General features: G+C 33.1%; 2 protein-coding genes and 1 pseudogene across 6 annotated transcripts; 1 reads left to right on the forward strand and 2 right to left on the reverse strand.

Annotated features, from left to right (window-relative positions):
- Nucleotides 1-445: 445 nt before the first annotated feature.
- Nucleotides 446-175558, reverse strand: LOC143255233 (uncharacterized; annotated as a pseudogene). The gene is made up of 39 exons (XR_013030474.1): nt 174727-175558; nt 129875-130031; nt 97565-97592; nt 96957-97062; nt 68953-69045; nt 68236-68299; nt 66946-67044; nt 64589-64732; nt 55641-55855; nt 54832-54984; nt 53421-53591; nt 49032-49196; nt 48573-48687; nt 48233-48414; nt 47810-47931; nt 47289-47358; nt 45958-46134; nt 45085-45192; nt 44620-44751; nt 43584-43804; nt 41195-41309; nt 36905-37060; nt 33024-33172; nt 30068-30212; nt 28767-28979; nt 28205-28411; nt 23774-23878; nt 23047-23199; nt 22537-22704; nt 21460-21753; nt 20652-20864; nt 17008-17169; nt 16127-16344; nt 15512-15635; nt 14666-14749; nt 11391-11515; nt 11116-11224; nt 9904-10076; nt 446-2829 (listed from the first exon to the last, which is right to left on the reverse strand). The product of XR_013030474.1 is annotated as an uncharacterized LOC143255233 (transcript).
- A 20320-nt stretch (nt 175559-195878) lies between these two features.
- Nucleotides 195879-241076, reverse strand: LOC143255235 (cAMP-dependent protein kinase regulatory subunit-like). 3 transcript variants are annotated; one of them, XM_076510575.1, is made up of 12 exons: nt 240969-241076; nt 240462-240713; nt 238266-238433; nt 234060-234151; nt 225275-225383; nt 222527-222625; nt 220178-220237; nt 216580-216640; nt 212170-212291; nt 208649-208730; nt 198476-198664; nt 195879-197426 (listed from the first exon to the last, which is right to left on the reverse strand). In XM_076510575.1, exons 2-11 carry the CDS (start codon nt 240633-240635, stop codon nt 198492-198494), a joined length of 1140 nt encoding a protein of 379 aa, XP_076366690.1. In that variant the 5' UTR covers nt 240636-240713; nt 240969-241076; the 3' UTR covers nt 195879-197426; nt 198476-198491. The 3 variants fall into 3 exon arrangements, with proteins under 3 accessions (XP_076366690.1, XP_076366691.1, XP_076366689.1); XM_076510576.1 differs by lacking the exon at nt 240969-241076 and having other exon boundaries at nt 195879-197400; nt 240462-240877; XM_076510574.1 differs by lacking the exon at nt 240969-241076 and having other exon boundaries at nt 240462-240877.
- Nucleotides 241077-250756: 9680 nt separating this feature from the next.
- Nucleotides 250757-267646, forward strand: LOC143255237 (MAPK regulated corepressor interacting protein 2-like). Of its 2 annotated transcripts, XR_013030475.1 has the most exons (7): nt 250771-250895; nt 251026-251113; nt 255565-255677; nt 258465-258524; nt 260936-260986; nt 264574-264725; nt 267202-267646. XR_013030475.1 is itself a non-coding variant. In XM_076510579.1 (6 exons), the coding sequence occupies exons 1-6, from the start codon at nt 250838-250840 to the stop codon at nt 267270-267272; spliced, it is 441 nt and encodes a 146-aa protein (XP_076366694.1). In that variant the 5' UTR covers nt 250757-250837; the 3' UTR covers nt 267273-267646. The 2 variants fall into 2 exon arrangements, 1 of the variants encoding a protein (XP_076366694.1); XM_076510579.1 differs by lacking the exon at nt 264574-264725 and having other exon boundaries at nt 250757-250895.
- Nucleotides 267647-273282: the final 5636 nt, after the last annotated feature.

Raw genomic sequence — 273282 nt, forward strand, 5'->3', positions numbered from 1 at the left:
TAGCCGTTCCTAATTTAGCAGTGTAAGACTAGAGGGAAGGCAGCTAGTCATCACCACCCACTGCCAACTCTTGGGCTATTCTTTTACTAACGAATAGTGGGATTGACCATTACATTATAATGCTCCCATGGCTGAAAGGATGAGCATGTTTGGTGAGGCAGGTATTTCAACCCGCAACCCTCAGATTACTAGTCAAATGCCTTAACCCACCTGGCCATGCCGGGCCTTATTATGAGTACGTATCTACAGAAACTGATACTAGCGTCTTATAACTGAATATACTTGCTATTTTCATTTTGCTCAATCTTATGTATATTAATTACTCTTAAGTTTGTTACTTGTTTACTTGGTTTTTATTGAAGTATTTCTGTTTTATGAAATACATTCAAATTATGAAAATCTTAAAAATAAAATTATAAAATGACAGTTACAAGTCACAAGACAATTTTTTAATATATAAAAATTTTTAATTAATTAGTAACACCAAATGATGGTTGTCAAGTATCATACATAAAAACAGGTTATAAAAACATATAGCAAACTTCATTATATTTAACCAACCAGTATAAAGCATAGGTTATACATACAAATGTAAGCATTTATTTAGAAATAAAAAAACAAAACAACTGTCTTGTATGTCCCTCTACTGTCTTCCATACATAAAAAAACAAGTTTTAATACTGGCTAGATACTGCTACAAAGTTTACATAGTGCTCAAATGAAGCAAGATTCAAATAGCTTTTTTTTTCATTATGACTGTGTAAAAAATTTGTAATTCCTGACTTTCCTCTGAATGTATTTATTATGGAATCTTTTAAGCAAAGAAACCAAACTATGATTAAAGTCCTACATTTAAGTATTGAATTTATAACAAGCATAAAGTAGATACTGACTTGTTTATTGTCTGAATTGTTTTACTTCTTAAAATTTGCAATTTAGAGTTTTGTCTTTAAGAACCATAATCAGCATAAGAAAACACAGTTTAAACTTGTTAAGATTAATATGGTAAAAAGCTAAACCTACTATGCCACTCATATATTGAAAATTTAAAAATAAATGTGTTTACCTATTATTTATTTAATAAAATCTTTAAAAGAACATACTATTTTATTTTATTAGATATAAATAATTAGTTTATTAAACCAAAATATATGTGCCAGAAGATGAAATATCTAAGATTTAAATTTTGTAATGTGAATATGGTTTAGAAAAATATAAATAATTTCTGGTAATTGTTTATAATTGTGTGTGTGTGTGTATATAAAAACACCATATTAATTGGTGTCAGAGTAATAAAATATTAAATATCATTAACTTATGATCTTTCCTTTTTTGTTTTATAGTAAATTATATTTAATCTACTTTCAGTCCAGAAAATCAACAAACTGTATATTTTAAAGTATAATGGATCAGTTTTCCAAAGAACTATGCCACAAAATACCACATATACTAACTGCATAAGCATTTCTGATAAATGCTGATCTATAAAGTTGACAAAGAATGTTTTAAAATAAAACACAAATCTCATTGTACTAAAAATATATATGTGTGTGTGTGTGTCACCACCTATAAAAATAGTTTTGATTCCACATTCACCTAAATGTTATTATTATATTTAAATCAGATAATTTTGCACCATTAACTTGCTCATGATCTCTGTACATATTAACTTCATATATTTTATCCTTAAAATGCAAGTAATTTATGTACAGTCAGTCCTCTAAAGAAAAACTTCTAACAATAATAAAATAACTGTGATAATATATCTTCCAAACTTTACCTGTGATAAATACTTTTTAAGAATCGTAAAAGCAAAAGGAAAAAGAAAATTAAATTTTATAAAATAATTCATCTGCTGACAGACATTTATTATAAATTCTAAGAATGCTTATCCTACAATAATGTAAATATTACCCAATTAATCATTTGGCCAACTAGTTTTACATAAATGACTGAAAACCTTTCACAGCCATGAATTTTATTTCACAAATGTAAATAAGGTTACAAATAAACCTTTATTTGGACAAATTTAAAACTTTTATAGAAACAGTTTTTTTGAAAACTGAGTACTCTCTTCAATTTCTCATTCCATTCACCAATTCTTTTTTATCACATCAAAACAAAAAGTAATACATTAATGTTGTTTCTTGTGTGCTGAATTCTAGTAGGCTATAAAATTAAGATATAATTCACAACTTAAAAATTTCTCACAATTAACACCTACACAGGTAACGTAATAAAATATATAAAGTTCATACAAATTTAAATCTAGTAACATAAATGCCACATTAAGTAAGCACTTGATTCGATAACAAATGGAATTACACTTCAAGAGAAGATGGAAATACTATGGGTGAAACAAAAATACCCTGTAAATATTTCACAATGTTTAATGGAGGAAAGCTTTAAGACTTTTATTCTGTGCTCAGGTGGTTATAAATAACAATTTTTGTACCCCAATCAACAACTGATTAAACTAGATATTATGAATTTGCAAATATGTGATCACTTGTTATAACTGTAGGAATGTTTTCTTAAAGTTGCTTGGCAACTATGATTACTTTTAATTCTTTTCTCTTGTGAACACAATCCTCAGATCATATGCTTCACCTTGGTTTCTAACAACTGGTTGAGAAATGGTTTCGTAGCCAAGACGGGTAAAAGGCTAACTATGCTTGGCTGTCATTTGTAGGTGATTCATCCTGTAGAAATATGTTACTTTCATCTCCACCACCACTTCCAGTTGAAGTCAGAGAGCCCCGTTTAGTTGCTAAGTAACGAGAAGTTGGTAGGGATGATGAACTTCCAGAAGAGGTTCCTGTTCCTCGTCTGAAGGAAGATAATTTTCACTAGTTTAATAATGCTGAAGATGTTTAGCACTTCACCAAATTCATAAAGAAAAACAATTACTTCAAGAGAAGCCAAAAACTGGAATGTTCTGAAGGGATAAGAAGCTACAAGATATTATCCATGAAAGTACAGCTTTCCTTAATAGAAAATAGGATTAGGGGAAAAAAAGTATTTTATCCCTGTGATGGAAGTTAATATTTTCTAACATTGAAAATGTATTTCCAATATATACTTACTACCTGTCACCCAAAGCTATCTCAGCCTTGTTTTGCTCTCTAAGCATTGTTAAACTTTTGAACAATACATCAGTCTTTTACATTCTTTTATCTTTTGCATCAATGCAGCACAATTTGCAGATCATGTGATTGTCCTCCACCACCTATACTGGCACAATCTTCACTTTTGAGAATTGGCATACGTAAACCAGAAACACTAGTAAATCAGTGGGGAAGAAGGGTGGAAGGTGAGTGAGCAAACATAAGTACCTATTCAAAATACATTTTTAGTGTTAGAAGGTACTAACTTACAAAACAGTACTATCTTCTCTCACCCAAAGCTAGAATTCTACATTTCAGAGGTGAAATGGCTGGTGAAGGTGCAAAACAATCAGATATCCAGAGAACAGCTGCCATGAAAAAACAGATGTGCAACAAGTAAAACTGGAGGCATACCTGTGGGGTATACCACTATTTCTGGAACAGGTATGCTCTTCACCCAGTAAAAAAGAAAGAGAATAAGTGACTAGCCAAGATAGCCAAGTGTGGTCAAACTGGGCAAAACATCTGGGGGAGCACCTTGTACAGTATTTTTTGTTCCTTATTTTTACTCATAACATATATAGCATGTCTAAAAATGAATACACCAAAAATAAAGTAGATTAGAAATAGGCTTGCAAGTTTTAGTTTTAATAGCTAATGGACTTCTACACCTTTTGTGAGTATTGAGTGGGAAAAGTGTGATCCAACTGGACAGAAAAAAATCCAGTGAAAGCACCTTGTGTTAATAAAGTATATCATGATCAACAAATGCAGTCAAACTGGGCAAAAAACATCTAGGTAAAGCACTTTGGACTGAGAATATTATGGCAGTTTACAATGAAGCATAACAATAATAGCCCTCCTCTGACCAAACGGGTATATATAACTATAAAGTTTACTCTACAAACACTACTCATTACAAAACCTCCACAATTCACCACCCCAGTGACTGGGAACCACAAAAGCAAAGATCTTTTTAATCCACTAGAAGAAAAAAAAAAAGGAGAAGTCTGGAGGAACAGAACATGGGAGACAGTGCAATGGATGTTTGCATTTCCCCATCCTGAAAAACAGAAGGAGCCAGGTTGTAAGAATCACAGATCAGTAGGGACGGACAAAAATCCCTATCTGCTTTACTCATGAAGTCCATGAGTGATGGTTCTCAGTGTATATATATATATATATATATATTGATAAAAAATGTGTTATATAAATATATTATAAACCACCAGATAAGCAACCAGTTGCCTTACAGAAACACTTCCTCTCTACATTTAGCATTAGAAATTATGCAGATTTAGTGGTAAGTTAAACTTATCTTACCTGAACAGCCAATACCTACTACTAGCTGTGATCCTGATAAACAGTTTAAATCAAATGTATAGAAAAAGAGGGAGAAAAAAGGTACAATATAAAATGTTAACTTATCCAAGTCAAAGGTGAATAGACACATACATAATTACCTAGATGAGGAAGATACAGAAAAGTTGTGAAAATAATACACAACAAAAGCATTGGAAGTTGCCCACGTACTGGCTTGAATAAATGCCTTCAAAGGATGGCAGATCCAAGCAGCTAAAAACATAGTTAAATGGCTCACACTGTGTGAATAAACATTAAACACCTGATAACCTTTCATGAACAAGTCAGTATAACCTACTCACATGAATGGCTGAGCACAGCTAATAAGAGTAATAGGAGAAAGATCACAGGAAACAGAGGGATTCCACATAACAAAGAGACAAGAATGGTAACCATGAAAGAAATCAGTACTAAATATATAACAATGAAGAGAATGAACTAGATAAAGAAGACAATCCAAATCTGAACAGGAATAAAAATTGGAAATGGAAGGAAAGAAACTTGTGGAGAAGGAAAAACAAAGAAAACTTTACAAGCAGCAAATGTCTTGGAATAGAAGAAACAATTAGGATAAAAGAAAATGTAAGAAGAATGGTAAAGAGTGCAGGAAACATTAATAGCATAAATTCTGAAATTACAACAACTACAAGCAAGAAGAAGGAAATATGTCTTAAGAGAAAGATAGTGCAAAGAATACATAGCAATTGTTTCAATGAGCCAGAGCATAAAGAACTGCATTGAGATTCCAATCTGGAAGCACAAAAGAATGGGGTAAGCAAACAAGATGAAAAAAATGAGAAAGAAGGAAAACAACAGATTTTATAAAAGGGGGGAAATGGAAAGTGTTAGACAATACTGGATATGGACAAACCTTAAAAATAACAAGGTAAAGAGCTAGGAAGGTAAGGAATTAAAGGATGGAAGCACAGCAAATGAAACACTGTCTGAAAGAAGACCAACATCTTGTCTGATGCACAGACAAAAAGGAAGAACAAATGTCATGGGTAAGCAAAGATGCTACACGAGGGGTGTAACCCCAAGAAAAAGCAATGGACTGTACAAAAGTCATGTGCCAGGATGAAGTTTGGTGATGTTGGGATGAAACACTTCTGATCAAGGTAGTTGGAAGAGTGACCTGGATTGACGTAATGGCAGAGATTGTTGCTCAAGTAAGAGTCACAGCATATGACACTACAGCCGAACAGAACAATACAGAGCAATGAGGAACACCTGACAAGGAATGGTCTGGACATATCTGATTAGGGGATAAGTTTCCCCCTCCACAACTGAATGGTGCAGGATAGGAAAAAAAAAGAAAGTTTGGCATCCCAGTAAGTGGTAAATACATCTATAAGTAGTGTTTCTAAGCAAGAAGACCTCCCCTGAAAAAAATTGAAGATAAAGGGACCACTCTGTAGTAAAATACTTGGTTGGAATGGGAAAGGCAGTCTGCAACTAGATTCATAATACCAGGAAAGTGAAACAACAAGATCACTATGTCATAATCATGGGCACAGTACACAGAGTCGAGTGTTTGAAAACACATGGACCTGGACTTGGTTCTCCCTTGTTTGGTGATATAGCTGATGACAGTGGAATTGTTGGAATGAATCATAACCACCTGCCCCTGCAAGAACAGGAGGAAATGACTGACAGGCTGACAAATGGCAAACAGATCCAGAAGGCTAATATGGAAAGTACATTCCCTGATGAGCCACTTATCCAAAATCTCATGAAAGTTGAGAGAAGCCCACAACCCACCAATGAAGCATTGATGAACTGATGAGAATCAGGACAAGGTGGAGGAATCTGAACCCCCACTGTGGTAAGAGCATTGTTAAGCCACCAAACAATGATGGACCAAGATATCATGAGAGATATTCAAATGGTAAAGAATAATGCACTGAAAGGAACATATGAGTGCTTGATTGACCAAAGGGAATGAGAGTTTCTGGGAAGGCCCACATTCCCAAAAGAGATTAAACCTCTAGAGCAGGAAAAGAAAGAGAGAATAATGCTTGAGAGACTGCTCACTTAATATTCCACAGCCAAAGTGGAGAAAACTGGACTCATTTGAGATGGGAATCAAAGATAACACCCAAATGAATGGTTAGAAAAGACTTCTAGACTTTCATGAGAAACTCCACCCAACAGACTCTAATATAAGAAAGTGGGTGTGATTGAGAGACTGGGCTAAAAATAGGTGAGCAGTCATCAGTTCTCCTTGTAATTATAAGGACAAAGACCCAACAAGTAAAGAGGACATAAAAAAGAACAGAAAACTTGACACAACACACAAGAAGCTGAAGCAAGACTAAACAGAAGTGCTAAGAACTGAAACACCACCCTCCCATGGACAAATTAAAAACACAGTGGTACCTCGGTTCTCGAACTTAATCTGTTCCAGAAGACTGTTCGAAAACCAAATCAATTTTTCCCATATGAAATACTGTAAATTAAATTAATCTGTTACATACCTCCAAAAATTATGCATTATGAAGCATTTTAAGTAACAATATTGCTTATTTATACCTATATAATAATACTTACATGCATAAAGTCAACCACAAAAACTATAAACACAATAAAAAAACAATAAATGAAAATTTAACTGCATTTTACCTGTGCTGAGGAGAGATGGTGGTGTAAGTGAAAGGTGGTGAGGAATGTGGAGAGGAGGAAGGTTATTATTGTTTGGGAGGGAAGTCACAACTCTCCTTCTGGGGTTCTTTCTCTTTTCTGTCTTTTTGCACTGCTACAACCTGCTTGAGACTCATTGGACCTATTTCTCACTAAAAACTTGTCTAATGAGGTTTGTTTCTGCCTGCATTTTAAAATGTTTCTGAAGTAAGACATGGCATTGTCACTGAAAACGTTTATGCTGTGGTTTGCTACAGCTTTGTCAGGGTGAAATGTTTTCCACAAAACTTTGTAACTCTTCTCATTTTCCACACATTTCCTTGATTAGTGAACTAGGAACATCCTCCTCCTCATCTGAAGACACTTCCTCAGTTGCCTTCTGTTGCTGCTCCTTCTGAAGGTCTTTAAGTTCTTCCATGGTGAGCTCAGTGTTGTGGTCTTCCACCAACTCCTCCACATCATCACCACTCACATTCAAGCCCATACACCTGCCTAGTGAGACAATACCCTTGACAACAGGCTCAGCCTCAAAGCCTTCAAAGTCTCTATATACTACTGAGTCTAGCCACAATTTCTTCCAGGCTGAGTTCATGGTCCTCAAAGACACTTCCCTCAAGGCTTTGGCTATGATCCTCAAGCAATGGAGGATATTAAAGTGATTTTTCCAGAACTCTCTGAGGTTTAACTCAATATCAGAGTTTATGTTCGACAACCGAGCCATTTTTTTCTCAAATAATATGTTCGAAAACCGAATTGTTCGAGAACCATGGTACCACTGTACTGACATGACTCTGGAGCAATGCGAATATGAAAATAAGCATCTGTCACATGAAATTTGGTCATCTAAAGACCTGAGGACAAAACCCACCAAAGGGAGAGATAGAACTCCATGGTGAATCAGGCTGTTTCAAGAAAGGTATTCAACCAAAATATATTGATCATGGATCTCCAATCTTCTGACTTTCTTGGGACAACAAACAGACAGAAGAAAAATTTTGGAAGAATTGGCACCACATGTTTGATAACTCTTTTGTGAAGAAGCTTGTAAACTGTCTCTGCTAGATGACTGAATGAGACACAATCTCTAGGAGAAGGAAAGGAAATGAGGGTAGAAATATAGGGGGAAAGGGACTGAAACCAAAGGCAAAGTCCATCTGAAGAATCCATAAATCCTACTGATCTGTCATAAAGAATTCCCGGAGGATTGAAAACCACTGTAACCTACCCGTGAAAAGATATCCTGTCACCAATAATGCTAGCCCCTGTAAGACCTGGGAGAAGACAAAGATGCACAGGGAACCCTCACAGGTAAAGATTTGGCAGCAATAGCAGGGTGAGACAAATGTGGGCTAGGAGGAACATTATCTCACCAAACTAACCCAAAACCCCAGAGACTAATTCACAAAGAAACGGGGCTTAACAAAGCTCTATCAAAGATGAAATGGGGAGATGCATCTCCACAAATAATGTGTCACTCCCCAGCAAATCTCAACAATATAAGATCCAAGTGGTGAGAGATAACACTGAAGCCAACAAATAAGCCATGTCAGACCACACGAGAGCCCTGAGTTCTATTGAGAATTGATTTGAAACTGGCAGAAGACTTGAGATAACAACTGTAAAGAGGAAAAAAATAACATGTAAAAGAGTGGTCAAAGTAAAGCAAATCCTAGAAAACTGGGATCTAATAAAATGAATCAAAGAATTAGGATTTGAGCCCCATAAAGAAAGGAGAGGTTCCAGATGTTGTGAATCCAAATATGGATATATGAGGTGTGTTAGTAAGCAAAAAAATATTGGTCAAACAACCAAGGGTGACAGGGCATACTAATAACCTACTGCAGTTGGTCAGCAAAATATTGAGTATGAACAGGAATGTTAAGTGATGGAGGAAAAAAAAACAAACTATATTCAGGATGAGGACTGTCATCAAACAAAGAAGTATGGATTAAAAATTTAAAATTTGACATAACCTGATAAATAAATTGTAGGAAAGTCAGGGTTAGCAAATTCTTCTAACTCCCAGCATTATGTTACTTACCAAAAAAACAGTCAAATTTGTCCTTACCCTAATGAAAAACTTCCTCAGAAGCATTTTCATGGGGCAAAAGGAGAATTAACTGAAAAATCAGTCAAAGTGTCCAGCTCCTTGGGGATTAAGGCTTGAGCTTTCTCTGCCTACATTATCAACCTGCCATGCTACAGACTAGTGGCATTACCATTGTCCAGACTGGCAGGAACTTCCTCATCTGCCACATTAAAATTTGTATTTATAAGTCCATTTAAACTTAAAAAAACCAAAAACAAATGAAATGACAAAAATTAACCATTAATTTAAAACTTTAAACTGAAACAAGCAAGGAAGCACACATGAGTGAGCAGGATTCACATGAAGAAAAAACTAAGTATATATCTAAACAATTTAGTGCCAATCAAAAAAGTTGGGATTATGCTGCAATGGTAGAGGGTGCTACCTGCACTAGTATAGGTGGCACAGTATGATTGGTGGTGAGTAGTCACATGATCAGCACATGTTGTGTAATGATGCAAAAAATAAAGAGGTATGTTATTCAGAATCTCAGTAATCCTTAGAGAGCAAATCAAGGTTGAGATAGCTTTGTGAGAGAGAGGAGATACTGTCATTTTGAAAACAACATAGAAAGAATTATTTAAAATAAAAATATCAATAAATAAGAACACATTATTCATTATTAAATATCAAAAAATAAACTTTCAAGTTATCAAGAAACATCACATTAGGTAGATAAACAGTATCATCAAACCCTATTTTTACCTTAATTTATTTTTAAGGTTGGATAATTCTCGAGACATAGCCTCATTAGACTCTGTCATATCCTCTAGTTCTCTTTGGGCTTTACGTCGCTGGGCCTTTTCTCGTGAACATTCTTCTTCAGCTTCGTCCAGTTGACGTTTCAGTGCTTTGACACGAGTGTTCACTTTGTCCACCTGTGAGTAACATTTACACCTAAACGTTAGTATGGAGTGAGAATATGATGATTCTACAAGTAATTTATGTAGAACCTGTAATAATGCTGTATTTGAGAAAAACAAATGAATACAACTATTAACAAAAACTTATGAATTACAAGTTCATGTGAGAAAACTGGAAAATGTGTAGATTACTGCAATGTATCATCAACATACTTATAAACTTTTACACATTATCTTATGTTTGTTTTTATGTATATATATGTTTACTCTTTCTCTTCATACCTAGACTAAACATCAGACAGTAATATATTTTTGCAAATGCAAAATTTTACTTACTTTCTTCAATTATTAATTTTGTTTAAGAAACTCCGAATAAATAGCTATATTGATAGCTACATTCCAAACTCTTCTTGACAAATGACACACTTTCATTAGATGTGTTAAAATAAGAAATATTTTTGTCTGTTTTGAATTTCGTGCAAAGCTACATGAGGGATATCTGCACTAGCCATCCCTAATTTAGCAGTGTAAGACTAGAGGAAAGGCAGCTGGTCATCACCACCCACTGCCAACTCTTGGGCTACTCTTTTACCAATGAATAGTGAGATTGATCATCACATTATAATGACCCCATGGCTGAAAAGGAGAGCATGTTTGGTGTGACAGGGATTCAAACTCATGACCCTAATTATGAGTTGAGTGCCTTAACCACCTGGCCATGCTGGGCCAAATATTTTAGTAAAGACTGTAATGTAATTAATAACTGAGCTATAAAAATCTCTAAGTCAGTAACACTGTAATCATCTGTAAACATGTTTGATTTAGAGCAAGTCTTACATAAAGACAGGTAGTCTGAAATATGCACCAAGTGAGAAAATGTGACTAGGATCAGCTGATAATTTTCTGATTATTATGACACATATATACACACACACACACACACACACATATATATATATATATATTAACCACTTGTTTCAAAAGATCATAAAGTATCATCCAAGATTCAAATCTGTTATGTCGATTACCAGGTATAACCCAAAATGCTGCTTACTTGTTCTTTGTACTGGTCGGCATGACGTTGTTCATCCTCCAGCTGCATCACCACCTCTTTCATTTTTTTTTCTATCTTACGAGAGACTTTTGCTGCTGCTTGCCGTTCTCTGTTGAAGAATTTATCATCACAAAACTTTATGACTAAAATGCAACATCCATTTCACATAGATGTTTCTGACTACATTTTCTGCTAAAATTATTAAGTATGGTATTTTAAAAGCACTATTTTCCACTGTTTATGCACTATACAGATGGTAAAGAAAGTTATCTTACTTTGTTTCCAGTTCTAATTGTTCCTCTAGCTGGACAATTTTTGTCTCAAGAGCAGCAATGGCAGACTTAGTTTTGGCACGTTGAGAAGTTTCTAGTTCCTGCAGCTTGGTTCGCATCTCTTTATTCTATAAGAAATTGAAGTTATGAAACTTGAGAAACTATCATGATTGTTTATATGGCACCAAAATACAAAGTGTAATAAGGGAAATACAAACCCATTCCTGTACATACAAATCGTAGGATAGGGGATAAAAACAAAAGTATTTCTTTACTCATTTATCATATGATCAATTTTTTATTAAATTCATGATTTCTCACTACTTTTCTCTACTACCATCTCCACAGAAATCTTTCTGTAGAAGCCCAACAACCTATTTATTGTTTGTTATTAAAAGCTCTCTAGTACTATCTAATAAAGATTTCAATGTTATAAATTATTTCCAAAAATGTTTATGTAAAGTAAAACCACAAGAACTGTAGTCCACTGCACATAATTAAAAAGATAACTATAATTTTTGGTCTCATAAAAACTGTTACTACTCTAAAAATGAAACAAATCTTTAAGAATTTCCTTCAGTAACTGCTATAAAACTTTTGTTCATGCAAAAAAGAAACCAAAATATGAAAAAAAAAAACACTTGTGGTAAGACACTTTATGAATTTAAGAATTCAAAAAAATAAAACATATTATAGACTACAGCATCACAATTTGATAAATATTTATATTTAGACTTTTTCATTGAATGTATGTCTTAGCTTTACATTAAATCAAAGTACAATATCTTGTTACAGTTCCATGAGAAATACTCAATAACATGAGGGTTAAGAAATTCTAGTTGGAACATGTAAAATGTTCACATTACTTTACAGAGAGTCTTTTCCAGATAACTAAAATGCAAGTAAATTATTTTGCATTTTGCATTTCTAAAAACAAATTTCTGAAACAACAAATATGGATAAACAAGCATGTAAAAGCAATTTATTGACCAGGTTTAAAATATCTCCAAAACTTGATAAATGGCTAAAAAATTTGGTCCATTATTTCTAAAGAGAAATAATTATGTATAACCATAGGACACAATGTTTCATAAAAAGGACTATTCTATGTTTACCATAGAAAAACAATATTACAGTAACAGGCTCAAACCAATCAAGACCAACTCCTTCATCCAAAAAGTGAAAAACTACAATTATGAAAATGATCCCACTGATTCATAAAATCATTGCAATGTGGCTGGATATATACTTTTGTACCTTTAACAATGTTGTAAAACAGGATTTGAACGTCTCAAATGCACAAAAGCTGCCATCCTCATCTTGAAATCAACAGTTGTTTCTAAGAAGGTGAAGAAAGTGAAACCACAGCAATCCTGTTTGAACACATACTTGTCAAGTTCTGAATGAATTATCAATAGATTTTTGTGCTCATAATTGGCTTAAACATGTGCATGGAAGTCATTGGTATAAAGTCGGTTTTATGGAAAGCTGCACAAGATTGGTAAGACAATACTGACATGACTTTGAAATCACATCACATCACTGCTGAGATATAGTTAACAAGAAGGGGGTGAAGCAGATGGAATGTGATTTTCATGAAGATAGTCTTCACTAATATTGTGCCAAAATATTTATTTATTTTAGTTTATCCATACAGTTTAAAGAAATAAGAATAAATTGGAAAAATAGAAATAACATTTAAAACTCTGGTCACAATTGAGATGATAAAATTACTAGAAAGTGACATTTTCTACTTCTACAACACAAAAACACATATATTGATGAAGTAAAATGCCTATGGGACCCATTCTCAGTTTCTTCCTGAGGGAGAAAAGTCTACATTTCAAAAGTGCTAAGGATGAATAACTTTATTATTTTTTCACTACAAGATAGAGAGAGAGAAATAAGATTCAAGAAACATGAAATCCTTATGTTAAAACCAAAATGTTTAATTTTATATCATATCTTATAATAAAAATATAAAAATATCATATATAGTTTAGAGAAAATCAATACTAATAAAGCTAAGTAAACAAAATCAAAAGGTAGAGCTGCATTAAAATCAGAAAATCTAAATCTTTGACTAATTATATTAGTTTGTTATAACCTAAAAACAAGCTGAAACAAAAATAAAGTAACAAATAATAAACAAAAAATGCTGCACTAATTGAAAAGATCTCGGGGTACAAATTGTAATGTGGTATATAAAATGTACACTAGGTTTTGGAAGTGACTGTGGAAGTGAGATCCACATTGAGGTGAGAATACACTGTCTACCAGAAAAATAAGTTACTATTTTTTTTATTTTTCAATTAATGTTTTCTTCTTCTTTACTTTAGAGAGAAGTCACCTTCCCACAACTATCTGCAGGCAGTGAAGGGTAATACAAGTTTGAAATATTGTGGGCTTGAGCACCCACATCTTGCTCTCCTAATTTCTACATCTATTGCTACTCCTTTATTTAATTTTTTTATGTGAGACTGGTGAATGGAGGTTAAGACTGATAGATGGTGTATCCCCACTGCAATGTGTGCCCTACTTCTTCAGTCACCTCCAAAACCTAGGGTACATTTTATATCCTACATAAAAGCTTGTACCCTAGGATCTTTTCAATTAGTGCAGAATTTTTTGTTTATTATTTTTTAATTCATTTTAGTTTCAGCTAGTTTTTAGGTTATAATAAACTAAGATATCATATATATTTGAGATACACTGCTGTAGTTTACCAAAATTTCAGGAATGTTAAATAAAATGTTATTACAAATGTACTTCTCAAAAACCTCTATATTTAATACAACTACAAAGGAACATTTAATTACTAATGTTGTTATTTTCTTTGTGCAAAGCTACGTAATGGGCCATCTACATTTTAGCACTGTAAGTCCGAAAATTTACAGCTAACCCAACAGGGAATAACTAAAAGGAAGAAGACTAAAGATAAAATTAATGCACTCATGATTTATTAAATACTTTTACTGAAAACGTGATTGTCTTTTAAGTTTGTCTTTTCTCATTAACCAAATATAGTAGTAGTCACTTGGTAAATAATTTTAGTGAAAACTTGACTGTGTTTTAAGTTTATCCTGTCTCATTAACAAAAGAAAGTAGTAGTTATTTGGTAAAATTAAATATGTACAATTAGTTTTTCAAGAAAAGAAAATGTCTTTAATTGTGTAAATTTTCTAAGAAAAACGTTTTAGCATTTTATTATCTCTTTCACATACTTAGAAAGTGAATAACAAAAATATTTTTAATTTGGAGTCAATAACTTTACTTACCTGTCTTTCAAGCAGCATTCTATTGTTTTCTAACTTTTGAGATGTGGAACGCTCACTTGCCAGGTCCGTAGTCAACACCTCAATCTACAAGAAAGAATCCATAATAATTTTTACTTTCAAATAGCTACAAAGGATTTGTCAAAAATACTGTACGTTTTCTTTATTTTAGCTAACCTAATGCTAAGTGTTTATCATAAACAAGATAATAAGTCAGTCTGTCATAACTCATATGTGAATAGAGCCATATTCACAGAAACTATATAAACAGAACTTACCTTTGATTTGAGTGTTAGAGTCTTAAAACATCTACATTTGATCTTTAAAATTTTACAAAAAATATATTTAACCTCTTCTTACAGTCTTAGGTGGGTTCAAAGAAAATATTAACAATCTATATTTCATTTTAATAGTTTTGTATCTGTTTGTTACAGTTTCAGAAAACTTACAAGAAAACAAATTAGAGTGTATTTGGTTCCTACCATCTTAGATAAGAAACAAGAAAAATTATGTATCTGGTTCTTAGAGCTAATACCCAACAAATATAAACAAAATTACATTATATTTAAAATTCTGAAATCTCAACAATTATCTACATAAAATTAAAAGGAATGTTTTCTCTGATGTTTTCTAATCAAAGTGCACAAACATAAATTAACTAATGAACAATCTGAGATGAGGTCTTGTGTCAGTTAAGTAAAGAAGCACGTGCCAAAACAGTAACTGATCAAAATCTTTGAGTTCAGCTACCTTAAAAGCAATTTCAGAACTTACAGTTATAGAGAAATATATCAGTATTTGTTGGTTCTTGCATGGACCTAAAGAGCAGTTGTAATTAAGATAAAATACCTGGCTTTGGGCTTTACGGGCTTTCTCCATCATAATTTCAGAGTTACTTTGTTCTTCCTCCAATTCCTCCTCCATTTGTTGTATTTTTGCTTCTAGACGTCTCTTCTCTTCTTGCAAAAGTGAGCTATAACAGAAGTTTACAAACAAGGTGGTAACTTCACAAAATATTCCTTTCTTTCAATTGACTTTCAAAATTTCTAATTTTGGAGTGACTTGAAAAAATTTCTATAAATCTTTGTTTTTCATTTAACAAATATATTAGCTCAGATGTAACTCTCAATCTTAATATTTGTTATACTGCTAAACGAATTGATTAAAATGTATTTCACAAATTATTTAACTGAAAACCAAAAACTGCATATGCATACATACAGTGCCAATATTCAAATATTTAAAAAAAAACTAATTAGATAAAATTCATGTGAAATGTATTAAGGTAGAAAATACTGTTGAAATTTCAAACGACAAAAATCACTGTTTCACATAAAAATATGACTTTTAGAAGTCTCTGAGTAAGTTGGTTTTTATATCTTTAGGGCTTCTTGAAAACAGCCATATGACTAAATGGAACAAAGTTGTTTTAACTATGTGTGGTTAAAAATAGTTTTTTTTCACCTTTTGGAAGCATTATTGTTCACTTCTTCCTGTAATTCATCTCTCTCTGCCTCAGCTGTGCGACGAGCTCTCTCAGAATTTGCTAGGTCTTCCTGTAGCTGGATTGCCTCAGCCTCCATGTTTTTCATCTTCTTTTCCATCTCTTTAGTCTGGGTAAGCATCTCATCATGAGACTGGCGAGCCTCTTCAGTATCTCGTTGATAATCCTTTAACTGGGCCTGGAAGAATTAATAACTGTTCTCTGAGAAGCTCTAAACAAGTCATTCTTTGTTCTACTTACATAATATGTAAACACATTTATTTGGCATGCTCAGTGCTGCTAAAAATCGTTAAAATATGTTTTAAGTTTCAAAGATAATTGTACAAAACTTGTAAACAGCACAATTATTATTTTGAAAAAAGAAATCAAAAGGATATAAAATTAGTTTTCATAATAGTGTATCAGATTTACAGTGCATAAAATTGTGCATTAAAAACAATGTCACACAAACCAAATTTTGTTTTAAATATAGATAAATGCTGTATGGCAGGATGTAAAAGCAAACAGATAATGTTTTTGAAAGTGAGATTGATAATACACATATATACTTTTATTTATAAGAGAGGAGGTACACTTTTTTTAACATATACTAGTTGTTTTCTTTATGTAAACTGCAAAAAAGAATCACTTTTAATATGTGTGCTAATGGTGTAAGCTCATGACACTGTTTTATATACACAAGACACATTCTAAAGATAACTGGTTTTATCAATAGAAAGTATGGTTTAGTTATTCTATTTAATAAATGTTTGTTCCAGCATATATTGAAAAGCTACCATTTGCAGTGTAATTACCCTAATATTAGAACTGGTTAGTTAAATCACTTTAATGAAAACCATACCTGGAGTTTCTTCAACTGTCTGATGGCATCTTCCTTCAGGCGATTGGCCATTTCCAGTTGTTGTTCCATGTCTTTAAAATCTCCTTCCATTTTCTTTCTCGCATTAATAGCTGCTCCTCTCTGCTTTCTTTCATCTTCAAGTTCTGCCTCAATGTCTCGCAACTATAAAAATATATATACATATATATGTATATTTATTTAGCAATAGCAGTTAATTTCATGCCAAACAGGCAACAGAAAGAAAAGCAAACAAAAATAATATACGCGAATGCATATTTGTGTTTATATGTATAATTAATCGCTCAACATTTAACTTTTCAAATTAGTAGTGGAAGAATCTCTTTTTGTCAAAAGAATTTTAACGAAGTATAATTTAATAAATCATAAGAATGTAAATCTGACTTCCTTGTTTGTTTCTTAAGAAGGGTGTCATTGAGAACATTAAATGATACTGCTAAGTTTACAGCCAGAAACAAAATAAATATATCACAAACAAAAACCACATATAATGAAAGCAATAATTACTCCACACTTTGATTAGTGTTGCAGAATTTGGTAAAGTCTTTACTATTTGAACATCTTCTACATCAATAGAGGTCAGTAAATATGGAACATTTTGTTGACTTTGTCAGCACTTCCAGGATAGATTTGGGGCAAAAGAAATCATTTTAAAAGAAACTGGAATTTGCATAATGTTGGGGGTAAATGAAAAAAACAAAATAATTGTAAAACACAAAAGTGAAATAGAAAGAAGTTTTATTTATCTAGTGGAATTTTGTGTGACTTCACTTTGTCAAGCTTAATTTCATATTAAGCCTGAGGAAGAGTGGTTACTCATAATGTTGCTACTGCTACATTCTTTGTTTGTTCAATTGAATGCTTTCAAGATAAAAGTGAAAATTTCTTGAAAATAAATGAAATAAAGTGTGTGTAAGGTAAACCACTCTGTAGTAAAACTAGAATAAAAGAAAGACATCTGAAGCTGAACACTGACAAATGAGAAATAATTGTTCAGTAGTGCCAAATAAGAGTTACATGATGGTGGTGCTCTCCTATTAGTGGAAAGAAGATACATGTTGATTTGAACAAGAGACCTGTTAGAATGTCTGATTCCAATAGGAGTGGGAAAGACACAGAAGAACTGTGGAATGCATTATAAAAAAAGTTCACATTTTCAGGGGCATTACAAAATGGGAAAAACTAATCTTGTGACAGGAGAGAAGTACCATATCAAAATTATCTCTGCAGGTGTGGGGATATGTTAGCATAATGGATAGAAGAGTGGCTGGATGGAAGAAAGCAGAGAGTTGTTACATGTGTAATTCAGTCAAACTGGAATATCGTCACAAGTGGGGTACATCAGGGCTCAGACTCCGGACCTTTATTCTTTTATATTTATATTAATGATACAGATGAAGAAACAGTCAATAAATTACTAAAATTTGCAGATAATATAAAGGTCTTGGGTGTTGCTAGCTGTGAAGAGAATGCTGCTGATTTACAATAGGATTTAGATCATTTAGTGATTTGAGCAAATAATGGTAGATGGTTTTTAATTATTATAAATGCAATATAATGCAAGTGGGTTATCATAATTTGAATTATAAATATAATTTTGATGGGAATAATCTTAACAGTGTTATGAAAAATAGCGATGTTGGTGAAATAGTTGACCAGTTTCTAAAGTCAACTAGACAGTGTGCTATTGCCAGTTGTAAGGCAAATAGGATTTTAGGTTGTATCTACAAAAATATTAAATAGAAGTCTAAATAGGTTATAATTTCAATGTACAGGTCACTGGTTAGGTTACATTTGGAGTATTGTATTCAGTCTTGGGCTCCTTACCTTAGGAAAGACACTGAATTATTGTAAAAGGTTCAGAAAAGGTTACTGAAATGTTGCCTGGGATGGAGGGGTTGACATATGGGGACAGAATGAAATATTTTAAATTGTTCTCTCTTAGAAAACAAAAATGGGGGAATCTGATTGAACTGTTTAAAATTTGAAAGTGAATTGACAGTACTGATATATCATCTTTTTTCATATTTAACATTGAAAATACTAAGACTATAATACACTAATATAAATTTTTGCAGAATAGGAGTCACCTTCATCTAAGATAATTTCATTTCTCTAAGGGTGGTTGACCTTTGAAATGAGTTACCTTCAGATATTGTGGAGACAGTAAATTTAAGTGAGTTTAAGGAAATGCTTGGCAATATATGAATTATAAGGGCAAGCTTTAAGGTCTTTATTAAATTGGATGGAAGAGCTGAGATGATTCAATAGATCCCATGCTGTACCAGAATGTTACATTAATGATTTAAAGCTGACATACAAAGATTCAATGTCATTCAGAATCACCTACAAATTTACTTAACTGGTTATTATTAAATTACCTTTATGGAAACAATCTGTATAGCTAATAACAAATATAATGTGACAAATCTATCTGATTTTCACAAATTCTAATAATAATTATACATTCACAAAAAAACTACATTAGTGTTAACTAAAACTAAGAAAGTTACAAATTTTTATCAGCTCTAAATACACACAAACATATCCACTTTGTTTGCACTAGTTAAACACAAACCTGTCTGATTTTTGCAACAAATAAAGAAAAGTTAGTGTATTTTAAAGATGGTTGATATGGATACTGCAACTATAATTAAAATACCCATACCAACTGTCTTTACAATACATTTTTATTTCAAGTGGGTTTCTCATCATCATAAATTAGTTCAGAAATGCTAGTGCTAGATACAAGACTTACTAATTTGTTGCTAGAGAGACAGATGAATACTGTTTGTACTAGTACAATGGCAGAATTAATAATATTGTATTACTCATACAGATATAACCATTTTACTTTTGTTTTTATACAGATACAGCTACTTTATTTGTGCTACTTATATAACATACCTTCTTGTTTTGACTATTATTAGAGATATACCTGGTTTATATGTGTGAGTTATATATATACATTTGATTTGTGCTTGATATATGTAGATATACCTGTTTGATTTAAGCAATGTTATATAGATATACACATCTGATTTATGTTATTTAGGCAAACAAATCTATAATACAAGTGAAGCTAAAATAGTAATAATAATATTTTCTTGCTACATGCTAAACACAGATAGTTTTAACACTCCTATGAAAAGTGGGGCCTAATAGGCCCCAGAGCAACTTGAAAGGTTATTAATATTAGGCTAATAAATTTGTATTTAAATGAAATTGCCATTTCATTTGATTTCATTTCATTAAATATCATTTAAATTTCATTTAAATACAAAATTATTAGCCTAATTTTAATAACCTTTCAAGTTGCTCTGGGGCCTATTAGGCCCCACTTTTCGTAGGAGTGTTAAGTAAATGATGAAAAAAATGTTCTTTTTTATTCACGTTAATAAGAATATTAACATGTTTGTTTAGTGCTAGATACAACCCTTGTGATAAGCGTTGACAATCCTTTTAAAAACATGATAATTTGGTGTATATATTAAAACAAGTTTGGTCAATTTTTACTATAATACAAAATCTTGTTGTTCTCACACTTACTAATACATACAAATGTGTTTGATTAGTTTTAAAACTAATATATTGGTAAACCTGTTTATATATTAATAAATACAAACCTGTTTTATAAGTGCTTTTCTCTTCTCTTCAGCTTGCTCCTCCTTGGCTTGAAGATCACGTTCAAACTGAGATTTCATAGCTTGCATGTTTACCTCAAGCCTCAATTTTGCATCTTCTGTGAGTTGAAGCTCATCCTCAAGTTCTTCAATCTGTGTTTTCTGTTCATCCAGTTGACTCTCCAACACACGCTTTGCCTTCTCCAGTTCGTGAACCTATAAATAATAATATTCGTCAACAGATGATACAAATCGTTCATCCCAAGTTTTCTATATTGTCAAATTTAGACTATAACAATATTAAACAAAAATTCAAAAATCCAGAAAATTTACAACTCATAAATTTATTCAATATTGCTGTAATATATAGCCTTCAAAGAAAATCAACCGGGGGACTCTACACAAAATATCACACTAACATGAACCACAACTTATGTCTTAATAATGTGAATACTTAATGTAAATGAACAAGCTACTAAAAGATGAATATTCATCCTTTTTAATAAGATATTTTATCAATAAAAAATTTATTTGCAGACACTGACTTGAATGCTTGGAACAATTAGTATTATTAACTTTCCATACGGATCTTATACCCATAAAAACACTTGTACTGACAAAAGTTAATTTGTCTTAAAATCATGAGTTACACTTTTTTTCTTATATAAGTACTTTTAACTTTTAGAAACTAATTTAACAGAAATTAAGTCACATAGCAATTTTTTCTCCATATGCTCCAGCCAATGTAAATGCATCATGTTAACATTCAGTAACAAAATAACAATTTAAATAATAAAAAAAATAAACTTACATTTTTGTCAGCAGTACCTTGAGTGTTCATTAAGTCATCTAGTTCTGACTGCAGCTGTTTACGAAGACGTTCTTGTTCCTCTAGCAAATCTTGCTTCTCTTCTAGATCACGTGTTAAAGATAAGATCTTTGTCTCCTTCTCTCTTACTTCTCTTTCAGCATTGTCTCTCTCCTGAGAAATCCTCTCAGAAACTCCTTTCTCTTCAGCTAACATCTGGTCAAACTTTCTTTGCTTTTTCTCCAACTCTGATATTTTAGTTCTCTGGCTATCTAACTCCACATTTAAGTCCTCAACCTATGTAAAAAAATAAAAAATTAAATTATTTTTTATTTAATTTTATACTACATTTAAAAACCTACAACATCAAAATACTCTAACTACTGACAAACCTCTATTTCATATAAATTTTTACATTACATTTTCATCTCCACGTCATTATTCTCTATACATTTATATGTTTAGTCTAATTCAAATTTCACTTCATGTTTTACTATTCTGGTTCTCTATTTTCACACTAATTTTTATTTACAAAAAATTATTAATATTATTTATTTATCTCATTATTTGCTGTTGTTCTATCTGTACTTTATTATTCTTTATATAAATAAATAGATAATTAATTTATCCATAACTAATCAAATCTCACACATTTTGGTGACAAACATAATTCGTATTTCAGCAAAACTCTTCTTTAAGGTTACTAGTTCTTTACTTTCATATCTTCTATGTGCAGAAACAATGAACTTAGTTCATTATTTATATACAGCTTCAGTCTACCAGTTCTTCAAAGTCTAGAGTATTACCCTTCTTTGAAGACAATTAACTCCCTTTATTTCTATATTCTCTACATGCATAGAAAGATTTGCAAAAATATCCATTTTGTTACAAAATTAATGCACAAACCATATCACAATAAGCTGATATTTAGTGAAGAATATATTGTAATGCAATAGAAATTCTAATTCAAAACATAAAAACTAATAATATAAAAAAAATTCATGATTTACAGAAGAATGTTAAAATACACACCAATTTAGATGCATAGTATAATACAGGCTACAATTAGCTTTATGTTACCTCAGACTGAAGTTTCTTTTTAGACTTTTCCAGTTTATCATTCATAGACTGTAGTTCCTCTATCTGCCTCTGGAGAGCCTCTAAGTCTTTGCCCATTTTCTTTTTTTGTTCTTCTAATGTAGTGGAAAGTTCATCTGCTTGATCAGCCTTCTTTTTCAAATCTTGCATCTGATAATTACACAATAAAAGTTGCAAAAAGGAAACGTTCATGAACAGATTCAGTTATCCTTAGAATTTTTTTTATTATTAAAGGTTTTACTCAGTTCCATGCAAAAGCAAAAAAACTGAAACTTCCTGTCAATCTTAATTACTGTAATTTTATAAATTATCTCTATTAATATGATCTTCCAATTTAATATTTGCTATATAATATTTATATTATCATGTTATTGTTTTCTGTGATAATTCATGCCAAATTTTAAAACTATTAGGGTAGTTTTTTTTCTTAACTATAATATTGATGATTAAATCCAAATATTGGACAAAATAAAAGAAAACCAAGTGATCAACCTGTTGATTTAATGTCGAAATCTGCTTTTCCAAATTCTTCTTTGTCTCTTCTTCTTCTTCCAGTTGTTCTTGAAGATTATCTCTATCACTCTCTAGCTGTCTAAGCTTAGAACTAAAAGCTAATTTCTGTCTTGTCTCTTCTTGTAACAAATCCTACAAAACAACATGTTGAAAGATTATGTAGGAATCAACATATTTTATATTATTCTTTTTTATTACATAACAATGCATTGAACTCACAAAGTTTGAATGAGTTTTAGTTATAAAAAATAAAGTATTGATATTACACTTTAATTGCAATTCATTGTTAAGTATTACCTTATAGGTTAATGTTATTAAAATGTATGCTATTATAGTACGTTTTCAAAAAACAAATACTGGTGAATTATTTATAATTAAATAATTATATTTAATTATAACAATTAAATATAGTTGCACTCAACTCATTTACCACTTCTCTATTATGGAGAAGGAGACAAAGATCTTATCTTTAACACGTGAATTATGCCTTTTTGCATAAAGCTTCGCAAGGGCTGTCTGTGCGAGCCATTCATAATTTTGAAGAAATAGACTAGAGGGAAGACAGATGGTAAAAACTGTACTGGCAACAAATACAATGCCATGTCAGGATGAAAACCTATATTTCACAGCCAATTTAAATTATTTATTAGTCATATTTAGAGAATTAAAAGTACAAAAGAGTAAAAACTTAATAATTTATGCTTACCTGAGCTTCACTGAGTTGTATCTCAAGATTACTTGTACTTTTTGCTGCTTGTGTAGCTCTAGTGTCCATTTCTTCCAGCTGAGAGGTCACTGTTTCTACTTCAGCCTAAAGTACAGAAAAACTGTTAATCTGTACCCCATGTTTTTTAATCCCAACTAATGCTAATCATATTTTGTTCAAAGTGGACCTAAATTTACCTGTTCTGCTTTTACTTGTAGTAAATGCAAGGTTATCATAATTTAAATTATAATTTTGAAGGGAATAGCTTTAATATTATTAAGGAAGAAAAGAAACTTGGTGTTGTGGATCATCATAGCAATGTGCTGTTGCTAATAGTAGGACAAATAGAATTTTGGATTGTATATACAGAAATATTGAGTGTAAAACAAAAACGTTGTCATCTTATTGTATGGATCACTAGTTACATCAAATCTGGAGTATTGTATTCAGTACTGGGCTTCTTTTATTTAAGTGGGCCATTGAATTGTTATAAAGGTTTCAAAGGAGGGTGACTAAGGTAGAAATTGTCACGTAAAGATAGGTTAAGCTCTCTGTGATTTTTTCTCATGAAGAGCTAAAGGGGATGTGATTAAGGTGACAAAAGTACAAAATAATTTTAGTAGATCAGATAGAAATGGGGATTCAAAAACTTCTAATATTTGGAGTACCTAAAAATACTGGATAAAGATGCCTTATATAAAGCCACCATAGACAAAGCAAGACCATTCTCAAACACATGACATGGCAGATAATTCTGGATGAAGAGGGTTTAAATTCCTTTTAATACACCACTGATGATAAATATTCCATGGCTGGCCTACAAAAGACTTAATTAAATAGAGAAAACATTACAAGTTAAACCCATATGCTGAACAAAGGACTGCATAACTTCCACGCATGAAGAATGTGTTTCCAAATGCAGAGGTGGGGAAAGTTTGATCAACAGAGACTGCCAATATGGAAAAGGTAAAGGTAGACATTCCTACAAATACTGAACAAGTGAAAACCTCATTTGTGCTGGCCAATATGATGCAACCAAGAGTAGCCAAAAGGGAGTATAACAAACCACTGTCAGAACCCAGGGCATTAGCCAAATTTCATCTACTGCCAATTGAAGATGAGGTATCTGAGATCAAAACAACTGCAACTGAGAATTCCAATAAGTTGCAAAGGCATCAATTGTTAAAAATTTGAACTGAAAGCAAATCCACTAAAAAACTTGTGATGTAGCATCCATTCTGTCCAAACCAAACCAGCTGGGTTGAGACAAGTGACATGCTAAATGACTGGTGTGGTGAGAATGAGTCCCAGTAGAGATGAACTAAAGTACAAAAACAAAGGTCTCAGGAATGTGTGCCTCCTTGATGAGAAATTTAAGATTCCATCATGGAATTATTAGAATATATCATAATAATTTTTTTCCCACCAAGAGAGACAGACCTTGAGCTGATACACAGTGTACAAAGGAGTTTGAAAATGTTGATATGGAGTGTATATTTGTCTATTGTCAAAGTACCATGGACTCCTAACCCTGAAGATAAGATGAGCTTTCCTTCCCTCAAGAGATGCATTTGTCAAAAGATAGATCTCGAAGCAAGGTGGTGGAATGGGTTCCCCAAATGTTGTTCCAATTTAACCACCTTTTGCAATCAGCAGTGTTATTCCTGTGTAATAAGACAGGTTGATCTAGAAGATCAGAGTGCATGATCCATTAGTTGCACAGTGCCCACTGAAGGAACTTCATCTGTACTTATCCCAGAAGAGTGAAAGGCTTGAAGGATACCCACATTCCCAAAAGGGAAACAACATCTTGCATGGTAGGAAAAGGACACATAAGTAAAAACCTGATGGCTCTTTCCATGGCTTCAAGTCTAAAAAGGGTTGATTAAGTGTGGCTTTAGTAAGTATTGAAAAACACATCCAGATGAACAAGATATTGCATCAGTGTCAAAACAGATTTCTTTTGTCTGATAAGGAAGTCTACTTTTGCGACTTCTGAAAGGAGAATCTAAGAGTGTTGTTCTGCTAATTGATGGAATGGAACCAGTTGTCCAAATAATGATGTATTCCTTAGGTCTCTACCTAAGGAATGCAAATAATAAGAAAAGGCTTGAAAAACTCTGCAGAAAACATAAGATGATGATGCAAGATCAAAAGGAAGAGCCTGAACTGCAGCACCTGGTCCTTGTGCATAAACCCAAGAAACCTCTGAGAAGACTCTGCTATCGATGTATGGATACAAGCATCTCATCAATAACATCATACTGGGTCATCCAGATCCCTGGTGCAAAATGCCCTCATGGGTTGAGAAAAGATTCCATGGTAAAGCAAGGATGATCTAAAAATTGGTTGAGTTTAGATAGATTAATGGTAGAACATCAGTCTCCTGATATCTTGGTTACAACAAATAAATATGAAAAAAGTCCTGGAAGAACAGGATCAACCCTCTTCCTTGCCCTTCCGAATAACAACTCTCTTAATGTCCAGGAACGAAGCTCCATTTGCCATGGAGCTATGGAAGATGAAAAGATAACAGGTTGAGCAAAAAATGCTGGAGATGGTGTAAATTGAATAACCAACCCTGAAGCTAAAACACAGAGTACCCATGGATCCCTAGTGAAAGAACTCCAGATGTCCAATAAGTAATGTAATAGCGATTCCACTGCTCCTCTGTCCATGGGATAGTCACTGCTACCATTGTTGTTAGTCTGCCTGAGCCAAACATCCTTGAGAATGTGGATGGACCCTGTTATGGGAACTAAAGAAGAGGGTAGGGAAACACCATGGGCTGATATTCCTAAATTAGCATCAAAAAGGCAAAAAGCCAATTATAATAAAGAAGAATATAAAGAAGCTGTATGAATTTAGGATTCTAACACATCCAGAACTTCAGCAACTAACAAGGAATGGAGAAAAGGAGCTTCTCGTAACACCTTTACCCAATAAATCCAACAACAAACCAACCAGGAAACCAAAGACAGATATGAAGAAGATTATCTGACTTCATTTCCCAACTTGTCCTCAAATTGCTGAGGGTAAAATTAACAGACTTCAGACAAAAGTTGGATTGAAGATAAATGCCCCATAACAGTTGTGATAGTAAGACAAATAAAAAAAACTGTGATCTTTTTAACACTTCACAGGTTCTAAAAGGTCCAAAATGGGTCCATCCACATAGAATCTGAACAAACCTCCTCCGGCCAGTAATAAGCCAAAGCATGCTGATCCAATAAATGTGTAGTATAAGGCATAACTATCCCACTGCATAACTGAATGGCAAATATTTTACCATAAACAGCAACATCAGAAGAAGATGGAAAAACCAAGTAGTCACTTTCCATTCTTTCTATTAATAAGGAAGGAGTCAAATGAAATAGGAGAGGCCCCTAAAACCTCAAACTTAAGTAACTAACTGAAAAAAGGGGGCAGAACATGGCTGCTGAAAATAATTCTCTGTTGATGCCAACCTAAAAGAGGAAGGAGCTGAGATGAGTGACTCTTAAATTCTCACCAGTCATTTGGAAAAGCCACCTTAAAAACTCTCAGAGACACCCTTGGTCTGTATATATATATGCCTCCATCTTGCAACAGATCATATCACTAACAGCTTCAACTAAGAGAGACCCCTCCCTCAACTGTTCACCTCTTTTGTAGAAACATTAACTCAGGAATTCATATCAGTCACTAAATTTCTTTTTTTTTGCAAGTAACGTATAAATATAAACAAAAAGATAATCATGGAAGTGTCTACCACATTCAAAGTCATAATGTAAACAGTGAATAAGCACAACATTTCAGCTGATAGAAACCAATGCTAAATGGTTTGTCGAGAAAAAAGTGTTTACATCATATGAATGAAGTGCTTATATACAGTACATAGATAGAGGGTGCATTGAAGGTGATGGAGAAATTTCCAAATTAAAATTTGCCTAGAGTATTCAAGTTGAGTATAAAAGACTGCAGCAAGCATTTTCAGTGCTTAGACAGGCAATGAGTGGAGACCATGGAGACTGAGAAATAGCTGTACTATCAGCAGGGGTAAGTATGTTTTGGAAAAGCTACACATAAAGATTTACCCTAAAATTGGTTTAAAAAGAAATTCAGTTTTAATATTTTCCTTATATTAAATCTATAGAAGAACATTATACAAAGTATAAACGTTAAAAATTATTTGTAGCATAATTAATTTATTTACACATTTTATGTTTTATAGAGCAACAGAGTATGTCTGTCATATGCTTTTTAAATCAACTGTGAAACCTTATTTATGCAAATTTTAACAAAGTTTCCACCTCCTAATTTAGCAAACATAAAAAAGTTAAAGATTAATAACCATTAATCACATAAGAAAAAATTTAACTACGTAAAAAACTTGTGTCACCATATGCTGACAAAAGTTTTAAATACCAGCAGTAGTGATGTGGTACTAACTTGTAATTTTAGTGCACGTTCTATGGCTTCAGCCTTCTCTCTCTCCAGATCTGCTAGCTTCATTCCCATCTCTTGTACCTGGCCTTCAAACTGTTTCTTCTTACGTTCAATTTCTTGTCGAGCTGCTGTAACAGTTCTTAGTTCAGCGGCTATGTCATTATTCTCTGTTTGTAAGTTGGTGACCATTTTATCTAATGAAGACTTTGCCTGTAAATTATAACAGGAACTTTAGTGAGAAAATGCTATCAAGATTAAAAAAACTTATGAAACAGAGTTTCCTTTGTTCACCCTGACAGAAAAATTCTCAATAAAAATCTTGGGATCAGAAAATTAATTTTTAGATCTATAGTTAATAAAAACTATGCAAGTAGTTCATTTAAAAGTTCCAAATCCTTGAAGACAAAGTGAAATTAATGAATAAAAGTACTAAATAAAATATAATTTATGTGAAAAGAACTGAATAAACACAAACAAAATATTTATTTACAGTTTATAAAAACAAAGTTTCAAAACTTTACATATGCTAAAAAGTATAAAAAGTTACCATTAAATCAATAACTACCTTTCTAAGTACTTCCAACTGGTCATTCAGTTCCTCTATGGCATGATTGTGCTTCTGTCTAACATCACTTAGTTGGATTTCATGAGCAGCAGATTCATCTTCAAGTGTTTTTTTTAATGTGGCTAACTCTTGTTCACGTTTTGTTCTGAGATCTTGCTGAGCAGCAGTTGTGTCTAGTGAGTCTAGCAGTTCATTTTTCAAAGCTTCCAGTTCCTAAAGAAACATATTTGTCTGAAAAATCTTAATTTAAACGTTTATTAAATATTGTAATTCTTTATTTCTTCTGTTGTTCATATGCCTTATGAAACTCAGATTATCACAATAAAAATCAGCAACATTTTCATAAAACCAACAGTAATGATGAAACTAATAAAAACTGATGACTTATTTTGTTGAAAATAAGTAATATCTATTAGAGCTTCAGTAATTCATAAGTGAATATAACAAGCATATGTAAATTATTTTAAGTATTTATACTTGGTCTGTTAAAATGCTTGCAATACTTAGAAGTTGTACTTTAAAATATTATCTTTTGAAGCAATACAAATTACTAATTTTTTAATGGTTTTAAAATACTTGCAATACTTAAAACTTCTATTTTAAGATTATCTTTTGATATAATACAAATCACTAATATTTAATGGTTTTAAAATACTTGCAATACTTCCAGCTTCTATTTTAAAATTATCTTTTGAAATATTACAAATCACTGATTTTTAATGGTTTTAAAATACTTGCAACACTTACAATGTCTATATTAAAATTATCTTTTGAAATAATACAAATCAATAATTTTTAATGGTTTTAAAATGCCTGCAATACTTACAAATTTTTTCAACAAGGGAACATAAACAAACGTCTTTTACAGTATATATTCCACATTTATTGTCTCTAAATTAAAATTACTTAAGAATGGCATTGTTTGAAAGTTGTCTTTTTCCCTCCCTTTATTAGTCATGATAAATGCTGTTTCATATTTTTTTACTTGGTTTATAAATACTGTTTCATATGTTTTTACAAAAAACACAACACAAAACTATATAACCAGGCAATTATTTTCTTTAAACAATATTACCACTTTACAAAATAAATAACTAACTGTCCCCCACTGGTACAGCAATAAGTCTATGGATTTACAACATTAAAATCAGGGGTTTGTTTCCCCTTGGTGGGCTCAGTAGATAGCCCTGTGTGGCTTTGCTGTAAGAAAAACATATACACACAAATAACTAACTAAATAGAAAAATAATATGGGTCTTCAAGGTTAGTAACTACAGTAAGGATTTTGTTATAAATCCTACTTCATTCAAGTCTCTTTTCTGTTTTTCTGCTTTTATCCTGGAAATTTTTTCAGACTCCAAATCTTCTTGGACTTCAACCAACTGACTTTCAATCTCTCGTAGTGCCTTCTGAGCCTGAGCTTTTCCAGCTGCTTCCTCATCACATCTTTAAAATAAAGTTTTATTCCCTTCATAACATGTTTCAAAACAGCCAGCTTTTGTGAAAAATATTAGGTTATTAAAGCACCTGCTCTACCAAACAATAAGGTAAGGTCATCAAATAAAGCAAGACATGAGGCTGAGTATTGTTTAGTAACTTAAAACTGTGAAATATGTATCCTTAGATATTTAATAATATAGCTTGAAGTGTGAGTTTAGCTAAAGTAGATTTAATATGGTATGTTGAGAAAAATAACAGCTTATTGTTTTATAATCTTCAAATGGTTTGGTTTCCTGACTTTACACAACTATTGTATAGTTTATTCTATAAAAAAAACACACAAAAAATTATGGAATGAAATTGCTTGAAATCTGAAATTAACTTTGTAGAGATATCAAAGCTTCTACAAAATAAAAAAAACCTTATATACGTGTGTGCGTGTGTACATATATATTTGTGAATTCATGGTGTTTGATATTCCAAAATTTTTCATTGTGATATTTTTTCTTAACAATTGAAATTTGTTATGCCATTGTTTTAGATTTCAATTACCAATTTTAATGTTTTACTATACTCTTGTGAATATTTCCAACAAAGTGTTTATTTTATAAAATTGTAAATTTTACATTTGTTTTGGTCCAAAAAATACCACACACAATTTTCATGTTTATAATCATGTGCTCACTGTTTAAAAATAAAAATAATTTTGACTGTTTCAAAATTATAAGTAAGCTTCCTATTGTAAAAGCTACTAATCAGAAGCTTTCACTTAATATTTATAATAATTTTAAACTTCAATTTATTACAATTTTCTGTGATTTTAAATTTCATAATTTAAGCAAGATACAAAATGATAAAGACAATTTTTTACAGAACTTTTACTGTGACATGAGTTGTTCAAAAACATATTTCATTCTAGCAGCACATTGCCACACTAAGCTTTTATCAACTTGTTCTAATCTCTCTATCAGCCTATTGAAGTTGATATCATACTGGCTTACAAAAGTAAAGAGCTTTCACTATGTGTTTTGATCACTAACCTGTGGTTTCTTGAAAGTTAGATATAAGCAGTCAAATTATGCCACAGCAACCAAAGTTGAGAAACAGTAATAAAATCAACAAATTTACACTTGTATTGAAGTCACAAGGCTTAAATTGTTACAAATTTGTTAAAACTATTTCATAATTCTGACTAGAAAAATCCAGGAAATGCACAAACACTAATGTTTCCAGTTAGAGAAACACCATATGAAATCAACCACAAATCGAAATTTGAAATTTAAAATATAGTAAAACATTACATAAACAAATATTTTTATTGAGTGAATGACAAATTTTAGTCATTAATTTTTAATTGTATGGAAGTATGGTCACAAGTATATATTCTACAATTGTTTGAGTGTAAGGGTGCAATTTGTCCTCCAGGGTAGGATGCACCCACCTGGACACCTTACAGTTAAATCATTGTTTAAGTTCTTCTTCCATTATATTATATTCCAATGTATTGACCACTGAAGTAAGCAGTGAAATATTATTCACCGAAATGTTTGTGGTTTCCATACCAGGTTAAAAAAGATTGATTTAAAATATAATGACACATCTGAAAATATTAATAGAGTAAAACAAATAATTGTGGCAGATATTTAAATTTTCAGGGTAGGATTTTTTCACTTTCCAAAACTGTTCAGGGATAATGTTATCCCCCTTTGTCCTACACGCATAGATGTTATGAAAATTTTAGAAAATTAGTAATTACAGTTTAAGCAACTGTTGATGTTTGTTAACTGAGGGATTTTACAAATGTCTGGTGGAAGCAGAGGCAGAGAGAAGACTAAGGTAAGTAGCTTCGGTGGTGATGACAGCTTTGTTATTGTGGAATTAATGAGAAGAAACAAGTCAATAATATTTGAACAAAGTATGTCCCTTTGGATGTCTTTTTAACATGATCACCTTGTGGTTGGGACCAAAAGATCCAAGAGTGCCAAGAAATTTGATGTGGGAAAACAGAAGGACCCTGAGAAAACCTACTTTCACAGGAAAAGCAACAAATAGTCTACCTGTCCTGTTGTGCCCAGACCTGAAAAGGATATGGCATAAATGGATTAGTAATGTCTGTCAAGTGTGTTTAGGTTTCTTTTGTGGCTCAGTATTCATTGTACAGGGATACTGTTCTATATGATGTATTTGTAATTATGTGAAGAGCAATAGTTAGAGGGTTTTCTTTTTTCTACTTTATTATAATATTTAAGTGCAGGAATGTTGGTCTTTCGTTTATTATTTGAATATTACATATTTTGTGTAGGTAATATGTTGGAGTAAATTTTAGAAGTCTTGAAGCTAATTTGAGAGCTTTGTTCTGTTGTAACTCTAACTTGTTTTTAATTCTACTTGAGATGTTGAAGGTGACTTGACACCCATATTCTATAAGAGGACTTACGTAAGCTGAATATATTTTTTATCAGTGTTTCTGGTTTGCTAAACAATGATATTTCATGTATCTTTATATACATCCCAAGTATCAATAAAACAAAGTTTCAAAGCTTAATAAAATAATGTAATATGACTTCACATATACTAACAATACATCTTAACTTCAAAGTGTTTTAAAATTTTGTTAGAACTAAATAGTTACAGTTACTTTGTTTATTCAAACCAACAATACTTGTACTTTCATCATTCTCTTATTTAAAAATATATAGATAATTATTAGGAGAAAAAAGTAATATTATAATATTTTAGAATAAAAAGCAACTTTTTAATTATATAAAAAAGCAACTTCTAACTTGCAAAAACAGTGGAACAGATGCGCTTAACTACCTCACAAGGGTGTGGTTCAATTCCTCTTCACGTTTAGCTAATTGATTCTGTAACTCCTCAACTTCTAGTTTTTTCTCATTGAGTTGTTCTTTCACATCATTGAGTTCAGTCTCTAGTTTACGTTTTACTCTTTCTAACTCTTGTCTCAACTATTCATTGTTCATAAAGAAAACAAAAAAGGTTTTCATGTAACTCCTTTACACTTTGGAGAAGTTAATTTACTATTTTCAACTGCTTTTAATAGTTCAAAGGTCATGATGAATCAGTTAATTAATATATATTGGCCAATGATACTTTTTCTTCACTTATCCTGTGAATAGGTTTTTCTCGTAATGAGTCCAAAGCATATTCAAATCAACAGTATGTTTAAGACATATTGAACAAATAAAACAATACTTAAACACATTCATTCAATGATCTATTCTAGGCATATTCTATTAATGACATCAATAATTAGTCTGTGGTACACCACGTAAATACATTTAATTAAAACAATTAACTATACACACACACTTGGCTAATGATACAAGATCTGGACATTCTAAGTTTAATCCTTTGCATATGCTTGATCAATTTCACCGGCATTGTATCCATCATGTAACTGTGAAACTATATGAACAAAGTCTCTGAACTTATTTAGTGTATCTTCATAAGATTTGGCAAGCTTTAAGTAAACATTACAAGTAAGTTCAAAAATAAATTCATATGTTTCAATAAAGTATCAGTGGTAAAAATTTGTCTGTGTATTCACAAAGTCTTCACTAACTCAGTTAGAGTTAAATATTATTTTCATGCTAAAAATAAAAATACTTTATTTCATCTTACAATTTTCATATTTCATTTCTATACTATCTAAAACCTCCTAAATGAACATCACAAGTTTTTCAGTAAAACTTTATATTTGATATGTCACTTCTAACACTAACTCTAGAAAAAACAATTAATGTGCCCTGAATGAAAAGTTGAAGAACATGAAATAAAATAAATAAAACTTTCCCTTCTTTTTCTAGAATGACTGCAGTTTGTAACATACAATAGCAATTACTTATCCCAGCCTAAGCTTTTAATGTTTTCATATCTGCTTCCTTTTAATTTTATGGTTATCCTCTCTGTGTGAAAACCAATAAATCACAGAGGGATGTTCATGGAAGGTCTTAAAGTGAACAAATGATCAGGTCACATTCATATACATGCTACAAGCTTTAGTTGCAGATCTAAGTTTTCTAATTTTTATATTTAGTTACTTTTGTTAAAGAGATATAATAATAAATACTAAATATACATAAAAACAAAGGAACTTAACTTTAACAAGTTAAAGCTTTTTGTACTTGATGCTGTGGTGCAGTAACTATATTTTCTTTAACTAAGTCAGTAGTTTAAAAAGAAATTCAGGTAGCTTTCAAATATACATCTTAGAAAAAAACAGAGTCTAGAATAGAATGGCTCAAAATAGCTACAATTTGAATGACCTCCAAATTAATGCTATAAACAGGTTAAAAAATTCCATTAGGTACTTGGGATCAAACAACATTGACCACAGATAGTTGGTCATCAAATAAGGATACACAGTTTAGATAATGGCCCTGAAAGCAATGATAAGATGGAACAAGATTTTCTTGTGGGCTTAACAAATTGTTTGACATCTCAGTAAATCATAAAGGTAAGAAGTTCAAATTTTATAATTCTGCTTTTCATTACCTATAGTTTGTGTTTCTAATTGATTGTACACTGAAAGTTATACTAGAAAAAATAAAATATCTTTAAGAGAGAATTAGAGGGTGGAAATAAGTCATGAGCCACAGAAAGGTTAAGAAACTGACACTTAAAATACTTTAAACTGGGGCTACTTTGAAAAGATGGGTAACTTTGAATAAAATTCTAAAAAAATTTAATATGTAACCAGTCTTATTTGGTAAATATTTTTTGCATTTTAAATTATTTACAGCAACATTTGGAACTGTCACTGTTTTTTAAGTTTTTGATGACATTCAAAGTCATTGCCTCCATGTGGTAAAGATATATGTACTTGCAAACCTTCTGCAGTGTCCTGGTAAGTATGACAACCATAATGGTTTAATTGTATTTAGCATGTTATTAGGGTGCATCTGCATCAATCATAATAAATAAATATTTAAAACCCATATTCAAAGATTTTTCTTTCTAAAAAAAAGGAAAACCCACTGTGGATTATACAGTGTTCTAAGGTCAACTTTGAATTGAACTAGGAGCTTTGTGAAAAGACATTAAGAGCATCTGACAACTCAGTTGCATCAAAACATCAAAAGCAAGAGTATCAGTAGCTGATGTAAGATAGTTCTACAAAAACATGGAGCAAATGAATCAAACAAAGAATGGAACAAAGATCTCACCAGACAATATACACAGTTATAATGAGAATAAACTTTTGGACAATCTTATGGACAAGGAAATGTTTAAGAGAGGAGTGAAAACCCCAGAGAGAATAACAGACAAGTCAAGAGCAGCAATATTCATCATTTTCGATGGTTCTGCTACCAGAGATATGCTCCCAAGTTATGTGGTCTATAAAACAGAACACATATGGAGCACTTGGATAGGAGGTGGCCTCCTACGTACCAGATACAACAGAAGCAAAAGTGTATAGTTTGATGCAGTCTGTTATACAGACTAGTTTGATACTTTGTCCTTCATATTAAATATTAACCAGGTCAAAAGATATTATTTAGAGACAATTTCAGGAGCCATTTCAGTGAAACGGTGCTTATACAGGTAAGAGCAGAACACTTGCTTTGTGTGATTTCCTAGCAACACAACACACTTAATGCAACCATTAGATGTTGCTTTCTTTGATCAAATAAAGAAATCATGGAGGTAAGTGTTTGACAATCAGAAAGCAAGTACTCAGTACATGTCACAGACACTACCAAAAGAATGCTTTCCCCAGATCATAAAGAGCTGTACAATTCTATCTATCCACAAGAAGAGCAATGAAAACCTTAACACATACTTTAGAATATATGGACTTCATCCACTTGATCCTGGTAAAGTTCTGAACAAACTCCAAGATGGGAGACAGGATTTGGCCACAGCAACCCAAGATGATGACATTTGTCTATCACTAGTTTCTAATGCAGTTTTACCATTTAAACCATGTAATTGTGTTTTGTGTGTTTTTTTGAAAAGTCATTTGGTGTCCAAAGTAACACCTGTTATGGTGTTTATTTGAACAAAAGTATCATAATTGTTCAAAATAACCCCAAGCTGTAGTAATTTTGAACACCCAGAAAAGTAAAAAATATAACTACTTGTACATTAATAGGATTTTTCATTAAATGATTATACTGAAAGACCTAAATGATATCCATGTTAAAAGGAAGTTTCTAATCCTTCCATCTCCAAGTTGCAAATTTTATACTACAGAAAAGACAAAAACTGTTTTAAAAAGCCCCACTTGATGGTAATATAAAAATCTTAATTACAAAATAAGTTTTCAGACCAAGTTTATTGGTACAAATTAATCATAAAGTTGTTAAATTAAATTTTGAATGTAACTGTAAAAAGTCATGACATGTTCACTTTAATTATGCTCAAACATACATGGCAAAGGAGACATTTTTTTTAGATATGCTCATGTAATAAGACAAACACACAATGTTGCCATAATGATACTAAAACTTAATAAACTTCTGAATCTTCTAAGCCTACAGTAATAATGTAAATAAAAACATCAGAAATATACTTAAAAAACAAAGAAAATCTGTGTTTCTATAAATCAGTTATCCTCAATTATCTGTTGTATTCCTTTATACACATTCAGGAAAAAAAAGGTCTTGGACAGACATACAGACAAACATTTTCTAAAATGGCAGTATTTACTTTTTTTGAGCCTAGCATGATCATACCTGTTGCTCTTTCCGGAGTCGTTCCTCCAAGTCTGCAATGATAGCTTCGTACTTAGACTTGAGTTTACTCAAGTGTTTAGATTTCTCTTCTTCCTCAGCAAGGGTCTGAGAAAGTTCAGACTGTCGATCTTCGAAAGCCTTTTTTTCTTTAGACAGCTGAAATAAAACAGTAACAAAGTAATTAACAATGATGAATATACAATCCAGCCTCAATTATGACTAAAAAATAATTAGCACCATAAACTTTCCTTTTATTGCAAAAAAAATGAAGTTTTCATAAAAACACATGTACAAGACTATCTTGAATGAAGAAAACCTGATAACTAGACTTAGTGTTTGCAGAATCTGCAAAGGACAGAAAATATTCTCATCCATTTTTTCTACAGGAAACAAGAATTAGATATCAGCCTTACGTTCCTTTAAGGCTGATACAGCAAGAATTTAACTCAACTCTGTGGATATCATTGGTATGGTTAATATTATGCAATGTTTTTTATGGCTTAATTCCTTAAATACATTTTTAGATTCAAAATTGTTTTCATTATTAACCTACTTTATTTAGTATAGCCAATTATCTACACATAATTTAGATATAAATCTATATAAATATAATAGTACTGTCCAAATAAATACTTCATAGGGTGTGGGTAGATCCTCACCAAAATTGGTATGAAAGTTCATTAGGTCCATAGATACAAATTTTCAGTTTTGCATTTTGCAATTAAATGTGTTTTTGGGTGTTTTACCATTACTTCACTCCCTGTAAACAGATCTTCATCAAATTTAGAATAGAGGTTCATCTGATCCATGGAAATATATATACAAATTTTCACTTTCACATCTTACAGTTTTTATGAGAATCTTTGCATTTTGTACCACTACTTTGACACCTGAAGACAGACCATCACCAAATTTGGTATGACCATTCATACATGCACAATCTTCACCTTTGCATTTGTTGTATTACGGTTTTTACAAGCTTTTTTACCACCACTTCATGCCCTGTTGATGGATATTCACAAATGTGACATGAAGGTTTGTTGGGTCATTGCTGAGATACCTACAGGTTTGTGGCTTCACATTTTATGTGTTGCAATTTCTATTGGCGATTTTTACAATAGCATATAAGAGAAACAACTTTTCATGTCCTAAAATAACCTTTCATTAATCATTAACTTACATAAATTCAACCCAGGGGATGGGTACTACAGTTAGTATATTATAAAACTGTTCTTGAAAAGATCTATTTAATGACCATACATTTACATATCACAAAACAGGTTACTTATATATCTACTTCAAAACATGTCTAACCTCAACATAGAAAATTATTTTGAAATGTTATTTAACAAATTATTGGAACTAAAGTGTCAGCAGATTTTTAAATTCCATTTAATTGTAACAGACAAGCTCAATAGGAATATAGGTCTACAGCTTAGGACCTGAAGCTCAACTGGAATACAGATCTGTAGCTTAGAACCAAGAAAAATGTGAGTCTACAGCTTAAAACAAATAGAAGTATTGGTTTAAAGCTTAAAACCAATAACAGTATGAGTCTACAGCTTGCAGCTTATAGGAATATGGGTTTACAGCTTAAAACAAATATAAAAATGGGTTTACCTTTACAACTTCAAAATAGAAATGTGGGTTCACAGTTTAGAATAAAGAGGAATATGAGTCTCTAGCTTAAAATCAATAGGAAAATTGGTTTAATTCTTAAAACCAACAGGAATAGGAGTCTAAACCTTAGAATCAATAGGAATGTAGGTTTACAGCTTAGAAACAATAGAAATAGAGGTTCACAGCTTAGAACCACTAGTAATGTAGATTTACAGCTTAGAACCAACAAGAATGTAGGTTTACAGCTTACAATCAGTGCAATGAGGTTTTTTATTTCATGCCAAATCTTGACATATTATTTATATTAGTTCACTATCTTCACTTTCCACACTCTTAAATAAAGTGTTTGTGTGTAAATAAACTTCTATCAATTGATAATGCTCAGAGGTTACACAGCTTTCAGTCCCATAAACTGTAAGACACAGATCTAAAAACTGTAATGTATGCAAAATTAGTTATAAAAACCCCATAAAATATACAGTTTTTGTTGTTATGACTCTGTCAATGTTGTGATTCCTTCTGACAGAAATTTACATATATATGCTGGTTCTAAAATAGTTGGTAGAATTTAAATTTTATTTGAACATATAGTCTTTTCCTTAAAAGAAAAAACAGAAGTAATATAAACTAACTCACTGATGAATTTTAACCACTTATAAAACTACCTAAAAATGAAAACTTCTATTTCAAAAAAACAACTCAATATTCTGAACATGAATTAATAATTAGATTTATATCCCATTTATTCAGCATGTTTCACTTTACAATATTTTTAATAAAAGAAATATTTAAGATTTACTTTAAGAAAAACAAAGCAAATAACACAAACTGATGACTAACATCACACTACAGCAGTTATGTAAAAGTACCCGAGTAAAGTGTCCTGGTATCACTCCTAATTCATGCTGTCTCAAACATACAGAGTTAGTCTGTAGTTAGTCCTAAGTTTAAAGCTAGTGCCTTGTCATTTACAACAAAAGCTGATACTATGTATTTGCTGTGTTACATGTTTAAAACACTGTTTAAGATCTTTACATATATTTTGAGAAATTGAAACTTATTTGTTATTATACGAAGACTATAAGTATATTGAAGTTTACAAGACTTTATAAAAATGGTGTTCCATCATTTATCATACTCAATTTAATACCAATGAATATGCACTTAGAGCTTAACACTGTAATGTTCATTGTAATAAACTTGTGTAAAGGATAGTGAGATAACTCTTAGAGATGTGCCAACATTAAATTTTGAAAAATAGTAATACCTATCAGGACAAAGAATAACAGTGAAAAATCTAAATGAAAATGGCATCACCACTAATTATGCTTTATATAATACTTACTAATTACAATACACTACTAATTTAGAGCCCTGTACATAGTACTTTGGAATGATACAATATTACTAAACTTTTCTAAATACTCATGATTAAACTTCTGCTTGCTATAAACTTCTTTTTTATTTGTTGAAGCCATTGAGGATGAAGCAAAACCACATTTTCCACCACTTTCCTCAGTTCACCCTGTACATATATTACTTACACATTTTTTTTAGTAAACTACTTCAAGCCTTTTTAAAATTGCAATTCAAAGCAATGAGCAGTGAATTATTTTCAGAAAATTATCAATAGAAAAAATTGTTGAAAAAATACCAGAATTTTGCATAAAATCATAAAATAACACAATTCATGCAGCCATAAAATAAAACAAAAATCAGAACAATTACTTTTAAACAATAAGAGTTGGCAGTTCTACTCTTAGACAACACAACTTGACAAACTGTCTGCAGAATGTTTACTATTTGTGGACATTAACTTCTAAGCCTATGTTTAAGAATACCCAAGAAACATTTCTATCAAAGTTGCATTGGAGAACACAGGAATGCTGTGGCTTCAGTTTATTAGTCCATCTTTTTCACAAAAATACTTACTGATTTTGAGGTGTGGCTGGAAGTTTCAACATCTTTTTTGTTTATATTCATAAATTCTTAACAATACTAGCATACAGCTTCAACACAGTAGTTTTGGAATGAACTGAATTTTGGTTTCAGAGACCAGTGAAGGATCCTTTCTTGATTTTTTGTGCACTTTTGCTCTACCTCATTTAATAATGTCACTTTATGAATATTTTCCTTTTTTAATATCAGTACAGCTATAAGATTACCATTAACAAATTATACTGGTAAATGCTTGGTATTTCACTGTAAGCTAAATATATGGATGCCAAAAATTCTGTCCACTACATTAAAGTTAACATCTATACCCATACAACATTGTATTTAGAACATATAAATAATTTATTAGCATGTTCATAATCAGAATGCATATCCAAGAGTTCATGGTTTGTGGTCCTGGTTGCTGCATATACATGCTCTGTAATTTGGTGTTGTTAGTACACTAAAAGACTGATGGTCAATCTCAGTACACACTCATATACGAGCTATCTAAAAGTTGATGAATGAAACTTTTGATCAGCTGCCTTTCTTCTAGTCTATCAGTTTAAAAGAAAGGATAGCTATTGTAGCTTTACAAGAAAATTTTAAAATAAACAAACAATTCATCAACACAGAAATGTAAGAAGCAAGAAAACTTTAAAAAGTTGATAATTTGATACATTGCTGAACAAGCAGTTTGAAAAACTATACACTTTCAAAGTGTTTAAGTCTCACCTTCTGGTTGGTGTCTTCCATCAAAGCCAAGTCTTCTTCCAACTTTTTGACCTTGGCATCCTGGCTCACTTTCTCCAACTGAAGTTTTTGACGAGATGCCTCTTCTTCCTCTAACCTGTGAAGTTATATAACTTTTTAATTATCATAGCTCATTTAAACATTGATATACCAACAGAAAGGACTGTTTCCAACTGGAACTTAAGAAGAAAAGAAAAAATGTCATTGTTCTCAAAATCACAATTATCATAAAAAATTAAGATACAAATTGAAGCTGCATGTGTAAGAATTATAGATTTTTGAAGTTATATTAACTTAAAACTAAGTCTGTTCTGCTCTAATAAAATTCAGGCAGTTTTTTTAGTGAACACAAATAAAAGTAAATTTCTGATATCGATTCAAAATAATTTCAGGACTTTATTATTTATCATTAAAGATGAGAAGTTGCAAGAAAGGGACCAGATGAATCCTATGAGAGAAGGCAAAGAGATGATGATCTTGGATGAAAGAAAAATGTAAAATATTGGAGCAAGAATGACCATGGATACCAGTCAGTGGATGAGTAGAAATCAATACTAAGCTGACCTAAAAGATGTTACCAACAGGATGCAATAAGAAGTGTCATAAATTAATATCAAGACATGTGGGAGAAGGTAAAATAGAGGGTACACATACAAAAAGAGATAAGACTAGTCCTTCCTGAAGGCATCAACAGCTAGAACTCTTTAGTGAAGTACTGATGGCCAGAAGAGAAGAGTTCAGTAATGAGAGGATGGAGAAGACAAGGATCATTGGCATTCCCTACTGAGAACAGATCCAACAAAAGACCTAAGGATTGTGTGATTTTTCTATAAGAAAGAATCATACCTGGTTGAAATGGTCAATCTCTCATTTAGTCTAAATTCCCTGGTTGTCAGATCCACCTAATGTGAATGGGCCTAAAACACATGCAAAAAGTCCAACATCAAAAAATAAAGGTTGTTCAAATAAATACTGCCTTGACTATTGAAAGGAAAGCAATTGTGGAATTGTAAGAGTGGATTAAAACTAAGTAATCTACAAGAACAGGAGGAAATACAAACAAAGTCTACACTTCCAAGTATTTGAAATCATCCAAAAAGACAGAAATCCAGACAGGGAGAGCAGTAGTGGGATATTGATTAAAGTATCTGTACCATCCAACCACCAAAACGGATCCTTGTGAAGAACAGGTAGCAGCATCACATGAGAAGACAAATGATTATGAGGGATGTTCCACTGGTCACTCAAAGTGCAATAAAGATATCTCTCATAAGCCCAGTTTAGAGGGAAAAGATAATCTATAGATGTAAGAGTCCCCAAAAGAGATAGCAATGATAAAAAAAATCCTAAAATATCAGAGGACAAGGTATTTGAGAGTGGGAAAGAAGCTGATCCAGAAACTTGTCAACAAGGACATATATCTATAAAGAAGGTAAAATGAAACAACTCTCAGTGTGACAGTCATGTCATATGGAAAATGAGAGAATAAAAAGGTAAAGTAGAAAGAAAAAATGAGTAATCAAATCTACAAAGATATTTGAAGATGTAACACTTTCCTCAACAGTTAAAGAGAAGCCTTGTGCAAAACCCAGAGGGTTAAGATAGCCAATCAAAGTCACCATCTTCATGTTCAGAATCATGGAGAAGAATGCACTTCTGACACTGAAACAAGGAAATAAGGCAAGGAAAGCAACAAGAAACACACAACACAATGAATTACAACAGTAATGCTTTCAATATTCAATTAGCATCCAATATCCACAGACACAGTAGGGCAGTGTCAGAAATATTAACCAATGTCAGGATAAAGTACTAGTCACTATCCCTTGAGAATTCACAATTGAATAATTCTGCAGATGAAGATTGTTTTTATTTATTCATTTAATGAAAATGTAGCTTTAGATAGAAGCTAAAACAAATTAAAAGAAAACCAGAGAAAATTAGCATCATGAAATAGAAGCACAAATCTCACAAAAATTAAGTTTAAACTGAAAGAAAAAAGTTTGTCAAAGACGGTGGTGAGGATAAGAATGTTAAATTCAAGTGCAAGTGCTTCTGAAGACCTACTGCATCAACAAAGATGTGTTGTCCTCCTGTCGGTGAAAGTCTGTTGTCATATGATGATTACACAATGCACTAGCAAAGTTCAGGTCAAAACACATCTTGGACAAGAGATAGTTCAAGACTAGTGACATGCATAACATCTCAAAGGCAGATGCATGAGGAATAGCTACTGTGTGAAAAGGGATAAAATAATTTATAATCAATATTTCTGCCAATGTACTGAGCAGCTCAAAATTCTTTATAAAAAATATAAATAAATAGTAAGCATTAACCTATAACAAATAAAAAAGCAAGAAACTCTCCCTACTGTTCCTCTAGATCTTGAATGTTTAGTTGGAATTTCTTCTTTTCAGCAGTGAGAACCTGGTTTCGTTCTTCTTCCTCTTCTATTCTTGCTTCCAGGTCATGAAGAATCTCCTCAAGCTCTTGTTTCCTTGAGGCAAGCCTCAATCTACTTTCTTCAGCTTCAGCACATAGCTCTGTCTCAGCTTGCAGTTGTTCTGCCAACATATTCTTCTCACTCTCAAGCTATGTATATCATAAAATATTTTCACTCTAATTAATACAGAGTATATCTCATAAAAACATCAAAATTCAAAGGAAAACCTGAGCTCTGCTACGAAATATTACAAAAATTAATACAGTAGGGTTGGTTCTAGGAAAAACTAAGCTCTCAAGAACACATCTAGAAAATTTAGTATGTCATAAATATCTCATGTATAAAGTCAGCTGGGAAAAACAACTCAAGAAATCACATGCAAGTCAACCAGTGACTCCAATTTCAATCCTGAACAGTGAAGAGAGCTCTGTCAATACACATGAAATATGTTTGCAAATAACTCTTAAACTGAAGACTTAAGAGAAATAAAAATACACAAAGATAGGTGAATATCACCTCAATGTTTCCCATATATCTAATGAACAGATTATGCTGATATATATATCAAATATTTTTACTTTCATTAAAATATTTATGCATGCAAAACTATTTTGATTTTAATGGTACATACTAAAACAAGTTTAATGATAACCAAATGCCAACAAATTTAATATTTTTGAATTTTAAAAGCCATATGTCATAACGTTTTGCAACCACCATCTTGTTTTCAAATTAATCCCTAGCAATAAAGTAATTTAAAACTGGCTATCACAAAACAGAAAGAAACTAACATCTGAAAAAAAATTATTTGCATATTTTTATAAATGTTCATGATGTGAAAAGTAAAATGTTTTTTCATTTTCTTAATAGAATAATCATTTTATTACAATGATTGTTCTGAGTTAAGACAAAAATATTTTACACTTTTCAAACTTTAATGTTTTTATTCTGTAAAGTTTCTTACTTGTTGAAATTTTTTTTCGAGCTCCACTGTTTCTGCTTCTGCTTTTTCCATTTTCTCTTTAACTAGTCTGAGCTCATCTTCTTTGGCACTAAGCTTTTCTTCTTGTTTAGTGACTTGGAGAAGTGGTTTCACCTGTTTTCCACAAACACTGCTACATTAATAGTTTGATTCAAAGTCTTAAAAGCCAGAAAATATCTTCATTTAACCCACATTTAAAGATGTAAAAATAGACTGAAGATAAAAATGCTGTAATATTTTTAATTATCTGAACTAAAATAGTAATTCCATTAAAATGTACATGTACATATTAATATCTAAGTACTTTTTCATTATGGTGTGTGTGTGTGTGTGTGTGTGTGTGTGTAGTCTTCAGCAATAACAGTTTTGTATATAACTCACTCAATGACAAACATTAGTAATACTCTCTCTCAAGAGCAGTTTCTTTAAAATTATTCAAAAACTAACTTTCGTGTAAAGTCTCCACCAAGCCCAGTCCCGCAGCTTCAGGTAGGCAGCACAGTTTCTTTGGATAATACGAATAGCATTCAACTGTTGTAGTCGTTTTGGTAATTTCTAGAAAAATCAAAGTATTACCATATTAGTGCTGAAAGAAACAGAACTTTAAAGCCCAGTATATGGTATACTAATTACATTACAACCACATCTTTTATTGAAACAGAGTATTCTTCAACAATATTTATGTACCACATTACAAGATATTTTTATTCCAATAATACCTAGGCAGGAGTCTGTTCAATAAGTAGATATTTATCCTAGCTATTTGTTTATATAACTTACCTCATAAAATATTACATAATAATTATGACTTATGAGCACTATTGGTTGATTACTTCATATACATACAGATCCATGGAAAATCAATAACAGCAACAACACCAATAAAGTATATAACAACTAATTAACAACTGTCGTAATTATTTTTACATTTTAATCTTATATTACTCTTAACAGTAATACAAATAGGTAATAAATATCATATTTTATACTATGTAAATACAGTATGCCACTAAAAACAAACCCAGCAAGATATTGTAACAATGCTAAACAGAAACACCAGACCAAATGTCTTAGAATCAAAATGGTTAAATCATATCCTTCCTAATTCTACAATACAGACACCTTGTTTTTAAGTTTTATAACTAATATAAAACGAAAATTTTACATCAGAAAATGTGAAACTATCTGAAAATAACATAATGATTGCCTACCTTTAGAAAAGAAGACTAGAAAACAACATTTCAACTGAAGTCAACATGCTTCATAAGTTATGTTAAAGCTCAAAGACCATAGTAAAAAAGTTTGGAACTAATCAATCACAATGCTTGAAATTTACCTTCGAGCAATAAGTCCACGGCAGAAGGCTTGAAACTGGATGATCAAATCAGAGATTTTCATGTCTCGTTCCTCCTCTAGATGTGCCAAAACTCCAGCCCTGAAAAATATTTTGCTCTGGCCAACTCTGTACAGGTTAGGATCAAGATCCAGGGCTTGAATCTAAAAAAAGAGAGAGAAATAAGGCCTCAAGTTTTATGTATATGGGTAGGATTAATTACATCAGATATCTATGATTTGTTGGCAGTACATTTTAATGATAAACAAACAGAAAATAACCCACTTATTTTAAAACACTCTATTAAAACAAGTCAATTTCACTAATGGTTACCACAGTCATATCCATAGCTTTAAATAAATGTCTTCCTTCCTAAAAAGTCCACAAAAGCTGGTTCATTTACTTTAGAATACAACTGACAAGACCAATTCTTCTTCCCTACACTATTGTTACAATACAATCTGCAACAAGTTCACTTTATAAAAAAATGCCACTATACTTTCTTTATGGTTAAATGCATAAACACACAGCCTAGACCTTTCTAACTACATCTCTCATTAACTTAATTACATTTTGTATGCATATTTATAAATAGCCTCACTGAAGCATAGAACTTTCCACACAACATGAGATATAATGATGTAATGATACTTGAGAAATACGATGCAGTAATAAAATCAGTGCCAATTCACAGCAATTGAGCTACACAATGTATGATTCTCAGAGTTACAGAAACAAAGTTGATGTAATCTATCACTTCTAAAAATGACTACATTTAGCACTCCTACTATATTTAAATTAAAACAGTCATATGTATCTAACATAAGGAAAGTTACCTTTCATGGAAAAAAAATATGTACAACAATGCTTTGTATTCTGCACATAAATTAAAAAAAATAGTTTCTTCTGTGTATGAGATAGTGTCTATTAATATATTTTGAGAATAAATCTCATCTGAGTTAACAAACAAATAAGATAGTAATGCTTACATAAAAAAAGGGAGTGAATTAATTTCATTCTATTTTATGTTTTCTCTCTATTATTATCACAATGCATATATACTTTATGTATTTCTTCTGTTATCTAGAAAGGTATTTTTTATTATAATAGAAAATTTAAAGATCAAACATGACATCCTTCTACATCATCAGCTAACAAGTGTGATCACGCAAGTAGCAATGTCAAGAGTATCTTAGGTCATCATTTCTTTTGCAAGATTCAAGAAGTGAAAAATCTTTAAAATCTGTACCTTAAGTATTAACTTTTTCTAATGATTCAAAAAGCAAATGGAGAAGCTTTCAGGCATTGCTTTACTCACCATTTTTTCACAAGCCAGCTTGCCATCCATGAAGCCTTTTGGAATAGCATTGGGAGTAAGAAGTTCATACCTTAATTGTAATTAAATATAAAACAAGTTGCCATTTAATGGGTCTATATATATATATTTACATAAAGTTTCTATAATCAATATACAGCATTAGGGCTAAAAACTAACTGTGATTGACGTCTAAGTCTTATTGGAGCTTTCTTTTAGGAAGGTTATTTTGTTTGTTTTTATCAAGTAAACAAGAAGATAGAAATAAAGAACAACTTTTTCCATTATCAGTTTTTACTAGAAAATAAATAATAAAATCTATAATAATGGCTAATTTCCCTTTATGAATATGTATAACAAATCAAATATGGAAAGGTACTGAAAAGTTTTTCAAATGTACTTCTAACTGCAAAATTGGAAAAATAAAAATTAAAATGCACTTAAAGTCAATAGAACACTGTTAGACTTCAAATAATTCAAAATGGAAAATCATCAAAAGTTAAGCACAAAGAAAAAATTTTCACCTCTGTCTAAACTCTTGGAAAGGAATCCTGTTAGGGAAACCTTGACGACAGATTCTAATCCCTTCTAGTACTCCATTACAACGTAACTGATCCAGCACGAGAACTGCGTCAATTTTACCTGCCTGGAACAATATTTGTTTGGTCAATGACATACTATGATATTTCAACATAGCTTTGGAAACTTTTAGGGAAACTATATAAAAAATATAATAGTTTTAATCTCAAAATCTTCAACTTAGTATATTATCTGTAAACAAAAATATTAAATATAAACAACATAGATATAAAAGCAGTATATACACAACATGAAAACATGTATTATTCTTGTCAACAAATTTTAGTGTTCAATTTCTCACAGTATATTATAGTAATAACAATTGCTGTTTACTTGTCTAAAGCCAAAAACAATAAAATGAAATTCACCCTCTTTTCAAGATTGGGTATAATGCATCTGACAAAATTAGGGTTGGTGTTTCTTAGTGTGACCATTAACTTAGCCAGTTGATCCTTATAAAGTTGGCTAACTGTCCTGAACATTCCTTTTCTAGTACGGGAACCAAAAACTGTGTCAGTCATAGTGGCTGCTCCCATTCCCACAATCTCAGCTACAGCCAAGCAAGAAGAGATGTAGTTTAAACATCATATATTCATATAAACTTTCAAACTTTCTGTAAAAAAAAAATTCATAAGGAAAGCATGCAAATGATTATAACTTACAATCTGAGGGACAACAAGGACATTAACTGTTTTAGAAATAATATACCATCTTTCCAAATCTGTACAATAAATGGATCTTGTGAACACTGTAGCAATGACACCACATTCTCATTCAAAGGATCCATATTCTTCATCAGCCACTGGGTAGCAGAGTAGTCTACCTGTTTGTAATATAGACTATTGTTAAATATGTGTAACTGATAAAGTTAGTTTTAGGACTAACATAAAAACACTACTAAGCACTTCTAGCCAAATTAATCATTTCTACAATTCTCTGAATGTAACATAAAAACATTTCTACAAATATATAGTTAAAAATCACATTTGGAACTTTCTTGGTGCAAAGATTTTCACACAAAAAGCAATTGGCTATATACAGATTACAGAATGAACTTGTTTGATGCATAGTCACAAGAAAACCTGTAACTTGATGTTAATAGCAATGTGGAAGAATGTTAGCCTATGAATTAATACTTAAGAAATTATCAACATGAAACAGCTTTACCTTGCCAGCATAATGCATGATACTGAACTCAGTTGTTCCACGAAAACTTGATTTTACAAATTTGAGATGCATGTTGTGAGAATTGAGTAATTTCTCTACATAAGTCTTGTCTGTGGCTTTAGGAAACCAACATTCCTCATCAAGCAGGGCAAAAATTCCCATAGGCTACAATAAAATAATATATCAAACTTAAAAAAATGCAATGAATAAAGCAATATTTGCTTGATTATAAAAACATCTTAAAGATGATGTACAGAGGAAACATCTCGTTGAAGATGTACATGTAAAGAATATTGCATAAATGTACATTAAAAACATTCTGGACAATATGTGGGTTTAAAATGTTTATATACTTGCTGGTGAAAACAAGTACAATAGTGATATATTAACTGCTAATTAAAGCTAACTTGTTATGAATTTTAAAAACCTACAGCACTTCAGATAAAATTACACAATATAATAAATAGAAAACTATCTAATACAAAAAAATCCTTAATTAGAGCTTGGGGCTTACAATGGCAGGACAGTGAAATATCTTATTCGAGCATGCAAAATAAGTATCATATAACTGTATGCAATGCTACCATGTGTTTCCATACTTAAGATTTTTTCAGTTTGTTTTGGGCATAGAGTCATTCAAGTAAATACCTTCTCATTATTCTAAATGTACATGGAACAAGATTTACTTGGACTGGTCATCAGTCATGTTTACTTGGCAGGAAATATATGTGTTACAGACTTAACTCATGATGTCATGAAATAGAAAACAAATTGCATAAAGGACTGAGGTTTCCTTCCCTTCTCTGTTTGAGAGAATGATTCAGGTCTACACAGGCAAGGTGCATATCATAAGCAACTTGAATTTGTGTGTACTACTGTATTTTGAATGTAAAGCCAGGTTCCACTCTGTTAGACGAAGGTGTTAAAAGTTTGGGCAACTAGACATTCTGTTATAATTTTGAGGTTGTTAAACTATTAATTAAATTTCAGCATTCTTGCCTTAGTTTAACTAATTTTAACATTTAAAACTTTTATTTTAATTTTTTTATTTGTTTAGTTACAGGGAGGGTGAAGGGGACTCACACTGAAGTGGAGAAAGGGAGAACCAACAGAGGTTCATTTCACCTTCTACCTCTTTTACCAGTTAACACATCACAAGCACTTGTTTTATAGTGTGTTTTCTTTGAGTGTGCACTTTTTCTTGCAGACAAACGCAGTTAGAATTCAATGGAAAAAAAACCTACACCCTCTGACATAATGTTTCTTGGACCTCCTGTTTGGCATACCCTACCTATATAGTTTGAGGGAATTATATGTAATGGAAACAGTAGATTTCGACATACAACACCAACACCATGTCAACAACTACATAAATACAAACCAAGCTTCATTCTCACCAGGATTTCCCGGAGAGACACTAGAAGCATACTCAAATTCAATCAATAGAAAAATAACCATATCCGAACTAAAGATTAATATCAAAAACTTGAAGAACACTTCCCCCGGACATGACCAAATACCAAATATTATTCTCAAAAAAAGTTCCACTCTCCTACTACAACACCTCACAAACATCATGAACATTTCACTAGCGACCGGGTATTACCCTGACACGTGGAAAAAAGCCATCATAACAATGATCCCCAAGAAACAAACTAGCAGAACAAATCCAGATAATTTCTGCCCCATCAGTCTGTTAAGCTGCCTTGGCAAACTGATGGAGAGAATTATCTCCAACCGCCTCCTCCATTTTTGCGAATCAAACAACATCCTTCCAGAATCTCAAAATGCCTCCAGAAAAATAGACAAACAACAGATCACCTCACACGACTCACGAATCAATCTACAAAGCTTACAACAACAATCAAGTAACCATCGGGGTATTCCTAGATGTCAAAAAAGCATTCGACAGCGTTTGGCACAACGCCATCATATACAAAATAAATCCTATGATAGTCAAATGGATTTCAATTTTTTTAACCAATAGAACAGCACAAGTAAAAGTCAATAAAACCATATCCAAATTATTTAATATAATGGCAGGAGTGCCCCAAGGATCAGTCCTCTCTCCACTTCTATACATAATTTTCGTCAGTGACATACCTTTTCCAAATCTAACATACACACACAATTCACAATACGCAGACGACATCGCAATCTGGAGCACCTCCAGAAACCCAGTAATGGCCATGTCTCGCATAAGAATCACTAAACAACGTCTCAACATGGAGCAACAAGTGGAGGGTCGTGTTAAATCCGACAAAAACACAAGCAATCACCTTCTATAGAAAACTAAAGAAGCAAAGAAAAAATCTAGAAAAAATAAAACTATCACTTGGAAACACAACCATTAACATGAGCAAAAACATCACATTCCTTGGCGTCACTTTCGAAACAAAACTAACATGGAAAAAACACATAAACAATATACACTCATCAATCAGAAAAAGGATTTCATATCTAAAGACTATAACAGGTAAACAATCGAAATGTGCACGAACACCATTATACAAATATACAAGGCTTACATCCGTCCACTAATAGAGTAATGGATGTCAAGTAACATACAATATGTCAAACAACACACTCCAAAAAATCCAAGTGCAACAAAACAGAATATTAAAATCCGCATTCAGTTTACCATCTTTTACGCCAACAAATTATCTACACCAAATTAGTAATTTACCAACTATAAGAGATAGACTAACAGAACTTTCTCTCAAATATTATCTAAAAGCAGAAAATAAAAACAAACTAACAGCATCGCTACACAAATTATCAAGTGCACCAACAAAATACACATCACCTTACAGCATATTTCAAGAATCACAATCCACTCAACAAAGAATCTAAATAAATAAAATCTATGTCATTAACATGAATTCCTTTTTTTCAGGTACAGGGCACACAACAGGCAAAACTTTCGGCGCCTGTCGTGTGAAAGTGGGTTTTCTCGGGGCACTCCCATTTCCCCCCACATCAAAATCTTCAGGCATTGGATTTCTAGATCCTAGCCTAGGCAACCTTTTTGCCAGACCCAGAATCGGGCCATTTGATTTGATCTGAATTTGAATGAATTACATTCATGTTCACATCTGCCCAACTTTTTCCTTTCGGGACAGGTCCCGACCTTTCCTTCCACTGCTGCCTTTGCCTCCACCCAAAAGAACATTTAGTGAGACATTCTCCACCCAAAAAGTCAAGAATAATAACAATAATTAATTTATTAAAATAATAATAAAAAGAAAACCACCACTTAATCTTAATAACAATCCACGAGAGGGGACGAAGAGGAACTACAAAGTTCCTGAACACCCCAGTTGGGGAGAGAACTCTTCTGATTTCTCTCTCTCTAAACTGAACCCCTGCCATGTTAGTTTAGTTTAATTTTTAGTTGTAATGGAAATTTTTACAATTTTTTTATTCAAATCTAAAACTAAACACAATTCTAGTGTGGTTTTATTGTTCACAAAAAAGCACCTAGTTATACCTAGTTTAAACTCTGTAAATGACCTGGTTGATCATACTATGGTCCAGACTGCCTGATATAAGTAGATCTATTCCCATTAATATTCTAAAGAAAATGAGGAAACTTCTTTGTTAGTAAAGTTAATATCTTAAAAAAATTGGTAGTGAATAAGAGAAAGCTAGCCAAGCAAATTAATATAATCTCCAGAACCAATAAATACAGAGCTAATGTGAACAAAGCATTCACATTCACGTAAAACATCACTTGATAAAGACAAGTACTGTATACATTATACAGTACACAACACAACATTACATGACTGTTTCTGGACTGTGATACAGAAGTACATAAATAATAAGATAATATTTCCAAACATTAACCAAAATAAACTAGCTAACACTCCTGAAAATATAGTGTATATGAAAGTAATAATTTTATTTATATAAGCATCTGTAATGAGCTACCTGTGCTGTGCTTGCCAAGGGTATCTAAATTTGTTTTTTAGCACTATAAGTCTACAGACTTATTGCTGAGCCACTTAGAGGTGTATAAATGTCAATGAAAATTTTTATCACTGAATTTTCAAAATATTAGAAATTATAATTAAAGAAGAAGTAAAGTTAATTACACACTAAATTTGCCTTTTAAATATTTTGAGAATTTTAACAGAATTTCTTTTAATGAAATAATTTTAAGTTTCTGAAAGAAAGTATTTTTTAGTACAAAAAATAAATAGCCTATACTTATTTGAATTTTATAGTTACATTAAAATAACCTTCAAAATATTATAATATTCAATAATGTAAATAACATTTCCAATGATCCAAAATATTTAGAACAAAGCACTTAAACTAATACATTAACAAGATAACATTATCAAGGAGAAAAACATTTTTTCTTCAATCAGCTGTTTAGCACACCTTTTCAATAAGATCTATTGTAGGTTGCAGATCTAGTCCAAAGTCAATAAACTTCCATTCAATTCCTTCTCGTTGATATTCTTCCTGTTCTAAGATGAACATGGTGTGGTTGAAGAGTTGCTGTAGCTTCTCATTGGTGTAGTTTATACATAGTTGTTCAAAGGAATTAATCTATGAGAGAAGCAAGAAATAGATCATGTGCATGCAGTAGTACAACTGAAACCTTGCTCTTTGATAACTTAGAGCAAAACAAAATCATGAAGTGCCATGAGCGTGTCCATCTTAGCCAGTAGCAGAATATATTATACAGTAGTATCTTACACACTCCACACACTAGTGTTTCATATAATATTTTTAATTTTAAAAAATCATATCATACATTACAGAATCATTGATTGAATTTTTGTATTCAACCTAGTGATATAATAACATATCCTGGAATATCCATGAATTATTGTTTCACATAACAAACCAAAATAATGTGCTTAAGTACCTTTATCTTTTCTATGATATAACTCTAACACCAACATAAAATGATGTCCTCAGGTATTATGATCTTTGGTCTTTGATACTAAAACATAACCATGTATTCGTGTTCTAAAATATCCATATACAACTTTTGGACAGAGCAACACAGTAGCACTAATGTAAAGCAATAGGTATAAAAAAATACTAGTATATCCACATCTTATCCATCTAACATATCAAAATCTATGAGTACTGCAACATTTTAAAATTTTAAATTCCTATGGCCTGAGACTGTAAAAGACAATTATATAGTAACCACTTCCTATTCTTCAACACAGTAGAGTCTAGAATGAGTGTCCTGTAATAAATCACAGATTGAGCTTTGATGTTCCCAAACAGAAGAGTTTGAATTTGTCATAAAGTAGTCACTGTTACAACCATAAAGTAGAGTTTAAATGTATTACTATTGTTGTCATTGTCAAAGCGATAAGGAATTCCTATGGTACTTATTACTCTGTTATAAAAAATATTAATGAACTATAATCATCAATGTCTAGTAGTAGTAGTAATAGAATGAAAATCATCTAGTTGTAATAAATAGATATGATTTCCTTGTACACAACGTGTTCAAAATGACATAAATCTGATTATCAATTGTCAGTTAATCTTAAACCTAGAAAAGTAATGTTAATTACTTCTACAAGTCTGTTTAATCTTTGTCATCATAAAAACAACACTATGAACAAATAAAGTTCCTAAAAATATTGAATATCATCATAAAAACAACACTATAAACAAAAGCCTTAAAAGTTGTTTCACTTTGTAAATTTATGTGCAATATCAAAACCCCACAACCATATACAGTAGCTCTAAATTTGGTACACTTAAAATCAAGTTAGACAAGAATATTTAATGTTTTCTTGAGTATTCACTGGTTCCTCACCTCAAAAATTTCAAATCCAGCAATGTCTAAGATTCCAATAAAGGATGCACCTTGTCTCTTGGTCCTGTCAAGTGATCGGTTTATTCTGTTGACCAACCATCGGAACATACGTTCATAACAAGCTTTTGCTATAGCTTCCACAGCAAATTCAACCTATAAAAAGAAAAAAATGATATCTGGCATTTAAGAACTATTGGTCAAAATATCAAAACCACTAAACACTTATACTGTAAAAAAGCAAGTGTCCTCTAACAATGAAAAAAATATTTATTCTGGTTCACACAATTATATGAAAATGCAAGAAATATATCAAACCTTTCTACAGATTTAGAAAATGTTTTAGTAAAATTTTGGAATTGAAAATTATGTTTTTATCAAATAATTAATCAATGCAATAAATTATAAAAACCTGCAACTTAACTATTTCATCATCTAAATCAATGTTTCTACACACTTGCAATTAAATGAACTCATAAACTAAACCAGCTCATAGTTATTTAAATCACTTAATTATTAGAAGCCTATAAACATAATAAATTAAATTATTCAATAAAATTCCAAACTATAAGATAAAAACTTAAAATACTATAGTATGCACAACTCTTCTGGAACCACAACTACAAAAGCAGTATTAAATTAACACTTACCATGTGAATGTAACCAAACGTTTTTCTATGATGCTTACTTGCTTATTAATTTTATTTTAGTCTAAAATGGGCTCAAACCTTTAAAATTGTCTATTATCTACTAATTAACCTGGCATATACTATCCTTCAGCTTATAAACTGTTAAGTCATTTTTTCCATTACCTGCTCTTTTGTCTGTGCCTTAGTTACGTAGTCTCGTCCAACCTTCAATCGAGGCTTCAGGAAAGCTTTGGTCATCTCTGTGACATTGAGACCAAGCAAGTGGCTGACTTTCTGTGCAACAGTATTATCAGGTAATGTTGCCTGGTCTGAGTTTCTCTCCTGTTTGAACTTCATATTCCCAAACAATATAACAGCAGAAATCACATGGAAAATGGCTATATAGAAAAGCCAAAGGTTACTTAATATTCACCAAAAATATATCCAGATTACACAACATTTACATTAGGTTTAGCATATAAAACAAAAGAACTTGAGAAAAGGAATTATGTTACTTTGATGATAAACTGAAATTACTACTCTCTTACCAAGGTATATTTTACCATTTAAATGAAATAATTTGTATATTAGTTTTATTTATCTGTTTTTATGCACAACATGTACACACACACACACACTTTTTGGTGTATTTTTATGTGAGACCTTATTGAAAGTCCAGATGCACCATAGACCTGAGGCAAAGTTCAACATTCACTTCCAATATGATGGGAGAAGAGACATGAATAATGTTGATACCCAGTTTTATTTTGTAAACAGGATATTCTACACTAAACTGTCAGGAAATAATCACAATAGCATTCATATTTAGAAATATAATGTAACTTGAAGAATGGCTTTTGGCATGACTGAAATTTTCAACAATTACTTTTTATGATGAGTGGAATAAATAGCTCAGAGATTTGGTTTTGAGTGAAACCAAGAGTGCAAAGAATTAATCTTTTTAAAGTTCATGAAATAATTTAGATTGATAAATATACTTCAACTTTTCCATCACTGTGGACATATGCTTTTGTTTGTATCTCTATATTTTGAACACACATAAACCAAAGCTTAGATGATCAAAAATAAACATGTTATTTAATTATTTAATTAGTATTTAAACTGTATTTAAATTAGATTTAATTTAAATTAAAAGTATTTAATTATACTGTGCTCATAAACTCACTTTCATGCCATTGAAAAAAAAAATTAATTTGGATTTTAAGATGTGTATCCAAATCATCTTCAGACTATCAATCATTAACTGATCTTTAGCATGTATGTTACAAAACTAATTTTTGTAGAAATTATGAAATTTTCACAATTTGATTATAGTTAATCTTAAATAAATACTTACATCAGGAATTCTCAGTCTTTCCTTTATGAGTTCCTCTTATAATGTCACCAATCATGTAATTTGAAATCCTGAATGTACTTGATACAATACAGATCATGCATCAACATATCCATAATTCTCCTTTCTCCCCACCTTCCACATGACTTATTGTACATATATATTAAAAGATTGTAAGTTATGCTTTCCCACCATAACATAGATTCTGTATTTGCAGTCATGATGATAAATTACATATAATCTGGTTGTAGGAAGGTGAGTGTAAATGTATTTCAAACATCAGAAGTTTATTCTAATTCTAAAAATTCAAAAGTCAGATCAAATGGGTTTACCTCTGGAATACTGAAAGCCAAAGTACCCTTACTGAAAAGGAGGAAACTTGAAAGAGTCACACAACTAAAGCTTTACCACAAATACGTATTTAGGTCTGAAAGTTATAGCATAAACCACTATGACTGAAAGAGTAGCCCAGACAGATCTTTATTACCTTTATAAAAAATTCAGACGAAACCAGTTTATTTACTCTGCGAGTTTTATGTACTTTACCTAATATGCATAGGTCTGGTAATTCTATAAGACCTATTGCCACCAATTTTAATATTTATATTTGCCATTAAGATGGTTTTTGCACTTTTTCAACTCTGCTTGAAGAAAAAATGAATTTACTATTAAGTATAGGTTTGTATTTTCTTAAAGTGCTTGATATTTGATAAATATTTTATGTGTGTGGGTGTTAGTTTTGATGTTCAATCACTTCAAACTATAATTCTTCTTGATGAAGTAATTTAAGATGAATGTATTTCAGAGCTTGATCAATCTGAATATGAAATAAAGTCCATTTTTATCAAACTTCACTAATTTACCATCAAACAGTTTTCAATTTGTTTTGAATGTTAAAACATTTAATCAAATTAAAAGAGTAATTATGGGTTATGAATAACTACTAACTTAGCAAATTCATTTTTATGATATTGTCAACAAAACTGCTTGAAATTCAAAATAGTGTCTCAGTGCCTGTGTTATTACGAGTTATCAACTGTTACTGAAGAGTAACTGGAACCATTAAAAAGCATCTGATTAGTTATCATTTATCATCTGTACAACATTAAATGGAATTATCCAAACTTTGTTAATACATCATATATTCTTCAATATTAAGAAATGTTCAAGGAGTCATATATTGCCTTCTGCAATTCCTCAATTCACTATTTCAATAATAAGATATGGAGTTACTCAAAACTGTGGATTAGTTAGATAGGAAGAGATATGATGCTATTCAAACCTGTGCAGTAGATGGATAACAAGAGGAAGGTGATGTTACTCAAAACTATAGATTAGTTGGATAGCAAAAGATGTGATGTTACTTAAAACTGTGGATTAGTTGGATGACAAGAGAGAGGTGACGTTACTCAAAACCACATATCTTTGTTACTTTGTGCAAGTAGAATAATGCCAGTCTTATCTTTTTTTTAATGAAATTTTTAGCATTTATCTTTTCTGTAATAATCCAAGATTTATGGCATAGTTTACCTTTTAAAGATTAATTTGGAATACAGAATAAAACGTTTAAACTATAAATTAGAAAACATCAATAATGGCTTCAATAAATTATTTGCTACTCAGAGCAGTCAATAATTTATAATGTTACTGCTCATATTTTTGACAATTTATGTGACACTGTTTGCTGTTTTTTCACAATTGATGTAGAATTACTGCTTGATTTTTTTCACCATTTATGTGGCATTACTGCTTGTTATTATAATACTTGTGTGGCATCACAACCTGTTTTTTCATGATTCATGTGATATTACTACTTGGTTTTCCAGTGATTTATCTGATATTACTGCTTGGTTGTTGGTTGATTTGTTTTTGATATTTTATGTAATATTTCTGTTTTCAACAGTGTTTTCAACAATTAATTTGTGTTTGCAGGAATATATAAACGAGATAAGAATCATTTACACAAATGCCATATAAGCATTGCATATAATCTAATAAGATTTAGATGGCATATTGATAAAACTCAGTTGGTATGCACAATGAGACCAGTTATACATATTTCCAGTCTTGCCGAGTAATTTGAATGACATTAAATTTCAGTTGTATATCTATCTTTTTGTATATCCTTTCCTTTTATCTTCTAGAGAATAATTATATTATTATCTCATTACTGATAAGTTTGAGCTTTCTTCTCTTTTTCCTTTCAGATTTGCAGATTAATCATCTGCATTCCATTAGTGACAAAATAAAATGGTGACCCAATCTTTAGGGTTACTGATAGACTATAAGTGTAATGGTCAAGTCTCACTACTCGCCCAGTCAATAGTAGCCCGCAACAAGAGTTTGTGGTGGTATTGTTGACCTAGAAGTTTTGAATTGAGAGTGGCCAGTGTAGATGGCTTTACAAGAATATCAGAAACAAATAAAAAAAGACACTGAAGGATGTGACTTTTGCTGTTTATACTCATCAATGTATTTTTTACTTCCACCTCTCAGAATGATATTAAAAAACTACATTTTGTTAAGTTCAATTCCTCAATTTTCAATCTTCTTCTTGATACAAGATAAATAACACTATTTCAAAAAATAAATCAGTAAACATATTACACAACCTCAGGTAAATTTTCTACAAAGAGTTAACAAGAAAAAAAACTTGGAATCTATTACTCATAAGATCCGTGATTATAAAGATTAATCAATGTACTAGACTACTGATTTTATCGTAATTTTCTGTGTAGTTGCTAAGAAGTAGCATAATTTCAAATTAGCCATGACCCATTAAATATTTGTGACACTTTTCATGTTGTTGTTTGAATTTTTTTTTTCCATCATTTCCATGCACTCCCGTTAAACTACACCTTCAAACAGGTTTTGTGTGTCAGATCAATAAATCCTGGTCTATCTGAAAAAACTCCATGTGATCAGACAAACAATCTCACGTACACAACTTTATTTATCCAGAATAATGTAAAGTAAGCAATGAAGTATGGTAATGGTGTTTATGGCCTGGCATGGCCAAGCTCGTAAGACGTGCGACTCATAATCCGAGGGTCGCGGGTTCGCGCCCGCGTCGTACCAAACATGCTCGCCCTCCCAGCCGTGGGGGCATTATAATGTGATGGTCAATCCCACTATTCATTGGTAAAAGAGTAGCCCAAGAGTTGGCAGTGGGTGGTGATGACTAGCTGCCTTCCCTCTAGTCTTACACTGCTAAATTAGGGATGGCTTGGTGCAGTGGGCTAACAACCTACTCACTTAAATACTTGTTGAAGAATCCACAAGCGATTGCGGCCCTATGTTCCTAGATGGAATCTAATGGTGATAACTAACTAATGGTGTTTATAATAGCATACAGAGTGCGAAACAGGTTGTATGAAACACTTTACAATTAGAAAAACTAAAGCTAAAATGAAAATCAAGTGTCACAGATGAGAACAACATTGTGCCATATCATATTTACTACATTAAAAAGTTTGGCTTAACAAACAAACAAGCAAGGTGGTTTGGAATGGTAAAGCCAATATGCAATCAGACTTCTCAGACAAAGGTCTTTCTGATGATAAGAAGTTTAAGTTTTTTAAATAATCGTAGCATTTGAGAGAAAAATTCTGAACAGACAAGTATACATGCATTATTTATAGAGATTCAATTAAGAAGAGCTTAAGTACAATCCAGAAAGAACATAGAAGGCAGACATCTAGTTTCATGAATAAAAACAAGTGACCCATTTCACAGGAGACTGTACTGGGTCAAAAACAAATGTTCTTCTCAGCAGGTTACTTCATTGCCCCATGCACACTTTAATTTAGAAAAAAAAAGGTTGTTAAATGGTATATATATACACACACAGTGGTACCTCGATTCTCAAACTTAATCCATTCCAGAAGGCTGTTCAAAAACCGAATCAATTTTTCCCATAAGAAATACTGTAAATTAAATTAATCCGTTACAGATTTCCAAAAATTACACATTATGAAGCATTTTAAGTAAAAATATTGTTTATTTATACCTGTATAATAATACTTACATGCATAAAGTCAACCACAAAAACTATAAACACAATAGAAAAACAATAAATGAAAATTTAACTGCACTTTACCTGTGCTGAGGAGAGCAGATGGTGTAAATGAAAGGTGGTGAGGAACATGGAGAGTAGGAGGGTTATTATTGTTTGTTTCCATAAAAACGTCAGGTAACTTTCCTTCTGGGGTTCTTTCTCTTTTCTGTCTCTTTGCACCGCTACAACCTGCTTGAGACTCACTGGACCTATTTCTCACTAAAAACTTGTCAAATGAGGTTTGTTTCTGCCTGGCACCCTCCCCATGTCTCACCACACTATGTATGCCACTTCTCTTCTTAAATTTTTCAAACCACCCCCTACTACCCTTAAAGGCATCACTTGTATCAGCCCTCGTTCCAGGGGTGTTTTTCAGGAGGTCAGCATGAAATTGCTCTTTGCTTTCTCACAAATGATGATCTCAGAAATGCTATCACCAGCTAACTGTTTTACATTTATCCAAATCAACAATAGTTTTTCTACCTCTTCCATTGTTTGTGATCTTTGTTTCATAAGCACTGTCACTTCTTTTGCAACTTCAGCTCCTTAGCTGACCTCTTTATTTTTCAGTGTAGTGCAGACTGTAGACTTCGTTATACCAAACTGTGTAGCAAGGTCAGACATGTGAACACCTCTCTCATACTTCACTATGAAATCTTTTTTCACCTCTATTGTGATTCTAACAACTTTTCTTTTTGGTTTGCTGCTTTCATTATCCTTCTTTGACCCCATGGTAGCTTATTTAATCAGAATATTTAGATAAACAACAACAAAAAAAGAAAAATTAGAACGTTCACAGCAGATTTTAGTGGGGGTGTGGACTGAGTGACAGGTGTGGGTAAAATGTTTTGGGCAAGCTTGGCGTGGGCTGAAAATGGTCGGAGGGTCGTTCAGGTCATCAGTCAGGTTATTTCGAGGGTTCGGGCCACGACAGCTTGGTTCAGGAATCGAGTTTATTTTCAACAACTGAGACATCTTTTTCTCAAACAATATGTTCAAAAATCGAATTGTTCGAGAAGGGAGTCGTTTGAGAACCGAGGTACCACTGTATTAATATACATGCTTATGGAGCAACCACATTCTAATGTGTGGTTACAGGTGGTGTTACGATAGCATGTAGTTGGGACCAGAGCTCAGTACACTGCCATTTACCTGTAGTGAAAAATTTTCAAAAAAGTAAACCAGTAATACCTAATAACTAAGCATACTTTTAGGACTAAGGTTCTTTAAGTACACATCAGAAACGACTGGTGATGCCACAAAATCAGTCTAGTCAATAAAAACCCTAGAGAAAAATATAAATACCCAGGTAGACCCAAGACTATGCATTACAAGGATAGTGCAATGCGAATACAGAAGTGGTACAAACTGAGCAGTAAGGTGTTCCCCATCCTGGTTAAAACTACAAGACTTCATACTGATAATAGTCATTGCATTTCTGCTACAAAATTATGTGCTTGTATAAAATGGTGGAAAAGGTACTTGATGAGAGGCATCATTATTTACAATATTGCTTTAACTATCCACTTACAGAGGACATCACCCTCTCATGGAGCACTTGCTTAGAGGGTGGTAATGCATTTAGAAAAAACACTGTGGTATATATAACTTATTAGACACCTCATTGTAGGAAATCATACAAATACAAACTTTTACATGATGAGAAGAGAACATTTTGGTTCAAGTGATCCCATATTCCCAAACATCTCTGTAACTATTAAGTGATGCTGAAAGGGTAATGATAGATTGGTTACCACATCCATTAAGAAGGTAACAAAGAATTAAATAACAACTGCTAGGGAGTCCTTCTGAATTGAGAAATAACAACTGGAGACAAATGGAATACCAAACCTGAATAAATGGCAATATGATGTAAATAAAATTTTTAAAATGTATTCAGGTTCATCCATATATCAGCTGGCAGAATGTCTTTTAAAGATCCCAAAGGCCATTTAGCATTAACAGCATGATCAACTTGTAGTGAAAATTTGTCAATGAGATCTTTTCTACAGTCTAGAGGTAAACTGTATGAGTAAGGTCTCCAAAGTAGTAAGAGAAGCCTCTATATTTCAAGAAGCATTAGCATCAGAACTGGAATTGACTTCAGAATTCACAGCAAATTTGAATCACAAGAAGGAAAAGTCTTCAGTATTTCAGTGGTTAGTCTACATGATTTAACCAATAATATGGACCTTTACTTTACCACATAAACCACCTTAAAAGTATGAACAAAAACAAGCTAGCACTAATTTTAGTCTTAAGGTTATTTTGATATGAATAATTAAATACCTCTATTTGATAATTATATTAAAACTAGTTTTGCAGTATGCAAACACTACATACCTTATAGTGTATATTTACTATCTAAAAGATTAAAACATCCATTAATGTCATCCTGACTTTGTTAGTTACAGAAGCTGATCCTGTCAAGGAAATTATTTACTGTTTTTTATGGGGCAGTTGTATATACAGGACTGTTCTGCACCTTTCACACAGAGCACAGATACTTCATCCTTCTTCTGGTTTTCTGATTAATCAGCTACTGAAAGAAGCTGCTTTGTGAACACAGTTTGAAACTTTCAGGGTACATTCTTTCAAAAGAAACTGATTTGTGAATACAGTTTGGAACTTTCAGGGTACATTCTTTGAAAAAAAGCCAATTTGTGAATACAGTTTAAAACTTTCAGGGTAAATTCTTTAAAAGAAGCCGATTTGTGAATACAATTTGAAACTTTTAGGGTACATTCTTTCAAAAAAAGCTGATTTGTGAATACAGTTTGAAACTTTCAGGGTACATTCTTTCAAGAGAAGCTAATTTGTAAATAGAGTTTGAAACTTTCATGGTACATTCTTTCAAATGAAGCTGATTTGTGAATACAGTTTGAAAATTTCAGGGTACATTCTTTCCGATCTCAGAGACAGCAAGATTTACTTTTGATTTGCAACTTGCATATACAAGAAATCTCATTTGGTTTCTGTAGCGATAATGATCTTTACTGCTGCTGACTGTGCATTTATTTCTTGCTAAAAACACTTTGATTCTTCCATTTATTTTATTTCATATTTATCCATCACAGTGCAATAGTTCTGTCACTACAACATTAATTTTTTTTATTTTAAATCCCCTGTTTTTAGTAAAGTGTTTTATTTTTATTCTGACCTCAGCACTATATAGTGTCCTTCAACCTTTGCAAAATATCATTTAACTCATGTTTCTGCATACTAGCTCTCAAATTCACAGGTTTTGCAGAGATCAGGTAGCTGTGAGTTAAATTTAATCTTGAGATCACTGCAACTCATTATATAGAATACACTCTCCAAAATAACCATAAATTAACTATAACAGCCATGGAACTTAGTTCACGATTACACTTACACAACACAAATAATAGTCTTATTGACATCTTCTTGAAGAAAAGCACATGATAAAAAAAAAGCTTTTAAATGAGTAATTGGTATTGAATGGAGTGTAAAAAAATTGTAAATGAAACCTTGTATTAATATTTTTCCTGACACAAACATAACAATCACTCAAGCATAAGCCATGTTATAAAAGTTTAACACTGAAACATTTGTGATATGTGAAAATGTGTATGTTTTAACCCATTCACTTCAGCAAGGATGTATATTTCTCAGTATATGTCCCAGCTTCAGTGAAAGGATTAAATCTATTATTCAGTATATACTCACAATTTCAACACATCTAAACATGTATCTTACCACTTAGATCTTCCTGAGACAAGCCCATGATTTCCATAGCTTTAACTGTACTTTTGAATTCTTGGCTTTCAACAATTCCTGGAACTTGGATATTCCCATTGGAAAGGAATTTGTAATTTTTCATATCTTCCAGAAGATATTTTTCTGTTTATTAAAGTAGTGAAACAAATTATTTAATTTGCATTAAACTTCACACCAAAAATGTATTGAGATTACAGCAGTAAATTAAATTGTCTAATTGCACTCAAAACTTCCAATGGTTCTTTTGTTTGTACCAATATAACATATTATCTAACAGCACTAATGCCTTCTTTGTCACAATGGTAGAATAGGCTATCTAGCAGCCCTGAATTTCAAACATGTTTTGTTCTGTTTGCAACAGTAGAACAGATTTCTTATTTCATACAATATTTTCAAAAACTATGACTACAATAAAATTCTAACAGTTTACTGCACAAGTACATAAACACAGGAGTTCCAACACATTAAACATTAGTTCTTCTTCTAAATTCATTACAAAACTATATGTGTAAAATGAAAGTGCAGCTACAATAAAAACCAGGTAATAGTTATAGTATAAAAGAAAGAAAATTATAACTTAATGAATATCTAAATCATTCTTATAATATCTTTGTATAAGTATAAATTATCATTAAACGATCATAAAATCATGTTTGTTTGTTTTTCAAAAGGAAGAATATTAAACCCACATAAGAACAGTGATAAAAATGACAATATGAAATTATTTTAAAAATTACTTTTCATATGTATCTTATACATCAGAATCAAAACACACGTAGATTAAAATCATTAATGTTAATCTATAGCAAAATGGTGTTTTAAACTTCCCAGTTTTCTGGTCAACATTAGTATAATTATTTTCTAAAAATATTATTTTTCTAAACATCAAAAATATAAAACATGTTAAGCAGATACTTAATAATAAAACACATTCTGTAACTAGCTCAGAAATGTGATCTTTAGTTTTGAGTTGTAACATCTCTCACCAGTTCAACATCAATATCAAGAAATATTACTCAACAAGATTTTGTATGATTTTTTTCAAAGAAAAGACAAAATTGTTATTAAGAAAAGATCAAACAAACTCCTAATGTTATATAAAGCTTCACTGAGTAAAATTCCTTTTCCTTTACATAACTAGGGTTATTAGAGTTTGAGTTCTGATTTTAACAAACTCTTTCATATATTAATTAAAAACAGAAAAATAATTTGTAATTTAAAAAACAAACACTTTTAAAGCTTAAATTTTATGATCACTCTGAAATGTATTCCTAGGGTTAAAATCAGGAACACTACCACAAAATACATAAAAAATAGAAAAAATGACAGTACAGAATACTTCAGCAACAATAGTAGCCCAGTATACATCAACAACACTAGCAAAGAATGCATTAACAACAGTAGCACAGAATACATCAAAACCATGTAACATGTGAAACAACAGAAGAAAAAAATACATCAACAACACTAGCAAAGAATGCATTAACAACAGTAGCACAGAATACATCAAAACCATGTAATATGTGAAACAACAGAAGAAAAAAATACATCAACAACATTAGCACAAAACGAAAACACTTTCAAAAGAATATTGTCTAGTAGTGGCTTATTTGCAATCTAAACAACAATAAAACTAAATGAAACATACAATTCCATTACCTTTTCATCTGGAACATTAAAGAGTGTATAGCTGACTTCATTTACATTATGCACATAAAAATATTTAAAAATGGAATAAATTACGTAACACTGGATGAAAACATTAATTTCATAAAATATATTTCAGCACTAAAACCAGCAGTTATGGCAAAGAGTAAGGATACCTATTATTTTATAAGACACTGCTAATGGCTCATATACTTTTATTTGTAAAGTAATTAAAGTGAAACAAAAATTATGAAAAAAAGAATTACAATTTGTTTAGATGTTTGCTTACCATGTGTTCATTGTTCATTAAGAATGATTATTTACTTATGGCAGATTAAGATAAAATTGCTGCTGTATCACAGAATATATTATTTTTATATGGCAATATTAAATAAATATTATTAACATACTTTTTTTTTACTTTCTTTAAGTCTACCTATGTTATGACCAATAATTGTAAGTGTGAATCCAAGTGAATATAGTTTACAGTTTAATTATTATATGTAACTTATAAACAATGTCAAAAGGTCAGAATGAACATTAAATAATATTACACTTTTTATAAAGATTATTATTTATGAGCCACTTCCAACTAGCTTCCAAATACCTCAATTTCTTTTAAATACAGTTTACAGGCATGTTAAGTAAGACAAGAACTTTTTATACATTTTCCTTCACAAAATGCTTACTCTTCTGTTCTGGAGAAGCACCATTAAGCAGTTGATAAAATATGTGAAACGTGCGTTCATCTTTTGCTTGACGAATGGCTCGAGACTTTTCCAAAAGATCTGGAGAACTGCATTAAGGTTAAAAGACTATGAACATGACAATCAATACAGATTTTATTGTAAAGTCTCAACCTCTAAACAATCTACAAAATACTTAATTCAACATACATTTAAACAACTCAAGCAGTATTTCTGAATAATACTGATAATTTTTCAGATAATTATATGATGAAAACTTTAAAATGTGAACAGAATTTAAAGGTGTAATATCAACTTAGAAGAAATTCACCACTTATCCATTGACTTTTCTGTTACGGTACTGGGATTACCAAGTCAGTAAATGCTGTCTTCCTAGTACTAATTAGGGAGTTAACCTTCTAACTCAAAAACTGTACAAACAGGGTTACCACAGAAAATCTGGTGCCCAACTCAAGGCAGCTTGTGTTGTAAAAAAGACCATTAATAGTAGATGTTAGTGGGTTAACCCTTTAGCATGGTTCTTAGAAGACCTGTATGGTGTGGTTGTTCCATGACACAATGTTAAATGTCCAAGGATGGGTCTTGTTTATGAGAGGAAAAGAATATGGTAGTTTTATCAGGTACCTCACTAGAAGTACTCAGCTGACTCACCATTTATCTAACATGAAAGTGGTTTCATCACCTCACCAGTAATGCATATAATATGTACAGTATTAAAAGTAATTCCAGAAACACACAGAAGCCACATATGACTTAACAAACAATGAGTAACTGCAATTAAAGGGTCAATTGATAATTAGTTAAACATATCATTACACAAAAGCAAGTAAGTTGTACAGTGCTCCAGAATTTTGCACTTGCATTAAGCAGACAGTATGCATTGTTTTTACACTACCATACTTTTATCAATGTCTGACTGTAAAAACACTTTTTAAAATTACTTGTATTACTTATAACAATTCAGCCAATTCATAAATCTACAGAGTTATTTGCCAAAACCCACAAAAATGCCCTATTTCACCATTATAAAAATACTTCAAAATAATCCAGAATCTGGGTCTGGATCTGTATCAAATTTAGGGAGAACTCTTTTATACTATATTTCCATCTTATGTAAAGTTTTACATACATCAGTCTGTTAGTTTTCTTCAAAATATGCACATAGAAACACAGACATATACATACAGACTTGCTTGCAATAACCTTTGTGAGGGTAAACATTGAATTATAAACATTTTTCACAATAACATATAATACTTCACTAAAGGATACAGGTTTCAATGTTGGCACCCGCGATAAATCCAGACGCATCAAAATTAATACGAATAAACTTTCCCTAATATTTTTAAAAGGAAAACAAAGAACACTGTTAGCTTGAAACAGAAAACAGTATTTCAAATTTTAGATTATAATTAAACTAAAACTTAAAAAAATACAAAATTAATCAAATAAATAGTTCCATCTCACTCAAAAGAAACTGAAACGGTATTACTAATTCCTTTGTGTAAAATCTTAAACATGAATCTCCCAAAAGCTAACAGTATATTTTAAAGATCACATACACACATGAATCTAGGAAACATAAATAGTAGTAGTTAACTATTATTATTCTTATGCCTATCAAAAAGGTTTCCAACTAATGATAACACACTTCAAAATCAGAAGATTATATGATTATCTTTTATTCATGAGTAAATAATGATTAAGATGGCAAAACTGGAGTCTTGTTTGAATTATATAATTCTTATATTAGGCACATTGAGTTATAATGCCAATGAATTTCATGAAATAAGAGTTTATTTCCACACTGAAACACACACAGATAATGAAAAACATTATTTCTTTTGTTTTATTAACTCCTAGCATACAGCTATGAATATCACATTCTAATACTGTATGTATATGTATATATAATGTACAAACACTGATTAATCTACTAAAAGCCTAAATGCACACAAATCTTAACAAAAGTTAGAATATTTTCCTTACAAATCTTGAGGAGTTGTCATTTTTAACTGTCTTGGCATTTCCAAAAGCTTCCAAAATAGGGTTGGCCTGTAGAAGTTGTTGTTCTAATTCCCCCTATAATGCATAAAAGTGTCTTGACATATAATAACTGTACATACACATTTCAGAATTCAGTAAGAACAAAAATTACAAACCAAAAGAAAATCTACTCTAGAATGTAAAAATATAAAAACAAACCTGAAAAATCAAAGAACACTATAACTTAATAACAGGTTACTCACTCCATTAAACAAGATTTACTGCCAATGAGGCAGGCTTATAAAAATATGTAATAACTTATCATAAACCTAGGGGGCACTCAAAGACTTCAGTAACTAGGTCTAGTCAAGTTTATGACTTGAAATGATTCTGAAATGGCCAAAAGAAAAATCTAAAATAATTAGAGACTTCAAAAAGTATAAAAGAATTTTCATGTCTTTATGTCAATAAACTCCACATAAATAAAATATCAACAGAAAATGAAAAAAAACAAACAATGGGTAATACACATACACTAGATATCATAGGAAATGTTATTTTAGCTACAGTACATTTTGAATTTCTTAAACAATGAAAATGAATGACTCATGTCCTAATTCCTTACAATATAGGGTTAAGATATCATAAGCAATACTTACTGTTCTCCCAGGTTAGGCTACTTGATAAAGAAGTTAATTCCAAAAGTCATTTGAAAACTAGATTAGAGCTAGTTGGGCATTCATTGTCTCATGAACAAATAACATTCTACATAAAACTAATAGAACATTTTAAGCTTCCAACAAGTAACACCAGGATGGGGCTAAAAACAAAGCAAGCTTTCCTCTAGATGGCTAAAACAAATATACAATGCTACATACGAAACTAATATTCATGACTGACTCACAAAAAGCAGTACATAAATTTTAAAAAGGTTGGACCCCAGATTAATTACAGAAAGCATAAACAAAACAGGAATTGTATGGTAAGTCCAACATCAGGATGTGTATATGAGTAAAACTGAGCAAGGAGGCCAACATGCTCACAACAGAAGCACCTTTAACAAATCCAGGACAATTTTAGTGTGGGATAGCAACTTTCATTGACATTAAGAGTAAATGAGACTGCTGGAAACAAAGTACCATATGATGCAGCTAGGAAACTTGAAATATGGGGAATCAATTGGAAAATATACTGTCAGAAAGCCATTGGTAAAAGCATTTTCTGTTACTTCTTGTTGGTTCATACTTGGGATTCCCAGCTAGTACTTAATTAAACTTAAAGATGGTGAAGCCAGTTATATACATTGTTTGTCAGCTTTTACACAAATGTTTTAAAGTTTACATACACAGTGTCATCAAAACTACATCAACATAATGTAATTTTATCATCAAATACTTCTTTAATATTGAAATGAAATCAAAGTTAAAATCTTGCATGAATACAAACCTGAAAACCAACAATAATCCAAGCACAGTGTAATGATTAATTTGTGTATTGAGTGCAGTTTCAAATTTTCGTCAACTTCAGAGCTTATCACAACACTATGTTATAATATCCAAAGCTTTAACTGGAATGCTACTTTCATCAGTCACCCAGAATGTGTGAGACGTTAATATCAGTAAGTTATAATATTACAGATAGAAAAAATTATGTCTGTAATGAATACTTAAATGTGAAGTTGTTCATTTGTAGATATAATCTAACCAATAGGCTTACTCCATTCTGCTGTTGTTGGTGCTGCCGAATGCCAAAACTTATATGCCTCATTATTATTTCTATATAACTTTTACTCCATAAGGTGGAATGGCAAAGTTTTCCCAGAAAATATATTATCTTTTTGTAACAGTTATATTGCACTAGTTTGAACTTCAGATTTTGTTTGTTTGTTTCTATTTCTACTAGTATTTTAGGTCTATGTAGGATTAAGTAGAGGGTAAGAAAAAAAGGGGTGACCAATGCCAGTTCTTTTCCCCCTGTAGCACAGCCACTGCCAATAAAACAGCTGAACACGTTATTGTTAACGATTTCGTCAGTTGATTCAAAACACCTATATTTTAATACACACTTGGAAACCGTGTGTTTTAAGTTCATGTACATGAAAACTACTGAGGTTTATGCACGTTCTGTCCGTTTGTGACATGATGAATTATTTACATTCATGAATAAGTGAATTGTAAAAACTGATTATATACACAGGACACTTCATACACGATATGAAAACTAGAGATTCAAAATCGAAACGTTTATAGCCGCACTGTTTCTTCATACCTCTTGTATATGTATGTGTGTGTTTTTTTATAACAAAGCCACATCATGCTATCTGCTGAGCCCACCGAAAGGAATGGAACCCCTGACTTTAGCGTTGTAAATCTGTAGAACCACCGTACTAACGGAGAGTCATACATCTTGAGAAGTACAATCCTTCCTCACAGAAGTTTTGGTAACTGACACAAATATGAATGTTAGTGTTTCACCTTTCAGTAGGTAAACATATTTATCACTTAAACTATTACTGTCTTGGGGAATTACTCCACTTAAGTGTCAAATTTTAATTTTGTTCTTACATAATAGTTCTTATTATATTAAATAAAAACTTTTGATAAACGTTCTCACGTTATTTCTATTCTGGTATCGCTCTTTAACTTAGAATGTAAAACACTAACACACAGTTGTACTCAGCGCAGATAGCCTTCGTATAGCTTTGCACGAAATAAAAAGTTAATAACTGATACCTCGATATCACGTGGGCTGAAAATTCATTTTTTCAAAACAAATCTGAAACTACAATTCAATTCTACTTAACTGCGCATGTTTTACCTTCAATTTTTATTTTCTCATTTCTCTACCATCTTTTGTTGCTTGAGAAACAGTAAAATTTCCTAATAAATTTTTCAGACGTGTTATAAATAATAAGTTGTAATGCAAACAGGATGTATTCAGTTATTCACTGGCACAAGTTAAATTGCTTTTACAAAGATTCGTGAATAACAAATCGCGCACTATTCTTGGAAACCCTCACCATATTATTAGTTACTGTCAATGAACCATTCTGTACTTGCTACCTCCAAATTACTGGTATTATACAATACCATATATATTTTGTTTTATAAATTTTTTTCCTTAACTGTCACTGGTGATATTCAGCCTGTTTCTTGGAAATACCGCCTTGTCAACGACCTTTGCCCAAGCTGAATTATCCATCACGACGTGTTCTATAGGCAATGCTTAGTGACGCATATATTTTGCTTTATAAGGAATTAAAACACAATGTTTGATAAATAGTTATTTCATATAATTAACTGAATAACTATAAGTTGAGATAAGAAATTTTTAAAAGATCCATCGAAAATGTGTAGATTTACTCTATCATTGATTGTCAGGGTTAATCTAAATAATGAAACTATTCGTTTTTGTTCTCGTCACAAATATGTCAATTACGTTGCATACCTAAGGTATAACATATTCTTTCCATGACTACTAAATTGAGGATTGTATTAAAACCTGTATGATGAAAATAATTTCTTTATGGAAACGATCCATCTCTAAATAGTAACATGTTAATAGCTCCTGGTTTACACTAGCTGTATAGTCATTTTCAATGACCTAGATTTAAGAAGACAAGACGAAGTCGTGTCCAAAGTCTTTCTGCTCTTAGCTATTGTTTCCCTAATTTATTATGGTACGTGGTATACTCTATTTTAATTAACGGTAAACAAACGATCGATGTTGACAAAATGTTCACACATACAACACGTATACTGACGTGATAAATGCGCAATTTTTCTGGTACTAACGATAATTTATTTTTTCGCCATTCGAGTCCTAAAAGCATCATTGAATGACGTGAAATTCTGGCCCGGCATGGTCAGGTGATTAGGGCGCTCGACTCGTAATCTGAGGGTCACGAGTTTGAATCCCCATCACACCAAACATTCGTCATTCCAGGCGTGGGAATATAATTAAAATGTTAAAATATAACGGTCAATCCTACTATTTGTTGGTAATAGAGTAGCTCCAGAGTTTACGGTGGATGGTGATGACTAGCTGCCCTTCCCTCTAGATTTACACTGTTAAATTAGGGACGGCTAGCCGAGATAATCCTCGTGTAGCTTAGCGCGAAATTTAAAAAAATAAACAAAAGTGAAATTCTCTAATTTCTCCATGTTTTTCTCTCTGAAATAAAATTCCTTAATATTTCCCAAGAACGTAATAAAAAAAAATCAATGGATTTTTCCGGTTTTCCGGACCAACTTTACTAGCACATACAACTTTTCTTATGAACAGTGATTAACCCTCAATAAGTCGCTAGCTGAATGTTGTGCTATGGAGATTATGATAACAAATCAGGATATGAACTTCAACACATATATTAGGTTGAGGAATAATTCGTGAGCGTTTTTAAATAATTTCATTCAAGCATTACATGCAAGACTATACAATACTTCAATGCATGAACACATTACACCCAAAACATTTATTATGATACTTTATTTCATGTAATACCTAGGTATATAGTATGCATTGTTGTAAACGAAATTGCAAGAAATTAAATGCGAAAAGCAGATGGTGTCGAAAATGCTCGATTTTGTCCACTTGACATTCCATTTAATGAGCTGAAAATGAAAGCAAAAATTAAAGACAAATGAAAATCAAACACACCATCTATTAAAGCAAAATATTATCTACCAAATGACATGAAATATTTTGCGAAAGCGTTTCATTTATGAATATATTTTTTTAACTTGAAAAAACGCTCACGAATTATTCCTCAACCCAAAAGTACGGTTGTGTTATCTGTAATAATTTATATTTAAGGGCAAATACAATACCCTAACTTCGAGGAGTCAACAACAATAATTATTACAAAGTTAAATACTGAAGTTTGGTTCGGTTTGTTTTGAATTTCGCGCAAAACTACACGAGTCCTATCTGCGCTAGCCGTCCCTAATTTAACAGTGTGAGACGAGAAGAAGACAAAAAAAAATAAGTAGTCCAAGAGTGGGCTGTGAGTAGTGATGATTAGCTGCCTTCCCTCTAGTCTTTCGCTGCTAAATTAGGGACGGCTAGCGCAGATAGGACTCGTGTAGTTTAGCGCGAAATTCAAAATAAACAAACCCAATTAACTATGATGATTGTAACTGCTATTAAAAACACAAAAAACAAAGCTCCTGGAGAAGATGGTATTCAAGCTATCCTCCTAAAACAAGGCACTCAGAGATTATATGAACACCTAACAGCGTTATTTAATCTCTCACTATCAGCTGGATATATCCCCGTTTCTTGGAAGGAAGCAATAATATTAATGTTCCAGAAAGAAGGAAAGTCAGCGAATAAACCAAACAACTACCGCCCGATTAGCTTAACCAGTTGTATTGGCAAAGTATTAGAGAGGATAATTAGTAATCGTCTGTCAGTTTACTTAGAAGAAAATTCAAAATTACCAGAAATTCAAAACGGTTCGAAAACCGCCAAACTACAGACCACCTGATTCGACTTACAGAATCAATTACCGACAGCTTCAACAAAAGAATGCACTGTAGCTTGCTTTCTCGACATTGAGAAAGCATTTGACACAGTGTGGCATAACGGCTTAAGACATAGATTGCTTGAAATGGCATTACCCCAGGAAACTATTCGCTGGCTGTCCAACTTCCTGGATAACAGAATGTGTAAAGTAAATGTAAATGGGGCCCACTCAGGGTCCTTTTCACCCGAAGCAGGAGTCCCGCAGGGAGGGGTTGTTAGCCCTATATTATTTATCATGTACGTGAGTAATATGCCTCTGTCGGACCTAAATTTAGGTTATGCATCACAGTTCGCTGACGATGTAGCAGTCTGGAAAAGTGCCCCCACTCCGTCAATAGCAGCAACGAACCTACAACCAGTCCTAAATAACATCGAAGAATACTGCCAGAAATACAGAATCAAAATTAATATTCCAAAAACCCAAGTCATAGTATTCAGCAGACTGAATAAGCTGAAAAAAAGATCCACCAAAACTCTATATGAATGGATCACTTTTACTGACTGCTACTTCTGCTAAATTTCTAGGTCTAACCTATGACTCAAAATTAACGTGGCTACCACATATTAAAAATGTACTGATACGAATCTGGAAAAGAGCAAACTATGCAAGAAGTCTTTCAGGTAAAATCCAAGGAACATCACCAGACAACATACTTAAAATCTACAAAACGTACATTAGACCAACAATAGAATATGCATCACCTGCCTGGATTAACATAGCACCCACACATGTACAGAAACTTCAACGTATACAAAATTCTGTACTAACTTCAGCATACAAAGTACCACGTAGCACCTCAACCACATTCATGCACAAGTATGCAAACATAGATACAATAGCTGAAAGACTCTTGCATAATTCTCTAAAATATTTCAATAAGAATTGGCACAAAATGACTTAATGTGTGATCTCGACAGATATCACGTACATGATGTAAATGGTACTAAATACCTCTCCCCTTTTAACATATATTTAAGAAATGTAACACAAGCTGGCCACTATGCACTAGACACTTAGTCCTTGTTTCTTTTATTTTTATAATTATTATTTTCTTTTTTTTAATCATTATTATTATTTTTATTTTCTTCTCTTTTGAATTATTATTCAAGTATTGAATAATAATAATTATTATTACTTTCTTTCTGTGTGAGTGTTTGTGTTACTACAAGTAGTAGTAGCATTCTCTCAATCGAGAAAAAGGAGAAAAAATACAAAAAAAAATATATATATATATGAAAATACAAAAAAAAAAAAATTAAATGGAAAAAAAAAACAAAAAAACTCCTTGTTCGTCCATGCATGGACTGAGCCCTGAAATGGACCTGAGTATGATGTTATACTTTTACTCTGGCCCAAAGCTTTAAAAAAAAAAAAAAACCAAAAAAAAACCCCTAAAGACAGACGCTATAATCGTTCGGGAGGGAGGAAGAGGTCAAATGTACCTGACCCTCCTGGGTATTTAACAACATCAATACCCAAATACCCACACAGTCAAACTATGATGATTCTATCTATACTCCAAAATGGTTAACAACACAAATCGTAATTAGACTGATGAACCATGATTATCCGATTAATAATAGTTAAATAGGTTAGTAAACCATGACTATCCTAAATGTAATGTTTGTTAATGTTGGTCATACAGCCTGATTAACCAGAATAGTTGAAATATCAAACACTGATTTTGATTAAATGTCAAACTTCATGAATATCTTATTTTCCCTAAAACAAAATCACTAAAAATGGCAACCATTAATAATAATGTTCTAAAACTAGGAACAATAAGTTATGGGCGATGCATATCATATTGTTTGTTGAGGATATGCAGCAATTCATCAAGCCTTTAAATTTGAAAATTCTAAGTTCCTAACTCTACCCTCAACAATGTAAGGATTAATTCAAGTTAAATATTGATATATTTATTTATTTTTAGATCCCCTTATCTTTATTAACAACTGTTAAATATTCAGTAATATGGAAATAACATGAAATAATTTTCATGACCCACAAATCCAGTTAACAAAATAGTACACATGCAACGTTTCTGCTGCATACAATTCCGTATTCATGAATAATATAAGTCTTGGTAATTTGGGTATCGTCTGCTACAAAAAAGCACTGATTAACAAAGGGCCACATAGTGATTATTTTTCATTACATTCAGTAAACTTAAGAATATAAAACATATGTTTACCTAACATTAAATGTTCTGTTTTGTAGCAGTTATTCAAACGTGTTTATTTAAACCTAATCGGCTACAGAAGTTCAACGTAATCTTTCCACTAGTAAGAACAGGTACAAGTTTTGACGGAAAAACTACTATTTTTGTTTCAACGAGGAGAAAAAATATACAGCTTCGCCAGGAGAGCAAACCATATTTTCAAAACTCATTGAGAATGTGATTAATCAAAACAGAGTTTGATTTTTTTCTTTTTTTACCATATATCTTTAAGTTAACAGAACAAATGGACAAACCAGTTAGTACAATAATGACGACCCGGCACAGCCAGATGATTAGAGGCGCTCGACTCGTAATTCGAAGGTTGCGGGTTCGAGTCCTTGTCACACCAAATGTGCTCGCCCTTCCAACCGTGGGGCATTATAATGTGACAATCAAACGTTGGTAAAAGAGTAGCCCAAGAGTTGGCGGTGGGTGGTGATGACTAGCTGTCTTCTCTCTAGTTTTACACTGCTAAATTAGGGACGGCTAGTGCAGATAACCCTCGTGTAGCTTTGTGCGAAACTCAAAATAAACCAAACAATTATGAAAAAAATATTAAAATAATTAACTTTTAAGTGAAAAACTCGATAAAGACAAGTGAAAATGAGTTATATTGATTTACAAATTAACTTCTGTTCTGATGAGCAAAGCTACTCATTTCATAACACAAAATCATGCAGCTGTCAATTAAACCTTCCTGAGCTCGAAATAGGAATTTACTTGCATGTCCAAACAATTTTATGATTAATTCAACCTCGTTTAGTACAATGTTAAAATTAATTCCTCACCATTTATTTATAAATATTCAAAGCTGAAAATTCCTGTTTCACTAAACAGTAGTACTTCCCATTCGTTTCCGTTAGCATTTAATGCAGAATTTTATAAACCAATTATCAACTAATTCCGGTTTAGATGCATCTAGAACGTTGTTATTATATAAGAGACTGTTAAAACGTTTCAGTTTGCACTACAAAAATTGCGCTGCATGTTAAATAAACATTCCATTCAATATATTTTATAGTTTGTCATATACAAAATTGTTTTATAGCCTAAAGCTTTCTGCGTTTGTAACCTCACGATAGTAACGATAAGCGCTTTATAAACTGATACGTGCAGGTTTTTCAGTGTTTCAATGAGACCGAAAAACGAGATGTCTGAAATAACTTATTCATTTGAGTATAAACTATAGCATAAAATAAAGTTTTCATTAACCACTTCAATTCCCCAGTAATTAATTGTTCCAGAATGTAAGTTACTCCAATAAGTTTCAATGAAATAAATAACAGATTAGGAATTTAAGAAGCTGCAAATACCGATCATAAAAAAGTAAGAAAACAAGGCTGGAGATACTATAGACATTATTTATTAAAAACTACAAATCATTATTTTACCTCCATGCTGTTGGGTGTTTTTTTATGCTCTATTATGGCCAAAGATTACTTAATATGATAGCTAACTTTATATATTGTATTGATAATAAACATAGCTAGTAACTAGCTGATATACGGTTCATGATGATTCACTGTAGCTATTAACAATTTGATCGCATTAGTTCGAGATATAGAATGTTAAACTGCAATTGAAGATTCTCATGGAGGTTTATTTGGCAATATAGTGAGTATTTATGGTTACTGTGTAAATACATTATATATCTTATAATGTCAAACAATGGACAAATACATGCCTAGACTAAAACACAACTCCCACTGTATGCATAATATATAACGGTTGGCTTCCTAAAGACATCCATTGTATAGTGTACAAAGCATTTTAACATTGGTACAGTCATAGACTGTTCATCTATTATTGGTTGGTAATTCCTGTTTCACCCTGTACTTACGGTTTTTAAAACAGCAAACATTTGTAGGAAAGTTAATTTCAAGGAGTAATAATAACATAAACCTGTGTGTGTGTCTGTTAATTCATTATATAACTACTCCTAGGTCACTGGCTTAATCTCAACAAAACTTTGTGGAATGATCGTTTGTAATAAGCGGCATCTTAATGGAGAATTTACCTCCACTATTACTGTTTTGAGCATTTATTATCTTTGACGTAAGTTAGTGTTAACTACATTCATAGATGGTGTCACGTCCTTATACTGAAAAACAACTTTATTACATTTTTTTATAACACAACATACACAAAGTAGGGCGGGGGCACACAAACGCCATACATATCTAGAAGAGTGCACTAGCACTTTCTATGAAGGAAAAAATGCGATGAAATAAAAATGACCGCCACTATTGCAAAAACACAAACTCAGCAGACGTTTCTACTCCAACAGCCAACATAAAGTTGATAGGAAGAGCCATTATTTGAGTTATATCAAGTACCTACTTTGACCCGTGGCCTTTTAATTTTAATCCGTATGACACCTTTGCAGTCAAAAAATGTCTACATTAATTAATCACGTAAAGTACTGTAAAAGGACATTAAGTACTGGGCGTTAAAAGCGGATAACAGAAAGCACCCCCTACTGCCACTACTTTTCAGCTACCTCTTCCTACAAAGTCAGCCTAGCAATCGCTTCATGTATACCACGATTTAAGTATATGAATATTGAGTTCCTAAAACTGATAAAAGAACATTTCGGTGAAGTAATAATGTTCGTTTTTGTTTTTGAATTTCGCGCAAAGAGCTATACGAGGGTTATCTGCGCTAGCCGTACCTAATTCAGCAGTGTAAGACTAGAGGGAAGGCAGCTAGTCATCACCACCCACCGCCAACTCTTGAGCTATTCTTTTACCAACGAATAGTGAGATTGACCGTCACATTATAACGGCTGGGAGGGCGAGCATGTTTGGTGCGACCGGGATTCGAACCCGCGACCCTCGGATTACGAGTTAAGTGTGTTAAGACTTGGCCATGCCGGGCCTGAAGTAATAATGAATATTGTAATAGTCACTATTATGTTTGAAATAAAATGTGTGAAAGTTAAAGCTTTTATGTTACTTATAATAGCACCCACCCATACATTTTTTTTTTTTTAAGTTCATAACCCTGACAAAGGACGGGTACCCCAGATTGTATAAATACAGGATAATTAAATAGACTTTTCAGTACCCCTACGAATTTCGCAGGACAGTATTAAGTATTCTATACTATAGTATATTTGGGTACAATGTTCCAAGCCATTTTTGTTATAGGCTAATAAGAAAATAATAACCGGATTTTATTTTACTTGTAAGCCTAAGACGCTTATATTTGTACGTTTTTACATGTGTATTGCCTTAGCAGATAATAGTAAAGGTTTTAAAATGTTGTTTAAGCTGAATCTTTACTGTTTAAGGTGTTTTTGCCCGAACGTTCTGTTAGGGTTCTGCGTAATTCCTTATTATCTTCTTGAAACTACTTTAAATATCGAGCTGCATATTACAGTAATTTCACTGTTAGAAATTTAGTTCGACATTTAAGAATACTCCAGAAAAAATGGACTATCTACTCGAAGAACAACAGTTTCATCATTTCACAGTGTTTGCACGTTGCTCCCTACCCACCGTTTTATTTTCATGCAGTATAAATGATTAACACAACAGAGTGTGCATGTGTTTTCTTATAGCAAATCCATATCGGGTTATCAGCGGAGTCCACCAAGGGGAATCTAACCCCTGATTTGTGTTATAAATCTGTATACATAAAAACTAAACAGTTCCCATAAGCTAAAAGTACTCATAGTTGTATAACCTTGATTAAATGTTTTGTGCTTTAGTTATAGAATATTTGATAATCTAATATTCACTTTAAACGAAGTTGTTATTTTGAGCATAAATATTATCCTATTTAGAAACAGGTAGAATCCGGATCACATTTACTTACAAAATGGCATAAGTTCGGAAATTTTACAGGGAACTACAATCTGGTGCAGTTTGTTTGAAGTTAAGCGCAAAGCTACACAATGTGATATTCGTACTCTGCCCATCACGGGTATCAAAACTCGAGTTTTAGCGGTGTAAATCCTGAGGTATACCGCTGTGCCATTGGGGGCTTGGTGTAGTTACAAATTTAAAGAACCCATCAAGGAAAGCAAATATGTCAACCACACTAAATCTCTCATATCCAGTGCCGATGAGGCTTTTCGTATAATACTGGGACTTACCTGGTCGGCTAGATAACAGTAGACACAGTAGTGGTCTAGACACTATTCATAAACATCAAGTGTCAAGTTTGTCTTGTTAATGAAATTACTGGTTTTATCTCGTTTTCTTCTTCTTCATTTTTTTCACTTATTAAACCTGGTGATATGTATGTAACTACAAATAACAATGAAAAAACGATTAAACGGTGTAAAACCTAGATGCTTTCAACTGTAATAATAATCATATTATCCAAATTTTATTTATCATCAGTATTCATAAAGATAACTTTGACGCTTCAAACAAGTGGTCTTCAAACATATTTATAACATCTCATGTATATTATATATATTATCTAATCACGTTTACCCCATTGGTACAGCGGTAAGTCTACAGATTTGCAACGCTAAAATCAGGGGTTCAATTCTCCGCGGTGGATTCAACAGATAGCCCGATGTGGCTTTGCTATAAGAAAACAAACCTATTCACACTAGGCTTTATTAAAAACGTTTTAGAAAGCTGAGATGATGGCCTGACCCTCGTAAATTATATTTTAAATGCGTTGTTTCTGTTTTAAAACAGTTTATTGCGAATTATTAAAATCACTTACGGGTTAAACAGAAGACGACAATAAAATATAGTTACTTTAGATCCAATACCTAGTTTCGCTTCCTATCAATATTCATGTACATCATGCGTTAAAACAAGGCATATCTGAGTTAATTAGCAAAATGTAACTCACTCAAGACTACAGACGTAAAACAAAAATCAATATATGCTCTAAAAATGAGCTGAATCTGTTTGTAAAATGCCTGGGAGAAAAACATAACCACAAGATATTCAAATGTACTCAGTTGCTAACCTGGTAAAACTTACTAGTTTCGAATCAATGCCACTTTACATAAACTTATGAATAAATATCATGTGATAAACAGTAATAAAAATAGTTGATTCTATAAGCTCATGTGTGAAAAAACAAACAAACAATAATATGTTAACCAAACTTTATCTACCACATCCACTGCCGACAAGACCTTTCGCTCAGTATGTCATGGAAATGAAGACAACAGACAGACATTTTGGATTATTAATCGAACCTTTTGTTAGTCTGTGCCAATATGCGATATATAAACATGTCAATATGCAATAAATTCTTTCATGCATGCTATCTTTATATGAAGGAAGTAACTAGACTTTTTGCCCACTTGTACGGGTCTAGACATAGTTTATAACGCCAACTGCACGGACAGCAGTTGTTACCGTGTTTCTCTGATAATAAGACCTACCCATAAAATAAGACATAGTGTGATTTTGGGGGATAGTTTTAATATAAGCCCTACACTTAAAATAAGCCCTAGTTAAGAGTGGCAGGAAGAGGAAAGAAATAAAAAATAATAATTTATTAATTAGTTTAATAGTTAGTTAATTAGTTTGTTTATGTATTAATCAGTTAGTTTAATAGTTTATTTTAAATGGTTAGTTTAATAGTTTTACTTTGTAACTTCATTTTTTTAATATATCAAAATAAGACATCCCCCGAAAATAAGCCCTAGTGTCATATTTTGGAGTGAAAATTAATATAAGCCCTGTCTTATTTTCGGAGAAACACGGTAGGTGTGATTATTATTGATTTTTTGTATAAGTTATTTAAAATTCAGTGATGGAAGACTAACTTATATTCTTCTCTACTGAAACAGATTAATTAATTACAATCTCAGTATGGTCACCACATACTGTAAAATAACAACACTCAACAAATGTGTATGATAATGAAAGTTTGGTGAGGTCAAAGAATTAAGTATTATCACTAGACCAACACACAAGAGTTTCCAATCGTTAATTTTCGTCTAACGCTCACTACACGTTACTGACATTGTATAAGTTCGTTGACGCACTTTGACCTCCGAGTTAGAATAGCGGTGAATACAAATCTGCATGTAAAATAACTATCAGACTGTAAACTTTTCCATTTTCTAGACTTATTGTCGAACTTTGTATATTTTGTGACATATATTTTCGTGATGTACTGCCATGTCATGTCGGTTTTCTGCTTTTAGTATATAGGATTTTTATAAATTTAGTTTGTTTCTAAATACGTGGTCAAGAAAACTGTTCAAGTTGTCTTTGTTTCTTTACTTTCTACTATGGATAATGACTATTCTACCTAAGGGAATATTGCAGTAACGTCGCACATCCATATTGAAAAGGTTTGATGTCTGTAATATCCTTTACTGGTCGAGTGAATAATGTCTATATATTACAATGTTATGAGGATAACCAGTCACAAAATGACAAAAGAAAGCATATGAGCTTTCTTCCAATATCAAAGCATATGTTCTATCTCACTTCTACTTCTGTGATACTATTGTTATTTGTTATTCAGTATAAAGTCACACAAAGGGCTATTTGTGCTTTGCGCACCATAGGTATCAAAACTAGATTTATAGCGTTGTAAGTCCGTGGACATACTGCTGTGTCACTGGTGGGGGGGGGGGGGTGACACTAGTATTTAGTTCAACAAGATACAGGCTCTAGAGAAGGAATTACCAACTGATACGCTGCAGGAAGAGCACACACTGTGTTTTATTTCTGCATGGAAATAAATGAAGACTGTGTTTATTTTCCAATACACTTCTACAGCCTTTTTATTTCCTTTCACAAGATTAAATCTCAGTCAACTTTTCACAACCAGAATACTCCTCAGGTTTCCGTTTTGTTAATGGCCATACTGCCTTAATTCACTCTATAGAGTTGATAAGTTTAAAGGAACATTTTTAACGAAAATAATGGCTTGTTTGGATGTAGAAGTACTTATGACCAAGAGGAAGTAACGTGAAACCCCCCTGTATACTTTACACACACTGTTTGCTGCTTGACCATTTATTAAACAATTAAGACAGGAGCTGATCTGTACAATCATGGTCATAAAGAAAGTGGAATTTATTGCACTTCAAGCTATCAAATGACATTCAGGTACGATGTACATAATATGTTGTAGAATTATTATTTCACCATTTATAGCTAGGACAGTCAGATGAGTGAAAAGTCAATGACTGAAATGGCTTTACGACCCTCACATTATAAAGCCACAGAAATAATTTTCTGATGTAAGACATTACCCAAGATTTTTTTTTTTTAAATCACTCACAAACACCAGTTGAATCAGCCCCACGGCTGAAAGGGCAAGCATGTTTGGTGCGACCGGGATTGGAACCCGCGTTCCTCAGATTACGAGTCAAACGCCTTAACCCACCTGGCCATGCCAGGCATTTCTGGTACATTGTAGGCCATCTTGGCTATTAAATATCCACATCATTTAACAGTGGGATAAGCAGCAACCATAATATTTTTGCCGTTTTAACTCATGTTCCAAATCTCAAATTATAGACCAGTTAACTTATAAATTTGCCCGATCACGAAATATTTAGACAAATACTACATATAGGTGTTTATAAACAGAATATAAACCCGAACTAGTTACCGTATTTTTCGGTGTATAAGACGCACCCCTATTTTCAAGGCTATCTTCACGAAAAAAAAAAAAAAACATTTTTCACGGTTATCATTTATTTTTTTGTTCAACATCACCATAATCTTTTATTATTCTTTAGAATACTCCAAAAATAGCAGAAGCACAAAATTTTTTACTTTCGGTGTATAGGACGCAGAGGAGTTTTTTAATGGAAAAAAGTGCGTCTTATACGCCAAAAAATACGGTATTTAATGAAATAATGAGGTAATACATGTATAAATCAGTTTCCACTAGTGCTAGTTACCAACATGTCATTTGCAAAGTAGGTATTTCAAAAGGCAAATGCGGAATGTTATGTATGATCACGCGAGAACCTAAGCCTGTCCTTCTAACTTTTGTTTGTTATTAAATCCTAAAAAATTATGTATGCTGAATAACGCATTAGATCAGTAAAACACTGACTTATTGTGTGTATTTTCCCATCCCACGATTACCTCCTATTCTGTATAACATGAGACTGAAAATAATTTCGGAACCTCTGACATTTTATACGTTGGTAATGTTTTAATTTCTATTAAGAAACTTTTAATAATTGAAAACAATTTGGATAATTATTTTCTATGATTTTCGTTGACTCACGTACATCTCTGTCTACTTTAGGCTGTACCTAGATTATTTTACACATAATCTTAAATGAAATAAGTGCGTCTATTTTATGTTCTTCGATTTGGTTTGAATTTCGCGCAAAGCTGCATGAGAGCTATCTGCGCTAGCCATCCCTAATTTAGCAACTTTTGGGCTACTCTCTTACCAATGAATAGTGGGATTGACCGTCACTTATAACGTCCTCACCGCTGAAAGGGTGAGCATATTTGGTGTGACGGGGATTCGAACCCGGGACCCTCAAATTAAGAGTCTAGTGCCTTAACCACCTAGTCATGCCAGGCCCTATGTTCGTCGGAACAAGTGAATGAATAACGTGTAACATTACGTTTGTTTATTTGGTTTGAGGTTTTGCGCAAAGCTACACGAAGGTTATCTACGCCATTAGTCCCTAATTTAGCAGTATAAGACTAACCTGGCCATGCTGGGTCCCCAATATTAAAGCGTATTATAAAAGCTTTGAAATATATCTCTATGATGGCCCTTATCGATAATCTATCATTGCATCTTATTCGGATGCCTGAGCTTTAAATGTTGTTTTAGGTCGGTCAGTTATGAAAAGACTGGCATATCATTTCGGTTCAGCGTAAACACCATAGTAGATCAAGAAATACTGGGTAGAGAACACTTGTCACCCCACAACTCAACCAATTTTTCATCGGATTTCAACAAAAGTGAGCGGATGACCAATATAACAATATAGATGGCGGAAGTCTATAATAAATTTCACGCATAGCTGCTAGAGAGCTATCTGCGCCAGCCGTTCCTAACTTTGAAATGATAGATTACAGCGAGGTATATAGTTAACAACACCCACCGCCGACTCGTGGCTATCTAATAAGATAGTAAGATTTGACTGTCACTCTTATAACGCACTTATTGCCTGAATGTGTGAAGCACTCTGTTTTTTGGCGGGAACGAGACGCAGAGCTGAGATATACAGTCAAATTTATTTGTTCCCACAGAACAAATTTTCTACATCATGTTCAACTCAAAACTGCAGTTTTTACATTCAGAAACACAAGTACATACACACGTATGTATGTTTGGATAGACATTCCCTCCATGTAAATCTAACAGAGCTTTTATGTAATACCTGTAATATTTCATGCAACAAAATACGTATTAGGAAGAAACTTATTAGGCTCTTATTGAACCCACACGTATGTAAAACTTTCAGCCTAATGACCCTCCTAATGAAGAGTTTAAGTTACCGTTTGATCTAACTCAAAATCAGAAACGTTGGTTTGAAGGTTTTAGAACAGTGGTGCACAAACTTTTTGAGTCAGGGGCCACAGACACACTTCTCGTAACCGTTGGGGGCCACAAAAAAGTGAAGATTAAAATCGTCCCACAGTTGTTTCACACAAGATGGATATCACATTTAAAAACACACAAATAACAAACAGTTTTGTAGGAATCAAGCAAACTGTTTTCTCGGTAAATAACACACAGTTCATCAGATGCCTGGAGATCAGTAAGTTTGAGCTGATATTCTGCTGACAAGTCATCCACTGACACACTGAACAGATCAGCAAAAAGTTTCATCAACAATCTGCACTGGTCAAAGTCATGAAACCATGAGTTGAAGGGTTGAATCAAGATATCTAGCTTCCCAACATAAACTTGTGCATCAGTGTCCTGATTCTTCTGTAGCTGTGACTGAAAAGTGGGAAAGTGCACAAAGTTGCCTGATGCTGCTTGCTGCCGGAACAACTGCAACTTTGTCCTGAAAGCTGAGACGTGATTTGCAAACTGACAGACAAGCTGATTTTTGCCTTGCAACTTCAAATTCAGATCATTCAAGTGTTGTGACATGTCGACCAGAAAGGTCAAATCAGCTTGCCATGCTGGATCAGTCATGGAAATCATTTCTGTGTCTTTGTTCTTGCTTCTGAGGAATTCTATCACCTCATCAATCAACTCCCAGAATCTTCTGAGCATCTTCCCTCGACTCAGCCAGTGTACTTCACAGTGAATCACAAGGTCACCATAGTCTGAATCAATTTCTTCAAGAAGACTTCGAAACTGACGGTGATTGGGCCCTCGTGATTTGATGAAATTAATGGTGTTCGTCACTAATGCCATCAGTGCCTGAAAACCAAGTTCTTTACTGCACAGGTTTTGTTGGTGAATAATACAGTTCAACTTCACCAACTGTCTGTTCTGCTTTCCTCGATGCTTCATCAACAGTGCTACCAGCCCGGTACTTTCTCTGGTCATGGATGGTGCTCCATCAGTTGTCACACTTACCAGTTTCGTGAAATCCACTGAAACACTACTACACAGTCGTACTGTCTCCTCAGATAGAGCAGACCCAGTTGTCTGACCCTTCATGGAACCCATTGCTGATTAGTTCCTCTGTGATATCAAACGATGAGGACACACCACGAACAAAAAACTAGTAGCTGTGCTGTTGAACTGATGTCAGTCAACTGCCAAAGAGAAGCAGACAAAGTTGGCTGCTTTATTTGTAAGCTGTCTTGTTACGTCTGCTGAGAGGTGTGAAATTCTTTGTTGAACTGTCATACGATTCAAAGCCACCGTCTGTAGCTTGCGAACTGCTTCCGGACACAACTTTTCCGATGCAGTAATCATACATTGCTTGACAAAATCACCATCAGTGAATGGTCAGCCAGATTTCGCTATCATCAACGAAATATCGTAACTGACCTCACATGCTGCACCTAAATCTGCTGACTGCTTTGAGAAAACGTTCTGCTGGTGATTCAGTGACTGCTGCAGAGAATCAGTTCGAGCTGTTCGTTCATCACCGACAACGTTGTGGAAATCTTTATGCTTCGACTCATAATGACGCTTTATATTGGATACCTTCGCAATTGCTATTGTCGAATGACACAGTAGACAAATTCTGTCGTTGAACAAAACAGTATTGCGCAGTCCAATCATTATGAAACTGCCGGTGTTCGTCGTCAACTTTTCTTTTACGATTAGCTACCAGTTTTGCTACGAAATAATATCAAAATAGGGCTCGTAAGTAAATCTCGAAGAACAATTGGAACGCGTGAGATTTCGTAATTACGGAAATATTACGTCATTGCGCCAATGATTAAATGCCTATGCATTAACGAGATTTGATTATTAAATTTTCTATATTGCTCGACACAAATATGGAACTCCATTATCTAATCTGATGCGTATTCTTCTATAGCGCTTAATCTTCGCGCAGGCGCGAACTCTAAGCGCGCGCAAACTCTCTATGCTTGACTTTCTCGTTGGATATCGCGGGCCGGACTTTGTGCACCACTGCTTTAGAACAACAAAACGAATATAATTTATGCTATTTTGTGTAAGTTGGTCTACTTGAAATAATTATAAGGTTAAATACCAAAATACTGATTGAACTATTTTTTAAACCAATCCAATTCTACACCTCTATATATAACAGTGATATTATTATATGTACTATTTTATTTCAATTAATATATATATATTGTATTCCATACGATACTCTGAAAAGTCTTTATAAAGTGGCTAGGGCCGGCATGGCCAAGCGCGTAAGGCGTGCGACTCGTAATTCGAGGGTCGCGGGTTCGCGCCCGCGTCGGGCTAAACATGCTCGCCCTCCCAGCCGTGGGGGCGTATAATGTGACGGTCAATCCCACTATTCGTTGGTAAAGAGTAGCCCAAGAGTTGGCGGTGGGTGGTGATGACTAGCTGCCTTCCCTCTAGTCTTACACTGCAAAATTAGGGACGGCTAGCACAGATAGCCCTCGAGTAGCTTTGTGCGAAATTCCAAAACAAACAAACAAACAAAGTGACTGCAATGTAGGCCTAATAGTGTAGGCCTAACACATCCCGATTGTAAGATATTTTAAAAATAAGGAAACAATCGTTATCATAATGTTTTAAAACAAGAATGTTAAATAGAGATTTTAAACTATTTATCATGGTAATTATAAATTTGTTTAATTTTATAGCTCTTTTAAACTAATTTTTATAAAATCACAGTTTTAACTTGGCGTGAATAATGAGAGTATTATAAATCTAAACTGTAGGTTCTTATATAATTTGGGATACAAGGGTGTATAAGACGTTAAGACTTTGTAAGAGTTCAGTAATGTAGTGGTGTAGTGGAATGCCTGCAGAGTTATAACACTAAAAATGAGTTTTCTACACCTATGGTGTGCACAACATAAATGACTCTCTATGAAACAGCAGTAAGCCTATGAAATTACAATGATACAATCTAGGGTTCGATTCCCTGCGGTGATTATAGCAGATAGTCCCACGTGGCTTTGCTCTAAAATAACTAAACCAGTAAGCTCAATACAGTAAAACCTGTCAGAGGCGGAATCGCACGGGACTGAGTAAATTTTCTGGTTTAAGCAGGTTTTCCGCCTTATACAGTGAACATACATTTCCTTTATTATATATAATTTTTGAGCCGAACGTTATACTTGCTTCACTCAAGGAAAGTAAGACGTTTGTGAATAAAGTTATTATATTGTTTACGTTATATTTATTAAAATAAGAACAAAAATAGACATTCAAAATATACACAAGTACAAAAAAACCTTAAATTTATTTGAAGAAAGTGTCCAATTTCAACTGTTTCGTTTTTTTTCAAGGGCTTTCTTATGTGGTTAAAAGAGATCGCTAATTCTCCGGCCTTTTCATGAAGTTCATTTTCTCCCTTTATTTTTGCATACAATTTAATAGCGTTAATATAACTTAACACTTGCGATGAAGTAGGAATTTCTATTTTCTCACTATCTTTTCCATTTTGTTCATCTTCTGAATCTTTCACACTGTTACCATCTTGCGATTCGATTATAGATTTTAAATCAATTCCATCAGTTTTTGTTAAAACATTCTTCTCAACGTTCACAAAACTTTCCGCGTTCGCAGAATCATCTGCATCAATCTTCTCAATCAGAGTTTGGATTTCACTAGAATCGTCATAACAAACAACTTCTCCACAATCTCCGCCATTATCAAAAATATATCCACAGTTTCGAAAGCACTTTATTACGCATTCATTTTTTACGCATTTCATTGAATGACTTAAAAATGCAACTGCATCTAACACGTCAATTTTTATGGTCATTTCAGATGTTCTCTTACAGTCGTCCATGTTTGCAATAATATGCTGAAGCATCAATTTTCTGTATTTCAATTTTATACACTGTATAATTCCATTACCTAGTGACTGTAGAACTAATGTTGTACATGCAGATAGAGAGACTAAACGAACATTTGAAAGTTGAACTTTTGGGTGACAAGTTGCATTATCGAGGAAAAGTAGAATATTCCTATTTTCTTGTTCCATTCTTTTGTTTAATTTGTTCAAAAATTCCTCGAATATAGCACTTGTCATCCCCGATTTATTATTCACTTTCCATTCCACAAGAAGTTGCTTCTTCCTTAATTTCTTGAAATAAGGCGAATTTTCCCTTTTACCTATTACCCATGATTCCTCTAGTTTTCCATCAGCAAATGCGACCAAAAGTACAGTCAGTCGTTCTTTTAAATAGTGACATCCGGAATAATGTTGGCAGAAAAAAGAACACAATATATTTAATCAATACTTACTGTAACAAAATGTCCGAGAATTTATTAATATTTAATCAAAAACATTTTTTCCGCCTTACTCAGGTTCTAATTCTACTTGTTGATAGATGAGGTAGGTGGAAAGACAGTTTTCTGTCCGCGTTACGCAGGTTCTGCCATATAGAGGGCCTTTTATAAGATAATTTTGCAAAATTTTGATATTTCCGGCTTAGACAGGTTTTACTGTACTCGAAATACGTTAGTGTTCTGAAAATGCACGTGTATATATGTATGTATACCAATGGACGGGATGGAGTTATTAGAATATAGTATATGGCTATTTTGTTTATACTTGGTCTGTTGGAACAATAATGACAAAATTAAACTTGCAACGCCCACTTTCTCTATTATTTCTTCACGTTTGAAGAGCAGCTTGAGGATAGTATGGCATAAAATAGTCTTCAGAGTGTAAGACACGATGAAAAAAAATTATTACTGTACAGATATTTTTGTTTTTATGGCCTTTCTCTGATTGTTGCAGACGTTGCTACTGAACGGGAAAAAATGGATTTGAAATGAAATTCGAAACTGAGCATTGTTTATTTTACACCAAAGCTGCACAGTAGTCTATTTACACTACGTCTACTAGTGGGACTCGAATCCTAGATTTTATTGTTGTAAATCCATTAACTTATGGGCTGACTCTCTTGGAAACTGTAATTGAGCAACTTGGAAAATTATGATGAAAACGTATGATAGTTTATCATATAATGGTTTTGCGTGTTTGGAAATAAGCACAATACTACACAATGGACCATCTGTGCTCTGCCCACCACGGGTATCTAAATTCGGTTTCTAGTGGTGTGAGTCCAAAAACGAACTGCTACGCCACTCTGGAACTATTATATTGTGAGACCTAATGTTTCACCAAATTAAATACCTATGATGAATAATTACTAAATTTCCATTGTAACAGTTATGTCTCCCATAGTTCTGTGGTAAGTGAAACGAATCTTACGTCAAGGCTGCAGATAAACACTGATTTACCTAAAACTCAGTAACGATGTTATCTAAACTGAAACCAAACAGAAATGTCTGGAAGTATTAAAATCGATTATTAAGTAACATGAAACAAAAATATAATATTTTTACCACAGGAACTTATTGCCACAACAATTTGTTTTTTGTTTGAAGCTAAGCACAAAGCTACACAATGGGCTCTCTGTGCTCTGCCCGCCACAGGTATCAAAACCTGGATTCTAGAGTTGTAATTCCAAAGACATACAAGTTCCCCACTGGGGGCACCACAACAATCAGTTCATTGTGACATAACTAAATTAAAATGGTATCTTAAACATCTATTTTCTGAATGGTGACTGGAATATAATGTGACAGTTATGGACTTGGCAGCCACAAAAGGGGCACTTGCCATCAGAAAATGAAAAACATATTTCTTTCTGTATTCAGTGTACATATATATACATAACCTTGATTTAGACTTTGCATACCCTCTCCTGATAAATTTCTGTGGATGCTCATGAGCTATATGTGAAATATGTGGCTGATATTTTATTCTCCAAGGTGGATAGATACTAGAATAAACATATAAAAGTTCTTATATTACAAGTTTAACCAAGTGTTAGACACACATATAGAACCCAAATATTACAAAGGAAGGAGCTGGTGAATGAAGTAGCTTTCAAAACCCTTCTCCAGACTTATAAATACTTGAGCAGATATTTATAAATTTAAAACATTTATTAAATTCAAAAGTTTCAAATCTATATACATGCACAATGCCAGAGGATGAGATTTAGTCCTCATTCATATGAATTTCAGGCTTAGAACCCTATTTCAAGTGGTGCTTTCTAACAGTTTATGTAAAATGAAAGAAGCAGCAGAGTATCCTACAAACAATGAATAGTAGTGATAGCTACATAGTGATGAACAACAATATACTCACTAGTTATTCTAAAGATATGTAATAAAACATGAAAGGATTTAAATAGTGGACTGGATAACTGAATACCTGTTTGTATCAGTGACTAAATATATGTAAATGAACATGAAAAGATTTAAATAGTGTAATGGAAAACCAAGTACCTGTTTGTACCAGTGACTAAAGATATGTAAATGAACATGAAAAGATTTAGATAGTGTAATGGAAAACCAAGTGCCTGTTTGTACCAGTGACTAAAGATATGTAATAGAACATGAAAGGATTTAAATAGTGGACTGGAAAACCATGTACCTGTTTGTACCAGTGACTAAAGACATGTTAAAAAACAAGAAATTTCTTAAATACTGGAATGAAAAAAAAACAAATTTCCATTTATTCAATAACACTAAATAACTAATAAGGTGATGTATCTCAGAATGACTGGTATGGGTATTAACACTTTTATTGATAAACAGAGAATAACGTTCCAACCTTCCAAGATCATCTTCAGGTTAACAAAGGGAGAGCTTGCAACTGACTTATGAAGGTCAAAATGACATTCTCTTCCAGCCATTCTGAGATACATTTTTATTTCAAGTGGGTGTCTCATCATCAAGTAATAAGGCAAAGTTTTAAAGTACCATTTTTTCCAAGGTAGTAATCGTGTTTTGGTGAATATGATACCTCCGCTATATCTAAGTTATATAAACCATAATTATTGTAATTACAGTGTTTGTAGATTTGAGGAATTAAAGTTAAAATGATTCATTGAGACAAAAATCATGTGTGAGTTTATTGTTAAATTAGCTTCAAAGTTTCTAATAAATTATTTTAATTTGACACTGAAGTAAAGTCTGACACAGTAATATTATGGTTTCACATTTAAAACAGTGTGTTCATGTGCAAAAAAGAAAAGAAAAGTGTGAAGCAAGACTAAATGCAAAAGTTTTACTGCTATTACCTGTAGAAAAACATCATGTGGTAACTGTGCCTACGAAAAGTGTTTATTATGAAAAGATATAACTAAAAGATTTAGACAGCTTCATTATATGAAGCTGTCCAAGAAACAAATTACCTCCAACTTGTCATATTGAAAAATTCATCTTACAAGAAAAGTGTTAAAGGTATTCAGAAGAGTCAAATTGCAATCAACTTATCGATAAAAATATAAAGAAAAGAAAGGTAATCTTTTCAACAAAGCAAATTGCTGACTTATGTGCCATCAAACCATTTAAATAGACTATCATACAAGACAAAATGACAGTATATTCCAAAGACTGTTTTCTAATCAGTTAATATATAATACGAAATTAATCAAAATGTAACGAAATTCTGTCAAAAAATTTACAGACAACTAAACAATAAAACCAATGGTGAAACTATGAGAACAGTGAGAAAGGCTGTCCAATCATAGAAGCATGGATAGATATAACTTTTGTGTGTAGTGAAAGTAAAAAAAGAAAATAAATATTTGTCTTATGTCACATGACTTAACTAATGGATTTATTATTCTAAGAACCTGTGAGTGAAAGCAAAACAGATTATGTAGGAACTTCTCAACTATATTTGTCTAATACATGTACCAGAAGAGGTGCCACGGTTCAAGAAAAAACTGAACGGCCTTTTTTTTTAATTCTTATTTTGTCCTGAAGGAGGCAGACCGTCATGTGTTTGTCTTTGTAAGTGGTTGAGATCACAACAGTTGAAAGGGTGTGGGAAGGGCTCTTCTACTGGAAAATATCTGATTGTTTTATATTTTTTCCTGCTATCTGGTGCTTTTAATCTTCAAGGGTGAAATGGGGATACTCTATAAGGCAATTTGTATAGTTCACTTTACACCTAGTGGTTGAAAAACTGTAAATACATTCACATTTATAAAATAAGTGTTATTATGCAGTTGAGAAATCAAATTATGAAAACATGTAAATAATAAAAATTTGATAATTAATTGCTCTCTTTATCACCATACATTTAAAAAGAACACTAAAGTGCTCCCACAATCTCTATCAGAATCATTAAAGATAATTCTGAGGGTTAAGAAATGCCTGTGTTGGTTCCAGTGTTAAATCGGCCGGAAAAACAAGTCTCGCTGCGCGTGAGAGCGAGAAGTGAGGATTCAAGCAGGAGGCTGGATATTTGTGGTACAGTGTTTATACAAACATCTGCTGTTGTTAAGTGCTTACTTATCGAGTAGGCAAGTTTTGTTGATAAAATAAACGCACCAAGAGTAATGCGGTAGTGTATGTTAATAAAGACTGTCAAAATTAGGACAAGATACACGATCACCAAGGTTGAAACACCATTCGCCCCACGTTTATGTGACGCAACAAAACAATCGAAAAGTGTTTGTGGAGAAAACTGGCGAATGTTGTTATTATTATGAACACACATACAGGTGACAAAAATAAACTAATCTAAATGATACATGCTGCACGTAAGGAAAATAAATTATACTTTATAAACTTCTGACGTTTATTAATAACACGGATTTCCAGACCTCGTGTAGCTGCTTTTTATTGCGTGGCATAAAAGCTTATGACAGTCGATTTCATAAGCACTCAGAGTTATCTAGACTGAGAAGTGTTTTAAAGTTGTTCAAGGGGAACATGATTGTTGTATACTCTGTTTGACGACACGCGTAGTGAGGCACGTGGTAATTCACTCAATCCCACGTGACCGCAATGGTTAAAATACGTGTACGGGCGTCAAAATGAAAGTTAGGAAGCAATCGCTCTAAGCTGGAGGAAGAGGTCAATGTGAACCTGACCCTCTGGGTCTTCATACCCAAATCCCGACAAGAGAGTAAGAAAGGAAACTGATTTATTATTCATGAATTACCATAACTGAGAAAGCAAAATCTGGATGAAAACACGCTTCTGGCAATGTCGGTGAATGCAAAAGCTGAAACAACGATTAGATTAGTCTTTATTAGGGATTTTCTTGGTTACAGCTAGGGCTGGATTAACGTCGATTGGGAACCGAGAATTATAAACTTTGTTGGACGCCCCCTGTGCATATTCAATTTCTTCCGTTACTGACTTGTGTATCATAAAGGCATCTGCAGTTAAGTTGATTTTATAAGTTTTTAAACCTATTGGGTTACAGGTTTTCGGCGTTTAAACCATCTGTTTTTATAAAGACGAAATGTGTCTTTGCATTCTAACTCCTTCGAGCCTATTTGACCAATCTCAACCAAAACTTGTATGTAAACACTATGCACTTTGGAGAATGTCCTAAGAGAGTCAAAATTGAACTTAACCCTATTTTTATTTTGTAAATCCTTTTGGTTAATTACTCCCAGATCTCAAACAATCTTGTCGGGTTGGTTTTTAGACAATATTGAATATTATAAAGTAATTCAAGGTCAAAGTATGAAAATTGCTGGGTTGTGTCTCAAACAACTGCGCTTTTATCATAGTCAGTGAGACGTATGGTGTTCAAGGGTGTAATACACCTCAGAATCTTTACTTGTTGATAGACAGAAAGTAAATTACAAACATTGTTTATGAGGAAGCTTTGTTATGATTTTAAAAGCTTAAGAAAAATTTATGTTGAAGTTATTACTTTTAAATATGATTGCTGTTAAACTTACATTATTTTAACGAGGTTTAAACAATTCTCCGTCAATTGATGGGCATTTCAGCTTGTAACTTCACAACAAAACATAGTGACTAAATTTTACACTGGTTTTATGAATATAATAATTAAATATATTTCTAATTCAACAACTGGTGATAGGTTTCAAGAATGTTCTTGGTGCATGTATTTATGTTTTAATCTTACTCAGTCTCCTTTAAAAATGTTCCACAGTCACTTTTCCGGGGTCTGAGAGGACCCGATCAAAAAAAAACCAAACAATAATTTTAAAATATTTAAATAATAATAAACTATTATTTTGGAAACAAAAAACACTAACACTCAATGTATTTTCCTTTATTCATCAGTAAATAAGCACTGAATATTACAATTTGTTTCTTTTCCACCACCTAAACTAAGTGTAACACACACTAGCTGAACATTGAAATTCCTGAGAACAACAAACGTGTGTGCTTCCGTCTGTTGGTGCCTATGTTTACGAAATATTTGGCGTCCATGAAGACCCCGGACGACGAACTTAGGGTTAATATTCATAAAGTTTCGAAACGGAACGTCATTTATCTTATGATTTTAAACTTCGATGAAGATCTATTGATCATTTAGCATTTGAACATCTATTGATCATTTAGCATTTGAACATCTATTGATGATTCACTATTTCTTTGTGTTATAAGTCTCTTCCTTTTTTTGTTTTCTATTTAATATTACAAAAGCAGCCTACGTCTGACCTTCCAGCGTGGTTAGTTATCTCCGTTAGGATTTGATCATCTTTTTCTCAATTTCATTTGTGTTTCTTTAATGCTAAACAACTTCGTTATCAATTCGTTTAATATAAATTAGAATAATATAGTATAGTTATTTAAGCAAAGAAATACTGTTTACAGATTTCTTAAAAAAAAAAAGTGTGCCTTAGTTTCAGTAATACGTTTCTGGTTAGTGTATACAACTTGTTTATTTACATAAGACACGACAGAAATATATCAATAAAAATTTGTTACCGTATGCAGTGAAGCAGAGGCTGCTCGTGGCTTGGATGACGCTACCGAAGCAAGATACTGTATAACTTTCTTCGTGTTCTCTGTTTTTCCTGCACCGGACTCGCCACTGTTATAAATAAATATAAATAATTCCATAGTCATAATGCACAAAGTAACAATTAATACTAATTGAGACCCTTTAATGAGAAAGAAGTTATTAGGGAAAAATCATACGTTTTCAAAATTTTCAGAAATATTAATGAGTTAAAACTTATATCAATAAAGAAAAATAATCCTTCAGTTAACAAAACCCACCGGGTAAGTAATGGTGTCCTACTCTTAATTAAGAACTAATAACTTATATAATGAAAACAAAACAATGGTAAAGAACGTGAGAAAATGTCTCCAAAACAGAAAAAGCCTAATCTTACAAGACTGATTCAACGTAACTTCTTTTATGGGGGTTCTATGTGTAACATTGTCTCCTACAGACAACTACTTCAACCCTAACTCCTTTCTCTACAAATGTACACTACGAAAATACGCTGCAAGTTTTAAACCATCCAACAAGACAGCAGAAATGAATAAATCTTGATAGGAGTAAAAAAAATGATAAAAAATCAACTCACGTGCACAGGATGGACTGATCTTCTCGATCTGAAAGGAAGTAAAAGTTACTTTCAGTAAACGTAAGTGTAAAATATGTTGATTTTAGTAAATACTAGAAAAAATGTTCACTTTACAAAATTACAGTGAAAGCAAGCAAAATCATTCAAACTTACTAATGCAACTAAAGTCTGTAAACGATGAAGTTCAATTCATAGTGCCACAAACTTGCTAATCTGTTGTTTTCATTTTTAATCATAGCATGTCCTATGTTGAATATATATATATGTACGCAGTACTGTTCAAAGTGTTAGAGAATATTTTGTCATTCTTTCCGTTTTATGAAGCTAATTCTTCCATGTCATTACAGTGTGTAAATCGTAGATTTCAACCCTATAGTAATCCTTCACTGATTCCTGGTGACAAATGAATGATCCAGGCTGCGAATATTTATCATTCTTTAGAATTCCGATACACTTGTGTCAAGGACATGTCATAAGGGTTTTCCGCTTAAACTAACATACTGATCAAACTTAGGGTCTGAAATATCTGTCGCTGTACCTCATACAAAGTCTTAACTATATAGAAATAAACTATAAAGGAACAAGCATATGGTATTGGTATATAATAGAAGAAATCAATTTATTAGCACTCCACAAACCTTGATAAAAATACTTTTTAGCACTATATATTAAATTTGTTTGTTTTGTTTTATGTCATGCCATGGTAAAAAAAAAACACAGAATTGTTACTAGAGCGGAGAGAGTTGGTACAAAAGCTTTACCGTGTGATGCTGGTTGGACTCTCCGACGAATTAACGCAGACATGAAATGCTCTCCAAACACTGTCAAACGCAATAGATCATGAAACCAAGACAGGAACATTTGAAAATAAGAAGAAATAGAACACCTACACTCATTGATACTGATGTTAAGTATCTTTCTTTACTCAGTTTTCGGGACAGAAAGAAGACTTTCACTGATGTCAAACATGTGATAAACAACCATGTACTAAATGACAGAAGATTTTACAGATATACAGTATCAAGAAGTCTCAACGAGAAATGAATTGTCGTGGGACATTTAAAAAACCTTTACTTTGATCTCTAAGTATTGTTAAGAGACTGAAATTTGCTAAAAAGTACAAATCTGGACTTTTGATGATTGAAAATGGGTGTTATGGACGGACGAGTCCAAGTTTGAAATATCTGGTTCAAAGTGCAGCTTGTATATCCGACGAAAGAAAGATGAAACATACTTCAATACATAGCACCTACCACGAAGCATTGTGGAAGACACTGTGTTGGTTTGAGGGTGTGTTTTTTCTGTTGGAGAGATAGGATATTTGTTTTAATTATACACTAGTGTATCTTCGAATATTGTTGAACGTTCGAGAATTTCGCCTATCGGGTACATAAAAGCTATCGCAACACACGCGGAGACAGTGATAGAATATTGTTTGGTCGCCAAAGTCAGTACACTATAAGCCTCGGAAGCTATAACTGTGACAAATGCTTACTAATCGGAAAACTACAGACATTTGACCAGAAACGTTAAAAGGTTTCGAACATTACGAAACATTGAACTTCAAATAATTAACTTCAGATATCAGTGTTACTACGAAGCCATCGCGTAACTTCGGAAAAAAAAAAAAAAACTCACTGTGAAGAATAGAGCTAGCTAGTATTCCCGTAAAGTGAGGTATATCAAGATAAAATAACTTGCACCTCGTAGACTTGGACCGTTAAGAAAATATTCAGTTTTATACCAGATAGAAGACTGAATATTGTTTACAAGTTTGTAAGATGTTTGTAAATAAATAATTATTTGTAATAACTTTTTTGCAATGATCGTTGTTATAAGTTGTTTTGTCGTTTGTAAATTAAAATATATTTTTGTTAAGAAAGAAAACTGTGTGTACCAATCTTGTTGGTAATATAATGAATTTGATACGTATTGACATTCAATTAACTTCTAAATTAAAATTACCTGCTATTTCAAATTGTAAGATGTAACGTACGTAATATAAATAATAGAAGACTAGTTCGAGATAAATTATAATACGAAATAGTATTTATCTCTTATTTGAGAACATTGTAAGCAATCACAAACCACGATATGGTTCATAATAAGGATCGCGAGGACTGCACAAAACCTATTTTGACTCCACCAAATGCAATTATAGGTGACAGCATGGAGGTAAAATGCGAGTTTGTAGTTTGAATAAATAATGTCTACAGCATCTCCAGCCTTGCTTTTACTTTTTTTTTACAATTCGTAATTGCAAACTTTTAATTTTTCAATTTGTTATTTATTTTCTAATACATAGACACTCATTGGAAATGTAATTTTTTAATATTCAAATTAAAATTCACGCGCATATAGCTAGATAGATCGGAAAAAAAGGCATATTATTATTCGCACTTTCGTTTTCTAAGAAACATAATACGACAACGTATTATTGAATAAAATATACCAAAAACTAATTTTATATCAGTACTGTTCCTAAATCAACGTTGGTTTTATTCTTATTTTTAAGAAAGGTAACATTATAAAACCACTTGATGTAGTACGTAATGCACTTGTAATTGTCTATAGCATTTCTTAATACTTGCGTTAGCCTAAATATCTACTATAGAATATTTCATCTACAGTGGAAAGTATAGGTCCAGACCACAATAAGTGGTTCAATTGCCTTTTGTTGGCGTTCGGAAGGCCCTAAAATAACCTCTCTTTCACTAGTTAGTGTACTACTAAAATTAGTTTCACTCTTAAACTTGCAGCTGCGTTTAACACAATTATTAGTAAATTTGGGGGTTTATAGGTTATATATCTCCATGAAAAATATCACTACCAACCCCTTAACATAATAATACAGCAGTACCATTTCTTGTGTTTCAATTGCACTAATTTGCGTGTCATCCCAATATAGAAGATATTCAACTGAGTAAATGTTGAAATCTGATTCAGTCTGCCAGCATACATATAGGCACCCGTAAGTTTAACCTTGAATTTGGAGGCTTGAAACCTCACTCAGAACATAATCTAGAAATTTTAACAGAAATGGTACAGTGAGGATTTATTTGTTTGTTTTTTATAATTTCGCACAAAGCTACTCGAGGGTTATCTGCGCTAGCCGTCCCTAATTTAGCAGTGTAAGACTAAAGGGAAGGCAGCTAGTCATCACCACCCACCGCCAACTCTTGAGCTACTCTTTTACCAACAAATAGTGGGATTGACTGTAACATGATAACATTCTTACGGCTGAAAGGGTGAGCATGTTTGGTATCATGGGGATTTAAACCTGCGACCCTAAGATTACGAGTCGAGTCATGCCGGGCCATGCAATGGGGAATGTAATATCACTTGTCTGTTACATATATGAAGTTAAAAATCTTAAACTTGTACACATCAGGATGAACGTTTTTTTTTCTAATTAGCAACTAAGACATTTGGTGATTTTGTTCTTTTGTAACGGTTTCTATTCTTGAGCGGATCACTGTTCTTAATATAAATCGTTACATCAAAGCTGTGTCGATTCAGTATCACGACATATTGAAACACATTAATCCTGAGAAAAGGATCTCACATTGAGCATAAGTAAACGAAATCACAAGTTTGCCCATTTCATTGTTTACAGTAAAGTGCTCTTACATCTTAATCTTCCAAGTTCCTCAACATCTGTTGTTTGTTCGTTTGTTTTAAAGCAAAGCCACATTGTATACTTGTGGGGAATAGAACCCCGAATTATGGCACTGTAAGTCCCTAATAAAGATAAAATTATAACAATCATTTGCCCCCAGTGGCAAAGCGGTATGTCTGCGGACTTACAACGCTAGAAAGGGGGTTTCGATACCCGTGGTGAGTAGAGCACAGATGGCCATTGTTTAGTTTTGTGCTTAACTCCGAACAACAATAGAAATGTTACCCTGACACACAACGTGTTTCGTCCTTCTATCAACTATAAGTACGTGAGCACTAACACTGTTTAGGCTTGTTTGTTTGTTTGTTTTGAAGTTCGCGCAAAGCTACACGAGGACTATCTGCGCTAGCCGTCCCTAATTTAGCAGTGTAAGACTAGAAGGAAGGCAACTAGTTATCACCACCCATCGCCAACTCTTGGGCTATTCTTTGATCAACGAATAGCGGGATTAATCGAACATTATAACGTTCCCCCCCTTCCCCGGTTGAAAGGGCAAGCATGTTTGGTACGACGGGGATTCCAATCCGCTACCCTCAGATTACGATCTGAGCGTCTTTACCACATGACTATGCCGGGCCTCTTGTTTAGTGCTCCATGAAATGTGCAATAGTTTATCTTTTGTTTCAAGTTAAAATACCTGGATTTTGAAATATAAAGGAAACCATATACAACAAACAAAATAATATGTAAATTAAGCTAACCAGCTCATTATAAGGTAAAAAAAAATTCTTTCTAGCATTTTTAAAACGTTTATTAACGATAGAAAATATATTCCAAAACTTAATTTTGTATTATATATGCAAAAACGGCTCATTTGGGTTGAGAAAATATTTTACATAGAAGAGCGAACAACTGAGTGTCGGAATGTAGAGGGCGGTGTTAGATGTTTGAATGCATATAATAATACTCAGTTACACAACCCCTTCCAAACATGTGGTCAGCTTCGATCAGTTACCTCTTTCTTTTTTTTGTGAACATGACGATGACCGAAGAAGGTCGAAACGTTGTTTGCTCTTCTACGTAAAATATTTTCTCAAACTAAACGAGCCGTTTTTGCATATATATTTCTCTACAAGTGGGTTTTCTCGACATCACTGATTAATTTTGTATTACAATGCCCATTGTACAGAGTAAAATAATAATTACAATTTATTAATAAACACACTGATTTTAATATTACTCGTGTATCTTACACAGGTAATAAAAATGAGCAAAATTTTAAAAAAAACTAGTTTCATACATACCTGTTTATACAGACTATATTTTTTGAGGCCCTGTATGAAGAAGCATATTTTAATCTAACTTAAAACATATTTAAAATAATGGTCAAACATAAGAGAAATGGCTTAATTCACGAATGGAGAGAAGAAAAAAAAAGCATAATGGGAGACGTAAAAAATCTAATAATTTTTATACAAAACTCTAATGTCTCACTTCTGGGGCACAATTGTACTGAAACATACATTGATTGATCTTAGCCTTCTGATACCGTTGACCGTAACACACATGCGAATTAATATACTGATAGAATCTGCGTCACCTTTCTGTGTCCCTAGTCCTCCAATTATGACCTTCTCAGCATTAGTTTTACAAACAATTCCTATCAATCCAGAAAATACCAGACTTACAACGTGACAGCTTCAGTTACGCCATATCTATCTGACATGAAAATAACATTTCTTTCACCAGAGGGCTGTTTTTAATTTGTTAGTTTGTTGTTAAACGTAAAATTACACAATGGACTATGTATATTGAGCCAACTGCAATGAGTAAACATCGAATTTTAACGCAATAAACTCTCAAGGTTAATTTTGAACCATTCAAGGCCATTGTTTTTAATGAGCTTGAAACAATGATACGAACAATTTAGGTTAGACATAATTCAGACATACAGAACCCGGCATGGCCAGGTGGGTTAAGACGTTCGACTCGTAATTTGAGGGTCGCGGGTTCGAATCCCAGTCGCATCAAACATGCTCGCCCTTTCAAACGTAGGGTCGTTATAATGTTACGATCAATCCCACTATTAGTTTGTTAAAAAAGTAGCCCAAGAGTTGGCAGTGGGTGGTGATAACTGGTGAATTCCTTCCATCTAATCTTACACTGCTGAATTAAGGACGGCTAGCGCAGATAGCCCTCGAGTAGATTTGCGCGATATTCAAAACAAACTACTCTTTGTCGTAACCATGAGAGGGACTTTTGAGTGGGACGATGAGGTGCACGAGCGGTCAGAGATAAGTTTTCTTCGTTCTAATATCTGTCAACTTGAAATAGACAACCTACATAATCGAGCGAAAGACCCGAGCCGAAAAACCCAAGTTCTTGTATTGGGTTTTGTTTAAGTATACATCTTCCGTATTGCTGGTATTTTATATTATTATTATACAAGTTTTCGATATACTCATGAACAGTGAGCAACTTTAGTAAAATCAACACCTTCATATTATTAGAAACATTCCAAACGTTGTTTGTTTGTTTATTTTCTTATAGCAAAGCCACATTGGGCTATCTGCTGAGTCCACCGAGGGTAATCGAACCCCTGATTTTAGTGTTGTAAATCCGTAGACTCACCGCTGTACCAGCGGGGAACTCCAATCATGATCTGTAAGAAGTGTATAAGATGGCAGCTTACTGTGCATACACGTGGTGTCTATATAAATGTCTATATAAAATATACAAATATGTACAAATATTTTAAGTAATTCTAACACTGAAAAAAAATCAGGAATATGCTACATGTAAGCTGCTACAGAAGACATGTGATCATTTAATGCCTCACGACATAATCAGATGACAGAACCAATGTACACATACATCATGACCTTACATACTAGTGAGAAGTTGACGACTTTGAGTGCGTTTCCCAAATTTAGTCAAGAAAATTCAGGTCTACCTGCTAATGTGTCATGTTTAGGTTGAAAATATTTCAAGTTGTGCTCTGCATTGGGCGTGTTTTCTTTAGTATCTAACGTATGCCCAAAAACAGTACTTATTTGTGAAAGTAAGGGCAACTTGCTGGACATGCCACAAATTGGCACGGGTGGATTTGGTTTCTTTATTATTAATTTTGAAACTGTAACTCTTAACTGAATAATTAAATTTAATATTGCAATTGTATCACAATCGTTCACAGTTCATAATATTACAATTATGTTACAGTAACAGAAAATTCAATGAGGTTAATACTGCAGTGATATTACTGACACACGAAGTTCAATGAGGTTAATGTTGCAGTCGTATTACAATCAAACTTAACGAATTGCGCACAGAAAGAACACAGAGATCAATTGTGTTGTTTTTGTTTTCTTCCGTCATGTAATAACAATGTGATTAAGATATTTGGCTATTTATATAATGTTATTTAGATTTTCATAATGACAAAATACCACAGTGGTATAAACTGGATAAGTAATTTTAAGGGAAGAAAATTTATTAGAAGCACCCGAGATGTGAAGAGCAAAGTTAGCATGTAGGTGTATTATTTCCATTCAAAGGTCACGTAGGCAAACTGCACAACGATTACGGTTATCATTTTGGAAACATTTTCATTTCTTGAAACTTCAAACTGCACTGGCAAGCATATATATATACATATATATATATTACACAGTCCATAAAAGTCAACGAAGTGAAATATGTCATCCACTGTCCCTAGCTTATCATGGCTGGGCATGGCCTCGTGGTTATGGCGATCGAGCCGTGATCTGAAGGTCGGGGATTCGAATCCCCGTCACACCAAACATGCTCGCCCTTTCAGCCGTGGAGGCGTTATTAAGGACGATCAATCCCACTATTAGTTGATAAAAGAGTAGCCCAAGAATTGGTGGTGGGTGGTGATGACTAGCTGCCTTCCCTCTAGTCTTACATAGCTAAATTAGGGACGGATAGCGCGTATAGACCTTGTGTAGCTTTGCAAGGAATTCAAAACAAACAAATCCTTGTTTATATATTTACAAAGATATAAAGACGTGGCAAGTGGGTAATTTTCAAGGCCTTGTGTTTGTTTTTGTTACTTAATTTATGCTTATTAAGTTGTTAAGTTTTATAACACTTCAAGATAGCACAAAGTGCCATTTAACTTGATTAGAAATTTATTGGTTAAAAAACTTTAAGCATGCATTTTCAAAGAAAGTCTGTTTCTAAACCAAAGCTGCATAGTATGTTACCTGCACTATGTCCACCACAGAGAATCAAACTCTGCATTTTAGCACTACGAGTCCGTAAGTATACCGACAATCCTCGCTTTCTGAAGAGAAAATCATATAATCGAGTGGAACAATCTAACGTCCTTTTTTTACCCAACTGAAAAATATAAATAACATATATAACAAAACTAGATGTATTTCTACAGGGTCCCTAAATGTGTTCATTTGAAGAGGAAATAACATCGGGATTAACAGTAAAAAAATAGTTTTATTTATTGTTTTGGCAGTTTGTATTTCATTGCTGTGTTGTAACTCACAAGTTGTATAATTCGTCTCGTGATTCATGGCACGAGCACGTTTTACTGACGTCACGACAGTATGAATGCAATGTCAAGCATCCCTTATATGACGTCATTTTACTGTATACTAACTAACTGACAGACAACGCACCACAATATTGTGTTGCGAGTGGTTAAAACAAGTGAACCCTTCACGCTGCCTATGGCCACCCCCTTTCGGAGAAATTAGTAAAACAGAATCATTATGCTCAAAACAGTTTATTAATCCATTGACTACTGACTCGTTTTATGTAATACGATCCGTCTCCTGCAGTTGAATGCGAATGTGCTGTATATATTGTACAACTCGCAAAAATTCCGCGCGCATTTAAAGTAGCCGAATCAAAATGTTGAATAATACTAACAGACACATCGGTAACTGAAACTGGCCAAGGGAATTCAGAACCGGGCGTGGCTTAATGGCTAGAGTGCAGAAAATAAAAAACACCTGCGTATTGGAGTGTTCATGCCTCCCGTCCTGTTGTCGCAAAATAATAATAATAAAAAGTTGTGCTCTACACTTTTGAGTTTGGTTTGTTTTGAATTTGGCGCAAAGCTACACGAGAGCTATTTGCACTAGCCGTCCCTAATTTAGCAGTGTAAGACTAGAGGAAAGGCAGCTAGTCATAACCACCCACCACCAGCTCTTGGGTTACTATTTTACCAACTAATAGTGGGATTGATTGTAACTTTATAAAGTCCCCACGGCTGAAAGGGTGAGAATGTTTGGTGTGACGGGGAATCGAACCCGCGACCATAGGATTAGAAGTCGAGTGCCTTAACCATCTGGCCATGCCGGGCTACACTCTTGGGCTATGGGTGTATTATAAGACGAATGGTCAAATCCCACTATTCAATTACGATAGCCCAATATTTAACGAGGAGCACTTCTGACTAGCTGCCTTCTTTTTACTAGCTGAAAATAAGGGGTAGTTATCTTAGATAGCCCTTGTATAGCGTTATGTGAATATCCAAATAAACTATGAGGTGCAGTAAACCTTCTTACTATTTACAGGTTTCACTTTTCTGTAAAGTACAAAATTAAGACTCTAAATTATCTAGGTTGCCACCCAAACTCATAAAGCTTTGTTTAAGAAAGTGCTGTATTCAAAAATAAGGTATACGACAATTGTTACAAAGTCAGTTGAACTATTGTTTACGATTAGTATATCAAAGTCCTCATCCTAAAGGCTCCATCTGAAACCTATCATTGGTCCTTCATCTCTCGAGCGTTATATTGTGACAATCAATCCTACTAGTCATTGGTAAAGAATAGCCCAAGAGTTGGCCATGTATGATATTGACTAGTTACGTTCCTACTAATCTATCACATAAAATCTCCCGATGAGACAGCGGTAAGTTTACGGAATTACAACGTCACAATCTAGGGTTCGATTCTCCACGGTGGACACAACAGATAGCCCAGTGTGGCTTAGCCCTAAAAACGAACTATCACTTTAAAATTAAGGGCGGCTCTTGTAGATATTTCTCGAGTAGGTATGCGGTAAGCTAAACAAACAACAAGGTACATAAATAAGTGATAGACTTTGTACATATCGGATACAAAAAAAAGTTTTGTTAGCAAGCTTTTCATGAATACGTGGTACAATTACTGAAATATTAACCATATGGTAATGAGTTATCTCTAGACTGGCTACGATTATCGTCGATTAACCGCTAAATTGTGGGTAGAATTACAATTCAGCGAATAGAGAAAAACCGTACGTCTAGTCAAAGGAATTCATTGGATAATTAAGTTACTGAATGCGATGTTCGAGGAAACCCAATAAGAAATTACGCATGTTTTAGTAGGAGGGCTCGGCATGGCCAGGTTGTTAAGGCACTCGACTCGTAATCCGAAGGTCGCGGGTTCGAATCCCTGTCACACCAAACATGTTCGCCCTTTCAGCTGTGGAGGCGTTATAAAGTTACCATCAATCCCACTATTCGTTGGTAAAAGAGTAGCCCAAGTGTTGGAGGTGGGCGGTGACGACAAGCTGACTTTCCTCTAGTCTTACGCTTTTAAATTAGGGATGACTAGCGCAAATAGCCCTCGTGTATCTTTGCGTGAAATTCAATAAACTAAATCAAACGTGTTTAGTGCGTATTAGAAACCCACTTTGTCCTAAATTACTGTCTATGGACGTCTGTGTGTAAATAAATCGTTTATCTCGTAAAATATCAAACTTTCACACAAATCCATACTGATTATTCTGCAGTGAGTGGAGTTCCTATTACATTTCATGGGTTTCCTGTTCTATTAATTTCTTTAATAGTTAAAAACTTAGTAGCAACCTTAGTGTTGCTTACTCACGTTATAAAGTACATTGTCTTAAAAGCTTTCAACAGATGTCCCGTGTCACTCAATCAAGATAAAATACACATACAACTTACATCGATCAAAGTTTAACAAACACTGAACACAAACATGTTTGTGTCCTTCACCATCATACATTAAGCAGATGGTCAAGTACTTATCTAAATTTACTTATATGTTACTTGGCGAACACGGAACCCATTGTGCAACTTTGCGCTGAAACAACAAACAAAAAACATATAAAGTTGCGCATGCTGTCTTTAATGTTTTAGCACTGTCGCTCATTTTCTCAATACGTTATAGCATTTCATTAGAAACGCGTTTAATTGACCATGTGTTTGTGTTTCAGCAGGATGATGATTTAAGTATATGACTAACACAGTAAGTACCTAAAAGGAGAGAAAACAAAGAAACAGGCAGAACACAAAAACTTCTACCTTCAAATACCCAGAGATCATCAGTGACCAAATGTTTGACCTATACGAGTAATAAAGAGTTCAAGAGACAACTTGTGGAAATGTGTGACAAGCTAAAAGATGGTTAAAGGAACAATCCATGAACTTTCATCAATAATTCTGTGACCGAATGTTGACTAAGTGTCCTTCTCTGAAGAAAGCAAAGTACTTAGATAGCAGATAGTAATGCATTTAATTACACAAATTTGATACTCTCATTATAGTTCAGCCTATTCTAAGTCTGTCCAGATACTAATATTTTTTTTCAAAGGCGCGAGCCGGATAGCAATTTTTAAATGTACCTGTGAGCCACACCGTACGAAGAAAAATCAAATGAAAGTGAGTGTGATTTCCTTCGAAATATTTATTGTTATTGCAATAAAATTGGTGCAAAACATGATAGCAATACAATAAATAGTGAATGAATGTATTATTCACATAATATAATATTCACGAGGCCTGGCATGGCCAAGTGTGTTAAGGCGTTCGATACATAATCTGAGGGTACGGGTTTGAATCCCAATCACACCAAACATGCTTGCCTTTCAGCCGTGGGGCGTTATAATGTGACGGTTAATCCCACTATTCGTTGGTAAAAGAGTAGCCCAAGAGTTGGCGGTGGGTTGTGATGACTAGCTGCCTTCCCTTTAGTCATACACTGCTAAATTAGGGACGGCTAGCGCAGATAGCCCTCGTGTAGCTTTGCGCGAAATTTAAAATAACAAATATTCACGAAAAATAAAATGTTTTAGATCATTTATCGTAAAAGTAAAGTGGATCAGATCTATTCATAGTTAATAATCCATAGTTTAATATTACAAAAGTTTTAAGTTCATAAATTTATATGGATTTTTTTTCAATCCTGAATTTCCCATAGCGTGAGAAATGTGGCATTTTTTTTTCTCTGCGCATCCACTCTATAATTTATTTATCACGTCTCCAATAAGTACGAAATTTAACATATTTTGCTTACTATAACATCGTCATTGTTCAGTCAAAGCATAATTTTTTTAGCTTTCAATCCTGTTTGTTTACAAAACCATGAAATAAAAATCAGACCCCTTCGCCACACCGACCTGTCACATTCTCTCTTTCACGATTTGTTAATAGTTCTCATTTGTTAACATTTAATACGATATTAATTATAACCAATAAAAAAATCAAAGTTTTCATCTATCAAATAACGTATTATTGTTTTCTGGATAGAGAATTGTTAATTTATCTATTAGTACAAGCTTCATTTCCACTGTAACGTCTCTTGTCACATAATTTGAAAGTCTAAGGCAGTGATTATCAATATATACACAATAACAGTCAGTAAAACAAAAACAATAATTCAGATGAAAATGAAGTCACTATATTTTCTTCGTTAAAAGCAATTTAATTCCAGAATATTATCAGTTTGTAGGCACTCGTAGTTTTGGTTTTTTTTTTCTTCTAAAAAACATTAATTTGTGGGCGGTTCGTGAGCCGGATTCAATTATATTTCATGAACTCATCAAGAGCCGGACGCGGGCTGTACGTTTAGAACGAAACCTGAAACAAGAAGAAGACTTCTTTTCTTCTGTGAAGTATTAGTAATCTACATAGGAAATGCTGGTAATATTTCTTTGCTTCACCTCAAATGTTTCTGGTTTTACACACGAGAGATAGGTTTGGACTAAACTTCCCTATACATGATTAAATGCATGAATGCGTAAAACCTCTCATTTTTTGATCAGAACAATTTGCAATAATGTAAAATCGTGAAGAGTTGGCAAAAATTCAACATTTATTCACTGCGCAAACTAAAAAGCACCTTATCAAGACCAACATAACATTTTACGCTAGTGCAAGTTACTAGTAACTGTCATACAAAATTGGGTCTGGCAAGGCCAGGTGGTTAGACGCTGGACTCGTAATTTGAGGGTTGTAGATTCGAATCCCCCTCATACGAAACATGCTCGCTCTTTTAGTCGTGGAGGCGTTATAACGTTACAGGCAATCCCATTATTCGTTAGTAAAAGATAAGCCCAAGAGTAAACGGAGGATGGTGTTGACCGAGCTGCCTCCCTTCGAGTCTTACACTATTAAATTAGCAACGGCAAGCGCAAATAACCCTCATGTAGCTTTGCGCAAAAGTAAAAAATAAACAGACTTATAAAATTCTATATATACGTTGTGACTAAATTAAAATGTCTTAATAACACAAAATGCTAGCACTTCATATGGTACTGATTGATAACGATATCTGTACATCAGTTTATAGATCAATTTTTAATCGCGTTTAAAGAGAATTACGGAGAGATATTTACTCATGGCGATTATTTAAAGGTCAATTGTCCGCACGTCTCCAAGAATAATTCTTAGCGTGGTAAAAACTAAACGTGTATTTTGCAGATCTAAAGAGATATTCGGATACAGACAAGTGGTGGTTTTAAACTAGCAGTCTAAATGGAGACGCAGCTTTTAACGCAAAGAGAAAGAAAAAATCACAAATAAGACCGCCAGATAATTTAAATAGCGGCCCATTTTCACTCCTATAAATATGAATACAAATTTACCTGATTAATTAGTGACAATCATCTGACAGGTTTTTGCTGGGGACAGTTTACAATCTCATAAAGTGACAAGTCGTGATAGACAATGGTTATTACTTTGGTTTGTTTTGAATTTCGTGCAAAGCTACACGAAGGCTATCTGAGCTAGCCGTCCATAATTTAGCAGTGTAAGACTAGAGGGAAGGCAGCTAGTCATCGCCACCAACCGCCAACTCTTGAACTACTCTTTTATCAACGAATAGTGGGAATGAACGTCACATTATAATGCCCACACGACTGAAGGGGCGAGCATGTTTGGTGTGAGGGGGGTTCGAACCTGCGACCCTTAGATTATGAGTCAAGTGCCTTTAACCACCTGGCCATGCCGGGCCAATATTACTTTAGAACCGGACGTTCTTCATTCGTATAATTTACACCAAGCACGTGCCTATACCAAATCGCACATGTATGTTTAAACAAAAAATAAGGTGCATAATAGCTTGGGCTTCACGAATAACCGCGGATCCGTTGCCAAATATCCCTTAAAGTAATCATTTCTATCGTAGTAAATTATGTCAACATTTCGGCGATCGTTTCTAACACTTTTTTTTTTAAGAAAAAAAAAAGTGCACATAAACTTGTACATGGAAAGTTCATATAACATATTTGGTATCTCTGTAGAATGTACATGCGTTTAGAAAATGTAATACTTAACAATCGAATTTCACCTTCTTTCTTTATTTTCTATAACAAATTTAGTGTTGTACATTTATTTTAATGCCAACGTTTGTTTCAGTACAGTTGTTTTTTTTATGCATGTGACGTACATTGTTGGATGCGTATTGCGCAAGTTCCTCTTGTTCTGTAAATTCGTAGATTCTTAAGCGTAAGAATCAATAATATTTGTTTTATGAAAGCACTAGTGTTTTCGAACCTTGTTAAACATTCTAGAAATTTGTTGTAAACTATAAATCTACGCGCCAGGAAAGAGGAAAAATATTATTGAACAGCTACATACAGTGTGCTGTCAGCCTCAGAAGATAATTGTGATTAATGCTTATTAATCAGAAATATACAGAATTGGACCAGGAACGTTTTTAGATTTTAAACATTAGAAACCGTTCAACTTCAGTGAATTACTTCGAACTTTAGTATTTCTTGGAGAACATTAGATATCTTCGCCAGTAAAAATCAACTTGCAAGGGTGTGAGGCCAATGAAGCTTGCTAGTTCAATTGAGGTGTGCCAATATCAACTCAGAACTGATTTGCTGGTCGTAGATCTCGATCGTTGTCAAAATATTCAGTTCTAAACCGAATATGAGACTCAGTATAGTTTGTAACTTTGCAAAACTCTTGTAATACAAACCAGTATTTGTAATAATGGAAATGTGCTCATATTCTGGTTAAGCGCGGGCTTTCTTAACTTAATGGCAAAAAAATTCTAATGTAGATTATTCCCGGAAATGGAAAATAATGCAGAATAAACTGAAGTTAAACACAACGTAACATTTGTTTAAGCAGTGATTGTATCACTACTGATGTTGCAGATTTATGTGTTACGGTTTTATTCGATTACAGCACCTTCTAGTGGTTGATCCAATATATATTTATATTCATTGTTGCATTTCGGATACGAGAGCTCATATACCACCAGCGAGATAATCAACAGATGTTTTTGTCTTTAAAACAAAAGAGTCACTTTTAAAGACACTTTAACTACACGTATGCATGTAAATGTTTGATAATTTTCATTTTAATAACGTATAAAACAGTGCCTAAGTAGACTAAAACTAAAGTAACAGATATCTTTGGCACATCTAACGTAGGTAGATGAAATATTTAGTTCTTCAATTTTTGTGTAGATTATTCTATTTAGGAACGACAATAGAAAACCATTTATTCTAAGCATTTGTTTGACATTCACAACCTTTGCTTCCAAAAGGCTTTGATTTCCTCATAATTTAAACGCTCTATGTGGCAAGATTTTTAAATATTTAAGAAACACGTCGTTAAAACCATGTTATACAGAATTTAAAACTGCCAGACAGCAAAAGTATTTCTTTCAAGAATAAGTCAGTTTACGATTTTTATTTTTAGGCATAAAAGAATACAGAGGGCCAACCACAACACTTGGCACGCTCAAGTTTCAAATACATCCATGTTCTTCACCAAATTGTCTCAAATATTTTAACATTATGAATCTGTATTATACTCCAGTTTAGAGCTTTTGGGATGTTAAGTAAACGGATTCTCGAAACAGGAGAAGGGTCTAGTGTGTCTTCTTTTCACATATACCCCAATTCATTAAATTATGCGACTTTTGCAAGTATGAATCAAACGAGTCTAAAATGTCCCAGATTTTGACCAGATCAAGTAAGCTTGCTCAATAGAGGCAATACAGAGATAAAACTTCCACTGTTTTTCATTATTTTTTCTATTTTTTCTCACTACTGTTTTACAAGGTGTTATATATGTGTAAGCTAAAACATACTTTTTACAAGCTGCTACACGTTAATGCAATCGTTTGATAGAAACATATTACAAGATATTGTTAACGTCATCATTTTGCTACACTTCAATATTACCAAGTCTTCATCCAGGTTGTTTTTAATTAGCTCTCAACCCTCTGTCATGAACGTTTTTACTAAATCACCGCTGCATAATAAAAATTGTTTCAGACAAAAGTTCCCCGTTTGCTACGCAATTTCATTAATGGAAAAGTTGCTGTTGCTTTTATTAGTATAACTGCTTACATATCAATGGGGAGGGGGGACTTTAACGTAAAAATCAAGACAAATGGGGATTTTTCAGAAAGTTCCTCGAGATTTATATATTTAGTACGCTTGCATTTGTCTGTCCAGAACTTTTCTCGCAAATATCTCTATCAAACGCTACAAATCTCATATCGTTAGAAAGGCTTTTGTCCGAATAGTCGCGATTGCATATTGCCTTATCAATTTAAAATCACCTAACAAATTTTGCTTATTCAAACCAGGATGGCACATAATCATCATCATCAAGTGACGACTGCTTCGATTTCAACTTTAATTCTTTTATTTGCAACGTATTTCACACAAATAAAACGTAGCCCGCAAGTAACTTTTATCCTAAAAAATTAACATTACACTGAATACAATTTATATCGGCTTTGTCGACCTATTTACTTCTAAAATACGCAAGCGCAGTTTGTTCAAAAAACCATATGCTTATCATTTTGTGAACATGCGTTCAGACGTTTATGCATATTCAGCTAAGTTTGCCTTCATTACAACTCTACATTTACTTAGCTTTGCAATAATTTAGGTTCTATTGCTCATTTACAAAACTACTATAAACACCTTTTAGCCAATTTTTTTCTTTACTACGAGCTATACACCATTATAAATACTGTTACTTTATTATTTATTTTACTTGCAATTTTATTAAATAAACTTACGTCTAAGTGAGTTTGTTTGTTTCACCCCGTATTTTTTCAAATAGACAAGGTTTTATCGATATAACATATAATGCCTGCAGTAAAGCGTAGATTAAGTGGTATATGTGAAAATGTTACAATCAGAAAAATTCATGCGAAAAGCATTAACTCTACTTCAAATGTTTCGCAGATCGTGTACAGTATTGATATTAATATCTTAGAGACAAATAACTGTCGTATAATACCCACTTCAGCACACGATTATGATTTTAATGATTTGTTTTCAATGATGTTATAACGATATCAAGCAAGGCTTGTTATTGAAAGAACAAAAGAAAAATTAAAGTGTGAACGAGCTACCCAAACAGCTAATATTCAGTGATTATAAATTACTACTTCTTATATGTATGGGGTTTTCCTTTATATAGAAATGTCGCGCCCACCCGAAAAGCTTCTTATTTGAGAGTTCCCAGACCATTCGAATGTTGAAGTTGTTATCATAATTTTATAGGCACTTCGTGTTACCCGATTTGGTAAGCTAACCCCATTGAGTGAAGCGTAATGACGCATGTTAGAAGTATGCGGTAATAAGCAGTCGATAGTTGTTTAAGCCTACACATGTACCTCATGACTGATTATTTTTCGTACTTATATGGTTTGAAATAAACTGCTGGTTGTCACTAGGTCACTGTAAGCCTACCCAATTTGTGATCCTCGTGTTAGAACACTATAAAAAGTCTATAAAGACAAGAATTGTATCCGAACTACTAAAATGGTTAGAGAAAGTACATTTGATGAAAACGTATAATAATAATTAAGCAATACGTTACAATGAAGTCGTGACCTATGACTATGTAAAGAGCAAGCTATACTGAAATTTACAAACCAACTTTAATAAATTAATTTGCTAACCAGTACGTTGTTATATTAACGAAACTTCAATAAGTGGGGATGTGATATATAAATGGTGCGGCTCTGTTGTTGTTTTTTAAAGGTCAGCGTAATAATGCTTCGGCAGAAGAAACATCATAAAAACTATAAATATATACGAAATTCTAACTGAAAATAACATCATGCACAGAAAACTTAATATCTTACTTATTTTTCCTAATATACATGACACAGGAAAGTTGTTACTGCTCCACATTCCCAGAACCATGGTAATACATAAACAACTGCCACTTCCTGTAGTTTACAAAATTCAGCTGCAACTTTCTGTACTTCACAAGAAGCGGTTATCATTTCCTTTACTTTACAAGAAGTGTCTGCAACTTTCTGTACTTTACAAGAAGCATCTGCAACTCTCTGTACTTTACAAGAAGCATCTGCAACTTTCTGTACTTTACAAGTGTCTGCAACTTTCTGTACTTTACAAGAAGCATCTGCAACTTTCTGTACTTTACAAGTGTCTGCAACTTTCTGTACTTTACAAGAAGCATCTGCAACTCTCTGTACTTTACAAGAAGCATCTGCAACTTTCTGTACTTTACAAGAAGCATCTGCAACTTTCTGTACTTTACAAGAAGCATCTGCAACTTTCTGTACTTTACAAGAAGCATCTGCAACTTCCTGTACTTTACAAGAAGCATCTGCAACTTCCTGTACTTTACAAGAAGCATCTGCAACTTCCTGTACTTTACAAGAAGCATCTGCAACTTCCTGTACTTTACAAGAAGCATCTGCAACTTTTGTACTTTACAAGAAGCATCTGCAACTTTCTGTACTTTAAGAAGTATCTGCATACTAGTTATTTAATCTTCCAACTTTAATGTGGTCAACCACATTTATGAACTTCTTTCAATTATAATATTTTTGGAAGTGATAAAGCGATCAGAGCGAAGAATATCTCACCGCCGTGCAATCCGAGGTTTTAAAAAACTGGGTCACTAGTCAACATTGAAATTATGTCTTGATTCTTGTCATTATAATTCAATACAAATATAGAAACCACATCTAACAGTGACTTCGATGACGAATAACTTCCTCATATGTAGTGTTCAGAGAAAATGTATGTCTCCAGCTTACATGGGTCAATCCTATTCAGCGCAGAAGTTAATGTTTGAGAATCCTAACTAGCCATAACACAGATAAAGTTGATATTTGAGAACCATAACTAATTACAACACAGAAGTTGGTATTTAAGAACCCTAACAACACAGCAGTTATTGTTAACTACAAAAGCATATACATCAAAAACATTCAGCCAACTGTGGATAAAACAGTCAGATACGAAAACGAAGTCTGAAAAGCAGAAAAGTCATATGGTGGGGAAGATGTCTGCATTTCTTTCATTCGACGATGAGATATAACAGAAGAGACACGGGTGTTTAATTGTTATCTACACTAAACACACGACTAACATGCCATAGTGGGATTCCCTTATTCAACTACATGATTTTAAGATAGGCTAAAAGTACAACATATTTTCAGGCAATTAGACTAAAAAGAACACTGAGGAAAAAGTATTGGTAAATGACGGTTAAGTGCCAAGTGTTCTATTCAACTCTATATATGTACATACGAAAAAAAGTAGGACAAAATACAGGTAGTATGTTCCTACTGACTATTCATACTGACTAGTTCAGTAGTTCCCAACCTTTTTTATGCCCTGCACCCCTAAAAAAATTTAATATGTTCTCGCACCCCTCACAGTAATTATTTATTTAAGAATAAAGGTGAAGGTGGCCAAAACAAATGTTATTTCGCACCTCCTGGAACACTATCTCGCATCCTTGGTTGGGAACCACTGGTCTAGTTGATTTACATGACAAATGTTTTCATTACATACACATATGTTGTTATCTTTAATGCGATTAAAACATAATTCGATTATTCTTATATACGAGTTATGAAGAAAATAATATGACTCATCAAGAACAAGTTACTTCTAAACACTAAACGAATTTCATAAACGAAAAGTAAGAAGTTTGATACGTTCTTTGTAACAATGTTAGTTCTGCATACGGCACATCATTACAATGATCACCGTATAAATTAAAGTATTTATCGAGTTTTATATGTTTTGAATCTTTCGTAAAATTTAATATATTTTTTCTTGTATGTTCTGTGTGTGTGTGTGTTCAATAATAACTATATTTAACAGCTATACCGCATTGCGCAGATGGTGAACACAGCGAAAAACATTAGAACATACGTTACAGCTAGAATATTATTGTAGATCTGTGTTGCAATCTGGCCTCGGATTACGAGTTCGAATCCCTGTCACACCAAACATGATAGCTCTTTCAGCCGTGGGGACGTTACAACATGACAGTCAATCCCACTTTTGTTTGGTAAAAGAGTAGCCCAAGAGTTGGCGGTGGGTGGTGGTGACTAGCTGCCCTACCTCTAGTTTTAAGCTGCTAAATTAGGTACGGCTAGCGGAGATAATCCTTGTGTAGCTTTGCGTGAAATTAAAAACAAACAAATGTTACAACCTACGTCATTAGTTTCCGTCATGACGGAGAATGGTCGAATGTTGTTTTTCTATGTTGTTTTCTTAGTGCAACGCTAAACGACAGACTCGTTCTGCGCTCTGTACATTGCGAGGGAATCAAGTCCCGGATTTTAAAGCTACAAGTTCGTAAAACCACTGAGCCATTGGAGGGCTGCGATCGAAAGATTTAAGGTTCACGTTTATCCTTTATTCGGTCCACAGACGAGCAAATCTATTGCGGCGGCAGGTGATGGTGAACGATTGGTTAAAAATTGGATATATCTAAAACCCTGGAATTTGCTGCATATTTAGTACATGTGGACACATGCCGTTGTTGAGGCTGAAACCATAACTGTTAATAATTACACGACTCCATTTCACCATCACAAAAATGGCTAACAGCATTACACTATTGTAGTTATTAACCCTTAACTACTAGTGGTTACTTATGCGTCTTCCCCTGCTGGTACAGCGGTCTGTTGACGGATTTACAACGCTAAAATCAGGGGCTCGATTCCCCTCGGTGGACTCAGCAGATAACCCGATGTGGCTTTGCTATAAGAAAACACACAAACACACATACTTTAGCGTCAATTTAATTTTTTGCTTCTACCTTCGCTTCTATAATAATGTCAATCAATTTCGTGTGCTCCAAAGTTCCTGGCTTCAGTTTAACTGCGATCACTGGTTTGTTAAATGAACACACAAGTGTTAATCACTTGATGACCAGTGTTAATTGCTGGCTTTTCGGATATTCTCACCAAGTTACACAGAACTCAACCATCTTCCCAAACTCTTCCTAATTTTGAACTAATAGATGAGAAAGAATACAAACAGCTTACACGTTCACCTCCAGCTTGTGGCATACTCTATTTATTTTTTTAATTTCGCGCAAAGCTAAACGTGGGCTATCTGCGCAGACATTTAATTTAGCAGTGTAAGACTAGAGGGAAGGCAGCTAGTCATCACCACTCATCGCCAACTCTTGAACTGCACTTTTATCAACGAATTGGGATTGACCGTCACTTTATAATGTCCAGACGGCTGAAAGGACGAGTATGCTTGATAGGACTATGATTCGAACCCGCGACCCTCAGATTACGAGTCTTGCATCCTAACCACCCGGCCATGACAGGCCCTATACTGATTTGTTATGCAGTTAAATTACTTTTTCGGAATTAAAACAAATCAATGCAAAACACCACATATAATTATCATACTATTCGAGAAGCCAATGCTGTTTTACACTAAATAATCTCTTTTGTGTTTGAATAAAAAACACTTTCATAGCACATAACACACATCACGGTTGCCAAAATAATAACTAGAAAATGCAATCAATCCATTCATCACATGAATCAATCTGATTTTTCTTAGGTTGTTCAAATGAAACGTCTTTATACTGTCCCAGTTATTTGCCTATAATATACGTGTCTTTATTTGTATACTTTTTTACTTAAAAACTTACTTCATTTTATTCGGTCGTTTGCCTATAATACATTTATATATATACTACTCTACACTCCTACGTATTTTCTTATTTTTCAAATAACTCATCTATTTCCTCTCTTTCTAGATTAATCCGATTTCCTCTCCGAGAATGTTTCTGAAGAAGCAAATTTAACATATCTCTTCTATAAAAGAAACGTTTCAGTTACTAGTTCTTCCATGTGCCTCTCGGCTCGTTTATTATAGCTGATGCCTTTTCTAAGAAATGTCTTTATTGAACAGTACCTTTGTGGACTGGTTTGGTTTGTTTTGAATTTCGCGCAAAGCTACACGAGGGCTATCTGTGCTAGCCGTTCCTAATTTAGCAGTGTAAGACTAGAGGGAAGTCAGCTAGTAATCACCACCCACCGCTAACTCTTGGGCTACTCTTTTACCAACGAATAGTGAGATTGACCGTAACATTATATAACGCCACCACGGCTGAAAAGGCGAACATGTCTGATGTGACGGGGATTCGAATCTTCGAACTTCAGATTACGAGTCAAGTGCCCTAACCATCTGGCCATGCCTGGCTACTTCACAGGTAAATGGTATATCTGATAATCTACTGAACATACTAACAGAAAAAAGATGAAAACTAGTTGTTTTTTATTGAACTTACAATTTGTGAAGTTATGACTGCTATATTTGTAAACAGTTCATGAACAGAATTAAAACTTCTGTTATTGTTTATATACATAATATTTAACTGCAGCGTTAATCAACCATGAATGTGCCGTTTTTAATAACTGATTACAATAATTACTTACTAGGTTTGCACTGAAAATGTTTTTGTCTTATCACAATCGCATTTATTCTGAATTATGTACCACAAACACAGGAGTAGTTTCATATAAATAATTTATAATCACGTATAAATCCAGATATATATAATTTATTTATCGAGTACATTTTTGTACAGAAATATGGTAAAATAAACTTTTGTTTTGTTAATATATAAGTAGTGGCTATTCAAAAGCAAAATATAAACCTGACTTTTATTTTTAAGTCGCTTATAAAAAACGTTATGTGATTAGAGGATACAAAAAATAATTCTACCATCAACGATTCAAGTATAGATATCCAATGTACTTATAAACTATTTGTATAATATGCACACATATATATATCTGTTATAACATCAAAACTCTTTCAAAACTTTCACACACATAAATTTTCAGGATGATAATTCTTCGAAATTAACGCTATGTTATTCAGAATGTAACGTAATAAACAATGGGAGTATTATACTCTCCGTGCCCCACTGGGACAGCGGTAAATTGTCGGATTTACAACGCTAAAATCATGGGTTCGATTCCTCGATGGACACAGCAGGTAGCTCGATGTGGCTTTGCTATATGAAAAATACACACATTAGAACTCCTCACCAGTGTTGTCACATTCGCAGTTTTTCTGCAGAACTGGTCTACTTGGATAAGAGGGAAACGTGAAATATTAAAGAGTTGGTACTTTTTCAAGGCTACTTATAACAGCAGACGTGAATTTGAGGCTATATTTGATGTTTCTCATAAAAGCGTACAACATACAAAAGTTTTTAAAGTGCAAAAAAATTACCTATTAGCCAAACAGAATTGTGTAAGTACTTTGTGTCTTTACTGATAAAAACAGAAAATATAATATACAGTTAGGACATGTGTCAATAAACATTTTTCGATATGGGCTCATTTCAGGTTTGTCTTATGAAGGACATGAATACCAGTTAGTAGCTAAATTATGTGAATCACGTCACTAACCTCAAACACTGGTGTTATATCACCTTTAATCCATTTTAAAACGACAAAGAAACTGCAAAACTTATTTGTGCAGCGTAGTTTTAAAGATGCAGTAGTAATAATAAATTAAATATACATGCTAGATTTGGTACACAAGGGCTATCTGTGTTAGCTGTCCCTAACTTGACAGTTATGAACTAAAGACACTCAACATCCCACATACTACCAACTCTTGGGGCACTAACACATAGTGGTGTTGACCACCACCGTATAAAGGACAAATACGTTCAATGTGATGGCGATTCGAACCCACGACCATCAGAATGCCCTAATCACTAGATGTATACATTTTGGCCTTCAATTGTTGTAAGTATATTTAAAATCACATAGTCTACTGTACTAGCAGAGAGATGTCCATTTCAGTGGTGCTTTGTTGCATTACACTTACCTCTGAAATCCTTGTTGCAATCGTATCAAAACAGTTGGTAAAGTGTATGCACAGCCAGAAAAAAAAAAAATTGTTCACTTTACATTCCATTTACCTTTATTATTCTTTCTCTGCTACTAGAAAATGGGAGCTTAAGCAAGGAAAACATCATCTGTGTTTAGCATTGAGCAGATTGAGGGGTGTGGTGGGGGTACCTGGTGTACTAAAGTAGTGCAGCTTGTATTGGAGGAAGGGTATTTGATTAAAGACCTGTGTCCGATCGTGTTTGATATGCTCTTGACCATTAGCTTGGTCATACAAGAGTATACTAGACTCAGATTTTGTAAACAGGTGCAAGATGTTCCTGTGACTTCATCAAAATACTTCTACATATCTCGTGCCGTTGTTTCACCCAGCACTCCTTCCACCTCGCGAGTTGCTGAGAATCTTAAGATCGTCCTTGTGGCATAGGCAACCCACAGCTCAGTGATCTTGGTGTTCTGGACTAATGCCACAAATACTGCTACTAGTGTCAGATGTGCATATTAACACCGTACTTCACATCATCCTGCACACGTGGCAGGATTCAGATATCAGCCTCCTTTTGCAAGACCAGTGGCTCCTCTGGACTGAGAAAACCTTTATAATGTATGTGAATGGCTTGATTATCAATTTCAAGAACTGATCCTTTGGCACTCGGGAGGAAGAAATATCATCTTCGTTTTGTCTTCTTCAAGTCAGAAAAGTAATTTGGGATTCTATTTTTCATTTTGGTGGAAGGAATACTTCCAATTACATCAGTTCCAGTTGTTCCAGACAGATATGGTACTGAATTGTCAGGTTATTCAGTTTGAAAAGTAGTGCAATTTGACATTCCATACAGGTCTCTTAAATACAGGACAATGATTCATCAAATGCTGTGCTTGCTTAGAGTTCTACTACTACTACTGACATCCTGTTTTCCAAATGTCTTTGTTTCTCTCACTTTATTGTAAAGAGACACAAAGAACTAATAACGATAATTGTCCTCTTGTTTGGTTAGTTCTTCTCTCAGTTTAGCTAGCAGACACTTGGCGTAATTTTAAAAGCACATTCCCGGAAACGGGTACTAAGTTAAAGTGTTAGGATCACATGTAAAGCCTCCTAAGCTGTATGCCTGTCATAGAAGAAACATCTTTCACTCCAAGGGGCAGTACGTTCTGTACTTTGATGAATGTGCGTTTTGAAGACACCAGTATTTTCTACATGAGGTGTTTTCCTTTTCTTTGTTCACTGGAGTCATGTTTGGTTGAAATTCAGTCTACAAAAGTTATACAACTTACCAATGTGTTGTTGAAAAGTTGCCTGAATGTCCTCAACATCTAGTGATCATTCCACATCTAATGAGTTTAGCAAGAAGTCGATCTTGTGAAAGACCACGATACTTTCAGCAATGGTCTTGTAGCATGCTTCATCTGTCCCACATGTTGAGTCAGGAGTCCTTGTCCTCCTGACACAGAACACAATGTACTACACGTTGTATATGTAAGGTACTAGGTTTTTGAAACCCTACTACCTGATATACTTTGGACATCTTTATTTATTCAAAACCTCTAGTGTATCATATAAAAGTAGATACAAAGAGAAACAAAAGGTAGTTAGAAGACAATAGTGTTAACATTATATATATACAGGTTGTCGTTATATATGAGGCTAGTAGCCTGATGTCTATACAAGATTCACACATGGTGGACTTGCTACACCCTAAGCGACAGGCAGTAAGATTGATTGTTTACTAAAACAAAAATATAAGAAAATGAAACTATAACATTCAACAAAGACAATATAAATATGTAATAACAGAAGCTCAAAGTGATAATTTGTGACCATTTTGTAAAATAGTTGTCATAGGACAAATTTCCAATGAACTTACAGCTGAAAACCTTTATTAAGTGTGAGCAAGATGCCATAAAAGCACACTTATTTCATATTTTTCACCTATCTGCTGGCCTACATGACCGCATCTTTAGGATAAAACTATAGTAACAAAGTAATGATGTTTTTCTTTACTTATTGATGTCTATTTGTTTGTTAAATTTTCGCGCAAAGTTACTCGAAGGCTATTTACGCTCGCTGTCCTTAATTTTGAATTGATAGACTAGAGGAAAGGCGGCTAGTTAACAAAACCCATTTGCAACTCGTGGGCTACTTTTTGTCAACGAATAATAATACTGATCGTCATATTACGTTCCTCAATGGCTAAAAATTCGAGCATGTTCGGCGACAGGTATTAATCTCGCGATCTGAAGAATGCCAGTCAAGCACCCCGATAACCAGGCTAAACGATGCCACTTTTTTTAGCAGATTTCTTTATCTCTTTTTTTTCTTATTATTTGCGATATACCAGAATTAGTGTCTTAGTAAATGAATCAAACAATAATCAAGTTCAAACTTAGTTTAATATCAGAAACATTGTCTAGTTTTGATGTATCTTTGTTTTATAACCACTATCCGAATTTGGTAACACAACTTCTTACCCCTTTAACAGAACTTAAACATTTTCTGAGAAAAAGGTTATTTAGCCCTCACACTATATACATATTACAATTGCCTCACAAGATCTTGGTACAGCAAAGAGTAATACATACGTAAGTATAAACACACACAACAAAAATCTAGTGCTGCAACATAGTCATGGTGTTAAAATCAAACTACAGTAATTAACTATCATACAACATTTGGTAGGTAGTAATAAAGCGCTTTAATAAAACGTGTCTTCGTACAGAATACCATGAGTAGTCGTTTCATTTTCCATCTGTTCAAGGTATGCGACGGTTGAACAAAAGGTATGACTTATCGTGGCGAACCCGTACCTCACAGACCTAGTTTTCAGACGGAGATTCGTCTTGATTATGTTTGTACTGTTGCCGGGATAACAAGGATGCATTTTGTTAGTGAATTTTCACCTGTTACAAAACGCTGCACTTTGTCAACACTGGTTGGGCAAGACTTGTTGCATGTCTCGTTATGGAAGTTAATTCATATACTTTCGTTTTCCATTAGCATTAATTGCAAAAAATAATACATGGGAAATTATAAATCTCCGATTTGAACATATATTTAGGGTCTAAATATATATATTAGCACATTGCATGTGAAGTGGATGTTACACACATTTTCCAAAAGCTAGCAATATCTGGTGACATCACATATCTTCAAAACATAAAACAATATTAAATGTAAAACTAACTATAAAAATATGATTCTCTTTTTAACTTTATCAACAATACTTTCACGCTACTTTTTGTTTGATAATGCTCAACAAAATACATTGTCGCTTAGCAACAATGCTAGCACCTAAGTGATTTTAGATCAACTATAGTGCTTATGCTGAACGCAGAATATTCGTGTTGATCTGTTAGAAAGGTTTTATTACTTGTAATTTTCGATAACCTCGGTAATATAACAGCAAAATAGTTTAATTCAGAAGATTTATGACACCGATTTGTAACCAAAAGTAAAATAAATTTTACCAAGTTGTGTTTCAACTTTGTATTAAATTAGACTACAAAAGGGTCTATTATTAAGGTTACAGAGTCAGTGTTCACAACGTTTTAAATGGTGGATAGACGGTTAATAACTAAACATTTTTGGTGTTTTAACACATATACTACCCAGTTAGCTTTAATTTTTTTGTTTACAATTAAGCACAAAGCTACACAATGAGCTATCTGTACTCCAGCCACCACGGGTATCGAAACCCGATTTCTAGTGGTGAGTCGTTACACCACTGCATCTTCTTCTTCCAGGTGGCACAGTGGCATGTGTGTGTGGACTCACTGTGCTTAATTCTAAACAATCTACTTCCTGACCTAGAATACAGTGAAAAGATTTTGTGTTACAACAAAGCTGCATTTAAGCTATCTGCTGTGTCCACCAAGGGCGATCGAACCTTTGATATTCATCATTGTAAATCCGAAGAATTACCTCTGTTCCACCAGAGAGACACAATGAAAAGGCTCTATGCTACTATTTAAGTCTCTTTCAGACACGTACGGACATTTGTTCGTGACGACATTTCATTTTTTTTTGCGTATATGTTACAAAAATTGTGGTGGTTAATTAACTACTTCGAGACTGATGAAACAAGTAAAAAGTGTGTGCGTTTTGAAGGTACAGACAGATTTGTTTCAGTTAAGTTCAATAATTTTCGTTAATCATTCAACAATGGTTTCCTGTCATTCCTTACACGCCTTGTTCTAATTTATTTCGTACGACCGCGACATTACATAGGTTGTGTGTGTGTCACGTGACTTGCTGTTTTTGCACGTTCAAAATTGATTTAAACTGACGCCCCCTATATTAGGCATGTCTCGAATATAAAAATACAAAAAAAGACGTTACAAACTGCGATAAATAATAAAATATTTTATCAACGTACTCGAACATACATAATTTTATTATTAAAAAGTTTTTATTAACAAACAGCTAAAACAAAATTTTGACTGTTTCAGTTTTGAAAAAAAAAAAACATCCGCTTTCTGAATGTTTTATATGTAAAACACAAAAGTGGAATTTCCTTATGTTTAAACAAATACAAGAATTGCACAAATGTGTGTATATATACTATATTGTGAGATTTAATCTCCAAATTCAGTATTGATTTATCCAATATAACGTTCATAAAACATTTTAAAATGATTTTTTTTTATTTTCAACCGTCATGATATACTATTTTCTTTAAATCTAATGGAATGATCGTATAAAAAATGCACAGTTTTTCGCCTATATTTAATTGTTAAAAATGTGATACAAGCTTGAAAATGTGGAAAAAATACATAGTTATTTACAAGAGATGCAGTTATACACTAATACGCTCATAACAATTTCAAAGGATCAATTTGACCACACGTGGTCTCCATGATCCCTTAAAAGAACAATTTCCAACACACCAGAATGTATATGTATGCATACACACGTTAATTTTTATAACGAGACTTGATAGAAGAAATAAAAAAGGAAGTCGCCACAAAGAGCATATTGTTTACATAGTGTAGTTCAGCTCAAAGCACATCAACTTAACACCCAGTGTATAAAAAGAATGTACTAGCCCCAACGATTAACGTCAGACTCCTTGTGACCCTTCTCATCTGAGCCTGTTACCATTCGAGAGCAAAAAATTAAATAACTGCAACATTCCTGCCTTGTCAACAAGTGATACGTATTAAGTGTATATCCTTATATGTTAATAATTTAGTATTTCGAAGAGTCGCTGCCTAAATAAATATCCCTAACAACTTGGATGAGTCGGTAAGGTTCATTCGACTACAGGACAGAGATTTGAATTACACGATTACTAAACAATTCTCGTGTAACAGATGGGCGCCACAAGAAACATGCTCTACACTGATGTCTGTACTGTTTTATATAGTTTTTACCTAAAGACATCACGGAATCAACTACCAAATACGGTTTTCTCTTACTTTTATACACTTTTTATTAAACTGATAAAGTTGACGCTGCCATATTCTGACGACACGAGAAAAGAATTAATAATTCTATATCTCTCATCATTTCAAATTCAAAACTTTCGCAATCCAATGAACATGTAAAGTTAATAGATCTAAGTAACTGGACACTTTGGTTTTGAATAACGTAATTATATTCCTAATGTTTTATATACAAACAAACATCAGTTACACAAATTGTACTGACACCACGAGTTAATGGTGAATGGATTTCTACTGGTATATTCAACTGACATTCATTCTTACCATCGTGTCCAAACTGGAATTTGAAGTAAAGGCCTTCCAAGTCACTCGCCAAGTTTGCCGTATGCTTAACGCTACGTCTTCCTTTACCATATATATATATATATATATATATATATATATTTTATTTCAAGTGTCAACTGACGTATCCATCGAACAGAGAATCAAATAGCATCTGAGATGGATCGTGCCAAGTTACAGAAGAGCAGAAATCTAAAATGAACTGAGGTGCGCAGTAGCAGATAAAGGAACAAGTTAAAAATTGCTACTATATATAGCTCATACCAAACAATAATGAGAAGAAAAAAAAAAGACAATATACAACACACACACACACACACACACATAATCTTCTTGCGCCCTTTTCAAAATCTTAAATACACATCAACAAAACAGTACGAAGAAAATTTTATAAACTGAGTAAGAAATGAATTACAAATATTATTTGTTCTTCAAATAAGAGTAGCTTTGTGAAACAGTTAATAATCAACAAATCATAACATCTAAGAATATATCCAAGGGATGAATCAATCAACAAATCCGACTCGGGCCATTGGATATATCATTAGATGTTACGAGGTCTGTTCAAAAAATACGCGGACTGACGTTATAAAACAAAATGTACTTTATTTAGAAGTTACAGGTCTGGGACCCCTTCAAAGTACTCTCCTCCCCAACGCACACACTTATCCCAACGGTGTTTCCACTTGTTGAAACAGTCCTGGTACGCTTCATTTGTAATGTCCTCCAGCTCCTTCGTCGCATTTGCCTTAATCTCGGGAATCGTCTCAAATCTTCTTCCTTTCAAGGGTTTTTTTGAGTTTGAGGAACAAGAACAAATCGCAAGGAGCAAGGTCAGGTGAGTAGGGGGGTGGGGAAGAACAGTGATCGAGTGTTTGGCCAAAAACTCACGAGTTCTGAGGGCTGAATTTCGCAGCAACGCGGTGCATCTTTAATTTTTCGGTCAAAATCTCGTAACAAGATCCAACTGATATCCCACACTCTTCAGCAAGCTCCCTGACAGTCAGACGTCGATTTGCCCGCACCAGGGTGTTGATTTTGTCGACGTGTGGGTCGTCAGTTGACGTGGAAGGACGTCCAGGACGCTCATCATCTTCAATGGACTGTCGACCATCTATAAAACGTTCATGCTACTTGAAACATGCCGTACGCTTCATAGCAACATCACCGTAAGCCGTGTTAAGCATAGCAAAAGTTTCAGTCGCAGATTTTCCAAGTTTAACACAAAATTTCACAGCAAGTCGTTGCTCCTTCAGGTCATTCATTCTGAAATCCGCCAAACGAAAAAAATCGCACTTCACTTAAAACCGCGTAGCTAATACACAAATGAAAATATCTGCAATCGGGAAATGGCGTCGTAATCAGCTGATCTGTGCAAACCTAGCGACACCAAGCGGATTCCCCTGGAACCAACTGGTGCCGCACAATTCAAACAGTCCGCGTATTTTTTGAACAGCCCTCTATACTGTAAGAGCAAACAAAACAATCAAACAAACATATTAGTCAATCGAAGAATCTGACTCAGGACCTTGGACATATCATTAGATGTTACGCCGTAAGAGCAAACAAAACAGTCAAACAAACATATTAGTCAATCAAAGAATCCAAATCAGGTCCTTGAATATATCATTAGATGTTATACTGTAAGAGTAAAGTTTGTTTGTTTGTTTTTAATTTCGCACAAAGCTACGCGAGGGCTATCTACGCTAGCCGTCCCTAATTTAGCAGTGTAAGACTAGAGGGAAGGCAGCTAGTCATCACCACCCACCGCCAACTCTTGGGCTACTCTTTTACCAACGAATAGTGGAATTGACCGTCACATTATAACGCCCCCACGGCTGAAAGGGCGAGCATGTTTGGCGCGACCGGGATGCGAACCCGCGAACCTCAGATTACGAGTCCCACCCCTTAACACGCTTGGCCATGCCGGGCCCTGTAAGAGTAAACAAAACAATTAAATAAACATATTAGTCAATCAACAAACCCTAGGACACATTCTCAGACACTACGCTCTAAGTGCATTTATACACTTCCAAAGCTATTTACCAAACATATGAGAAAACGACACACATACACATACAAATAAAACAGTTGAAACAGAAATAATGCGCGCAAATGTTGAGCTATGTTAATTGAACATATGATTCCAAACAAAAATTTCATGATTAATTACTAAATTTTTTTTCCTACTGAGAAAAATATTAAAATCTTGTTTAAGGTTAATAAATAGCTTAATTACATAATTACAGCAGAGTTGACCAGGTTTACTGTCACATAGACAGCCATAGCAGCTAATAAATAATCTTTTCTCACACCTCATGATCTCATAAGGAATAACGTATATATATACACGTATTTATTTTTGTCAGTTAAACACAAAGCTACACGATGGACTGTCTGTGCTGTGCCCACCACGAGTATTAAAACTCGGTTTCTAGCGTCGTGAGTTCGTAGACATACTGCTGTGCCACTGAGAGTGGGGGCAGCAAGTGTGGAGATTTTGTTTTAGTGCTTTTACATTCAAACCTTATTCGTGTACACGTAAGTCATGAAAGAAATGGAACTAATCCACACAAACAAACTTACCTTGGAGCATACTTCTGTAAGCGACATCTGTAACAGTGAAGATGTGTGGAGGCACTTCATGTCTCTTTTTCCCTTTGTACAGATCAATCACCTTCTCTGTGTAGATCGGAAGCTTCCTGTATGGATTAACCACCACACAGAACAGCCCAGAATACGTCTAGAAAAAAGAAAACATACTGTTTAAGATTACACGTTTCTTTGTCAGCTATCAAGATAATGAAATAACCATGAGAAGCGAAAAATTCTTTATCTCCAAACCGCTAAAACAGTTAAAACTTCTAGTATAAGATTAATATCTGCTATTCACCGTATAATATATAATAGTCAAAACGGACTCTATGATAACTTGATTTACTTGAAAGGGTTCTGTAAAACCTAAACAAAAATATTCCGTATTGTCCTATTGAAACTCACACACATATGCATATATCCATAGCGTGGCGACATCATTAGAGTTGGTGAGCGAGAAGGGACGGGGTCCAATACAGAATTTTCGAAATGAAAATTTAAAAAAATTACGTGATGAAAGATGCCTAAAGAAAACCTAAACGAAAGTTGCAACTAGCGAGTTTTTACATAAAACTTACAAAAAACACATTGAAAATGAAATTCACAATTTCGTCCATCTATAAACTGTGAGGTATGCAAACCAAAACAGTTTGCTTTGTTTTGAATTTCGCCCAAAGCTACACGACGGTTGTCTGCACTAACCTTCCATAATTTAACAATGTAAAACTAGAGGAAGGTAGCTAGTCATCACCACCAACCACCACATCTTGGGCTAGTATTCTACTAACGAACAGTGAAATTGACCGTCATATTAGAATGCACCCAGGACTGAAAAAGCGAGCATGTTTGATATGACAGGGATTCGAATCAGCCACCCTCAGATTGCGAGTCAGCGCCCCCAACTACCTGGCCATACCTAGCCTGTTGCAAATCGAAACAGATATCCAAGTCTCGCGCCACTAAATGTTTTGCTGGGTTACGTTTATAGTATCATTTAAAAAGACCAAACTCAGTTAAATATACGAAAAATAATCTTAAAACCTATGTTTCACGAAACCTATCACGGTAGTCATTGAGATGTCTCTTCTTAGCTTGATCCTATGTATTTAAAATATTAGACCATAATCAAAAAGTAAACTGGCTTTTCTTTACAAAACGACGGATGTTGTAGGTCAGACACCAAGTAGTTAACCACAGACATATATATTGTGGATACAACGTATTGGTCAATGTCCTTCTTCAGTAATCACTAACTGAACAATAAATCTTTTCTTCACAGTTGATCGAAATTTTTCTCACTAGTTTTATCTTGTTGAAAACTCTTCCACCTTCAACTGAAATTAGTGAAGCCTAACAGATATATATTTTAATTAATGTACATCTTGTCGGTAAATGTACAGAGGATGAATGTGTATTGGATCAGGAAATGTTAAACACATTATGCAGCAGAATTAATAGCTGTAAAGTTGCTTTTTGCCGGATGGTTTCGCATTCGATTCGACAAACCAAATTTCCCACGATGGGATAAACCTTACGTGCTTGTTCACTACTAATTATTAATTTTCGGTATAACCGGTGGTGGACTAAATAAAAATTTTAAATGAAAAATAAAAAAGGAGTGCAGAATTTGGTTTTGCATTTGGTATTAAAAATTCCTTCTTATTACTCGGTAAAAATCTAGCACTTGCATTTCGATTCAAGATGGATTTTCAAAGTCCTTAACTGCAAATAATAAAAAAGCCCTTCAATGAAATCTGGCCAACAAATTAAAAATAATGCACTGATGAGCAAAAATACACTGCAAAATTTCAGGATACTGAACGGCTTTGTATTTGGTGAAACAAATGTTGCACCATCTGAAGAAATTTCCGTGTTTAAAAGTACAATCGGCAATAATGCAACGTGACTTTCCATTTTTTTTAGACCAAGAGACAGTTTTCCGTTCGGTAAACCAACAAAAAAAAACATGTTCAATTCACTGAAATTTTAAACTTGTTTCTTTAAGAACTGAATAATCGAATTTTAACAAATAAATCCGATTAGAGAAACGCTACACCTCTCCCTTCATCGTAAGCCAACGCCACTAATGTTTGTGTCCGAAGTTTGCATTTTTCGTGAAGGATTATTAGCAATATTCAATACATTATTCAATCACTTTTTATTACAGAATTGATATTGAAAATATATAACACTTTATTTCAATTCTTGTCTTACGGGTCGCTGGGCAACACGTATATTTCTCATTAAAAACACTAACATAGATGTAAAGTAGGTAGAGCCTTGAATCTTAATTACCTCATGCAATACTTCGCAAATAACACGTGTGTTAGTGACAAAAATGCCAAACGCAATGCGAATGAAGCCAACAATCAGGTTTGTTTGTTTGTTTTTTGGAATTTCGCACAAAGCTACTCGAGGGCTATCTGTGCTAGCCGTCCCTAATTTAGCAGTGTAAGACTAGGGGAAGGCAGCTAGTCATCACCACCCACCGCCAACTCTTGGGCTACTCTTTTACCAACGAAAAGTGGGATTGACCGTCACGTTATAACGCCCCCACGGCTGGGAGGGCGAGCATGTTTGGCGCGACTCGGGCGCGAACCCGCGACCCTCAGATTACGAAGCGCACGCCTTAACGCGCTAGGCCATGCCAGGCCCAACAATCAGGTATTAAACTAACTATACCCATATTTTTGTTTTTGTAATCGTTTTCTCTGATTACAAAATTTAAGGATTTTGGTGTACTTACATTTTACACTTAATATTAAACCTGCATATTGAACTTGGTTGATTTTAACTTCATTTGTTCCCAATATATGTACGTGAAGGCTTCAGCTCAAAATTATATTCTGGAAAAGAAACAATACTATTTCCACAATCAATGTAGTAGGTAACGTACTTGACATCTTTGGAATCTTCCACACAAAGACGAGAGACTAAAATGTTTCCACTCACCGACGTTTTGGTCTCTATGCTTTCTTTGTTTGTTTGAAATTAAGCATAAAGTTACACAATGGGCCATCTGTACTCTACCAACCATGGGTATCGAAATTCGGATATTAGCGAATATTAATATTAAAAATAGTAAATTTAATATTTAACTTAATATTAAAGCTGCATATTGAGCTTGGTTGATTTTAACTTCATTCGTTCCCAATATATGTACGTGAAGACTTCAGCTCAAAATTCTATTTTGGAAAAGAAACAATACTATTTCCACAATCAATGTAGTAGGTAACGTACTTGACATCTTTGGAATCTTCCACACAAAGACGAGAGACTAAAATGTTTCCACTCACCGACGTTTTGGTCTCTATGCTTTGTTTGTTTGTTTGAAATTAAGCATAAAGTTACACAATGGGCCATCTGTACTCTACCAACCATGGGTATCGAAATTCGGATATTAGCGTATTAATAAAAATAGTAAATTTAATATTAAACTTAATATTAAACCTCTATTGAGCTTGGTTGATTTTAACTTCATTCGTTCCCAATACATGTACGTGAAGGCTTCAGCTCAAAATTCTATTTTGGAAAAGAAACAATACTATTTCCACAATCAATGTAGTAGGTAACTACATCTTTGGAATCTTCCACACAAAGACGAGAGACTAAAATGTTTCCACTCACCGACGTTTTGGTCTCTATGCTTTCTTTGTTTGTTTGAAATTAAGCATAAAGTTACACAATGGGCCATCTGTACTCTACCAACCATGGGTATCGAAATTCGGATATTAGCGAATATTAATATTAAAAATAGTAAATTTAATATTTAACTTAATATTAAAGCTGCATATTGAGCTTGTTGATTTTAACTTCATTCGTTCCCAATATATGTACGTGAAGACTTCAGCTCAAAATTCTATTTTGGAAAAGAAACAATACTATTTCCACAATCAATGTAGTAGGTAACGCACTTGACATCTTTGGAATCTTCCACACAAAGACGAGAGACTAAAATGTTTCATTTTGGTCTCTATGCAGTTTGTTTGAAATTAAGCATGTCAGGGCCATCTGTACTCTACAACCATGGGTATCAAAATTCGATTAGCGAATATTAATATTAAAAATAGTTTGGTTGATTTTAACAAGTATCAGTTATAACGTAACATCTTTGGAATCTTCCACACAAAGACGAGAGACAAAATGTTTATCACGTTTGTTTGTTTGAAATTAAGTATAAAGTCACAATGGGCCATATCAGTTATACAAGACATAAAACTCACAAAATAAAAGTAGATCAAGTATCAGTTATACAAAATAGACATATCAGGTGTCAGTAGTCAAGTATCAGTTATACAAAACATATCACGTAGTCAAGTATCAGTTATACAAAACATATCACGTAGTCAAGTATCAGTTATACAAAACATATCACGTAGTCAAGTATCAGTTATACAAGACATATCACGTAGTCAAGTATCAGTTATACAAAACATATCACGTAGTCAAGTATCAGTTATACAAAACATATCACGTAGTCAAGTATCAGTTATACAAAACATATCACGTAGTCAAGTATCAGTTATACAAGACATATCACGTAGTCAAGTATCAGTTATACAAGACATATCACGTAGTCAAGTATCAGTTATACAAAACATATCACGTAGTCAAGTATCAGTTATACAAAACATATCACGTAGTCAAGTATCAGTTATACAAGACATATCACGTAGTCAAGTATCAGTTATACAAGACATATCACGTAGTCAAGTATCAGTTATACAAGACATATCACGTAGTTTCTCGTCTTAAGAAGATTCCTGAACTATTTTTTTTCTCAGACCTTTCGCATATATTATAGCAAAACAAGACTGATGCTCTTTTCCCCATGACTTCGAACTTATATCTACGTCCATCAACAGACTAAAACTTCAGGTCATTTGTTAATAAAATTATTCATACACAGTTGACGTGTAAAGAGTCACAAATCCATGCAGAGAAACATATACATGCAAACTGTATATAAACTGTGAAACGCTGGTAAGATAATACACACCGACACTGATTCCCCAATACACAGGTTTGCTGGCAATTTACGATAACAATTTACAAGTCCAGTCTCCTTCTCCTTCATAATTCCCGTGACTACACAGTTAAATCCCCTGACCCTCTTGTTAAAATTCAGAAGAAGTTAAGTGATTCGTAAGTAGAGAATAAACGTAAAATTGTAACCTTTTGGAAGAATGACATTAAAGTGACATTATTTCTTGATTATAAAAACATAAAAAGTAAGAATTTTGAACGCATCAATAAAAGGATCTCTACAGTGTTAAACACATTAGTAAAGCAAAAGTAAGCGTAAACCCAGCTGGTGAAAACAGACTAACCAACAAGCTACCACCGGAAGCAGTGAAGAAGTTTAAACATGATGCCACAAAAGCAGTCCAAATGAAAGAGTACTTTATAACTAATGTAAGAGCCTTCCTTGGAACTGTAAACATAATAATTATTTACATAAACTGAGGTTTATGAAAGCGTCACGAGGGCCGCGTTCAAAAGGTTCACCCAAAACATATATCGTGAAGGTAGAATAACTATTGAAAGCTTTAGAGACGATATCTGGCACATGAAGAGTGAAATCATGTCATCACATTAGATGAAGTATATGTCCACTTAAGTATCTGTAAAAGTCCAGGAAATGTATTATAGTCCTGCTGTTGACACAACATCTTAAAGATGGTTATGAACCTGTCGCAATTTTTTTTCAAGGGATTTATGGTGCAGATCACAGTTATAATGGTAAGATAAGAGAATTGAGAAAGTACCAAAGTTAAATCTGTAAACTATTGGTTAATGTTCTGACACAACTGTGCCATCTTTATATGGATGTCAGTAAGATATGGTTTTATCAAAACAAGGTGACCAGTCACACATCTAAGTCCTCACGGCAGTTGCTCCAAACGATGAAAGTATACACATGAATTCAAAGTAAACCATTCAAATACATTTCTTATGGACTTCTATGCGTTTAGGTTTCTCAAACACGCCCTTAGATATCGAATTTGGACCATATTTCTGCAGTTATTTCAGTATATAATTTCACGTTGCACTATAATAATTTGTAGTCAAAATCGTGCACAAAATGGACCAGGAACTGGAAATATTTAGAATTTTGGAATTCTTAACAATAAAATTCCTCCCATTGATAAAAATAAAGTTATGAATAAACTTACAAAGGACGAATGAGAACAGCTACTGACACTAACAATCTACCCAGTAGGTAATGGAAAACAAACATGGAGTACTCAGAGCAATCAGTTAAATTTCAAAATACTTTAAAATGCCTAATGAATACGACAGACCATTTTAAAATACGAAATATAGAAGCACGTCAATGCTTTGATATCATTTACTATTTTATGCCAGGTTTGTTTGTTTTTTAGTAATTTTGTGCAAAGCTACATGAGGGCTATCTGCGCTAACCGTCCCTAATTTAGTAGTGTAAAACTAGAGAAAAGGCAACTAGTCATCACCACCCACCATCAACTCGTGGGCTACTCTTTTACCAACGAAGAGAGGGGAAGGGGGCATGGCCAAGCGTGTTAAGGCGTGCGACTCGTAATCTGAGGGTCGCGGGTTCGCATCCCCGTCGCGTCAAACATGCTCGCCCTTTCAGCCGTGGGGGGCGTTATAATGTTACGGTCAATCCCACTATTCGTTGGTAAAAGAGTAGCCCAAGAGTTGGCGGTGGGTGGTGATGACTAGCTGCCTTCCCTCTAGGCTTACACTGCTAAATTAGGGACGGCTAGCTCAGATAGCCCTTGAGTAGCTTTGTGCGAAATTCCAAAAACAAAACAAACAAACGAATAGTTGGACTGGTTGTAACTTATAACGCCCTCACGGATGGAAGGGCGAGCATGTTTGGTGTGACGAGAATTCAAACCTGTAACCCTCAGATTACAAGCCAAGCGCCTTAAGCATCTGGCAGTTTTGTCATATTTTGTACATAATATCAGGAATATTTGTGATGTGCCATGAAAGCGAATGTTCTACACTCGAAAAAAATTAGACCAAAGAATGAAGCTCATGAACCTTTAAATAATGGGAAACACAATAACCGGTTGTAATATTTCATATAACCTGCAGTACACAACCAACTTCACGACTTTGAGGAAGAGGAGGTGATATTTTCTTCTTCATTAAAGGTCTTTGAGGTGCTTAAATGGAAAGACGGGGTAGATTTATTACCTAATTAATTGAAATTCCAAAATAAGGGGCACTGTTTTCAAAGTAGACAGTACATCTTGGTTCAAATAACTCTGTCTTTACATACCAGATCCACAGTGGTCTCAAGAAGACGATTTTGAAAGTTTAGAAAAAATATATTTGGCAAAAATTAAAACATCTGACGTGCACTCATTTTTTAAGATCTTATTTACATAATAAAATTAAAAATATATATAATAACATTATTAAAAGTTATTAACTTATCTTAGTGGAAATACTATTGTATTGTAAGCGATAAATAAAACTTATTTCTGTCTCTCTACCTTGCGAACTTGTAAAGCCAATAGCAACACAATTTGTTGGCAATGCGTATTATTGAATACAAAATAAACGAACAAAATATATTGTAAATCCCTTAATTCTATTACATCCGTTGTACTACATGCCATCACACCCGAATAACGCGAAAACACATTAAAAGATGCCACAAAGGCTCCATTATTTAAATCCCTCGTGCACCTGTTACTTTAGCGACACCTACTCCAGCTTTAACTACTTAATATTGAGACCATTTCTAGTCAAGTCGCCACACAGTTATCTTGTTAGCAGGATTTATCATCTAAACTGACGGATGTTGTAGGCTGTAATAAACAGATCTATTCGTTTTACAATTCATTAAGAACTATTTCGAAGCATGTAATTATTGTTTATTTGTTTGTTTGTTTCTATGAAAAACATTGTGCAACTTAAGGACTAGCCAGAATTCTAAGAGTTGTTGCATATCACCGACGGAAAACAAAAACAGAACTGTATTTCAATGATTATATACCACATGTAACAAATGACCTTCACCAAATTACACAGTTCCGATGGTGAAAGAAATAGGTTCTTGAACGGGGTGTTTCCTATATAATATAGAAGAACTGACCTGTTATTTCAATGATGATTCTTCTTCGAACAAAAAGAAGAACGTAAGTTACTTTATGGTGAATAAATAGAATTAAAAATACGCTTAGGTTTGTATTAATAGTTGATATTCAAATGTACAACTCATGTGTCCTGTTTATAGTTTATCAGAAGATACTGAGACAGTAACATCAAATAAAATTATTCAAACTTCTCACGTTTAGGAACACTTTAATGTATGCAAATGTGACAAATAATGATATGGCTAAGTGCATACTGTTACGTATTATAATTTATCTCGGACGAGTCTCCAATTTATTATGTTTCGTATGTTAACATGTTACGATTTCAAAGATTATGTATCAAATTCATGATATTTGCCAACAAGATTGATACATACAATTTTCTTTCTTAACACAAACATATCTTAATATATAAACAACAATAAGTTACAATAACGGTTGTTACAAATAATTACAAAAAATAATTTATATACAAAAGTTTTACAAACTTACAAACAATACTGACTCTGGAACTGAATATTTTATAGAGGTTCACGAGGAGCAAATTAATTCTATGTTGATACACAGGTACAATTAACTTCATGAGAAAGCTGGCTAGCTGCTTCACTGAGCATCCGTAATATTTTCACTGACAAAAATATCTAATGTCCCCGTATAAATACTAACGTTCGAAGTTAATTCTCTGAAATTAAACGGTTTGTAATATTCGAAATCTATAAACGTTCCTGGTCAAGTACCTGTAGTATTCCGATTAATAAGCGTTTGTAAGATACATCACATCAAAACTAACTTTAGCTCTATCTGATAGGTCAATTAAATCTGTCCAAATATCGAACACGCCATCGGTACAACATAAATGTTATACTTTCAAATTCCTTAGATGCTGGATCGAAGCAACAGAAACACATTAAAATATTTTGTTATTTTATGTCACAAAGACTTGCAAAAATTATACATAAGGATTTATTTTAATATTTATTTGTGAATGTTAAATTATGGAGTAATTCATTATACATGTTGTCAAGTCTAAGCGTCCTTATAGTTTAACTAGTTGTATATATGTAATAAAGCCCACCAACACCTTCTGGTTTCGCAATACGCTTAAAGACTTATGACGCAAAATTAGGGATCAATAGCTAAACAAATGTGTTATAAATAAGCATGTATTTTTAGTATCTTATATAACACCAAACATGAATGTAAATTATTCAGTACTTGATATTAATTACAGTTAAGTCACTTGAAGCCCTCTATTAAAAACAATGGCTATAATTTAATATCGGCTTCTTTTCTTCTATTACAACAATTCATAAGTCTAAAACTAATTATCAAGTAAGCAATTCCACGTAGGGTTTTGGAGAACAGCAATTAAAACAATGAAAAAGACTGGACTAATAGTAGCTACTAAGATGACAAAATATACAGTTATTAACTTGAAATGCTTGCTTTCAATTTAGAAAATTTCAACAGAATGTATATAACAATATGGTAGAATCTTAAAACAAAATCAGAACTGATAGGTGATTCAGATGTTTGAAATACAGACATTAATAATTGATTAAAAATTATAGTTTATAGTTTAGAGCAAAGTTATCTGATGAGTCCACCGAGGGGATAAGTTCATAAACTTACCGTTATCCCACTGAGAACGATTAAAGTGATTTTATTTATTAAGCATACGAAACAAGTTTTAAACTAAGAATCACTTTATTTATGTACTATCATAGTTAACAATTGAAAAATTTTAACGTCCAGCTATTTAGCTGCTAGAGTTACGTTAATTCGATATTTTGCAACTGCACTATAAAATTTCCATGTTCTCACCAGGCTGAGCTTAGCCCAATAGTTAACGAGCCAGTTTATGGAACTGTGGGTCCATACTCTTACGTTCAGTTAAAACATATAATAACAACTGCTCTCAGAATTTTGAGAATGGGGATGCATTATAAGAGTGATGATCAAATCTCACTATTTAATCAAATTCAAATTGCCCAAAAATTGGCGATGGGTGCTGTTAAACAGAGCTCTATTCCCTGTAGTCTCTCATTTCAAAAATTAGAGTCAAATAGTCTAGATAATCCTTGAGTAGCTTTCGTGAATGCTCGAAAAGAAACAAAAAATGTTTGCTATCAAAGCAAAAACATAAATCCGATATTAAATGGTATAACATTAACCAATACTTTGAAAATAGATAACGTAGTGGACAATGGGATGAAATGTTTGCCACTAAGTGACAAATACACATAGTAAAACTCGTCTAAATAAAATCCCTAGAACGTGAACTGAAACAGAAATAAATAAACAGCTTTAAGAATTTGGAATATTCTTCTTCTGAAGATAAGAAAATTAAGATAAGCAACTAACTCGAACCACAATAAGTAACCATAGATTAAAAGTATTTTAATACTATTTTTTTAACAAATGCTATTCGGTTATGATTAAGTTTGTATTGAATTTCGCGCAAAGTTACATGAGGGCTATCTGCGCTAGCCGTCTCTAATTTAGAAGTGTAAGACTAATAGGAAGGCAGCTACTCATCACCACCCGCCTCCATCTCTTGGGTTACTCTTTTACCAATGAATAAATGGATTGACCGTAATATTATAACGCCCCCACGGCTGAAAGGGCGAGCATGTTTGGTGTGACAGGGATTCGAACCCGCGAACCTCGGATTACGAGTCAAGTGCCTTAACCACATAGCCATGATTAAGTAAAAATTTTTACAGATTTCTGTACTAAGAATCTGCTAGAAAAAGTAAAGATTTATACGTTCAAATAAATTAAAATGCTATAATAATATAATTTTAACCAGAAGGTAGTGCAAAGCCATTACATACAATAACTGAATATGTATACTACTCATTTAAGAATAAAGTGGTTTACTAACACATCGATATGATACACACTATATCAGTGATACACTGAGAAGTTAGCAACATTGTAGATAAACTCTGTCACCTGGGATTATATAGTTCGTCGGACGGTATTATCAGTTGGCTAGACTAATGGATACTGAATTCTTCAAAACTCCTGTTTCTACCATTCGAACTATTTTTGCTGACTTTCTTACCTATTATATAGCATCAGTGACTTGTATACATTAGTTTTAAATTTTACAGAAAATACTGAAACACAAGTATATCGAATTAATTACCAAACAAATCACATTTTGCATTTTCAAAGTGTCACTACCAGACACACGTACTAAGAAGACAGAAACATTTAAACAAAGATGAACTAAGACAGTGTTGTAAGATTACCAGATTTCTAATGTGGAAACTTTTTATTCTATAAAGAGAGACAATATAATACGTCTAAAACACTTTACTTTACAATAACACACTATTTATCATTTGCTGAGCAGTCTGATGTAACGCATTTTGAAAATACAAATAAACAAAATGTGTTAAAAGTTTAGTTTAAAATAATAATAAACGCAACAAAAAAGGAGGCTAACTTGTCTTGAACGAACTAAAAAAATGTCGCTTATTAGTTTGTTTGTTGTTTTTTTTCTCGCAGGTAAACAGTTTTCAAATCACAATTACTGTGGCTACCCAATGGCAGGTTAAGAAAAACGTAATTTATCTTTATCAGGAGATTCTCCAACTAAAACTTGAATATTTTAAATATTATATTCATTTTGAGTTACAGAGAAACGAGGGCAAAATTAAAACTTTTACTTTATCTGAATAAGACAACAACAAAAAAGATACAATGTAGGGCGACCGGTAACCCTGACAACTGACATTGCACTGGAAACAACTCTGTAAACCTTTCTTTACTCTAGACACGACAATATTTTCAGTTATAATTTCATTTACTGCAATAAACACTGCTTATATTTTGATATTTTTATTTAAAAAATAAATTAGAACGAAAATTAGGTGGGGGTACTCAGCCAGGGTGGCTGTGGTAATGGAACCTCAAGCGAAAACATTTAGGAACAAACACCTGATGTATAAGGTATGAATAGTCCTGTTGCTTTGTTCTTCTTATGTCAAAGTACGTTAAAATATTACAGGTTTGTAATACCACTTGAGTCAATGACTTGATATTTATAATCACCAATCAAGTTAAATGTACTTACAAATAGCAAAGCTGGCAGAATGTATTCTGACACGCGGCTTATACGTGAGGTAGATAAATAAATGTAGCAGCTAACGTTATTGTTGTTGATTTCAAAAAGAGCTAAAAATCCAGGAATATAGCCCAACTGTGTTTTTAGCAACGTTACGATTCAGTACATAGGAAGCGCTATATGTAAGTGCGTGTTAATGTCGTGACTATTCCAGAGCTTGTGTTCATTGTGTCCTCTGGTTATACCATGGTGACAGTGCGACTATCTATTATCTCTATATGACTCTAATAATAACATATAGTTTTACTGTCATTTTTTTTTACTATATCTTTGGTAATAAACACATCGTGGAAATGTGTTTAAAGTAGAAGGAACGTAACCTAAATTTTCTGTATATACGTTTAATTAGTATTTAAGGAATAAGGTGTTCATAAACGTAACATTTTAGCATAGTTATTAATCACAATAAAATTAATGTGAGACTACGACTTACAACTAATGAAATTACTTTGTTGGAAGGAAATAATGTTTTAAACTCGTTTTAGCAAGTTTTAATCAAAACATCAATTCTCAATGTTTCAAAACAGAGTTAATGAAAATCAGGAAGCAAAATATGTAAAAAAAATAATAAAAATGAAAAAACACAACTTAATGGAACCCGTATAACAAATATCCTAAACTTTAAAACTGAAAATAATATAATTTCGACACCATATATCAACGACTGCATTTTAAAACTATCTTCCATGTGAATAACTAATGTGGAGTTTGGCATTTTCTCTTTTCATTAATTACTAAAGGTGCACCTTACTACAAACTGAGTGTAAACTAATCTATATTGTAAAATATATATATATATTGCTGAAAATAAGGTAATTTCAACATCATAAATCTCTGCATTTTAAGATGCTCTTCCATGTGAATAAACCACGTGTTCTTTGCTATTTTCTTCTAATAAAACCTTGTTTTATTTTTATAGCTAAAGGTTTATTTTGACTTTAAACTAACCTATACTGTAAAAAATACTGTTAATGTTGTAACAAAACTAAATTTACACCGTCTGCGGAAAGTTGGTTATTTCTATATTTCATCAATTTACAAGAATTTGTTTTTTTTAGTTTCGCGTAAAACTATACGAGAGCTATCTGCGCTAACCGTCCGTAATTTAGCACTCTCTTACCAACGAATAATGGAATTGACCGTCACATTATAACGCTCCCACGGCTAAAATGGCGAGCATGTTTGGTGCGAGAGGGATTCGAATACGCGACCCTCAAACTACGAGTCGAACGGCTTAACCCACCTGGCCCACTTACAAGAGTTATGTTACCACATATAAGACGATAGATGGTTTTTAATCTAATCTCGATCTGAAATCACATACATCATTAAACATATTTAACTCCAGTACCCCAAAAATCGTCAACTAGAGCACTTTTGTTTTTTAATTGCGACAGCAAAGCACTTTTACAGAGACTGTTTTGAAAGGATAACGTAGTGCACTGTATTTGAAATACTCCAATAATCCACCTAGGACATTTTTTTACATGTTATCGTTTTACATATGGGATTGTCTTTATTATTACCCTATACTTTTAACTTAATATTAAATTTTGTCTTCTGTGTACAAAATACCATACTGTCGTGTGAATAAGACAAGATATCTCCTTCTGCAACCGTGTACCACTTACAAAACAGTCTATGCACAACAACAAACTATAATTAAATGGCATACAAATTATTTAAGGTACGTAAAACAACTTCCAGCAAAAATATACTACGATCAGGATATTATTTAGGTTTTTTTTCTTCACAATATATTCTTCTAAATATGCTGATGTTCGTGGACAGTTATTTTTTCCCCAAACATTGATTTCTGATTGTTTAGAATTAAACGCAAAGCTACACAATGGGCTGTCTGTTCTTTGCCCGCCTCTGTACCACTGAGGGCCCTTGAAACACTACCAGAAATGCTGAAACATGATATCTGCTCACCCATCTCGCCAACTTATATCAACATACAATTATTATCACTACCTATCAATCCAACCTTACGCTTGTTTCCACCAATAAAAAACCAAAAAGACATTCACTGTTAAAATATCTGTACATTTGAATCAATGTACCAGATGCTGTTGTCCCCCAGTGGCACAGCGGTATAGTATGTCTATGGATTTATACTGCCAAAAACCGGATTTCGATACCCGTGGTGGCCACAGTACAGATGGCTCTTTGTGTAGCTTTGTGCTTAATACCAGACAACAACCAAGATGCTGTACATTATAAAAACTTCAATGAAAAATAAAAAGAGGTAATTTTCACTAATCCATGATCTTAATCTAAGTTTGATCAGTTTTCGCTTACGTCGCCATCTTACAATTTGTTTTGTTTTATGACACTGTACATTCAGTTAGCTGCATTAATTACTGGGTTATATTTGTGTACATATCTAAACTGGTAGCTTGCTTTGGTCAAAAGCTATTAATAGTTGCTGGGATGAGGAATGTGGAAACTAAAGCAGAAATCTAAGTGAAAATACTGATCTAATTTTGTCATAAAAACTGAAAATTTTTAACAAAAGAAATTGTGTCGTTAGCGAAAAAAATAAAGTAATTTAAAGCTGTATGTCTCATATTGACGAACAGCATTTCTCTCTAATGGACACCACCTTCCTTTTGGTTAAATTATTTTTATTTTCCTTATTTATTTTACCTTATGTTTATTGAGGTTCATAACACTTTTAAGTTAATTATATAAAACTCAATTGCAAATAAAAGTTAATTATTCCTATCGTGTATTGTCTTCGTTTTTTCAGTACTTAAAATAAACCTCTGAATTCAAAAATATAAAAAAGTAAACGTTTACAATAAGGGCATTTATATTTTAATGAATACAGCGTTTCGAGCCATAGTATCGTGTGATCACCAAGCAAATTACATTCAGTAAAACTGTTTGAATTTCGCAGAAATTTACAGACTCGTGATGGCAAAGACAAGGATTGTAGATGGCGTTAAATTAGCTTCTCAGAAAAATGAGATCGATGAATAGCAAAAATAAAGGTGAGGGATAGTTCTGTTTATATATGTGATGTTGTCTTTAGTAATTCTACCTTCAAGATAAAAACAACTTCAACTTTATCACATTAGAGTTCCTTACGTCGAACGTATCAGATAAAACATACTTGGGTTATAGAAAGACTGTTGAAGAAATACAACACAGATATAAATATCTTAATCATACAAAAGCCAGGAACTACAATTATGAATCTTATTAATAACAACTGCCTCATTAAGAATAAAAGAACGCAGTCGTTTACAAAATCATAGCCAAGTGGTTAGGGCGATCGATGAGGGTCAAGGCTTCGAACTCCCGTCACACTACACATATTCGCCCTTTCTGTCATGGGAGCATTATAATGTGACTGTCAATCTCACTATTCATTGGCAAAGCTGTATCCCAAGAGTTGGCGGTGGGTAGCGACGACTAGCTGTCTTCCCTCTAGTCTTACACAGCTAAATTAGGGATGACTAGCGCAGATAACCCTCGTATAACTCTGCGTGAAATTCAAACATTTATAAAAATTAAAACGTATCAATTGTAAAAGATTTACTAATGTATATCTATTTTAGTATTGATTTTTATTTAAGTTAAATAAATATTTAGAAACATGTGTAGATTACATTGATAAATATGTTTTGCGTACATATATAACATAAGAAATCGGAAACTCGTCCGAGATAAATTACGACACGTAACACCATCGTAGAAACTTTTCTATCAGAGAAACCAGGAGGGATATTAATATTGGACGTAAGAAAGATCTCAAAGGAAATACATATATCACCGAAAACAATGTCGAAGTCATCAGAAAAGATCCAGGCACCAAGAGAAAAACAACAAAGCTGAAGCACTGTTGATATTATACACACAACCACGTGTCTGAAAGGCCACAAGCCAACGACCTGTGTTAACGAAGCAAAGTTTTGTGAGCAAGTGTAGTCACTGTGGGCTAAGTGTGAGAGGAAATTGCGTTGCGTAACTATTTTCTCTGTGTGAATAAAGAGCTTGCATTTTGCAGTTTTTTCACCCGGAAAAACAAACCCTATATAACAAGCGAGAATGAATATTAAAATTATCTAACAAAAATTCGTGATGTTCTTGTTCTTCTCGTTTACACTTGTACACTGTAACCAAGATGTGCTTCTAAACTAACACTGTAACAAAGATGTGCTTCTAAACTAACACTGTAACAAAGATGTGCTTCTAAACTAACACTGTAACAAAGATGTGCTTCTAAACTAACACTTGTACACTGTAACAAAGATGTGCTTCTAAACTTACACTTGTACACTGTAACAAAGATGCGCTTATACACTAACACTTGTACACTGTAACAAAGATGCGCTTATAAACTAACACTTGTACACTGTAACAAAGATGCGCTTATAAACTAACACTTGTACACTGTAACAAAGATGCGCTTATAAACTAACACTTGTACACTGTAACAAAGATGCGCTTATAAACTAACACTTGTACACTGTAACAAAGATGCGCTTATACACTAACACTTGTACACTGTAACAAAGATGCGCTTATAACTAACACTTGTACACTGTAACAAAGATGCGCTTATAAACCAACACTTGTACACTGTAACAAAGATGCGCTTATAAACTAACACTTGTACACTGTAACAAAGATGCGCTTATAAACTAACACTTGTACACTGTAACAAAGATGCGCTTATAAACTAAACCACCATGAAACGGTTATGTGAAGTAAAACTATATGCTGGAATCATACTTATTAAAACTAAAACTGTAGTCAAAATACATTTTTTTGTATTGTATGACCTTTAACCCTTTAAAAATCGGAACATAAAAATAAATCAAAAACATAAAAATAGTATGTGCATATATGCGAATTAGATCAAAGTAGATGCTCTTCAAGTGTGAAGACGATTGGCCCAGGCATAAGAGTGGTGTACAATTGTAACTGGTTGAAACAAAATAAAAATTGGGAAATTTCTCCTTAAAAACGTTAAATTCGAAATATTTGAGTTTGCTCTAAAACTTGATGGTATTTCTTTGTCCTACCACAGACAATGCTATTTTGTGTTGGTCATGCAGAATTTATATGTAATTTATTGGGAAACATTTCCGAAGAAACTTTGTTCCTTTGTTCGTTTATTATCGTGCTAAGCTCCGCGAAGGCTATTTGCTCTAAACGTTTCTAATTTTGTATTCAAAAACACCAAACCCTATAAACAAAGCGCTTTTGAAAGGTAGACCTTTCTTCATCAGGCAAAAGCGTAAAACTGACAGACTAGAGGAACGACAGATAATCAAAACCTAACCACAGCAAACACTTAGCCCACTTCTGTCAGACAAAATAGCGGGATTTGTCTGTCACTTGTATAATGCATCCTGCTAACCCGGAGTACGCATCATGTATATTTTTTTCGCTAACAGACCGCGAACCATGGAATCTGCTGGTTTATTTCGTTAAACCACCGGTGGTAAATAAAAAGTTTAAAACATGATCGATTATATTTGTTTGTTTGTTTAGAATTAAGCATAAAGCTACACAATAGCTAACTGCTCTGCCCACCACGGGTATAGAAACCCTGTTTTTGCGGCATGAGTCCGCAGACATACTGCTTTGCTACTGGATGGAGGGGGGAGATATAATCGATTCAATACACTTTTACCACGAAAAACGGAAAAATCCGAAATAAAATTTATGCAATTAAACTATCAACACTCTAACCTTAGTATATTCTATTGTAAATCTGCTGGGGAACCGGCATGGCCTAGCGCGTAAGGCGTGCGACTCGTAATCCGAGGGTCGCGGGTTCGCGCCCGAGTCGCGCTAAACATGCTCGCCCTCCCAGCCGTGGGGGTGTATAATGTGACGGTCAATCCCACTATTCGTTGGTAAAAGAGTAGCCCAAGAGTTGGCGGTGGGTGGTGATGACTAGCTGCCTTCCCTCTAGTCTTACACTGCTAAATTAGGGACGGCTAGCACAGATAGCCCTTGAGTAGCTTTGTGCGAAATTCCCAAAAAACAAACAAAAAACAAAAAAAACAAGCTGGGGAACCCGCCCTCTGGATGAAATTTATGTAATTTCGTGGTTAATGAAATGTCATCTGAAGACATGAAAAGTCTGAAGACATGAAAAATTGTAAAAAATGCAAAAACTCCCATAAAAATTGCAAAATTCAAAACTACAAATTTGTATTTACCTCCGCATGAACTTAATGAACCTCCATACTAATTTTGGTGAAGATCCATCCATACCCTCCGAAGTAATTATATGAACATATAACAGACAGCACTATTATATTTACATATATTCAGGATATATAAATAATAAACATAATAAGTAAGCCTTACTGAAAATGATAGAATTTTCGGTGCGTGATGCGATTAAGGGTTAAACTTCACATTACCTTATATACAAACATTAACGCTTTCCCCACTCCAATGGCACAGTGGAATGTCTGTGGACTTACACTGCTAGAAACAGCGTTTCGATACCCGCAGTTGGCAGAGCACAGACAGTTTTTTTATGTAGCTTTGTGCTTAATAACAAACAACAGCCGTATGTAAGCATTAAATCTAATTGATTTTATTACATTTTAAAGACAACTTTTTCATATATGTTAGAACTTTTAAGGGCATAACTAAGAACTCTTAAACATTTAGTACTTTCTAGTTTACAAGTTGTACGTTAAACAGAGTGTCTTGTAAAAATGAATGTTGTTGTTTGATTAACAAAAACTTCAAAACAACATTTTTGTGCAATGCAAAATATTCAAAAATATCTCATTTAGCATAATCTTAAAGAATGTTATATTCCTGGTTTTCATATGTTATTTCTATAAAATGTAGCAGACACAAAGAGTTCACGATGAATGGTACTCTATCACCTTGTCCGTGGTCATCATTGTGGCTTGTGACCACTCAGGTTAAATACCTGAAGTAAAGAGAGTGTGATAAATAAAAACTGTAAATTACGTCTGAAATAGAGTCTTGTAAAGATTATATTACAAAATTTTGTAGAACGAAGTTCTCCTATTACATGTATAAAATTATAGACAAAATGCAATTTTATAACGTTTCGAAAAAAAATCAACAGAAAACCGGGTGTCTTTAGTATTGAACTATATCAACTAAAAACGGGAAGATGCAATTCCAGCAGGGAAACACAGATTACTGGATGACCCTCCACCAAATTCACAAGGGGTGTGTTTTCTTATAGCAAAGCCACATCGGGCTATCTGCTGAGCCCACAGAGGGGAATCGAACCCCTGATTCTAGCGTTGTAAATCCGTAGACATGCCGCTGTACTAGCGGGGGGCCAAATTCACAAGGGAAACAGTGAAGAAAAATAAACTGTTGTCACTGGAAGTAACCAAAAATCTAACATTATTTTACAGCTATAATAGAAATTTCCCTTACAGACAACTTCCAAGAACTTCTGTGTCTTCAAGTAAGTCAAAGGAGCCTTCAGAAATCGTCATCTAAGTTTGGTTGGTGGGCTTTAAACAACATATAAGATTATGAAGACATTACTGACCTCAGTGTATTACACAAAAGTATCCTACAGTGGAAACCGTACTCATGAGCAACAGTTCATAACCAAGTCCATCATGTAAAACAATAACGGTGGTGCTCACCCTTTCAGCCGTGGGGGCGTTATATGTTACGGTCAATCCCACTATTCGTCGGTAAAAGAGTAGCCCAAGAGTTGGCAGTAGGTGTGGGTGACTAGCTGCCTTCCCTCTAGTCTTACAATGCTAAATTAGGGACGGCTAGCGCAGATAGCCCTCATGTAGCTTTGCACGAAATTCCAAAAACAAAACAAACCCTTTCTTCAGCATAGTATTTAAGTTATACAATCAAATGTTATAACATTATGTTGTAGAATAACATTATGTTTACTAATAGTATTAAGTACGGTAAAATTTAGATATACCTAAACTAAAATAAAAAACGTACACAAGGAATAGTGTTAATTTATCTCTCTACCGAATATACGCCTTACTAAGTAAAGTTTAACTACCATTAGGCCTAGGAAAAGTGGACTTGCATTGTTACAGATTTTGGTGTCTGCTATCGGAATTTTTTGTATTACTTTAAAATTGAAAGTTCTTATACATCAACTTAATACTTGGCATTCGTTTGCTTCTTTTTCTGATACTTAACTAGAAATAAAATGAATCATGTTTTAGGCTTATGATCTTGTATTTAAAGAAGCAATGTTACAATAAAGATATTAATTTTTCCCGACAATGTGCGCCAATTTTCATCGAGACAAAAGCTGAAAATTAATAGACCGCGTAAATGATTCGTAATTTTGAATCACAATAATTTAGATTTTTCGTTCTAAATGCACCATGTTTTCACATACGAGCATCGAAATATATCAAAACAATCTACTGATAAATGTTTCTCTTTAGAATATAGAGTAAAACACAATTACTGAGGTCCGAAACACAGTGTACTCTAATACTGAAATTGGTTCTTACACTTGCGTTTGAAGAATTTGCCAATTATATCACAGGCTTTAAAATGTCTCACGTCACTGCAAGCATTAGTTATAAGTCATGGCATACCAATGACAAAACAAATACTAGAAGAATTCCATTCGTGAAGGAAATGTGTTATTTCGAAATGAAGTGTTTAAGAAAAATTTCCACTACATTTACGCTACAAAAAAGCGTAAAAAATTATAATTTAATTACTGGAACATCTCATATACTGTAGTTTAATTAGTAATCGTTACACTACACTTTAACTAGTAATTGTGTATTGCACTATAAATGGTATTAGTGAATAACATCTAATTAAAGCAGGTCAAACAGAAAATTAAATTAGTATGCAATATAACCCAGTTAATACATTGCCTGTTTCTTTAGCCATACATAACATGACAAAAATAAAATGTTATGTTCATCAGTTGAGTACACTCATCAATAAACCCCCGACAGGAAAGCAGTAAGTCTACGAACTTAGAACGTTAAAATTCTAGGTGCGATCTCCCGCGGTATCAACAGCGAATAGCACAATGTGGTTTTGCTCTAAGAGAAACTCACTCACTTTTTTGGGTATTTTCAACCGTAATACAAATAATACCTCATGATGCTGCGCCACCTTGAGATATTTCAATTAATTCTAAATCCACGTACTAAGAAAAACAATGAAAAATGATCCTCATATGTGCGAAAGCAATAATTTATGAATTACATGTACACAGATAGCTATATATACGAACAAACGTATATGTATGAAGCATCTTAACTAATGCTGTTAACCAAACTAACTTTAAAGGAAGAATAATATAATAACCAAAGATGAGAAAACAATGTTACATCTGCGATTAGCACATTCAAGAAGCTATTGTAGAAAGTTTTGTTTCATTTATTTAACTATACTGATTGTCTGGCTGATTTATAATTTGCTTTCAATATACAGATTACTCTGATCGTAAATTACTATAAATTACGTAATATTAAACATTCCAGGACATTACTTGATTCTTTATTCCAACTAGAAATTTCTGGAACGAGTGTTCTACACTTTCCATAGAAATGAAGGATAGAGAAAAAAAAAGGGTGGATATACATGCAAGAAACACGGAGTTATTAAAAAATGACAACATAGAAAGTTATTTAAAATGAACCACGGATAATGAACCCGGTCTCTAGAGATACAAGTAGGCAGAAATACTGCTGTTCCAATAAGGAGCTTATCATGCAAAGAAACAAAAAAAAGAACGTGTATATGTTAATATGCTAATTTAGTAATATAAGACTAGAGGGAAGGTAGTTAATTATCACCACCCACCACCAACTCTTGGGTTACAAACGAATAGTGGGTTTGACCGTCACATTATAACGCTGTCACTCCTGAAAGAGCGAGAATGTTTGGCGTGACGGGGATTCAAACTCACAATCCTCAGATAGCGACTCGAGCGCCCTAACCATTTGGCCATACTAGGCCACGTGTATATAGAAACTAGATCAAAGCTCTGTAAAGAAACAAGGAAATTCCAAACACGTAACATATGTCTGTAGGCGCATACATAAATAAAAGAAACGTGAGCTTATGCATAAGTAATTTCATACGCACGCACGAAATTATATAACAAAATATTTCACTTACTCCCTTCGAGTGAACGGTGTCAAGTCTATAAACAAGTTAGTTTTTGTCTTATCTTTGTGTTTTAACATTCGGTGAGTAACAAATAGCCAATATTTAAGTGGCCAGTGTTTTGGCCATAATCGTTGAAAATGTCGAGTCACTGGTTCTAATGTTATCAAGGTGTTCACGTGCTTGTTTTGACAATATTCGACCTGTTTCTGTTCTGTATGAACAATATGAATAAGTAATACGATGAACTAAGCGCTTGGATGACAGATGAATAATTAATTAGGCCCAAGTACCTAAGGACCCGTGTTAATGTAATGGTATCTATTGCATTTTGAACGAACACAGCAATGCGTACTACACTGAAAATGAGTTATTTTCACTGGTGTCTTCAACCAGACAAGCCACTATGCTAAGTTTAGATTATCTTTAAATTTACCTCCCAATGTTTTGTTTTGAAGTATTCCAAAAATTGCTTTTCATTGTGTTAGAAACCTAGATGTTTTGGTGGATGTCAGTTTTGAAGGGACTCAATTTTTGAATTTTTTTAATTTTGTCTTCTATTGTAATACTTTATTACAGGTGACCTTTGCAGCATCCCTGTGAGTTGAACTGGTTATATCTGGAGATTAGTTATTCAATTTTAAATATTTGAATTAACCTTTTGTCTAAAATCGGACTTGCGTAAAGATAAACGACGGAGGCGCAGAAACTACGAGTTGAAAAAGACATTTTCAGTGGATGTGAAGCGGCTGTAGTTGTTATCCAGGAAAGAATGCGAGGCTTACAACATATCAATGTTAAAAAGGTTTTATATGTAGTTAAGGTTACAGTGATGTCGAAGAAGGTTACCGAATGGTTTAAAACGTTGCTTGCCTCTTGAGGGATGGATGAAAGTTCCTAACAAAATTAATAAAATTATGGCGTTGGATTATGTTTGGAAATTAAAATACCGTTTATGTAGTTCATGTATCATCGGTATAAAACAAGCATAAGTTTGAAACGCGTTGTGCTCTATATAGAAACAGGCTAGCAAATGACTATCCAGTTTTCATAATCACTTTGTTTGTGAACGAATCAGTGAAAACGACGGCATTTAATGTCAACGTACAGACAGTCTGTTGACAGCACTTGTCGCTGTTGGCTGCAGAAAAGAGCTTCAAGACCCTCTTTACGTAATACAAGATGGCGTAATGTCTGCTGTGAATAGTAATAGATTAGAAGTGTGGGAAAATTTAATTAAACCTTTGAAGAGCTTGGATGCTTTGATACACTTTTGAAGACTACGTACTGAAAGTGTGATGGTTCGTTTAACACGCTTTAGCTTAACTCTATAGGATATTTACATTTAGAAACTACACGCCACCATGGGTCTTCAGGTTTTTGTATCGTAGGCAGGATGTAAAACAAGGGTGTTCTTGACTCTTTTACAATAAAGCTATTCTGCACCTATAAAATTATTTACGGTCTCATGTACAGCAGTTTGATATTCTTCGAGGTGACTGGTTTAGAGTTCAATGTAGTATCTATCTTTATAGGTCAGTTATTCTGTCTCCACTTTATACAAGTTTTTACGTAATACCACTTGTGTCCGCAGTTTGTTTTTACACGGTAAGGTCGTGTTTTAACGTGTTTATAAATTTATTTAGTTAATTTCCCGTAAACATTTTTCGGTAACAAAGCCAAATCGGGATATCTGCTGTGTCTACCGAGGGGAATCAAACCTCAGACTTACATTAGAAGGAAGAGAATCATTATTATCATCAGCGGATGGAGTTTGCTTTGTATACAAGTTGTTGCTGAAGTAGAGTCGTAAACGTGATCGACCAAAAATTATGCAACATATTTCACGCCGGTTATTACGTCTTTAGATCCGTTGTGCGTTTTATATTTCACATAACAGTTGCAACATAACAAGTTTCAAGTTTTGTAATACATCCACCAGGCCAGCAAGAATCAAATTAACACTTTTTTTATTCACATCTAAATACCGTTATCCATTACCATCTTGTTTTTATTTCTTAATAATTTATTGTGGCATATTTTAAATGATATTGTATTATCTGTAGTGGTATAAAAGCAGTTGCATATTGTTTGAAGTATTTAAAGTTTGCCTACAGGTGTCACATTTGATGCAGAGAGAACGAAATAAACATTAAAAACGTAAGCTCGACTGAGAATTTCATAGAAAATATTTTACATTAAATAAAAGTTGTTCTTTACTTAAGAAAAGTAAACTTATTTGTCAACCTATGTATAAAAAACAAAACATATGAGTCATTGTTCTCTTACTGTAATGTGGTTCTAGCATACATATATATATATCCTCGAGGTGGATTCCTAGACTACAGTGAGTAACTTCCCAGGGAAGGTTCTCCATCTTCGATTCATCTCCTCTGGGATCCAAACATCCACCCACGTGTTTACCTTGCGTGGCATCAGCTTAAAGGGAGGAGAGGATCGTAAGGGGTGTCACAGACAGGTCAGTTTATGTCAGTGGCACCTTAACACATCATTTTGGCACTAATTTCCTCTAGGCAGATGGTCCTGGATACCCCTTCCCTTAGGTCAATCGGACGTTCTCAACGGATGTTGTAGACAGTAACTTGTAATCTCCCAGTAAGCTGCCCACCATTCCCAAACTAATCCTCTTTTAAGAGTAGAAGACGCTGTGCATATTCCGATGTTCTTTCGTAACTGCTGATTTTAGGGGAGCTTGGGAGGACTGCGTGGGTGTTATTTAAACATTTGGTATCATGTTTCCATTGTTCACTCAACAGACAAGCAAAACCATAAAATCAGAATCAAAATTTATATTTGGGAAGCTCTTTCCTCGAGTTGCGATTTGAAAAGCGTACTACAATTTTTATTGCATTCTCCTTCTTTGTTTACTTAATTTCATTACGTCTTAAGTACTTAACACATTAAAAACTCGTAAACAATTGGTGAAACACAAGAAACAGTTAATGACTATAGCCATCCAATATGTAAAAGCCTGGATGTCACTTCAAAAGTAGTGATGGTAAAGGCAAATAGCACTCATGTAGCTTTGCGTGAAAGTCAACAAAACAAACAATTCAATATATACATCAAAACGTCAATCAGATAGCCTAATAAAAAGTGTTAAACCGAACACACAAACATTAAATGCTCCCTTACAAACATTTAACAAATGAGGACCGTAACAACTAGATGTAACTGAGTGTTGTTCAACAAATAGTGTGTTGCTAAACTGTACAATATAGGAAGGAGCCTTGTCACAATTTGTCAGACAAGTTACGTCACCATCATGAAAAATATCCCATATTCTATGTCTAATTTCCATTCCTCGACTCCATTTTAAATAAAAAAACATATCACTAATTATTTAAGACTAATTACAACCGTAGTGAATTTAAAATGCATATATTAACAAGTGGAAGTACACAATTCGATGACTTTCGAATTAAACAGCAAGGGTAAAAAGTGTGTACTATACAAAAATCACTACCATTAAAATAAGTTTTAAAAATGCATATTTCATTAGTTTGCTATATCTCTATTTTCACTACAGTACAAACAACTTTGAGGTTTATAATACTTTGCACATCTGTTCTGCCATTATGAAAAATTAAAAATAGGGGGCGACCTTTGCTGCATATTAATCAAATAACAGGAATTTTAAAACGTGTACGTTTTAAATACACAGCACAAATATAAAATATATTTTATTAAGTATCAAAATAACTACGCAACGTATGACAAGAGTATTTCACTATTTCAACGCTCTAACTCCTCTGCTCTTGATCCGGGGCGGTCCTCTTGGTGTCTGATGCAAGTTCCTGTGAAAGAGTGCAGATGCGTGCTGGGTAGTCTGAAAGAGTTCTACTAGAGAACACGGGGAACTACAAACAGCCAGTGTGTTCTCTGACTCTCTTAAAGTCTACTTATAAAATACACTTAATTTCGGGTGCAAATTAATTAACATATTTCTAGTTTTTGAAGTGTCGGTACTCGGCTCAAATTTCAGGTGCTAGGCAGCTAGAGGGATGTTGCGACAGCAATACATTTACATACAAATAATCATTAAGAGTATTCCCATATAATCTCAGCACGTGTTAAGAAGCCCATTTCTGCAACTATAACAACTTTAAATTAATGTAACAAAACTTACAGTAGATTAATGTTCTGGAACATCATAAGCAACGAGTGAGTAAATATAATACAATAAACTTAGCAGTAAATATATGTAACGCAAGAAACAGTAATAGAATGAAACTCAAGGAAGGAGTGAATAATATACTTCAAGCTGTATAAATAAACGCTATAAACTGTAATATAAAACCCAAACTGCCATGATACAAATCAGATGTATTCAGCATTCGCATGGCAGTTTGTATAACCCTAGTGGTCAAAAGAGGTAAAGTACAGTATCCGTGTACTCAAGGTGTTTTTGTAGCCCGCAGTACTGACGTAGTTGTGACATACTAAATAACTAGGTTATCTTAGCATCCGCTATAAATGTGGACCAAATGGAAATAAGATCGTTTACATGGTGGTAATGAATATATTGTCTCTGGTTCTTATATAAATACAGGTTAACGACAAAAAAGGAATAACGCTAAAGTTTATATAAGTATTCCCAAAGTTACTATAAAATAATAAAGTTTGCATCTTATTATTTAACGTATAAGCGCTTCATAGTTGTTATGAGCTAAAGTGAGGTTCCTCACCCGAACGACAAATGTTGGATTTATTAAAGACGATTAAACCTTTTAATTATATTTTGTCCACGACTCTACATCTAGCGCCACCTACAAGAACAGAGAAAGTAACGTGTCAATAATATTGATAATAATACAATCCGACATATTAAAGGAATGTAAAATGATACAAATCTAAACATTTCTAATAAGTCTTGACTTTGCCTGTCAAGCAATCGTTTTAAAATGAATTCTTTATTCCGAGACAACACATTCGCTGTGTTAAAACAACGTATCACGTATCACGAAAAGCTCTGGTGTACCAAATGCCACAGATGATCCTCGTAACGTCACATGCAATAATCCAATTCTTCTAATGCGGTAAAGAGTAAAGCATGATTTATACAAATAGTAGCCCTATAGTATTAAGTTAACAAGCAAAGAAATATAAAAGTGTTGTTACCGCCGACATCCGGACTTCATCTCGAGTTTTTAACTGTTTTCAAATTATAAATAACTCGTGCAAGTTTGTTTTTTTCTAATTACGTGGGCATGTCGTGAATAAAGCGGTTCACAACGAAGGTCAAAGCACATTTTTAGAACATTTGTGAAATACGGAAATGATAGTTTTCATCTATCAAGTAACGTAATTATAAAAATCAATTCTTACAGCGCATTAGATTACCTACCAAGGAGAAAACTATTTTCTTTTTAGTTAATTTAGCAGTGGGGCCCGACCCGGAATGGCCAGGTGGTTAGGGCGCTCGACTCTTAATCTGTGGGTTGCGGGCTCAAATCCCCGCCACACCAAACATGCTCGCCCTTTCCGTTGTAGGTTAATCCCACTATTCGTTGGTAAAAGAGTAGCCCAAGAGTTGGCGGTGGGTGGTGATGACTTAGTCTTACACTACTATATTAGAGATGGCTAGCGCAGATAGCCCTCATGTAGCTTTGCGCAAAATTGAAAACAATTTAAATTTAACACAGTGGTTCTTTCTCAAACTTTTTAGATCGTGACCGCTTCGCCCCTTTTACTTCGGATGCGTGAGCGATGAAGATGTTGCTGTTAATATAGTCACATTATTCATTTCTGCAAATAATGTTTTGTTACTACTTGTTTCTCTAAGCTTCTCAGACACCCCAAGATAAATTATGCCCTTAGTTGAGGAACTGCTAAACCTAATCGATAACAGTCGAACTAGAACATTTTCTGTGAACGCCTCGACTCTCCATTTACAAATATGTTTATTACCACTCACCACCTGTGTGATATATTCTGCCGTTACAACAAACGGAAACCAACCATACAACGGAGGCACCAAAAGTCATTAGCGGAATTCTGACTGGCATTTTTGTTTAAATTGCTTAGTCTGGTTATATATTTATTTAGGACCCTGTGATCAAATAAGCTAACGACCCACAAGAAATTAACTGTATAAATAGTTTTAGAAAATGCTATTTTTAATAAATTCAATGTGACGTAGACCTCCAACAATGATACCAGGGCTAAGTTACAATTACTCAACTTTTTTTTTTCGGAGTCAGAGAAGAACGATGAGAGAGAAATCAAAATGTTTTCTCATTATTATAACAGGTGACTAGAGGCCCCTTTTGTAATGAGCTTAAACTAGACCCGTTAAGTCCAAGCTTTTACTAGGAAAAAATTATATAATCAGTGATGACTCTTTCCCTAATAATCTTAACTTCCTTAATTGTATTAATTATCAAGCCCCTGCACACATACATAATTATCTGAACCTTATGAATACAGAGATTAGAGTATATATATGAAAATCTCTTAGACTTAAAAGAAGAATGATAGTGAATGCTCGTTTAAAAGTTGCATCTTTATAAACAGTTCTTAGAAATTAATGTCGAAGTAATAAATAACTGTCAGGTTTATAATGTACAACGGATATCAGCAGCAACCAAAGAGCTTAAGGATCTTATCTATAATATAACTCTACAGCTATCCATTAATCAACACGTATTACTTTATGTTTTTGTTTAATAATGCAAATTCCTTAAAAGATAAGATATATAAACAGTGACATTAACTTACATTTCTCCACCGTTAACTTATTGTTACTTTAACAATGGCGATACGAAGTTTTATTGTGTTTTTCTATACTATTACAGCTGCTTTGAATATTGAAAAACAGCAACGTTCTTTCAGCTGCATCCACCCGCTATGCAAGTGTTATCATGACATGACCTTGGTTGGATCTCACGTATTATAAATCGCTCTCTTACAGACGGGACACAAAAGCTCTTGAAAACTGGTGATAACTGTCGAATGGAACCCGGACTTGTGTGGAATGTGGAAAGGAATATCCTTCATACACGTGTTCAGGGTTTAAACTTTTAGGTTGGCGAAACGAGATTTACGCGAATACAACAATACTTTAACACATTATCGATACTTGATCATAAGACTACCCACACGTGATATTACAATACGTATTTTAACACCATTTTTTGTGTTGTTGTTGTTCACTGTTGTTTACGGAATTTCGAACAAAGCTACACAAAGGTTATCTACGCTAGTCACTTTTCTAATTTTGAAGTAACAGACTAGAAAAAAAGTTAACACCGCCCATCGTCAGTCTGTGGGTTACTCTAACGCTGAAACGTTGTTTGTCACTCTTATAACAACCGACAGTTTTAAATTATAGGACGCTTTTTTTTGCACAACTTTGTATGTACAATAGTAACACTAATGAATGGGCCCAACAGTCCATCCCGTATATATGTACAAAATACATTATGAACAGTCCATCTAGTATATATGTATAAAATAGAGGATATTTTCTAAACGTAAACATTTTTACTTCTATGTTATCTTTTAAAAAGAAAGTATATATAAATCTTAAAAACCCTTGAAGCAGAGACTGTTGAACTATACAATATGTGACAGTGACAGCCCATGAATTGAAGGGGGAAAATAAATTGCAAACATCTGCTGTATGGCAGAAAATGTTGTTTTTTCCTGAACTCAAATACAAAAATAAACTTTTCAGCCCAAATTCCCCACCCCCAAAAAAAGCGATAAAAACTGTATAATGTTTGTACATGAATTAAATAATTACTTCACTTATTTCGTTGTCCAAATGCAAGTTAGACACACACATCAAGGTCAACTCTGATCTTTACAAAGTTTATGTTATCATAAATTTTCTTCACAGTATACTAGTAAGTGGAAAATCGTAACTCAATTCTCTCCATTCCATATACGTTCAAGAAAGCAACTTGTTCTCTATAAAAGTACAGCAACAGATGATTTTGTTGTACTCACGTGTACCATATATTAAATTTTATTTGTTTGAATTTGTTTTGTTTTTCCTGAGGGGGGGGTCAGAGATTTTCTAATATTGACTCTAGCTATTTCAAGTGACATGACGCTTTGTTTTACAAGACCTCACTTCTAACTATGTAATAATACCTAGACAAAAAAAAAAAAAAAAAAAAGCCAACGATTCTGTATCTACAGGTACTGACTGAACAAACACGAACCTCAACTCCTTCTGTGAGGAACGTGTTACTAAGGTCTTCTGACAAGCTCACTCATTGTAGGCAACATAAACCCGTCTGCCCTCCAGTAACAAATTAAGAAAAAAAAAAGGCCTCGTGCGTAGCCTCAGTGCTTTCAGAAACGTTTTTAATAATAGGATGCATTCTTCACCATGACAAGATTTATATACACATTCATTGACGCATTATTTTCTCAGCTAGTGAATGATCAGCTTAACACGTGGTCTACCTTGCGTTTAATAAACTATAGGTTGTCGAATACCAAAAAGCGCTATAAACAAAAAAAAATAAAAAAGATGAAGTTTTCACATTCTGTGTTCGATCAAAATACGTATAACGTGAAATCGACAGGGACAAAAAACGTAAAGTTTTAGATTCATGCAATCAGCCATTACGTTTTTTTAACATACTAAGTAGTGGGGTATTTCCCCCAGTAGGGCATCTTTCCTACCCTACCACTGAAAGAAGAATTTGCCTTTTTGCAAAGGGGTTGAAACGGATGTTTATGTATAATCAAAAGAACAACTGATTTAGAATTCGGAACGGAACTATGTGACACAATGCTGTTAGATTTGAATGTAACATATGTAGAGTAAACTTTTATCTAATGACTGGTTGGATGTTTGAGGTTTATTGACGAGAAGGGGCTGGGCTATCTGCACCACACAACCGACAGAAAAGTACAATCATTAAAATATGTAAAAAATAAGCATGCTACAACAAAATATAGTCCAATTATCAGATTAAAATCTTAGAGTTAAAATGGCCAATGGTCCTCAAAAATGTAAAAATACAACTGAGATGGACAGTGTCATCATCGCCAAAGGCACTGTTCAACGTCAAGGTTGAACCCATGGTATAAGTATGTTTAAAATGATAGTACCAGAGCAGACAAACTTAGCAAGCTTGTTTAGTGCAAAAACAGATATGGCCTGATATCCAGAAAAACTGGATAGAATTAGATGTTAATGAGAAATGGGGCAGTCAGTTTTGAATATCGGCAAAAACAAGGTGAGAACTAACTTGTAGCAATTCCAGGGGCAGTAGAGAACTAAGCGAGTCAGTATAAATAGTACGGTCGTGTACTGCATAGCTTCTATTCATCTAGGGCAAGAAAAACGGCATGCAATTCGGCAGTGAACACAGAAACTGTAAAGAGGATCCTGTCAGCGACAACTGAACCATAACAAACCACGGTAGTATCCACATAGTCACCTGATTTTGAACCATCTGTATAAGTAGGAATGGAAGAATGGTTTGAAATATGTTCAGCAAATAGCAGACAGTATTTCCAATCATGAATGTCTGCTTTTATCAGATGGCTTAAAGATAGATCACATTTGGGAACAGTAATAAGCCATGGAGAGGGGGGCTGACCAGTGTATGCAGCATTGTTATCCAAGGACAGACTCAATTCATCCAACTGCGCCTAGATATGAAAGTCAAAAGGAGCAATGGCAGACAGTCTGTTCTGAAAAAGCATGGCCCACCGAGGTAGGAAAACAAACCCCCAGGTACGGAACAAAGTTTCGAAGCATACAATAAAGGCAGTCGCAAACGGTGGAGGTGCAAATAAGGTTCATGAGACTATGTATAAGCTCTGAACCGCGGAAGTGCGGAAAGCCCCGGTAATGATGAACGGGGTCCAGCAACATTAAGGTTGGAGTCCTGGCAGAGCCATAGACCAGTGATCCATAATAGAGTTTCGATCGAATAAGAGCACGATATATCTTTAGCACAGAACATCGATCTGCTCCCAAGTGGTGGAAGAGAAGACACAGAGGATGTTCAGTGCTCTTGTACATTTGACCCGTAGCTGCTTCATGTGTGGTATAAAGGTCAGCTTATAGTCAAAAATAAGTCCCAAGAACTTTGTCTCAGGAACCACAGGCAGCACAACTTCACTGATATGGAGTTCAAGATCAGGGTGAATACCCTGTTGACAGCAAAAGTTCATGCAAACGGTTTTAGAGAGAGAGAAGTTACAGCCGTCTGTAGCTGTTGCTGAATATACTTCACGTTCGACGACTGTCATGAGATGTGAAAGTCGTTGGCAAAGAGCCTGTTTTCAACAGTGAGAGATAGTTGTTCAGTGACGGCATTAATCTTTATACTGAAAAGTGCGACACTTAAAACACAGCCTTGAGAGACTCCAAGGTCCTGTAGAAAAGAACTGGAAGGTGTCAAACCCACACCAACTTGGAATTGCCTGTCCATTAAAAAAGTGTTAATAAAAATGGGCAAATGGCCACGTAACCCACATAAATGGAGGTCTCGAAATAAACCATACCTCCATGTTGTATCATAACCCTTCTCAATGTCAAAGAATATTGATAAAAGATATTGTCATTTGAAAAATGCTTCTTTGATTGACGTTTCAAGTCGAATCAGGTGGTTCATGGTGGAGTACTGTCATCGGAACCCACACTGGGTGGGCTAGAGGAGGTTTTTTTTATTCGAGGAACCAAACAAGACGAGCATTAACCATCCTCTCTAAGGTTTTACAGAGACAGCTTGTCAAAGCAATTCGACGGTAGTTTGAAGGAACCTTGGGATCCTTCCCAGTCTTAGAGAAAGGGAGGACAATAGCCTGGTGCCAGGCATCAGGAAAACATTATCCTGCCAGATCTGATTAAAAAACAATCAGAAGAATAGCAAGAGAAGTGGGAGATAGATGGTGCAGCATTTCATAGTGTGCATCATCAGGTCATGAAGGGCCAGTTAGAGTTCCACCAGTGTAAAGGGCTGATTGTAGTCATAGACACAATCAGCTCGAAAGGAAAAACGTGATTGCTCTGCCCGATCGATGGCTAAGAAAGTGAGGAAGAAGCATAAGTGCTATATACCTGGCAAAAGCTTTTACCAAGAATATCGGTGACGCTCCAGGTGTCAGCTACTAGGGAAGATCGAGAGGGGACAGAATCATATTGCCCACTGATCTTTCGAATCTTGTCCCATATGATTTTGGAACTGGTAGAAGAAGATATGCTGGTTGTGAACTTAATCCAAGATTCCTCCTAGTTTTGACGTATTACCCACTGAGCATTTGCACGGGCCTGCTGGAAAGCAATGAAGTGTGAGAGTGTGGAATACCTACGAAAAGTATCCCGGGCCCGTTTTCGAGCCTTCCGTGTTTTGTGGCAGGCAGGATTCCAATACAGACGAGGATATCGTGGAAAACGTGTCGACGTTTTAGGAATACATTGAGCAGCTGCTGTAAAATAAGCTGAGATCTCACAATATGCCATATTGTGGGGAATAAAGTAGAAGTGCTAGATGCTCGAGAAAATCTTCACCAAAGGTGTTGGCGATGATATGGGCATTACTAACTTCCTGGCCATGAGAGAGCAAGACCGAAAGGGGACGTAATTATACTGTCCACTAACCTTTCGAATCTTGTCCCATATGACTTTGGAACTGGTGGTAGGAGAGATGCAACAGGTGTATTTAATCCAAGATTCCTTCTGGCTTTGACGTCTGACATGGACCTGCTGAAATGCAATGCAATTTTAAAATGTGGGACACCTACGAAAGGTATCCCAAGCCCATTTTTGAGCTTTTCTTGCCATGCGACAGGCAGGATTCCACCAAGGACGAGAATATTGTAGGAAATGTGTTGAGGTTCTAGGAATACACTGAGCAGCTCCATGGAAAATACAGGCAGGCTCTGCTCCCATGCGGTTATCTATCGATGGCTTAGAGATGAGGACAAGATCAAACTCTGAGAGAGCAGTGAAAGAGGACCAGTTGGCCTGGTCCAACTTCCATCGAGGCACGTGGGTCGGATGGCATTGACTACAGTCAGTCTCTCTCAAAATTAGAGGAAAATTATCACTGCCCTGTGGGTTACTTTCAACCTTTCAAGAAAATTAACAGAAAATTGAAGGGAAGGAGATAGAGAGATCAAAAGCAATAAAAGACTGAATAGGTGCATGAAAATAAGTATAAGAACCAGTATTAGAAGAGAGAGGTTGTTATCCAACAGCACATGCCCCATGGAACGACCCCTCTCATCAATATCAGCACCACCCTAAACGGGACTTTGTCCATTAAAATCCCAAAGGAATAAAATGGTAGGTGGTGACTGCTCAATGAGGGCATCAAGGTCTGACTGATTATATGTCTCTTCAGAAGCCAGGTAGAGAGAACAAATAGTGATGGTATGACCCAAGGAAGCATGAATGGCTACAGCCTTCAATGATATATCCAGTGATAAAGACTGGGTGGGCATGCTGGTCAACCAACAGTGCCATCCCACCATGAACTCATCCATCACACAACCTGTCACTTCTGTACAAAGAAAACTGCCGAAATGTGACTGTATTGGCAGATTTCAGAAACATTTCCTGTAAGAGGAGACACACAGGCTGGTAAGAATCAATGAAATCCTTGATGTCATCTATAAGTGAACGAGAATCCTGACCCAACAGTTCCACTGGATCAGAGTGATCACTTTTATTTATGTGGAGGAGAACGTGGCAGGGAGCCCTTCTGTTTTCGACCACGTTTTTGTCTTTATTAGACAAAGGTCTATCGACCTCCATGGATCCTGCCCCGAGTAGAGTCGGCAGGTCTCTGTCTGTGGACAAAGATTCCAGCGACTGAAAGCATGAACAAATGGCTGTTTTACTTCTTGAGGCCGCAGAAGAGGATGAGCCAAAGGAAACACCTGAACCCAAAGCCAAAGGAAGTAGAACCAGACAGTCACTGGAAGGATTGTCAGGGACAGAGATCAAAGTAGACGTAGATTCGTCAACTCTTCTAATAATGGAGGGCAAAAGGTTCTTCGGATGTTTTGCAAATGACTCTGCTGGAGGCACGGAGAGATATGTCTGTACTCCCACTGTGACAGTGGAATAGAGTGTGGCAACATGTCTGAAATGGAAATGGAGTTTGAGACAATAATTTCCCGAGCTTCTGGGTGGGAGATATTATTTACAGTATTCAAGCATTGCATCTCTTTCTCCTCCACCCATTTAGGGCAAGAAATAGAGAGGGAGGGGTGTGGACCACTACAATTAATACAACGTGGTTCTAGTTTGCACTCGTAAGCATTGTGATCTTTGCCTCAACAAAGAGCACATGTTAAAGAACCACGATATGATGTTTTTGAGTGACCAAACCGTTGACTCTCAAAACATCCAAGAGGACTGGGAATGTATGGCCGTAAGTTACAGTTCAGATAACTTGCTTTGACTGTGGCAAGAGGACGTGGTGGTATAAACGTTATTTCAAAACATTGGTCGTGTTCATAATTTCGTCTTTACAAGTGAAGCTTCGGCACACCGCAGTAACACCTTGGCTTGAAAAACTAGCAAGGATCTCCTACTCACGAATGTTCTTTAAATCTATTTCAACTATAACTCCTCTGAAAGAATTCAAAGTTGAATGGGGAGTCCCCTCGATGGGTATATCCCCAATGATCTTCGATTTCAAGAAGAGTTTGGCATGTTGTGGTAAAGATATTTCCACTAAAATGTATCCAGAATGCACTTTACTGATTTAAGGCAGCCAGCTACCCTAAGAATTTTCTGGATAAGGAATGGATAATTAGAAATCAAGGTGCAGAATCTGACTGTGATGTTGACTGTACAACAGAGTCGTCCATGTGTGATCGTTTTCCGATTATCTGTTTGTTTTTCATTTTTGTTTATATTTTCATAAATAAGAACATTCATAATAAAGAAGCTACATTTCAGTGACCACTGACCCCACCCATCATTGAGTCCTACGAGAAGAACGCACTACAATGTCAAACAAGGACACTGTAGCAACGCCAAAGTTTCGTGAGCACTATACCCGAACACTAGTATCAGACAAATGTCCAAAACACCCGTTGAGAACGTCCAACACTGATATTTGATCCTAGCCCAAATGGACCAGCCGATTTACCCTAGAAGGGCCACCCCTAAGGCCGCCTGTTTACAGGAATTCAAGGCCAAAGTAGTGTGTTGGAGTTGGACCCCTCAACCACCAGGTTCCTCTCTTCCCCTTTACGGGTCGACACGCATGGCAAACACGTAGGTGGATATTTAGATCCCAGAGTAAGTAAACTGAAACTACAGAACCTTCTCTGGTAGGTCCCCTAACCACATTCAGGAATCCACTTCGAGGGGTGTTTTAACAAGTTTTAACCATAATTCATTTGCAGACTGTAAGAAAGATGCTTATTTTTATAACTAGTGTGTCCTCATATATTGATATTTTGCTTGCGAATGACATTATTGTGTTGATAAATTTAAGCGATGGACTTCAGGGAAAATTTGGTATCCTTTTTGAAAGTTTGTCCCACCACTGAAAGTTCTTTAAAATGCAATTAGCTAATGCATGAATGAAATCTCGTCAATACTTTTTTCTTCCGATTTTAAAAACGTCAATGATTTTCTGACATGTTGTTTTATGTAAATTTACTTCTGAACCGCTAGATGTCCAGTTATCATGCCCGATTTAAATCCCGTGTAAATTACTATTGTAAAATCAGCACACAATAACAACTTTAACTGCGGTGTCCTTACGCTATGTACATGTACAAATGAATAATGTAACATTATTGCTACTTAGAGGTCCAGTACGCAATCATAGCCTTGTAGTCCACCTTCTTCGCAACGTTTCTACATCAGTAAGAACTTACTAGTCCGGCATAACCAGGAGGTTAAGGTGCTCTGTTCGTAATCGGAGGGTCGCGGGTTCGAATCCCAGTCATACCAAACATGCTCGCCCTTTCAGCTGTGGGGGCGTTATAATGTGACGATCAATCCAGCTATTCGTTCATAAAAAATAAAAGTAGCCCAAGAGTTAGCTGTGGGTGGTGATGACTAGCTGCCTTCCCTCTAGTTTTATACTGCTAAATTAGGGACGGCTAGTGCAGAAAGACCTCGTGTAGCTTTGCGTGAAATTCGAAAACAAACAAAGAAATAACTAAAGTTATCAGTAGTGGACAACACTTATACTTCCCAGCTTATCCTAATCAGCTCCTTCAGTTTTATCTACCAAGTAACTTGTTATACTTGGAAACTAAGAAACACCAAAGAAAATGTAGAACCACATAACAAACAACGATACGAATATATAAATTATATGTGAAAAACAGACGCTATAATACAGCATTAATTTCCTTCGCAAACTGGTAACCAACTGCACATATTTGTTCAGCATCTGACAATATCTAGTTAAATTACCGTTAAGATTTTTGGATAACACATTTACTGTATATATAATTACACATTATATTTCAGTAATAGTGCTGTTTTCAGGTAGCGGTAAAAGTGAAGAAAGAACTGGAAGAGAAGTTACTAGACGCATCTAAGTCAATGTTATTCCAGGACAGAAAAACACAGTAACTTACTATCAAATAATCGAGTCAAATGAAACTAAACAATCATCTCATATAAATAATATTCTGTAGTTATCGTGTTGAATTTACTACAGAATAGTTTTATTAAATATCTTTACCAAGAAAATATCAAACCATAGAGAAGCTTATTAGTACGATTTGTCTGTTGATAGACTTCAGACTAAGTATGTTAAAAATCATACAGTTTCATACTAGTATTGCTCAATCTAGTGTCATATGTTGCCCTGCTTCCAAGAAACTCGTACGTCAAAGCAAGGTTCTTATAACACTCTCTAAAGACCATATACATTCGAAGTATGTTCGAATATGTGACAATATTTTCAAGTTAGTCATATATACATCCAACACCATAAAATATATTTGACAATATATTGTATGTTATCAATCAGGCACCGTGACTAAGCACTATCTGTGATACGCAATGAATTCTTATTCAGGACATTCATTTCACCAACCAGGACATCTCTGTCAATCATAACCATGACATGTTTAGTCTAACAAAGTTACTGTATATATTATGCACGTTAAGCAGTTGAAGCTTTGTCCTGTCTATCAACGTTACTTGCGTGAAGTGCTTCAAAGTGAATCAAAGTCCGGGTTATTTTGCTGAATCAGTCAAAATGAGGAGTGTACTCCATTACAAAACATGTAGCACACAGATAAAAAAAAAACTGTTAAGCAACATTTCGGTCAAATGTCATTCTTCGGGTATCTATGGCTATCACATTTCACACATAAATCTCAGGAATGGCATTTTCTAACAAAAATGCACAATAAAGTCTATTTGTTATTGTTTCCCGTAATCGATTTCTACATTGAATACCGCTGTTTGTGTGTACAGGTTTTTTTGCTGTTGAGCTAGTTCAAACTGGGGAAAAACCTCAAATTTAAAAAGCACTTTCTAAAAGTTCAAACAGTGGAAACGCTGCTTAATTTGTAACCAACAGATTTGTAGTTTTATGTGTGTAATTCATACCGTTTTTACAATATGGACGACTTCAGCTGCCTGCACAATTCATTGTAATGTAATAAAGCATATTCAAAACAAACGTGCTGAACTCATCACAAAAAGTGTGATAACTCAAAAAGTCCAACAACAGAAATCCATAAGAAGACATTCTCTGGGAAACATGCAAGTCTCTCAAAAAGACTTGACAGGTGAGCTTCCTGAAAGAAATCACACGTGAGTTTAGCAAAGTTACCTTTACCATACTAAATGTCAAAACTTGCACGTGCTCATGTCAACTAGTCTATACATTACATTTCTTCACTCGTGATAAAAAGCTTTAAACATATACACGTAATTATAACAAATGTTTTGGCTTCGCTTAATTTAACTGGTTTACGTTAACAGTACAGAGGGAAATCAAAAAGTCACAACGGTAGTGACTATCTGTTTGTAAAAATGGCTCTTATAACAGAAAATGTTCCTCTGCGTCAAGTTCAAATTCTAATATAGTTATGTAGAGCTAAATGTTAAGTCCTCTTCTACAATACGGTGCTTGTGACATTGAACCCACCAGGTCAAATGGCAAGGTTAAAGATTCAGGCATTATTTAAGTAATTCTCTCCACGCCAAGTGACGCACATGGCCTAACAGTTCAGGCACAGTCATTCGTAATTTAGAGTTGCAGACTACAGGAAAGAAAATCAGTCGATAGCACCAGCCGTCTGATATGCAGATACTCTTAACCTAATTGCGAGTTCGGCAATCAGTCTTATAACCCAGTCAAAGCTGAAAGTGCAAAGGGTGTTTGATAACACCATGTCTCGATTCCCAACCCGAGAATATTTTTTAAAAAGTGCTAGAAAATATTTCCTACTCACTAGTGCTATCACTATGCAGAGACAGGGCAGCTATATATATTATTTAATATACGTTTAGGTTTTTCTATTTCCCACTCACTATTTCGTAAGACGAGGATTTCAACCCATGCGAATCAGATTACGAATCGAGCGCCTTAACCACCTGGCCACGCTCGGCACGTAATACATTAAACAATGCATTTACACGAGCAGCATAAAAAACAACAACAACTTGCATCAGTGTAAAGTAAGCTAAAAATTATACCAATTTAAAAACAAAAGTTTATACTACAAAACTGCTCATACTTATTTTAAATTATTAAAAGTACTAACAATCAATTCTTACAGAGCAATATGAAAAATCAATAATTCGCCGTAAAGCCAATACGTGTTTCTTTTCACTAAACTATGTTAACACAATGTTAAAACGGTATTCTCCGACAGTATATCGGTCATGCCATCAGCACACCGGAAATAGTAATTTCAAATGGGAAGCAAAATCATTCTGGTCGTGATGCAACAAAACCGTATAGCTTTAAGACAGTGTAAAAAATATTCAGAACACGTACAAATATTTTACACGTGCGTGGAGAGGTCTCTCACCTGTGATTCCTGTGTCAATTAAAAGTGTAGCAATGAACCAGTGTTAGGCTTACCCAATCCTTTCACCAAATAATTCTTGTTCAGTTCTGGTTTGGATGCAGCTGTTTTAAGAAAATTTATGTCATTTTATATTTCCTAAATACAGACTTTTAAACAAGGAAGAGTTGTTTGTTGTTCTTTGTAACTAATACAGCTTAACAGCACAGAACTACAGTAATATTTTAATACACTACTTCAGTTGAAAATGCACGATACAGCATACGCAGAGGGTTGAATACGTTATATTTGAACAATTCTGTAAACATAAATCCCGAAGTCACGTAACAACCATTGTTGATATGAAGTCGCAGTGAAATGGAATATATCAGAGCTACAACTTGGCATAGTTTGGAATTTCTCAGGTAGTGTGTTGACACCGAAACTTATTGCTTTTGGAAAGAGGATGTAGCAACCCTTTTGTATGCAAATCATAAAGATGTGTCAATTTACAAGACAGAAGTATACCTGGCACTTAATAGCACTGAAAAATAAAGGTATATGAATTAATATGATATACCAGGACTGTTCAGAAAGAGACCTACAACATGTACTACCCTATCCATGGTAAGCAGCATGGCATATTGTAACAGTACTGAACACATTATATAAAGATTATATAAAGCAATAAGGACTGACATGCTTTGAAAATTGCAGCCTTGAGACAGAAATTTTGCAAAGAAAACTACACTACAGGACTATTGTCAAGATCGAAGGTTGGTCACCAGATAGCATGATAATCATGAGATGAATAAACTGTAGTGATCTGATCAGCTTCCAATGTAGTTTTAATGTAACATACTCTGCATTTGCATAAACCACAAATAAACTGAGCCTTCTGTAAAATATTAAGGAGTTATAATTTTTGAATAACTTTAAAATTAATAATACTAACCCATAACTGAAACAGATGTAATTTATTGTTTTTAGTATTCTAATACAAGACAATTCAGAACTCTTATAATCAAGTAGAAAAGCCAAAATACCTGTTTTTTTCTCTCTCTGAAAACCAACAGCCTTTCACAAAATCCATTAGCAGATGCATTTGCAAATTACATTTTTTTATACAAGAAATTTTTAATGAATTATTTATTCAATGTAAATAAGATCTGTTAGCTTCAATAAACAAGATTGGCTGTGGTATCATATATGTACTACTACTAAAGGACTGTTTATAATTTTTAAAAAAACCTAATAGAAGCATTTTATTGTACAATGAGCACCACAAAATGAATAATCTACAAACTATTTATAAATCTTTGTTCAACTTAACACTATTTTACTTGTAATAACTGGTGCAAAACAAGATTGCTTCAGACCTGACTGATGTTAGGCCCATACACATATGAAGTTTTGCCATTAAAGTCACGTGCAATAGTTCATAACTGTGTTTAATAAGAAAGTTGAACTGAAGAAAATAAGTATTAATCATATCACCATCTACTTGTTTTAAGATTTAATCTTCATATATGAAAAACATTACATGATAAAAAGAATTAAAATTAAATCAAATTTAAACTTATTAAAACTTGGGTTTTGTCATATATACATAATTAATAATATTCCCATTCACTGTAATTATTTTTCTTATTTAATTACCTGTAGATCATACATAAATCAAACAGAATAGCAAGAAAAGTACTTTCTCTAAAAGTCTATGAAGTTCAAGGTTTAATTTTAATAATGAACAAAGATTTAATTCTAAAAAACATTCCCATAGAAAGTTATCGACTTTCATACTTTGTCTCATGCTATTCATAGTTTTACATTCCATTACAAACACAACTGAATAAATAAATCCTGTCACTTAGAAGCCAAGTAAAGGAAAGATTAAAAGTCCACATTCAGAGCTTATCACACAGATTCAACTCATTCCTGATACTTCGTGTACTGGCAGAGTATAAAAAAATAAGACCTGACATTTGACAGGCTGTTTCATGCAGCATGAAAGAGTTGGACGACTTAAACTGAAATAAAAGACAAAATGCAATTCATCAAAATAGTTGCAGCCTTAGTATTATTAGTGCAGAAGTTATTTATTTTTGTATAAACTTCAGTTCAGTTAAGAACCAAAGTTGGAACTAATTGACAGAACATAGGAAAGTGGTAAGAATATTTATTTGAAATTAACATAAGAATCTTGTTACCTTAAAAAACATCTTACGAATAAAGCAAGCTAAAACTGAATACTTAATGGAATTACAAAAACTTGCCTTCTTATTCACACAAAAAATAATCAGATGGCTATGTGTTTATTTATATAAATTCACAAAATTATGTGCTTATTAATTTTAATGCATTATTAATTTTACTATCATTTACTTTTCTGTATTCATAATGTTATCATTTCAAGCGAGTCTTTAAGATACGTCTTTCTAGTATAGTATTTATCCATACATATTTCTTAACACATATCTTGTTACTAAAGTTTATGAAATATGGATTTATTTTCAACCTCAAACTGCCACCAAATATTCTAAAATTTTTTGTTAAAATGTGAAGGCAATTATGTAACTTTAAAATTATTTTAAAAATTTCAACACTCAAGCTGACTTGAAAAAAAAGAAAAGTATACTGATACTTTATAATATTTTACAGCAACCAGTATCTATATTAGAACAACTGAGTTTTTAAAACATAGTTCCGTTTGTCTTTCTAAACTTCATGATATCATCTTCTAGCCAACAGGTTAACTTCTACCAATTAATTCCTATATAAAGTTGTCTACAGATGTTAATAAGTTTAATATATTCTATAAACTACACCTAAAAATAAAAAAAATTGTATTCTAGAGACTATTATCACACTTTATGGTACATCCCAAAGCAAGATTGTTAGCCAATAAAGATTCCAATACTGTAATTTCTTGTTGAACATTTAAAGTTTTGGGAAAAATTCAGACTTGTGCACATGATTTTTGGTTTGTCCCCCCCTCCAGTTAAATGTTAATAATATAATATAGATTAAAGTAATACAAGTTGCCTGCTGTCAAAAGGTTATACATAATATACAAGTTACCTATATATACACAAAACCTTTAATTCTTTTACAGAAATGTAGATAAAAATTCATTAAAGCAGCAAACCCTTACCACTTAGTGGCCATTTCTTACATAATTTTAAAAGCTAATTATTATTCCAGATATACTGTGGTACAGTAATACTAACATTTATGTGATATAAGTAAACACATACATACACTACATATACAACAAACATTTACAGTGTTTTACACTAAAATAGCTCAATTTTCACAGAAAATATTCATTTGTTGAAAGATGAAATGAAATCCAGATAGTTGAAATAAAACAAATAAATGTTTGTTTCAATTGTAAAGCTAATCAATTGGTTCTAAGCTACTGAAATTATGGTAGAAATATAAGATGTATTGGAAATAACCCGAATTTATCTTTATTCTAAAGTAGTGTTTGTCCAAGTGCTAATATGGAAAAACTTAATATAATTTTTGCATAGCTTGGAGACCTTATATTTTATTAAATTAAACTACGGTTTCTATGGTAACTAGATCAGAACTGCATACTGAGCATTCCACTATCTCATTATGCATGGGTGTAATACTATTCTTACTCTTAGGTTTAATAATCCTACATATACAGTATCCACAATTCTTTATTTTCTCTTTTCATTGCTATCATTCTCTCTACTTTTTCACACCACCAATGTTCCTCTCATTCAAGAAATAACTGCTTTACATATTACAATAATCCAACATAAAAACGTTTTATTTTCCATATTCCGATCCCGTCACTAAGCTGTCATGGTCTTTTGAAACATAATAAACGTTTTTAACATAACCTGGTCTCCTCTGCATCTTATTATTATCATAAAATACAGAAATATTACTATCTAAAAAAAGTATCCATATCAACAAATATACAGTCTCAAAACAGAATCCTTTTCATATTTTCTTATTATAGCTCTATTAATTCTTTGCTTTCTACTATTATTCCTTAAGCCAATTTTATCTTTAGTTTTGACTTTTCCACAACTTCGTGCAGCTTCTGCGTCAACAGCTAATGAACCCACAAATTCAACGATCTTCCGCTGCGATTTTTTTAACTTTTACAGGTATGGAGATAGAAATGTTTTTGTACGCAAGATGAGTAGCAGTTGGAGACATAAAAACACAAACTTTCTGTCATACAAAACTTGTATCAAATAACAAACTGGAATTCAAGCAGCTGAAAAAGTTTTGGGTCGCTTTGTGGTTTGAGCCTAGATATTCTGATAAGAAAAATCAATTTATTTCAGTTAATTTACAAATAATTTTGATCACATAATCAAAATTAAGAACTTAAAATTAACAGTTAACTTACTGTAAATCGATAAATGTTATAAATTACGTTAATATTATATTTTAAACGTTACGGTTTAAAAGCCAAAGACATACGTTTAAGACTGTTATGAAAAAAATAAGTTAACTTGTATGATAATGATATAATAATAAATCTACATTCCACAGAAGTGGTTACTTACATAAATTAAACCTGAGTAATAACGATCTTTCAAGTTGTAAAGAACAGATGCTTCGTTCAAGCATGTTAACTCTGCCATGTCTTCCACTTTATTAAATTTTGGGGGATTCATTTTCTGTGCATCATCTTTATTAACAATGCATCTTTTTCCTGTCTCGACAATCTCCACTTCCATCTCATCACCTCGATCCACTTTGATGCTTGCTGCAACGAAACCTTGTTGTTCGTGAGGTACCCATATCAACTTTTTTGATGTCCATTCTGCCTGAATACTTGGATCATTTATTCCAACATTTCTGTCCACAACAAGGTATTTCAGTTCAGGATCTTTACTAAAGTCCATCGTGACTGTTTCCGCCATGTCGCTAATATTGCCTGTAGATTACTATATTGCAGACAGAATGAAGTTACAGTTACCGGTACCTATAATTTGTTTTTGTCTAAATAACACTTAACTCGCGAAATTTTCTAATCAACGAATATTTAAATTTTCGGACAAAAAATATACATGTAACCGACTTAAAGTTTCAAATTTTGAATATCTAACTGTTACAACGGTGTAAAACAATTCACATTAATACTACTAGTAATGGAGAAAGATAATATTATATATTTACGGTCTCCAATAAGTAAGCTACTGGTGATAGTAACACAACTTCAACTACTTGTTAGCAGCATAACACATCATATGATCCCACATAATACCAGTACACCTCTCAACTCTTACGGTTAGGACTAGTACGATCGGCCGCCGCCCGGATGAATTCCTTTTCTGCGCATGTCAAAAAGTTAGCAACACCACACACTACGTGTACGAAGCCTGTAGCTCAACTTATAAACCTCTGACATTCTGAACTCACCACGGACAACAGCGTACTTTAGTTGATTCCACAACAAATTGAGTCACTGGTATATATTTAATTTCCTGACGCTAAAGTAACGTCCACAAAATTGTTAAAATGACATTTTCCCTATCTTCTCACCATTACTAAAATTATATTAATGTTATAAAATATATTGAATATAATTTTGCAATGTTATAAACAAAAACAAACAACGTATTTTTTATTTTGGTTTTTACAGCATATGATTCAAACAGGCGATTGAATGTTCGCTGTATTAAAAACACATTCATTAATATAAATCGTCACCAACAATATACACATTCTACGCTCCAGTGGCTCCGCCGAAAAACTGAATGTTTATAAATGTTAAACATCGTGTTTTGATGCCAGTGGTGGATAGGGTACAGATAGTCCATTAGGTAGCTTTGCGCTTGATATCAACAGCATAATAAACAAACAGATGTCTCTATTAAAGAAAAAAGGACGAAAACGATATAATACGAAAAGATATATAACTGGGGTGTTTATTCCAATCGGCCTGATAATATTTGCGCTTACGCTAACAGTAGTGTTTAACGTGATTTGAGAAAGTTGGCTCTATGCTTATATTTGTGAAGGGCTGCATATTTCCAGAGAATAAATACACTAATCTGAGGTGAAACATACTAATGCTACAATTGCAAATACACCGAAGTCAAACGTATTTTTGTGTAAACCCGACGGATGGGGGTGGCGCGGTGAGGTGTTTTGCAGCAGTATAGCTTTATTGTTGGTAGTTATATATTACATAGCCTTTTTTTTTTTTTTTTTACTTAACCATATGCATATCGGCTCCTACCGCTACACTTTGACCACTGTCTAACTAATGAATAAAACTATAGCTGGTTTACAAGTAATATCACAGTAAGTTACGTGAGAACAATAAGTGAAATATAAAATGATATGGAAAATCACTTAGTTTTTAGCCACATCGTCAAACGTGTAACTCATAGTTACACCAATTAGAAGAGAGAAAATGCTCCCATGACAACTCTTGTGACGAATTTTGCACATCATGAAAATGATTGTAGACAGTAACCTGCTGAACTGTATTACTAGTGTTATGTATTATAATTTATTTCGGATGAGTCTCCGAATTATCATGTTACATACGTTACGTTACCTCTTAAGATTTTAAATAACCGGAAATTTGAATTTCAAAGTTAATAAAATGTCGATATGTATTAACTTTGTCATATTTGCCAACAAAATTGATACACACAATTTTCTTTGTTAACACAAAAAATGTATTTTAATAAACAAACAACAATACAATTTATCATAACAATTATTACAAATATTGGTTTATATACAATAGTTTCACAAACTATACTTATACTAAGTCTTCTATCGGGTCTGAAAGTGAATATTTTATCGATGGTCCATGTCCAATATGAGTAATTTAATTCTGAGACATGGCCAAGTGGTTAAGGTGCTTGACTAGTAATCCGAGGTCGCGGCTTCGAATTCCCATCACACCAAATATGCTGGCCCTTTCAGCCGTGAGGGCGTTATAATGTGACGGTCAATCCCACTATTCGTCGGTAAGAGAGTAGCCCAAGAGTTGGCGGTGGGTGTGGATGACTAGCTGCCTTCCCTCTAGTCTTACACTGCAAAATTAGGGACGGCTAGCGCAGATAGCCCTCGTGTAGCTTTGCGCGAAATTCAAAGCAAACCAAACCCTACTTATTTTATAGTTCCTTCTCATTGGTCAAATAAAGACTTGATGATTGCATCATCAGCATTTGTCTTTTTATTATAAACTTTCATTGTAAACGTTCCCAAAAGTTGTATAAACTTTCTAAGTAACCACTCTGTCTCTGCTATATGCTTAACGTAAACAGTTTATAACTCCCATCTCACATAACAGAAGAGATGTAGTATCTACTGATCTTACAAAGACTACAGCTTAACAAAAGAAAAATCTGCAGTCTCTTAGGTTTTTTGGGTGAAATTATTTACGTTTTGTGGCCAGTTTCTCAAAGACAGCTACATCGTTGTCTGCAGTGACTAGAGCTGAACCATATTTTAAACAGACTGAGCGAATGTTTAATTGACTTAAGAGTGCTTTAGTCGAAACTCTGGTGTTGATATATCAAAGATTAGATAGTCCATTCGTACAAGATACTGATGCCACTGATAACAGAATTAGAAAGGTATAGCTCCAGCTATGAGATGGATTAGAAAATGTAATTTACACGTGGTGGTCATATATTGACAGCTCTTGAACACAGATATTATATGCCAAAACAAAACTGCTTGTAAATGAAGTATTTTCAAAGTTTTATTACCACAACCACTCCCTCGGCTAAATAGACTAAAACAGCTCATGAGTCTTGAAAATATTGATGAGATTATTTCACATGACATAATACTGTTGTAGAATCATGTCTGTATCATACACCATCAAACAAGCCAACAATACAGAAATATTGAAGTCTTATCCATTCACTGAATATCAAAATTCTGGGCACCACCTAACTGGAAAAAATCTTTGTAGTAATAGTGACGACTTGTCATGCAAGATGTGAAAATTTCCCTGGTAAATAGTCCTCATAATACTGCTTCAGAATCTTTGAAGGACAAGATTTAACATGGTTTGTACTATTTTGTTTAAGTATCAAATTTCACGCAAAGCTACTTGAGAACTAGCTAATTTAAATACAATGGACTCGAAAAAAGTCAGCTAGTCAACACCACCCACTACCAACCTTTCTGTCATTTTTAACCAATGATTTGTGAGATTGATCATCACATTATAACGCCTACGATATAGACAGGGTAAACACGTTTAGTAACAGGTTTAGATCTCGAGACCCTTAGGTTGTGCGTCTAGCGTCCTAACCATCACAACACGCAAAACCCTGGATAATATTAACCATGTAACAAGGTTAAGTGCAACTGCCACGGAAAGAGAAATGTAAAACACACAGATTCCTTACATGTGGCATGTGCATTACAAATTAAAACCGCTGAACCATTGTTCTTAATCTAGTGGTCTGTAATTTAAATAATAGAAGAACTGGAAGCTGATAGAGTGTTCCTTTTACTTTGTTTTCTCTATCTATTAATACATCCACATAAACGTGATGATCATTGTGGGTGTTGTTCGTTGTAGAAAATGGCTGAAACAGATTAAACTCTAGCAAAGTGTTCAAGGTTCTTCACCACAGAAAACATCCCTGGATATAACTGGTCTTCTTCCAGGAACTTAACAAGGTAATAAATATATACTCTTCATTATAGACTATTTCATCAAGCTAATCAAACTTATTTATCGATTTATGTCATAGTACAGTCCATTTCTGATCTTTTGACTGATAATTCAATAGCATGGCTCACGATACCTGAAGAAATTCGCAAAGATCAAAGAGCTAATTTTAGCAACCAGTTATTTGCTGAATTGTGAAAAGAATCTGATGTGGTGAGCAAACATGCTCTGAATTATCAACATTGTATGGTTGCACAGTTCGTTAATTGAACTGTAATGACCAGGATAAAATGTCCACTTTCAACAAACTTTTAGCAAAGAACTACATATTCCCGTGGCTCAGGTATGGTTGGACGTGCCGCAGTGTTTATGTGAACATAAGGACTTGTTAAAGTCAACATTAGTTGACGCTCATGAATTTGCCTGTCAACAACTAGATATATTTGTCATATGACAGAAGAGATGTTACAATCAATCAGTGAAGGAATGTTAGTTCGAATGTGACTATTATATATGATATTGGTACATGTCAGTAGTATGGTTTATATTGAAGTGGTCCTTATGTTATTCTCAGACTACTCAGTCTAACAGATTATGAATTGCAGCTTTGAATTGATCACTTAAATATATTCAACACACTAATAAGCTAAAGCTCAATATTACTGATTAGATCAGAAATAAAAGATGGAGATTTGTAAGTCAGATGATAGTGAGAAAACTGTTTAGTGTGGCCTTACCGATTGAAGAAAAAGATTGTGAAGGTACTTATTATTCGCCTATATAGTTGGACAAGGATAGAATATCATTTTAACATGCCATACATATACAGAAAACAAGACAGTTAATAAATGTAATGCTTAGAATATTAACAGGTAACATAGTTAAGAATGGCTGTTGCTAAGAGCTCTGATGGAATATTTATGATGAATATTTATAAGAAACTACATGACTTAATTTGTATATGTAAACATAAGTATACGTAGTGTGTACGTACAAGCCTATATCGTCATTGCCACAGATATTGTGTACGAGTCATCGACAAGTCTGTCCAATGGGATAAGTGTATATTACATTATCTGTGATGTTAATATACATACAGAAGTTTACAAAATAAAGGAAACACCTGATTATTTCTGCACTCTATTTACCAGTTTTAAATTTGTCCTCCAGGACCAAACAGTATAAAATTTAACAGCACATGAAACTGATGAAGCAAGGTATTGTGCAGCAAGCAATGATCATTTTACCATTAGTCATTCAAAACTACTGATCGTTGAAGTGATGTTACTAGTGGAAACCTGCCTAGAAGATGAGTTTTAAGATCTGACCACAGAGGTATGAAAACATCTGCGTTTGATAACTATAGTGGTCAAGTCAGATGCCCAAACTCTTTCCTGTGTTCTTTTGACATTGTGAATTGGTACATTGTCTCCTTAAAGGAGACCAGAATAAAATTCCTTTCATTACGCTTAAATGATGATACAAGATATTCAAGATTGTAAGGGTTTGGAGTGATTCCACCACACGTAAATAAACTCACCCATTTGCCCGAAAAGTACCTAAAAGATTATTAATCTGATCATATTTGTTCATTGATTTTCGGTCAATTTTTTATGTTCTTCACACCACTTGACTCTGTCTTTCGCATTCTGTATGGTATTATTATACATTGCTGAATCAAAGAATTATCATGATAGCTCTTACTGAGAGCGTAGTTCCCTTCAAGCTGTCTCGATAGAGATTGCTTGTTGCATCCTAATGACCCCCAGTGGTACAACGACATGTCTGCGGAGTTACAACGCTAAAAACCGGGTTTGAGACCCATGATGGACAGAGCACAGATAGCCCTTTGAGTAGCTTTGTTCTTAATTAAAAAACAACAACAGCATCTTAACGTCAAGTTTGTGTTTTAGTATGCTAATATTACGTTCTGCGCACACTTCTGACGCTAAGTGGCCTTGACACTCATGTTTGTCTGTCTTTATCTGTCAGTTTATCTTTTCAACCTCTGTTATGATTGTCTGACGTGGTTGTATTATTTAGTTTCATTACATTTGATATTGTGCCTTGCGATAAATTACTATTGTAGGTGTTCGTGTCACAAAGGGTTCAGAAAGACGTTAATATTTAATCGTTTCTATTTGAAAGCACGACAGACCGTTTTAGCTTGATAGTTACATCACCTTTAAAACACACCATTCGTATATAGACAACTTCAATGATGTAGAAAAGGTTAGTGTAAAGTTACATTGCGATACGTCTACATTCTTCTCTCTTGGAGAACAAAAAGTTAGATACTTCCATTATTTAGCCCATCTTCTTAAATCATACGGGGCCCGGCATGGTCAAGCGTGTTAAGGCGTTCGACTCGTAATCCGAGGGTCGCGGGTTCGAATCTCGGTCGCACCAAACATGCTCGCCCTCCCAGCCGTGGGGGCGTTATAATGTGACGGTCAATCCAACTATTCGTTGGTAAAAGAGTAACCCAAGAATTGGCGATGGGTGGTGATGACTAATTGCCTTCCCTCCAGTCTTACACTGCTAAATTAGGGACGACTAGCGCAGATAGCCCCCAAGTAAAGCCTGTGTATTTTTGTAACATTTTGGATATATAGATATTTAATCTCAATTTTAACAATACTGAGAGATTATAAGAATATAACTAAACAATTAAAACTGAAGAAAAGACTTTTCAAGATCTTCTGTAAATGTAATTCTACAAAAATGCATATTCTTACTGAGGAAAAAGTTAGGACACCCCCACATTTATTCTCACTTAAAATGACTCAACTCACACACAGTTGTATCACACCAGTTGCACATGACTAGAAGAGCGTTACTCAGGATTTTGAATGAGGCTTGCCCTATTTAAACCTCACACAGTTTGGTGTGCTCCTGACTGTTAAAGTGAGAGTGAGCATCACGGTGAGAGCAAAAGAGCTGTCTGTGGCCTTCAGAAAGAAGATTGTAGCAGCTTATGAGTCTGTAAGGGATTTAAAAAGATCCCAAAAGATTTTGAAATCAGCCATTCCACTGTCCGGAAAATAGTCAACAAGTATAGGGCTTTCAAAACAAATGCCAACATGCCCAGGTCTGGTCGTCCAAGCAAGTTCACTCCGAGAGCAAACCGCAAGATGCTAAAAGAGGTCTCCAAACACCCTAATAGGTCATCACGGGACATACAGCAGGTTCTGGCTACTGTTGATGTGAAAGTGCATGCCTCTACAATCAGAAAGAGACTGCACAACTTGCATAGGAGGTGTTCAAGGAGGAAACCTTTGCTCTCTAAGAGAAACATCAAGGCCAGACTGAAGTTTGCCAGAGTCAAAGACCAGGACTTCTGGAATAATGTTCTTTGGACAGATGAGTTCAAAATTGAATTATTTGGACACCAGAACAGAGGACATGTTTGGCATAAACCAAATACAGCACGAAAAGAACCTCATACCAACTGTGAAGCATGGAGGTGGAAGTGTCATGGTTTGGGGCTTCTTTGCTGCAGCAGGACCTGGACAGCTCACAATCATAGAATCCACCATGAATTCTACTGTGTATCAGAGGGTGCTTGAGGATTATGTGAGATCATCTGTATGAAAATTAAAGCTGAAGCGAAACTGGACCCTGCAACACAACAATGACCCAAAACATACCAGTAAATCCACCAAGAACTGGCTGAAAACTAAGAAATGGAGAGTCCTGGAATGGCCGAGTCAAAGCCCAGATCTTAATCCCATTGAGATGCTGTGGGGTGACTTGTAACGGGTTGTAATGCAAGAAACCCTTCAAACATCTTACAGCTGAATGAATTCTGCATTGAGGAGTGGGGCAAACTTTCTTCAGACCGATGTCAGAGACTGGTAGAAGCGTCTCACTGCAGTTATTTCAGCCAAAGGGGGTAACACTAGCTATTCGGGGGTAGGGTGTCCTAACTTTTTCCTCAGTTAGAATGTGCATTTTTGTAGAATTACATTTACAGAAAATCTTGAAAAGTCTTTTCTTCTGTTTTAATTGTTTAGTTATGTTCCTATAATCTCTCTGTATTTTTGAAATTGAAATTAAATATCTGTATATCCAAAAATGTTACAAAAATACACAGGCTTTTATAGGGTGTCCTAACTTTTTCACATGACTGTACATTTAGCAGTGGAGTAGACTTGTATATGTAACTAGATAATTGCACACAACGTAAGATTGATCATATTTCTCTTGTGTTTATTTTCGAGAGACCTCTAGTTCGAGGATGGAATCCAAACAGAAGCATCTTTAAATTCTATACCATCCTTAACTGTCGTCAATCAGAATTAATTAATTAATGGAGAAATAATTTAGTTGTCATTACAATAAACGTAGTTACACGTTAGCTAATTTATTATTGTGCTATTCGATAGACTATTTGTTCATCTGTTCAGATATTAAACCGAAAAAATCGCGACTACTATAACAACGGTTATATGAAATAATCCATTTTTAAGTACAGAATCGCACAAGTAAAAAATATGTTTGTATTTACAGCCTAAAATTCTTTTATGAGGTGCTCTCGAAAATAATCTACATTAGAGACCACCAGGGAGGATTCAACATGTATTATATTTAAAATTTTAAAGTAACTTCAGCTTTTAATTACTAACTGAAAACTTTGGATACTAAACTTTTATCCATTTCAATAACATAAGATTTACTTATCAAAAGCGCTGAAGTTATCGGGCTTCGTTAATTGTAACTTATTTAATTTTATGGTTTGTTTTAAGTTTCGTGCAAAACAACACTAGAGCTATTTGCGCTAGTCGTCCCTAATTTATCACCATAAGACTAGAGAGAAGGCAACTAGTCATCACCACTCTTCGCCAGCTCTTGGGCTACTCTTTTACCAACGAATAGTGGGGCTCACCATCACATTATAACGTCCCCATGAATAAAAGGACGATGACGGGGATTCGAACCATGACCCTCAGATTACGAGTTGAGCACCTTAAGCACCTGGCCATGCCGGGCCTTACTTTTATGATCCAGTGGACCTTCTAAACATAAATCATCAATTTGATACAAGGGTATCGTAGATTACACACAAATATATTGTATTTTAAATAATTTCGTAATGATTTTACGAAACTGTCATAATAATGTCTAGATATAATACTATAAATCAATTAATGTTATTCAAAAGAGTTAAATTTTTATGTTGGTTTAGTGATGAGACTTTGAAAATTCTGTTTAAAAGTTGACTTTTTAACCTGAACATCACCTCATACAAAAGTAAATCAAATACACAAATCGGATTTTGAAATACTGACTAGGTGAAAGACAGCCAACGAACAGCAGCCGCCACCATAATGTTTTTCTTTTTTTTTTTCGGCTTTATAAACAGAATAAAAAGGGTTAGCTGCCTCTTTTATAAATGTACCCACAACGAAAAGCATGGACCGTGTTTAACTGCATCACGGTTCAAAGCCATATCTTTCAATCTGTAGTTCGAAAATACTAGCCAATAGCCACTCACTAGCCGCAGATTTTTTCTCTCTTTTTTAAACAGAAACTTGTTTTTTAATAATTTTTGGATATATTTCTAAAATACCAAGAAAGGACAACAAGTTAGATAATTTTAAAAAAGTTTTAAGACACTTTGAAATAATACAAATAATTACTGGTCTCGGATCTCTGGTTTTGAAAATCAGATATCAGAGATAGGGAAACAATGGAAATTGAATGTTTATGAAAGTCACACCAATATAAATCAAATAAAGCTTAAACGTGTTTTGAGACAGAATAAATATTGTTTATGTAAATAGATATTTCTAATTATCCGAAAAATATTTATACATCCACATACTTATTAGTCACATAATAAGAGCCTCACCTATAATCGGGTTGAACCACCTCATGAACCAACAAATTTTAAACTTTGTAGGTAAGAATACAGTAACAGTATATTTACTAAGGTACACTCATTACCCACTCGACTCGTAATCTGAGGGTCAAGGGTTCGAACCCCCGTCACACCAAACATGCTCACCCTTTCAGCCGTAGAAGCGTTATAATGTGACGGTAAATGTCATTATTCGTTGGTAAAAGAGTAGCCCAAGAATTAGCGGTGGGTGATGATGACTAGCTGCCCTTCCTCTAGTCTTAAACTGCTAAATTAGGGACGGCTAGCGCAGATAGTCCTCGTATAGCTTTGAGCAAATTTCAAACACAAACAAACAAACACTTATTACTATATTAATTTTTTTAGTTTAGGGCGATGTAAGCAGTTTGTGTTGTTCGGTATTTATTTCTCCCGGATAACAAACAGCCTGGGCTCAGCGTGCTAGACAACACAGTATGGTGAAAGGTGTCTCATTGGATTGTAGCCAATTACTTTACATAGGATTATGGTGAGGAATGCGACATTTGCGTTAATTCCAAGAACACTCGGTAGGATTAAGATCCGATGAATGTGCTAGCCAAGTAAGAAGACTGGATCCATATTTTTCAAATATGAGTATGGGGTTGTCATGATTTTTAAGTAACTGACGGACTAAACTCTCACCACCATCGTTCTCCGCACTTTCAGAACAACAAAAACTGAACGAAAGGTTTTGCATTACTTAGAGTCTTCGATCTGCCATCAGTAAAGTAAAGAAGGTAAAGCGATTCATCAGACCTTATTACATACACCATCCACAGTTTACACTCTCGGAACCATTGAAGCCACATTTTTATCTTTGTGTCTCAAATAAATCGGTTTATTGGTATGTGCCTGTTATTATGTTCTTGGCTTAGCTTTATAAATAATCATATCTTAATCATCATAGAATGATACCACATTCCTTTCGCAGCCTGGCGTCATCATAGAATGATACGACATTCCATACGTAGTGTGAAATATCTTTTATATCACAGTTCTCTACAACGTTAATTTCATCAACCAGTTATCAGAAGTTGGCGTCTGTTGTAGAAAAATGATGCTCTTTGATATTAACTGAAAACAGGCTTTCATTAAAGGAAAGGACTCGCTTACTAAATGGGCATCCACGATCATGCCACTTTGTATTCTCAAGATAGCTGGTATGGGTATTAAAACTTTTATTAACACACCAAATTTATTCAAAAACAGGTACAAAACTAAAGTCCATGCCATGTAAAAACTACACTGACAAACACAACGCCAATATTATTTATAAAATACAATGCCGCAACCTGTATATTGGAGAAACAAGTAGATAAATGGAAACCAGATTAAAACACAAAAATCACACCTTTACACGTTTCTGAACACTGCAAATCAAATAAACACAACGTAACCATAGAAAACACCCAGATACTAAGCTGTGAAACAAATATAAGCAAACACAAAATCAAAGAAGCCCTATTTATACAACAATTAAAACCAAAACTGAATCAGTATAAAGAAACATCTTTATACCTGTACTAATTAATAACACAGCATATAACTCCAACGCCCCCTACAGTCTTGTACCCCTATACACTCTTGTTCCTCAGACATGTGCCCGCAATGGTCAGTTGCAAACTCTATTAATCTGAAGATCTCCCAAGAAGGTTGAAACATTGTTCTGTATTTTATTTTAATTAAAATTTTAACACACGTCTTGAAAATACATTTTCATTTCAAATGAGTATCTCGTCATCACGGATCATGCTACTTTGAAAACTACAGAAATTCTTGCTCTTACCTTTGTTTCGTAAAGTAATTATTATATAACTATACTGAACAACCACCTTATTGGTAATCTTCCACATACACATTTTAGAACATTTAATTTATTTGCATTTGCATGAGACCTATTAGGTGGCTGCTTGGCCATGGTGTAATATTTTTGTTTGACATTAATTTCCTAATTTTTGCAAATGCGAGTAGTTTGAGATATCGCCCTGACAGAAGTTACGAGAATCATGTGTACAATTTTTAATACGTGTTTTTTAATCATTCATGCTTTATTAACATGTGGAATGACTAGTTTTAACATACTGTTTTAACAAGAAGCGCTATTTGGACAGACAGTACAGCATGAAAATCAACTTGCTAGTTATTCCATTTTAAGATTGTATTGACTCTCTTGAGGAGTTTATTTTTTGGAAACGAGGTAAATCATGCAAAGATACACTTCACGTAGACATTTTTCCAGGTAGCCTCCACAAGATTTCATCATATGTATGTCCTCCAGTGAGACAGCAGTAAGTTTATACGCTTGCAAAGTTAAAATTGAAGGTTAGATTATTTCCGGTGATACAGCAGGTAGCCCTTTGCAGCTTTTGCTCTAAAACAAATAAATAGTTTGTTAGGCACGTCTTAGAAGCTTCTAGACTTTAAACTGTTCTGTGCAATAAAATCCAACACTATCCTTGCTGTGAACTTGTTATTTTATAACAAAGTGCTCACAATCTATTATTTCAAAAATCTCTTTTATGACATACTTTTGTGTTCATATTGAGGAAATTGAAAAATCTATGCCTTTTTTTTGGAATTCAAACATTTAGACTTAAAAGCATTGCAGTAAAAACCAATTTGTTCATTTATTTTAAAATATTTGTGCCAAGCTACACAATAACTAACCGTGCATATAGTCCCTAATTTTGAAATAATATACTAAGGGGAAAATCAGCTAGTCAACAGCACACACCTAAATTTTTGGAAACTCTCATCTGCCCTAACAGTCGGATTTCACCGTCACACCTATAACATATCCGCGTCACAAATATCACAAAGAATGTTTTTGTAACAATTGGATACAATCCACAAACACCCAAATTCACAATATGAGCATGATAACCTACGAGTCGCAGGTGCACCAATTAAAAACTGGATTTCATGTTTTGTCAAACATGTGTCAAAGTCTGAAAGCATAATATTCTGGGACACACATATACCTATATACAGACTTAATACCAGCCAAATTCAAAGTATATTTACTCGTCACATTTTTCAGAATAATACAAAGAAAACTTGAACTACATAGTATGTGGATGGATATGTAGGGATTCTGTGCTTTAGATACTATCTTGGATATGACGGTGTTGTCTTTGCCAAGAAGTAATGTCTTGTATTTTTCTTTTCGCTGGTTTGAATTTCATCCACTGATAATGTCAAAGACAGGCACAAATGCCTTTATACAGCGAAGCATTCTGGACAATTGTTGAAATTCTACGAAAAGGAATAATTATGCTTTCTTTCAGTAATATAATTTTCTATACCTTCTTCCTACTATACAACAGTAAATGGGTTTTTCTTTCGCTATATAAATACAGGGTGTTCGGAAGGTCACTGTGCAGTTTTGTATGTTAATAAATATATAAGTGCACAGTGACTTTCCGAACACCCTGTATATTTTGCAAAGATTACCTTACTTATTTCCCTAAACTTTGAATGTTACTTCAACAAATCGTGCCACAATAATTTGGTTTCATTGCAACATATTTGTCTGTAGATTTACAACGCTAAAAATCGGGATTTGATACCTGTGATGAGCAGATCACAAACATCCTACTCTGTACTTTGTGATTAGCTTCAAACACAATAAGTACAATGCCATATATGTATTCCTATTGAATTATATGTATATTCTTAAAGCCACAACAATGCCTCTCGCTTTTAACGTTACTCAGAGGGTTTTTAAGTCATCTATTCGTCATTTTCAGTCCCGGCAGTGTGTAACAAGACACTCTACTTGTTTGTTATCTGTTTAAAGATAAGCACAAAGCCACAAGATGGGATATCTGTGCTCTGCCTACCACGGGTATCGAAACCGAGTTTCTAGCGTTGTAAGTCAGCAGACATACCACTGTGCCACTTGGAGGCGGACATTCTGCAACCAACAAAAAATAGTTGATCGATAAAACGACAAGACAATTCTGCTTCAGCTCAAATAATAGGCGATAACTCATAAACAAAGTAAAATGAAGTGACGTAGCATTACTCATAGTGCGCCATTTTATTCATGTATTGAAATATGAATTTACATTCGGTTTTTATTCTCTTAGTTCGCTTCAGTATTATTACATTAAACTGAATACGATGTGATATGGCGAATTAGACATTAAACTCAACACTAAGTTTTACAGTACATAAAACAACGAACTATATTGCTTCATTTTGCTTTTTGTACAACATAGTGCCCGAGTTTATTCCGATTTTTTCTCGCTTAAGCATTTTTCGATGGATTTCACGTGTTGTGTGTGTTACATAGGACTATAACACTTACATTATTATCATTATTATTGAAAGACAAATTTAGAGCGACGTAACTCGTACAGAGAAGTAATATAGAAATCCATACATTGCTAATGCTATCAACAAGAAATACAACTGGAAAATGTGTTACCTTTAAGGATAACAATGTGCGAGAAACAACCGAGAGAGAGACAGCAGGTAACAAAAAAATACACATCCACAAAACGCGCTATTTACAAGCAATTTGCATACGCAAAACATTAAACAACAACAACAGAAAACTCAAAAATTACTTGGCAATCTACAAACTATTGCCAGTAAAAATACCCTCCGATGACGAGGCAGTGTGTCCGGACAATACCAGAAGCAGGTTTCAATACCCGTGGCGAGCAGAGCACCTTTGTGTAGCCTTATGCTTAACTATAATCAAACTATATTAAACAAACTGGTGAAAATACATTTAATTAATGTCATTGCTAACCAAAAAAACTCTGGCAGTAAGTTCTCCAACGTAGCAGTGACACTTTAACATCAGTATTTCCTGCAATGTTAGTCTCCCTTTTATTTCAATGTGGAAAGCACTTTCTCAACCAGTAAAATCCTCATATATATCTGGTTGCAGTCCAACCACTGATATCAAGACCCCTTCGTCGCAGTTTGACTTGTTGGTATCACCTTTGCTGCTGGTGTTTTCTTGACGATAGCCCGCGTTAACTTCCCTAGAGCTTAGATGTCCTCACCGACATCTCAGCTAGAAAATGTGTTGTCTTCAAAATGTACGCATCCAAGTGTTGCTTGAACGGTTACTTGAAACGTTATTTCCAATTTTTTTTAAAAATTTAAGGACTTAAGTTTGACATATTGTGTTATTTTAACAGTTTGATCGGTCAGCAGGTTGGTCGCAAGGTGGTCAGAGTTTGCCGACACCTCTGACTCCGTCAAACCTTTCACCACTGGCACAGAAATGGATGGCAATTTTGGGACTTCAGGGGCAGGCTGATGACACTCTCAGTCAGATTCCTCATATTTGATGTGTCATCCAGCAAAACATCTTAGTATATGGGCTCTACCATGATGCAGATGACTATATGATCCTATATGCATGTTGATTTACGATACAATCCTATTGTGACCAGTATTAATATTCTAGGTTTGAAAATCAGTTCTGAGTTATTTTCTTCTTCTTCAACTGCGATTTTAACACACTACCTACACAAATGAAAGGATAAAGAGGTTTGATATATTTTATTTTTAAAATGTGAAGAAAAAATACAGAGATGTTCAATATTGACGAAATTTGTTTATTGCAAATATTACGAGTAAACAATACCAACCAGTTCAAAAAGATTCATTTACAAATAAAAAAAAGCAAAAGTTAAGAAAATACCAGGAGTTGGCTACACAAATAACAAAGAAGAATTAACTTATTAAGATGAATAAACTTAGCTTATGGGTCCTCCTCTGTTTATGATTATTTATGACTTCTTTTATTTCCAAAACTACTGATGAAATTTTGGATGATTTGATGGGACAACACAATCCTCTTCCGGATAAAGGCAGATCTGAGCTTCCAGGTTGTTTGTCAGCAAGTGTTCTGTCTAGTAAGCCCCACGTATGCTAAATTGTATTTAGGTCCAGTGACTTAGCCGGTTAGTCCAGCATTGTTTTGCCTTCATCCTAAAAATATTGTTGTGTGATCCTGGCAGTGTGAATACAGGCGTTATTATGCTGACATACGAACTTATCTCCAAAAGTACCAGCAAAAAAAAATCATACAATTAGTAGCAAGATCTCATCCATGTAACGTCTTATTGTCAGGGTTTTTCTATCCTTCAGCTAGAGGTCCGTATGCTCTCGCATATAAATGCCGCCCAAGACTATGACTGAACCACCTAAAATGCATCATGGTGGACAATACTATAGGCCAGATATCACTCTACTTCATGTCTCCATATCTTCACACGTCGATCACTTGAAAATACAGAGAACCATCTCTCATCTGTGAACACTACAGGTACATTGCTGAAAGGACCAGGCGACATGTACCTATGCAAATGTCAGCCAGGCTGTTCAGTTATTTGTAGTTAGTACAGGAACTCTTAACTGATACCATGGATCTGATTCCAATATCATGAAACCTATTTTTGACCATTGATCATGAAACATGAACTCGTAATGCTGCTTTACGATTTTAATGGCTAAATTCTACAGTTATCAGTCATCTACTGCACCTGTAGCCATTTTAGGACCCTAGCATACCTTGTATATTCTCCTGTGGCTTAGGGGCTGTACCATAATCTACATACCACAGATTATAACAACCCGTGACCTATGCCAACCTCGGTTTAGATGCATCCCTCCTAAAGTAGTGTGATGGCTCTGCAAATTTTAGTTTCGGTTTATTAGTTTCTAACAGCTTGTATACTCTTTGTAAAAATCAATACCACCACCCATCGCCAACTTTCGGGCTACTCGTTTACCAATAAATAGTGGGATTGACTGCACATTATAACCCCTTCACGACTAAAAGGTCCAGCACGTTTGGTGCAACGGGAATTCGAGTTGAGTGCCCTAACTACCTACGCATGCCAGGCCTATTAAGACTAAATAAATTATAAAAAAGTAGCCCTAAAATACTTAGCATGTTCAGAATGAACAATAAATTACAAATACGAGAACCAGTGAAGCATTTAGATAGATTAAAATAAAGTAAAGTTTTTGTCAAACAATGAAATATTCGGATCAGTATTAGTTTACTCGATAATCAGTTAGCTTAGAAACTGTACAGGTAAATTTATTCGTACTTTAGTCCTAGTATCATTAATGACTAATTTTCTATTGAAAGTAAAAGCGTTCTTTGTTAACTCTGGTCTAGAAGTACAACTGTAAATAATTTAGAGAGAAAATAAACAAATTTTGTTATTTTTGGTGGGCATGGCCTGTTTTTTACTAAGTAAAAAAACACTATTTAAAAAGCACTTACAGCTCCAGTGTCAGAAATGGGATTATTTTGGGAAAATAGAATATAATTTGGCTCAATTTCAACATGACATCCTGATCCAGAATCAAGGTCAAAGCTTTGGTAGAGATAATGAGCTAATTAAAATAAGGGGTTAAGTTGAAAGAGACAAACGAAGAGAAATGAAACACGAAAATAAAAGATAAAGATGCAAAAAATTGAATGCAAGAGATGCAAGGTACAGAAAAAATGAGACGTACTATTTAAAGATGATTTAAAATCATAAATAAGTTTAACTGAAGATGAGATCAATGAAGTTATTGAAGACGTACAGTGAAATTAAAACAAGAAGATTGTAGTTGTTCCAGCTGCTACATCAGCCATGTCACTACCAAATCCAGTTCCAGAATTTATCTGGCCAACTTCAACTTAGCTTATTGAGAACTGATTTGATTTGTTTGGAATTTCGCGCAAAGCTACAAGAGGGCTATCTGTCCCTAATTTAGCAGTGTAAGACTAGAGTGAAGGCAGCTAGCCATCACCACCCACAGCCAAGTAGGTGATCGAGAAACCTGTAGACTATGATGGAAAGATACCAACGCTAGGCTCAGTTTGAAACCATTTTCAAAGTGAACAAGCTGTTCATCTATTCAACACGTTATTCATTTAAAAAAACAACCATATGTGACAGAAGGTCTTCCTGAACTACTCCATCCATTATACTGCCAAATCAACTTCCAGAATTAGCCTCGAAAGGTTGATATCGCCAATGAAAAGGTACAATGGAAGGCGTATATATAGTTGGTAGTTGCTTTATACAATAGATTTGGAGTCATGCATCAACAGGAAATACTAAGAGTAAAGATATGGAAAGGGTATGAAGAAACGAAGTGACTTTAGCCAAACTTATGGAAGATTTTAAGAGGCTTGCACAATTATTTAACCCAAAGTGCTTCTTGTAAAATGGTGCATTCATTTGCATAACAAATGACGACTTGTAAATTAGGCAAAAGCAAGAGCAGTTATATAATTTTAAAGAAGCTCTGCAATTTATGATGGAAATGAAATCAATTAAAGTCAAAGATCAAAAAATAAAGACACCACCTGAAAGTTTCGAGATCATCAGTTTAAGCATTATGGAAACAAACTCCCTACTGACAATACTCTAGAAAGACTAGAAGGATTAACTGACCAGTCAGATACACAGAATGGAGGAAATAAACCAAAAGACAATAATGTTTCAAGTGTAAATTGTCAGGATCTGCTTGGAAAAAGAACTTTTCCCAAATAATATCAAAAGAGGGAAATGTTATAGATGTAGGAAACCTGGCTATTACAACCGAGACTATGAGAAAATAATATCCTGAAGATGCATCTCAGAGTCCAAATAGGTAAAAAAACAAAAAAACGCTAAAAGACAAAGAAACATTAGAACTATCTGTACTTATGGACAAAGTTCAGCTAGAAATACTCCATATACTCAAATGAGACAAGCATATGCTGTTCCTAGCGAGGAAGCAGAAACTATTTTAAGGAAACTCTTCAATAATTTCTTTTCAAGATGTGGAGTGCCTATGGAACCTAACTCAGATCAAGAATAAAACTTGTAAACAGCTTTATTTGTGCATATGTGTTAGATACTTATAATAAAAAAAAAGATGAGCATTGATTTAGTTTGAATTTCCCACAAAGCTACACGAGGGCTATCTCTAATTTAGTAGTGTAAGACAAGAGAGAAGTCAGCTAATCATCACACCCACTGCCAACTTTTGGGCTACCCTTTTACCAATAAATAGTGGGATTGACCGTCACATTATAACGCCTCCACGGCTGAAAGGGCGAGCATATTTATTGTGATGGGAATTCGAACCCTCGACCCTCGGATTACGAGTTGAGTGCCTTAACCACCTGGCCATGTCAGGCTTGAGTAAGTCGAACTTTTACAAGTTTTCCAAGAATTTACAAACGTCTTTTAAATGATAGTAAAGTTACTTTAAATAAAAAATAAAACAAATAATTGGGGTTAAATAGTTGAATGACTCCAAGTACAAACCAAAAACTCTAATTGGCTCTAGATTGCAGATGCAGAGTGTTTGACATATTCTATTTTGTATTTACTCATAAGATCTTACAATACCAACAGCTCAGTGATAAGTATGTGGATTTATAATGCTAAAAACCTAGTTTTGAGACAAATAATATGCAGAGCACAAACAAACCATTGTATAGATTTGTGCTTTTCAACAAACTAACAAGAACTCATTCATGGATAAAGATGGACATTATTGTTCCTCTTAACAGTTAATTCTTATAAAAGATAAATCTGATTTTTATCCTTCTCACATTTCAAAATTTAGTCCTAACTAAAATACGTGAAGCACCCTGAATTCTCCCCATTAATCATCAATATTTTTGCTAACATTTATCTCTAGATAAGCTAGATATTGTATGGCCCTCTATTCTTTGAAAACTACCACTGAAATAATAATCAAAATTTAAAACAAAAGGAGATTAAAGTGACAACTGCAGAAAAGATTATTTATTGAATGCTTATTGTAGAAATCAAACTTTTGAATGGTTAAAGATATTCCATGCAAATAATTACTACAACACTCTATGTTTCCACAGGAGTTTTTAATAATACAAATAGTCGAGAAATAAACACCAAAACTCTCAAAAAGACATATCGAGTACCTTAGGACACTTTCTTTACAAGACAGAAGTCATTCAATTTCAAATCTTGCCAAAACAATTGTTGTGAATATTACAACAGTAACATACAAGTGAGCACTCACTGGACTTGTAGTTGCTTGAATGCTACTTTTAAGGAGAGGTAAACAATGAAATATTTTACAAACAGTGAAGTGAACAAAGCTGAAGCCAAGTGCTTTTTACAGATTAACTTGTTTTAAATGAAATACAAAAATTAAAGATGGATAATACGGTTTGCGGTTTCAGTTTAATATTGCGTCATTGCATACTAACATCCCTTGCAAAGAAACAATACAGTTAAATGCAGATTCAATTTTTATTATGCATTTCATAATCTGTATATCTCAAGTTAATGAATTTTGCAGCTTTGAATTTCAGTTTTTATTCAATGGTGCACTTTATAATAAGACTGGTGGTGTAGTTGTGCTGTTGAATATGTGCAGTTTTAAATGCACTGCTTTATAACTGTAATGATAACTTGAGATGTGAAGTTTACTATAAGATAACATCTAACAATCTTTATTTTAATCTTATAAGTTATATAAGAACTATGTTTAAAGGAAACTTGGTGAAAATATCTTAGTTAATTGTGGAAATAATTCAAGTATCTACAAATTTGTACACAATTTCAATAAAGGATTTCAATGAAATGGCTTTTCACACTTATTTGATTCATATAATATGTATTCACGTAACACAAACAAAACTTTTCAAGAATTTATCATGGTATGAAATTCCTACATGGAAACTTTGTATAACTTTGTCTATATCTATAAACATCTCACCTGTTAAAACAAAACAAAAAACGTGCACCACACGACGAAGTGTACCTGCACATAAATTCGAGTTTTTTTGTGTTTTTTTTTCAAACCAGGTTAACATTTGCAGTATTGTTTAAATATAATATTTCTTCAATAGAAATACTGAATGTAGTTGAAAAATTTACCTGTCTTTGTTGCAAGCAATGTTACAATGGTTTTGGTACTAAAGATCTGCTGGGGCAAGTTGAAGACCATGCATGTTTTGAGGGCTGGATAATTCATGTGTAATAGAGCACATCCTTGGATGGTCCATTCAAATTATTTTATAATCTTAATATAATAAAAGCTTTCTCACTCATAAGCTGAGTCAGATATAGTCAGCTTATAAGTTGGTGTTTGTTTTAAAACTTTAAAAAGTTTCTAGTGTATCATAAACATTTTAAGGTTTAAATATCATGAGATTAAGCAACTTATTTATTTTATTAAAGTTTACTCTTACATAAGAACTAAAGCACACAACAAGTTAGCTCAAACAACAAATGTGTCACACATCAAAGAAAAAACTAAACTCACAAAATCACACATATAACTTACAACCGTCAAATACAGAGATGTTAAACATCACCACAACAACAAGATATTATCTTCAACAACTTAAGAACTGAAATGTCATACTTTTAACATCAATGTTAAGTTTTCAGTCATGTAGTTAGTCAGAAATTACACTTTCCATGTTCATTTTCTTATTTTCTGTGCTATAACATCCTCAGTTTTTTTATTACAACAATGTTAACATAAATTAGAACTTGTAAAATTGCATTATAATCAGCATATTTTGAGTTGAATGGTATGAAAAACAAATCACTGAATTCTTTTTCTAAAGACAATTTACTTTAATAACATAAATCAAGTATTCTGTTATGCATAGAAGAACAGTATACAAATTTATCTTCTCTAAAGTTGCTGAGAAATTAACAATAACATTATGTTCAACATATTCAAAAATATATAAATTTATCAAAGTTGCATAACTTCAAAAAACAACAACACAGAAACTAAACTATATTTAAATACAGTATACAACAAAAAATTAAAACAAAATACTGTTACAAAAAAAAATTCTTAAAACCAAATTACCAAACTTGCACAAAAAGAAATCATAACTTACTTTTTATTCTTTGTAACTTAAATTATTAGCTGTTTTTTAACTTTTATGAAATATGGTATGTGTGTTTAACCAAAAATTTGTATCTCAAAAAGTGTACTTTTATTAGAACACTTTTGCATTTAATGCCAAAAACAAGAATAACAATATATAAAAAAAAAACAATAGTTCAATTAGTAAAGGTGGAAGATCAAACAGTGTATGTTACACACACTTCTTGATCCTAAATATTGGTCTACTAATCTCTTATTTATATTAGTATGCAGTTGATAACATATCCTGAGTAAACCTTGGTTTTATAAAACTTTCATAAAGAAATAATAAATACCATAAATTATTATTTGACAGAAAGAATCAGAATACTTCTCTCCTCTCTTAAAATACAATAATAACATTGCATAACTTTATAATTCAATACTTTTAATTTTCAGAACAAAGTTTTAAATTCACCAATGGTAATAAGAAAAAAAAATCTAAAAACCTCGATGTGCTGCTTGGCTAATTATAATTATATATACATATAAAAACAACATCAAACTCTGTATAACAACATGCACAACAATAACTACAAACCCCATACCTTTTTAATAAAAGCACTAATTCTACCAACTGTGACCAAAAACAAAAAAGGAGGAGGTCACCTGAACAGAAGTGTACAGGTTAAAACATTAGTTTTGAAACAATTACCAATTATGAGGATACCAAACACATTTTCTACACAAAACTGATAGTGGTTTATAATGCTGCTTCTAACTAGCGAGCTTGGCATTTCCATTATACCCTTCTTACCTTAAGAAGTCCATCTTCAAAAGTTTTAACTGAAATAAATTTCAACAAAGACCTACTGTAATGGGAGAAAAAAACTTTTTATTAATATAATGGTTTTTATGAATAAATTCTGGGTATCAAATTAGAATAATCAGTTTTAATAACTTGTTTCAAATATTTAGGTCTACAATAAGATAGGCTTATGTTAGGTTTGCATAAAAAAGTGCAATTACCTTTGTTATAAAAATCTTAGCTCAAAGTAATTTATAAGTTACATATCATTTCAAAAATAACAAACATTTCATTACACTTTCAAAATAACCTACCAGTCCTAGACTGTTCATTTAATTCCATATTCAAGTTTATAATGACCAAGGTCTCGTTGATTTGTAGAGAAAAGTAATTGTTTTCAAATTTCGCACAAAGCTACTCGAGGGCTATCTGTGCTAGCCATCCCTAATTTAACAGTGTAAGACTAGAGGGAGGGCAGCTAGTCATCACCACCCACTGCCAACTCTTGGGCTACTCTTTTACCAACGAATAGTGGGATTGACCGTCACATTATAACGCCCCCACGGCTGAAAGGGCAAGCATGTTTGGCGTGAGAGGGATGCAAACCCGTGACCCTCAGATTACGAGTTGAACACCTTAACATGCTGGGCCATAAGGGAAAAGTAATTTTAAGATAATTGAATAAGTTCAAATGGCTTAAAGGGTTATTTAAATGTAACTACGAGCTGATACAATGTATGTGGAAGTGTTGACATTCTAAAATGTGTCGGATAGTAGTGATACTTCAATAACTTTTGAGCTATTGATAATAATTACCGAAACTGATAACAGGTATTTTTCATTATGAATCACAGAATTTAGCATCAAAAACATATATATGGAATGAAATGGACATTGAAATATTATGAAAATCTTAATATGCTGATTGAAATGTGAATTAAAAATACAAACTTATAATTTCAGGCAACTTAATGAAAATGTATTTCTTAATACATATAGGACCATAAGAAAGAAAAAGTATTTATAAAGATTTTCATCTGTATTAAATACACACATCAAAATGCTTGTATATATAATAATTTGACATAAATTACGTTTAACGTGTAAACTTACATAATTAAAACAGACTTTACACAGAGAGAGAAATCAAACTGTTATAGTGTGTCATGTTCCTCTTCAGGATGTCTGCACACGGTCCAAGTACTCGTTCAAAACGAGCTCGATCAAGTTTTATACACTTAAGAGGGCCTTTAGCTTTTACAGTAGCTGCTCTTGGACGGTCTAAAAGCAGTGCAATCTCCCCTATGGTAGATTTATAAAGAAGCATTCAAAATGATAAGCTTTTATGAAGTTTTTACTGATAGCTTCAAAGTTAAATGTCAAAAAAAAAAAAAAAGAGAGAGAGAGAGAGAGATTGTCTATTGTATAAATGCTTAAGTAAAAATACATACATACTGCCTGTCTAAACAAAATTGGAAATTCCATCACTTATTTAGTTTTGGATTTTTTACTTGTGCAAATAGTAAATGAAATGTGCCTCTTTTGGCTACTGTACTAGTATAAACAGTGTATGTAGGTTTTTTTTTGTATTTCAGTTTTCATTAAGATTAGAAAAGTTCATAAGGATTCATCCAGTTTCAAAATGGGCAGTATTCTTGGAGGTCTGGCTAAGTGAAGTCAGAGATGCAAAAACATTAGAACTGACAAGGAAATTAAAATTGTTCATTTCACAAGGTTTCATGGTATGGCAAAAAAGGCTTAACAAAAATCTGTAAACACAAGAAGTTACTGATATCTGTATCATTAAAATAATATGTGTCAGTCAGTTTATGCATATTTGTGTTCTAGCTTGTATAGAAACCCAACTATAAAGTCGTACTTTTACACTTATCTGAGCACAAAAGTGGACAAAGTTCAACATGCATTGTTATGAGTGAAAAATATGGCATTTATAACATTAACTGCAAAAACAATTACTTCAGAAACACAAGCAACCACCCAAGGAAACCCATTAAATTAATATTCTTTACCTTTCCTTGACTTATAAATAACATTTCAATACCAATTCCAATAGGTACCTAAAGATTAACAGTTAGGCCTAAGTTTAAACATGCTTCATACATTTAGCACAAGTTTACCAACTAAATAACTAACAGTAATCAGCCTTAGTAATCATTTCCATAACTTCATTCACAGAGATGCCAACTATTTCAAATGACTGAGTGTAATGATTGTAGACAGAGCCCTTTATTATTTGCAGCTTCTTGGCCTGACCAATGTCTCTGAGCTGTTTATTATTATAACTATTATTATTTATTAATGCTATAGATTGCTCATTTATGACTGTGTTTTGTGTATTTAATAAATAAATTGAAAAAAATTCTTTTGAAATTATGTCTTTTATTTAGTTTAGAGTAACAAACATACTGATAAAACAACATTGAACATGCAAAAACAGTAAGCAGAAAAAGCCTTTGTGTAAGGACTAGTTTATATCATGTTTATGACACTTATTGTAATCGTTTTGCAGCTGTTGCAGCCTTTGCTTTCATGAAAATGTCTCTGGATGATTGGGAGTTAAACAACATTGTCCATTTGACTGCATAGACACCTTGTGTGTTATAATACTGCTCAAAACTGAGGTGCTGAAGTTTGGTCTGAACTTGCTTTTGTTTTTAGTCACTAAACTAAATATCCTTTCACTGTCAGCATTTGAATGGAAGATTGTAAGAATTCCAAGCATAACCCTACACAGAATGTCATACTTCTGGTTGCCATTTCCATCCTTAACTGTAGACAGCTGAACCCAAAACTTGTCAACATTCAACTGAAGGACATGTTTCTGAGAAAGTATCAATTTGATAGTTCAAATATTGCCCTTCCAACTTGTCAATAGTGTCGTGCTCATGTGTATTGACAAGGACAGAATACCTGTCTGTGAAGAAGCGTAGAGAAGAGAAATCTTTACCAACTTTCAGTTTTGGATCAGCAACCTCTGCATAAATCAGAAGTTCATCATTTAGAGGGAAATGTTTCATCATGTAATTTGTAGCTGCAATATAGTATTTCTTGACACTGGTGTAGAAGCTGATCAGGTCCAGGTCCTTTTCATATTTAACAATGTATCCCTTGGCAGCATTTCCAACAAAAACTGCCTCATCAGATTTGTGTAAGGATTCATTGTTGTAGTCAAGTTCAGTGATGTTACCTTCAAGATATTCTGGCTTGATGTATTTGACAAGTATATTTTTAACTTGTGTAATCAGAGTTCTATGCATAATGTGTATGCAAGGTTCTTCTCTTTGCAATATCAAATTGGCTTGCTCAAATAGAGGAATTGCAGACTAAAGAAAAAGACAAAATAACAAGTTCATTTTGTTGTCCAAGAAAACTGTTAACTTATCTATCTTGCTCTGCACACAACTTTTCTTGGTTACTTCCTTGCTAGCTTTTGTTTTCTTCTTTTTTTTCATTGATTGTCTCTTCTTTAGTTCAAGGTCTGACTGCCTAAACATATATTGAGTTGTATCAAATGTTTCTTTGTCTGCTTTTGGAGACTGTTGTCTTATGTCCCTGTGTGGCTGAGAGGATATCCCAACTGTTAAAGTCTTGCTGCTTGACTGAGCTGCATGTTTAGATCCATTTGAATCTAGTTTTTTCCTTTTCACAGTGAAAATACTTCTTCAATGGCTTCCACATGTCCATTATTTTGTTGAGGCACACCCAAGTGATAGCCATCTTGTGTTAACAAGTTGTAGAATTTTTCTTGTTTCTTTGTCATACAATCCTTGCAACTCTTTGAAATGTTGTTTTCTGCAAGCACTTTTGTCCAGAAAATAGTAGATATCTATCAATATATCAGAAACTGGGCAGGGCAGTTCTCTGGAAGCTTTCTGGGCAGCAATATTCATGAGGTGACAGGCACACCCCATGAAGTAAATGCTAGGCTGTCATCTTGAGATGTGTTCCATCACACCTTTACCTATATCAGACATAACTGAGGCATTGTCCTCTTAGTCAGTTCATGGTCCAAAAGCTTGAAAATATTCTCTCCCGTTGAAGCTTCTTTCCATTCCACCATTGTCAAAAGAGAACAAACAATTTTTCCAAGCAAAGGGTCAAGATATCGTACAACCACTGGATACAGTTTTGAGTCATCCATGTCTGTGGATCCATCTGTGGCTAAACTGTAAACACTGTTAGTAAGTATGCTTGAAATCATTTTGCCATCTTCACAACCCAACATTTGTACAATGGCTGTAGTTTTGGTTCTAGCACAGCCATATTTTTTTGCTATATCAGAGTCTGGGAACATTTTTCTGAATAGATGTTCTGCATGGTCAGCTACAGCTAGGGGTTAATTATGAACCATGATGAATTGCGTGAACATTACTTCTGCATTTATGGTTTCATATTCTGAATTCTTACCCATAAATGTCATTATCTGCATCATTTTTGTCTTCACCTCAGCCTTTTGTTGATGAGATGCCAATTTCGTATGTCTGAAACAATCGTTTATCCCGCCATGTGCCACAGAAAAATCGATGTGACAAACTGTACAAAACACATGACTGTCACCAACTTTTGATGTAATGACTGGATATTTTGCACTATACTCTTTCCTAAGTTTTTGATTCACAGTTTTAGTCCTTTTAGATTTGCTAGAAACAAGACAATCTGAAGAATGGGGCCTCTTTTTTTCCATCTTGTGAATGATCGCATTGGTGTTTCTATGCCGCTTAGAAAACGAGAAATACCCATCTACGCGAGCTCTGATTAGCTGACAAGCACTGATGACGTAACTATGGATTCCCCCACGTACCCAGTATGGAGAAGCACTGCACTCAAACTATTGGCAGATGTTGGAGATACAAATATTTTTTATTATTTCAAGCACAAATATGATTATTGCAAGTAGCCATTTGGACTATGTCTTTTATTTATTATCAGAATTTATTTGTATCTCACTAGAAATTTTTTTTTCACCCCTTTCAAACCCTGGGGGAACAATTTATCACTTTATTGTATAGGCCTATATAATAATTTGACAGTTGCAACAAGTTGTAATATTTGTCTGCATGAGCATATAATCGTAATGTATATACCAAAATTGTAATGGTTGGCATCTTTGCATTCATTTTCAATGTTTTACAGTTAATACGTAACACAAAAGAAAATAATTACAGGTTTTGGATGATATATAAATGTGATTTAGACACGCATACCCACCAGAAATTCACAAAAGCTATTATTTTCTTACACTGAAAATATATTTCCTATGGGTTCTTTCTTCACCTTACATACATAACTATTCTTGTTTAGTGCTACCTTTCATTTGCAAAGTAGTTTTTGCATGCCAAAAGCCTTTCACTCCTACATACCACTCAGTTTAGATGACTTAACTGATTCTTGCATGTAAATTATCATGCAACAAACTTCTATCAATAAATATGCCTCATACTCATGTGACCTCCATCTAAGCTATTCTACCTTACTATCACTTCAGGTTTAGGCAGAATTCTAGGCATCAGTTGACAGTGGAAAATGTGAACATAAGTGCTTGTTGAAAATATATTTTCAGTGTATGAAAATAACTTCCAACAAGGTTTCTTACTTGTTCAAACAAACTTAGCTAGAATTCCACACTGAGTAGGTTAGAGTGACTGGCCCAATGTAGGAGGATCCTTTGAAAGTGTCCTTTGGACACTTTCACAAGGGAACCCTCTAATAAGATTATACGTGGAAGACTGCATCACTTCTGTACTAGGTATAATCATTGCCCAGATGTGGAAAACGTGCAACATATCTGGGCTGAAATGTGTTAGGAGCACAACCAAATGAAAGAGAAAATGATTGGGCAGTGATCACAACCATGTTTCATTCATATCTAATTACATAATACTACAAAAGCATTAGTTAAAAGATTTATCTATTTAACACTTATACCATTCCACATACAGCATTCACCTCAATAATGATGCATATATTAAAAAAACTCTAAGCTTTAGCTCACATGGTACAGCAAATGTTTTTTACTCAAAAGATCAAGGATTCAACCTCATCTGTATCCGTATTTGTTTGAAAACAATGTTTCATTAATCAAATAATTTCATTACCTACATCATATGGAAAGTACGAGTTTATCCCCTAATGTTGGAAGTATCATAATCATTTGAAAATGTATTAGCATTAACTCACATACACATTTATATAAATACATATTTTTAGTAGAATTCATTGGCATAGGTATATTAGAAATGGTATGTAAAATATATAATACATTCTGTCAAGTGGTCAAAAATGAAAGTTTAATATAATAAGCAATTTTTTTCTAAGTTCAAACATTTAAATGTACATCAAACTTCAAGTAACAATGATAAATCAAACACACTACTAGTGAAACTTAAAACAAATACAGATTAACTTAACATCAAAATTTAAATATCTTTAAGCATTCTACCATGCAAACATGACAAATTATAAATTTCAAAAATTATGAACATGGTGAAATTTTAAATACAAAACCCATTGAAAGAAAAACTATACAAATTACATGCAAAAGATGAGTCACTACATTATGATATTTTGAGTGAGTAGTTCAATGAATTGTCCAATGGTTTAGGATGAAGCAAAAAAACAAAACACAAAAAAACTACTTTCCAATGTACTTTGTACATCTACAAGTTGTTTCACTTTGTTCATTAGCATTATAGGCTGCAAGCCTTGTAACCAATGGAACTTGCCATATTATTGTGAAAGATTGTGACATAAATATGTAAGAAGGCTAATGGTATTAATACCTTTGTTGGTATTTTTAATACAGATTTGGTAAATGGCATTCTCTACTTTCCTCAGTAAGCCAAACCATTTCCAAAATGCAAGCTTAAGTGTTTTTGTAATAAGGCTAAGTTTTTCTCACTGTTTGAAGCCATGTTTATTTTACTCTAGAAACAAGTTACAATTGTGTACTCTTATTCTAAATTATAAAAAGAAAAAAGGTGCATTTTCATGTACTAAGTCTTTCTGAATGGTAGCATTGCATTTTGAAAACACTTATGTCAAGTACATCTCTTATGACAGGTATTTTCAAAAAAGACATTGCTAATACTTACCATGTCATTTGTTCATAATTGGTTTGAAGTAGAGTTTCACCATTTTCCTTGCTATTACAATATAAGATTTCAATCCAATTTAGAATATTTGGAACTTCTTAGATGGTGTTTTAAAAGTATGTACTTCTTTCACTTACTTCATGAAGGGAGAAGGCTATCAAAAAAAAAGGTACCCCAAACACTTGAGAAAGTTAAGTCGTGATGGATTCAAGCTGTAGCCAACTACGCTGTATAAAAACATGGCTTCTAATTTTTTTGTTCAGCTAGTATATTTGAAACAGATTCAGCTGTCTAAATATTTGAAATCAAATCCATGTAAGAAAAATTACAATTATTTCACTAAAACAACTTATATCTTAAAAAGATTACCTAACATAATGTTTATGAATAAAAAGGGACCTAATGATCCATTTGAGCTGTTCCATTAACTAAATTAAACTAAAACATATTTTAAAGAAATCATCTCAAAACCAGCCCTTATCATTCATATATTTATCAAGGTTTCTTTTAAACTAATTTAAATTTACTGCCTCTACATCATCTGAAGGCAACCCATTTCAAAGGTTAACCATTTTGCTAGATAAATAGTTATCACATCAATTTTATCAATTTATGTTTCATAAACAATATCTTTTTAAGCAGTGCAACTATCTGACTGATATTTTAACAAAATATTTTCAACCTCAAAGCATTATTTCCTCTTTCCTTGAATGCCTATTATCTTAACATTTATTTATTTAAGTAATCCTGAGACTAGCCTAAACATCATTAGACAAATTATTCCCTTTCATCTTGTTACTACCGTCTACATTTAGTACTACTAGATTTAGTAGTCTAATCTATACATCACATATTAATAACCCTACGCTTAGTGTATACTAGATTAGACCAGTCGTACCTATTTCTAATTTATTCAGTAAAGATTAGCAACTTTAGTGTCAAGTCTATGTATGATTACATAAAATGCCTTCATGTGTACATGTAAGATAGTTTGATAATATTTGCCTAGTATATAGAGAATCAAAAAACATGCATGTATAACAAATGGTGTAGAGTTACTACTGCTGTGTCTATATTATACAGAAAAGACTGACTGTGTCCATTTTATAAAAATAAATAAACAACTTTTCAAAAAAGGAAGTAAATCTATAGTTGGTTAATTCCAATCCCTCAAAAACATTACAAACAAGACAATAGGGATGGCATTTGTATCATCCCTAAATAATAGAACAGGCAAATAATGTAGTATAATGTTAACAATTACAGGATAAACTCAGTTGTGATTGGATAGTTATGTATACTGCTATATGTTAATTCTTGTCTGCATTATTTTTTGAATTTTTTTTCTTTACTTATTTGCTTGTTTTCTTAATGCAGTGTTTCAATAGATATGGAAAGGTTATATTTATAAACAAGTTCTAAACACAACGAGGTTACAACTGCAATATTTATTCCTTATTTATTATTGGCTGGCAATTTTTGTTTCACCCTGTACCCAAACTTTACATATGAACTCCAAATTTCTGTAAAGCTAACTTCAAAGGGGAATGATAACATCATTATGCCAGAATTATGTTAATGCAAAAACATTTATAAAAGTGAACACACTGTATGAAACTACAGTCATGTGAAAAAGTAAGGACACCCTATGAAAGCCTGTGTATTTTTGTAACATTTTTGGATATATAGATATTTAATCTCAATTTTAACAATACTGAGAGATTATAGGAATATAACTAAACAAATAAAACTGAATAAAAGACTTTTCAAGATCTTCTGTAAATGTAATTCTACAAAAATGCATATTCTAACTGATGAAAAAGTTAGGACACCCCCATATTTATTCCCACTTAAAATGGCTCAACTCACACACAGGTGTATCACACCAGTTGCACATGATTAGAAGATCGTTACTCAGCATTTTGAATGAGGCTTGCCCTATTTAAACCTGACATTTAGTTCAGTGTGCTCCTGACTGTTGAAGTGAGAGTGAGCACCATGGTGAGAGCAAAAGAGCTGTCTGAGGCCTTCAGAAAGAAAATTGTAGCAGCTTATGAGTCTGGTAAGGGATTTAAAAGATCCCAAAAGATTTTGAAATCAGCCATTCCACTGTCCAGAAAATAGTCAACAAGTGGAGGGCTTTCAAAACAACTGCCAACATGCTCAGGTCTAGTCTTCTAAGCAAGTTCACCCCGAGAGTAGACCCCAAGATGCTAAAAGAGGTCTCCAAACACCCTACATGTCATCACAGAACCTACAGCAGGCTCTGGCTACTTTTGAAGTGAAAGTGCATGCCTCTACAATCAGAAAGAAACTGCACAAGTTTAACTTGCATGGAAGGTGTGCAAGGAGGAAACCTTTGCTCTCTAAGAGAAACATCAAGGCCAGACTGAAGTTTGCCAGAGAGAATGTAAACAAAGACCAGGACTTCTAGAATAATGTTCATTGGACAGATGAGTCCAAAATTGAATTATGTGGACACCAGAACAGAGAACATGTTTGGCGTAAACCAAATACAGCATTCCATGAAAAGAACCTCATACCAACTGTGAAACATGGAGATGGAAGTGTCATGGTTTAGGGCTGCTTTGCTGCAACAGGACCTGGACAGCTCACAATCATAGAATCCATCATGAATTCTACTGTGTATCAGAGGGTGCTTGAGGATCATGTGAGACCATCTGTACATACCAGTAAATCTACCAAGGACTGGCTGAAAACTAAGAAATGGAGAGGCCTAGAATGGGCGAGTCAAAGCCCAGATCTTAAACCCACTGAGATGCTGTGGGGTGACTTGAAATGGGCTGTACATGCAAGAAACCCCTCAAACACCTCACAGCTGAAAGAATTTTGCATTGAGGAGTGGGGTAAACTTTCTTCAGATTGATGTCAGAGACTGGTAGATGGCTACAAGAAGCATCTCACTGCAGTTATTTCAGACAAAGGAGGTAACACTAGCTATTAGGGGGTAGGGTGTCCTAACTTTTTCCTCAATTAGAATATGCATTTTTGTAGAATTACATTTACAGAAGATCTTGAAAAGTCTTTTCTTCAGTTTTAATTGTTTAGTTATATTCCTATAATCTCTCAATATTGTTTAAATTGAGATTAAATATCTATATATCCAAAAATGTTACACAAATACACAGGCTTTCATAGGGTGTCCTAACTTTTTCACATGACTGTATGTCATCTCAGTGAAATTGGTTGACACAAATGTTTTATTACATAATAAAAAAGAACAACAAGAGCAAGGTATTTGCAGACATTCCCAGAATTTGTGACTCAGTCGTTACACACATTTTGTTATCAACGAAAACACTGTACTATATCTTCTGGTGACCAACTGAGATATCTAAAGTACCATTTCCATGAACAATCTTAGCTATTCTTAAAAATTCTGATAAAAAACTGCTTAACTATAAATTCTTTATTTAATTTTTAGAAAATAGAATAATCAACATTTATCTCTCAATATACAAAGAGCAAACTGACAACAGCTAGTATTTCTCGTCTTTAGAGAGAAAGAATTCATACAAAATATGAAAATGATAATTTGCCCAAGCATACTAACTGATACACAGAAGAATCACTGTTGAAGGATGAAGTTTATGATTAGACTATAATTTTTTGTGTATGTATAAATATTAACCTCTCAGGATTAGAATTTTCTCCATTATTAAATAAGAAGTGCTCTGAATGAAACTGTTGAAGCATTAGAAAGATAATTATTAATATGAGAATTAATTATATTTAGGAAATCAAGCAATTTTATCATTAATCAATCTATACGTGAAAAAAAACTTTCTGAAGAGTGGTGGATAGCACACTTATAATTGAGATACTGGTGAACTGTGGGATTGCTACTGGAGGATTAGTAGCACATTTACTGCTAATCTAGTGTTATAATTGGTTAAATCACTCTTAAGTGATCAAAAGTGTTTATCAAAAATTAATAAGCGGTGACATTGTTGGGAAAGAAACAGAAATATGTTTCTTATTAAGGTACTAGTAAGTGTTTAAATTACACTTACAATTTAAAGATTTTTTTTATCATTATGTTAACAGAACTAACAGGATTAGTGAGAACAAAAGCAGTATTCATCATACAAAAATACATAGTGTAATTCCTTTTGACAGCTGAGTACCCAATTTTACAAAAAATTATCATTACCAAAATAATCAGAAGACCCTAAATTTCCAACTTCAACTTGGGGTTCACTTTCTGACCGTCTTTGCAGAACAACAGCAGTTCCCTGTAACACCAGAAATATATTTAACATCATAAGGATCTCAAAGCTCTCTAACCTTTTTCATTTTAGAAAACTTAAACTTAGTGCTTAACACTAATTTTCATAGTTATATTTTTCCATTTTTAAAATACATTTATTTAACATCAAAGCTAGAAACGCATGTGTGAAAATCCACCTTTTAAGGACACTTCACACTGGTTTAATAGCTATCTGAATGAGTTGAAAGTAATGCATAACTGTATTACTTCTATTAATTTACCTCAATGAAACCTATGATTCTATATTAATAGAAGGTAAATTATCAAAATCTTTGTGAAATCTCCATAAATGAGCACAAGATATAACTAATAAACACACTATACTGTAATTTTTAACTGATAAAAATATTTTTATTTCACTAAAAAAGTGTATTCAAATCATTCAAATCCCAAAATTTTCTGTGTACTTTGCCTTTAAAAAAATACTAAAAACATGCCATGCTTAATTCAAGTAACAGAGAAGGCTAACCTTGAGGTCTGCCTAGCTAATTAATATCTTTTTCAAGTTTAATGCAATAAGCACTGCTTACCACTTAATATGTAAATGTAATATATTAGCAAAGCCTAGCAAGTTTAACCATAAATAAGGCTCTGACTGAGAGGTAATAAAATACTTTAAGTCTTGTGACTGTAAAACTTCACAAAGATACAACATACTTTCTAAATAAGAAACTGTAAACTTGAATTACTTGTTTTTAAGTTACCATTTTAACTTGCTCTAAGTCTTTTGTTGATATCTTTCAACAAGGTGAATCTAATGAACACAAAAGCTTGTATGTTGACGTTTTGACACGTATTGACCATTATTATATTTGCAGGGAAAGACCCTATATTTTTCTAACTATATTAGTGTGTGTATAAGGTAAATCATGGTGTAATTTTTATGAAATTATGGTATAAGTAAACTTTCAGAGTATATACTGGTTTTTAAAAATTCTTTTAAATTTCTGGGCAATTTCAGCATCTCGTTGCCTGGATATTAACATGTTTTCCCTTTCATAATAAGAATTTGAATTTTTTATTGTATTAAAAACCTGATAGACCTCTTTCTTCCCAATGAATTATATACCTATATGAAAAAAACACAGAAAAACATGGAAGTGGGTTCCAGTTCCAGTTCTTTATTAAAGTGGGATTAAATATTATTCATATTTAAATATTTTTAAATCTATCAAAAATTGTAAAAGGGATCCAGATATATCTTTACATTTTTAAAGTTATTTAGCATTCATGCTTTATTTCTCAGTGGTAAAAGATATTACCACTGCATAGGCAAAACTATAATAGTTTTCAAAATAATGAGTGATTCCTAAAATGCCTAGGCACTGAAATATCCTTCAACTAGATTTTCTTACTAAAAACATTTCTCAGTCTTTTTACAATTTTAATACTTTTAAGTTCTTCCCTAAGTAGAATCTATCAATCCAAAAACTATATACCTCAAAAAGGACAATTGCAGATCTATGGTTTATAATGAACAGCACCTGCAGTTCTGCCAGCACAAGTACTAGAAGCATAGCCAAGCATCACTGAGAGAGGTGTGATTAACTCCAAGTGAATATGTTTCTGATAGTGTTCTCCAAATTTACAGCTACCAATGTATATATTACAGCAAACTCATGCATGTGTGTGCGTGCAATCAAATATACATAGGTATAACTTTTATTATAAGTGTTTTGAAATAACCAACTGTGAAGTAATGTTTGGTATATAATTATATTTCCACTCCTCACTTTAAAAGGTAAGTTTGGTGGAGTTTTCTTATTTTCAACTATTATTTTATGTTAGAAACACTTTCAATATATGCCATTTTTAAGTCCCTCAGCTTGAGAGCTAACATTAAATTTATTTCTTAAGATAATGAACATATCAATATATGAGGAGTTTAGTTTAAAAACCTTCAAGTTTTATTTCAATCTTGCCAGATTTGGCTTCAACAAAGATTAATGATTTTCTTAATAGATAAAACAAAATGATGGCTATTCTGGAAAAAAAAACAAAAAAAACCAAACAGACATCAAGTTTGTTTTTATACATTAGTCATAAAAAGACTATCATACATAACATTATCAATAATGTAATTAACAACAGACTACACACAGCCAATGTGTTTTAAGATTACCACTTGACCCAGTATAAGTGGACACTGTTATAAATAGCCAAGGTCTATATACAGTACCTATGTACTTTTACTTTTTAAACCTGAGCAGATGCTCACAACATCCAGCCAAAAATCCAGATTTAAAACATTGGATAGTGACACTAAATGTTCCATAGTGAGAGGTTTGAAGCTATTTACTGAATAATGCTTCTTGTGAGATTTGCTTATGTTGAAGGGAAAGAAAACTGGAATATTATAAGGTACAGTGACAATTATTATGAAATCAGAAAAATAATTTCAGCAGAACATGCAAAAAATTAGTGATATAAAGAATTAAGAGGATTACCACTAGACTGAGTCTAAATTGAAGACACTATCATAATTTAAAGGTTACACAAGCCGGAATAGTCTATGAGTATGTCTTCTGTTGAGCTCGACAGATTAAGAGGCACAATATTTCTTATTTCAAAAACAAACCTGAGCATTCACATGCATAAAATTCAAGGGTGCAATATTTTACCTACGTAAAACAGTTAACAAATATGTTTCATATGCTGTTTCATGACAAAGATCTGCAAATTTTTTTTTTACAACAAAAAACATTCATGGAATTCATGATGACAAGAAATTCCACTTGTAGAGAAAAATATATATGTAAAAATGGCTGGTATGGGTAGAGAAAACTCTCTACATTCCTACACTCAATTACACAACTGCCTTCAAACATGTGGTCAGTTACCTCTTTCTTTCTTTGTGAACCTGACAATGACCGAAGAAGGTTGAAACATTGTTCACTTCTCTACATAAAGTTTTCTCTACCCATACCAGCTGTTTTTACATATATATTCATGGAATTCCCTTGTCCAAAAACGTAATTTAAGACCCTAGTCTTTCTAAAATTGAAATCTGATGGTGTTATTGGCACCAAGTTTTTTAGCAAGAAAGGACAACATTTCATTTTGCGCTAAGTTCATGAGGCACTTTAATATGGTGACATAAAAAGTTCACCAATTACACCCCACTTCCAGATTCACTTGCTAATTTCAACAATTATAGCAAGAAGACAACCAATATAATTACATAATACACTTTCATTGGTGTCTGACAGTTGCCTGAATTTCCTATAGAAGTGCAGAAAAGTTGACTAAGGTCACATGAAAGTGAGTTAAAACCCAAGAGTAATTAGCTCAACATATACTTACCACATATTTATCTTCAACAATTATTGCATTTTAAAAGTAACATACAATCACTTATAAATATCCTACAGATGAATAAAGTAGCAAAATAAATTTCTACTCACTTCTTCAATAATGAAAAAGTCATCTCCTGGTTGACCTTGTTCCACAATTACCTCTCCATCATTAAACTGTACAGGTTCTAGAGCATCAGCTACTGTAAGACGTTCCCATTTGTCTAGACTCTCTGGAAACGACATAATATCAATAATGCCAGAAGCATAATTTATGAAAGCAAAAAAAAAATCAAAAAGCATTCAAACTTCAAGTTTCTTGTACTACTAACTCTGATGAAGCACCAATGGCAAATTACTAGCTGAGAGTTAATATTTACCTAAACTGAAAGTGTATTTCCAATAATACTGACAATACAGCTATTCTTCAACATTGGCTTTGCCTATCTAATCATAGATTTTTCACATTCCAATCTTCTATACACCACTTAAATGGACTTGACACTAGTTCTTAGAGAGGAAGCATGGTGAAAGTAAGTGTTATTGGAAATACATTTTCAGTTTATGCAAATGTTAACTTCCAAAACAGACTTTCTGTCTACAGACACAATATATAGAATTGAGAAGGTGGAGGGATTGATGCAGGCATAATCTACATAGAAAGCATCAGCACAGAACAGTAGAGTACCAAGATTAAAGCAGTACACGAGTGGAGGAACCACAATATACCCAAAGTATGTATGCTCTTCACTAAAAATTGAGTTCCTGCATTAAGGGTTGAATAGTATACAAGTAATCATTATAAGCCAGAAACCTTAGTATGAGGACCTCCAACTTTGTCCTCTTCTCCAAAAATGGAGGTACACACTCTCACACTCTTGAAGGAAAAGCCCCTGTCTGCCACCAAAGAGACTGGAAACTGGGTGTGGTAAGGACTCCCTAGCTCCATTAGCAGAACCTGACCTCAATCTAATGATCAGCAAGGACAGACAGAATACTCTTTAACTTTACTCATGACATTCCATGAGTAGTGGACCATGATAATATAATAATATCATCTGGTAAACATCTAGATAGTTTTATGGAGTGCCTCATTTCTATAGAGCTTGTTGCAACCAGTAGTAAGAATAATCAAATCAGTTGCTGGCTGAAAATTGTATTGAGGGAAGCACACCTGTATGGGCAACACTCACCACAAAGTAGAATCCAGTGAAAGTAAGATAGAAGGGATCCTGGAAAATAGAGATACGATGGTGACAAAAGTACCCCCTTCTCCTTATATTCCTTATAGATGTTGTTAAAATGGCAATGGGGTAATGGAAGTACTTCCAGTAAAAAAGTGCTCAAGCAGGTAAAGCAAGGCAGTTGGAGAATTCTGAATATAACATGCAAAATGTTTACCATTGGATAAAAAAAAAGGCCAGTAAAAACCAAATGTGCTGAATCTGCTGAGATTTAACTCAGAAGATACCTCACTTGTAAAGATCAAAATATGTAAAATGAATATCTGGGAATACAACTCTAAGGAAATGGGGGAAATCAAGAGAAATTGAAGGATCCCAATGAAACCAGCTAAAATTATTACCACAAGAGGAGGTAAACTGAGTCACCTAACACTTCCAGGACTGATAGCCAATACAAAATTATCAGACTACAAATGATTGCAGAGGTGAGAAATTGATGGCAAATGAATTCCAGAGATGGACATATTCCCTTCCTTAGTTGCCAGAGACTTAGAAAGATGCTATTAAAATAAAGCATGATCTGAGGGGAGAGAGAAAGTCCTAAAAACATGACTACCAACTTATTACATCAATATGTCAGCAGCCAAACAAATATATACTTCCATCAGGAGATGGAAAACCAAGACAAGCAAACAATCAAGGAGGATACAAGGTTTACATCCTGTTACATAATAAAACAGTAAATCTCACAGCTCAAATCGAAAAAATCAGGAAAGAGGAGAATTTAAATAGTCTCCCACTCCACCTACAAGGGAGCAATAAATTTAAAGAGGACAGAGAAAAACTCCACAATCTCATAAATCCAAATGATTAATAAAAGAAAAGTAGGATCCAAATTGTACTCATGAGAAGCCAACATAGTAAAGAAAAGTGTAAAAAACATAATCCAAATTCTCTCCAGAATCAACAACAAAAAAAGAGAACTTCAGAAGTCTTAGGAGGAAACAATCATGGTCAAATGAATGTCTCCATTTCTCAGTAGATAAAAACATGGACAGCTCTAAAATACACTTTCCCCTCCTACTGTAGAGAGACACCAGATTACAATGGAGGAGTATGGAAGATCGGATTAACCACCCTCCTGACAACAATAATATGGGATATTCGTAACAGCAAATATAATGCCTAATTTAGTTTCTTCTTCTTTTATACATATATATTTGGTGTGTGTGTGAAATTATAATTATACTAAAATACACAAGGCGAAGCAAAACCACAATCCATAACGAGACAATATGTAACACTTCATCACCAATGCTTTGCTGGGAAAAAGTGATTACATTATCTAAGTGAGGTGCTTATATACAAAGCCAAGATAGTGTGTGTATAGATGAGGGTGGAAAAAGCTGCAAATTAGATACTGACAGAGGCATTTAGGTGAGGTATAAACAACTGAAGTATACGAGACAAATGCTTAGATAAGCAAAGCCAATGTTGAGGAATAGGTGTATTGTCAGTAGATGGTATGTATGTTTTAGAATAAAAAATTTTTAAATGTTATTTGAAGTGTAAAATTCTTTTAAATTTTTCCAACATCTAAAGTGATCATGTTAAGTAATAAATAGATATTCAGTATAGGAAATTTATAGTTTCTGATAAGGTATTTCCCTCTTCTCAGAATATCAGCTTAAATCCCACAATGATAAGAAGGAAGGACTGGTCTAAGGGAATGACAGAATTGACTCCCAAAATTATCCAAAGGATAACCCTGGAAGTGAGAGAATCAGACTTGAAGAGGGAAACCATACCATTTCTTAGCCAGGTATACTCTTGCCCAACTGTGGAATGTGTGAGATATAAGGGTGAAAAATGAGAGGAGAGCATCTAAGTGGGAGAAAGTGCAACAGAAAAGTGATCTTAATCACAAACAAAGAATGCTCCCCCAGGTGTAGAATGGAAAGAGCAAGATGGACTGCAGTTGGTAAGTCAGCTGCATCTAAAATAAAGGTAGGATAGGATCATACCATCTTCACTTCAAACTCAAGAACAATGGGAATGAGACACACTCTATTTCCTGGATATGACACTGGGAGTAGCTTTTAGCTATCACACCAGGCACTTGACATCTCATATTGAAAGCATGTCTATTGCATGCAAAAAAGCACAAACTGATTCAAGTCCTTAGAGGGTGTGGAATGCTAATCCCCTTTCTCAACTGCAAAGCAAAGTGATTAGCATGAGTTCAGTTATGAGGTGAGTGAGTGAAGAAAACCAAACATTATTAGGATTATTGCTCATGCAATAAGGAAAAATGAGGTGCATAAGAAATAGGGGGAAGAGTTAAAACATCAAACACGAGGCACAAAATTCATAAAGACTGTATGAGGCCTAGCAAATTCATCAAGTTGGGAATGGGAAGAAAAGGCAAAATCTGGAGAAGAAAAAAGATGATTGAAGACCTGATCAGCCTGTTCTGGAGGAGTCTAAGTGATGTCTGGAGACAAAGGTTGTCCCACGTAACATTTAATCTCCCAGTGTAGAACAGCAGATAAATCCACTGTTGGGTCACCCATATCCAAGATCTGAGAAAAAAATTCTTGTGGCTGGTGTAATCCCCATGCTGGTAATGTTAACTTTGGAATTCATTGCACAGAAAAGTTCACCAAATTCAAATGCAAAATATAAGGTGACGAATTAATTGATGCTAATAGAAGAAACAGGTCAAATGAAAGCAAATTAATTTAAAAAACAACTACTTCACAAGGAAACAAAGTTAAACATGAAGCATTAAACAAGCACTGAAGCATGTTTGAACCCAAGTGCTGCCAAACAAGAAGTGATAATTCAGTACAGGAGTGTAGAAGGAGTCACACATGCATCACATGATTATGTCACGCTGCTATTGCCAAGGAGGTGATGTATAGTGATTTGCCAGAGAGGTGTTGTAATCTTGCAATTCTGAAAGAGAGGAGCCAAAAGCTGGGAGCATACAATAAGTCTACATATAGAGAGCAGCTTAAAACAACAAGAATAGCTGATCTTGTAAGGGATGTGAGTACCACACTGGAACCATTTGTTTTCATCCACAAAATAAAGATATGTGTTAAATTTTAGTAATTTTATAATGCTGAATATATTTGTATACTTCACATTTTTTCTACAGTTGTTTATTAAAATAAAAACTATTGGTCAACTATATCAGTTTTAAACTAGCAAGAATAAAAAAAATTTAATCTTCAACTAAAAACAATCTTAAAATGACTTTAAAAAAAAAAAACCTTTAACAGCCAACATGCATTTGAGTACCAGAAAATATGATATAACCAAGGAAACTTACCCAAAATAGAAACTTTACTGAGAAATTCTTCATACAGCTTTCTTTTCCGTATCGTACTGCCCTAGATGAAGAAAAGAAGTTATCTTGATGTGGGTAAAATTATGTTATCTATGTTTCATGGTTTATTGAAACAGTCCAGGAAATAATCAATGACAGAATTAAATAACTGACCAAGATCAAATTAGACTACTTCTACTGTATAATAGGCATGAACTATGAGTTTATCAGTCTCTATCACAAAGTCTACAGTTAGTTCAACACAAAGTATGGAGTTCTCCAACAGTGAAAGATTGAAAGTGTTTGATCTTTGCATTGTTATGTAGTTTTAAAATATTTTCATTCCAAGATTAATTAATATTTTATTTATTTATTCCTGTGAATTTGAAAATTTAACCGGTAACTTTCTATGAAAACAGATAATATGAATGAAAATCATTTTTTTACCTTAGCTCTCAAATTAACAACTTACTGATTACTGATCAGGTCTTCATGCTACAAAAAACTGAGTAGCCTTATATTTTTGCAATTATAACACACACTGTCAGGAAAAAAAACTGGGTGCTATCACCAATTTTCTAAGTAAAATACAAAGGTGAATCCAAAAGTACTTAGTAGGATTAACTGCAGTATTTCTGATATTTTTGTTTAAAGACCATTTCATAAAGTTAATCATTAATCTTGTTCTTGTGTTTTACCTGTTTAAAACCTCTAATAATATTTAACCCTGGAAATGTTTTTCATAATCACTCTTTCGAGGCCACAAGTAGACACCATCATGAAAAAGTAGTTTTGAACTATTTAAGTGATAATAAAATATTATTTGGGAAACAAAAACATTAACACTCAAAGTCTTTTCCTTTATTAATCAATAAATGAACACTGAATATTACAATTTGTTTCTTTTTTTACCATCTAAACTAAGGGAAACAATTTATTCCAAACTAGGTGAACCCTGAAGCTACTGTTAGCACCTATGTTTACAAAATGTTTGGGGTCAGTCTAAGACCCCAGAAAACTAACACAGAGTTAAAGTAGGTATTCCATTTGAAGTAACAGCAACAGAAGCTTTACTTCTTTTGTAAATAGTTTCATAATTAAATTTCAAATAAAAGTATTTCTTTTCTGCAAACTTTTTCCTTCATGTAACCAGTTAAAGGAAAAGTAAATTTTAAACCCATCTTACATATATATGCTTTATTAAGTTATAAAGTGTTTAGCTTTTTAAACCTGTAATTACTTCAATTATCTCCTAATAATCACCACACCTTACAAAAACTTCACTTTTCTTAATTTGCAATAATTTTCAACCAAAGAGGCATACATGTTACTAGATTACTGATGGTCAAATCAAGATTTTGAGCCAGTTGATAGCCACATCCGCTTGAGTTTAAGGGGTTAAGATATACTAAAATATATACCAGATGTACTTTTTCTCATGGTTCTTTGCCTTAATGTGTATTTATTATGTTATTCACTGAAAATCTAGTTAGTACAAACCCCAAGTTCTTGATTTTGGTAGATTTGGAAAGTGAATCGTTATGCAATACATATAAAATGATACTATAAAGTGCACGCTTAAATACCCATTCCAAGAATGTCAGCTGTTAAGGTGCATTTAAGAATGACAAAGCCTCAAGAGAATATTTAATTAATTACAATGACAACCTGTAAGGTAAGCGACCTTCACTGTTGTTAATTTGATAGTTTTATTTCTATAGCACAGCCACTTAGAATTATAGCTTAAGTGTTCTTCAGTTATAAAAAAAAAGACATCAGATATATTTCCCTCATACAGTTGATTTTACAAACATTTTCAAAACAACAAAAGTTAGAACTTGAGTATTATTCAGAAACTTTAACTTGTACATTACAAATAAGAATTACTTTACATTGAAAAATTACACAGATCTGCCTATTTATATTGCTCATTGTAGTATTTATTGTCCATTTTTTCAGACTATCAAACAAATTAATTCATGCACTTCTTTCTAAACTTTTGACACTACAAGACAAACTGTACTTTATATCAGTCTTCAATACCATTTACTCACCCTTAAAGTCAACATTCGTTTTTATTTATATGATCAACTGTATTGCTCAAAAAGAGGCAATGTTAAATTTCCAAGCATCCATATTTCAATGCTGTCCATTCATTTCATTCTAGTATTCTTATGATCAACTTCCTACAACAATTAAGTTGTTTAGGTTAATTTTTTTTCCATTACTACTCATATCATTTCATGTGCATTCATACTTTGTTATCCATCATTATAATGTATGTATTAAAAAATGTCAACAACAGATAGAGGTCAAAATTCACTATAAAGACAGAACAGAAGCAAAAGAGGAAACTGATGGAAGATTTTGGGTAAGTAAACTTCATTTAGAAGTTATTTATACAATTGAAACAGTTATTTTAAACTTATCCAACAATTCTTGTGATAGGTGATTGATGCAACTCCTGGCAATTGGTCCCTGCTATCAAGGACACCAACCAGGTTTGCAAGTTAAAACCACACTTCAATTCAAACATGAATGTTGAAACAGGATGCTCGAAAAAAAAACAGTTTGTGAATTCAATTAATAAACTGATCTTCAAGTTTTTGTTGTAAATAACAGAAGACTACTCTGTATCTTGATGAATAAAAATTAAGACAAAAACATGGGTTATTTATCAGACAGGTGGTTTTATTTACATTCTGGTGGAAACAGAGCAAAACATGGCTGAAAAATAAATCATGATGTTTAAAAATACTTGTTTTTGTATCAGTTTTATTGGTTAAAGGATGATATTCTTCCAGCCGCAGTGTCCAGATTCTGGAATGAGTTGCCCTTTCACAACCTAAAAATGCCACAGTCAGCACCCTTTTATTTTGAAAACTGAATTAATTGTCAATTTGTGCAGTGTTTCATCATTTACAGCTAGAAGTGGGAACTACTAAAGTTGGAAAAAATAAATTATCAAAAGAAATAGGTAAATGAAAATCAAGTTGAAATGGATTGGATAAATAAAATGGAAGTTTTAAGACAACAGCTGAAAACTTCTAACCAAAAAAATTATTTTCATTATTTATTCAAGAGTTGTTCCCAACAAAAGTTTGGGAATCATACAACATAAAAGTTATAAAAAAAACTAAATCAAACAACATGAATTTTCAAATCTTAAACCAAACACCATTTAGTAAGCTAGTCCAAAGTTTCTATGCAAAGTATTTTCACCACGAAAAATGAAAAAAAAAAGTTATCACTGAAACTAACAGTCCAGAATGGGTTAATTTTAGTAGCTACAACATTTTAATTATTATACTAGTGTCTAACTACTGTATAAAAATATTTGATAAATTCAAAATTATCCCCAAGATTCATTGATATCAATACATATACTTAAGTCTACCAAATATCCTTTGAAATGATATACATTGATTCTCACATTAACAAGTAAATTCAAAATGTTTATAAAACTTTAGTGCAAAAAAATTAAAACATTGTTAAAAGAAACATTCTGATTTAACAATAAGAAACCTTTGAAAGTCCTTTTAATTATATCTGCAAGTTAAATAAAGTTGTACTAACCAAATACAATTCCTCTACTTCTTACCATTAAGATTCTTCTGTATGTGTCACGATCTATAGCCCAAAGCTTTACATTTGTTTTGGCCTGAAATGAATATTTTCTTTTTAATTTTAAAAAAATCAGCACCTGACACTATTAAGCATAAAAAGTAGTTATACAAGATTTTGATTACAATTTTTAATCTAACAAAAAAGCTGCACTTTATTAGTGTTGCATAGCAGAAGGGATAAAAAGTTTATCTGTATTCAAATATCTACAAATAAGGAATAATAAAGTAAATGTGTAAAACAGAATTTTTTAATAAATAACAGAGATTAGCCCTTAATATCATTCATTAAGGTGCCCAAAATATATAAGGTTAGTTACCCTTTATTATGGGTTCCAATAATATACCACATATAATATAAACTAATATTAACTACTACAGCTTATTGAGTAGAAGAATTAGAACATCCTAACATTTACTGTTCATAACTGTGTGGCTTAGGGGTACATGTTTTGCATTTCTATTCCAAAGGTGATGGGTTTTGTTAATCATTTTATTCTTGGGCAAGATACTTTACCTTGTTTTGCTTCCATCAAGACAGCTGTTAAAACAGGTGCCAACTAATAGCTATGGATTCATTTCTGATGGATTATCATTCTCATCCATAGAGAACAAGTCATAATTCTCACCCACTTGTGTCACAGAAACAAGAGTGAAGGGTCAGCCCTTTATGACTTTCAGGCAGGTAATGAATTAATTTTTTTTCTTAATCTTTTTAACCTTAAACTTTAATATTATTGTCTACAAGTTACCATCCATAAGGTTAACTAATCTTAACTAATACCATTCATGAGATGATATAAATTAGGTAGCTTAAGGCTTTAATGTTGCTGTCTTAAATTGTAAAAGTAAGGCAGACTAATCTTTACTAATACTGTTTACAAGGCACTGTAAATAAGGTAACTTAACACTTTGATGTTGCTGTCTTAAATTAGTAAAAGTAAGACTGACTAATATTTATTAATACTGTTTACAAGACACTGTAAATAAGGTAACTTAACACTTTGATGTTGCTGTCTTAAATTAGTAAAAGTAAGGCTGACTAATCTTTATTAATACTGTTTACAAGGCACTGTAAATAAGGTAACTTAACACTTTGATGTTGCTGTCTTAAATTAGTAAAAGTAAGGCTGACTAATATTTATTAATACTGTTTACAAGACACTGTAAATAAGGTAACTTAACACTTTGATGTTGCTGTCTTAAATTAGTAAAAGTAAGGCTGACTAATATTTATTAATACTGTTTACAAGGCACTGTAAATAAGGTAACTTAACACTTTGATGTTGCTGTCTTAAATTAGTAAAAGTAAGGCTGACTAATCTTTATTAATACTGTTTACAAGGCACTGTAAGTTAGGTAGCTTAACACTTTGATGTTGCTGTCTTAAATTAGTAAAAGTAAGGCTGACTAATCTTTATTAATACTGTTTACAAGGCACTGTAAGTTAGGTAGCTTAACACTTTGATGTTGCTGTCTTAAATTAGTAAAAGTAAGGCTGACTAATCTTTATTGATACTGTCGATGAAGCACTGTAAATTAGGTAGCTTAACACTTTGATGTTGCTGTCCTAAACTAGTAAAAGTAAGGCAGACTAATCTTTTTAACACTTGAATTCTTACTTTTGTTTTTTTTACATGATAAAACAACTGCGTCAACCAATTTCATTGAGGTGACATAGTTTCAAATGGATAATCTGCTTTTATAAATACTGTTATTAGTAGTGACTTAAAAACACAACATAATTCCACTGTAAACAATGTTATCAGTACCCCTTGAAGTTAGCTTTTTCTCAAAAAATTCAGCTTTTTTAAAAAGCTTAAATACAGAGTGAAAAATAAATTATCAACCAATAGTGAAGAAACAATAAATATTACAGCTGAAACCTCATTGTATTTAGAAATTTTTCATAAATACAACCTTCCTATGTCTATTGAAACACAGCATTAGAAAATCAAGTGAACAAGTGAAGAATGTTTTGAAAAAGGAAGAAAATATATATGCATAACAAATATCAATCCTTAAAAAAAATGCAAGCAAAATAGTAGGGATAAAAATTCAAACAAGATAGCAGTGATGTCACTTGCATATATTGAAGGATTGATATTAGCCATTTCTGCATTTACTTCCTTTTTGGAAGAGTGTTTTCTCTACTTGTGTCTTATAAAGTACCAGAATTAAGGTTAAATTAACCTTTACTACTGTTATTCAAGTTATCCTAAATAACAAAAAAATATTTACTGTTATTATTCATTACTGAAATAAAAAAAAAAAGTAAACCCATGTTTAAAAACGTTAATAATGAGGTAACATCATAATAAACTTGCTTTGACTGTTGCTGCTCTTGGAGTACCATATATAAGTGCTAGTTCTCCAAAACTTCCAGCTTCACCAATGGTAGTTACAATCTGTCCATTCACAAACACCTAAAATACACATAAACACTTCTGTAACTATTATACTACTGGTACATAAAAAATGGTAGTGTTTAGTGTGTGTGTTTTTTCATATAGCAAAGCCACAAATGGCTATCTGCTCAGCCCACCGAGGGGAATCGAACCCCTGATTTTAGCGTTGTAAATCGGTAGTGTTTAGTAATAATTCTGTTTCGGCAACTGTTGATAACTATATACAATGGTATCAAAATTAAAGACTGATTCATTTTGATTCTGAAACATGATTTGTTTGTTGATCTGAGATTAAGAACTCATTATGAAGTCCTGACACTGTTTGTTTTGCCCTATTTACAGCTTGTTAATTGCATGTTATCCAATCCTATTCCTAACAAGTTTATTTCTATCTTCCTTTTTTTTGTTGTTGTTAAACACAGTTTAATTTCATGTGCTTAACCCATTTGAGAGAGTTTAACTCCACTGTTTATTCCAGATTTTAATAAGTTGCAATAGTCCTGCCATTAGTTCAATCAGCTTGTTTTTTGTTTTTTTTCTAACAATTTGCATTTTTCTTTCAATTTCATACTATTTGGTCTTTCAATTTATCTGATTGCTACCTTTCCTTCATATAAGATCTATAATTCTCAATTTATGATAATCAAGTGAATGTGAGTTATATATAACCTTTGAATTATTACAACAGACAATTACTGAATATCTTGCTTTTCCCTGTTTTTCTTATGAATCCATTTTATTGTTAATACTGAACTTAATCAAAGAAACTTAAAAATGTTAATAAATAATATATGTTGATTACAATTAGTCCTTATGTAAAACATAATTCATAATGATTGATTTAAATTAAGAGAAAGGTATACAATGCACTTACAATTTATATCAATACTGATACATACTTTTAACAAAAGTGATGAAGAATCTTAAATTGTATGATTTATACTGAATCTATCAATATTAATCTTCATCGTACACCTGGGGACCATATGGACACCGACAATAAATATTTTAAAATATTTTTTCATTGATCAGTTATATTTTTATGTAATTGTCACATCATCCTCTGACACAAAAATAGTAAAACTTTTGCAGTCAAATAATTTTTGTGAATAAAAATTTGCATGGAATCCATGTGGACCCCAAGTAATATACAGATTTGGAGCTCTGTGTCTTCATCAAGCATTGTGTGTATGGACTCACAGAGGTTATACATTGTGATAAACCATGATTAAATATTTAGGTCTCTCCTGAAGTGAAGCAATGTGAACAACCTACTTCAGATAAGTCTCCAGAATCCCCGTCCAATGCAGAAAGGTGTCAAATCTGCCTTTGTAGAGCTGGGATTGCTTGATATAAGACAGCATGCTGGTCAAGGTGTTCCAGCAACAAAAAAACGTTATCTTTGCATAAGAACCACTAACAAGAAAGTCCATCAAACCTGTACATCATGTGGAAACCAAGTCTGTGTTGATCACTCCACACTCAGTGTACTGTGTAATGAGTGTTTATAAAATGACTGGTAAAAGATATGAGAAACACACCGTGTTCACTCAGAATAAGTTTTGTTTACACCTTGTCCAAAATTTGGCAATAGTTTAGCTCTGAAACAAAGTTTGATGTAGTTCAACTCCCTTTGATCCATTCGGACCCCAAGCACATTTTCACACGATTTGGTATTTTTTCTTACATATGAGAAATCTCTTTCTTCATTCAGTATTTTATTAGTTTTAATCGTGAGATGTCAATTAGAGAAAAAGTAGCCCTATATTTTTGAAATATATGTCAATGATGACAATTTTGTTTGTCTAAATATGAGAAAATAGGTAAAAGTAAATTTCATATTTTGTTATAATAAATCACATATTATATACGTATAGTACTCAGTCTTTCTTACAGTTTATTTTTAGCAGTTTTGTTAGTTGTCATTAACAAATAATTAAACACTAAAATAGAATTTACAATATTATGAGAAGCCAGTATGCTAACTTTTCAACATCTAAATCATAGCTTCAACATTACAATAATTAAATATGTGCAAGGTCTCTATGGACCCCAGTTGTACTGAAAGGTGGATATTTTAATGTATACTGATGAAGGTTAAACAGTCCAAGTAAAGATGAATTTTCACTTTGTACATACATAAAAAGTATACAAATATTCAATCAATCAAGCATTAATATTAAGCAACATAAATCATCCATTAATCACAGCCTATTTGTTGTGGTCATTAATGCTGAAATACTGTCATTCTGAATTGAAATTGACTTTTTAAATGTTTTGTTAGTTGTCATAAACAAATAACTAAACACTAAAACAGAATTTACAATATTATCTGGAATTGAAAAAAAATGCATGTTCTGTTTAGCTAATATTCTGTTCTATGAAATTAACAACCAGAAAGATTGGTTGATGGTCCTTGTTTCTGTCATTTTTTGTTCCTGTTATTAATTCAGATTTAAGAATCAAAGTTTTACAAGAGTATCATTAAACACCTATAGACTAATCTGAGAACAATGTTACCTGTAACATTGGTACATATCACAGTTTTATAAACATCTCTATTTTAAAGTTACAGTTCAGAGACTTGCCACCAACATAATCAACACATAAACTGGGCTTTATAAACATTTTAGAATGTAAAGAGCCATAAGACAATAAGGTGCCTACCTCAACTTCTCCTTGATCAATAACATAAAAGTTGTCCCCTTCATCTCCTTGGTGAATTATAACTTCTGAAGCATTGTGAACGACAGGGAACATGGCATCAAAGATGTCACTAAAATAACAGATGTATTACTAATAAAAGAAAAAAGGTGTTACTAAAATGATATAATTTTATAAGAGAGTTTGGTTTGCTTCAGAAGTTCAATACAATATCAAATTTCCTCAAAAAGAATAATAAATATACAGACACACAATCGATGAAAATCTTTAAAATGTATTATTATGAATATTAACTCTAACAGTTTTAAATCAGTGTTTATACTTGAAATGTCTTGTTTTTACCAAGTGTTTGGTGATACCAGTAGTTTCCTGCATAGAAAGTAAAAACTGAAATTGTAAACAAAAAAAAAGTTAAATTTATTTCAAATCAGAAGTGTAAGTTCATAACAATTATATCATTACTAAGGTATGTTTGAAAATGTCACACTGTTGAAAAAGAAAGTTGATTTATTCAAGAATAGAAAACAAATATGCTAACACTAACAAAGATATTAAATGTAGTCCATCTAGTATCTTGAAGTGGTCACTACAGAAACAACTAAATAAAGAATCAACAAAAATTGCAAAATATATTTTACTTATTAGAAAAAAAATGCTATAAATTACAGATATTCCACTAGATCTAATAAATGTGATAGAAATCATATCTAATTCAGATAGCTTTGGTATGCATAAACTGTAAAAACATTTCTTTGTTGGTCTTATGTTACATAAGAAAACTGAATCAACTGATTTAAATGCATATCCTGATCTCCTATGAAAAATATCTATACCACAAAAGAATGGCACACTATTTGATTTACCATAAATTCATATGTTTCTTGATGAAGATGTTAAAATAAAAATTTGTTTAAAAGTTCTGTGTGACCTTAGGAAATGGAAAGTCAAAGTAACACCCACTGACAACTGGAATTAAAAAACTTGACTTTTGGTTTATAAGTTATATATATCAGCTTTTTATTCAAAAACACTTCCTTATATTAATATACATTATGCATTTCAAGTAGACTTGTGTGGTTTATCATTGTATCATGTACATTGATCAGGGTTCTCTTTTGCTTTAAATTCTTTAGTTCCACCTTTCACACCAAACAGATTTTATTTTTGCCACTTTCAACTTAGTTGAGCCACAAATGTGTAAGTCAACATTATATGTTGATACACTGTCATGCTTGGGTATGTATGGGAGACAGTATGTACATATTTCTAAAAAACAACCAACAAAATAAACTCAAATGTTAATAGCTTTTATGTTCATTAATTAAAACTTTATAAGTTAAAAAAAAATGTTCACTATATGAATGATTCTTATATATAAATCTTCTGTCTTCAGTACAAACTGTGATACCAAAATTATGAAACTGTCACACCATGTCATTTTAAGTACTATCTAGTACATACTTGTCTGTTTTTAACTGACCTCAACCTATTCAGTCCAGTTAATACCTTTATAGTGTTAAAAGGACACATGCATATCAAATTTCAAAATTTAAGTAATAAGTAGTAAAGTAGTAGATACTTCAATAATTTTAACTCAAACATATTTTGAAAGACATTTTTCATTTTGTAACGTTAATTTAGTGTCATTTACAAAGAAAAAAATTAAATATTCATTTCTTTCATGTGCAAAGTTTATTTGTAAAAAAAATATTTATAATTTTTTTATTCATCTAAAAACAGCTTTAAGCCTACTACAAAACTATTACCCATTTGCAATGTTATCCATTTCTGGATTTTCAAGTAGTTTGCATGTCTTCTGTGTAGTTTTTTACTTTTTATTGCCATCCTTTTATATCAAATTTTACTAATGAAACACAACAAAAGTTTAAATGATTGGATATAACAAAGCAGTTTGATATAGTCACCATGGTTTCAATAAGAAAAAGTCTTGTTTAATAACTCTTCTGACATTCTTCAAGAATGTTACTGTAATAGTTGATGAAGAAAATACTGTGGAATTGGTTTATCTTTATTTTCAAAAAATGAGATGCCTCACAAAAGACTTGTTACAAAAATGAAATATGTGGACATAGGAGAAATCTTATTAAACTGGATAGAAAATTGGCTGGAAAATAAAAAGCAGATAGCAATAAATGAAGTCAGATCTGACTGGAACACAATTACAAACAATGTGCCTCAGGGCTCTGTACTGGGACCTCTGTTGTTTGTGATTTATATTAATGATATTGACTCTGGAATGACTAACAAAATTTTGAAGTTTTCAGATGACACTAAGATCTTTGGAGTGGCTAGCTGTATCAAAGACACTTTCATTTAAAGGTAAATTTCCATCATTTGATGCACTGACTAATATATGGCAGATAATGTTTAACTATCCAAAATGTAAGGTGATGCATAAGTATTCACAACTTAAATTATTGTTACAGTTTAAATGAGAATAATTAAATACTGTGGTTGAAGAAGTAGATCTTGATGTTATGACTAAAAAACCACTTAAGTTGTTTAAACACTATTACAGCCATCAGTAGGGCTAAAAGGGAAATTTGGGTATCATCTTTAGAAATACTGAATACAAGACAAAGGATATTCTTGTTTCAATGTATGGATCACTTGTAAAGCTTCATTTAAAGTACTACGTACAAAAATACCAGCAGGAAGGCTCCCTTCCTCAAAAAGGACATTAAATTACTGAAGAAGGTTAAAAAAAAGAGCCACTAAGATGATATCTGGGATAATGGGATTGTCCTATGAGGAAAGACTAAAATTTCAACTTTAAGATTATTAAGTATTCTGATAATACAGATTCAACCTTTTTGTGTTTAGCAGTGATAACAGTAGAATAAGGGGCCATAAATTCAAACTCTGCCAGGGTAGGAACCATCTACAGTTTAGACAGGATTATTTTTCAAATAGATGAATGGGTTTTGGAATGTGCTACTTTCAAGTAGTGCAGGTAGAAAATTTAACAGAGTTCAAGAAAAGATTGAATGAATACATGACAGTGAGACATTTGAGGCTGGAGTGAACATCCCTGATTGGCTGGTAAAGTCCTTTTTGTCCCTTTAAAATTTTATAAATTTTGTTTTCATTTTGACAAACAAAAATTTGATTTTTCACATTATTGTATAATTAAGTGTTTTGAGCTACAGTTGGCTATTTCATGGGAGAGTTTACAGTCATAACTCCAACGGCATTGAACAGAGATTCAATAAGACATTTTGAAGGCTAAGGAACGAAACAGTGCTGTGATTTGTTCTATGTCGGCATTCCTTTTATTAATGAAAAGTTTTGCATGTTAAATTACAGAGGTTTTAGAAGTTCAGAAATATTATTCAATAAGAAAGAATACAATATGCTTAATTAGGTTTAGTGACTATGGTAGGCAATGGAAAAATATTTTAGTGACTCAAATTCTTACTTACTGAATATTATTTGAACATTTATCATATAAAATACTACACAAATAAATTAGTTAACTAATTACTTATTTATTTCTAATGACAATCATATGTTTTAAATAAAACACTTTCATTATTTGATTTACATGAAATTTATAAGGGTATTAAAGGCATATTTTAAAAACAATGGCAACTATTAGCAGTTCAAAAAGTAGAAGATATTCAGGTTATCACAAAAAATATTTAGTCAAAATATTTCTCCAAATTAAATGTTTTTCAACAACAGGTAGAAATTATAACTGCCAGCTGAAACACTAACCAGATACAACATATGCTTTTCTTTCCGAAACAGCTTTAACACCATAACGTTCTATATATTAATTATCTTTAACCTTAGTTAAATGTTGTAAATATTTTTGATTGTGAAGAAATGCAATATGTAAGTTTTTAGTAGAAGAACATAATCTTTTTTCTTGTTCCATTGTCAGTGAGATTATGTTTTGAAAAAGTTTATGATTTTAAACTATAGAAGTAAAAAAATATTTAATATCTTCCTCTGTAATTATTAATGTATAAAATAAAATGAAAAAAGAAATATCTGTATTATAGCTTTATTAGTGGTGCCTTATAAAAAGTAATTGTCTTCTATGAAATAACACGTTAAGAGAGTTCATATATTCTGTTATTAATGTAACACAACATGGTAGCCTTTTAGCAAAAACAAAGTGTCATAGAAACTTCTCTGAGCTTTAATGAAACAGAACTGTAAATAATTCATTGTGTGTATTTCTGAATTGCCCATGCATACATGTCAAAAGTCATTAGTTTATAAGTTGATATTTTCTTATTAACATTACAAAATACAGTATTTATATGTGACTTAGTTTTTAATGTGTAGATAAGTGTGTGTGCATTTCTATTAAATGTTTGTACATCTGAAATACATAGACAAGTTGTGCATTTAAAGAGTATTCAAATTTGTCATAAACTCGTGGTACCTAAATAGTATTTAACTGCTTAAAAAAGTTATTTGACAGTAAATAATCTACCACCAAAACCTCTAGTAACTTAATACTTAACTAATGGTAACACTTCTAGGTGAGAGCTGAATGTGTGACAAATTAATTTGTAAGCTAACACTTCTTAACTTATTCATTTTTTAGGAAAATTAAAACTGATTCAACACTTATGATCAACAAGTCCTTCTAGAAATGTGAATCCTATTATGCATGGGAAATTTAAATTACTTTTGAAATGCTTTGCTGCACTACATTTATTGATACCAATAAGTAATTCTTGTTAGTATTAGCCACTGTTATCATTCAGTGTTAGAAACAACTGGCATATCTGCTAAAAATACAATACACTGGATCTATTTTCTAAAATCCTACAAAGTGGGACACAATACTAATCTAGTTCACAAATGATATTCAAACCAAACAGTATAGTACTAAAGGTTAATACAACTAAGCATCCAATAGAAACCTCTTGCATTCATTCTGACTAGCTTCATTCTTAGATTCAAGTAGGGCCAGATTAAGACCTTTATAGGCCCTAAACACTGAAAAGATTATGGTACCCCATATATGTAAATTAAAATTAAAAGCACTGCTAAACCACAAAATAAATTTGTTTCTTTTGAAATGAAACAAAACTTAGATGTATACTGAAGTTACATGTATCATAGATGATAACTATTACTTTCACCAATTCCATGCTCCCGTACATAAGTAACATATTCCATTGACAAAAGTGATGCTAAATTACAGAATTGTACACAATGTACATTGAAAACACACACAACTTCATAAATTTTATATTGACCAATGCAGACCTGGTTTAAATGAGGATAAATAATAAAAGAGAAAAGAAAAATGGGAGAAGTGCATGTAGTGCAGTGTAAGGAAACGTCTAAGAAAGCTTTGATTTTTCCAATGATGACATACCAAATTCTTCCAAAAGAAATTTTATCTTTTATTTTTGAGTACACCTGCTTTAATGATGCCCTAAACACTTGCTTAGTCTGCCTATTGGGTAATCCAGGACCGGATTCAGATCAGACCAAAAATATAAGTATTAAACTTAACAAATACATGATGTCTATAAATTATTGAATTTAGTGAAAATATTATATAATCAAGTTATAACAATTAACACCAATCAAAAGTAATAATATTGTTAACACAGTAGCCTCATCCTTAACTACAGTTTGAACTTAGGTATATATTAAGCTTGTGGTGCTAAACCACTAAAGAAGTTAATACTGTGCTTATCAAACTATTATCACCATTTAAACATTATTCCATATACATTTCTCATGTTTGTAAATGAGAATGAAATTTTTAAAGTTATTTACAATATATTCTCAAATATCATGTGCACCAAATTTTGAAAGGTTAAACTGAAGAAAATATGTTTTTTTTACACATCTATTGTACAAAGTGTATTGAATAGTTTCTAAATAAAGTAAATAATTATCAGTATATTAAATACTTTTGGAAGTCATCACTGAATTTTTTTAAAATATCAATTTCAGGAAATTGATTGAACAGTTTATACATGGTAATTCACACAAATGTTCATCATTGCTCGAACTGTTGCTACCATCAAATTCATTGAATTTGTTTTATGGAACTATTGCTCCATCCACTTCTGACTCGCACATCATGTCATCATTTGTCCCATCCATTTCACTGAATGTGCAACAGTTTTTGAAACTGTTGCTATAATGTTTTAATGATTTTTAGTTTTAGCTTCTAGCAATATTCCTATAAAAACTGAATGTGTGAATATAATGTGCAGTCAATTTCTTGGGAAATATTTGAAGAAAAAAATATTTAGACAAATATAGTATTTAAACATATTGAGAATGAACACTTTATGATGATCATAACACTATCAGATAACTAGAAAATGGAGTTAATTCACCACTTACACAACTATGTGTGGTGGTTCAATACAAATAAAGCGTATAATTTCATGCATGGCCACACTAACTACTATTGAAATAAGTATGCCAAGAATGTAACAATCTGGAGATGCCTAAACTTTAACAAAAATATTTAGACCTTGGTTTATTTACAAGCCAAATAAAAAATTACTCGTTAAATACTAAATTGAAAGTTAATCTTGTTTATTTGTCAATTCTGCTTTCAATTTAAACACCATAATTTACTACATCTTATTTTTAGATAATTAATCCTATGGCCATGACCTACTTACATTATAAGTGAGTATGTAACTCTTGTTAAAATTCTTTATAAAAATGAAACTAGTAGATGAAAGTTTTAAATTTGACTTGAACAATCTTAAGATTATGTAATTTTAGAAAAATACAATATTTAATTTTGGTCTCTCTCTTCTATTTATAATAACACATTTGTTGTTATTTAATGTAGTTATTTGCACTCAGACTCTGAATAACTCATATCCAATGTGCAGTTTTCACATCATTTGCACTGTCTTTATAACTTTCTAAATGAATACTAAATATTTATATTTTATTTTCCATTTTCTCTACCATTAACTCTACATATTATCAAGGTGCAATGCAATGAAATGTTTAAATGTGATAAGAAATGGAAATATATATATACACACATTTTAAATGTCTCTACAATACCATGGAGCTTCTTTTTGTCATATGCTAATTACCACATCTTTTATCTTTTCACTTAGTTTGATTTTTCTTTCCAATTATTTGTATTTTGTTCTTAATTCAGGTATGCCAACCCGTCCCTGCTGTATTCTATTGTTATTATAGTGCAAAGGTTGTGTACAAGTTCTCTCACTAACACTTGCACACACACAAATGACACCATCTTGCTTAGACATTTCCAGAAGTTAACCTAGATCAAGTGAAATGTATACAGTCATAAAGCTTTCAAACATGCATCATAAAACACAAATGATACATAACAAATTAAAATATAAATGTAAGACCTAAATGCAATCTAAGTGCTTGACAAACTGATACATAAAAGGGAAACAAATTTGCCAAGCCCAATGTACACCTGAAGAGAACAATGGCCTTGGTTTCTTTCTATTTTGTGCTAAGTCCACACACTGGTAGAGGTTTCTTCAGGCTATAACTGAAGAGTGCAAAATCTGCTCTTTCTATTGGTTTTTAGCATGCCATTCAACTTCAAACTGCCACATGGCAACACAGCTTTGAATCTGCAATAACTTTGAAATATTAGAATGGCAAACCACCAGAGTAATTCTTGGAAGGTTTCCAGACATTAATGAAACACAGGTGGAACATTAATACGACCTATATTATTTTCTCAAAGTATCATGTATAATAGTTCATAAAGTCTACACTTGTAACTGCAAGCAGATCACGCAACAGCAAAAACTGCAGTTTTAATCATGGTTTTAGGTATTTCTTTTTTAAAATATTGAAGTAACTCTTAAATTTAGATTTAAAACTTTTATAAAGCTAGAATGATGCTGAAAAATGAAAGTTTACACATTACTAGCTAACATATATATATGTAGCTTTTTTTTTTTTGCAAATTGTTGTTTTATTTTGTTATAAAGTGTTGTTATATTAAATAATTTGTCCAAAATATGTCAGTGTACTTTTGGACTAAATGAAAAAAAATTGATAAATAATTTCATTAGTATCATATTAGTGTTTCACGATATGCATCATATCTCTAAATCAGTGGTAATACATATCTCCAAGTTCCATACTAGAAAGAGGAGGCTTTGAAATAAAAAGGAAACAGCATACATTTTAAGAGGGCATAAAAGAAAGACCTGAATCATAAACAATTTCTCAACTGGCAAAATATGAGAAATTATGTAAAGAAAGTAACAGTGGAAAACAAACATAGTATGCTGTACAACAACAAATAAAAATACACAGTTTCTGTACATTAACATGATTCAAGAGGACTACAGTAAATTATATTAAAGCTTATTGCAAAGTATCAAATATTAATTAATGTAAAAACTATGCTAATTGTCTTTGTTCTTTTTTCAAACCACATTACAATTCTGAAAAACATTACAGTCACACATTTGAATAATGTAACACAAGACTTACTATGTCTCAATACAAAATAAAAATATACATGAAAATAATACAGTTACAACACTAAGCATTATCTAACCTTTTATATGCTAAAATGAGATATTTCAGTCTTTCTTTGTTCATTAACCATATTAACAATTAAAAAACACTGTATATGTGTAAAAATGGCTGGTATGGGTTGAGAAAATTTTTTTTTATGTAGAGGAGTGAACATAAAAAATTTTCTCAACCCATACCAGCCACTTTTACACATATATTTTTCTCTACAAGTGGGTTTTCTCATCACCACGGATTAAAAAACACTTTTATGTTACTGATAAGAACTGACCTGAGTTCACTGTCATCTAAGTGAGCAAACAAAACATTCTGATGAATAGCTTTAGAGAGAGCTGCCATGGTCTTGTAATCTTTGGGAACAACCTAATATCAAAAAATTGAATGCAGAAATTTAACAAAAGGTATTACTTTTACCTGTTATTTTTTCAATGTTTAAAATAAAAGGATGAAATATCTTTAAAAACATTGTTAATATCACATAATTCATTTAACTACTTGGGCTACCCTAAACTATTATACAATTTTTAAACAAATCAACCAAATGTGCAAGGAGTCAGTTTGACCCTGTACTGGAAAAGGAATTCTGACTATAATTCCAATTTTACTGCATGAATCTACATTAAATGCAGAAAGGTTTTTGCAAAATGTACATATAATATTTCAGTGCAATGCAAAAGTATCTGTACTCAAACAATTCAGAGTGCTTGGTGATACTCATGTAAAGAAGAAAATACAATTTGCACATCACTCATTCTACATTATTTCCTGTTTGATAAATCCAAAACTGATATTCACTTTCCTCAGTGATTATACATTTTTCACAAGTATCATATGTACTATTGAATAAGTGAGCCATTTTCATTTAAAATTGGGTCACATTTTGTTATGCTTAAAGTGTTGATGACACCTGACTATAGATTCTTATTGTGAGTGTCTTATCAATCATTCTAAAACTCTTATATAACAAATGTAATAAAAAGTTCATAAAAATAATAATAATTTGATCTAAGTGAAAGTTGTTTTTTGCTTATTTGTAAAAATTCCTTACATGAAATAAACATATAACATTCTATAAAATCTGCATAACTGAATTATGTAAAATCTGTTATTAAAATAACTCTTATGAAGTTTAAATTCACAGGCATGTTTTATTTCACAAATGAAAAATTAAAATTACTTTAGAAAATCAGATTAAAAACTGAATGAAGAGCATACTTTACTTATTTTGAAAGATCAAATTGTATTTATACAACCAAAAATGTCCACCTTCCTATAATTCAAAGCATAACACATAACCTTTTGTTTGAAAGAAGATGAACATAAATCATATATGCAAGTTTATAGTTTTATACTAAAACAAAAAAACTCATTACTAAATAACTTAAAATGTGTTTTTTTTATGAATGCAGATTTACAATAAGTGAAAAGGTGCATACAGTAATAATATGTAACAAATACTAAAGATCCCATATTAACTTTGATATTTTTTATAAGTACATTTCAATGAAAATTTATTAAAACTATTATTCATTTACTTTTTCATCCATAAATCAAGCAAACAGCTTTTATATTACTTCATTGTAAATCCCATTATTCCAAAAGAACTTGTAAAGTTTATACTTTTATTTGTGACCCATTCTGCAGTGAGTTTGGTTTAAAAAAAAAAAGAGAGAGAGAGATACATGTACACTGATTGGGTCAGTTCATCAACCTTACAAAAACAATGATCCAGGTCCTATACTACTAATGGAACTATTTCCTCCATAGTCAATTGTGCTCATTCTGATGACCATAATACTAATCTATTGCTTGATTTTACTACTATAATAAGTTTCTAAAAAGGAAAAGTCAATATTACAGTATGTTTCATCTCGAAAACCTTTTCAACAGATTCCAATACATATGGAAATCAACTTTCAAGACTATATATAAACAAATCATAGTTCATTTTATCTGCACCAGAAGACTTGTCTGATTTCTTCAGTCATGTCATGCCACTGATTTCAAGAAAACAAAACATCATGCCCAACTGCCTATGGTGAAGTTTCAGAGCTCTTTGCTCTCCCAAATAATCTGTGTCAAAAGAGCAGGACAGAGTAGAATGTCACATTTAAAAAAACTTGATGTATAAATAAAACTATCAGTGGATTTTATTTTCTGGAGATAATGGTATATTATTCAAAGTTATTAGAACAAGAATATCATGTTATGTCAAAATTAAAAAGTTGAAAATTTATCAAATCACTGAAGATAACTGAAACTCTTAACATCAATGCAGATTTAATTTCTCAGAATATATGTTAAAAATAACTTGTACTGAGAGTAATAAAGAAATTGTTTCTTTCAATGATAGTTCTCAGATACTCCAATACTTTAATGTGGATTAAAATTTAATTACCCCATGTGTGTCCATTCTCACACATTGTACTCAGTAGCAGACTTAAGATAGTGTGGGGCCAGGAGCTAATATTTTTGTAGACCCTACATCCCATATAATTTTACACAGAATAAAATTGTGTCAGATTATAGGCCTTGGGGCTGAGTCCCCTCTAGCCCCTACCTAAATATGCCACTGGTTGTATTTATTTTATTGCATTACAAAAGTAAACAAAAATTTGCTGATGAAGTAATTTGAAACTCCAAAACAACTTTATGCTAATTAAGCAGTTTCTAAAAACTATCTTATTTTTATATGGGATATTTGTACAAATTTCCAGCTTTAAGAACTTGAAATAACTTCATTGTGATACATTTAAAAAAAAACACAAATATTTACTTTTATATTCTCTTTCATCCCTCTAAAATTGTCATATCAAGTTATTTTATAAAACTGTAAAAACACTATACATTTCATTGCTTATGATTGCTCATGGACAAATAATCAGATTCAATTTGTTACAAGCAATAAGTTTTAAAACTGTTTGATTTTCACTTATATATAGTTTTTATATTTCTTTCTAGTGATTTTATTTGCTCACTGAAATACTTAATTAGGGCATTAAGGCATAATGTTAATAAAGCCCAACACAGCAGCTTTCTCAATAAAATTAAACTTGATCAAGTTGAATGCAAAATGACTTTACTAAGCCTACCCCTTTCTACAAGAGACAACTATCTTCTTATCATACTGTAACATCATGAATCAAAGAAGCTTTAAAAAACTAGTCAGTACTGTAATTGGAGCTTAAGATAGTCATAAATACTGTTTCTTCTAGCACCTTATCACTTTATTCTAATCTATACATGAATCTCAACTGAACTGGAGGCCACATTAGCTTATGCAGATTATTTAAAACTATTATGATTTTCCTGATATCATATTCATAAAAAGTTAAGGAAATTCATAAACACTAGTTTGTTTGTTGTGTGCTGAAAGCAGCTCAAAATTAAAATTTAATTTTAAAATATTATGTGAAGACTTTAGTAAATAAAACTTTCTCAGATAATATATTTTCATTGTGAAGTTTTCTTTAAATGTGTGAAAGAACAACCTCAAGTTTCTTTCCTATATTTTTAATCAAATAAAACACTATTTTGTCAATGCATGATGCACCCATCTGAGCATAACAGTTAATTTAACATTTCTAAAAATATTTAAAAAGCAAGAGCTTAGATTTTTCTTGAGAAAAAAATAAAATATAGCATTTAAAGAGTGAATCAAAAGAAAGAAAAGAAAAATGTGAAACTAAACAAAAAGCCCTTTACATTGTCATAGCAAAGCCCAGACTACTTTGTTTTAAGAGGACACTAAATTTTAAGTTATATATTCACTATAATAATGCATACATTTCTGAAAACACCGAGCTTTCATTACTTATAAACACCTCAGAAACCAAGAAACAACTGAAGAATTGACAAATATTAACAAAGTATTGAAGCTACTGGATGCTTTTCATAACTTGTCCCAAAACTTGTCTTATTCTAATGAAATGTAGAGAAAGTAAACTATCAATAGCAAATGAGTAATAAAAATTTTCTGTCATAATGAAAGGCTAATGAAATTTAAATAACATCATTTATGTATAGCATAAGTTACATAATATCCAGGAAATTAATAAAAGGATTTAAGCCAGGAACTTAGAAAGCAAACAAGATGATAAAGTACAATGAAATGCATTCTTTGATAGACTACTTATTTCCATGTGCTCAATCAAGATTCCAAAACTTTTCCACATTTTCAGCAACAGAGTTCAATAGTCAATATACAGATATTTGTCCCCCTATTTTCTATTTCCTCTATTTCTTTTATTTTATTTTACTTGCACTTTTCCTTGACCCAAAATTTCTCAAGAATTTTCTAAGTTAACATTATCTCTGTATTTGGGCACTTGAAAGAGTATGACCCCAAAATAAATTGACAGCCAAATGGAGCATTTGACACTCAATTATTAAAAAGTCCCCTCATTATGATAGATTTGTACTGTAAAAAAATATATAGTAACAAAAATGCAATATAAAACAGAACAGAAGCACAAACCTTTTTTACATAAGTGGTTGCATCTTCTTCTGAGTAAGTTTCAGCACTGACAGCTCCACGCCGACCACGTTGTGGTGGTACTATGTTAGGCATTGATGACTGCTCATCTTCTTTTTCATCACAAGGAGAAATAGTTGGTGTTTGTTTATTTGCTTTGTTTGCTGCTTCCTTTAAATATTGGAATTAAAAATATGCATATGTTAATGAAATATCACTTTCATACTCTATATAAGTTAGCAAGTCTACATTTTTTGTTTTTTTTAGTTAACTCCTTGACTTAGTGGGCCAAAAAATTAACCAAGTACTTAGACACTTGGGAAGAATTCCATATGAGGAAACCATAAAATGATAAAAATTGTTAAAATACCAATATAATGTATATCAATACTGAGCTAACTCAGAAACATAAACAAGAGGAAACCCTCCATAACTGCAGCTGTAATTAGACCTAAAATTGGTCAAAAGCTAATGCTATGAGCTAATAGTTTGTACTTGAAAAAATGCTCTAAGTTATTCTATGAGCTGCAGCTAAAAAAAGTCAATTTTTTTTTGGGGGGGATACAAAAAGATGGGGATAAAATGAAAAATAAAACTTAAAAAAAACACACATCAAGTATGGAATTTGTCTCTCAATGGAACAGCTCTCAAGACTATGCACTTGTAATATTATATCTGAGATTTGAATCTCTACTGTGAACACAGCAGATAGCCCTGTGGCTTTGCTCTCAGTCAAATTATTTATGCATACTGATATAGAACTTTTGGCTTTCTTACCAGAGCCTTAATCAAGGCCAAAAGTTCAAAAATAAAAATATTTTAACGGAGAATAGTTTGTTGTATAACACTACATAACACCATTTTTTTTTAATAATAAATTATTCAGATGAAGAAATATCTAAATAAAAGTTTAATAAATCCAAGCTACTACTCCTTGGTGTTACTGACTTTTCAGTAAAAGTAAACCAAGTGTCTTAATACTTCTTGTTGCCCACTACAGAGATCTGAAAATTCATGAAATTTTAATTAAGAGTGCAATAACGAGTTGCAGGTTTACATAACTTCTGTCACCTGTTTTTAAGAAATACAAATTTCACTACAAACAGCATTAAGATGTCTCATTTAAAAAAAATAATAATTAAAACAAATGACTTGCTGCAACTTTCAACTTAAGAAGGCATTCTATAAATTCTTGCACAAGATGCATGTTGTACATTGCACATTAGTCAGTGAAGATGTTCAACAGAACATTTCAAATTGTCTAAGACTTACAATACATCTGTTAGACATAAAGTTAGTACATTGTTTTTCATACATGTTTAACTCCAAATATTTACTTAAGGCTGGAAGTAATTTGCAAACTTTGACATCCACTTAGTGCATTATTACTAGTGGTATGATTCTGCAGCTACAACTTAGAACTAAAATTAGGCTTTCATGATACTTTACTTTTTTTTTTCTTTAGCTACCCTGACAAACTGAAAAACAAACAAGAAAACCAAATCCTATACTAGGCTATGGCCTGGATAAATTCAGAAATTCTGTTAAATGTTAATATTCTCTTACATTTTTAAATATATATATTTGATATCAGTTAAGCTAGTTTAACACTTAAGACTCTTAAAACTTTTTTCTAAATTAATCTGTTGCTGTAATTCACATAAGTTATAAACAGAGCAAAATATGTACTTGGAATCAGACTTAGAGATAAATTGAAACTAAAAATCAACAAGGCAATCAGTATTACCAATTAAATGCACATTTCTGATATTCCTAATACTAAATTAAATACTTGTAAAAATTATAATCCATTTTGTCATGACTTTGGTTATTATAACCTTTAACTTCTAACTTTGACTCTAGACTATTAGTAGTAGTAGTAGCATTTAAATAGAAGTTTAGACTGCATAGGGCTTAAATGTAAATTTAACACACTCACTTTAATTGCAATTGCAACGAAATTATGAAGTTCTGCACTGACAGCACTTTGAAAGAAAGAAAATGTAACAAAAACGTTATTAACATATTTGTTTCAAATGATAACTGTATTTTTATTTAGCCTTTTATTCTAAACCCAGTACTGATATATTTTACACACCTTGTATTTTTGTAACTAAAGTTTTATTACTACTACCAGTTCAAACAGTTGTAATTTGTAATTATATCCAGTTTAAACTTATTATGCATACGTTACATTACCCGTTCAAGCCTTTGAAAGTATCCCCTCAGAAATGAAATTGGATTTTCCGGACGACTAACACATAGTTGAACAATACAGTCCTTAAGAAGTTGTTGAATGTGGTGCCTGTGTACATAAACTTCACAATCCTTCAATGTTTGCTCCTCTTCGGTGTTGGTCGCCATTTTAACCATCCAAACAACGGGTTAACAGCTTAAAGCATGCTGATATCATTCAAAAACATTTGTATGCTTTCAAATGTCTGTTACCATCTAAAAATGTAATTAATAATAACGTTATTGACTTACACAAACTGTATTTTATGTCTTTTCTTTCTTTCTTAAATAAGAAAAATAACTTTTAGATTCTAAAAGTAAGAGAAACCATTTAATCAGACAGAAAGAAGACAAAACGAGAAACAAAAGTATTCAAAAGTTTGAATTATCATTTCATAAATTAATAGAAAATTAAATTTAATAGTTACATGTTATAACAGAAATAATGACAAATAATCTGTTTCTACGTGCCCGGTAATTCATCAGTGCACTTAAACGCTTCTTTTTTTTTTTTTTGGAATTTCGCACAAAGCTACTCGAGGGCTATCTGTGCTAGCCGTCCCTAATTTAGCAGTGTAAGACTAGAGGAAAGGCAGCTAGTCATCACCACCCACCGCCAACTCTTGAGCTACTTTTTTACCAACGAATTGTGGGATTGACCGTCCCATTATACACCCCCACGGCTGGGAGGGCGAGCATGTTTAGCGCGACGCAGGCGCGAACCCGCGACCCTCAGATTACGAGTAGCACGCCTTACGCGCTTGGCCATGCCAGGCCCTCATCTTTCTGCAAGTGACAAACTAGGTTAAGCGAAGGCCAAAACATGCTTATCTGGTTCTTTTATAAGAAAAACAATAATGTTTTTAATTTGTTGGCCCAGCTATTCTCTTCGGTAAATCAGGTGATATTTGTGAGTGGAATTACCTTTGATCTTCACTGCCCGTTACTCAACTTTATAACAAGAACCAACCATTGCTTTCCTGTTTCAGAAACTTGATAGTGTGTTGATATATTTAAGAAAGTATTTAGGCTTGGAAGAACAAATTTTATCCGAAATATAATCTCAGAGAATTTCAAATAATTTACGAGATTAACGAGAAATTTAATGCAGGGTTTTGCAGTTTTCAAATATTTTAAGTTCTTCCCTTCTTACAGTAAAGAGTTCACTTCTTTACATAAATTTGGAAACCCCATATATAAAAAAATACTATGTCATAAAGTATTTCCAACATTTACACCATTGAAACTATCCGTTCAAGTCTTGCAAGACGTTTTACACGTGAATATTAAAATGAAAAAACAAGTAAACTGTGTGACTTTGAAGTAGCTAAATGCTTTTTAAACTTTTTAAAATAGTTTTCTATAATTATAAATTTCATAATTTTATAAAAATTTGAGAAACCAAATAAAAGCTTATTAGCCCATTAAAGATGTTCTTTCCAGCTCTTAAATATAACTACCTGTTACAACTCATACAATCATCTAATCTTTTCTCAAACTCTAACTTTTCTGCTTCCACCAATCTTTGAAAAATAACACTGTATAAACTGGAGACGGTTTCTACCCTGACAAAATTTGAACTTATAGCCCCTTCTCCTGTTGTTTTCACTGCTAAACACAGAAAAAAAGTATAATGGACCTATATTATCAATACCCTTAGTAATCTTAAACACCTCAATCAAATCTCTTTTGACCCCTTCTCCTCTCCAGCAAAAACAAGTTTAGAGATTTTAGTCTCTCCTCATAGGACAATCCCACCATCGCAGGTGGCTTTTCTCTGAATCTTCTTCAGTAATGTAATGTTCTACTTGAGGAAGGGAGCCCAAAACTGTGCATAGTACTCTAAATGAAGCCTTACATTGAAACAATAATATCTTTTGTCTTATATTCAATATTTCTATAGATGATACCCAAATTTCCCTTTTAGCCCTACTGATGGCTGTAATACAGTGTTTAAACGACTTAAGTGGTTTTTGAGTCATAACACCAAGATCTATTTCTTCAACCACAGCATTTAATTATTCTCATTTAAACTGTAACATTATTTAAATTGTGAAAACCTTACATTTTGGATAGTTAAACATTATCTGCCACATATTAGTCAGTGCATTAAATGATGGAAATTTCCCTGTAAATGAAAGTGTCTTTGATACAGTTAGCCACTTCAAAGATCTTAATGTCATCTGAAAACTTCAAAATTTTGTTAGTCATTCCAGAGTCAATATCATTAATATAAATCACAAACAGCAGAAGACCTAGCACAGAGCCCTGAGGCACATTGTTTGTAACTGTGATCCAGTCAGATCTAACTCCACTTATTACTACTCTCTGCTTTCTACTCTTCAACCAATTTTTTATGTAATTTAATAACATTTCCCCCACACCCACATACTTCATTTTTGTGACAAACCTATTGTGAAGCATCTTATTAAATGCTTTCTGAAAATCGAAGTAAACTAAATCCATACTATTTTCTTCATCAACTCTTGTAGTACCATCCTCAAAGAATGTCAGGAGATTTGTTAAACAAGACTTTCCCTTAGTGACACTATGCTGCCTCTTTTACACTGTATCAAACTGCTTCAAGTGACTCTGCAATGCATCTTTAAACACACTCTCCAAAACCTTCTGACTACTGATGTAAAACTTACTGGTCTGTAATTTTATGCAAAAAAATATTTTCTGCATTGCAACCCATCTAACCTGAATATTATAAATGTATAAGAATTTTGCAAAGTGAGTGATATAGTTCGAGTTAAATTGTTCTACTTCTGCGTCTCCTCATTTTCCAAATTGCAACCCAATTTAACTTGAAAATTGCATGTCTTAAAATTTTGCGAAGTTTGTGACGTATAAATAGTCTCTTATTTCTTGTTCTCCTCCTGCTGCCTTTCAGTGACTCAACAGAGAACTTGAAAGCTAATAATACTAAAATTCGTATTTCTATTCTTTGTTTATAGTCTGTTGTATAGGTTTTCCTTTAACACAAATCAATTACATTTTGTCCCAACAGTCAAACCACTGAAGACTAAAGACGATATTTTTTCTTGTGAACTTGTATTTAAGTAATTTATTTATTTAACAATTAAATTTCTGGCTTGAGTTTTTACCTGTGATTAGCACAGGCTTTTTATGGCACTCAATTAAGATTACTGTACTAGAAACAAACAGCAAATTAAGTACATTTTTGCTGTTATAGATTAGTCCCTGTTTCTGAACGTTGGTATTAATAATTCCAACATGTTAAATAAAAGATGAACTTGAAATGATTAATTAATTCGAAATCTGTAAAGGGATGACCAAGAGAAGTGTGAAAAAGTACCTGCTGAGAAGTGTGACCTATTTCTATTTATCACCGCTCTTTGTTTTATGGTTATGCGTAGATCCCTCCGCTCTATTCAAATCTCCATTGTTCATTATCTCATATTGTTGATATTATCCAATGTTGACTTCACTGCCGTGGCTTGTTTAGAATTCCTATCGATCTTATTTGTTATCCATATCTTGAAATTATTTTATTCATATTATTCAGTTTTATAGAGTGAACTTTGATTGCGAAACCAAAATTTGTTGTAGTAAATCTGTTACCAATAGCCTGTAGCTAAATGTCATTAGTACCATTTCAATTTGACTTTCATTGCTTTGCGTTATTTCCAATGGTCTGACTTTACGTGCTTGGAGTTTATATTCTGTAGTAACCCTTGTTTTTATTCGGAAGCCTTATCAATTAATTAAAACATGTTAATTTTTTGTTTGTTTTGGAATTTCGCACAAAGCTACCCGAGGGCTATCTGTGCTAGCCGTCCCTAATTTAGCAGTGTAAGACTAGAGGGAAGTCAGCTAGTCATCCCCACCAACCGCCAACTCTTTGACTACTCTTTTATCAGCGAATAGTGGGATCGACCGCCACATTATAACGCACCACAGCTAAAAGAGCGAGCATCTTTAGTACGACGGGGATTCGAACCCGCAACCCTCAGATTAGAGTTGAGTCCATTAACCATCGGGATTGTGACATGTAGGAAGAAGGATTCATCATATGTGTTATTGTAACTTGTCTCAGTTCTTTTGGATTACTTGGTAACAATAATAGGAAGTCCAGTCCATATAAAGTTAAAAATTAATTTATTTCTTCAATAAGGGTTGCTACGTTCACTTTTACTTTGTAGGCCTAACTGCAAGAGTAACTATTGAACAAAAATTTCAAAACTAATGGTATATACATCTAACTTACTAACAAATTCACTTATTTGTAAAAAAATTATTCACTAAGTGATAACAAACGTAATGTGCGTCTGAATAAATGTGAAACTTTTTACTCCTAACACTGAAATGATCCGCTTTATTTCTAGCTCCCATTAATCACCCATTAACTTACTGCTTCACTAATTCTCATATTTATATTATACTCAATTTCCTATTGCTACATCGAATTCAAGATTATAAGATCATTATCATTAAATAAAGACAAGATCATACTAGCAAATGAGCAACTAAATTCAAATATTGAAAATGTAGATTACAGCACTACCCTCTTTCTGGATTGTGAAGTCTCTTGAACAATCTTAATGCATGAGAAAGAACAACAGTACATTAAACTATCCATTCACTAAATCTTCTTTGTGGTTTACTTCTTGTGTACAAAATGGATGTCTGTCTTTTATTATCAGGTATTGTCTTGTCATTGAGGAAGTCCTCCATAGGAAGGCGGCTGAGTGAATCCACTGGTTGCTCTATCATTAGTGACTTTCTAGAAGTGTTCTCGACAGAAGCCCTTGGCTCTTCAGCAGATGTGACTTCCACTGGCAATTGTTTCTCTGAAATAACCCATCTCATTGTTCTCTCATAAAGGACTTTTAAAAATAATTATTGTTGATGATCTTTGACTGGGACTGTCTGCCCTTCTGGATTCTATAATTCTAAGCATTGATTATTTTTGTTATAATACATGACTTTCCTTACATCTGCATAACGTTCGAATTCATCATTTCTCGCAAGGTAGGAGGATTGTACAGCCTTACATTGTTACCTTGATAAAATTCATTCTTACTGGCATTGACATTATACTCACGGGTAAAGTCAAATATCACATCAATGATGTTCTTAAATGTTTTTGCCTGTTCTGTAGGTTTTATCACTTCACAATACTGTTGAAAGACACAGTTAATAGTGCTCTTACGTTGAACCATATAATTTCTTCATTATTGATTATAAATATCGCATCCTGGCCTATACTTTGTTGTACTTTAGGATGGTGTCAGGATTTTATGTATGTATCTATAAGTCGCATTCTGTGACTTCCCAGCATGGGAATGAAAGAAAAATTACTCCCAAGTGGCTCAGCTGTACGTCTGCGGATTTACAACGCTAAAAATCGGGTTCCGATACTTGTGGTGGGCAGAGCACAGATAGCACATTGTGTAACTTTATGCTTAATTCGAAAAATAAACAAACACCTGTAACTTCTTGGCAAGAAATTTCAACAGCAAACAAACAGCACGCAATCCATTTGTTTTAAAATAATATATATAAACAAGTCAAATGTATATACAAATGTTTGTTATACTGTTGGTTATTATAGTTGTATTCAGAGCTTCAAATAATTATCTCTTTATCGTCAAAATACGCACAGGCTGACGCAATAACTTTATAATACAAACTAACAAATACCTTTTTGTTTTTAGCTCTTTGCCACACTGTCATTATTTTGCCATTATTCATTGTTCGTGTGAATGCTCGGCATCTGTTCTTTGGTGGTTAAATAATTATTTCAAGAGTACATAAAACAAAGAAGGAATGAGTGCTCTAACTAATACATGATTATTATGACACTGCTATCAACATTGAAACTGTATGTAAGTTTATTTGTTGTTGTTTTTATAGAAAAGTATTCTAGAGGAATGAAGCATGCTAACATGTTGTTTCATTGCTGAATCAAGAAACTAAAATATTATGATGGAACAATACGTGGCACATAAGAAACAGTTTGAAAGAAGTTCTAAGTAAAATAACTATTAATATTGCTACAATATTAAAAAAGCCTACATTTAATAACAGTAACCAAACCTCTAACAAAGAGTTCTATCAACTACCAGACATTAAATACTAATATGTCTAATAGATTTGGAATTTTAACTCAATACGAACTTTCTAAAGTAAAGTTTAAAAGGATGAGACCTTAGCTAAGCATGCTGAATATGTGGAAGGACTTGCTCACTGATTTTATCAAGATACTCCGTGAGAAAGGATACCTTTTTTGGCTCACAACTAATTCATGTATGCTATAGGAATAAACTAAAGCAAACTATATGTGTATTTTTACAGGAAGCTGATCATTTGACAACGAAATTTGTATCAATTAAAATTGAAAATGAACAACTAAAAGTACTAAAGTAAACCATATACCAAAAACTAAAGAAAATAATCTTGACGAAATCAAAACTATATACAAAGGATAACAAAATGCAAAGTGTCTTAACTGTAGAGAATAGAGATATTACATTCAAGACTGATGAATCAGCCACTGAAAATAAACAACAAAAAAGGCAATCTCCTGAAAATGTGAATACTTCATCTACCTCGATAGCAACAAGGAGTGCACTATTTGAATAAACCAACCTATAAGTCAGCAGCTTCATTTAAGAGAAGTCTTGCAACATGTTGATTGACAATAGTCTTACAGCTACCATTTTTGTAGATGAAGTGTTAAAGGAAGGTGAGAAATTGATTCCAGGGGTTGAGAAAGGTGTATTGATTGCAACAGCAGTGGCTATCAACTAACATTAAAAGAAAAGCTGTAAGTCACTCTTACTGTAGGAAGTTTTTTATACATCGTTAAATTTGTATAATTTATACTGAAGAAGAGTGCATGTTAGGGATAGATTTCATATAGAAGCATAGATGTGTATTTAGATTTGTTTAAAACATTTTCCCAGTCTATAACCAAAAACTCTCTGTGCGCTACATGACAACTACACTACAAAAGTTAAATTTCTAAAGATAACAAGGATGGAAGCACTAAAAGTAATAAAAACAACCGACCTAACACGCAACAGAGCAGAATCAAGAAGAGATGACTCAAACCAAAAGCTGTTGACCAGGATACTTCTTGGAAACACATTAGTGACAAAAAGCCAACTGGTTAGCTTCAAAGACGACTTTAGCAGAGGTAAATCTACCTTATAAAGGATCCTATGTTTCCGTTGAGACCACATTATAGAGTATCTCTGATATTTACCTGAAAAAAGCGTTTACACTTACAAAACAGTAACTGCTGATTAAACACCATGCAGATGTTGTTACATCTTTGCACTTTTAGTCAAGAAAAAGGAAACGACTAGAATATGGACGTGAATGAGTGAAGGAACATATTTTGTTTGTTGGTCAAAATTTCGATTGTTTTTTGTTTGTTTGTAATTAAGTTCAAAGCTACATAATAGGATCTCTGTGTTCTTTCCACCACGAGAATCGAAATCTGATTTATAGCATTGTTAGTCCGCAGACATACCGCTGTGCCTCTGGGGGGCTCGATTTCCCAAACAAACCTCATACCATTTGATAGCTCCTTTGTAGCTTCTTTCTACGTAGTTAAGACACTGCATTGGATATAATGACAGTTACTTCAGAACTGAAATTTGATCAGTATGATCATTCAAGCAGAACCTTTATGACATGCCCTTGGCACAAGTATATGAGAACTCTAAAGAATTATAAATATTCTCACCCTGTCTCATTCAGCTGTTAATATGGATTAGTGAAGCATTACCATAATGTTGAAATTTATATTTTGTTATGAGATGGAAGAATTAGTATCATAAAATGGAAAGAATGACAGAATATTATCTTGTCCTAACACTTTTAGACAGCTGTACATCTCCCAAAATACAATGTTTTCAGTTACTATGCGGCTATACACAAGAAAAAAACCAACCAACAAAATATTGTCAAATTTTTGGTTAATTCATTTTGTCTTTGTAGTTACTCCTAGTAAGTAATAAGAGAATGACAAAGCTATTCAGTCAAGTTGAAGCGTGAGTACCGGGTCTAACGAGAGAATTAAATTGGAACCATAGGCCGTCGCAACCGCTAAAGTAGGTGCCTAATATAGTAAACAAAACAGTTTTGTAACTATTACTAAGGCTTTTTTTAACATAAATCCTTTAAACTAAACTAGAACTATTAAATAAATAAACTAAAATTAATCTTAAAGTCAATCCTTATCAATCACACAGTTCACAAGATTTTTCTTAAACTCATTGACTCCACAATTTTCAAATGCAATCCATTTCAAAACCCAGTCACACCATTAGAAACATAAAACTGTCTTAGCTAAAGATGACTCCTACCTTGCTAAAGTTTATACTTCTATCGCTTAGTCTTACTATTATTGCAGTTAAGTATGACTATGCATCAACATTATCAGTTCCCTTTACAATCTTAAACACCTCGATAAGGTTCACTATTGTTCTTTTTTATTTTTTTTAAGAGGAAGTAATTTCAGAGATCCTAATCTTTCCTCATATGATATCCTTCTATCTCAGGCACCATTCTAGTAATCCACCTCTGAACCCTTTCTAAAGCTTTTATGTTCTTTCCTGAGATAAGGAATCCAAGACTGAACACAATACTTCTAATGTGGCTTATAACAAGTGACCTATACAACAAAGTTATAATCTATTTAGACTTGTATTCGGTATTTCTGGAGATACAACCTAAACCTTACTTGCCTTACCACACTGCTTCTATTGCTTAATCAAGACCATTACATCAAGACCCCTTTCTTTCATGACACTGTTGCAGTTATTCTCATCCAAATTATACTTATAATTCAAATCAAATCTTATTTTATGTATTTACACAATAAGCTTCTATAAAATATTCCATAATGTTATATTTAAATTTTAAAATGCTCACTAAGTATAAGAACTGATAATAATTTAATTAAGTAATTATTAATTTGCAGAGTCAGTGTGATACCTCAATGCAAGAGTACGCCGAGTCGATAAAGTTGTTGTTGTATTAAATTAAGCACAAAACTACACAATCTGTGCTCTGCCCACCAGGGTATCGAAACCCGATTTCTAACGTTGTATGTCTGCAGACAGACAGACCGCTGTCTCACTGGGAGACGAGAGTAACCGATAAAGGATCACGTATAATAGCTGAGCATACTTGTAATATTAAAATAAAAACATTCCACAGCAAAAATGAACATTATTAATTAAAGAATCTTAATTTTTTATGTAACGTGAAGTGCATGAGAAAGTTATGTTTATTTCAATATACCGAGACAAAGTTTTTCTCGCATAGTAATTTGTTGTTCTACGCATTGTATGAAAATTCTTGGTTGTCTTTCATGTTCTTGTCACTACAACTTGTGCTGATGTTGGCTATGATGGTGTTCAGCCCTGGGCAACAGTCCCTTTTGACTATTGGATAAAACTGTCGTGCATGTAAGGTTTTAAAGCTGTGCAAGTATCGTAACTCTAACAGTTCTAACTTCACCCTTCCACAACTATATCATTATATATATTCACTCACATTATTTCATAAGCTTCCATGCAATTTTTGCATTCATTTAATCCCATCTGTTTCAACCAGATGTTTCAAGAACATGAACATGTTTTAGTTTTTTACACTAGTATGTTTAACCACCTGCGCCTTTGATAGCTTGCATGCCTTTTTGTACTGCATGGCTGCTAAGAGGCCAGCTTATTCGGTTATATAAATGAAATATATCCACAATTCTCTCGTTTGGTTTTTCTTTATTCCTTTGCTCTAGTGGTTCTCCGTTGGGACACCGGTAGTCCTCGGATTTACAATGCTAAAATTAGGGGTTCGATTCTCATCGGTGAGCACAGCAGCTAGCCGATATGATCTGTTATAATAAAGCACATAAACACACACATTTTGCTCTAGTGTTTTCTTGCTTATTGTTAAACACATAGCTACACGATGAGTCTTGTGTTCTCTGCTAGTGTATCTTAGGAACTAAAATTCGGTTTTTAGCATTATAAGCCCTCAAAGGTAACATCGAGCCAATGGGGAGGGCACTCCTTTTGTATTCCAGCCCTCAAACTCAGCACCAGGTAAAGCCACAGGTCACACAGATTAGAATGTGGTCAACAGTTTGATAACTTATAAGCTTTAGTGTAAATAAATAGTTTGTGTGTTTGCGCATTTGCTCTACTTTGCTTTCTGTGTGCAAGTTACTATTTACACATTTCTTGTGTTTCGCTCCAGCAGCGAATGGTAACAATATTTATTCCCATAGGTCATTGCGCCAGGAAGTTGTTAATAGACGGGCTCCGTAAACAGTTTCTCTTTAATAGACTGAAGTGATGTATACGTTGTCTAAAGGCCCAAGCAAAATCTTAGCTAAAAGTAAAACAAGAAGAGGTACGTAAAAACCATCGAAAATCGAATAATTCGTGCATTTTATTCCTTATTTTGTAATATAGAAGTAATTTTATTCGTCCATATTCGTTGATTCAATGCATTAAGCTTTCCACGTGTTTATATTTTACAGGGATTACGCAAAAGGTGGATAGCCTTGAGAGTATAAGGGATTTTGCAAGCAAGCGCACTGGGGAACTTAAAGACTCTATTGATATGAGGTATCTTAATGTTACTCCAGTAGTACGTACTGTAGTATTATAAAGTACTATTACACATGCAAGAGCTGATATAAAATAACTTGCAATGCACTAACCCATCACTGATGACATGAAGCACCATTACTTTACTTAGTTTTTAATTACCGTTATGTTCCTTCTTTCTAACTCACTTAAAATTAAGCCTACATTCGTATTTGAAGTCAAACAACTTTACGTACAAAAATATAAAAGTTTAATGTGCTTCATCAGAGTTGTACATTTACTCATTTTACTTATTTAGTAAAAAAACCGAGGCCTTTCACTTGTATTTAGAGAGTACACATGGTTGTTGCACATTTGAAATATAATAATTTTTATCCCTTTTCTGGATTTGATGGACTTTGTGCAACTTGTGAGGTTTATATGCCTCTTAAATAGGGAGTTAATTATTTTAAACTTGCATATCCAAACGTTTATACTTTTTATAGCTTGTGGATAACAGTGCATCTACTTCAGTGTTTATTAAATAGTTTTAAACATGTACATTGTTATTTACACACCATTTCTAACATTTCAAGTATCATAATTAGTAATATTAATTGAAGTGGTGATACAATTAATCATGATAATTCAATGCTTAATTATTGATATATTTAGTCAATGAAAGGAAAGTAAGGGTGTACAGACTGAAAAATCTGTCATGGGATAATTCTTCATTTTAAATAAATGTGTATGCATTATTAATTTGTGATTGGTTATTGCTGTGTTCAGATAGAGGTGAATGTTTCAGTTTAGTTCATTAATACTTTGTAGGACATAACATGTACTGTGTATTAAAAATTTTGTTAGTAATATCATTCTTTATTATAATCTTGCTATTTAATGGAACTGGCTGGCTTCATGTATAGCTTGTACAGGTTCAGTTCACAAGTTTTAATGATTGGTATATACACAAGGAAAACTGAGTGTATGATGAAGGAATTTGCACATTTTCTTTTGATGTAGTGTACAAGTTGATAATTAATATTGCCATATTACTAAGTAACAACAAATGAATTTCAGTCATAATTTCCATTGTTTTTAAAGTAGCTTAGAGTAAATTAAAGAGTTGCTTTAATTATAAAATATGCAACAGATTTATAGCTATTTAATTTTTAAGGAAAAGTAGTGAACATTTTATTCTAGATTTTAAGCTTTACAAATCATATTCAAACCAGTTGATATATTAATTACTTATACAGTGTTGTTCTTAAGTTCAACAGTGTAAGGTACAAAAAGTAAGGAAAGTGATACCCTTGAGACATTGTTTGTCTTATTTAAAAGTATTAATAAATATTAAAAATTATATTTTATTTAATAAATATGACTTGTTTGCACTGGTTCACTAGTTACTTCCACACTAAACAAGTTGTTACACTTCTACAACACCATTTTAATTAATCTGTACAAGTTAGGTCTCTGTTAATTAGCTGTTATCAATCCATAATGTCACGAGTGAAAGCTTCACTAAGACATTCATATTATCATCATCAGCAGTAGTTTGGAGGCTTTGTTGGTTTCTGTTATATTAGTTTCCCTTCATGGTATTATCAATTCAGTAAGTTGAAGTCTTTCTAATTATGTTTTTAGTTTTGTGAAAAATATTTTGAGAAACTGTTTTAGCACTTTTATGTTGTTGTTTTTCCTATAACAGATTTTAAAATAGTTTTGACTTTTATTTATTGGCCAATATTGGGTACCTTGTTTAGTTGGTGCATACATTTATTAAAGTAAAAAGAATCTAGTAGTTTAGGAGGCATAATCTTACATTATGAATTCTTCACTTTGAACTGTTAAACTATTTAAAAGAAATAGCACTTTTAGTATCATATCACTATTTCAGAGTAGGTGTTTTTTTTGTTTCACTTAGATGGGCAAACACACATTTCAGAAAATTAGCATTTATAATGCCTATTGCTGTTTCCTTTTTTTTTTAGTAATTATATTTAGCAAAATTCATCATTATGTATTATTTATATATATTTCTGTTCTATCTTATTGATTTTATAACACAAGTATCTTCAAACTTTCTGAGTAGTAAATGTAATGTAATTAACTATTTCTTGATCTCCAGGGTTTTCACTCTTTTTCCCATCTAAGCATTGATAATACTTGCTCCAGTTTTTGTATCCCACTCAGATGCCTTACACAAATTCTAACTTGCAAACTTCTCCACTAACTTCAATGCACCCACATAGGTGGGGCAGAAAGTGTTCATGCATCTACTTAAATAGTCAGTTGTGTAGCCTTTCAGGTGAATTACTTGGCGCAATATCTTTTCATAGCCCTCCATGATCGTTTGACAGTATTCGACTGGTATACCTTCCATTCTTCTACACAGAAGGCCTCCAACTCTTGCAAGTTTTTTGGATGACGCTGATGAACCTTGGTCTTCAACTCATGCCAAACATTTCCAATTGGGTTGAAATCGGTGACAGCGGTGGCTACTCCAGAATGCTTGTATGGTTCCTCTGCAACCAGGATTGCACATATTTCAATGTGTGTTTAGGGTCATTGTCGTGCTGGAAGATCCAATGACGCCCAAGCTGCAAGTTCTGAGCATCATTCTTGATATAAGTGCCTAATATATCAATGTACTCTTTTTTTTTCATGATTCCATTGATGCGGTGAAGGCTGCCTACACCAGAAGAGCCGAAGGAACCCCATAGCATGATTGAGCCACCCCCGTATTTAACTGTAGAGACGGTGTTCTTTGGAAGATTTTGTTCCCCCTTCTTACGGAAAATATTGCAAACATCATTGTGGCCGAAAAGCTCGATTTTAGTCTTGTGTGGCCAAAGAATACTCTTCCAATAGGTAAAGGGCTTATCTGCATGCTTTCTTGCATACCTCAATCATGCTTCTAAATGAACAGGCTTTAAATATGGAGTTCTACGAGGACGGCATACTTTGAACCCAGAAAAGCGTAATATGTTTGTAACTGTAGAGGTGCTTACTTCAACCCCAGTTTCCCTTACCAGTTTCTGTATGTCATTATGTGTTAAATGAGGATTCCTACTAACTTCTGAGAACCTTTCTCTTGGTTCTTTCTGGAATTTTGGTGGGGCGTCCAGAATGAAGGAGGTTAGCAGTTGATCCTGTAAGCTTAAACTTGGCAGTTATGCTTTGAACAGTAGACTTTGGCACATTAAGTTGTGTAGCAATACCGGAAAGAGACACATAAGACTTGTATTTTACAATAATTCAGTTTTTTTAAATCACTGGACACTTGTTTCCTGTTCGTCATGATGACCAAGCAGATAATGATGGAGATGGCATTAAATTGCCAGAAGTAAATTTTTTGCTGGCTAAATTAAAATAAGTATGAACCCAGTGTCTAGTTCTGGAATGGTATAATGTAGTTTATTTACCAAACTAAACAAAATTTTTACGGAAATATCAGTTTTTTCACACATTCTGAAATGTTCGAACACTTTCTGCTCCTCCTGTTTTTGGTTATTTGTTCATAAAAAGTTTATTTGTCGTTTAATTTACATAAAAATTTATGTAGATGTGTGTTAGTATAATATTTGTAATATACTTTACGTCTTTTAACCTAATCGTGATACTTTTTAAGTTATGAGCAAAAACCTACTCGGGATGCAGGGGTACGAACACGAAAGCAGGAAGGATTTTTGTGTAAAGAGTATAAAATTCACTTGGAGATCAGTAAGTAAGACAACACTTACACTTTTATTATTCAGCTACATCAATACAAATGATGTACTGTTATTACTTGCTTTATATTTTTATTAAAATAGTTAAGTGCAAATAATTATCAGATATTTTTCTAGTAATGCTACAAGTTCAGTCAGAACAGCTATTAAACAATGTTTAATATTTATATGTTGTGAGATAAAACAGAAGTGACAAGATGAACTTAAATAGAGGTTACACAGTGGAAGTTTTCTCTTTTGTAACTCTGGTCATTCGTTTAACTCTGACAACAGTCAGGAAAAAGAGAGGTAGAGTTTCATGAAAATTTAAGCGAACGTAAAGAGCTTCTTAGAGAATCCTTACATTTGATTAAGAGGCTCATAGGTAAGACCTTGACATTAAAGGTGGAAGTAGCATCATATTCATCAAATTAGGTTGTAAAAGCCACAACATGATCTCAGTTTGGATTTATTTTTGCCATTAATTTGATGATCATGTTGGGCATTTAGATTTGATGAAAAATGTTGAACCTTTTTTTAATTCTTTCCTTGGTCAGTTATTCATCATGTTAATATTACACATCTTTAATATAATAACTCATTACACTTAGTGAAATTAAAATTGGAGCTAAGGAAAATGTATGTTGAAGAAATTGATTTTTTCAAAACATTCATGTTATAAGTGGTTGTTTTACTCAATTACAAAAATAATTAACAACTGATCCATGTATCAGTTATAAGCTTTCATAAAATGTTGTTTTGCTGTTTTATTTTTAGCTCTCCTAAACCTGTATTCCAACAAGTAAATGGTAGGAGGTTTCATAGTCAGAAAAGCAATCAAGATACTATTACACCACAGCATGAAGAAATCACGAGATATATTTATAACAGTAAGTAGTGATGTGTCACTTTACTATATAGTTGTAGATAATTGTTGCTTGTAATATTTCTTTATCCAGGTATAATTCATTTTTTAGTCTTACATTCTTTAGCAAAATGTGTTGCATTAGTATTTTAAAGAAACAATATTTTTAAAAGTATTAAACTTGAGTTTTTGTGATACTCTCCATACATGACTCTGAGATGGATACATTCTAGTAAGTTGTAGATACTGTCTTAATTCCCACTGGCTCATCTAACAAAGAAAGAGCTGAAATTACTTATCTTCTGTTCACAAAATAAGACACAAAAGTAAGTACTGGAGTTAGAGGCCAAAGATGGCTCTGGAAGTTGGGTGAACCATCAAGATCAACCTCCTGATCAATAAGGCATAAAAAGAAATGCTGGTGTTAGAGGTAGAATATGGCTCTGAAAATTGGATGAACCACCAATGTCTAGCTCCTAATTAATATGGTGGGATTGATTAATCATTATTCAGAATATTTATTGAGTAGCATGATTACTGACCAGTGGGAATTAGGATTCCTTGCTTTCCAAACTGTTGGATGTTATTGTAAAGTAGGATGTATGTGCTACGTTGTTGGGTTGTCACTCAGTCATCATGGTTGCAATGTTTTGATAATGATGAGATTAATGGGACAGAAAATGCTTTGCAATACTTTACTTTCTGAGCTATCAAGCAGAGTTTCACTAAAGAAAATATCCTCCAGATACTAAATTACCAGATACCAGTCTTAAGTTTTGAGCTGCTGAGTGAATTTTCTGTGGTAGGATGTGTCTGTACAATGTTCTTCAGATATTTTTGTATACATTGCATTCTCTATAACTTGTATGTTAAGTGAATTATCTACCACAGCATGAGGTCTAGATTGGTTTAGTCAGGTCTAAGTTGGCTCCATGCTGCTGGCACTTGTCACATCCATGCTTAGTCCTTTACTGCATTTTCATAACTCTTCTTCTGTTTTCAAGAAGCTTTTCCTAATTGTTGTCATGTGAACATTGTGTGCAGAAATTAACATACAACATAACCACACCACATGTTCTTGTATTCAATGTGGGATGTCTTCTTATGGGAGAAGAGCTGTACACCCCACAACAATGGAATAGTATTTCCCATCTGAACATGAGCATGTTTAGAAAACACCTTGTAGACCTATGGTCAATTGTTTTGTATTTCATCATCATATACAAAAAGTATTCATCTCTCTCTTTTTGGCATGTATTGATAAATTTGGTAAGCATTAGCTTGGTAACCTTTATTACTTATTCTGCTAAACCTTCAGACTGGAGATGATGAGTAGGTTCATCTATTCACCACACTTAACACTGTAGTTGGCTGTTGAAATTAGCTCCATGCAAATCTCTTTAGTGCTCCAAGCCATGCTATCCAGTGCTCTGCAGATGCATCTGTCAGTGAATTAGTTGAAAGCAATAAGTGAGTACTGGTGACCTTTATCGGTCTCTGGAAGTACAACATAATTTCAAGAGCTATTCTCTTTAGAAGAGACCCAACGATACCCCTTTTGAGTTTACCCTATCTGAACCATTTCTTTCTCTGGGCAATACATGCAGTACAGTATTCTTAACTAGTTCTGAACATCTCAACTGGAATGTGGCTTAAAGAACTTCATCAAGTATTAGATCAAGTGTGAGTTATATTTTAGAGCTTTCCAATCTTTGTATTTTGCAAAGTTTGTAGAATCACTTGAAATGTATCTCTGGAGATTACTAACTACAGCACAGTCACAGCTTTTTGGTTTATATTGATAATGCAGCCCAACCTCATACTTGTAATTGATCTTACAAGTACCACAAGTCATATGCATCCATATTACTCTCTTCTGGCAGCGCTAATTGGACTTTGCTTTGTTGCAGGAGTGAGAATATATACTATAGTAGGATCCTTCATTTGATCTTTTTGGAATACCTGAAATGGTTATCATGCCATCCATTCACAAGCACAATCTCCTGTTTTATGATGTCACATTGCTATGGTAGAAATTGGTTATGCTTTTAACTCCCAGATGTTCATTGTCAGTGGGTAAATTCATATCATGTGTATTCTTTGATATGGGCCTGGTTGAGTCAGTATGAAAAAGTTATATTATTGTAGTGTTGTTATCCAAAGTGTTATCTTGTCTTCCAGATTTTTAGGTTTCGTTAGTCGTTTTAGTGAACCCTGAAACAGTGGAAACAGAAGGTGATTCAACCACCTTGCAGAATTTCAACATAAATTATTGGCAATATGATGCAAAATGAAGGAAGCCAGTTGACTTCTTGCTTGCACCTATTCTCAAGTCTATCTCTTCCTCTACCATCTTAGCCAGGTACATAATTACTCTATATATCCTGACAGTATGACCAAGACACTTCACTTCTCTGATTTCAGTTTCAAACCTTTTTGATTATCTATTGAAATATCACTTTTTAGGTTCTCAGTCATATGATCAAATATACAACTAAATACCATTTCCCTGTTCTTTGAAACTGTCCAACTGGTTTTTACTGAATTTTTTTATGGGCCTCACTAATTAATACATTTTTCTAGCTACGTTGTGGTACTAATTTATCATAAATGCGTTACTTGTGAAATGTTGGAATGGTGCATCAATTATTGATCCATTAAAGGGTCCACTTTTTATTATATAGGATAATTTAAGATATTAGTTACGCAGTAATGTTGGAAAATATTATATACAATTTTATATGTATAAGTATATGGATTTCCTGTATTTAATCAGTTTAAAATAGAAATATTAATTTTTCATATATTGCAGCATGGAAACTAGTGAGTAGAGAATATGATGCTGCCAAACAGCCAGGTGCTGAAGGGATAAGTACGTTAGTTATTTCATATTTTGTATATTTCATTATGTTATTATAGACTTTAAGCTAATCTTTAACATCAAAGATATTTTCTCCTATTTTACATGCCTTTTATAACTTAAAAGAAAGACTAGCATATTATCACAATTTTACTCCATGGTATATTTCCATTAAATAACTGGATGTAAAACACATTTAGAAGTTTAATTACATTTTTCATATACAGTAAGCCATGATACTTTGTAAAAGAATTTGAATGTGCCTTCTTGTTTTGTTAACTTTCATTATTCCAAAATAAATGTCAAAAGAATAAAGTACTTAAGTGTTTTACAATGCAGTTGAGAAACTTGTTGCCACATGTCAGTATATCAATATAAAAAACTGTGTGTGTGTCTATATAGATGTTGTATTTTAAATTATAATAAATCATTGTATCTATTACTTCAGCTTAACAGTAGGATTGTTGTTTGTACTTCAATGTTTGCATGTTTGATCATTGTAACTCAAAACATTTTAAATTGAGTTTTATTAAATTTGTTATTAAAGTTGAATGTCCTCAAAGGACCATATATAAATGTTTGGTGAATATAGGTCAAAGGTCAAGGTTAAACTGAAGTCAACCACTTTATAATAGTAGCAAACTGAGTAGTAGCTCCCTTTATTATATTTCCTGGTCTTTCATTTATATTCTCTACCTGTGCCATTGGGTAACATAATCTGATTCTTTTCTCCTTCTTTACTCCCTTTCATGGAGTCACCTGTAACCTCCTTGTCATCCATATCCTTTTCTGATCCATTTGATTTCCTTCCCTCTATTACTTTCTCATCTGCAGAAACCAAGAGCTGAAATTTGTTGCTCCATATAATAGGTTTAATACAATTAAATTTGCTACTTTTAGTCTTAATAGTGCTCTTTCTAACTTCCTGGAAGTCACTGTTAGCTGATGTATTCCTTGCACTAAATGCATAAGCTCCTTTTGAAATCTTGCTGCCATTCCCACAATCTACACATCTCTTTGTTTATCGCTTCTGTGATAATTATATCTTCAAGTTTCTCCTTCAGCCTACAAATTGTGCATAAAAATTGCACACCATCATCACTAGCTTCCTTAAAAGTACATGCCAATCCCAAGTTCCCAAATAAAACTCATTCATTGCACTCATAACACCTAACATACTGTGAATGTTTAACTTCTACACTAGTCTTAAATAATTGTATTTATATTTACATCCTGAAAATCAATACTTATTACCAAATACCAGTAGGCTGTTGTCAACACTGTTAAGCCTAATGTTTAAGAACCAGTTACATTATTTTTTATTACTGCTTTGTCATAACATTAAAATAATAAAAAAAATATATTTAATAACATAGAACTTTATTAGCAGTTGTTCATGTATACATAATGTTTAATAATAAAATGTATTTAGCCTAATTTATATTATAACCTACCTATAACTATAGGCTGAATTAAAATTGTTGGATCTAATTTCAAGTAAAGTTAATTATTAAAACTCCGAAAAACAATAATTATTAGATTGTATTTATTTAATAAAACAATGTAGTTATCTTGTTTTATGATTTACCAGTAAGTTGAAATATACATAAGCCTAATGTACCATAATACCAGGTAGCCCGTAAGTCCCTACCCATCCATATATCTTATGTGTCCAGTGTGCTGCCCTTCATTCTCGCTGCATAATATTATGCACAATACGCTCAACAAGTGTAAATGGGCTTACATTGGCCATATTTCTCTGAAAAAAAAAAAGAAAAAAATTTATAATACATGCATAATTGAATATAACATAATAACATATGGATAGGTAGGGACTTAAGGCCACCCTGTATGTACTAAGCCTATTTTAACGTTTTAGCAAAATTTACACAATTAATAAATTTCTAGACTTTGATTGTCTTACCTCTATTTAACAATCTTACTATATTTAGTCATTCTTGTGTTATTAAACCCAATAACTACAAATTATAATATTAATGTTAAATAATTTTTAGAAATCAATAATAGCTTATCTTTTCAACATCCTCTTTTTTACATCATCCCCCTCTATCAATCTGTTTATTGAAGATGTCTCCAAAGTAAGTTTATTTGTTGTTTGTTGAAAAGACTTGGCAATTTCTGGTTTCTACTTCAGGCTCAGAACTACCCATTTTTGGTTTAAGACTGCTATTTCAGTAAATATATTGTAGAATGAAATATGCATCTTCTGTTCTATGTGTGATGCATGCATGTACATTTTGTCTTCAGTGGCAATACAAAAGTGAAACTATGCAGGGGATCCACAGGTGAATAGGGCATAGATAAATAGGTTTTACTGTATTTGCTGTTTATTGAGAGTTAACTAACTACAAATTTCAAGTTTAGCTGTATAACTGCATACAAAAATATTTCTTTATATGCAGTGCATAGTGTGGTGTATTATCAAGATAACTGTTCATCCAGCCAACTACCAAGTAAGTAAATTAATTACTCCTGTGTGTGGGGCTCTTTCTCTCAATATATATATAACAGAAAAACAAGAAATATTCATTAATTAATCTTTTTGGATACACTAAGATAACTGAAGTGTAAATTATTTATGGTATTTCTGTTTTAAGAAGTGGCTGTTATTCTTGTGTGAGTATGGAGAAACAATGCATTATTTTTAATAACTGAATGTAGATATAGATTTGGGTGTTTTTATTTTTATTTTTTCCTTAATAGTGCAGAAATTTGACCATCAATTTATAACCCACATCAGTCTGTAATTGTTATTATTATTATTTTTTTTTGCACTGTAGAAGAAAACAAAATACTGGATCAAATAGTTTGAAACTGATTATGAACTCTAAGTAAATTACATTAATTTTATGTGATATTTCTAGAAATTCACAGCTTTCAAATTTCAGAAATTTTGTTTTAAAGAAACAAAAGCCTTTTGAGGTTAAAAAATTTAAAATTTTGCCTTGATTGAATTTTCATTGCTTTCCTTTGTTCAGATTTCTACTACTTAGGTTTGTTTTCCTATATTCCTTTAAACCTTTCTTATAATGTATTTATTTCATAAAACTAAATCTTATTTTTTGTTTTGATTAGATAACTAGGGATGCAATTTCACTATGTTTATAATTACTGGCATTCTATAAAACATAACATCTTTTTTATTATACCAAACTTTTATAAGCAAACTGACTGTTTTTTTTTATTAAAACATTTAATGTGTGCATTAAATAATAAACCCATTTTCTAGGTATATTTTGAAATATCTTTTGGTGATTTTTTTTTTTTATCCTTACATAAACATTGGTTATCAAGTAGCAGCTTTGTCAGCAAAAATAAACTCAACATAGTCAAGTACAACTAAGCCTACTTTGATTTCTTCCGTGAAAAAAAAGTTTTCTCTTGCACTGCAATATCATAATTGGAATATGAAATGATAAAGGAAGCATTAAAAAACATCAGATTATATAATAATCATGGTGTAAATTAAAGCTATTTTTTCAAAACTTTTTCAACTCTCTTGTGGGACTAGGGCTATGACTGCCTTCTTTATCCAAAGTTTTCAGGAATCAGGAAATTTACATACAAAACTCATTAAAATCACCCAAAAATATAATTTTAATATTTATGTACAAAATTAAACAAATATATTATTTTCTGTTGAATATATTTTAACTTTGAAGTATTTTTTTAAAAAATGTGTGGAAGAATTGCTACAGTTGTATTTTCTGTATTTTAAGGTTTTATGAAACAGAAATATGTTAATAACAAATATATTTTGTTATCCAGGAGAAATTTTTTATTATTTGTTATTTCACAGAAGAAGAGTGCTTTAAAATTGAAAAATTAATTTAGAAATTAAAACCTACAAAGTTTAGACACTTCATTTAACTTTTCTATTGGGTAGATCAAAATGTATATGTTACAATCTTTCTGAGTTACGTTCAACATTTAAATTACTTTATTATCAATATATACAGATAAACTTGGTGTCTAAATGTAATTCATAAATCGAATATTAATATAATTTAAGTTTTAAGTTCATAATTTTGAAAGGAAATATTTTAAAAAACTTGATCTCTCCTAGTATGGGAACTGTGACATTTGTTATCTGTCTTCCATCTTTTTTTAATTTCTTTAACACCTCTCAGAAAACTCTGGAATTCAATATAAATTAGTCATTATCATGTAGTTAAGGCTCAGACAGAACATAACTTTTATAGCCTTCAATTTTACTTAGTTTTAGAACCAAAAACTAGAAAATGAGACCCCCCCTTTATCACTCACCTGTCACATCCTGTCTTTTACAAATTGGTAGTAGTAGTTTTCCTAAATGTTTAGTATTATATTATTTATAACCAATAGGAAAGCAAAGTGTCAATCTAACAAATGTTGTATTATATTACAAAGTTTTATTTATAGATAATTGTGGGTTTTACTTCCAATTCAAGTTTGATTCTTATGGAAAGACATTCAAGACTAGCTGAATTTCTGAAATACAGAATAATTGTGATAGTTTTAGGACATAATTTGCTTTTTGCATGTTGTTATTCTGTGTACTTTTATAAAAAATTATAAAAGTAACTAAAACAAAAAATTAGAAACTTTTTAGGTTAGATTAGGTGAAATAAATAATAATAATAAACTTTTTCATGAGATACACCTGAAGGCATTTTGCAGGTGTGTTATGTGTCAAGTGATTTGATAGGGTAATTTGAGCTACACATTTGCCAAGTAGTTTCATATTTTGTGTGTGGCTGAGTAATACCATTAGACACTGTTCAAAGGGCAATAAAACAAAATTTTAAGTATAAACAGATATATGCTGATACAATATTTAAGGTACTTCGAACAAACAAATACATCTCATATTACAAATGTTACAATTTCAAGTCATTTTAGATAAAGAAAAAAGTTAATTTAGATTTATTTTGGGGGTGATTACGAGGTCTGCCAATTTGACTGACCTTGTATAGAGTTAGGGTGGAGAAAATAACAGATGAAGTTTTTTTTCTGAAAAAAAAATTATATGATTTTGGGTATTATGCAAATGAAATGTGAAATATTTTAGATGAGGAAAAGTATTCTTAATCTTAACATGAAAATTACTTTGCACTCTTGGCAGGCAACACTCTGACACCATATAATTAAACAGAAAATTTTAGTAGAAATACTTAATTAAAAATTCCAATTTCTTTATTTACAAAAAAGTTTTAAAGTTTACTGAAAGCTTGCAAAGGTTTGGGAATATACAACAAATAATTTCAGAGTTCTTGTATGAGGTTCAACAGAATACATCAACCAGTTGTGAAAGGGTTAAACTGTATTAATTCTAACTAATCAGAATTCTCAGTTGAGTTTCTGATTTCTTCTCTCCACTAAACAAGTCATGGTAAATAGTAAAGTAATATTTTGTATATTTGTGACCATAAACTTATGATTTGTGTAACGAAGCTCTAGGAATTTTTTGCATGAAGATTAAAATAAAATCTAGAACTTGAAACTATTTTTTTTTGGCCTTTGACAAATTAATTTAAAAGCAGCTTGTACAAGTGGAAAAAGAAAAATATGTTCTTGAGTTGGATACCTTTATTGGACATATCTAGTCAAATACTAATATATTCTCAAGCTTGCTGGTATGGGTATTAAAACTTTAATTAAAATACAGAACCACGTTTTGACCTTAGCTCATCTTCAGGTTAATAAAGGTGACCTAAGAACATCAAAACATTATTCTGTACTTTATTTTAATTAAAGTTTTAATAGACACACCAGCTGTCTTGAGAATAAATACATCTTTTACTTGCAATTTTGATTTCATAATTTTTTAACATACTGTCGAATTGTAGATCTCTGTTTATGATGATAATTATATTTTCTAACATTATAAATGAAAGATGAAACACCACTTGAAAAAAAAAAAGTACTGTTTTTACTTATTTTAAAATTAGGGAATCCCATTGAAAAATATGTGAGAATGGTGCACATCAAGCTAACAAATTATATTGTAATTATCATATAAATATTGTTCTTGTAGCTAAGTTTTCTTTCGTTTCTGTAGTTTTGATCTTTGCTTGCAACTAATCTGAATATTCAAAATTTTGCCTGGATTATCAACTGACAAAGAAATGCTGTTGTCCCTAAATAGTGACTGATTAAACACTAGAAACCACTGATTTTTTGTGAGCTAGCCATTGCTAATTTCAAGACCAGGTGTGTAACTGAAAAAAAAATAGTTAAAGAATTTATAAAAAATAAATAAAAGTTACAGGTTTCTAATGAACCATGTTTTCTGTGTCCAGTAGCCATTATAATTAGTGGTATGTGTGATATGAATCAAAAGTGGATTTTTAATCACTAAACTAATTTTGTTTTTCTGTTCTATAAATTATTTGTACAAATAATTGACCAGGCCATTGCCAGAAGTTTCTCTTTAAAACCATTTACTAAATTAATGTGGACTTTTTGGTTACTGTTAATGGGTATTATCGACATTTTCAACATCTGAATTTTGTTTCATAGTAAAATTTTAAATAAAATAATTTTGGTGGTTAATTATATCAAGGGCCTTTAATTAGAACATTTTGATTTCCACTTAGGCCTTTGAAATGTCTATGCAATTATTTTTTCTAATAGGATAAAAAGCAAATGATACTGTAAACACATTTTATGTTTATTTTAAAAGAGAATAGACTTTTTTCATGTTTATTGCATTGTAAATTACTGCTTACATGATACAGGCAAGATGTTCAAAATATTAAAAACTAATACAAAAGCTAGACATAAGATTATAATTACAAATGTGAAAGAAAGGAATTTTTCTGTCATAATAGGTGGGCACAGAAATTAATATAACTAACATGAAATATTAACTTTAAGAGTTAATGTTGAAAGTGAGAATACTGTTAACCTATTATAAATGTCAGGGTCAACATGGAACTTGTATCTTGATAAAATAAATTTTTATTGGATTTGTTAGAATGTTGTATTTTTGTTCCATAAAACAAAATAGATATAAAGAAAAAGCATTGCTAACTTTTTTACTTTCATTAGTCAAGATTGTTATGTTGAGTTCGAGTTGTTTTGATCATGAAAAATATAAAGTTATAAGAGATCACACCTCATGCCATCGTGAGACTTGTGTTTGTTAGTGTTGTATGATCCGAATCACACAAGTTAATTAAAAAGTTCACCCCTTCAGGTAAAAGTTTAATGACTCTAACAGTAATCTTTTTTATTATTTTGGCTCTATTTGCAATATAACATTGTTTCAAAATTGTTTTATTATTTATTACATTCAAATGAACAACTCCAGTAAGAGACTCCATGTGGCCAAACTTATTTGTTAATCTTTGTGTTGTTTGGTTCCAGCTTGCTCTCTAAATAGTTAAAAGGCTGTTTTCTATATTCTTGAAATTGGTCCTTTCTAAATTAAAAAGAATTTTAAGAAATTTAGTAGAAACAAAATCAAATTGTTTCATTTTTGCACATTTTAAAGGGTTTTTAAAGATACTTCATATTTTATAAACATATAGCCATTTTTTGATATATATTTTTTAAAATCTCATTTTCATCAATTTGTTTTTTAATATACATGTAAGATATATCTCTAAGTTCTGATATTGTATACATGTACCTTTAAATTCTGTTAAAAATTAAAACTAGAAATATCAGAATGTTTCCACTATTTAGAATGTTTAATAAAGTAATAAACTGGAAATTGTAAAATGAAAAGTTTATTTAATATAGTATAAGAAAAATATTTTCAACTAAAATCTTAAAAAAACAGTATTTAATGTTACAATATTTTTATTTTATTTTTGAGTACAGCATGCAATATCTATTCACAGTTTTATTAGGTTTTACATCTTTAAATGTGTATTATCATACTTAGTTTTAATCACTCTTCAGTAAAGAGTTTTTATATGTCATTGTTTAGTTGGAAAAGCAATTTAAATGAGAGGAATTTTGAAATATTACAAACAAATGCAGTATAACACCCTAATTTCATTAGAATACTTGCAGTAGAAATAGTGATAAGTGAGCAGATGTCACTAAGATGAACGTATAATAATTAGCTAACCACTTTGCCAAAAATAAGTATGTAAAGCTTTCTTATCAAGGTAACTGCTGTACCTTACTTTGTTTGGCCCCACAGTGGCACAATGGTGTCTCATACTGCTAGAAACTGTGGTTTTGATTCCCATGGTGGGCAGAACAGAGATAGCCCATTGTATGGCTTTCTGTTTAATTCCAAACAAACAAACAGTACTTTAACTCATAAATTGACTGATATCCTTATAAAAAAAATTACAAAGAAAAGGAGAAATTGCTCTCCTTATGATATTATAGTTTAAGAACAATATTCATGAAATTAGAGAAAAAGTGATTCCTAAATCCTTATTTGGTTAAAGTGTTAAAAATGATTTTTTTTAAAATCTCATTTTAGCAAAGAAAATGTGAAAAAAACTTTTGTGATTTAGGAATAAAAATTACTTGTATACAGGTGTTTCACTTTTTGGTTTTTTTTTTCACATTATTTGCACATTATTCACTTTTTCATACTGTTTGACATTCTTGTAACATTTTGAGGCTTGTGTTATTTTTCCATTACTTTTATATATATTTTTACTGACAGTAAAGATTTTGTTTTATGTTAGTGAATGATTTCATTTTTTTTTCCTTCCAGAATTTGAGCCTTTTGATTTGGAGTTATTCTGGGGCCAGCGGGTCATCCAAAGCATTACTCAATCAGCGTAGCATTATCCGATAGTGACGTAGATTGTGATTATCTTTAGTTTTATAACTGTCATTGTGAGATAATAGGGGATGTACTAAGCAGAAACTATAGCATTCCTGTGACACTTCTTGGTACAGCAACAAAAATATGTTCCCCAAAGAAGGTTATTCTTTCACATTTCAACATTGGACACTTGTTCATCATATGATTTTAAAGTTTAACCATAGTGAATTATTAAACACTGTTTCATACAGCAGTGTATGTTATGAGATTACAGTTCTGCTGGAAATCTTTTTTTTTTGTATAAATGAACCAGATATGTAGAATTATTATGTATAGTTAAAATACATATGTAGATTTTTTTATGATAGATGCTATAAAAATGATTAATATATTTTGTGTTTTTCATTTTACAAAGATAAGTTTTAAGTGAACATCACAGATCCTGTTTGTTTAGTTTATGGTTGTAATTGTTTTTTTGTTTGTCTGTATTTTCCCATAGACTACTTTATGAAGAAAATATGTACTTCCTGTTGGTGTTTATACTTTTGTCCAAAATCTACCAGATTTACATTCTCTCACAAAAAAAAAAAGTTGATGCATTATCCTTCTCAACACAAATTTTATAAATAATTGGAAACTTGATTAGATTGCTAGGTGGTTAGGGTGACTGACTCGCAATCTGAGGGTAGTGAGTTTGAATCTCCATCCCTTGAAACATGCTCATTCTTGCAGCTGTCAGAGCATTATCAATGATGCTCAATCCCACTATTCATTGATAAAAAAAAAAGGAAAAAAAAGAGTAGCCCAATAGCTGCCTTCCCTCTAGCCTTTCACTTATAAATTAGGAATGGCAATCATAGATATCCCTTGTGCCACTTTGCACAAAATTAAAAAAAAACATTATACTGCTTATGTGAAAAAAATGATCATTTACTTGATTACAGTTAAAATCTTGCTGTAAGAAAATTGATTATACAAACTGATAAAACTGGAACCAATGATGAAGCTACAACACCACAATACAGGAAGTATGAAAGGATTTTTTTTAGGGATGGTAAGAACTGTGAAACAAATACAACTGTATAGTGAAGAAATATTATTTTTGTCAACAAACAAAAAGGTACATATATTTCCCTTTTACTAACTGCCAGGCTTTCATTTTGAATAACTTATGGCTATTTAAGTGGAAAGAAAACTTGTACTGTATTCAATGATGTCAGGAAGAGTTTGACTAACAGTCAACTTAGTTTCTAGATTAACTATGTTATTGATTTTTTTCATTACACATCCAAAGAATAGACCAACTGTTTCATATCAATACATAAACACCTTTTCATTTGAATAAAACCCATAATTTAAAGGAAAATGGTGCAGATGTTTGTCCAAATGCATAAAATATTTTTGAGTAACTTCTGTGGTATGAAATAATGATTCAAGAAAACCTACAACCTATGGTTCAAAAACAGTATGTAGATTACATGTTTAGTGATGTTTACAATGTTTAGAAATAGTTCCCAATGTTACAAACCAAACCTATTTCTCAGTCAAAGTTAAAATGAACCATGCTTTCATTTATTCTCAATAAATAATTGCATTTCCACTTTTTATTTCAACAACACCAATGACAACCAAGTATTCGTGGTTCTCACTTATGTGCTACAGATTACCCTTGCATCCAATTGTCTCTTATAAGCCTACTAATAGTTTGTTAATGCCATCAAGTCATCACAGAATACAACTGTTTTGTTTTTTGTGGGATGTAAGCTAATTACCACGATATTCACTAAACTACTAGGTATCTTGATATTTAAGCAAAGTGCATAATTTGTCTTAATAATTACAAACAGTTACAAACCAGGAAGTTCATGGAGTTATGCATCAAGGTGCAGCTCATTATTATAACTGCATTATTTAGTAACTTATTTGAATACCTAGTGTCACCACTGAGTGGCAAAGCTGATAACTATGACAGTCAATGTTAGCATCAAATGGCAGACTGCATGCTTTTAGCACCACTTCTTACATCAACTCCAAAAACATTATTGTAATAAAAGTAATTGCAGACAAGAACCAACATTATTTAGCTATTCCTGCCATAATTTAGCATACCAGTATTTGCATTGTCAACCATATCACTCACAAAAATGAAAGGATAGAAGTTTTGTTTTCTCAAAACAAAAAATAAAGAAACATTTGACAATTATGGAACTTGTTTATTACAAATATTATGAGTAAACAATACCAAGCAAGTCAAAAAATTCATGTACAAGTAAAATAAAAGCAAATTAAATGAAGAATGTCAACATTTAGCTGTGTACATATAAAAAAATCAATTTAAGTTGAATAAACTTAACAAAAATCTTTAGTAGCTAGTAGATTCTCTTCTGTTATTTATGACTTCTCTACAACTACTCCATAAACTGCTGCTGACATTACAAAAAGCTTGTGGAATAGCATTGTCCACTCCACGATGATAGCACTTCTGAACTCTTGGATGGTCCAGTGAGGAGGTTCTCTATCTGAAACAGTTTGCTCTAGTAGGTTCCATGCATGTTCAAGGTTTATAGGGCATTCTAAATCAATTCAAATGAAAAACATGGTGGACCAAATGTTTGTTATTTTGTAACTGTGACAAATAAAGCATTATTAGTTTGTTTATTCAGTTTTTTCTTTATGAAGTGATTTGTGGCTCAGGAATAGTTAGATATATAGATTTCCACTATAGCTGAATTATGGTTTACCAGTGGAACATTGCACAATGACAGGTAAGTTCTGATTTTAGGGATTAACATTGTGATACCTGTTTGCTGGCTGATGATGACACCACCAAAAGCCACAACTGACCAACTGTGGAGAGAGAAAGATCATGAGGTGATGATATAAACTGGACCAAGAGATTGAGATTAGCTGAAGTTTGAATGTTTTCTTCATTCAGTTGAAGATAGCTGTACAAGGCAATTAGAGAGAAATACTTGTTTTCTGGATGACCATAGTTTTGAGTTTCTGTAGTAGACAATTTTGTGGGAGGAAAAAGATCAGGATGATAAAGACCATCGTAGTAGGCCCAACTGTCTTGTTTTCTGCACGAGTATAGTTGATGTTTTCATTTATTTGTTATTAATATGGAGTGTGTTTTATTTTTATGAATTTTGTCCAGTCTCTTTATTACACTTATAGAAACTCAGTTTAAATTATCTGCAGAATTTACTGTACACAGAAAACATCTGATACTTCTAGGAAGATCAATATAAACCCAAAATACCACAAATAGAAAGATAGGGGAAATTATATTGTTGTGACTTGATAATCAGTACACTTGCCCTAATTAACCTCTCAAGTTTAAAAGAATTAAGGAATGCTTCTTCAGAAGAAAAATGAAATTTTCCAGAGTTAGAAATATTGAATTCACGAGTTGAGAGAAACAGTCACAATAGAAGGCAATGAGTCTAAGATACAGGACTTTTCCTGATGTTATGAAGGTCTATGAAGTAGGTTAATCTGCAGCTGCTAACTCAGGGAGGTTTGTTAATGTCTGGAACACTGAAGTTAGTCAAGCAAATGGTACCATTGAGGATCAATCACAGTGAGAAGGAAAACTGCACAACTTGGAGCCTTGAGAGTGTGAGACCACTTGAATGTTTTTATCAAGCTTCATCAGTGTGCACCAGAGTTTAGTGATCAGTCCACTTCAGTCAAAGCTTGGTGGACCTTAGTATGTGCTGTTAATGATTCAAGGACAAGAGATATAGCTTCTGTTAGACATAGGAGCAGCAAAAACCCTAGTGGGTATTGCAACCTTCCTAGCTCTACATGATAAACCATCATTCTGTCAAGTAGACACCAACCAACTTTGTTCTGGCAAGTATCTAGCTAACTCTAAGAAGTGTTGTCCATAAAACAAAGGTAGTTGTATCAGATCTAGAATATGCATTTTTAGGATGGATGGTCTATGGAGTTTAGCAACTTTAATATGTACAAGGTGAGCTGATGTTCCACATGAGAGTCATTCAGAGTGAATGCAGAAACTGATATGCACAAATGGACATGATACAGGGAATGACAGTACTTCCATGTACACAAGTGGTTATTTTGTGGTTCCTATAAAAAAAACAACAACAACAACAAACAGGCAGCAATAGCTCTGATAGTGAATCAATAACGTGATCTGAACATTATTCAATTTCTTATTCATGGCCCTGAAGAGTAGAGTGCAATTGTTTACTTCATAGTAATAGAGCATGAGGCGCAGATTCACTATGTACCATGCTAACAACTGGGCATTAGTCACTCACAAATCAGTTTGTACAAGAGGAATCAAATGAAGTATAGTGATGGAGTGGTTTGTCCATTGTAGTTGTTCAAGTTGCTTGTGTCATTATAGCTAGGATTAACTGCCTGGCCATATATGTAATATACAATCAAATACGCTACTAATACGTATGCGTACGGTGATATTTGTGGGATGTTGCACACACATCTTTACATCACATTTGAATTTTTTGTATGTTTTGCATTATGTGCATGAATAAAATCCATAACTAGCACAAATGTCAGGTAAGAAAGAATCTGAGTAAAATGTTGGATGATGGTGTACATTGCAGAACCTTACTCACTAGTTAATGCTAGTCATTCTCTGCTCTGTATTTTTAATGGCACCAGTGAAAGAATACATTAATTTGTATATACACACATTTATTGAGATTGAACAAAGATATTTTAACCAACGTTTAAAATACTCTCACTGAGTACATTTTAGTTGTAACTTTCAATCCTAAATGACAAGTTGAACTCCTTACTCTCACTTTTTTCAGTTAACTTCTGTTGCAAGTTAGTGTGTGGGTGTGTTAGCATTGTAACTCCATAAACTTACCACTGTACTAGTGAGGGGTTGCAAGTTAGTACTATCAAATATTTTGTAACTTATCTTAATAAAACAACTACTATATGGTCAGGGAGTGAGGTTAGAGACTGCCTGCAAAGAAACCTATGGAGGACATATTTATATCAATAACCACTACTTCCCAACATCCAGGTAAAAAAGTGCAAACCACAATAGAAACACCATCACTGTTTATCCCAGAATCACTGACAGATCAGCTTACATCAGACCCTCTTATTACTTCTGGTTCAAGTGAAGTAGAAGCATTTCAAATTACACCATATTCTTAAGTTCCCTTTGTAATAGGCCAAAATCCATAACCCCCAAAATAGGACCGTTCTAGGACTAAAATATGCAAATCCACCTAATAAGGCTAATGATAAAGATGGTTTGCAAACAACATAAAAAAGACATTAATTCCATTAAAAACCTAAAACAAGACAAAAACATAAAAATTCTAAAGCAGATAAAGGTAACGCTATAGTCATAATGAACACAAATGAATACATCCAAAAATGAAGAACATCCTATCAGACACGAACAAATTTAAACCAATACACACAAATCCAACAAACACACACGAGACACAACTGAACAAATTACTACTAAAAATGAAAAAAGCCAACACAGTTTCACAAACACTTTATTCCTACCTACGTAAAACCGACTCATGCACACCACAAATATACAGCAACCCCAAACCTCATAAACCAGATTGTCCACTCTGACCAATAATCGTATGAATTGTTTAATTACAATCTTGGTAAATATATAGGAATAGGCATTCTCTGAATAAGTAATATCAGCCAGCTTATTCATCAAAGACTTTTAATTTCAAATTCAACCTTAATCAACTTAATCATAAAGCTTTAATGGCCAGTTTCAATGGCATGTCCCTCTTTACAGAAGTCCCAACCGCTGAAGCCTGCAAGATAGCCCTAGAACTCAATATCCGAGACCCTAACCCATCAATAGACATTCCCAGCAACCCTCATAGAATTCACCATGATAAAGACAAACTTCATGTTCAACAACCACAACTATATACAAACAAATGGCCTAAGCATGAGCAATCCAGTACCACCAGTTCTAGCCAGTATGTTTATAACACAAGTTGAAACACAAGCAATTAACACAGCATTACATCC

The sequence above is a fragment of the Tachypleus tridentatus genome, chromosome 7, assembly GCF_004210375.1.
Source record: "Tachypleus tridentatus isolate NWPU-2018 chromosome 7, ASM421037v1, whole genome shotgun sequence".
Taxonomy (NCBI): domain Eukaryota; kingdom Metazoa; phylum Arthropoda; class Merostomata; order Xiphosura; family Limulidae; genus Tachypleus; species Tachypleus tridentatus.

Excerpts from the sequence above, each read along its gene's own strand:
- LOC143255235 (XM_076510575.1), bottom strand. The coding sequence starts at position 240,635 with ATGGTTAAAATGGCGACCAACACCGAAGAGGAGCAAACATTGAAGGAT. Across the intron at positions 208,731-212,169 it reads ACTTTTTCATTATTGAAGAA|GGAACTGCTGTTGTTCTGCA; the intron begins GTGAGTAGAAAT and ends CTGGTGTTACAG. Across the intron at positions 198,665-208,648 it reads AGGGTCTTCTGATTATTTTG|GGGAGATTGCACTGCTTTTA; the intron begins GTAATGATAATT and ends AATCTACCATAG.
- LOC143255237 (XM_076510579.1), top strand. The coding sequence starts at position 250,838 with ATGTATACGTTGTCTAAAGGCCCAAGCAAAATCTTAGCTAAAAGTAAA. Across the intron at positions 251,114-255,564 it reads AAAGACTCTATTGATATGAG|CTCTCCTAAACCTGTATTCC; the intron begins GTATCTTAATGT and ends TTTTATTTTTAG. Across the intron at positions 255,678-258,464 it reads CACGAGATATATTTATAACA|CATGGAAACTAGTGAGTAGA; the intron begins GTAAGTAGTGAT and ends CATATATTGCAG.